At 42.2% G+C, this 267,261-nt stretch overlaps 3 protein-coding genes and 2 pseudogenes across 9 annotated transcripts; 4 read left to right on the top strand and 1 right to left on the bottom strand.

Moving 5' to 3' along the window:
• The first annotated feature begins 25,025 nt into the window (after positions 1-25,025).
• LOC140909987 (claudin-22-like) lies at positions 25,026-25,694 on the top strand. The gene has a single exon (XM_073340084.1). The coding sequence runs from the start codon at positions 25,026-25,028 to the stop codon at positions 25,692-25,694; it is 669 nt and encodes a 222-aa protein (XP_073196185.1).
• Positions 25,695-27,191: 1,497 nt separating this feature from the next.
• Positions 27,192-27,730, top strand: LOC140910978 (claudin-22-like; annotated as a pseudogene).
• A 4,137-nt stretch (positions 27,731-31,867) lies between these two features.
• WWC2 (WW and C2 domain containing 2) lies at positions 31,868-246,318 on the bottom strand. Of its 7 annotated transcripts, none has more exons than XM_073341736.2 (23): positions 245,570-246,318; positions 176,394-176,503; positions 146,533-146,736; positions 144,695-144,771; positions 140,651-140,730; positions 132,835-132,964; positions 130,913-131,059; positions 129,557-129,630; positions 123,862-124,104; positions 115,946-116,035; positions 114,485-115,107; positions 106,652-106,775; positions 99,360-99,440; positions 99,186-99,272; positions 96,207-96,399; positions 93,403-93,567; positions 92,462-92,574; positions 86,593-86,791; positions 84,847-85,011; positions 81,083-81,175; positions 79,162-79,404; positions 43,580-43,707; positions 31,868-31,955 (listed from the first exon to the last, which is right to left on the bottom strand). In XM_073341736.2, exons 1-23 carry the CDS (start codon positions 245,698-245,700, stop codon positions 31,889-31,891), a joined length of 3,567 nt encoding a protein of 1,188 aa, XP_073197837.1. In that variant the 5' UTR covers positions 245,701-246,318; the 3' UTR covers positions 31,868-31,888. The 7 variants fall into 7 exon arrangements, with proteins under 7 accessions (XP_073197837.1, XP_073197839.1, XP_073197840.1 ...); XM_073341738.2 differs by lacking the exon at positions 31,868-31,955 and adding an exon at positions 43,049-43,116; XM_073341739.2 differs by lacking the exons at positions 31,868-31,955; positions 43,580-43,707 and adding exons at positions 57,626-60,369; positions 68,770-68,897 and having other exon boundaries at positions 92,480-92,574.
• Positions 53,454-54,122, top strand: LOC140909986 (claudin-22-like). Its single transcript, XM_073340083.2, has one exon. It carries the CDS (start codon positions 53,454-53,456, stop codon positions 54,120-54,122), a length of 669 nt encoding a protein of 222 aa, XP_073196184.1.
• LOC140910779 (claudin-22-like) lies at positions 55,620-56,158 on the top strand (annotated as a pseudogene).
• Positions 246,319-267,261: the final 20,943 nt, after the last annotated feature.

The raw sequence follows: 267,261 nt of genomic DNA, 5'->3' as shown, positions 1-267,261 counted from the left end.
GTGACTTGGCCTTCCAGCCAACTCACTTTTAGTCCTGCCCTTTCCTGGGAAGCCCAAGTCAGCACGCCAATTGTCTGGCAGCATCATACCACGGGTTCAGTCCAGTTTCAGGCTTTTGGGGCCTGCTGTCCTTGGCTCCAGGGTCTTCACTCCCTTACCTTCATAGACCAAAAGGGGAATGCAGACTCGTCTATTCAGGTTCCAGCCCAGGGACCCTGTATAAAGAAGAGGAGGCCTGTTTTTTCGGACCACCTGCTGTTTCCCTGAGCTGCTTCCTACCATGGGCTGTAGCTAGGCCTTCCCTGGACTCTCTTCCCCAGCTGACTTTTCTGCAGGTCCCAAAACAAAGCGGAGCTGAACTTTTAATGAGAAACAAAGAAGTCCTGCACCAGGCCTACCTGTCCTAAAGAGGATCTGACTCTCATGTGTCTCCAGTTGGGTTCTAGCCCCAGCTGATCCTTCGTTCCAGGCAGCTGCAAGACAGTCTCCAATTAGACTCTGGCCCTAGCCAGGCCTTCACTGGGCTAGCTCAAGAAGTCTACTCCCTTTCTCAGTCAACAACCACTGAGCTAGACTTTTCTTCTTTTACCTCCTCCTTCCAGGCTTGACACCTTGAAAAGGTGTAATGGGGTGGAGCTGCCTGGGCTGACAGGCTCTCATTAATCCCTCCTAGTCAGCATGGGCACTGTATCCCCCATCGTTTGGATGCGGACTCATTACAATGACAAGATTCAGTAGAAAATTCTTTTGCTGGGAGACTAATCACCAAATGTCAAGATGTTTCTTATTTAAACAAGAAACATTGCTTAATGGACATTCTTAGCAGATAACGAACAACAGTTTCAAAATTATCTACGTTCCATATAAGACTGGGTGAAACATTTAATTGATATGTTGAGAAGTCAATGTGAAGTGAAAGTCTGCAAAGCAAACACAGACAAAGAGTTATAAGAACTGAGTGTTCACAATGCCTGATAAGTGCTTGTTTGGAAGTTCACAGTCACACAGATCAGAAGTACACACAATCAATTCCAGTTTTAGATGGGAAGAATAAAAAGAACAGCACTGTCATGGGGGGTTAAAGACTGATTCAGCTATTTCATCCTGCTGGGGTAGTGACATGCTAACATATAACTCAAATGGTTATTATTTGCTGAGTAGTGGACTGATTAAATATGTTTATAAAAACATCACAGAATATGGAAATACTCTACGTAAAGACCAGAAATCTTCAAAATGAAGATTTCTGCAAATAAATAAAATCTCTGATAGAGAAACTTCAGCCTGAGAAAGAACACGGAGCTCTGCAAGATTAGCCAAGGAAGTTACAGCACCCCAAACAGATAGGCTCCACAGAAGTTTTACAAAGACTACAGAGCTACATTGGCAGAGGAAGAGATCTTTTGAAAGGATGGTTTAGGCACATGTCATTGGTAGCTAACTACTGAAGTTCTGAACGCATGATCAGAATTTCCCAAGAAGTTTGCTTGTGAAAGTTTAAAGGTTGTGGGTTCTGAGAAGAAACTCAGACTTAGGACGGACAGATAGATAAAAATATAAAACCACAAATGTGAGGTCCTGCTTTCTAACTCTGAAAAGCTGATGAATGAAGCACAACTTGTATTGTGTTTGGGCCTCCTGGGTTTTTTTGTATGAAATGCGTATTGTTTTCTGCCTTGTGCACATCAGCTTTTTGACCAGGAATCAGTCAGTGCAACATACATTAAAACGGACTAAAAGAAGGTTAATGCTGTCAGCAAATCACTTTCCACAGCCAAAGGACTCGGTCAGGATGGGAAAAGAGAGGCAGAAGTATTGGTTGGCCTCTTTGCCAAAGGCTACAAGTGTGGGAGGTGCAAAGCCACTACACAAGCTCTGTGTTACCCGGGGACTCCCCCTATGCAATTATATCTTAGACCATCCCGGACAGTGTTTGTCTAACCCGTTCTTAAAAACCTCCAATGACAAGGATTCTGCAACCTCCCTTGGTAACCAGTTCAAGTACTTAACTATCCTCACAGTCAGAAAGTTTTTAATCTAACCTAAATATCTAACCTAAATCTCCCGTGCTGCAAATGGAGCTCATTATTTCTTCTCCTATCTTCAGGGGACATGGAGAACAATTGAGCACTGTCCTCTTTATAATGACCCTTAACATATTTGAAGACTGCTATCAGATCCCGCCTCAGTCTTCTTTTCTCAAGACTAAACACACTTGGGTTTATTAACCTTTTCTCATGTGTTACAGGTTTTATCATTTTTTTCCCACTGGACTCTCTCCAATTTGTCCACATCTTTCTTAAAGTTTGCTGCCTGTCACACCCTGAGGGGTAGATGGTGTGACTCAGTTGTCTGAGGAGGAATCTGGCCTACTGGTCAGAGCAGAATCAGAAGGCAGAACTGGAGGCAGGGGTCAGGAGCCAGAACAGACCCAAAGGGCAGACAGAGAAAGAGAGTTAGGAATCAGGAGTTGAGAGGCAGTCAGAAACTGGGGCTGGAGCAAAGGCTGGGCAGGTAGCAGGTCTGGCACAGCTGAGGGCATGGAAAGCACTGAGCAGCTGCTTTGCTGCAGTTGCTACAGAGTTTAAATGATGATCTGTTGGCTCTTCTGACAAATCAGGGAGCACAGTCACTTCGTGCTGGTTTATTGGGCCTCGCTGAGCTCATCGGGTTTTTCGGCAACTTAGCTCAGAAGCAGCTGAATTCATGACAGTGCCTCAAACTGGACACAATACTCCAGCTGAGGCCTGACCTGTGTCAAGTATCACAGACCAATTACCTCCTGTGCCTTACATACAACATTCCTATTGGTACATCCCAAAATGATATTAGACTTTTTTGCAACTGCATCACATGGTTGATTCATGTTCAGTTTGTGATCCACTATAATCCGCAGATCCTTTTCAGCAGTACTGCCACCTAGCCAGTTATTCACAGTTTTGTAGTTGTACACTTGATTTCTCCTTCCTAAGTGGAAGTACTTTGCATTTGTCTTTACTGAACTTCATCTAGTTGAATTCAGACCAGCTGTCCAATTTGTCAAGGTCATTTTGAATTATAATCCTGTCCTCCAAAGTGCTTGCAACCCCTCCCAGCTTGGCGTCATCTGCAAATTTTATAAGAATATTCTCTTCCCCATTATCCAAGTCATTAATGGAAATATTGAATAGTACCAGTCCCAGGACTGTCTTCTGCGGGACTGCCGTAGATATATCCTCCCAATTAGACAGTGAGCCACTTTTAAGTATTCTTTGAGTACAGTCTTTCAATCAGTTGTGCACTGCACTGTAGAGTAATTTCATTTAGATCACATTTCCCAAGTATTTTAAGGTTTGCCATCACCTGTTGTTAAGTCAGAAAGAACCAAGTGTACCATTCTCACTATGCAAATTAACTGGAATCGGTGGGATCAGAGCAGAATTTGGCCTAATAACTGCTTTATCCAAGTAAGAGTTTACAGAGACCATCTATGTTGGCTTTAGACATCACAGGCAGTCTGAGAGTTAGAGAGCGAGGGAGAACTATGTGATCTCTGTCTGTGTTTATCATGGAGTTAAAATGGAGCTCTGTGTCCTTTATAAAGGGAAAATAGATTTTGTCAAACAAATTTGATATTTGTCTTAGCAAGATTACTAGTCTATCAGATAGAGATAATTGTGTTGACATAATACACTTGCATTTTTGGAAGGCATTTGAACTTAGTCACATGACAATCTGCTTAAAAAATTAGAACAAAATCAAAGTGTCCAGTATTAAGTGGATTGAAAATTGGCTAACTGATAGATCTCAACGTGTAACTGTTAATGGGGAATCAACTAGTGTGGGGTATTTCTGGTGGGGTTCTATGAAGATTGGTTCCCAGCCAGGTGCTGATATATTTTTATCAGTGGCCTGGGAGGAGGGTAATTTCCTCCTCTGCAGGAATTACTAGATGAAATTCAAAGACTCCTGTAATTATTCAGAAGGTCAGAGTAGATGATCATAGTAGTCTTCTGGATTTAAAATCTGAGTCTATAGATAACAATAGTAATTTGTTACCGTGATGTCTAAAAGTCTGAGGCAGAGACCTTTGCCAGGTTTTTAAAAAGTACTTTCTTTGTTAATTTAGAAGAAATCAGTTCATAAAAGGCAGCTGAAAAAGTATAGTAAAATATATTAAATTTTGTATCTGTCATAGCACATGCTGTGGCTGCTTAATATATGGTTGTAAACCAGACAGTTTAGATTTAATAAAGTTAGAAGAAAGAATGAGTCTGTCTCCATCCTATTAATTTTCCAGGAAACTCAAAATAGACTTTCAAGAAAATAAAATGTTTTGGATGATTACAATAGAACTGATTTTATACTAAGTCATTTCCATACCATGTGATCTTCTAACATACATATCAGACAATTAGTCAGAGGCCTACCTCTCAGCACACTTACCTCTTTATAAATTGTAGGCACTGGTCTTTTCAAAGAAGGGCATTGGGAGGGGGAACTATCCTTGTTACTTACAGTCAGCTAGCATTTATTTTTTCTTGGTTTATTCATACCGTGTGTCTTGGTTATCTGAATGATTTAAGTCAAAGCCCATTTTGCAGGATGCATTTTAGATTAAATAATGTATAATCCAAATGAAAATGGCATTTGCAGACTATTAACCAGAACTGACTACATTCTGAAGGGTCAAATATCTGGCAAAGTTTATTGAGAGCATAATCTCTTCTTAATAGCATGAACCCACAGAACTCTAGGGCTGTTCCTTCCTAATTATTTGGAAATGCTAAACAATTAAAGAGAAGTTTTATTTTCTTTACTTTCCATTTTTTGAGCACTGAACACTAAATTTTGTCCTTGGTTAAGTGAATGCAGACGGGAATTGCACATAACATGACCAAGAAGTTTCCCCTTACAATGCTGACTGATTATTATCATACCTGTGATTATTATACTCTTTCCCAGAGTTTCTCAATCTGTGGGCCATTGATTGCTTAATTTGGTGTCATTTTAAGGTGCTGAGCACAAAAACCTAGACAGTGGTAACAGGCCAGCCTGAGTCATTCACATGCGGTTACATGACAGAACTATACAAGTGATGAATGACCGCACAGCTGTTGCATGCCGGCTACATGTTAAGGCTTACACTATCTGTTACAGGTGTGGTGAATCTGAATCAAAACCTGTTATTCAAAACCTGTTTACATTGCAACAGGAAACAGGATTTTGTTGCAACACCATCTAGGTAGAGCTCAAGCACCACAAAAGTAGTATGATCAGCTGAAGGGGGAACTGCATGGAGAATTGGCCAGCCCCCCCCCCCCCCTCATTTTTCCTGTGCTATGGAGTTGGGCTCCAGGAACATGGGTTCTTTTTTGCTTGCTACTGCTTTATATGGTCAGCTTTTCAGAAGGAAAAGAGAGGCCAATTGTTGGTCTGCAGCACCAAAAACATGCCGCTTCTTCAAGGAGCTGCATGCCATCCTAGCAGTGACCTCCTCCTCCACTGCCAAGAGCCCCGTGGATGCTTCAGGGGGAGTGGAGGCAGCGGAGTCAGCCCCAGGGATGAAGTGGTGGATGAGGAGGTCGAGCTGGAGGAGGATGTGGGACAGGCAACAGGCTTGTCCAGTAGCGTGGTGATTCAGGACCTCTTTTTGACTCTGGAGAGGGGGTCTAGTCAGTTCCAGTGGTCTGGCTCTGGCATGCCTGAAGCAGGAGAGGGGAGTGCCGGTAAGTATTCATTTTGCTTTGATACTGCCCAGTGACATGAGGTAGAGGTGTCCTTTATTTTGTAACATGGTGCATGTGGGAGAAGGGATAGAAATTATCAACAGTGGATATGTTGCATTTGCTTCTCATTCCCATGTGCAGCTACTCAGTGGGGGTCCCATGGAAAAGTTTGTTAATGCAAAGTGGGATCTCCCAGGAATCCTCCATAGAGAGCTCTAGGAAACTTTCCTGCAGATACTCTGCAATCCTGTGCCAAAGGTTCCTTGGCAGAACTGCTTTGTTTCTTCCCCTGTTTTAGGAAACTTTGCTGCACCAATTGGAAATTACTTCTGTAGGAACTAAAGCAGTACACGGGCGAGCAGCATACGGACCCAGTCTGAAGCCGCATGCATGTAGGAGATGCACCCTTGCATCCTGGGTTACTCTCAGCAGTGAGATATCAGCTTTGATCACACCTGCCTGTGGAAAATGGTGCCAGTATTCAGAGTAGTCCCTATGTGCTTGTAGTGATCCCCCTTCTTAAACACGCAGACCCTTTGTCCCATCTTGCAACTTTCCCCCCATGGCCGAACTCACCATGTTTAGTGCTCTGGCTAGGCTGCGTTCTTGCCAAGGGAAAATGAGAAAGAAGTGTATGTAACTTTTATGATTCAAGACTGAGTACCCTCACAATATTGACTCTCTATTTTTTATGTATTTATTTTTGCTTCTGCAGATGTGCCCGAGGCTCCTACACATCAGCAGAGTGCCTCCTTCAGGTAAGGAGATGAATGAGGAGGAGTAAGGACATGTTTTGAGAAGTGCTGCAAGAAGATCATGTTTTGAGAAGATCATGCAGGCTTAAAGGGGGAGCCCGTGTGTACTGTAACATACTGGCAACATCCAATGAAGTGAGAAAAATGGCTTGATCCAGCTTGAGTTAGTTGGGGTTGGTCCTGCTTTGAGCAGGGTGTTGGACTAGATGACCTCCTGAGGTCTCTTCCAACCCTAATCTTCTATGATTCTATGATACAAATAGTGCCTAGCGTAATAAAGTTTAAGATTAGACTATATGCTTACTTTTTTTTTTTTGGTGACTATCTCTGACTTTTTGTGCCTACCACTTATAATCACTTAAAATCTATCTTTCTGTACTTAATAGATGTGTTTTATATTTTACCTAAAACAGTGTGGTTTGGTTGAAGTGCTTGGGAAATCTCAGCTGAGTTCACAAAGTTTAGTGCATATCCTCTCCACAGTGAGGGAGGGGCAGACTGGGTAATGAACTTACAGTGATCAAGCTTCTGACCAGGGCAAGATGGTACAGTTCTAGCAAAGCTTTGTGAGAGACAGCCTAGGCTGGAGAGTTAAAAGGACACAGCAGTACCCCAGTTCCAGATTGTCCCCTAGGGATCCCATCACAAAGTCAGCTGTCCAGAGGATGAAGAATTCATTCAGTGAAGAATTCACTGCATCCAGCCTCACATGTTCAAGTCTAGGGGCCATTAAATAGCTGAAAGTTCACACATTGGTCTCAACTGCTACAAAAGAACATGAAGAAAGGCACGCATATTACTGAAAATGCAGATTTTTTTACTTTCTTTTTCATACACATTTAAACACATTAATTGGGAAAGCTTTAATCAGGAAATCCAGTTAATTGAGTCATCTCTGGGGTAACCAGTTTAAGCCCAAAGGCAATGCAATGCCCAATTAAGCTTTTTTATAAATATGTCTGCTTAATGGAAACACTTACCTTATTTAATGGGACTCATTAATGATTTTGACCTGGCATGTCTCAGCCTTCTCTTTGTTGTGTGTTTGTACAGCACCTAGCACAATGGGATCTTGTCCCAGGACTGGGGCTCTTAGGTGCTACAGCAATACAAATAATTATTGTCTTGGGAGTATTAGAGACTGACCTGGCAGTATTTGAATATGTGGGCAGTGCATGAAGCACTGGCTGTGGGAAGTTAGCCCCGAACCCCACCCCTTCTGCTTGAGGCCCTGCCCCTTCTGCACCCCCCCACCAGAGCCCAGAGCTCCTCCACCGTGGCCACTGGCCCCCCACTCCAGGTTAGCGCTCCCAGCCCCGGAATGCTAGGAGGGCGGATGGCATGGCCCCAGCCCCCACCCCTGGGTGCTGGGAGGCTGGGTGGTGCAGCCACAGCCCCAGAGTGCCAGGAGGGTGCAGCAACAGACCCTCCCAATCCCGGAGCACCAGGAGGGCAAGCAGCGTGGCCCCAGCCCGACCCAGGGCCACCACACAGGGGGAGCTGGAGAGTGGGATTTAGAAGGAGGCCTGGGGGAAGAGCGTGGGCAAGGCCACACCTGGCTGTTAGGGGAGGGACAGCCTCCCCCAGCCTATGATACCCACTGCACATGCTTGAATAGCTGACAAAGATGCAAGGAAAACCAAATATTTACTGGAAGCCTGTTTTTCTTTTTAACTTTGATCTTCAGCTTTTATTGAGGAAACATGTCTGGTGTCATTAGATGATCATGTCAGCAAGAGAATTCCATTTCTGCTAATAAAAACATACACTTATCTTTGGTTTTTATTCTTTCACTCTACCAGGGATGAGAAAATTGCAATGGGGTCAGTTACTTAGGGCCAAAAAAAATCTGTGCTGACTTACATCCCAGTACTTGTGACATCAGTAGTGCATCAGTTGTAACTCATTGAACAACACACCCCTTGAACTGTAAATGTTTGCTAAAGTTGCACTAGTTTGTTTTACTTATTATTTTAGTGTATTCATGGCACATTCTTACTGTTTGATTATTACAATGGATCTCTTTATTGAATTACTGAGCAAAACTTTTAAAGAAAACATCAAAGAATCCATTTCTGCTGTCAACTCTTCTACAGTCATGGGATGTATCAATCCTCAGGACCACTGTCCTCATCAGAATACTAACTCCACTAGATTTATTCCTAAATGTACTGTACAGAAAAATGTTGACCCAGCCTTTTAGGTTTGTTTTTTCTTTCAAGACTGTGAAATGAGTGTCTCATAAATATGCAAAACCCGTGGACTGTAAGAATTAACCTGACAAATGGGAGAGGCCAGGCTATCAAAATGAAGAAAGATTAGTTGTAAGAAATAAAATAAAATAAATAAAAAACAAGCTTCAATTCATGAAAAATAAAACCAGGAACAGGTACGGGATCACTTTTGCATAGTGACATATAAAAATGTATAGCTCAGCTATTAATGTGATTGATGAACTTGTAAAAATTATGTGTATAAAACTTGTTCCCTTCTTTGCCATCGGCTAGATAATTTGCTCCAGGAATTGGTGTAAATTTTCTAAAGTCTAAGTCTACACTAGAAAATGTTTGCTGGTATAATGATATAGGTACAACTCTACTGGCAGACCCTCCTAGTTTAGATGCAGATTATATCAGCAAAAAAGTGTTTTGTGCTAAAGAAGTTTATACCAATTCCCTGAACAAAATAAGCTATATGGGGAAAACACTTTTTTTGCCAGAATAACTGCATCTAGACTTGGGCTTTTACAGTATAAAAATGTTGTAAAACACCCCTAACTGTCATTGCTATATCACCAAAAGTTTTACATGTAGACCTAAGCCTTCAGAGGTCAGAAGCAGCTTTTTTTCCCAGCAGAATAGAAAAATTTGCTTGGCTTTTACATGGTATTATATAAAGGAGACTTGGCAAGGGAGCCCTCTTATTACTGTTATGGGCAATAGTTTAAATGCCTCACTTGCAGCTCTCTATTTGGTAGTGTTGAGGAGTCACAGAGAGAAACTAATCCCCTGTAAAATGCAGAGATCAAACTTTAAGATGTTTCAAGACACATTTAGATATTCTGAGAAGCCAAACTTTCTTCTGACTCCTGCTTTGCCCCACCTTTCTAGGGTATTGTTTATGTAAAATATTGAAACAGCTCATCTTTCCTTTGGGATCAGAAATTCTTTTCCCCCTCCTTTTTCCTTATAGATCTTACTGCTGTCCTTATAAAATAGCTCATTTATATTATCAGATGCCCATGGTCATGCAGTGTTTCAAGTATGCAATATTAATTATATAATACAAACTGTATCTAGAATTTCAAAAATCTTTTTGTGTTTCAATTTGCAACATTTCTGCAAGGCATTTTTTCAAAGAAATGTCCATGAGTTCATTTGCCCAGCAGACCATAAATAATCTTTTTTCTTCTGCCACTGAAATACTGGCTTTATCTTTTAACCTTCATATTTCTTGGCTGAGCTTTTGGAATCTTTCATGTCAGAAATTTAAAACCATTGTTTCCCTCTCACATGATACATTATGCATTTTTGCTGCTGGCTTTATTGGTTGTTCGTTATTTCAACTAGCCTCAGTCTTCTCAGATCTTGACAAATAATCCCAGTTACACTGATGTATTTGACAATCTCAGTCCTGCAGCTGAACCATTCAAATTTTCATTCCATCACTTGTCAACAAGACCCTGGTGTCCCATTGTTCATTGGTCTCTCATAGCTTCCCATTTTTGCTGTTTTGTGGTATAAAAAGATTCCATAGAGATAAGACAAAGAAGCTATAACTTTGTAGACTCTTTAGGCTTTTGGTCACACCAGCTCCTGAAATTTGGCTAACTAGTTAATGGCTCTCTGTGTGTCATACACAGACAAGACCATTTGCATGGTTCAATGGACTCAGACAGTGTGCCAGATGGTCAGTTTACTGCAGTGCTGTAGCAGGAAGGTGATGCACTATTAAAGGTGCATCACTTTGATGAGAAGCTAAAAACTGTGTCCCACTTCTATCAATTTCTAATGGCTGTCTGGTTCTGAATGGCATATTAGTCCCAGGAAACAATGCCAGCTTTGAGCTTCTTGAGCCTCCAGGTCAGCAGCACACAGAACTAAGTTTTCTAAAACACATTCAGATAGAGATTGATTTACATCTTGTTTTATGGAAGACAGTCTGAAGACAGGAAAGGTGGATGTACAGATAGCAGGGAAATGTCTGCTCTGAGTGGCAATCAGAGTTAGTTACTGAAGAATGATGCAAGGCAACATGAGCAAGCTAAGAAAATGTTTTCTGTGCCATTGGAGAAAATCCAAAGAATGCTCACTTTAGTCTGAACATAAGAACAGCCATACTGAGTCAGACCAGAGCAAAGGTCCATCTAGCCCAGTGTCTTGTTTTCTGACAGTGGCCAATGCCAGATGCCACAGAGGGAATGAATAGAACAGATAATCATCAAGTGATCCATCCTGTCACCCATTCCCAGCTGCTGGCAAACAGAGGCTAGGGACACCATCCCTGCCCATCCTGGCTAATAGCCATTGATGGACCTATCCTCCATGAATTTATCTAGTTCTTTTTTGAACCCTGTTATGGTCTTGGCCTTCACAACATCCTCTGGCAAAGAGTTCCACAGGTTGACTGTGTGTTGTGTGAAGAAATACTTCCTTTTGTTTGTTTTAAACCTGCTGACTATTAATTTCATTTGGTGACCCCTAGTTCTTGTGTTATGAGGAGTAAATAACACTTCCTTATTTACTTTCTTCACACTCGTCATGATTCTCTAGATCTCTATCATAGCTCCACCCGCCCTTCGTTGTCTCTTTTCCAAGCTGAAAAGGCCCAGCCTTATTAATCTCTCCTCATATGGAAGCTCTTCCATACCCCTAATAATTTTTGTTGCCCTTTTCTGAACCTTTTCCAATTCCAATATATCTTTTTTGAGATGGGGCAACCACATTAGTGCGCAATATTCAAAATGTAGGTATACCATGGATTTATATAGAGGCAATATGATATTTTCTGTCTTATTATCTGTCCCTTTCCTAAAGGTTCCTAACATTCTGTTCACTTTTTTGACTGCCGCTGGACATTGAATTTTTCAGAGAACTATCCACAATGATTCCAAGATCTCTTTTTTGTGTGGTAACAGCTAATTTAGACTCCATTATTTTATATGTATAGTTGAGATTATGTTTTCCAGTGTGCATTACTTTGCATTTATCCACACTGAATTTCATCTGCCATTTTGTGAGATCCTTTTGTAGCTCTTCGGAGTCTGCTTGGTTCTTAACTATCTTGACTAGTTTTGCATCATCTGCAAATTTTGCCACCTCACTGTTTACCCCTTTTTCCAGATCATTTATGAATATGTTGAGTAGTATTAGTCCCAGTACAGACTGCTGGGGGACACCACTATTTACCTTTCTCCATTCTGAAAACTGACCATTTATTCCTACCTTTTGTTTCCTATCTTTTAACCAGTTACCGATCCACATGAAGGCCTTCCTTCTTATCTCATGACAACTTACCTTAATTAAGAGCCTTTAAGAATCTGGAGTCCTGTTATAACATAGTAGGTAAACAGAATGACTTGTCCCCTTAGCCCAGGGTTTCACAGCTAAAGAAGGGACAGTTAAACAGTTGGATTAATGTTACTATTTATAAGTTACAAAACTGACAGTTTGATGTTATATATTATAAATAAATGTGTTAGTCTCTAAAGTGCCACAAGTACTCCTTTCCTTTAAACAATAGTAGAATACCATATCTTTAAATATTTTTGGATATTTTCTACATTTAAAAATGCATTAATTTCATTTACAACACAATACAAAGTGTACAGTGCTCACTTTATATTTATTTTTATTACGAATATTTGCACTGTAAAAAACAAAAGAAATAGTATTTTTCAATTTACCTAATACAAGTGCTATAGTGCAATCTCTTTATAATGAAAGTTGAACTTACAAATGTAGAATTATGTACAAAAAACCTGCATTCAAAAATAAAAATGTAAAACTTTAGAGCCTACAAGTCCAATCAGTCCTACTTCTTAATCAGCCAATCACTCAGACAAACAAGTTTGTTTACATTTGCAGAAGATAATGCTGCCTGCTTCTTCTTTATGTCACCTGAAAATGAGAACAAGTGTTTGCATGGCACTGTTGTAGCCGGCATCGCAAGATATTGACATGCCAGATGTGCTAAATATTCATATATCCTTTGATGCTTCAACCACCATTCCAGAACACATACATCCATGCTGATGACAGGTTTTGCTCAATAACAATCCAAAGCAGTGTGGATCGACTTATGTTCATTTTCATCATCTGAGTCAGATGCCACCAGCAGAAGGTTGATTTTCTTTTTTGGTTGTTTGGGTTCTGTAGTTTCCACATCAGAGTGTCGCTCTGTTAAGACTTCTGAAAGCATGCTCCACACCTCATCCCTCTCTCAGCTTTTGGAAAGCATTTCAGATTCTTAAATCTTGGGTTGAGTGCTGTAGCTATCTTTAGAAATTTCACATTGGTATCTTCTTTGCATTTTGTCAGATCTGCAGTGAAAGTGTTCTTAAAACAAACAACATGTTCTGAGTCATCAGCCGAGACTGCTAGAACATGAGATATATGGCAGAATGCAGATAAAACAGAGGAGAAGACATACAATTCTCCCCCAAGGAGTTGTCACAAATGTAATTTATGCATTATTTTTTTTAACAAGCATCATCAGCATGGAAGAATGTCCTCTGGAATGATGGCCAACGTATAAAGAGGCATATGAATCTTTAACGCATCAAGCACATAAATATCTTGCGATGCCAGCTACAACAGTGTCAGGTGAACGTCTGTTCTCACTTTCAGGTGATATTGTAAACAAGAAGTAGGCAGCATTATCTCCCGTAAATGTAAACAAACTTATTTCTCTTAGTGATTGGCTGAACAAGAAGTAGGACTGAGTGGACTTATAGGCTGTAAAGTTTTACATTATTTTGTTTTTGAGTGCAGTTATGTAACAAAAAACTACATTTGTAAGTTGCACTTTCATAATAAAGAGATTGCACTACAATACTTGTATGAGGTGAATTGAAAAATATTATTTCTTTTGTTTATCATTTTACAGTGAAAATATTTGTCATAAAAATAATATAAAGTGAGCACCGGATACTTCGTATTCTGTGTTGTAATTGAAATCGATATATTTGAAAATGTAGAAAAACTAAATATTTAATAAATTTAAATTGTTATTCTATTGCTTAACAGTGCGATTAATCATGATTAATCTTTTTAATTATAATTAATATTTTTGAGTTACTTGCATGAGGTAACGTCAATTAATTGACAGCCCTACTAAATTGTCATCATGGGGCTTCAAAGTTAGCCCCATTTAGAAGACGGTGGGCAGTTCTTTCAGAACTATTGTTTCAGGCTATCTACAAACTCAGGAAGACATCACTGTATGCGGTTACACTGAGTTCACTATGTCAATATTTTCTTCACAGCCATAAAGCCCGACAAGCCTAATTTTTGTGGGGCGGAAAAACATGGATCAGGGAGCACAGTCGTGGGGCAGCAGTAGATTCCATGCATGTGTAATCTGGAAAATAAGTCCCTGAATGGATTGAGAGAAAACATGATGATGATAAAGGCTTTAACAACATGAATTTGGATGGGCTGCATTATTCCCAACTGGTAAAGCTACAAGTTATGAAGATCATCCCAAGCTGGAGCCAATAAAACTTAAAAATAAAATTTTACTCTACCATCTGTGAACAGTACATACATTTTACAGAAAAATATTTTAGGAATGTTTGAGTTTATTAAAAGCATTACTGGTGCCAACATTTTATTCCTCCACCAATAAAGCCCGGGTCACTTAGCACTGAATAGTCCTAATGTACAGGCTTTGGAAGGGGGATCGGCACTCTGTCTATACCTAAGATAGACTGACAGATAGGTAGAACAAGTAGAAAATGGATAGACTTTAGAACCCACTAAAAGTTACTTAAAATAGTTTTTCTGTACATATTGTCACAAACAATATTACATTCTGATATGCTGGCACGTTCCAAGGCTAGAAACAAATGCTGTGTGTCCACTTGCAGGTTGCTCCTTTCTGTTAAATACACCAGCATCCATATGTTACAAGATCCTGGTTCTTAAATAAGTCACTGTCCCAGGAAGGAATATTGTCCCCATTTTGGGTCTCAGACTAGGTCATTTTAGGGAATCACTTCTCTGCAGGTTGTTTTGTTTTTAAGGTATCAGTTGGAAGGTTCTCAGCACAACTGGTCAAAACATTTCAAAAAATTTTAACAAGAAAAGGGACAATGTTTCATGAAACTTTTAATGAAATATCTCCCCATTTTTGAACCAACTCAAGTTCTCAGTCTGGTCACGAGAGCAGTCCCAAGGTAAATGGATTACTGGGCAGAGAGGGGCCTAGGTGATCAAATATGCATACTAAATGCAATTTAATCACATCCCAACCCCATAAGTGTGTGGGGATGTATGTATAGCATAAGAATATAAAAATGGCCCTACTGGGTCAGACCAAGGGTCCATCTAGCTCAGTATCCTGTCTTCTGACAGTGGGCAGTGCCAGGTGCCCCAGAGGGAATGAACAGAACAGATAATCATCCAGTGATCCATCCCCTGTATCTCATTCTAAGCTTCTGGCAAACAGAGGCTAGGGACACCATTCCTGCCCATCCTGGAGAATTGCCATTGATGGACCTATCCTCCATGAATTTATCTAGTTCTTTTTTGAACCCTGCTATGGTCTTGGCCTTCACAACATCCTCTGGCAAAAACTTCCACAGGTTGACTGTGCTTTGTGTGAAGTACTTCCTTTTATTTGTTTTAAACCTGCTGCCTAGTAATTTCATTACCATACTCTGTTAGACATAGTGTGCATGCTACTATGTTACTTAAACATCTGATTGACTTTCTGTATCTTTATGTATGAAATTGCCATATTTTTCACTTTCTTTACACTCATTTTACTCAATCTAGTTGCTAAAATTTGACTTTCACATTATTAGTTTGTTAGTCTCAGCCTGGAAAGTCCACTTCACTTTTTTATCTTAGGTTTTTATTTATTTTTGTACTCTGTACAAAATCCCCAGCTCTAAGCAGATCCTGGAATGCTCATTTTTCAGCAGCTCCTGCTGAGCAGTATGTGAAGTAGAAAGTAGACTCTTCTGCTAGACTGACCTGACCCAGAAATAAAGAAGATTTTGTCTGTCTGAAGTGAGCAAACATGGTGTGTAAGTCAAGAACATATCAAAACATCAACTGCACTCAGGCAGTACCTTGACAATTATTTTTCCTCAGACCAGAGGGATGCTGGCTCAAGTGCTTACATCTGCATTAAAAGTTTCTCTGTTTAAGGGCCTGATCTGACAATGTGCTGAGCGTTCACAGCTCTCACTAAAGCTAGTGACTGCAGAATGCGTTCTGTACTTTGCAAAAGTGATACATCCTTTCAAGAGATGTAGGGAACACAACACACCAAGTCTGATCTCAACCCCAGGGACTAGGCACAACTCCCCACACTGGAATACATGTTTGGGCAGGATACTAAAATAACTATCCTGAACCCCCAGAACACAACATCCTCCCTGTCAAAGTTCAAGAAAAATTCCTTGATAGGAAAATCCACAGCTCAGTATAGTAACTAGAACTCTAACTAGAGATGCAGGGCAGACTACCCAACCTTGTGCGGTAAAAAAGAAAAAAAAGGGATTATTCTGCCCCAACTCACTCCCCCCACTCTATCTACTTACAGATTCAAGTGGACAGAGGGGTTTGTGATGTCTCATGGAATGGCCGCAGACTGGAGTAGATGGTCCCAGCATAGCCAGGAAAGGTAGAAGTTCCACAGACCCTCCCAGTACTAAGAGACAGAGTCCCTTGAGAGGTGCCCTCCAGTACCTTCCCTAATAGGACCAGACCCTACCTCCCCCAACTCTGAACATGGGTGAACAACAGGAACAGAAGCATCTACTGATCCAGAGATGAGGAGTCCTTTGAACCTGACTCAGGTTCCTCGCCTCCTCCTTGTGCTTGCAGAAGATCTATATATGCCATCTCACGAGGGAATCTCCTAAGCAAAGTGATAGGAAAGTGGGCCAGTAGCTTTTAAGATCATGCCAGAAAACTACTTGGGCATTCCCACAAAATTGCAAATCCAAACATGTATTCCAGGAGACAAAACGCGAGTACCCTGTTGACAGTCATGATTGTGTTTCAAGTTTTCTTGATGTTGACACACTTGTTTCTCCAGGCAAGGTTTCAAGAAACTCCAGTATTGGCCACCTCATCAGCAGTTCCACAGGCGATACACCTGTTGTGCCATGAGGGATTGTTCTAAAATTACTTAAAAACCAAGATACCCTAGTCTGCAGTGACCCCTCAGTGACATTCCTGAGTCCATTCTTAGAGAGTGCTGTTAGTCCTTTACCAACCATTTGTGGATAGGTGGTAGGAAGCAGAAGTTATAATTTGAACAAAAAGTCCTGGAATTCCTCACTGGTAAAGGCACTAGCATTGTCTGAGACCACGGTCTCAGGCAGTCCATGTGTGCTAAATATGAACCGAAGCCCCTCAATAGATATAGATAAGGTAGTGACTCTGACTGGCATGACTTCCATACACTTGTGGTGGATGCACATTCTAAGGAACAGTTTCAGAGTAACAGCCGTGTTAGTCTGTATTCGCAAAAAGAAAAGGAGGACTTGTGGCACCTTAGAGACTAACCAATTTATTTGAGCATAAGCTTTCGTGAGCTACAGCTCACTTCATCGGATGCATACTGTGGAAAGTATAGAAGATCTTTTTATACACACAAAGCATGAAAAAATGGGCGTTTACCACTACAAAAGGTTTTCTCTCCCCCCCACCCCACTCTCCTGCTGGTAATAGCTTATCTAAAGTGACCACTCTCCTTACAATGTGTATGATAGTCAAGGTGGGCCATTTCCAGCACAAATCCAGGGTTTAACAAGAACATCTGGGGGGGGGGAGGGGTAGGAAAAAACAAGGGGAAATAGGTTACCTTGCATAATGACTTTGCCACTCCCAGTCTCTATTCAAGTCTAAGTTAATTGTATCCAATTTGCAAATGAATTCCAATTAAACAGTCTCTCGCTGGAGTCTGGTTTTGAAGTTTTTTTTGTTGTAATATTGCAACTTTCATGTCTGTAATCGCGTGACCAGAGAGATTGAAGTGTTCTCCGACTGGTTTATGAAGCCCCCAACTAAACCCCTCCAACGCATTATTAAGGATCTACAACCTATCCTGAAGGATGACCCAACACTCTCACAAATCTTGGGAGACAGGCCAGTCCTTGCCTACAGGCAGCCCCCCAACCTGAAGCAAATACTCACCAGCAACCACATACCACACAACAGAACCACTAACCCAGGAACCTATCCTTGCAACAAAGCCCGTTGCCAACTGTGCCCACATATCTATTCAGGGGACACCATCACAGGGCCTAATAACATCAGCCACACTATCAGAGGCTCGTTCACCTGCACATCCACCAATGTGATATATGCCATCATGTGCCAGCAATGCCCCTCTGCCATGTACATTGGTCAAACTGGACAGTCTCTACGTAAAAGAATAAATGGACACAAATCAGATGTCAAGAATTATAACATTCATAAACCAGTCAGAGAACACTTCAATCTCTCTGGTCACGCGATTACAGACATGAAAGTTGCGATATTACAACAAAAAAACTTCAAAATCAGACTCCAGCGAGAGACTGTTGAATTGGAATTCATTTGCAAATTGGATACAACTAACTTAGGCTTGAATAGAGACTGGGAGTGGCTAAGTCATTCTGCAAGGTAACCTATCTCCCCTTGTTTTTTCCGACCTTCCCCCCCTCCTCAGACGTTCTTGTTAAACCCTGGATTTGTGCTGGAAATGGCCCACCTTGATTATCATACACACTGTAAGGAGAGTGATCACTTTAGATAAGTTATTACCAGCAGGAGAGTGGGTGTGGGGAGAGAAAACCTTTTGTAGTGGTAAACACCCATTTTTTCATGCTTTGTGTGTATAAAAGGATCTTCTATACTTTCCACAGTATGCATCCGATGAAGTGAGCTGTAGCTCATGAAAGCTTGTGCTCAAATAAATTGGTTAGTCTCTAAGGTGCCACAAGTACTCCTTTTCTTCATTCTAAGGAACAATGACAGGGGCATTGCTGGCACATGATGGCATATATCACATTGGTGCATTTTTAATTTTTAAATTTTATTTGTAATTATGGTTTTTAATTGAAAGTTTTCTCAGTTTTAATATGTAAGGGGAAAACACCAAACATTGGACCATCTTACCAGGGGAGGTGGCGGACTCACCATCACTTGGAGCTTTTAAAATGAGATTAGATAACTGTCGAAACGAAATGCTTTCATCCAGTTTCTGGAGAACGTTCTATGGCCTGTGTGTATGGTGGGGGCAGGCTGGATGTTTGTTGCTTCTGGCTTTGGGGTCTATGAATCTGTTAATCTGTGACATGCACCTGTTCATTCCCTCCTTTCATGGGCCATGAGGAGAACAGAAAGCTCTGCATTGCCCTCAGCATGCTCAAAACACTTGCATCTCTGTCTTAAGAAAATTATTGTAATCAAATCTCATGCTTCAGGGCTTCAGCTGCTTGCCTGCAGGGGTCAGGAATAGTGTGTGTCTGCATATTACACCCATATTAAATCGATGTATATATATGAAGAGCACAGGAGACATATAGACAACATAACACCCATGTTAAACCAAAGTGTTATAATGAGTGATGGGTAATGCTAGAGAAGATTATGTTGTACCAATAAAATAAAAACCAGCAGGATCTTATTAAAGGGAAAAAGGCAAAATACCACATTTATTGTGAATACAGAAAGAATCATAGGAAGCAGTTAGTTATAGCTATAACATTCCATTCAATCTCATATTTATTCACACATTCATTCATACAAACACACCCACACACACATACACACCCACACACACACGTTCTGCAAGGTTGTTATCATAGTTACCAGCCTTAGAGTTGCTCATGCCAAGCCACTGGCCAGGTGGCCTGGACATGAGGAGGGAGCAGGGCCTTGTCAGATGCTCATCTGATGCTCCTGGAAGTTGGTTTGCAGAATCAGACCCCAAAATTCTCACTTTTTAGAGAGTCTATTTTTATAGGAATTTCTTCCTATGCCAGTCTATGGGAATTGCTTCATCATGCTGTTGCTGAATCAATCAGCAGATAGCACATTCCTGACGGCTCCAAGATGTTATCTTGTTCTTTGGTTCTCCCATTCTTGAGGCTGTTGGGTGGATTCCAGTCTGCCCTCCGGGTGGGGTCCTCTGGTTATTTCCACTTGACGCCTTCTTCAGCCGATGGACACTGGATTCTTAGGCTGGCACCTCCCTGATCATTCAGTTATTATCCACACCGAGCATCTATCCGCATACATCCTCTATCTCTATTTTAATCACAATTGTTAATACAACAAAAGGGCGGGGAGTCTCTGGGTGCTGTTTCTGTTGTTAGAGTATTGCTTTGAGTCTCTCTCTCTCTGTGAATTGCTTTGAGAACAGACTCTGTCTTAGAATGTACTAACACAATTAGCAGCTTGCAAGTTTCATACATAGAGGGAGAGAAACAGTACCAAAAACCAAGAGACCTCTTAATTAGTAATACCCTGGAATTTAAACTCTGGGGAATCAAACTCATTTGTGATTTTAATACAGAACTTCTTTAATATGATCCAACAATTACACTTCTGACAACTCAGACAAATTATTTTCTTGGAAAGAGGTACATCATTCAAGGAAATCACATCTCCATCAATAGTCAAGTAACAAGATTTCATACTTGCAGTAGATCAGAACTACTGTGTTCTAGATTAAAAAATCCTTATTGTTCAGATAATCTAGTTAACCCTAATTTTTAATTTTGGATTGGGATGGTGATAGTAAGGTGTTTTGTGAGGCTTGTGCAGTTAATCTTGGAATATTCTTTATTCTTCTATTAAAAAGGATGGCAAATCCATGTTTCATTTTGATCTTTGGACTAAGTCTGTAAAGTACAAACAGAAAAGTTTTACCTTGTACTTATCTCTTCCTATTCCCTTTCCTCCTAGATCTTCTTGTTCAATTCCCATTAGTCAAAAATCTGAAATAAGGTGTTTCATAGGAGTGAAAGGTCTTGCTTTCAGAGAATGAGTTTCATTTCTTCTAACTAGACTTGTATATTCTAATCTTAGAGTCTTAAGGGATCTCACAGTTTCCTTTACATACTCACAAGGGCTTTTTAAAACATATCTATCACATTATATCACACTGCTGTAAATGCCTGGTTGCTTCCTTTTCAATAGTTGGTAAAACAGATTCTCTCTCATCTATCCATGTAAGAGACATGGATAATTCTGCTGTGGTGGTTTCAGTAGGAAGCAAGTTGCACCTTTTCTTCCAAAAGTCTGAATAAGCCAACAGGTTCCTTCATTATCATAAGATACAAGAGATTTAATTAGGTAATTTAGATATAAATGATCTACTTCAGATTAGATTTAAGAACGTTCCAAGTGGCTGCTAATATTTCTCCTTTCTTAAAGAAATTGTGTATACACTTTAACACAGAACACGCAATATAATGGGCCAAATCCTCTGCTGTGTTAAGGTGTGCTGGATGCTGGAGATGGGGGCAAACCATTATACAGTTGGTTACAGCTCCCTGATTCTTTCCTTGTGCAGCTCCAGACCATTCCTTAGCGTATGCCAAAGGACCATCAGCTAACAACTACAGGAGTACATTGGTGCTTTGGCCATACCCTACCCTACTCCAGCCTCACACCATACACACACGCCACAGAAGACGGAGGTGGCACAGGAACCAATTACATTCATTTTATTCTGCCTGAGAATTCCTCCAGGGGAGGGGAATTTTCAGATGGCCAGAGGCAGCCACTATCCATCCCTCTTTGTGCTGCCGAGCAATGCAAAGGGGCCAGATTGGACAAGAGAATGTGGTCCAATGTTATTTGTCTGGCTTCTATTCAATTCCATGGCATTAAATGTAATTGTGTCTATCCTTTTCTCTTGTAACCTCCGTACACAACATGCTCACATTTATTCCATTGTCTGCTAACTTTAACAGCATCCAAAACAATCCTACTTCTCAACACAGGGGACTTTAAAAAACCGAAACAAATTCTTTAGAACTTATACCAAAATGAAGTCACTTACTTTTTGGCCCTTTTTATAAATGATCTCATCTAAATTTTGAATGGATGTTTTATGAAAAAGTAATGATCCTTGAACTGATTTATGTGTTTGATTAAGTAAACCACTGATATGTTTTTGTTTTGAAAGGGGAAGAAAACAATCTGTATAGCTTGCCCCTATACCCCCACCCCTCCGCATGGTCCCTAAATTCCCTTTTCCAATTCACTATCATGACAAGGTCTAATAGAATATGTATTTATAATTAGGGATTCTCTCCTCCCCTCCTCCCGCCCCCCATTTGTCAGGTCAGTGTTCAGATTGCATCAGTTACTATGGACCACTGGCAACTTTTGTGCACCCCCCCCCCCAGCTGCTAGTCCAGCTCTACCTAATGTCCAAACTAAGTTGATAATGTTTAAATAAAGAACATTTGGGAGGGGGTGAGAACATGGAGGGTATTTTGAAAAATAGTATTTCTCTAAGCACACGATTTCCTGCTCTGTGCATGAAGCGTTCACAGGAGGAAACAATTCAATGCAGTGTACTGCACTCTGCTGAAACCCCCAAACACTTACCGGAAAGCACAGAAAAAGTCAAGTGATTAATGAAAAAGTGAGGTGATGAAAACTTAAACCTTCAATATCTCCAGAAAACCAAGGACTGGTGGTTCTGTTCAGCACTGATTATAATGTACTTTCATCAAATTTCCCCTTGCAGCGCTTGCCTCAGGTTACTTCCTCACAAAGATTCCTTTATATGGCACAAAATAAGATATTCACATAGGTTAGAGATGCACTGACCACTATTCAAAGAATTAATAGCCTAGTCACTTCATGGAAATACCAGGCACACAGCTTACTCCTGCTATCAGAGTAGTAAAATTCACTACTTGGACTTAAGCTGAATATTTCTGTTGGATACAGATCTGTTTTAGTTTTCATGTTTTTCAACAACCAACGGCTTCCTAATGTTCTTTGGAAGAAAATATATGTATATTGGGTTTCGATACTAATGAGACCAGCTCTGGCCATCAAGATTTCCAGGAGAAATGATGTAATTCTAAAACCTCTGAAGAAAAATAAATCGCATTAGAGTAAGATTCAGAATCCAGATGGAAACGGTTTTATAAGTAATGAGGGAAAAGTTAATGTATTTGTTTGAACAGGATGCTATGTAGACAGACTAGAGTTTAAACCGCCGCCCCCCCCCACCCCACTTAAGACTTGTCACGCTGGAAAGAACTGGAGACATCAGTTTGCAGACTGATACTTGGAGCTATTTAAAATGAGTGATACGCTCTCAAAACATTCTTTCACGTTATTTTTAAAATCATAGGTTCCAGTTCTGTGTCAGATGTTGGGCACTGTCAGAGACGGGACACTGGACTCGAGAGACCATGGGTCTGACCCAGTATGGCAATTCCTACTGTCCCGCTGTTGCAGGGAAGAATTCAGTAAGAGTGTCATTGTGGACCAGTAACAAAATCAGAGTGGGAAAGTCCCCCTGGGCTTTGCATTGAACAGGCCTTCCTTACATTCAAAAAGTCTCTTTCCAAAAATCTCTCACATAACCTGAGTTCTCTGAGAAACCCCCAAGAACTCTGACGTGTTTATGTCAGGCCACCACTCGTTACAGAAGTGTGGTCTCAGCTTTTGTTTTACTTAAAAATGAGCTGGTATAATGAGACAGACAGCTCTCATCCCAAAGATCTGACCGTGTCAGCTGGGCTCCTGGGGTGGGAGTGGGGTGGGCAGTGATGGCACTCTTCCAAGCTCTGCCCACAGAATAAGCTCTCGCCACAGGAGACAGGACTCACAATAGATTGTGCTGTTGCAGAAAATATGATCACACATGCTCTGTGGGCTCCCTGAGCTCATTACTGGGGTCAAGGTACACCCATGGGCTCAGCTGGACTCCTTGAGCTTGGCTGCCTTCTCAGCAAGGCTTGGATGCACAGGCGGCTGGTGAAAATATTCTTTGTGGGGTTTGTGTAAAACTGTCAGGCCGTGCTCTCCAGTGCACGAGATCACTGCGTATGTCATGGCCTGGTGTGGAGAGGAGGAAGTTGGCGAGCGAGTCCACCGTGCACTCACCCCAGAGCAGAGGCTCCTGACCTGCTGGGCTGGGCCTGGGTTCCCACTCTGGCTGGTAGCTCTTGCCATCGGTGTGACACTGACTGATGCACTTTTCCTCAAGGGGGATCACTTCCTGACACAGCAGCAACGAGCACGTTCCTCCCTGTGTGTTGATATAGTACATTGCAGTGGTGTGTCCATGAGTAGCTGTACTGTGCCAGGAGGAACGCTATGCAGAACAGCCCTCAGTCAGGATGAGAAAAAATAGATTTCAGAGAAGCACATACCAGGGCAAAAGCATGATGCTATATCTGGGTTCCATGATTTCCCACTGACCCTGCTTATTTAGGGCCTCATATGGGAAGGTGATGAGCATTTCCTACCACCAGGAATAGGAAACAACCTCAGCACCCACTAACTGAAATTGGAGTTGAGCAAATACTCAGCACCTTGCAGGACTAGGCCCAGAGAGTACAGGGGACAACTTCAACTGATTTAAAATGGTCACAGCTGCATTTTCTTCAGTTTACAACAACTGAATTTCTGCTCTGAATTCATTATGATGGGTGGGAGTCTAGAATTGTAAAGGATTGCTTTCTTTATGGCACTTTGATTATTTACTCACTTCTCCTTTGCCCCTTAAATGGGTCAGACCTTAAAAGAAGCCCATTTTAAGAGAAACAAACATAGAAAAAATGAAACATACAAGGACCTTTTACAGAGAGTCTTCCCAGTGCTTGTGACATAGAACAAGAGAGTGGAGAATAAGCCACTGTGTATGTTGAGGAAGTCTAAGAATAAAGATTATAGGGAAACAGTCTACCTTTCTTTACAAGGCCTCGATTTACATCCCTGAAATGTCAAGTTTTGCTATTACAATGAAGTCCTGTTGAGGACAGAGCTGGCTTTTTATCACCACTTAAAATCTAATTAATCCGTATTGAAGCACAAAGATTTCTGTTGTATTTAGGGTGAGGGGTCATAGAGCCTTCTTTGTTCATCCGCAGACTTGTAATCATCAGGCACTGGAAGGTAACAGATCAAATCTTGATCAGAAAGCCTAACCCATGGTTTAGCAGAGTCCTTCGTCCTTTACATGAAACATTATATTCATGAAGAACAAAAAAGTGTTTCAGAGTTTTCAAAGGGTTAATATCTAAGCTTATATTCAGGGCACAAAGAACTAAGATCATCATAGCTCCAACCACCACAAAAGGTATCAGCCCTTAGAGAGACATTCCTCCTAAAGCTTTCTGGACTGTGCTCTTCTAATGGCTTTAGTCTACAGAACTGTGATGCAATTAAATGGCATTTTTTTCTCTCTGTTTGGATGGTTTCTATCCTGTCTCACTACCTATTTACCTGACTGGAAAAATCTCGCTTTAGAGTTAAATGAATTCGAGACCTGGACCATGGGACTCTGGCAAGTTTGTGTTTCCCAAGAGGAAGGGGGAATTCAATGTAAGGATTTTGATTCTTTCTTGGCTTTGCCTCCAGAGTTTAGGATTTCTAGGATTTTGATGTTTGTTTCAAATGGATTAGGACTTTTGGGCTTCTTGCTTTCAGGTTTTGGGTTGGACTGTTTGAAGATCGGTGAAAGACAACAGGAACTAAAGAAACGGCTATTACTGCTTGGAGGAATACTCTTCTGGATATCAGCAATTACAGTCATGGCCCCAGTTTCTTGGGTTGCTCACACTGTAGTCGAGGAAAATATGGATGAGAATATCCCAGAGATTATTCCCAAGTGGGACTTGGGGGAAGCACTGTTTGTTGGCTGGTTTGCTGGAATATGTCTTATACTAGGAGGGTCACTACTTAATTGCACTGTCTGTTCATCGGAAGTCCATCCATCCTCAGTCCATTACACAGTAACAGAAATGCAAGATCACTGTCAACACTTGGAAACTGAAAATAGTCCTGAAAATCTAGGAGTTTAAGTAGTACAGACAGTCTTCTCTTTCTTTTCAGAACTCTAGCACAAGGCAGAAGCTTGTTCCAATAATGATTCAAAGGACCCTTTGTTACTTAGCTGATTCATTAAAGTTGTGTGTCTAATTCTTTCTTCCTGTAATTGTTCTTTCAACGTAGTGTCGTCGCTCCGGGGGGCAAAACTGTTTTGTTTTGCAGCAGGACATTAAAGCTATCATGACTGTATGGAAGAACCACTACTTTGTTTTGCTATTAAAGCTGAACTGTAGACCCCCAAAATGTATAAGGTTGCTCTCTCGTATGTTGCTTAAGAGCCAAAAATGTTAAGTTTCCTTTTCATGCGAAGCCAATTAAGTGGAATTCAAAGGCTTTGACTCCCTATGGCACAACCATCCACCTATCTGATCCAGTAACATTTTCATGATCTAGAGTATTTCCCACCTCTACAAATACCCTCAAAATACTTGTGTTCCGGGTATAGACTTTTGCTACAGAGAGAAGGAGATCTCTGTGTAAGAACTGTGTTTCTTTATCCAGGAAAATTCCCAAAACTCTAAAAAGACTGGCAGAGATCTCGTTTTTTTTAAAGCACTCTTAGTTTCTGAAAAATGCTGCATGTAATTCACCAGCATCACAGGCCAGTGTCCCAAAACAGCTAGTCGTTTGTTATCCCAACCTACTATGGGGAAAACAAGACACAAAAGTTAACCTGGATGTTCTGGCACCTGCATATTTCAGATACAAAGAAAAAAATTAAAGAGCCAGGGGTGGCTGAAAAATACCTAGTTGAAAGAGTTAATCTGCTCATAAGCATTTGCTATTTTATAGAGTATAGGAACTGAGTTTTTAATCATGAATACTTGAACGGCATTCGGTGAAACTTTTATCATATATAGCAGTTCTTGTACATGTAATTAGTCTGATTTTAAACAAACATACTTCTTAAAACTTCGTAAAATAAATGCAGTATTTCTCACAGGCAGACCACCTTATTTGTTAAACTATATAAAGTTTGCATGGGCTTATCCAAATATACAGAATGTGAATTATTCAGGTTATGAATTATCATCCCAAACAATGAGCTAATTAAAAACATCCAGAACTATTAAAACTACTTAGTGAAAAGGGTTGGAGTATTGTTACCCCAATAGCGATAGAAAGGGCACTATTATTGAGTGTATGCTTTTCTGTTCAAAGACCAGCTATTTTCTGAAAAGCAAAACCAATGGAATATGAGCCCAGCTGCAGCCACATCTTTGAATTACTGATTTATCACGTTATTTCTCTATACTCAAAGCAAATCCACAAGAAACCAGATCAAAGGAAATCTGTCAAAAGTCCTTTTACGAAATAGCATATAAAAGGAGGGAATTATTTCACAGCTTACAAAGTTTATGTTTAGCGCAACAAGCACTAAACAGAAAATGTATCTGTAGTAGTTGGTAGAGATATTCCTGAAGCGTTTGGACTCTATTATTAAAATGGATTTAGCCCACATAAGTAGGATGCAATTAGCTGGAATTTTATTATTTTTGTTAGGATAGGTTTTTACTGGTGCTTATAATAATTTGTCAGACTGGAAAAAAATCTCAATTTGGATGTAAATGAACTGGAGACCTGGGACTTGGGACTCTGGCAAACCCGTACTGTTCAAGACGAATCAAGAGGAACACAGTGTAAGGACTTTGATTCTTTATTAGTTTTGCCTGCAGAGTTCAGGATTTTAGTGTCTACATCGAATGGGCTTGGGCTTTTGAGTCTCCTGATCTCTAGTTTTTGGACTGCCTGAAAATGGGAGCTTCGCAACATGAACTAAAAGAAATGACTGTTTACTGCATAAAGGAATACTTTTATGGATATCTGGAATCTGAACCTTACCCCCAGTTTCTTGCGTTACCCATGTTATGGCACAAACATTTTGGAATGAGGCTATTCTGGAGATTGTCCCAGATGGGAATTCGGGGGTGCACTATTTTCTGGCTGGTTTGGTAGATTCTTTGTGATACAAGGAATCATTACTTATATGCACAGCTTGTTCAGCTAAAGATCGCGAATAGTCAGTTAGGTATCTTGAATTTCTGCCACTGCATAACAATCAACTTTTGTAAATCGGAAATATAGATCTGAACATTTAAGAGACTTTAAGAAGGGCAGATACCCGTTTCCTTTCAAACTCGACGAGAAGAATCAAACTTTTCAGTTGAGGATTTGTAGGTTTATCTGACACAGACGAACCACCTCACCTACAAGGTGTTAGATTTTTAAAAAACTTTGTTATTCCCTTTAATCACCAAGTTAGAACACTGCACCCTTCCTGCAAGTCCGGTAAACCATTTTCATGTTCACTGTGGAGAGAAAAAACAATTGAGACTTAACAGTGATTAGACTAATTACTTTGGTTGTATCTGCCGATATGATAATACAGTTTATGACTGTACATATCTGGTAAATAAAATACAAAATCATAATATATGGATGTTTAGTTTAAAAAGTTACCACACATTTTCACGTGTTGATCAATGTATCTGTCATATAAAAATAACTTACTATGGATCTAAAGTATGAGTTCTGGATTTTCTATTATGGAATATAGGCTTGATTCTATTCAATTAAATGGAAAAAAAACCTCCCAGTGACTTAACTGAGCAAGAATTTTTTCTTTGACTTGCGTATTTCCAACACTTAAGAAGCCTAAATAGTTTGCATTGGTGGATTTGCTGTGACAAGAAGGTAATGGGCAAGAAAGTTCTCGGTGTCCATTAAAAATGTTTATGCAAGACCTAGTGGGGTAGATCCTCAGGTGGTGCAAGGAGTCATAGCTCCACTGACTTCAGCAGAGCTATGGCCATTTACACCGTCTGACGCTCTACCTCAGTCTCTCTGTTCTCTCATGTGCTAGGGTGACAGAGAGCAGAGGAGGGAGGTTAATGTGGGAAAGTGGAGTCCAGAGTTCCATGCCTATCTCATGTCACATGTAAATATATTTTTTGTACTATCAGTTTATACAGACCTCAATTTTCTCTATCACTAAAGCACCACACGCATTGGCACAAACTGTAGCTCATAAGAGCCTCAGGCCTAGAATACATTCCAGGACAATACAGAGCTGTGTTGCCTGCATGTGGAAGTTTGCACTTTGGATGGTTGTGGTCATAGCTATTATACACCACTTTAATGAGCAGTGAATCTACTTGGACATTAACACTGGAGTTTAAGTGAAAACCGATGAGAGCACTTCCATTAGCATGATATGCCACGATCCTAAGGACTAGCAGTGATTGACGTTAACACTGCAGTGACTTTCTGAAGACAACAAAAATAGTAAGTGAACATCTACTTTTGCAAAGAGCTCAGAAACAGCCCAGGAATCAAAGATTTCACTAAAATTAAACACTAGTCTACAAAACGGCTTTGTTAACGTTTTTTATTTTTTTTCAAATCACTGAAACACATTGAAAGTGCAGAGACAAAAGTTAATCTATGTGATGTATTTGCATACTTTTACAGACAAAATTAGAACAGAAACACATTCGGAGTATAACCTGATTAAATATTTAGTTCAGTCCTGAGCATTCGATGCTTAATACAGTATAAACATAGCAACAGTAAAAAAGATTTTAAAATTATTTGATTTGTATCCTAGAACAATTTCTGCTGAACTTCATTCATAATATTGTTTTGTACCTGTAATACTTAATTTTGATTACACAATTGCAATTACATACTGATAACTGAAACACGAGAACTAATTACTCCATTTGTTATTCCCTGTACAGGGTAAACTCTAATTCTTCAAGAGTGAGATTTATAAATCTGAACTTCATGGTTTGTTCATACCCACTTTTAGTTCAGTCTATTGAATGTTTCAGCAGTGTGAATAATTTGAATTAGTAAAAAACAAAACCCCCACAACTGTTAAAAGCTGCCTATAAATAAGTTTGTAACGCTACTAATGAGTTGGAAAGTGAGGAGAAAGAGCTGATATGTTTAAGTCTGTCTCATTTTAAAAATGAGCAAATTTTGCAAACTAAAGCCATCAGAACTTGACCGTCTTGGCCACACCCAATCAGAATTTATTTTTTTATACTCCTCTGAAGGTTATTCAACATATACACAAACAGCAGCTAGTCTGGCAAGAATTTAGAAAGCTGTAAATATTTCCCACAATAGTTTAACATCAAACATTTTAAATGGCCAGAACTGAACTATATTTAACAGAACATAAATAAGACTGTAAATAAATAAAAAAATAAATCATACGGTACAATTCTACACATCCTACCAACACTTTATATAATCAAACTGAGAAGCTGAAACAGTCAACCTTCGTTTCACCTCTACAGTAAATGTCAAACTTCTGTTTTTAAAGTTTGACCTCACAAGCATGAATCATATCTTCTTGTTTCTAGTAGTCGTGTGTGTGTGTGTGTGTGTGTGTGTGTGTGTGTGTGTGTGTGTGTGTTAAAAGAACAGCAATAAATGGATATCCATGAAGAATGATGCTCAGCCAGTTGGCCTGACTGGCACTTGTTCAGAACTGTGTGGCCTCCAGTTATACATTTATTATTTCAAATCCTTTAAATGTATTTGTGTATCACAAGAAAATCCTTGGTGTGTTTAACAAAAAAGATTCTAGGCACAGAATTTTCTTACCTTGACATTCGCAAACATATTGTAGCTATGTTCTCTTCATCTTTCAACAAGGCTAATTACTTTCTGGAAAAGTGAAGTGCTATGTATAGGTGGCTTGTCAATATAATCTGTAGGTTAAGGACAAAGATTCTATCCATAGAATAAAAAAAAACCTTTGAATTTAACATTTTTTTCAAAAACCTTCAGAGATTAGGTACTGCAGATACAAGTTGAGTTACATTGTTTTGGCTATAAGATCAACCACAAAGTTTTGTTTTACCCAACAGCATGTTGTAGATGCTTTATTCCAGATCTGATGCAGTCGCATGCTTCCCCAGGGACGATGACAAGCACATCCACATTGTGAAACAAAAAGGTCTGGTCAGATAAGTGAAAATTCTATTTTGATAGATATCTTGTGCACATTTACTCCTTAAGTTTGTTCAACTTGAACCATCATTATTCTGAAAAACAGCTTGTGTTTCATTTACTTAAAAAAAGGTAATGAGAACTGGAGTACATACCCAACTGAAATAGTTTATGGTTTCTAGGTCACAGATTTTTCCAGCATGGATTTCTACACCAACAATACTTCCGGTACTAGCGTCAGTGGATTCAATTTGAATTTGATGGGTAGTTTTTCCTCTTCTGACAACAGCACGGGTTTAATTTTTCATGAACCTGATCTTTTTGACATACTGCTTGTTGACAAAAGTAGACAACATTTAGGTCAAAAGGTTACATTTAAACGTAAGATTTGACAGCGCAGTGGTATGACTACTCATCTATAAACACTTTGATGTGAATTTGATTCAGCTTCAGTTTCAGAAAGCAGCTGCCCTTTTGGTAGTGTCACTGTTAAGAGGTTTTAGGGTTACTGGTCTGCCCTTTCCCCTCCCCACCTTGCAGATGCAAAGTACTGTACAGTGCAGCCCAAAGTACTGTACATTCACAAAATTATACTCCTGCACTCAGTACTCCACCTTTCTTTCTTCACAGAAATAAAAAGGACAGTCAGGAAATGGTTTTCAGAAACAAAATCCCAACGTAGGTGATGGAAATCTAAACTGCACCTGTTACGAGGCAGCCTTGCTGTTTTGGAAAGGAGCTTGCATTCATGGTTAATTTCAAACTATAAAAGTCACACTTGTACAAAAATATTGCATGGCATAACAGCCATCTTCACAGTCTGCTCACGTGAAAATAGTGAAAAGACAAACAATCTTCTGTTGAACGTAATATTTCTCAACACAGTGCGGTTCAACAGGATACACACTTTCCTTTGTTCCATCTTTACAAAATAAGAGCACACATGCGATACATACAAACTGTACAAAATTAGCATCCATGTACCAGAAGTGTTCCACTTTGGTTTTCTGCTAGTTGTGGTTTGTTTGTTTGTTTGTTTGGTGCCTTTTAACAGACAAGAACTCAGTTCGCTGTATTTTACAAATGAACATCTTTATAGTCGGATGTAAAATAGAAGATCTGTAAAAGCAAGAGGTTCTAACTACAAAACGTTCATCTAAAAAGATGAGCGAGTGGAAAAATACTTCAGTGAAAAATGTAATTATATATCATCTCCTGGTAGGGATGGTATGTTGATCTTCGCTCTTGTGAAGTAAGCTATCTTCTCCCTAGAATTAGAAAATAAGTTTAAGGAAACCTTTAAAGTGATCAGCAGCTAAAATACCACAAGAACTCCAACAGCTTCAGTATGTGATGAATAACGTAAGAGAACAGCTCTTTAAACTATCGGTTTTATGCAAAAATTTCAAGTACAAATAATTTATTCTATTGACTAAAATCCTTAGGGTCAGTGCTTTCAAGGTATCCAATGAATATGCTTGCAGAGAACGCTGTTGCCAGAGAAGTCTGAAATGAAGGGCCTATATTATGCACACTTATCAAAAGAGAGAGAAGCTCCAGTGGGAACAAAAAATGAAGCTTCTCAGTACAGCAGCGGCAGCAACAAAAACTCGTAATCATAACATTGCGATCATGGTAACCATATATCCTAATATGGCATTAAAAGGGGAACAGTCACTGCTAAAAGAGCGTTTGACATCTGATCCAGACTTTGAGAAAGAAAATTAGTGGAAGGGAAAAACAGGGCAGGAGTAACAAGCTGCATGAATTCCCTCAAAAAGAGGTAGGTAGAATTGTCACTATATGTTCCAGTTGCTTCCCCAGGCCTATCATCATCACCTCAGCCTTATCTGGATTACGCTTCAGTTAGCTAGCTAGCTAGCTCTCATGCATGTACCAGTCTCACCCAGATACTGAACCGGCTTTCAACAGCACTGCATGGCTTATAAGGGAAAGATACAGAGCTCAATGTCATCAGCATGCAGAAAGAACCTCCCCATTAGCCCTCTCAGTAGTCCAATGGACACGATGAATGAGATAGGGACAAAAGAGAGCCTTGAACTCCACAAGCCATTGCCCCTAGGAGATAAAGAGCCACACTACTCTTGGGGAGTACTTGGCAAAGGAAGGAACAGCGGCACCAAAGAGCAGTTGTGCCTACTCTTGCTACAGTCTACAGCAAATCTGTAACATTTCATAATGAACAGCATTGAAAACAGCAGATTTATCAGCTCAGGCACCAGGATCTTCACACTTCAGTAGGAGATCATCCACCGTTACTACCAATGCCAGCCCTGTACCCACGTTTGTACCAGATTGAAAAGTTTCAAGCAGATCTGGGGCATCTAGATACTCTTAATTGTCTCTATCACCTTAACCAAAAATGGGAGACTAGACAGCCGGTGGCATTTAACCATATTGCCAATGTTGCATATTGGTTTCCTGAGCAAAGGTTGCGCAACAGCTCCCTGAACAGATACCACCTACATGACCTGTCGGAAGGAGGGGGTTGACAAGCTCCACTAACAACAGACCGACTACTCTCCTGCTGACCCTTACCAGCCAAGAAGGAAGTGAATTCAAAGAGACAGCAAAACACCTCTAATCTCTCTCATTGAATTGGACTGAACTTGACTCCAGTTCCTGCCACTCATTCACAGTAGCAGGCAGCCAAGCCCAAATCTGCTCACTTTTATTCACAACATATCCCTCATAACTAGAGGAACTTTATCAACTACCCCAGGAAGGCAGCTCTGATCAACAAGCTCTCTGTCACCCAAACCTAATCTATTGATTGAGACGTTTTGGATGATATGGCAGAGGCAAAGAATCTTTACTTTGCCTCCCACATAACCATGGCATAAGAATTTAAAGACTCTTTATGACTCTATCTCTGAACATCAGCCCCAGATTTCCGTCTCTGGAGACTTTGCTGTCTTCATTCTCACTTCACCCATGATAGGTTATCTACAGACGAAGGAAATCCATGAGGGCAAAGCCAGATAAGATGGTGCATAGGACACAACGTATATGTAACCTTCTGCCTGTCAGAGTTGGCAGCAACAAGGGCCGGGTTCAGTATCTAGGGGTTCCATTCCAATAACATAATGCAAACCGGCTCGAGCCCCCACCCAGTGACCTGGGACAAATTTATACCACCCCTGCTGGGCGCCTCCAGGAGGCAGTACTTCCCCTCTCACAAGCGCATAGTCTGAATGCAGCAAAAAGCCTTTTAATAACAGAGAGAAACAATGTGGCATTATGTTGGGGAAACAACACCAACGGGATTCATAACACAACCCATGAGCAAAAATCCACCCCAAGCAAATTGGGGCGTGTCCTTTCCCTTTGGTTCTTGAGTCCAGCAACCCAAAATCACCCAAAGTCCCAAAAGTCCAACGACCCAAAAGTCTCTGTCCCTGATCAGAGTTCAAAAGTTTATCTGCAGAGTTTTACCTTCCAACCTGGGTGAAGATTGGGGGAGGAGGAGGTGAAGGAGCACCTTACGTGGTCCAAGCTGATGGCCCCACCTCTCCCTGGGGCTCCGCTCTGCCAGCTGCCCCATGAGCTGCTCTAGGCATCTGACAAACTGCTCTGCTCCACCAGCCGCTCTGGTCGCCATCCCGCAAACTGCTCTGCAGTATAGCTTCAGGCTCCCCCACTACTTAACACAACACTCAGTGATTTCAGCTCTTAGTAAGTTTAGCTCTTTTGTGACTTCAGCTTGTAGTAGGGGAGCCTCAGTGCTCGTGCACCATTGGCCCAAAGTGAATTCAGCTCAGCAGCCTGTAACTAGGCTCCTAATGGAATCAAAATTAGCTCTGATATTCCACAGTGGAGAGAGGAGGCAGTGCAATTAGCATGTAAGGCCCTCACGAGGGGGCCCATGCCACCAAGTATTAATACCTGTCCCCAGCCTCTCTCAAGTCACAGAGTTTTGGAACCCATATCCCTTGCCTAGCAAGTGCTCCTTAGTTGACGGCGAGTCCCTCCGTCATAACAAAAGGCCAAGTACAGGTCCACTGTCCTTGATACCCATAATCAGGGTAATAACAATTTATTATTCCTGCCCCAATAACAGAGACACTGGGGATCCCACGGCAGCCAAAGTGACCATTTTGGCAGCAATTGGCTCATGCTAGGCGGGGTGGGTGTGCCTATGCAAATGAGATTGGCCCCTGAAGTTCTTTTCCACAACTTGCCACACCTCACCACCAGATGTCAGGGTGGAGCTCATCCTGACTCTGCTTACATATAGATTATGGATGATAAAAGTTTACAATATTCTACCAACCCCTCAATAGTGATCTTTCACAGGAATATCTTCCCACAGAGCCTCCTAGAGGTGCTCTACTTTCATTAGTTTTTGAGTGGGGACCATTAAAACAGGTCCATCGCCTGACAGGATAGGCGTGCCCTAAACTCAAACTATAGGGGGCTATTTCCCCAGTACATGGAGCCTGGATTCCAACTGCCTAAGCTTGAGCTCCAGTTCAAAACACTCGGTCAAGAGTGCAACTATCTGAACTGAGCCAGTAGCTACCAGTTCACATAGTTACATGGCCATCAGGAACTTCGGAGATGATACCAAGGTTTTATCGTCCCGATGGATGTTGAAGTCATTGTGTAACTATCTGCCTCAATTCCTCCAACAACACTACGGTTAGGAGCTTCCATAGTTCATGCCAAGATCTGGGAGAGCAATGGGTTGATTAGCACTCTGACAAAGTTCCTCCTCTGCCTTGGTGGGTCCTGCGCTTATTGGTGGATTTGCTCACCTCAGAGGTTCACGGCAGCCCTCAGTTTGGACACTTTCAAGGCTCAAATCTGCCGTTCATTCAGTTAGCCTCATCACTGGCCAGCATGGGGAAAAGGAAGAACAACAATCCCTTCAGTCTCTGCTGATCCACCTAATGGATTGGGGAACAGGCCAGAGACCTTCCCCTCTGTTGGAACCCACAGTCCAGGTCAACTCCTCCGGTATCAAGTTGGGAGAATGGAGGGATGGGGGGAACCCGGGCCCGCCCTCTACTCCGGGTTCCAGCCCAGGGCCCTGTGGATTGCAGCTGTCTACAGTGGCTCCTGTAACAGCTGCGTGACAGCTATAACTCCCTGGGCTACTTCCCCATGGCCTCCTCCCAACACCTTCTTTATCCTCACCATAGGACCTTCCTTCTGATGTCTGATAATGCCTGTACTGCTCAGTCTTCCAGTAGTATGCCCTCTCACTCTCGGCTCCTTGCGCCTCTTGCTCCCAGCTCCTTGCACACACACAAACTGAAGTGAGCTCCTTTTTTAAAAAACCCAGGTGCCCTGATTAGCCTGCCTGTCTTAATTGATGCTGGCAGCTTCTTGATTGGCTGCAGGTGTTCTAATCAGCCTGTCTGCCTTAATTGTTTCCAGAAAGTTCCTGATTGTTCTGGAAACTTCCCTGTTACCTTACCCAGGGAAAAGGGACCTCCTTAACCTGGGGCTAATATATCTGCCTTCTAGCACTCTCTTGTAGCCATCTGCCCTGACCCTGTCACAGCACCCAAAAATTAGTCACAAATTAACTCCATTCCAAGACACACACACACACACACAGAAGATAAAGACAATATATTTTATCCAATTTTGCAGTGAGTGACTGCTGTATTCTGAGTTGGAGGCAAACAGCATGGCCATACTACCTCCCTGATCATTCTTCTTAGGTTGATTCTGTACTAAATAGCTGGCTGCTGCATCAGAATGGATCCATCAGTATTATCCTACCAGCTTTTGGTGATGCAAGCAAGATCAGGTACTTCATCCTTCAGTCACCACAGGTGACACTATTCACCACCAATCTTGCATTTAACAGCATGAGCCTAAGGCTAGAACCACAGCCTCTTAAGAGCTAATGAAAGGCAAAACCAACAGAAATGAAATTTATAAGATTTCATTTCTGCTTTACGCTGAACAAAACCCATAAACAATCTCTATCTGCCTTGTTTCTCCCTTGTGACTGTCAAAAGGGACTAGAGCGGGCCAAAGCCTCCCAGCCAGCCATCCAATTATGATGTCAGTTGTGAGGATTTCCTGATCAAACAGATACTGCCTTAACAGAGAGAAGAAGAGAAGAGCGGCTAGTCCTGTAGGAAAAGAGGAAGAGTTAATGGAGACTACACCAACTATGAGCCCCAGGAGGATACAGGATGGGTTAAAGAGGATTACAAGGGAGAATAGGAATGGAAAGATCTTGCAGCCAGAGGGAACAGGGGATAGACTGGAGAATAGCACCGTCACCAGGAAAAGGCAGGTCTATGTGATTGGGGACTCTTTACTGAGAAGAATAGATAGGTCTGTAACCAGAGCTGATCCAGAGAATAGGAGGGTGTGCTGTCTTCCAGGTGCTAAAATACGGGATGTAGACCTGAGGTTGAAAAGGATTCTAAAGGGAGCAGGAAAGAATCCCCTAATTATCCTTCATGTGAAACAAATGATACGGCTAGAGTCTCGCTGGAAAGTATTAAGGGACACTATGCTAGGCTGGGGAAGATGCTTAAGGAAATTGAGGCTCAGGAGATCTTTAGTGGGATTCTGCCTGTTCCTAGAGAAGGGCAACAAATGTGTGACAAGATTATGACTATCAACAGATGGCTTAGGCAGTGGTGCTATAAGGAGGGCTTTGGGATGTATGGCCACTGGGAGGCATTCATGGACAGAGGACAGTTCTCTCGGGATGGACTTCATCTGAGTAGGGAAGGAAATAGACTTCTAGGATGGAGGGTGGCACAACTGTTTAAGAGAGCTTTAAACTAGGAATTTGGGGGAGATGGTTGGGAGATGTCCAGGTAATCTCCATGCCGGATTTTAGCATTGGGAGGAAAGAAAACGAAGTAAGAGAGGATACAGCCATGGGTAGGAGGAAGGGCAGTGTAGATACCAGTCTAATAGGTTATACTGGCTGTAGAATGACCGGGCCTAATAGGGTACAGAATGTGAGTGAGGCCAAACAGCAAAAATTAAGATGTTTGTACACCAATGTGAGGAGCCTAGGTAACAAAATGGAGGAACTAGAGCTACTGGTGCAGGAAGTGAAAGCAGATATTATAGGGATAACAGAAACATGGTGGAATAGTAGTCATGACTGGACTACAGGTATCGAAGGGTATGTGCTGTTTAGGAAAGACCGAAATAAAGGTAAAGGTGGTGGAGTAGCATTGTATATCAATGATGAGGTAGAATGTAAAGAAATAAGAAGCGATGAAATGGATAAGACTGAGTCCATCTGGGCAAAAATTACATTGGGGAAGAAAACCATTAGAGCCTTCCCTGGGATAGTGCTTGGGGTGTGCTGTAGACCGCCAGGATCTAATTTGGATATGGATAGAGCCCTTTTTAATGTGTTCAATAAAGTAAATACTAAAGGAAACTGTGTGATCATGGGAGACTTTAACTTCCCAGATAGAGACTGGAGGACGATTGCTAGTAATAATAATAGGGCTCAGATTTTCCTAGATGCGATAGCTGATGGATTCCTTCAGCAAGTAGTTGCTGAACCGACTAGAGGGGATGCCATTTTAGATTTGGTTTTGGTGAGTAGTGAGGACCTCATAGAAGAAATGGTTGTAGGGGATAATCTTGGCTCAAGTGATCATGAGCTAATTCAGTTCAACGGAACGGAAGGATTAATGAAAATAAATCTGCAACTAGGGTTTTTGATTTCAAAAGGGCTGACTTTCAAAAATTAAGGAAATTAGTTAGGGAAGTGGATTGGACTGAAGAATTTATGGATCTAAAGGTAGAGGAGGCCTGGGATTATTTTAGATCAAAGCTGCAGAAGCTATCGGAAGCCTGCATCCCAAGAAAGGGGAAAAAATTCATAGGAGTTGTAGACCAAGCTGGATGAGCAAGCATCTCAGAGAGGTGATTAAGAAAAAGCAGAAAGCATACAGGGAGTGGAAGAAGGGAGGGATCAGCAAGGAAAGCTACCTTATTGAGGTCAGAACATGTAGGGATAAAGTGAGACAGGCTAAAAGTCAAGTAGAGTTGGAACTTGCAAAGGGAATTAAAACCAATAGTAAAAGGTTCATTAGCCATATAAATAAGAAGAAAACAAGGAAAGAAGAAGGGGGACCGCTAAACACTGAGGATGGAGTGGAGGTCAAGGATAATCTAGACATGGCCCAATATCTAAACAAATACTTTGCCTCAGTCTTTAATAAGACTAAAGAGGATCTTAGGGATAATGGTAGCATGACAAATGGGAATGAGGATATGGAGGTAGACATTACCATATTTGAGGTAGAAGCAAAACTCAAACAGCTTAATGGGACTAAATTGGGGGGCCCAGATAATCTTCATCCAATAATATTAAAGGAATTGGCACAAGAAATTGCAAGCCCATTAGCAAGAATTTTTAATGAATCTGTAAACTCAGGGGCTGTACCGTATGATTGGAGAATTGCTAACATAGTTCCTATTTTTAAGAAAGGGGAAAAAAAGTGATCCGTGTAATTATAGGCCTGTTAGTTTGACATCTGTAGTATGCAAGGTCTTGGAAAAAATTTTGAAGGAGAAGGTAGTTAAGGACATTGAAGTCAATGGTAAATGGGACAAAATACAACATGGTTTTACAAAAGGAAGATCGTGCCAAACCAACCTGATCTCAAAAAGAAAAGGAGTACTTGTGGCACCTTAGAGACTAACCAATTTATTTGAGCATGAGCTTTCGTGAGCTACAGCTCACTTGATCTCCTTCTTTGAGAAAGTAACAGATTTTTTAGATAAAGGAAACGCAGTGGATCTAATTTACCTAGATTTCAGTAAGGCATTTGATACCGTGCCACATGGGGAATTATTAGTTAAATTGGATAAGATGGGGATCAATAGGAAAATTGAAAGGTGGATAAGGAATTGGTTAAAGGGGAGACTACAACGGGTACTACTGAAAGGTGAACTGTCAGGCTGGAGGGAGGTTACCAGTGGAGTTCCTCAAGGATCGGTTTTGGGACCAATCTTATTTAATCTTTTTATTACTGACCTTGGCACAAAAAGTGGGAGTGTGCTAATCAAGTTTGCGGATGATACAAAGCTGGGAGGTATTGCCAATTTAGAGAAGGACAGGGATATCCTACAGGAGGATCTGGATGACCTTGTAAACTGGAGTAATAGTAATAGGATGAAATTTAATAGTGAGAAGTGTAAGGTCATGCATTTAGGGATTAATAACAAGAATTTTAGTTATAAGCTAGGGGCGCATGAATTAGAAGTAACGGACCAGGAGAAGGACCTTGGAGTATTGGTTGATCATAGAATGACTATGAGCCGCCAATGTGATATGGCCGTGAAAAAAGCTAATGCGGTCTTGGGATGCATCAGGAGAGGTATTTCCAGTAGGGATAAGAAGGTTTTAGTACCATTATACAAGGCACTGGTGAGACCTCACCTGGAATACTGTGTGCAGTTCTGGTCTCCCATGTTTAAGGAGGATGAATTCAAACTGGAGCAGGTACAGAGAAGGGCTACTAGGATGATCCGAGGAATGGAAAACCTGTCTTATGAAAGGAGACTCAAGGAGCTTGGCTTGTTTAGCCTAACTAAAAGAAGGTTGAGGGGAGATATGATTGCTCTCTATAAATATATCAGAGGGATAAATACCAGAGAGGGAGAGGAATTATTTAATCTCAGTACCAATGTGGACACAAGAACAAATGGATATAAACTGGCCACCAGGAAATTTAGACTAGAAATTAGATGAAGGTTTCTAACCATCAGAGGAGTGAAGTTTTGGAATAGCCTTCCAGGGGAAGCAGTGGGGGCAAAAGATCTATCTGGCTTTAAGATTAAACTCGATAAGTTTATGGAGGAGATGGTATGATGGGATAACATGGTTTTGGTAATTAAATATTCACGGTAAATAGGCCCAATGGCCTGTGATGGGATATCAGATGGGGTGGGATCTGAGTTACCCAGGAAAGAATTTTCTGTAGTATCTGGCTGATGAATCTTGCCCATATGCTCAGGGTTTAGCTGATCGCCATATTTGGGGTCGGGAAGGAATTTTCCTCCAGGGCAGATTGGAAGGTTTTTCACCTTCCTCTGTAGCATGGGCACGGGTCACTTGCTGGAGGATTCTCTGCTCCTTGAAGTCTTTAAACTACGATTTGAAGACTTCAATAGCACAAATATAGGTGTGAGGGTTTTTTTGCAGGAGTGGTGGGTGAAATTCTGTGGCCTGCATTGTGCAGGAGGTCAGACTAGATGATCATAATGGTCCCTTCTGACCTAAATATCTATGAATCTATGAAACACTAACTTAATTCACTATTATGTGTCCTAGATTGATTGGCATCTGGGAGATTTCTTAAAATTATGCCAAAGAATCTCTGTTAGCCCTGGTCTACACTCCAGGGTTAGGTCGATTTTATAATGAATGCATCTACACAAGAAACCCCGTTCCATCGACCTAAAGGGCTCTTAAAATTGACTTCTGTACTCCTCCCTGGCGAGGGAAGTAGCACTAAAATTGACCTTGCTGGGTCGAATTTGGGTAGTATGGATGCAAATCTACGTTATTGGCCTCCAGGAGCTATCCTAGAGTGCTCCAATGTGACAGTTTTGGACAGCACTTTCAACTCTGATGCACTAGCCAGGTACACAGGAAAAGCCCTGGGAACTTTTGAATTTCATTTCCCATTTGGTCAGCATGGAGAGCTCAGCAGCACAGGTGACCATGCAGTCTCCTCAGAATCGCAAACAAACTCCAGCATGCAGTGAAGGGGAGACACTGGATCTGATTGCCGTATGGGGAGAAGAATCTGTGCAGACAGAGCTCCGATCAAAAAGAAGAAATGCTAATATATATGCCAAATCGCACAGGGCCTGATGGACAGAGGCTACAACAGGGACACACAGCAGTGCCGCGTGAAAGTCAAGGAGCTCAGGCAAACCTACCAAATGACAAAGGAGGCAAATGGTTGCTCTGGGTCAGAGCCCCATACATGCCGCTTCTGTGAGCAGCTGCATGGCATTCTAGGAGGGGACCCTACCACTACCCCACCACTGTCTGTGGACACCTGCAAGGGGGGAGTCTCATGCAACATGGAGGAGGAGGAGGAGGAGAATGCATAGCAGGCAAGTGGTGAATCCATTCTCCCCAGAAGCCAGGACCTTTTCATCACCCTGGAGCCAATACCCTCCCAAGGCGAGATCCCCGACCCTGAAGGCAGAGAAGGCACCTCTGGTGAGTGCACATTTGTAACTACAGTACAGGGTTTAAAAGCAACAGTGTTTAATGTTTGATTTGCCCTGAAGACTTGGGATGCATTCGCGGTCAGTACAGCTGCTGGAAAAGTCTGTTCACGTGTCTGGGGATGGAACGGGAATCCTCCAGGGACATCTCCATGAAGCTCTAACCTAATCAGCAAACAGCGCCAGTAAGCTTTTTAATGTCTAAAGGCACACTCTACCACCATTCTGCACTTGCTCAGCCTATAGTTGAGCTGCTCCTTGCTACTGTCCAGGCTGCCTGTGTATAGCTTCATGAGCCATGGGAGCAAGGGGTAGGCTGGGTCCCCAAGGATAACTATTGGCATTTCAACATCCCCAAAAGTAATTTTATGGTCTGGAAATAAGTCCCTTCTTGCAGCTCTCAAACAGCCCAGAGTACCTAAAGATGCAAGCATCATGCACCTTTCCTGGCCATCCCACGCTGATGTCGGTGAAACGTCCCTTGTGATCCACCAGTGCTTGCAGCACCATTGAGAAGTATCCCTTGTGGTTTATGTACTGGTTGGCAAGGTGGTCCGGTGCCAAGATAGGGATATGCATTCCATCTAATGCCCCACCACAGTTAGGGAAACCCATTGCAAAGCCATCCACTATGACCTGCCCATTTCCCAGAGTGACTACCCTTGATAGCAGAATGTCAGTGATTGCATTGGCTACTTGAATCACAGCAGTCCCCACAGTAGATTTGCCCACTCCAAACGGATTCCCGACTGACTGGTAACAGTCAGGTGTTGCAAGCTTTCACAGGGCTATAGCCACTCACTTCTCAACTGTCAGGGCAGCTCTCATCTTGGTATTCTTGTGCTTCAGGGCAGGGGAAAGCAACTCACAGAGTTTCAGGAAAGTTACCTTACACATGTGAAAGTTTTGCAGCCACTGGGAATCATCCCCTACCTGCAAGACTATGCGGTCCCACCAGTATGTGCTTGTTTGCTGGGCCCAGAATCGGCATTCCACTGTATCAACCAGCCCCACTGCCGCCATGATGTCCCAATTGCCACATCCCATTCTTTCAGAAACGTCTGTGTCCACGTCCTCCTCACAATCGTCCTCGTGCTGCTGTCTCTTAGCCAGGTTCTGCACATACTGCAGTATAATGCATGAGGTGTTTACAATGCTCACAACAGCAGCGGTGAGCTGAGCGGGCTCCATGCTTGCCGTGCTAAATGGCGTCTGCACAGGTAACCCAGAAGAAAAGGTACAAAATGATTGTCTGCAGTTGCTTTCACGGAGGAAGGAGGGGAGACTGACAACATGTACTCAAAACCACCCACGACAATGTTTCTGCCCCTTCAGGCATTAGGAGCTTAACCCAGAATTCCAATGGGCAGCGGAGACTGAGGGAACTGTGGGATAGCTTCCCACAGTGCACCGCTCCGTGAGTCTATGCTAGCCACGGTAGTGAGGACGCACTCTGCCGATTTAATGCTCTTAGTGAGGACATACTGGATTAAGAGAAGATGTAGGTTTTGACTAATACTGCACTGGCATATTGGCTTACGCTCAGATAATTCATGTTCCAACACTACAGCAAATTGACCAATTCTAAATAAAAGGATGTTCTTAAAATGAGAGCTTAGACTGACCAACTCTACAGATTTAGAAGAGCCAGAAGACCAACCAGAACATGCTGTACCTGAACGACTGCACTTCCACTGGCACTTTCTGGCTCTGTTCCCGTAACCGACACACATCCTTGGAAGCTTTTCTCATCAATTTTTCAGCACTTACACCCTGTTTCTGTTCCTCCTTTGATTGTTCAGCCTGTAGAGGGGGAAAATTACAACATCCAGCAATTGACAATTTCAAAAGAGGCTGTAGGAGGAAGAATGTGGAGTTAAACCCACAGTCCAGTACCACTTGCTATCTGTCTCTCTAGGCTTGGCTGCCTGGTGTAACTTCTGTCCAGAGATTTCATTTGGGTTGCCCCACAGTGAGTTCCGTGCAGTTCCTCCAGTATTAACTTTCTTTCCTTGGGAGGTGTTAGGATTCATGATCTCCAGAGTAGAGCCCCCACTTTGGAAACTTAGTTCCCAATGCCTGTGAGACTAAGGATGAATGTCTGAAGATACCATCAACTTGGGCCATCCATGTTGTACAAAATGAGACTTGGGACAGAACAGGATCTCAGTTAGTCCACTGAGCAATCTGCTTAGCTGTTAGTGGAGCTTCTCCTTCTCTGCCTAAAGCTAGAAGTACTTCTTGAGATACAGGGTTGTCCTCTGGTGCTTAATCCCCCAGCAGCCAATTTGCGGCTGTCCACATCACCAATTGCTTGTCTAGGCTTAGCGATAAGCTGATACTAATAGGCTGTTAGCAATAATGCCCAACATTGCAGGCATGCAGAAGCCAAAGGGGTAATAGCTTTGGCCTCCCCCAGAAGTCCTAAAAGTGTCTTATGGTCACTTATTACAGTGAATAAGAGATACTGGTGGAACTTCTGACTGAAAAGACAATAGCCAAGCTTTCCTTATCTAATAGGGAACACTGTTGTTCTGCAGATGGTAAGGAGCGTGAGGCATAACAGACTGGCCTGCCAGTCCCTTCTTCCATTCAGTGCAAAATTACTGTGCCCACACTTTAGGGTGAAGTGTCAAGTAAGTACCAGGGCACACTTGGGGTCAAAATGCACCAGGAGTTTGACTGACTTCAGAAGCTCTTTGATTTCTTTGAAGGCAATCTCCTAATCCTTATTCCAGTGCCACTCTGCCCCTTTTCTGAGCAATGCATGAAGGGGGGAAAGCTATGTGAACAGATTTGCAATGAATCATCCATAGTAGTTTTAAAGGCCAAGGTATGCCTGGAGCTCATTCACATTTTCTGGAATCAGGGCTACTTTGATGGCTTTAAATCTTCTCTTTTAATGGTTGCAGTCCTTTCCCTAAAACATAATGCCCTAAATAACCCACCTTCTTGGCCATAAAAACATACTTTCAGCACTTGAGTTGCAACCTGACTTCCCTTAACCCTCGTAGGACTTCATCTAGGTTCTGGAGATGTTCTACTGACTGTCATGTTGCAAGAACATGGTCTAGATATACCACGATATGGAGCAATGCAGCCAATAAACCTTCCATGACCCTTTGGAAGATAGGACAAGCAATTCTGTAAATTCTGAATGGTAAGCAGGTGTACCAGTAGAGTCCCTTATGTTTATCGATAGCAACCACAGTTTTCGAATCTTCATTCAAGACTAACTGTTGGTAAGCAAGCATATCTAATTTGGTAGAACAAGACTCCACCTGCCAGCTTGTTGTAAAGATCTTCTATCTAATATGAGGAATGGGATAGTGCTGCAAGTGGATAGCCTGGTTTGCAGTTTGTTTGTAATTGCCGCAGATAGGTATGGAGCTGTCAGCTTTTACTACAGGTACTCCCGGAGCAGCCCATTCAGAGAATGTCACTGGCCAGATAATCCCCACAGTGTCTAAATGCCACAGTTTCTCTTCTACCCTGGCTTGTAGAGCATAAGGAATGGGGTGGCCTTGCAAAATCGAGAGCATGCAGTGGTATCTACCTGTATTTTCACCGGGAGATTCTAGAGCTCTCTCACCTCCTCTATAAATACTTGCTCATGTTTTTCCAAAAGGTCAATGATTGATTTTGTGCTTATGTGATATGAAGGTCCCAGAAGTCTTTTCCAGTCCAGGTTCAAGATGGAGATTCAGTTCCATCCAAAAAGGTTTGGCCCTGTCCCAGCTACTACAAAGAGAGGTAGACAAGCCCTCTGCGGTCCATACCTTACCTTGACTTCCACCCTTCCCTTTGAAGGACTTGAGTATTGCTTAGTTAGGGGATAAAAAAGTCAAGCTGGGGCATACATCAGAGGTAATTTTGTAGGTCACTCGCCTCCAAAACTGTAGCCCTGTGCCAAACTCCATTTTCACATTCTGCCCATTCAACTGAAGCTCGATTAGGATTGGTTTCTTACAGGAGTCAGTCTGATTCAAGATAGCCTATACCTCATCTTACTCCTCCTCCTCTGATTCAAAGTCCCCAGCTGATGCTTCTTTCACACGGCACGTCCTATTCCCCCCGTTTTGTTCCGGGTATCCCCATATTCTGTGCCTCTAGTTCTGCAGCACCTAGCCAAATGTCCCTTCTTGTTACACCACCACCACTGAGGCTTTATGCCTGCACACTGTATGACAATGATCCCCCACCCCACACATCGGTAGCATTCCCTATTCCCTCTAGCAATAGCAGGTCACCTTCACGGTGTGGCTTGACTCTCCCTTTCCTATCCCCCAACCTGTTGATCCACTTGGCCGGGATTTGTGAAAGAGCGTGGCTGCCTCTGGTGGCCATCTCTAGTGCCACAGCAATATTCATGGCCTTTTGGAGTTTTAGGGTGGGCTTTGCCAGAATCCTTCACTGCATACCTTCATTGTTGATGCCAGAAACAATGCAGTTGCACAACGTATCCTCCAAACCATTTCCAAATTCCAAACTTTGGGCTGCCAGCTGGCGTAGAGGAGCCATAAACTGCGAGACAGATTAATAAGGCACCCTGAGGCAGGAGTTAAATTTAAACCACAAGACACTAACAGATGGTTTTGGTTCATAATGATCTGTCACTGCGTCAGATGTCACCATTCCAGGACTTCTTGGCTCCAGGAAATCAATAATCAGTCCATAAGTCGCTCAACCCACAACACTGAGGAGGATTTGTTTTGCCCATTACACCATTAGCCAATAGGTAACAGCAGATGCATTCTACATAACATGTCCATGTTTCCTTCTGACTGGGTTCAAATTCCCCACCCTGCTGTGGTATGCCATTCCCTTGTGTGGCTGAAGAACCCAGAATCTGCACCTCCACGCTTCCTTGGAGTCTCACTCTGGCTTTTCAGGTCAGCAAGGCCCCTTCTCTCCTCTCAGGAAAACAGCCGTCCCAGCTTTTCAGGAGCACCACAGTCCAGGAACAGTGTTTTGCACCTGTCAGTCAGTATACCCTCGTTGCCAATGCTACAGCTGCTCAGAGGGTGTGCATGGAGCACAACACTCCAGGCCTGGTCTCAACAAATGCTTCTTTATTAACGCTTCTTTATTAATTATTAACATTAATTATTAGGAAAAACTTTTTCACTAAGAGGGTGGTGAAACACTGGAGTGCGTTACCTAGGGAGGTGGTAGAATCTCCTTCCTTAGAGGTTTTTAAGGTCAGGCTTGACAAAGCCCTGGCTGGGATGATTTAACTGGGAATTGGTCCTGCTTCGAGCAGGGGGTTGGACTAGATGACCTTCTGGGGTCCCTTCCAACCCTGATATTCTATGATTCTATGAACACACAAAATGGCCCGTAAGGACCAGGCTAAACTCCCCACCACAGAGTACATGTCTATGGCCTATTCTAAACGAACTATCCTGAATGCCCAGAATACAAGAAAAAGGCACTTAGCACTTGACAGTACTTGGCAATGGGCTAAAATGCCAGAGATGACATCAGGTAAGTATTCCTTGGGATGAAATAATATAGATCTTAAAACAATCAACCATTTTCATTACATTCTCTCTCTCCTGGTTTCTATGAATATAGCCATGACATTATCCCTATCCCGTGAAGCAGAATTAACCAGGACTCCTGCAATCTCAAACCACTCAGCAGTACCATCTTTTACATCATGCTTTAACGTTGATTCTGCTCCCTGCCTCTCATTTCCACCCCACACATGCAATGTCAGGGGTCAGCTGAGAGACGGAGGCGGAAGAGCAGTGCCTGTGTGCATGGTGCCCTCTCTGACACTAGCTTGGCACACAGAGTGAACTGTGGGCTCCCACAGCTGCTATACTCTCCCCCGCCCCCTCTGCCCCACCCCCAGCAGCCCAGACCCTGGAGCAGGAAGAACATGACTGCCATCCTTTTCCCCCTCAGGGAGCTGCTACAGCTGAGGACTCAAGGTTGGAGCCTCCATCTGACTCCAGCTCCCTCTGCCAGTGAAAGGCAAGCTGGCAGCTGCTGAGAGAAAGAGAGGAGCCACTGGCCTGCCATACCCTGAATTGGTTAGGCAGAGCTGCTTCCTATTTGGTTTTGTCTGCTTGTGACAGGGGATGGAGGAAAAGGGGTGGAGCAAGCTGGAGAGAAAAGAGGCAGGGGAGGTCATGATGGGGGGAACAAAGGGAGAGAAGAACATGAATGGGTTTTAGTGAATAACTGATGCATTTTTAATTTTTAAAATTTATTTGTAATTATGGTTTTTAATTGAAAGTTTTCTCAGTTTTAATATGTAAGGGGAAAACACCAAACATTGGACCATCTTACCAGGGGAGGTGGCGGACTCACCATCACTTGGAGCTTTTAAAATGAGATTAGATAACTGTCGAAACGAAATGCTTTCATCCAGTTTCTGGAGAACGTTCTATGGCCTGTGTGTATGGTGGGGGCAGGCTGGATGTTTGTTGCTTCTGGCTTTGGGGTCTATGAATCTGTGACATGCACCTGTTTATTCCCTCCTTTCATGGCCATGAGAACAGAAAGCTCTGCATTGCCCTCAGCATGCTCAAAACACTTGCATCTCTGCCTTAAGAAAATTATTGTAATCAAATCTCATGCTTCAGGGCTTCAGCTGCTTGCCTGCAGGGGTCAGGAATAGTGTGTGTCTGCATATTACACCCATATTAAATCGATGTATATATATGAAGAGCACAGGAGACATATAGACAACATAACACCCATGTTAAACCAAAGTGTTATAATGAGTGATGGGTAATGCTAGAGAAGATTACACTTCTGACAACTCAGACAAATTATTTTCTTGGAAAGAGGTACATCATTCAAGGAAATCACATCTCCATCAATAGTCAAGTAACAAGATTTCATACTTGCAGTAGATCAGAACTACTGTGTTCTAGATTAAAAATCCTTATTGTTCAGATAATCTAGTTAACCCTAATTTTTAATTTTGGATTGGGATGGTGATAGTAAGGTGTTTTGTGAGGCTTGTGCAGTTAATCTTGGAATATTCTTTATTCTTCTATTAAAAAGGATGGCAAATCCATGTTTCATTTTGATCTTTGGACTAAGTCTGTAAAGGAGAAACAGAAAAGTTTTACCTTGTACTTATCTCTTCCTATTCCCTTTCCTCCTAGATCTTCTTGTTCAATTCCCATTAGTCAAAAATCTGAAATAAGGTGTTTCATAGGAGTGAAAGGTCTTGCTTTCAGAGAATGAGTTTCATTTCTTCTAACTAGATTTGTATATTCTAATCTTAGAGTCTTAAGGGATCTCACAGTTTCTTTTACATACTCACAAGGGCTTTTTAAAACATATCACATTATATCACACTGCTGTAAATGCCTGGTTGCTTCCTTTTCAATAGTTGGTAAAACAGATTCTCTCTCATCTATCCATGTAAGAGACATGGATAATTCTGCTGTGGTGGTTTCAGTAGGAAGCAAGTTGCACCTTTTCTTCCAAAAGTCTGAATAAGCCAACAGGTTCCTTCATTATCATAAGATACAAGAGATTTAATTAGATATAAATGATCTACTTCAGATTAGATTTAAGAACGTTCCAAGTGGCTGCTAATATTTCTCTTTTCTTAAAGAAATTGTGTATACACTTTAACACAGAACACGCAATATAATGGGCCAAATCCTCTGCTGTGTTAAGGTGTGCTGGATGCTGGAGATGGGGGCAAACCATTATACAGTTGGTTACAGCTCCCTGATTCTTTCCTTGTGCAGCTCCAGACCATTCCTTAGCGTATGCCAAAGGACCATCAGCTAACAACTACAGGAGTACATTGGTGCTTTGGCCATACCCTACCCTACTCCAGCCTCACACCATACACACACGCCACAGAAGATGGAGGTGGCACAGGAACCAATTACATTCATTTTATTCTGCCTGAGAATTCCTCCAGGGGAGGGGAATTTTCAGATGGCCAGAGGCAGCCACTATCCATCCCTCTTTGTGCTGCCAAGCAATGCAAAGGGGCCAGATTGGACAAGAGAATGTGGTCCAATGTTATTTGTCTGGCTTCTATTCAATTCCATGGCATTAAATGTAATTGCGTCTATCCTTTTCTCTTGTAACCTCCGTACACAACATGCTCACATTTATTCCATTGTCTGCTAACTTTAACAGCATCCAAAACAATCCTACTTCTCAACACAGGGGACTTTAAAAAACCGAAACAAATTCTTTAGAACTTATACCAAAATGAAGTCACTTACTTTTTGGCCCTTTTTATAAATGATCTCATCTAAATTTTGAATGGATGTTTTATGAAAAAGTAATGATCCTTGAACTGATTTATGTGTTTGATTAAGTAAACCACTGATATGTTTTTGTTTTGAAAGGAGAAGAAAACAATCTGTATAGCTTGCCCCTATACCCCACCCCTCCGCATGGTCCCTAAATTCCCTTTTCCAATTCACTATCATGACAAGGTCTAATAGAATATGTATTTATAATTAGGGATTTTCTCCTCCCCTCCTCCTCCCCCCCCCAATTTGTCAGGTCAGTGTTCAGATTGCATCAGTTACTATGGACCACTGGCAACTTTTGTGCACCCGCCCCCCCGGCTGCTAGTCCAGCTCTACCTAATGTCCAAACTAAGTTGATAATGTTTAAATAAAGAACATTTGGGAGGGGGTGAGAACATGGAGGGTATTTTGAAAAATAGTATTTCTCTAAGCACACGATTTCCTGCTCTGTGCATGAAGCGTTCACAGGAGGAAACAATTCAATGCAGTGTACTGCACTCTGCTGAAACCCCCAAACACTTACCGGAAAGCACAGAAAAAGTCAAGTGATTAATGAAAAAGTGAGGTGATGAAAACTTAAACCTTCAATATCTCCAGAAAACCAAGGACTGGTGGTTCTGTTCAGCACTGATTATAATGTACTTTCATCAAATTTCCCCTTGCAGCGCTTGCCTCAGGTTACTTCCTCACAAAGATTCCTTTATATGGCACAAAATAAGATATTCACATAGGTTAGAGATGCACTGACCACTATTCAAAGAATAAATAGCCTAGTCACTTCATGGAAATACCAGGCACACAGCTTACTCCTGCTATCAGAGTAGTAAAATTCACTACTTGGACTTAAGCTGAATATTTCTGTTGGATACAGATCTGTTTTAGTTTTCATGTTTTTCAGCAACCAACGGCTTCCTAATGTTCTTTGGAAGAAAATATATGTATATTGGGTTTCGATACTAATGAGACCAGCTCTGGCCATCAAGATTTCCAGGAGAAATGATGTAATTCTAAAACCTCTGAAGAAAAATAAATCGCATTAGAGTAAGATTCAGAATCCAGATGGAAACGGTTTTATAAGTAATGAGGGAAAAGTTAATGTATTTGTTTGAACAGGATGCTATGTAGACAGACTAGAGTTTAAACCGCCCCCCCCCCACCCCACTTAAGACTTGTCACGCTGGAAAGAACTGGAGACATCAGTTTGCAGACTGATACTTGGAGCTATTTAAAATGAGTGATACGCTCTCAAAATATTCTCTCACGTTATTTTTAAAATCATAGGTTCCAGTTCTGTGTCAGGTGTTGGGCACTGTCAGAGACGGGACACTGGACTCGAGAGACCATGGGTCTGACCCAGTATGGCAATTCCTACTGTCCCGCTGTTGCAGGGAAGAATTCAGTAAGAGTGTCATGGTGGACCAGTAACAAAATCAGAGTGGGAAAGTCCCCCTGGGCTTTGCATTGAACAGGCCTTCCTTACATTCAAAAAGTCTCTTTCCAAAAATCTCTCACATAACCTGAGTTCTCTGAGAAACCCCCAAGAACTCTGACGTGTTTATGTCAGGCCACCACTCGTTACAGAAGTGTGGTCTCAGCTTTTGTTTTACTTAAAAATGAGCTGGTATAATGAGACAGACAGCTCTCATCCCAAAGATCTGACCGTGTCAGCTGGGCTCCTGGGGTGGGAGTGGGGTGGGCAGTGATGGCACTCTTCCAAGCTCTGCCCACAGAATAAGCTCTCGCCACAGGAGACAGGACTCACAATAGATTGTGCTGTTGCAGAAAATATGATCACACATGCTCTGTGGGCTCCCTGAACTCATCTCCCCCTTACTGGGGTCCAGGTACACCCATGGGCTCAGCTGGACTCCTTGAGCTTGGCTGCCTTCTCAGCAAGGCTTGGATGCACAGGCGGCTGGTGAAAATATTCTTTGTGGGGTTTGTGTAAAACTGTCAGGCCGTGCTCTCCAGTGCACGAGATCACTGCGTATGTCATGGCCTGGTGTGGAGAGGAGGAAGTTGGCGAGCGAGTCCACCGTGCACTCACCCCAGAGCAGAGGCTCCTGACCTGCTGGGCTGGGCCTGGGTTCCCACTCTGGCTGGTAGCTCTTGCCATCGGTGTGACACTGACTGATGCACTTTTCCTCAAGGGGGATCACTTCCTGACACAGCAGCAACGAGCACGTTCCTCCCTGTGTGTTGATATAGTACATTGCAGTGGTGTGTCCATGAGTAGCTGTACTGTGCCAGGAGGAACGCTATGCAGAACAGCCCTCAGTCAGGATGAGAAAAAATAGATTTCAGAGAAGCACATACCAGGGCAAAAGCATGATGCTATATCTGGGTTCCATGATTTCCCACTGACCCTGCTTATTTAGGGCCTCATATGGGAAGGTGATGAGCATTTCCTACCACCAGGAATAGGAAACAACCTCAGCACCCACTAACTGAAATTGGAGTTGAGCAAATACTCAGCACCTTGCAGGACTAGGCCCAGAGAGTACAGGGGACAACTTCAACTGATTTAAAATGGTCACAGCTGCATTTTCTTCAGTTTACAACAACTGAATTTCTGCTCTGAATTCATTATGATGGGTGGGAGTCTAGAATTGTAAAGGATTGCTTTCTTTATGGCACTTTGATTATTTACTCACTTCTCCTTTGCCCCTTAAATGGGTCAGACCTTAAAAGAAGCCCATTTTAAGAGAAACAAACATAGAAAAAATGAAACATACAAGGACCTTTTACAGAGAGTCTTCCCAGTGCTTGTGACATAGAACAAGAGAGTGGAGAATAAGCCACTGTGTATGTTGAGGAAGTCTAAGAATAAAGATTATAGGGAAACAGTCTACCTTTCTTTACAAGGCCTCGATTTACATCCCTGAAATGTCAAGTTTTGCTATTACAATGAAGTCCTGTTGAGGACAGAGCTGGCTTTTTATCACCACTTAAAATCTAATTAATCCGTATTGAAGCACAAAGATTTCTGTTGTATTTAGGGTGAGGGGTCATAGAGCCTTCTTTGTTCATCCGCAGACTTGTAATCATCAGGCACTGGAAGGTAACAGATCAAATCTTGATCAGAAAGCCTAACCCATGGTTTAGCAGAGTCCTTCGTCCTTTACATGAAACATTATATTCATGAAGAACAAAAAAGTGTTTCAGAGTTTTCAAAGGGTTAATATCTAAGCTTATATTCAGGGCACAAAGAACTAAGATCATCATAGCTCCAACCACCACAAAAGGTATCAGCCCTTAGAGAGACATTCCTCCTAAAGCTTTCTGGACTGTGCTCTTCTAATGGCTTTAGTCTACAGAACTGTGATGCAATTAAATGGCATTTTTTTCTCTCTGTTTGGATGGTTTCTATCCTGTCTCACTACCTATTTACCTGACTGGAAAAATCTCGCTTTAGAGTTAAATGAATTCGAGACCTGGACCATGGGACTCTGGCAAGTTTGTGTTTCCCAAGAGGAAGGGGGAATTCAATGTAAGGATTTTGATTCTTTCTTGGCTTTGCCTCCAGAGTTTAGGATTTCTAGGATTTTGATGTTTGTTTCAAATGGATTAGGACTTTTGGGCTTCTTGCTTTCAGGTTTTGGGTTGGACTGTTTGAAGATCGGTGAAAGACAACAGGAACTAAAGAAACGGCTATTACTGCTTGGAGGAATACTCTTCTGGATATCAGCAATTACAGTCATGGCCCCAGTTTCTTGGGTTGCTCACACTGTAGTCGAGGAAAATATGGATGAGAATATCCCAGAGATTATTCCCAAGTGGGACTTGGGGGAAGCACTGTTTGTTGGCTGGTTTGCTGGAATATGTCTTATACTAGGAGGGTCACTACTTAATTGCACTGTCTGTTCATCGGAAGTCCATCCATCCTCAGTCCATTACACAGTAACAGAAATGCAAGATCACTGTCAACACTTGGAAACTGAAAATAGTCCTGAAAATCTAGGAGTTTAAGTAGTACAGACAGTCTTCTCTTTCTTTTCAGAACTCTAGCACAAGGCAGAAGCTTGTTCCAATAATGATTCAAAGGACCCTTTGTTACTTAGCTGATTCATTAAAGTTGTGTGTCTAATTCTTTCTTCCTGTAATTGTTCTTTCAACGTAGTGTCGTCGCTCCGGGGGGCAAAACTGTTTTGTTTTGCAGCAGGACATTAAAGCTATCATGACTGTATGGAAGAACCACTACTTTGTTTTGCTATTAAAGCTGAACTGTAGACCCCCAAAATGTATAAGGTTGCTCTCTCGTATGTTGCTTAAGAGCCAAAAATGTTAAGTTTCCTTTTCATGCGAAGCCAATTAAGTGGAATTCAAAGGCTTTGACTCCCTATGGCACAACCATCCACCTATCTGATCCAGTAACATTTTCATGATCTAGAGTATTTCCCACCTCTACAAATACCCTCAAAATACTTGTGTTCCGGGTATAGACTTTTGCTACAGAGAGAAGGAGATCTCTGTGTAAGAACTGTGTTTCTTTATCCAGGAAAATTCCCAAAACTCTAAAAAGACTGGCAGAGATCTCGTTTTTTTTAAAGCACTCTTAGTTTCTGAAAAATGCTGCATGTAATTCACCAGCATCACAGGCCAGTGTCCCAAAACAGCTAGTCGTTTGTTATCCCAACCTACTATGGGGAAAACAAGACACAAAAGTTAACCTGGATGTTCTGGCACCTGCATATTTCAGATACAAAGAAAAAAATTAAAGAGCCAGGGGTGGCTGAAAAATACCTAGTTGAAAGAGTTAATCTGCTCATAAGCATTTGCTATTTTATAGAGTATAGGAACTGAGTTTTTAATCATGAATACTTGAACGGCATTCGGTGAAACTTTTATCATATATAGCAGTTCTTGTACATGTAATTAGTCTGATTTTAAACAAACATACTTCTTAAAACTTCGTAAAATAAATGCAGTATTTCTCACAGGCAGACCACCTTATTTGTTAAACTATATAAAGTTTGCATGGGCTTATCCAAATATACAGAATGTGAATTATTCAGGTTATGAATTATCATCCCAAACAATGAGCTAATTAAAAACATCCAGAACTATTAAAACTACTTAGTGAAAAGGGTTGGAGTATTGTTACCCCAATAGCGATAGAAAGGGCACTATTATTGAGTGTATGCTTTTCTGTTCAAAGACCAGCTATTTTCTGAAAAGCAAAACCAATGGAATATGAGCCCAGCTGCAGCCACATCTTTGAATTACTGATTTATCACGTTATTTCTCTATACTCAAAGCAAATCCACAAGAAACCAGATCAAAGGAAATCTGTCAAAAGTCCTTTTACGAAATAGCATATAAAAGGAGGGAATTATTTCACAGCTTACAAAGTTTATGTTTAGCGCAACAAGCACTAAACAGAAAATGTATCTGTAGTAGTTGGTAGAGATATTCCTGAAGCGTTTGGACTCTATTATTAAAATGGATTTAGCCCACATAAGTAGGATGCAATTAGCTGGAATTTTATTATTTTTGTTAGGATAGGTTTTTACTGGTGCTTATAATAATTTGTCAGACTGGAAAAAAATCTCAATTTGGATGTAAATGAACTGGAGACCTGGGACTTGGGACTCTGGCAAACCCGTACTGTTCAAGACGAATCAAGAGGAACACAGTGTAAGGACTTTGATTCTTTATTAGTTTTGCCTGCAGAGTTCAGGATTTTAGTGTCTACATCGAATGGGCTTGGGCTTTTGAGTCTCCTGATCTCTAGTTTTTGGACTGCCTGAAAATGGGAGCTTCGCAACATGAACTAAAAGAAATGACTGTTTACTGCATAAAGGAATACTTTTATGGATATCTGGAATCTGAACCTTACCCCCAGTTTCTTGCGTTACCCATGTTATGGCACAAACATTTTGGAATGAGGCTATTCTGGAGATTGTCCCAGATGGGAATTCGGGGGTGCACTATTTTCTGGCTGGTTTGGTAGATTCTTTGTGATACAAGGAATCATTACTTATATGCACAGCTTGTTCAGCTAAAGATCGCGAATAGTCAGTTAGGTATCTTGAATTTCTGCCACTGCATAACAATCAACTTTTGTAAATCGGAAATATAGATCTGAACATTTAAGAGACTTTAAGAAGGGCAGATACCCGTTTCCTTTCAAACTCGACGAGAAGAATCAAACTTTTCAGTTGAGGATTTGTAGGTTTATCTGACACAGACGAACCACCTCACCTACAAGGTGTTAGATTTTTAAAAAACTTTGTTATTCCCTTTAATCACCAAGTTAGAACACTGCACCCTTCCTGCAAGTCCGGTAAACCATTTTCATGTTCACTGTGGAGAGAAAAAACAATTGAGACTTAACAGTGATTAGACTAATTACTTTGGTTGTATCTGCCGATATGATAATACAGTTTATGACTGTACATATCTGGTAAATAAAATACAAAATCATAATATATGGATGTTTAGTTTAAAAAGTTACCACACATTTTCACGTGTTGATCAATGTATCTGTCATATAAAAATAACTTACTATGGATCTAAAGTATGAGTTCTGGATTTTCTATTATGGAATATAGGCTTGATTCTATTCAATTAAATGGAAAAAAAACCTCCCAGTGACTTAACTGAGCAAGAATTTTTTCTTTGACTTGCGTATTTCCAACACTTAAGAAGCCTAAATAGTTTGCATTGGTGGATTTGCTGTGACAAGAAGGTAATGGGCAAGAAAGTTCTCGGTGTCCATTAAAAATGTTTATGCAAGACCTAGTGGGGTAGATCCTCAGGTGGTGCAAGGAGTCATAGCTCCACTGACTTCAGCAGAGCTATGGCCATTTACACCGTCTGACGCTCTACCTCAGTCTCTCTGTTCTCTCATGTGCTAGGGTGACAGAGAGCAGAGGAGGGAGGTTAATGTGGGAAAGTGGAGTCCAGAGTTCCATGCCTATCTCATGTCACATGTAAATATATTTTTTGTACTATCAGTTTATACAGACCTCAATTTTCTCTATCACTAAAGCACCACACGCATTGGCACAAACTGTAGCTCATAAGAGCCTCAGGCCTAGAATACATTCCAGGACAATACAGAGCTGTGTTGCCTGCATGTGGAAGTTTGCACTTTGGATGGTTGTGGTCATAGCTATTATACACCACTTTAATGAGCAGTGAATCTACTTGGACATTAACACTGGAGTTTAAGTGAAAACCGATGAGAGCACTTCCATTAGCATGATATGCCACGATCCTAAGGACTAGCAGTGATTGACGTTAACACTGCAGTGACTTTCTGAAGACAACAAAAATAGTAAGTGAACATCTACTTTTGCAAAGAGCTCAGAAACAGCCCAGGAATCAAAGATTTCACTAAAATTAAACACTAGTCTACAAAACGGCTTTGTTAACGTTTTTTATTTTTTTTCAAATCACTGAAACACATTGAAAGTGCAGAGACAAAAGTTAATCTATGTGATGTATTTGCATACTTTTACAGACAAAATTAGAACAGAAACACATCCGGAGTATAACCTGATTAAATATTTAGTTCAGTCCTGAGCATTCGATGCTTAATACAGTATAAACATAGCAACAGTAAAAAAGATTTTAAAATTATTTGATTTGTATCCTAGAACAATTTCTGCTGAACTTCATTCATAATATTGTTTTGTACCTGTAATACTTAATTTTGATTACACAATTGCAATTACATACTGATAACTGAAACACGAGAACTAATTACTCCATTTGTTATTCCCTGTACAGGGTAAACTCTAATTCTTCAAGAGTGAGATTTATAAATCTGAACTTCATGGTTTGTTCATACCCACTTTTAGTTCAGTCTATTGAATGTTTCAGCAGTGTGAATAATTTGAATTAGTAAAAAACAAAACCCCCACAACTGTTAAAAGCTGCCTATAAATAAGTTTGTAACGCTACTAATGAGTTGGAAAGTGAGGAGAAAGAGCTGATATGTTTAAGTCTGTCTCATTTTAAAAATGAGCAAATTTTGCAAACTAAAGCCATCAGAACTTGACCGTCTTGGCCACACCCAATCAGAATTTATTTTTTTATACTCCTCTGAAGGTTATTCAACATATACACAAACAGCAGCTAGTCTGGCAAGAATTTAGAAAGCTGTAAATATTTCCCACAATAGTTTAACATCAAACATTTTAAATGGCCAGAACTGAACTATATTTAACAGAACATAAATAAGACTGTAAATAAATAAAAAAATAAATCATACGGTACAATTCTACACATCCTACCAACACTTTATATAATCAAACTGAGAAGCTGAAACAGTCAACCTTCGTTTCACCTCTACAGTAAATGTCAAACTTCTGTTTTTAAAGTTTGACCTCACAAGCATGAATCATATCTTCTTGTTTCTAGTAGTCGTGTGTGTGTGTGTGTGTGTGTGTGTGTGTGTGTTAAAAGAACAGCAATAAATGGATATCCATGAAGAATGATGCTCAGCCAGTTGGCCTGACTGGCACTTGTTCAGAACTGTGTGGCCTCCAGTTATACATTTATTATTTCAAATCCTTTAAATGTATTTGTGTATCACAAGAAAATCCTTGGTGTGTTTAACAAAAAAGATTCTAGGCACAGAATTTTCTTACCTTGACATTCGCAAACATATTGTAGCTATGTTCTCTTCATCTTTCAACAAGGCTAATTACTTTCTGGAAAAGTGAAGTGCTATGTATAGGTGGCTTGTCAATATAATCTGTAGGTTAAGGACAAAGATTCTATCCATAGAATAAAAAAAAACCTTTGAATTTAACATTTTTTTCAAAAACCTTCAGAGATTAGGTACTGCAGATACAAGTTGAGTTACATTGTTTTGGCTATAAGATCAACCACAAAGTTTTGTTTTACCCAACAGCATGTTGTAGATGCTTTATTCCAGATCTGATGCAGTCGCATGCTTCCCCAGGGACGATGACAAGCACATCCACATTGTGAAACAAAAAGGTCTGGTCAGATAAGTGAAAATTCTATTTTGATAGATATCTTGTGCACATTTACTCCTTAAGTTTGTTCAACTTGAACCATCATTATTCTGAAAAACAGCTTGTGTTTCATTTACTTAAAAAAAGGTAATGAGAACTGGAGTACATACCCAACTGAAATAGTTTATGGTTTCTAGGTCACAGATTTTTCCAGCATGGATTTCTACACCAACAATACTTCCGGTACTAGCGTCAGTGGATTCAATTTGAATTTGATGGGTAGTTTTTCCTCTTCTGACAACAGCACGGGTTTAATTTTTCATGAACCTGATCTTTTTGACATACTGCTTGTTGACAAAAGTAGACAACATTTAGGTCAAAAGGTTACATTTAAACGTAAGATTTGACAGCGCAGTGGTATGACTACTCATCTATAAACACTTTGATGTGAATTTGATTCAGCTTCAGTTTCAGAAAGCAGCTGCCCTTTTGGTAGTGTCACTGTTAAGAGGTTTTAGGGTTACTGGTCTGCCCTTTCCCCTCCCCACCTTGCAGATGCAAAGTACTGTACAGTGCAGCCCAAAGTACTGTACATTCACAAAATTATACTCCTGCACTCAGTACTCCACCTTTCTTTCTTCACAGAAATAAAAAGGACAGTCAGGAAATGGTTTTCAGAAACAAAATCCCAACGTAGGTGATGGAAATCTAAACTGCACCTGTTACGAGGCAGCCTTGCTGTTTTGGAAAGGAGCTTGCATTCATGGTTAATTTCAAACTATAAAAGTCACACTTGTACAAAAATATTGCATGGCATAACAGCCATCTTCACAGTCTGCTCACGTGAAAATAGTGAAAAGACAAACAATCTTCTGTTGAACGTAATATTTCTCAACACAGTGCGGTTCAACAGGATACACACTTTCCTTTGTTCCATCTTTACAAAATAAGAGCACACATGCGATACATACAAACTGTACAAAATTAGCATCCATGTACCAGAAGTGTTCCACTTTGGTTTTCTGCTAGTTGTGGTTTGTTTGTTTGTTTGTTTGGTGCCTTTTAACAGACAAGAACTCAGTTCGCTGTATTTTACAAATGAACATCTTTATAGTCGGATGTAAAATAGAAGATCTTTAAAAGCAGGAGGTTCTAACTACAAAACGTTCATCTAAAAAGATGAGCGAGTGGAAAAATACTTCAGTGAAAAATGTAATTATACATCATCTGCTGGTAGGGATGGTATGTTGATCTTCGCTCTTGTGAAGTAAGCGATCTTCTCCCTAGAATTAGAAAATAAGTTTAAGGAAACCTTTAAAGTGATCAGCAGCTAAAATACCACAAGAACTCCAACAGCTTCAGTATGTGATGAATAACGTAAGAGAACAGCTCTTTAAACTATTGGTTTTATGCAAAAATTTCAAGTACAAATAATTTATTCTATTGACTAAAATCCTTAGGGTCAGTGCTTTCAAGGTATCCAATGAATATGCTTGCAGAGAACGCTGTTGCCAGAGAAGTCTGAAATGAAGGGCCTATATTATGCACACTTATCAAAAGAGAGAGAAGCTCCAGTGGGAACAAAAAATGAAGCTTCTCAGTACAGCAGCGGCAGCAACAAAAACTCGTAATCATAACATTGCGATCATGGTAACCATATATCCTAATATGGCATTAAAAGGGGAACAGTCACTGCTAAAAGAGCGTTTGACATCTGATCCAGACTTTGAGAAAGAAAATTAGTGGAAGGGAAAAACAGGGCAGGAGTAACAAGCTGCATGAATTCCCTCAAAAAGAGGTAGGTAGAATTGTCACTATATGTTCCAGTTGCTTCCCCAGGCCTATCATCATCACCTCAGCCTTATCTGGATTACACTTCAGTTAGCTAGCTAGCTAGCTCTCATGCATGTACCAGTCTCACCCAGATACTGAACTGGCTTTCAACAGCACTGCATGGCTTATAAGGGAAAGATACAGAGCTCAATGTCATCAGCATGCAGAAAGTACCTCCCCATTAGCCCTCTCAGTAGCCCAATGGACACGATGAATGAGATAGGGACAAAAGAGAGCCTTGAACTCCACAAGCCATTGCCCCTAGGAGATAAAGAGCCACACTACTCTTGGGGAGTACTTGGCAAAGGAAGGAACAGTGGCACCAAAGAGCAGTTGTGCCTACTCTTGCTACAGTCTACAGCAAATCTGTAACATTTCATAATGAACAGCATTGAAAACAGCAGATTTATCAGCACAGGCACCAGGATCTTCACACTTCAGTAGGAGATCATCCACCGTTACTACCAATGCCAGCCCTGTACCCACGTTTGTACCAGATTGAAAAGTTTCAAGCAGATCTGGTGCATCTAGATACTCTTAATTGTCTCTATCACCTTAACCAAAAATGGGAGACTAGACAGCCGGTGGCATTTAACCATATTGCCAATGTTACATATTGGTTTCCAGCTCCCTGAACAGATACCACCTACATGACCTGTCGGAAGGAGGGGGTTGACAAGCTCCACTAACAACAGACCGACTACTCTCCTGCTGACCCTTACCAGCCAAGAAGGAAGTGAATTCAAAGAGACAGCAAAACACCTCTAATCTCTCTCATTGAATTGGACTGAACTTGACTCCAGTTCCTGCCACTCATTCACAGTAGCAGGCAGCCAAGCCCAAATCTGCTCACTTTTATTCACAACATATCCCTCATAACTAGAGGAACTTTATCAACTACCCCAGGAAGGCAGCTCTGATCAACAAGCTCTCTGTCACCCAAACCTAATCTATTGATTGAGACGTTTTGGATGATATGGCAGAGGCAAAGAATCTTTACTTTGCCTCCCACATAACCATGGCATAAGAATTTAAAGACTCTTTATGACTCTATCTCTGAACATCAGCCCCAGATTTCCGTCTCTGGAGACTTTGCTGTCTTCATTCTCACTTCACCCATGATAGGTTATCTACAGACGAAGGAAATCCATGAGGGCAAAGCCAGATAAGATGGTGCATAGGACACAACGTATATGTAACCTTCTGCCTGTCAGAGTTGGCAGCAACAAGGGCCGGGTTCAGTATCTAGGGGTTCCATTCCAATAACATAATGCAAACCGGCTCGAGCCCCCACCCAGTGACCTGGGACAAATTTATACCACCCCTGCTGGGCGCCTCCAGGAGGCAGTACTTCCCCTCTCACAAGCGCATAGTCTGAATGCAGCAAAAAGCCTTTTAATAACAGAGAGAAACAATGTGGCATTATGTTGGGGAAACACCACCAACGGGATTCATAACACAACCCATGAGCAAAAACCCACCCCAAGCAAATTGGGGCGTGTCCTTTCCCTTTGGTTCTTGAGTCCAGCAACCCAAAATCACCCAAAGTCCCAAAAGTCCAACGACCCAAAAGTCTCTGTCCCTGATCAGAGTTCAAAAGTTTATCTGCAGAGTTTTACCTTCCAACCTGGGTGAAGATTGGGGGAGGAGGAGGTGAAGGGGCACCTTACGTGGTCCAAGCTGATGGCCCCACCTCTCCCTGGGGCTCCGCTCTGCCAGCTGCCCCATGAGCTGCTCTAGGCATCTGACAAACTGCTCTGCTCCACCAGCCGCTCTGGTCGCCATCCCGCAAACTGCTCTGCAGTATAGCTTCAGGCTCCCCCACTACTTAACACAACACTCAGTGATTTCAGCTCTTAGTAAGTTTAGCTCTTTTGTGACTTCAGCTTGTAGTAGGGGAGCCTCAGTGCTCGTGCACCATTGGCCCAAAGTGAATTCAGCTCAGCAGCCTGTAACTAGGCTCCTAATGGAATCAAAATTAGCTCTAATATTCCACAGTGGAGAGAGGAGGCAGTGCAATTAGCATGTAAGGCCCTCACGAGGGGGCCCATGCCACCAAGTATTAATACCTGTCCCCAGCCTCTCTCAAGTCACAGAGTTTTGGAACCCATATCCCTTGCCTAGCAAGTGCTCCTTAGTTGACGGCGAGTCCCTCCGTCATAACAAAAGGCCAAGTACAGGTCCACTGTCCTTGATACCCATAATCAGGGTAATAACAATTTATTATTCCTGCCCCAATAACAGAGACACTGGGGATCCCACGGCAGCCAAAGTGACCATTTTGGCAGCAATTGGCTCATGCTAGGCGGGGTGGGTGTGCCTATGCAAATGAGATTGGCCCCTGAAGTTCTTTTCCACAACTTGCCACACCTCACCACCAGATGTCAGGGTGGAGCTCATCCTGACTCTGCTTACATATAGATTATGGATGATAAAAGTTTACAATATTCTACCAACCCCTCAATAGTGATCTTTCACAGGAATATCTTCCCACAGAGCCTCCTAGAGGTGCTCTACTTTCATTAGTTTTTGAGTGGGGACCATTAAAACAGGTCCATCGCCTGACAGGATAGGTGTGCCCTAAACTCAAACTATAGGGGGCTATTTCCCCAGTACATGGAGCCTGGATTCCAACTGCCTAAGCTTGAGCTCCAGTTCAAAACACTCGGTCAAGAGTGCAACTATCTGAACTGAGCCAGTAGCTACCAGTTCACATAGTTACATGGCCATCAGGAACTTCGGAGATGATACCAAGGTTTTATCGTCCCGATGGATGTTGAAGTCATTGTGTAACTATCTGCCTCAATTCCTCCAACAACACTACGGTTAGGAGCTTCCATAGCTCATGCCAAGATCTGGGAGAGCAATGGGTTGATTAGCACTCTGACAAAGTTCCTCCTCTGCCTTGGTGGGTCCTGCGCTTATTGGCGGATTTGCTCGCCTCAGAGGTTCACGGCAGCCCTCAGTTTGGCCACTTTCAAGGCTCAAATCTGCTGTTCATTCAGTTAGCCTCATCACTGGCCAGCATGGGGAAAAGGAAGATCAACAATCCCTTCAGTCTCTGCTGATCCACCTAGTGGATTGGGGAACAGGCCAGAGACCTTCCCCTCTGTTGGAACCCATAGTCCAGGTCAACTCCTCCGGTATCAAGTTGGGAGAATGGAGGGATGGGGGGAACCCGGGCCCGCCCTCTACTCCGGGTTCCAGCCCAGGGCCCTGTGGATTGCAGCTGTCTTCAGTGTCTCCTGTAACAGCTGTGTGACAGCTACAACTCCCTGAGCTACTTCCCCATGGCCTCCTCCCAACACCTTCTTTATTCTCACCCCAGGACCTTCCTCCTGATGTCTGATAATGCCTGTACTGCTCAGTCTTCCAGTAGTATGCCTTCTCACTCTCGGCTTCTTGTGCCTCTTGCTCCCAGCTCCTCGCACACACACCACAAACTGAAGTGAGCTCCTTTTTTAAAAAACCCAGGTGCCCTGATTAGCCTGCCTGTCTTAATTGATGCTGGCAGCTTCTTGATTGGCTGCAGGTGTTCTAATCAGCCTGTCTGCCTTAATTGTTTCCAGAAAGTTCCTGATTGTTCTGGAAACTTCCCTATTACCTTACCCAGGGAAAAGGGACCTCCTTAACCTGGGGCTAATATATCTGCCTTCTAGCACTCTCTTGTAGCCATCTGCCCTGACCCTGTCACAGCACCCAAAAATTAGTCACAAATTAACTCCATTCCAAGACACACACACACACACAGAAGATAAAGACAATATATTTTATCCAATTTTGCAGTGAGTGACTGCTGTATTCTGAGTTGGAGGCAAACAGCATGGCCATACTACCTCCCTGATCATTCTCCTTAGGATGATTCTGTACTAAATAGCTGGCTGCTGCATCAGAATGGATCCATCAGTATTATCCTACCAGCTTTTGGTGATGCAAGCAAGATCAGGTACTTCATCCTTCAGTCACCACAGGTGACACTATTCACCACCAATCTTGCATTTAACAGCATGAGCCTAAGGCTAGAACCACAGCCTCTTAAGAGTTAATGACAGGCAAAACCAACAGAAATGAAATTTATAAGATATCATTTCTGCTTTACGCTGAACAAAACCCATAAACAATCTCTACCTGCCTTGTTTCTCCCTTGTGGCTGTCAAAAGGGACTGGAGAGGGCCAAAGCCTCCCAGCCCGCCATCCAATTATGGTGCCAGTTGTGAGGATTTCCTGATCAAATAGATATTGCCTTAACACTAACTTAACTCACTATTATGTGTCCTAGATTGGCATCAGGGAGATTTACTAAAATTATGCCAAAGAATCTCTGTTAGCCCTGGTCTACACTCCAGGGTTAGGTCGATTTTATAATGAATGCGTCTACACTAGAAACCCCGTTCCATCCAGGGTTCTTAAAATCGACTTCTGTACTTCTCCCTGGCGAGGGGAGGAGCGCTAAAATTGACCTTGCTGGGTCAAATTTGGGGTAGTACGGATGCAAATCTATGTTACTGGCCTCCGGGAGCTATCCTAGAGTGCTCCAATGTGACCGCTTTGGACAGCACTTTCAACTCCGATGCACTAGCCAGGTACACAGGAAAAGCCCTGGCAACTTTTGAATTTCATTTCCCATTTGGTCAGCGTGGCGAGCTCAGCAGCACAGGTGACCATGCAGTCTCCTCAGAATCGCAAACAAACTCCAGCATGCAGCGAAGGGGAGACACTGGAACTGATTGCCGTATGGGTAGAGGAATCTGTGCAGGCAGAGCTCTGATCAAAAAGAAGAAATGCTAATATATATGCCAAATGGCACAGGGCATAATGGACAGAGGCTACAACAGGGACCCACAGCAGTGCCACGTGAAAGTCAAGGAGCTCAGGCAAGCCTACCAAAAGACAAAGGAGGCAAATGGTTGCTCTGGGTCAGAGCCCCATACATGCCACTTCTGTGATCAGCTGCATGGCATTCTAGGAGGGGACCATACCACTACCCCACCACTGTCCGTGGACACCTGCAAGTGGGGAGTCTCATGCGATATGGAGGAGGATTTTATGGAGGAGGAGGAGAATGAGCAGCAGGCAAGCGGTGAATCCGTTCTTCCCGGCAGCCAAGACCTTTTCATCATCCTGGAGCCAATACCCTCCCAAGGCAGGATCCCCGACCCTGAAGGTGGAGAAGGCACCTCTGGTGAGTGCACATTTGTAACTACAGTACAGGGTTTAAAAGCAACAGTGTTTAATGTTTGATTTGCCCTGAAGACTTGGGATGCATTTGCGGTCAGTATAGCTGCTGGAAAAGTCTGTTAATGTGTCTGGGGATGGAGCAGGAATCCTCCAGGGAGATCTCCATGAAGCTCTCCTAGAGGTACTCTGAAAGCCTTTGCAGAAGGTTTCTGCGGAGGGCTGCCTTATTTCAATCTTCACGGTAGGACACTTTATTACGCCAAGCCAGTAGCAAGTAGTCTGGAATCACTGCAGCACAAAGCATGGCAGCGAATGGTCCAGGGATTTGGTCACATTCAAGAAACATTTGGTTTTTATCTTTCTGTGTTAGCCTCAGGAGGGTGATATCATTCATGGTCACCTGGTTGAAATAGGGGAATTTTTGTAAGGGAACAGTAAAAGGACCCCGTTTATGCTGGGCTGTGTGTGCTCGGCTAAAAGGGATCATCCCACAGCCACACTGAGGGGGGAGGGGTGAAGGAATTATCCCAAATAGCCACGCGGAGGGGTAGAGGGAGGTGTGTGCTGCACATCCACACGAAAACCGCAGCCCCTCCTTTTAAATGGCAAACCCAACCGGCATTGCTTGCTATGGGGAAGGAGGGTGCCGCAGTTTGAAAACATTCCCACGTTATGAAGGCGTAAGAAGCCAAACCCGCTCACCCTTTGGCTTACCATGGCTGCCTGGAAACCAAATTCTGTTGACCAGCCAGCCATGTGTGATGTGTCACCACACCAGCAGGCGCTCAATATAAAAGGCAAAATGCGACCTTGTACCTAAAGCACATGTGCTGTCTGCTGTGAATTGCTTGATTCACTGGGAAAGAGTCTCCCTTTTGTTCTCAGAAATGTATCATCTTAAATTTTACTCTCCCTTTTTATCCCCCCACAGGTGCAAGTGTTTCTATGTTCCCCCTATCATCTCCGTCCCTGAGATTATCATAGATCAGAAGGCGAAAAAAATGCACTTGCAATGACATGTTTTCCGAGCTCATGCGGTCCTCCCGCACTGATAGAGCACAGCTGAATGCGTGGAGGCATTCAGTGGCAGAGTCCAGGAAAGCATTAAGTGAGTGCAATGAGAAGAGGCAGGATGCAATGCTCAGCCAAACGGGGGAGCAAACGGACATGCTCAGATGTCTGGTGGAGCTGCAGGAAAGCCAACAAGAGCACAAACTGCCGTGGCATCCACTGTAAAAGCTCCTGACCTCCTCCCCCCCAAGTTCCATATTCTCCTCACCCACACGCCCAAGAACGCAGACGGGTTGGGGAAGGCGGCTCCGGGCACCCAGCCACTCAACTCCACGGGATGGCCTAAGCAACAGAAGGCTGTCATTCAAACAGTTTTGATTTTTAGTGTGGCTACAATAAGCAATGTGCCCTTGTAGTCTCCTTCTCCCCTCCTCCCCCACCTCACCCAGGCTACCTTATCAGTTATCGCCCTTTTTAAAAAAATTAATACATAAAGAATGCATGGTTTCAAAACAATAGTGACTTTATTTCCTTTGCCAGCTGTGATCGAAGGTGGTTGGCTTACAGGGAATTAAAATCAAGAAAGGAGGCGGGTTTGCCTCAAGGAGAAACACACACAACATTTCCCAGAGTGACTACCCTTGATAGCAGAATGTCAGTGATTGCACTGGCTACTTGAATCACAGCAGTCTCAACAGTAGATTTGCCCATTCCAATTGATTCCCGACTGACCGATAGCAGTCAGGCGTTGCAAGCTTCCACAGGGCTATCGCCACTCGCTTCTCAACTGTCAGGGAAGCTCTCATCTTAGTATTCCTGCGCTTCAAGGCGGGGAAAAGCAACTCACAGAACTCCAGGAAAGTGGCCTCACACATGTGAAAGTTTCGCAGCCACTGGGAATCATCCCCTACCTCCAAGACTATGTGGTCCCACCAGTCTATGATTGTTTGCTGGGCCCAGAATTGTCGTTCCACTGTATCAACCAGCCCCACTGCCGCCATGATGTCCCAATTGCCACATCCCATGCTTTCAGTAACGTCTGTGTCCATGTCCTCCTCACAATCGTCCTCACACAATCGTGCTGCTGTCTCTTAGCCAGATTCTGCACATACTGCAGTATAATGCGCGAGGTGTTTACAATGCTCACAACAGCAGCGGTGAGCTGAGCGGGCTCCATGCTTGCTGTGCTAAATGGCGTCTGCACAGGTAACCCAGGAAAAAAGGTGCAAAATGATTGTCTGCAGTTGCTTTCATGGAGGAAGGAGGGGAGACTGATAACATGTACTCAAAACCACCCACGACAATGCTTTTGCCCCTTCAGGCATTAGGAGCTTAACCCAGAATTCCAATGGGCAGCGGAGACTGAGGGAACTGTGGGATAGCTTCCCACAGTGCACCGCTCCGTGAGTCTATGCTAGCCACGGTAGTGAGGACGCACTCTGCCGATTTAATGCTCTTAGTGAGGACATACTGGATTAAGAGAAGATGTAGGTTTTGACTAATACTGCACTGGCATATTGGCTTACGCTCAGATAATTCATGTTCCAACACTACAGCAAATTGACCAATTCTAAATAAAAGGATGTTCTTAAAATGAGAGCTTAGACTGACCAACTCTACAGATTTAGAAGAGCCAGAAGACCAACCAGAACATGCTGTACCTGAACGACTGCACTTCCACTGGCACTTTCTGGCTCTGTTCCCGTAACCGACACACATCCTTGGAAGCTTTTCTCATCAATTTTTCAGCACTTAAACCCTGTTTCTGTTCCTCCTTTGATTGTTCAGCCTGTAGAGGGGGAAAATTACAACATCCAGCAATTGACAATTTCAAAAGAGGCTGTAGGAGGAAGAATGTGGAGTTAAATCCATCAGGCAAAATCTCTTTATACAAGGGAGTTTATGGAACATAGCACAAAGTTACCGAGAACTCAAGTAGAAGTGGTGTACATCGCTTCAATAGGGAGCTGAGCGTTACTTTAGAAATGGAAAGAATGCACCAGCACATCTGCTAGCTAGATGCCTGAGGTGAGATAATTTATTTCCTGGGTTTATAACAGACCAGGGCTATGTCAGTTTGTTGTAGTTATGTTCCTGAAAAATGCGACTTTAAGCTAAATCATTTTAATTCTTATGGGGAAATTGGATTCGCTTAATGTAAATGGGGGGGTTAGGTTCCAGGGAAATTTTTTTCACCAGACAAAAAACTATATATATATATACACACACACACACACACACACACAGAGTTTTAAACAAACAGTTTAATACTGTGCACAGCAATGATGAGTGTGAAGTTTGGATGAGGTGGTGAAGTTAGAGGGTGGAAGAGGGTGGGATATTTCCCAGGGAACGCCTTACTGCTAAATGATGAACTAGCACTCGGCTGAGCCCTCAAGGGTTAACACATTGTTGTTAATGTAGCCTCACACTCTACAAGGCAGCATGAATGGAGGGAGGGGAAGACAGCATGGCAGAGAGAGACAGCGACACACACCCTGTGTGAGGGAGAGAGAGAGATGCGTATTGCCCCTTTAAGTACACTGACCCCATTCTAAGTACATTGCCTTTAAAAAAATCAGGAAGTTGAGACAGCAGCTGCGGCCAGCTCTCTCTGTCCTGAGCCCTGTCCTGTCCCCACCCTGCTTTATATGGAGAAGGGGTAAGGGGGGCAGGAGTAGGGGAGAGGGGGACACCCTGATATTAGCCCCCCCTTCCCTGCACAGCAAGCAGGAGGCTCCCAGGAGCAGCTCCAAGGCAGAGGGCAGGAGCAGCACATGGCAGTGGGGGGAGGGACAGCTGAACCGCTGGCAATTGGTAGCCTGCTGGGCAGCTGCTGCACAGGGAACTTAGGGGAGCAGGGAGCTGATGGGGGGCTGCCGGTCCACCCTGGTTCCAAGCTCCCACCAGCTAGCTCCAACGGGCTGCTCTTCCTGCAAGCCGTGGACAAAGCAGGCGGCTGCCAAACCTTATAAGGGAGCACTGCACAACTTTAAACCAGCATGTTCCCTAATTGATCAGCAACGTAACAATGAGACAATGTTAACTGGGACGACTAAGTGAGGAGTTACTGTACCAGTCATTGCCTGGCCAAGTGTTTAGTTACAAAAAGGAAAGAGAAGGTGCCTTCCTAATATTTAAAATACTTCTGCCCATTTATACTTCTCTACAATGCTGTTCTTACCAGCTTCTTAAAAAGAGACCAGCTTGGCATTAGAGCTTAGCCCCTCTTATGTTAACTATTTTAGATCGGTTACTTACAAATGACCATTTGCTTTAGGATTGCTAAGGAAAATAGTAGGGCTGTCGATTAATCACAGTTAACTCACGTGATTAACTCAAAAAAATTAATTGCGATTAATCGCAGTTTTAATTGTACTGTTAAACAATGGAATACCAATTGACATTTATTAAATATTTTGGATGTTTTTCTACAATTTCATATATACTGTATTCTGTGTTGTAATTGAAATCAAAGTGTACATTATTTTTAAATACAAATATTTGCACTGTAAAAATGATAAACAAAAGAAATAGTATTTTTCAATTCACTTCATACAAGTACTGTAGTGCAATCACTTTGTCATGAAAGTGCAACTTATAAATGTACATTTTTCTTGGATACATAACTGCACTCAAAAACAAAACACTGTAAAATGTTAGAGCCTACAAGTCAACTCAGTCCTACTTCTTGTTCAGCCAATTGCAAACAAGTTTGTTTACATTTACAGGAGATAATGCTGCCCTCCTCTTATTTACAGTTTCACCAGAAAGTGAGAACAGGCATTCGCATGGCACTTTAGCATATCTGGCATGTAAATACCTTGCAATGCCAGCTACAAAACATCTGTATGTTCCTTCATGCTTCGGTCACCATTCCAGAGGATATGCTTCCATGCTGATGACGCTCTTTAAAAAAATAACGTGTTAATTAAATTTGTGACAACTTCTTAGGGGAGAATTTTATGTTCCTGGCTCTGTTTTACCTGCATTCTGCCATATATTTCATGGTATAGCAGTCTCAGATGATGTCCAGCACGTTTGTTTTAAGAACACTTTCACTGCAGATTTGACAAAACACAAAGAAGGTACCAATGTGATATTTCTAAAAATAGCTATAGCACTTGACCCAAGGTTTAAGAATCTGAAGTGCCTTCCAAAATCTGAGAGGGATGAGGTGTGGAGCATGCTTTCAGAAGTCTTAAAAGAGCAACACACCAGAACCCGAAAGCTACAGACCCGAACCACCAAAAAAAGAAAATCTACCTTCTGCTGGTGGCATCTGACTCAGATGATGAAAATGAACATGCGTCGGTCCGCATTATTTTGGATTATTATCAAGCAGAACCTGTCATCAGCATGGACACATGCCCCCTGGAACGGTGGTTGAAGCATGAAGGGACATATGAATCTTTAACACATCTGGCACGTAAATATCTTGTGATGCCAGCTACGACAGTGCTATGAGAACGCCTGTTCTCACTTTCAGGTGACATTGTAAATGAGAAGCAGGCAGCATTATCTTCTGCAAACATAAACAAACTTGTTTGTCTGAGTGATTGGCTGAACAAGAAGTAAGACTGAGTGGACTTGCAGGCTCTAAAATTTTACATTGTTTTATTTTTGAATGCAGTTACTTTTGTACATAATTCTACATTTGTAATTTCAACTTTCATGACAAAGAGATTGCACTACAGTATTTGTATTAGGTGAACTGAAAAATATTATTTCTTTTGGTTTTTTTACAGTGCAAAACTTGTAATAAAAAATAAAGTGAGCACTGTACATTGTATTCTGTGTTGTAATTGAAATCAATATATTTGAAAATGGAGAAAAATCCAAAAATAGTTAAATAAATGGTATTCTATTATTTTTTTAATTGCACAATTAACTGTGATTAATTTTAATCACTTGACAGCCCTAGAAAATAGTATTTCTATGGCAGTCACCAAATTGCACTGTGGAGTTGGGGTGCCACACAGCATTTTGGAGCAAGTGAGAGCCCATCCCCCTCCTTAGGCTTCAGAGGCCAAGTTCCAGCCTCAGCCACAGCTTCAAAGTGCTAGTGTGAACCCTGCTAGCCCAAGTCTGTCAACACACACTGGGAGGCTCGCTCCTGCTTGCTCCAAAATTCTATGAAGGCATACCCTGAATGTATAGGCTACAAAAAGCAGCACACCTGCAACCTGTTGAAAATGAACATCTCTAATTTGCCTTCAACAACAAAGTCTATTGTACTAACATTTTTAATACCCTCCTATTTCTTTCACTTCATTTTTTTAAATAGAAGCAATTTTGCAATAATACAAGAGAAAATATCCACTTCAGAACATTAATGCTGAACCACACATTTTAAAGGTGAGAGAAGGAAAAAGAAAGCAGCAAAAATAGCTGTTTTTCTTGTACGTAAGCGACCATTATAGTAAAAAATTGTTCTACTATACTTGCATAGTGTCTCTGCACCAGTGATTATAGAAAAGTTACCACCCCGAATAAAGCTATGGTCAGTGTTTATTAGTATCACTGCAGAAACCACTCACCCATCCCCCTGGAAATCCCTCTCTTCCCTCAAAATATCGAGTCAGATTTTAAAATTGAGGTTAATACAGAAATATTTTCCCCATTAGTTCTTGGACACTAGCAGGCATGGTATATACACAGTAAGAATAGCAATCTGCAACTTACTGCTGGCAAGTAAAGTAACACTTGGAAAATTAATACATGTTTTGTCAGTGGCCATGTGTTAAAATCACAAGCATTCCCAGCTAATATTGATTATCAGAATATGTAAGCATCCACTATTTCAAGTTTTCTACTTTTATTTTCACTTCACAGATCTATGATATTTCTGGAAATTGTACCACATTTAAGAGTAAATAGCAGGAAAGGAACGTGCTGCCTCTGATAAATGCAGAAACAAAACACCTACAGTGAGAAAGACAGATTGTCAAGAGAAAATTTGCAGATCTGGAAAAAGCTCTCTCTGGGTCAGATCTGCATTTTCAGCACAGGGCAGAAAAGGTCACAGCCACATGGTAAATGGTTTTCTTCTACAGTTCAAGAAAGATAAAATAGCCCCAATTCTCTCCCTTCCTGGTAAGACAGGTGTGGGTCTCAGTGTTTCACCTGAATGCTTCTGCAAAATGTTACAAAATCGTTTTAATAAAGGACAGAGAGGCATTTACAAAAGTTCCGGTGACACGAGGTAACCTTTTAGTATGGATGTAGGGAGCAATATAGTACATCATGATCATGCCACAGCTTACAGTTTGTAATTATCTGGGGACAGCACTTGAAAGAGTGACTGGTAGGGCTTTTGTTATTCAAAGCCTTGAATTAACTCACTTCAGTACTTAACAGCACCCAAGGAGTTTGTGCTAGCACTACAGGCAGGGGCAACAGACTGGCCACTCTGCCAGACCTGAGATGGCCTGTTATACCCCTGCCCATCAATCCACTCATCAAAGTGCTTGCAGCTCCCATTTCAAAACCTGAACAAAATAATAGCAGAGAAGTGTGTTTTCAGAGCACTTTCAATAACTGAGTTGCAGACCCTGTTTCCCCTACCTGAGCAATTCCTACATCAGGTACTGGAGGCACCATGAGCCTGCACTCTCATATTTAATCGGGAAGGGGCTGAGTTGTACCTTCCCCCAATGGAAGCAGCAGGCGCTTCAACTGATCTTGGGAAATCCATGGAGGCAGATATCTCAGTAAACAGGCCCTGTGCCTCTGTACTGGCTCCCAAGCCCCTCCCTCACCTCCAGCCTCTTCCGAACCCACAACAGTATGGTTTCTGATCGGGATCCCCCACTAACACTTTGCTCTTGGAGACCCTTTGGTGACAAGAGGGTTACATGAAGGAATGTTGCCACTGACAGTAGAACCCACACACAGTCCTTATCCCAACCCTGCCCAGGACACACAACGCAGACTCCATGGGGTTAGTGAAAGATGCCACAGAAGCTGCGCTCTGCTTTTACTGCTTCTCCCCTATCTCCTGGGTTCTTTCACCTGCAGATGTGGAGGGGACAAGGATGCCCTGAAAAAAGCAACGCACATCATTTGGCTCTGGCTAACTCCAGTATTATTAAAGCTCAGTGCAGCATCACCAGGCTACCACATCGCACACTGTAGATGAAGAGGTGAGTGAGCCTCAGGACAACTGAGCACAGGAAAGCTCTCCCCGTCTAAGCGTATGAGTTCTCAAACATTTTACAGAACAGACCCACTTGATGATAGATGTTTTCTCTTCTCCCATTACCAACGGAATGGACCACCTCCCTTTCCCATTCATAAATGTGGAGATCATCCCTTCATCAGTGTAAGGAGTTGAGACAGTGATTAGGTGAATTTACCTCATGTAAAGTGGCAAGGGCTTAAGTGTACTTAATCAATCATATACACACATATACACACACGTGCGTGCCACACATTGGCTAGTGATATATAAACAAGTGCATAACCAATATAATCCATACAATGAGTTGGCTAGTTTGTAGGGTTACCAGTAAATAACCCTTTTTGGGAAGGAGTGCAAAACAAAGCCATTTGGCTAATTCAGATATAGCTTACTGTGTATTTTCTTATTCAACTCTTGAAATGTCCCTGATATTTGGGTACACAACAAGGATGAAGTTACAATGACCCAGCCAAATATAATCAGAAATAAAGAAAGTCCCCAAAGTCCCAGACAAATACACAAGTTATACAAGTAAACAAGGTTTCAGAGTAGCAGCCGTGTTAGTTTGTATCTGCAAAAAGAACAGGAGTACTTGTGGCACCTTAGAGACTAACAAATTTATCTGTCAATGCTCTTTGCCAAACTCTCACAGGGCTAGAGAAACCAAACTGAAGCCAGAGACCCTGGGTCTACCCAGAAAGACACTGAATTGACAGATACATTTGTTAGTCTCTAAGGTGCCACAAGTACTCCTGTTCTTTTTACAAGTAAACAAGTTATACAATTTAGGGCACAATGCAGAATGTTATATTTGTTCAGAAAACTTTATTATTATTATGCAATGAATCAGAGGAGAGGGGTATTGATAAAGGTACAGAATCATCTTGGGTATAAAAGACTGTACTGAGACATTAAGTCTTTGCCTAGTGTGTGTACAGCCTGTTCATTGGCCCGTCACCCTCAATTGATCCCTGGGGTGTGGCACTTTGTACCTATGCTGAAATAAACCTGTTCCTTGGATCTCAACACTGGAGTTAGCAGTGGTTTTGTCTGTTACAGCAAGCAGTGATTGTCTGCTTTGCTAGGTTCATAAGGTAACCTGTGGGCCTGTCTGGTGGTCCTAAAAACATCCTTACAATCATCAGGCAACATCCCTGTGGCAAGTACAGCATTTGCTTACACAGAAAAATAATATAAGGAAAGTATTTTTACATCAATAGCTGTCTTTAATACAAGTGTTAAGATCTTTTGGAAAAAAAGATAAAAATATCTAACTTTTGCTGTTCTTTCCACTTCTCCTTCCCACTTGCTTCAATTTTCTCAGCTGAAAACCAGGTGAACAGTATCACCCAACTCTCTGCACACCATTAAAAAGTGCTCTACAGAGCACAGTTTGGCAACCTCTGAGCAGATAAATACCTGGGGTGAGTAAATTTCATATTGATCCAATGCAACAATTCATTTCTGAACACCTGTTCTAATTTCCTACATTGAATTACAGTATGAAAGCGCACAGGATACCAGTTAAAGACTTCTTAAAAATGAGAGACACCCAAAACATAAATCTGAACTAACTCAGTCTGGGGATGTTTAAGATCTGAGGTTTTAATTCATGCCCAACATATATATCAGTTTTTATACTGCCTAAAAAGAAACATCTGGGATGACAGTTTTGTTGTAATATACAGTTGGTAAGGTATATTTCTTTATTTCTGCAATTGCACTTTAAAAATAAATTCTCCAAGCATAAAATATAAAAAGGGTGCTAAAACCAAAGACTTGTCTATGTGGCATTAACCTCATAATTACAGATTATTTCCATATGAAGAGGTTAATTTACCAAACGGAAACAGAATGGGCTTTTTTTTTTTCAAAATGAAATATGGAAATCTTTCCCAGAACTGTACAGTGGATCAGAACTTTAGAGGACTATACTCTAGATATGTAAATACTGAGCATGTGATGATAGTTGTTTTGGGGAACTCATTTGATTTATTATTAAAATATTAAGACGCCTAAAACTTGTTTTGAAATGCTGGATAATGTTTCTATTTTTTTTTTTTTTTTTAAATCTCTTCCGTCTCCTTAACCCTATTCAAACCAGAAGAAATACATCCTATTGCAGAGGAACTATACAAGGTTCTCTGCACTATGGATGCTCACACTAGCCCTGTTGGAGTGGGGGCTATATGCCCTGTATGCACAGGGGAGGTCTCCACATTGGCTCCAAATAGGTTGCTGTGGTGGGACTGTTGTAGCAGGCCACAAAGGGACCACTGAATTTTTGTTTACACTGGTGGGAAATCCCCCACGCCTTCAGGTTTTGTTTTCCACAGAAGATTATCTAAAATTCTCCTACACTTGCTGTAGCCGTATCGGTCCTAACTATGATGGGACTCACAGGCTTTGTAAAGAAATACGACCATGTTGAGTAGACTAGCCTGTTTCGCCAACACAGTGGTAAAGTGGCACCAGCAGCCAGTCTACAATAGCATTCTCAACATTGCTAGCACTGTTGGGGACTGCATCAGTACTAAAACAACCAACCACAACCACCCAACCCAACCGTGGGAGGGTATCCTACCAGCTCTGAGTGTAGACAGCTGTAGAAGGTGCCGAGAGACTGATTCATAGCCTGGAACAGGAGGCATTAGAGGGGACTGTACTGTAGCATTACAACCTGAATGCAACTTGGGGGTGGATGGCATTCTCCTTAATTCTCCAAAAAAGCCTAGGCTTTGCACTGGGGGGGATGAGAACTTCAGCCACTGGTCCCCTGACACTAGAGATGTAAATATTGAATATTTTGGTACTTCCTCGAGGGACTGGCTAAATTTAGATAGTAAATATAAAATAAGTATTAAGGGACTGTAGCGGGGTGGACACCTGCTCAGGCCCAGAGAGGTTTAAGATAGCCCTGGGAGAGGGCTGGGGCAGGGGAAGAGCTGGGCTGATTGGCAGAGCAGCCGCAGCTGGGGCCACGCCCCAAACAGACCCAGTGGGCCTTATAAAAGCCAGGGAAGCCAGGAGCAGAAGAGCACTCTCTCTCTAGCTTCTGAGAAGGAGGGACCTCGCTGTAGGGACCTAAGCAGAGTACCTAGATTGGAGCAGGGCTGGGGAAGGGCCTGAGGAGCTGGGGCGCTCCAGCCAGGAAAGCCCCAGGCTGCGGCCTAGCATTAGGTCCAACAGGTACTGGGGTTGCAGGGGACAGCCCAAGGTTAAACAGAGGCAGCAGGCCCAAACCCAACCTTGCTTGTGATGAGTGGCTCATACTGCAGTCTGCCCCAGGGTGCGGGGGCTAGCTGGTGACTGGCAGGAGCCTACAACTGAGGCAACGTAGGGATAGTGGGTGGGGGGTTCCCCTGGGAGCGGGAGACCCAGAACTGTGGGGTACTGCCAGGGGGCAGCACCCAGTGAAATGGGCACCGGGGTCCTGGGAGGGACATGGGAGCCAGCAGCAAGGTGAGAAACCGGCCTGAAGAGGGCACTCCAGAAGCTGGAACGCTAATTACCTAAAATGACCAGCAGGAGGCACCGCCGGTGAGTCTGTGCCCCATGACAGGAACCTTTACAGTACTAACTAATTCAGAAGCATGTACATGGTAATGGGGATAACTATGGACTGGAGTAATCCCTTAGTTTTTAATAAGGTAATCGCTTCATATTTGTCTAAAGTGTGGAGGTAGAAATAAGGTATAATACTTAATTGCTTAACAAAATTTATCTTTTTCTTAAATAATAAAACTTTTCAAGTACAAAGCAACCAGAGGGAGCTTAAACATACACAAAGAACCCAAGTGGATAAAAACAACAAACTTTGCACTGTCAGCACATTTTACCCAAGAATCTCCAAAAACTTTTCCCAACACAGAGCTCTCCACACTACTGTGTGCTAGTATTACAGAACCATTTTGGAAAACAAGGAACTGATGGACAGAGAGGATATGTGCCTTGCATACAGAGAGTCTGTGGTAGACCCAGTAATTGATCCAGGCAATGTGAGCCCCTACATTGCTCTAATCAGTAGACTATTTTACATACAGTTTCTTACTTATTTTAATCTTTTCTGAAATGCACCTACCTCTTGGTGGGTGAAACTCAGCTCTCCCTGGCCAAAGTCAGAAGAAGGGTGTTCTGAAGGACAAACTAAGATGGGGTGGGAGTGGGGGTCCTGTGAGGCTGTTGCACAGCCTCGCCGCAGATATTATTACAGCCTATAGTCTCAAATCATGGCCTCTGCCTCTCTGTGCCCTCTTCGTTGAGGTTTCTAGACAGCTACCACTGAATAGAACCGCCCCCCCTCCCTCCAACAAAACAAAAACATTGACTTCAATGGGAGTAGGACTGGGATTTAAGATTATTAAACCTTTAAATGGATTTCTATATTGTTTCAGAACACAAACTCCGCCTCCAAATGAAAAAGAGCGTTCTACCTCCAAATTAATTGGCTACTCAATCTGATGTGCAACTCTAGAACAACATTACTTTTGGTGTTTAGCGAATTCTAGGTTTAAATAAATAATTGAGTCTGGATTAATTCTTTAATAGATTTTTTCTTTAGATTTCCCATGATCTTTTACTCATGCTACATAATTCAACTTTGTAATTAGCTAAGCTTGATACTCCTATAAATATCTTCTAAAAACATCTAAACCAAATCTACCCAAGAACCTATAGTAAGGGATTTTTAATTTTCTTTGTTTAACACTGCTATGGACCCATTCCATCTATAGGCACATTACAGGACATTTTTTCATTTGTGCTTCCTTCACAACCAGACTATAACTATTAAGTTTTTAAGCACAGCCCTCCCTGGAAATAAATGAGTGCTTATCACACAATGATGGGGAGTTTTGTTCACTCTTTATACCTGCTTTTCAGCTTGTTTCAAGAGCTTTTGGAATCGCTCATCCTCCAACACACACTGGGGAAGGTCAGTCTCTGCTCTGGCTTTCATCTCCTCAAGCTTCTGTTTAAGATTGCGCAGTGCCTGAAGTTCATCGTTCAGCCGACTCTGTCGGGTCCGAGATGCCTGGAGGTCCAGCTCCAAGTCAAGAGAAGTGCGTACAGGGTGCTCTTGCGTAGCTCTTCGCATGATCGACTGGCATGCAGCCTGAATTGTTCAGGAATGATAATGTAATAAAAAGTAAGAGTACATTTAATATACAAAGGTGAGATGAGTTGCCAGTTGAGTATGGAATTTTCACATTTATTTTTTCTGAGCATAAGTTGCCATACCAGATCAGGTCAAAGTCCATAGGCCATCTACTCTGGAACTCTGCTTCTGGCAGCAGTCAGTGCCTGAAGCTTCACAAGATGCTGTAAAACTCCTGTAGTTCATACATTACAGATGCCATATGGCTATGCCTGCATAGACCCTTCATGTATATGAAGCCTTCACTTCCAGGAGTTTTTCTGTCCATCAGAATGCTACCTCCCTGAATGATGTTAGCTATGTTGCCAGAAGCCCTCTCCTGTGAAGACAACTGCATCTACAGTGGGGGTTTTGTTGGCATAACTATGTCGGTTGGGGTGTGTTTTTTTCACTCCCTTGACTGATGTAGCTATGCTGACATAATTTATGTGTAGATCAAAAGCCTTAGAGAAACTGCTTTCTGACCCTCACAGCAATACAATTATGAAGTATGAGATTTAATAGTCTTTAGCTTTCCTAGCTCTGCATGTGTCATTAATGGTCATAAAATTATCCAGGACTTCTAATTTTCCAGACGTAGCATTTGATTCAATGACCTCCTCTAGCAGGCCTTAATCCAGCAAGGCACTCAAATACATGTCTAACTTTAAGCGCAAGTAGTCCCATTGATTTCAGCATGACTATTAATTTTCTGAAGTACCTTGCTGATTTGGGACCTCAGTGAATGCCAGAGATTGACCATAGTCTGTAAACAAGTATTTCCCTTTCAGTGCTTCAAATTTACTTCCTTTAATTTAATTGAGTTTTCTCACAAGATGGTCCGAGTAAAGCCCCCCAGACTTTGCAATCTCTTCTCCCACATCAACTCTGCCATCCTAAGTACAGTCAGCCTTCCTTAGACCCTTTCAATGCTTGTTGCATCTCTGAAGCCTACTAATCAAAAATGGACACAGCCCCCTAGGTGAGAGTGTATATTTCATTTTATATATTGTCACAATATCCTTTTCTCCTTCAAATCCCTTCATTATTCACAAATGTTCTTGGAGAAAATTCATTTGAAAAAAACTTAAGTATGGCTGAACCCTTGAAAGTATGGGATTTTCTCAACCCTTCCACCAAAACTATGTTTAGGATGAATGTTCTTTATGTATACAGTATATAAACATGCATACTATTTTTTATTTAAATAGTGTGTTGCATTATTGAAGGATCCTGATGACTTTTATATACTGTACAGCATATCTCTGAAATAACTAACTCTAAATGTGAGAGTGGCAACTATCTAACACACATCCTAATAGTGAGGAAGGTGCAATTCTGCCCCAGGCTACCAGGGCAAACCTCTACTCTCACAAGAAATGCCATGGGATCATTACTATCCATCCATAGGGGAGAGAATTTTGTTGTTAAAGGTCTCATTCAAAGGACCTAGACACAATTAATGGAACTCTGTTTATCTGCTTTGGGAAGATGATGGGACAAGTCACACTTGTGTAAAGATTTGGATCTGGGATCCCAGGGAGTCTGGGTGTTTCAAAGAGATCACTCTATAGACTCAAGATGCCTAGAATCAAGCTGATGGTATAAAATGAAATAGCAAATATGTGGATCACTGTTCAGGTGAGACGGCACGTACCCTTTTAACTCTCAGGCTCCGTCGTTCTGTGGCATTTCTCACAAAGAGAGACTTTTTGGCCAGTGTTGAGCTGTCACTGTCACTTCGATTCAGCTGTCAAAATATGGATATAAACACTCTGATATAAAACAGCAGTATATTTTAATACAAGGCTTGTTCTGGTTTTAAGTTAGAAACATTTAGGAAAAACTCAAGGATGTTGATGTGCTGGTGGGTCATTCTTGCGGTTCAATAAAACCTCTCAGTCAGATAAAATAAATGTCCAGAGTTAGCATCTTAAAGAGCGCAGAGGCATTTACTTCATGAAAGCAATCTGAAGCCACATACTGAAACCTAGGCTATTTAAGGGGTGGTGAAGGATAACAGTAGGTAATTTGACGCTATTTTTGTTCTTCAATTTACATTGCCAATCCAGACAATATCAGTGGTTCTATAACATGAATATATGCATCCCCACACACATATCAAGACATTTCAGCAATTTTTACTTGCAAGCAAAACGATGATTCAGCCAGTAGGTCGGCAACCTAACTTCTTAGCTGAGACCCCATTTCCCAAACTTTTGAAAGTGAAGCCCCCCTTTGAGGGAAGGGAATCCCCTGTTACCTCATGTACTGTTAAAGGCCCACTCACCTTAATGTATCAATCTTATATGCCCCCCTGGGGGAGTTATGCCTAACTCTGGCTTAGTCAATCACATTCTCTTCCTCCTAGAGCATGCTACCGTCACAGCATAATGACGACCCACAGGTGATGGAAGATACTCATGGCTTGAAATTGACTGTTGCATTAGTCATCAATTATGGTTAAATTAAAATAGGATTTTAATATTTCAGTAAAAAATTACAATATTTTACTGAAAATGCATTGTGGATTGTTTAAGAAGTTTAATTAGCTTAGCACAGGGCATACTGCCAAAGCATTGGTTGTTTTACAGTCCTCTTACTTCCAAGGTTGTGAATACTATTCACCTGCCTGGGGTAGACCATTATCAACAGAGCTGCAAAGGGAAAAGCAAATTACTCTACACATTCACCTGGCCAACAAGCAGCAACCTCAATCTCAGTCTTATCTGGATTGAATGTATGTATGTGCAGATCCTCCTACAAGAACATTACTGCTTCTCAGAAATCAGTACCACAGACAAAACAACAACAGTGACTCTTAGGCTTTGTCTACACTGAGTACCTTACACGCGGCACAGCTGCGCCTCTACAGTTCTGCCACTGTAAGGTCCACCGTGTAGCTACTGTATGCCAGCAGGCGAGAGCTCTCCTGCTGGGGAAATAACACCACCCAACGAGCGGCAGTAGCTTTGTCAGCGGGAGACCGTCTCCCCACGACAAAGTGTTGTCCCCACTGGAGCTTTTCGTCAGTCAAACTTTTGTCAGTCAGGGGTGTGTGTTTTTTCACACGTCTGACAGACAAAAGTTTACCGACGAAAGTGCCCTGTAGACATAGCCTTAGTTATATTATAAAAGTACATGAGTTGACAGATTGTTCTCAAACTGAATATCTATTAAGTATATCAATGTATATAGTAGCTGAATTAAAAGAAAGCTGGTTTAAAGTCTTATACAGTTATCTGAAAGATTATTAGTACTCTTTTCTGAACAGCTGAAAAAATTAACATGGACTACAGGAATTTTGCTGCTGAAATTTCAATGACTGACAAAGTCAGAGCCCTACAGCATTCTAATGCAGCATTTATGTGAAAAAGAAGAACCTTGTGACATGGGTATATATCCCTAGAGAGAAATCAGTCTTCTCCTATACAAATTCAGCTGTTAACTCATCAATGCTAATGATCAGACATTAGCATCTACATTTTTGTTAAACACTTTTCAAAGGAACAAATGGGATTTGGGTCCCTACTTGTCCTTTGTGTCTTTGAGAATCTCCCCCTACAATCTCTGACTATATATACTTCATGAGAGTCACTTTCAAATCATCATGTGAGAAGAGGTGCTTCACTATAAGGGAGCAGACATCAGCAGGTAGCTAGCTGGAGTGAATGGTCTGTAACTTGAAGTCTTTAAACCACAATTTGAGGACTTCAGAAACTCTGAAAGAGGTCAATGGTCTATTACAGGAGTGGTGGGTCAAGTTCTGTGACCTGCAATATTCAGGAGGTCAGACTAGATGATCACAATGGTCCCTTCTGGCCTTGAAGTGCATATCCATCAAATGTTTTCTGCCCAGGACGTGCTGCACAGTGGGGGAGGAAGGATGGTCTTGTGGTTCAGGGAATGGAATGGGACCCAGAAGGTCTGGATTCTGTCACCAGCTCCAATAGTGGCTTCCTATATGACCTTCTGGCAAGTCATAATCTCTGCATCCTGGCCCTGCCACAGTCACAATCTGAGAATGGTACCTTGGTTTCATACTCTAGTTACATCTATACCAGCAAACTTCATAGCCATAATTTACCACCAGTTCAGCTCCACTGCTGGTAGGATGGGTGGAAGTTAAGGTGTTTATACTGCCATGCCCAAGTTTACACAACAGTAGCTAAAACCATCAGGGCCCTCTCTACATCACACCATCCACCATTATTTCCTCTGGAGGAGCTGCACAAGTAACAGCATTAGGGCTGCAAGGTTCACCAGTGTAAACGAGGTCTCAATGCATAGGGGTTAAACACCACACAGTGGGCCCTGGATTCAGCCAAACTTTGGAAAGCTTGTAGAATAGTATTCTATCAGTACCGAATATGCTTAGTGAGTGCAAGAGGAAGTGAAAGGTCATTTCAGAGGAGATTCACCTTGTGACAGGATAAATATGGCTTACTGCTAAGTGTTTTGATACCAATTATTTTCATTTTTTAATCAGATAAATCATCACAAAGTTGGGACCAACTTTGAAAATTTCATATTTAAAATGGAAACTTCTGACCAGTTGAGCAGTGGGATTGATAAGGAATTAAAATGCTGAGAAAAAAAATTACATACTTGCCACTGAAGCCATACTGGGATCAAAGCAAATATCCAATTTTTTTTTAAAAAAGCATTCAATTTGTTTTTAAATTAAAATTTGTGTAACTCAGCTTGTGGTCACTTCTTAGATCTTAAAACTAATGTTTTTATTGTTTAAATACCAAACACTTATACCTATTGCTGATAAACTAAGACAGTCTCCATATTATCACTGTTCAAAGGGGGACTAAAACTGTATTGTCAGAACCAAATTTGAGACTAACGCCCAAGGCAGAGCTCAGGGACACAGCTGCAGCAGGGTTTCAGAACTGCATCATGTAGATGCTACCATGATTTCAAATTGGATAGTTTGGTTAAGCTTCAAACAGCTTTTTCCAGGCTATGTTGCCCTCACACTGTACGTTATTAAAAAATGCTAATGCAGTGTTTGCTTATTGTGAGCTTTATTCTAACACATTTTCAACAGATCAAAGATGCCAGATTATTTCAGTGCATTGCTATGTGTGAATTACTATTCTGTTTATACAGTGAAACCCACCCCTTTGCAGAGGTCCAGCACAAGACACTTCATACATACAAGCCCTCTGCAAAGGGTTGCTTTTCATCCATAGTAAAAGTGTTTTGTGACAATATATGACTTCACTGTAAGCCTGTTCCACTGGGCATCAATATGTTCTTTTGAAAATCCAAGAAAAGCACAATTTAGACTCTTGCAGGTGAAAAGTGGGTTTTCCCAGTACACGACTCATTGCCAATAATGTGCCATTGCCAAGGAATTAAATGACTATTTAGTTAATAGCATCTTATTGAGAGTGCTTTTCCTCTTACCCTACAGATGTACTGGTTCCGCTCTCCTGGAGAGAAGGTTTGCGACCGCACGATCATGCTGTTCCTGACAAAGGGACGCTGTCTAGAGCTCAAGCTGGCTCTGTCCTTGGGCCGGACTGCCATATTCTCATTAACGGCTTCCTCAGTATTAGTCTCTTTATCAACCTGTCAAGAGGAATTTAAAATAAAAAATACATAGACACATACACTCCCCTGCCAGCGGTATACCTTGCAAGCACTGTTTATTACCCTCCCAAGACCATTTAAGTTGAAAGCCAACACAGAAAGCAAAGAATCTTACCCATAACTAAGTGCAGCAGTATTCAATAAAAAAAAAAAATCAGTTGCAAAGTGTAAGAAAAACCTTGCCAAGTGTTCCCTGTGCCCAATACGATTGCCACTTCCATCTGAAACTTCTACAGCAGGGGCCTCACTAATCTGTAAACCACAATCCGGAAAGTCTGTACTCAGAACAAACAGTTGGGTTTGCAGTTTACGGCTACACAGCGAGGCTCTGATGCTGTGCTGGGGGCAGGGCTGAGAAGTGATGCCACATGCCTAAAGGATTAACTGGGCATTTCGTATTGCCCCTCGACTCCCTCCCTGCAGCAAACACCTTGAAACAGGGCTCCATCACTGACTGCTGTTGTTCTTCCTTGCCCACCCCATGGCAACTGCTAATCTGCCAACCTCACTAATCTGAACTGGGGCTTCCCACTCAACTAATTCATACAATATTAATTGGGTCCTACTTTATTTACTGTGCCCACTGAAGTAAGCATTTAGGTATCTTTTCTCCTTTTTCTACAGCCAAGTTGATTGTTGGTTGAAGTTTTCACGTATCTAGTTGTCCATACAGATCAGAGAATATTTTAAGCAGCAGCACAGCAACTGTAGGAGGATTTGGCACTAGTAGATCACATTTCAATCAGTATTGCAATCAGACATTGCACTGCCACCTGCTGCTAGGCCTCTGACTCACTGCTGAATGCAGGTCTTCTTAACAAGGCCTAGATCGCAGCTTTCGGCCATGATTCAGAAAACTACTTAAGCATGTGTCTAACTTTAAGCAGGTGAGTTGTCCTGGGCATGTGCTTAAGCAGCTTGCTGAATCAGGACTATCATCTGTGCCTGCCAGCCTGGTCCCCAAAAGACCCTCAGTCCATTTGGCCACTCCCTGCACTAACTGAGAGCTAATTACAATCCCCAATGAGTCACTAGACCAGGCATTGAACTTTTCCAAGTTCAGATGGAAGATTTATGTTTAAATTCCCTGCGCTAATTTCAAAGATCTTAATTTTTTTTGAAACACAATCTTAAGAGAAATAAGAAAAAACTAAAGATGAAATCATGACATACATAAGCAAAAAATAACTTACACATTCATAACCTTCAAGCTACTAAACGGATTTTCTTTCAGCTTGAATTTTTTCCTTACTCAGAGACCAAGTACAGACTGGAGTTTTAAGGTGGTAGTTTTTTAGTTAAAAGCATGCAAAATTTTCAACTAGAATGAATGTTAGAAGTTCACGCTTGCCTAACTCAAAAATGACCAATCTGATTTTTCTCAAACTTACTGTACAAACAATTGCTATAATAAAATGTCATGATAATCTTTAAGCTTTCAGACCCGATATAATATTATGGCATACTCCTAGGGTAAGAAGCAAATAAATATTTCATAAGACTAAGTGGTGTCTTCAAACATGCCATATGCTTTAGGGAAGCACAATCTAAAATACTCACCAGAGTTGGCACTACAGCAGCTAACTGATTGCCAGGGGCATCAGCATGGTCACTTTCTTCCCCACCCTTCTTTTCGTCTGTCTCTGCTGTATCGGTGCATAATCTCAAGTTATCTGTATATCCTCCTTCCTCTGCCAATTCAACTCCATCCTCCTCTTCATCCACAATTTCATCAGATGCCTCTTCTAGCATTTCTAACCTGCAAGAACAAAAGTAACCCAAGTTACCCTTGAACTGACAAGACCCACAAAAGAAAAGTACTGGAATGCCTAAATCCTGCACCTTGTACAAGAGGTGTATTGTTATCAACATGTTATCTTGATAAGAACAGGATGATTATAGTCTCACCAAATGCTTCCAAATTACTCATGTGAATGCATTTTTAATTATATGCTCCAAGAAAAAACAGAAAGCTCTGTTATAATTCACCTTCGAGAACATTTTAACAAAGCACACTAAATTTGATAGCACCATGCTGCTCTGGTGAGAACGTACATGAGAAATTTAATGCTATGAAAAAGCCTTATTAAAGCTTCCTGCACGTGATCACACATTTCTGTATGATAACTACAGAAAAGGAGTACTGGGAAATACTGTTCCTTAACATACACAACAAGATACAGTAATTTAGCAACTGAACCCGTCCCACTCATGAAGAAAGTTCACAGCCCCTCCAGAACAAGAACAAACAGCACATATCCTGTCTATGACACGCAGCAGCCCTCTCACCCTAAATCCTATTAATCTCTCATTAAAGTTAATGGGTTGTATGGATTGCAATAAGATGGGACAAGTAGCATTTGTGATGTGGCATTTTGGGAAACTGTCAGTGAGTCAGGAAGAACTGAGTGGATTACACAGAAGGGCAGGGTGGGGTGGGGCATTAGAACATTCAGCCCTGGTCTACACTAGGACTTTAGGTTGAATTTAGCAGCGTTAAATCGATTTAAACCTGCACCCGTCCACACAATGAAGCCCTTTATTTCGACTTAAAGGGCTCTTAAAATCGATTTCCTTACTCCACCCCTGACAAGTGGATTAGCGCTTAAATCGACGTTGCCGGCTCGAATTTGGGGTACTGTGGACACAATTCGATGGTATTGGCCTCCGGGAGCTATCCCAGAGTGCTCCATTCTGACCGCTCTGGACAGCGCTCTCAACTCAGATGCACTGGCCAGGTAGACAGGAAAAGAACCGCGAACTTTTGAATCTCATTTCCTGTTTGGCCAGCGTGGCAAGCTGCAGGTGACCATGCAGAGCTCATCAGCACAGGTGACCATGATGGAGTCCCAGAATCGCAAAAGAGCTCCAGCATGGACCGAACGGGAGGTACGGGATCTGATCGCTGTATGGGGAGAGGAATCCGTGCTATCAGAACTCCGTTCCAGTTTTCGAAATGCCAAAACCTTTATGAAAATCTCCCAGGGCATGAAGCAGTGCCGCATGAAACTGAAGGAGCTGAGGCAAGCCTACCAGAAAACCAGAGAGGCGAACAGCCGCTCTGGGTCAGAGCCCCAAACATGCCGCTTCTATGATGAGCTGCATGCCATTTTAGGGGGTTCAGCCACCACTACCCCAGCCGTGTTGTTTGACTCCTTCAATGGAGATGGAGGCAATACGGAAGTAGGTTTTGGGGACGAAGAAGATGATGATGAGGAGGAGGTTGTAGATAGCTCACAGCAAGCAAGCGGAGAAACCGGTTTTCCCGACAGCCAGGAACTGTTTCTCACCCTAGACCTGGAGCCAGTACCCCCCGAACCCACCCAAGGCTGCCTCCTGGACCCAGCAGGCGGAGAAGGGACCTCTGGTGCGTGTACCTTTTAAAATGCTACACATGGTTTAAAAGCAAGCATGTGAAAGGATTACTTTGCCCTGGCATTTGCGGTTCTCCTAGATGTAGTCCTAAAGCCTTTGCAAAAGGTTTCTGGGGAGGGCAGCCTTATTTCATCCTTCATGGTAGGACACTTTACCACTCCAGGCCAGTAACACGTACTCGGGAATCACTGTAGAACAAAGCATTGCAGTGTATGTTTGCTGGCATTCAACCAAAATCCGTTCTTTATCTCTCTGTGTTATCCTCAGGAGAGTGAGATATAATTCATGGTCACCTGGTTGAAATAGAGTGCTTTTCTTCAGGGGACACTCAGAGGAGCCCATTCCTGCTGGGCTGTTTGCCTGTGGCTAAACAGAAATGTTCCCCGCTGTTAGCCACAGGGAGGGGGGAAGGTTGAGGGGGTAGTCACGCGGTGGGAGGAGGCAAAATGCGACCTTGTAACAAAAGCACATGTGCTATGTATGTAATGTTAACAGCAAGGTTTACCCTGAAAGAGTGTAGCGACTGTTTTATAAAATGTGTCTTTTTAAATACCGCTGTCCCTTTTTTTTTCTCCACCAGCTGCATGTGTTTCAATGATCACAGGATCTTCTCCTTCCCAGAGGCTAGTGACGCTTAGAAAGAAAAAAAAACGCACTCGCGATGAAATGTTCTCCGAGCTCATGCTGTCCTCCCACACTGACAGAGCACAGACGAATGCGTGGAGGCAAATAATGTCAGAGTGCAGGAAAGCACAAAATGACCGGGAGGAGAGGTGGAGAGCTGAAGAGAGTAAGTGGCGGGCTGAAGAGAGTAAGTGGCGGGCTGAAGACAGGGCTGAAGCTCAAATGTGGCGGCAGCGTGATGAGAGGAGGCAGGATTCAATGCTGAGGCTGCTGCAGGACCAAACCAGTATGCTCCAGTGTATGGTTGAGCTGCAGCAAAGGCAGCTGGAGCACAGACTGCCACTGCTGCCCCTCTGTAACCAACCGCCCTCCTCCCCAAGTTCCATAGCCTCCACACCCAGACGCCCAAGAACGCGGTGGGGGGGCCTCCGGCCAACCAGCCACTCCACCACAGAGGATTGCCCAAAAAAAAGAAGGCTGTCATTCAATAAATTTTAAAGTTGTAAACTTTTAAAGTGCTGTGCTTAAAGTGCTGTGTGGCATTTTCCTTCCCTCCTCCACCACCCCTCCTGGGCTACCTTGGTAGTCATCTCCCTATTTGTGTGACGAATGAATAACGAATGCATGACTGTGAAGCAGCAATGACTTTATTGCCTCTGCAAGCAATGATTAAAGGGAGGAGGGGAGGGTGGTTAGCTTACAGGGAAGTAGAGTGAACCAAGGGGCGGGGGGTTTCATCAAGGAGAAACAAACAGAACTTTCACACCGTAGCCTGGCCAGTCATGAAACTGGTTTTCAAAGCTTCTCTGATGCGTACCGCGCCCTCCTGTGCTCTTCTAACCGCCCTGGTGTCTGGCTGCGCATAACCAGCAGCTAGGCGATTTGCCTCAACCTCCCACCCCGCCATAAACGTCTCCCCCTTACTCTCTCATATATTGTGGAGCACACAGCAAGCAGTAATAACAGTGGGAATATTGGTTTCGCTGAGGTCTAAGCGAGTCAGTAAACTGCGCCAGCGCGCCTTTAAACGTCCAAATGCACATTCTACCACCATTCTGCACTTGCTCAGCCTGTAGTTGAACAGCTCCTGACTACTGTCCAGGCTGCCTGTGTACGGCTTCATGAGCCATGGCATTAAGGGGTAGGCTGGGTCCCCAAGGATACCTATAGGCATTTCAACATCCCCAACAGTTATTTTCTGGTCTGGGAATAAAGTCCCTTCCTGCAGCTTTTGAAACAGACCAGAGTTCCTGAAGATGCGAGCGTCATGTACCTTTCCCGGCCATCCCACGTTGATGTTGGTGAAATGTCCCTTGTGATCCACCAGTGCTTGCAGCACTATCGAAAAGTACCCCTTGCAGTTTATGTACTCGGCGGCTTGGTGCTCCGGTGCCAAGATAGGGATATGGGTTCCGTCTATAGCCCCACCACAGTTAGGGAATCCCATTGCAGCAAAGCCATCCACTATGACCTGCACATTTCCCAGGGTCACTACCCTTGATATCAGCAGATCTTTGATTGCGTGAGCTACTTGCATCACAGCAGCCCCCACAGTAGATTTGCCCACTCCAAATTGATTCCCAACTGACCGGTAGCTGTCTGGCGTTGCAAGCTTCCACAGGGCTATCGCCACTCGCTTCTCAACTGTGAGGGCTGCTCTCATCTTGGTATTCATGCGCTTCAGGGCAGGGGAAAGCAAGTCACAAAGTTCTATGAAAGTGCCCCTACGCATATGAAAGTTTCGCAGCCACTGGGAATCGTCCCAGACCTGCAACACTATGCGGTCCCACCAGTCTGTGCTTGTTTCCCGAGCCCAGAATCGGCGTTCCACAGCATGAACCTGCCCCATTAGCACCATGATGCATGCATTGTCAGGGCCCATGCTTTCAGAGAAATCTGTGTCCATGTCCTGATCACTCACGGGACCGCGCTGACGTCACCTCCTCGCCCGGTATCGCGTTGCCATGTTCTGGTGCTGCATATACTGCTAGATAATGCGTGTGGTGGTTAATGTGCTCCTAATTGCCAAAGTGAGCTGAGCGGCCTCCATGCTTGCCTTGGTATGGCGTCCGCACAGAAAAAAGGCGCGGAACGATTGTCTGCCGTTGCTCTGACGGAGGGAGGGGCGACTGACGACATGGCTTACAGGGTTGGCTTCAGGGAGCTAAAATCAACAAAGGGTGTGCCTGTACATCAAGGAGTATCTCAGGCAGGAGCGCACGGAGGGTTCCAATGAGAAATGGTGCACCTAAGTTATCGTTGTTATTGGAACAAGGAGGTTAGCCTGGCCTCTGATTGATACATGGCTAGATTTACCTCGCTGCACCTTCTCTGTGAGTGACTGCAGTGTGATCTAGACAGGGGAGGAGGCAAATGAGTACAAAACAAATCTGGTCTATTTCTTGTTCTGACCCACTCCATCTATCTTTTACATCTTTGGCTGGCAGCAGACGGTGCAGAAGGACTGCATGCCATCCACATCTCATGGCTGCTCGGCAGAAGATGGTACAGTACGACTGCTAGCCATCTTCATCTCTTGCCTGCCTGGCATAAGATGGTACAATACGACTGCTAGCAATCCTCATCTCTTGCCTGCCTGGCAGAAGATGGTACAGTATGACTGCTAGCAGTCCGTATTGCCTGCCCGCTCACCATAAGACGGTTCAATAGGACTGCAGGACTAAAGAGAATGACCTGGTCAAGTCACTCCAAATTTAGTCCCTGCGCCCATGTCTGCCCAGGCGCTCCCAGCCGACGTGGCCAGGAGCACCTCGGACACGACGAGGACGACTACCAGTCGTATTGCACCGTCTGCTGCCAGAAGGCAATGGGTTGCTGCTGCTGTGCAGCAAAGCCGTACCGCGTCTGCCAGCACCCAGGAGACATAGGGTGACGGTTACCTGAGCGGGCTCCATGCTTGCCGTGGTATGGCGTCTGCACAGGTAACTCAGGAAAAAAGGCGCGAAATGATTGTCTGCCCTTGCTTTCACGGGGGGAGGGAGGGAACGGGGGCCTGACGATATGTACCCAGAACCACCCGCGACAATGTTTTAGCCCCATCAGGCGTTGGGATCTCAACCCAGAATTCCAATGGGCAGCGGAGACTGCGGGAACTGTGGGATAGCTACCCACAGTGCAACACTGCGGAAGTCGACTCTAGCCTCGGTACTGTGGAAGCGCTTCGCCGAGTTAATGCACTTAGAGCATTTTCTGTGGGGACACACACACTCGAATATATAAAACCGATTTCTAAAAAAACGACTTCTATAAATTCGACCTAATTTCGTAGTGTAGACATAGCCTCAGTATATTTGGTAAACTTAAGTGAAGATAATGGATTGTCCCTGCAGAAGAACTAATTTTTTTCCCCTGGCAGGTAAAGCACTTTTCCTAAGCCTACAGTGAGGGTCAATGGAAAGAACAACTTTACCAGTCTTCATCAGCACACCTGTGCTCCTGCCCCTCTTCCTCCTCCTCCGCCAGCTCTTGCTCTACCGCTTCCAACTCAGCAGATGTCCTCTCCAACAGAGCCGAAACAGCATCCTGATGGCGTAAATAAATAGAATGAAACTAGGCACAGTATATTAGGCAAGAAATGACAATGCTTACAAGAGTTGTGTTTCCCTGGCATTCCCTTACACCAGGAAAATGTGATTAAGTGATAATAAAAAGGCAAAGTATGGAAGTTTATGCCAGGAATCAGAATTCCAGACATGCTACATACTAATTAGTTGTGTGAAAACATTCAAAGGGAGATACCATGAAGTATATTTCTTCTCTAATGAGGGGTGATTATAGTATCACCTAAATAGGAAGAAAAGATTATTTCTTAAAATCACATATGTCTCATGCTGTTCTTGTGATGGAAGCACAAAGCAGAAAAGTTTGTTTTAGCTGGAATGATTAAGGTACAATTTGCATAAAAAGTATTTTTAAATGCAATGAAAATATTTTAACATGTGAGTGCAAAGAACAAAAAACAAAGCTGTTTCCAAAATATACACATGAAAATAAGAAACCAAATTAACTAACAGGGAAGCTAGGGAGACTCTTATTTTAAAAACAATGTAAGGTAGGTCAGGGGAAGGAGAGATTGAAACATAGGACCCAATCCTACAACCCATAGTTAAGTGTTTGTAGAATGAGGGTCTATGCACATGCTTAATATTTACAAACCCATGTGGGACTAGTCAAGTTAAGCATGCACATGAGTGCTTGCAGGATCGGGACCCGAGCCCCTAGTAAAGTCAATGAATAAGAACTGCAGTTTGGTGCATGTAACATTAGTGCAACTGCCTCAGTGGGGTGAGGGAGTAGGGGTCAATGCCTTTTTTCTTGCTTTTACTGGCGTAGCCAATGCACACTGCTCACCAAGTCATACGAGCCTGACAATTGCTTGTAAGGCAGAAACACCGATTCCTCATTTTGTTCCTTGTTCTTTTTGCCTGGAATTTGCTTGCAGGGCAGCAGATTATACCACAGAGTATAGGTCTCATTAGAAAATGATAAATCTGCAAGGCTGAGCTGAGTTCCAGCCTACATGGAATGACAGATGGAAGGAAAAAGTTAAAATTGGTCATTTTTCCTTTATGAGAGCTGAGCTCTCATTCTACAGTATTTTTCACTGTACAAAGGGCACCACAAACTTGACGAGCATTTCTGGGCATTTTACAGCACAAAAAGCATTGTTTTTTTCCAGCGATGTAACAGAGTTTAAAGAGCAAATGGAAATCTGTACAAGCTACTCAATATTGCATATACCCCTTTTTTTTTTTTTAAAATTAAATACCAAGCTGAGCATTTACCTGTTACAAAAAAATGAGACCCCTGAAAACCCCCAAAATGCTTCTCTGGTATTCTCTAGCATTAAATAATGAACAACTGTTGGAGTCCACTGCAGAGTGCACAGCTTGGGTTCTGGAGAGACAAAGCCACAATACCAATTCTGGTTGATCTCAGTCCACTTCTCAGCAGACAGTTGGCCCATCACAAAAATCACCCACAACCACCAATACTAACTGGAACCTTCCTGGCAGTATCAGCGAAGAAGAACAAGAGTGAATAGTATGGGAGATTAAGCTACCTTTTCATTCAGGGAAGGGAGGCCTTCAGGTGAGGTTTGAGGCTTACTGGTTGGGAACTATGGGGAAATTTGCACTATTGCTGCCAGGGCTATACCCTGGAGATTTAAATTCTCTGTTTTGTAGCTAAAAAGAGGATTTCATTCTCCATGGCTGTCAGTCTGGGTGCCTGGTTGGCAAAGTTCACTGACAGCCTGACATGTGTCCCTTCTGCAGCGAGGGAGACCCTGGTGCACATCTACCTGGAAGGCACTAAATGGCAGCCCCTCTTCTGGCTCCTCCAAAACCTCCTGCTGAGGTTCCAGTGCATTTTCCCCCACATCTTTTCCTGTACAGGCGAGTTGCATCATACACGCATTTAACTTACGCGAATTCAACTATATGCGCCTGGCAAAAAAAAGAAAAATGAATAAAAAAGAAAAATAACAATTCTGCCCACCATTCCACTCAATGAGTGTATGCCCTGGAGCGAGCGTGAGATGGGAGACGTGAGATGGGAATCTGCTGTTCCCTCAGTCGGTCTCAGTTCCCACTTGCGGTAGTGGAGTACAGGAGTCGACGGGAGAGCGCTCAGGGGTCGATTTACTGCGCCTAGGCTAGACGCTATAAGTCAATCCCCGCTGGATTGATCGCTGCCTGCCAATCCGGTGTGTGAGCATCTTGCTGCGCTGAGTGGATTCTAGTGCAGGGGTTGGCAACCTTTGAGAAGTGGCGTGCCAAGTCTTCATTAATTTAAGGTTTGGCATGCCAATAATACATTTTACATTTAAAGGGGCCAGCGGCTGGAACCCCAGACTGGCAGCGGGCTGAGCGGCGCCGGCGACTGGGACCCCGGCTGGCAGCAGAGTGCCACCGAAAATCAGCTCGTGTGCCGCCTTTGGCACGCGTGCCGCAGGTTGCCGACCCCTGCTGTACAGGGTTGTGCAGTATACACAAAACCATGTACAGTATACTTTATGGGCTATTTAAGGGATTTTCAAGGGCAATTTTGACTATATGCGATTTTCGCCTTACACGCTGACTTTAGAAACTAACCCCCGCTTAAGATGCGACTCGCCTGTACGCAGTCCCCGACTATAACTCCACAAAGTTGCTGGCCACCTCATCAAGCTCCTGCCGCTGGCCAAGATAACCATCCATCGGTCCAGGAGGAGGAAGCTCGAGGGGAGGTTCTTTACAAATGTGGGGCCTACTTGTGGACCTTATTTGTCTCATATACCTGTGCAGAGTTCCTCTGGGCAGTGTTCACTGGCTCCTTGGACTCCTCCTCAGAGCTATAGGCATTGTTCATGGTTCGCAGTTTATATTTTAAAGAGTCCTTGATTATTAATCAATGTGCCTCATATGCATTACCACTGCCGCTGGGCAACAATATGTGATGACAGTGATAACAAATACAAAATATGGAAAGACTTTAAAATAAACCAATTATCTCTCCCCATGACAGTATCCTGGAAGGGAAATTTCCTTTTGTCTTTTTCACATGATGGTAAGCTTAATGGTAAATGGAAGCAAGTTATTAGTTATGTGATGATGACACAGTTAATGATGTCAGAAGCCAGAATAAATGGATAATGTCACAGTCTACAGTATCCTAGATTGTTAATGTCACATATTATTACAATGAAGTATACTAGTCTCAAAACATGTAGCTTAATGCAATCTACAGTGTTGTACAAAAGATTTGCATTCCAGGCAGTGTTTTGTTACAACACAAGTTCGCATCACTTTGTTTTACATATTGTATTTTACACTTTGGAGACCCAATTCTACTCTGACTTGCATCAGTGTTACAAGGATGTAACTCCAATGAAGTTTAGATGAAATTACTCATGATCTACATCTGTGTGCTACACATCAACTGTCACTGTGAAATATCATGGCAAGATAGAGCTTTTAAATCTGTCTCCATCCAACACTGTATTGTATACATGTGGAATTGCAGAGAAATTTAATCATCAGTGCTATTAAGACAACTCAGATGTGGTACTGAATTCTTCTGCGAGCGTTGCAGAATTCTAGAACCCATATTCATCAGTGGGGAATAAAACAAACAAATGCATGCCAAGCAAAGCTAATAAAAAAAATGCATACCAGGCATTCTTCCCGTCGAATTTTACTGACAGAACAGACATCTACACGTAACGTCTTCTGCTGCAAAGCGTCTTGGGAAATGGCTACTCTGAATATCTCATTGAATAAAATGGTTTCCATAGCAGGATGGACTTTAGTGCGGAATAGACAGCTGATATCAACTGAAGATGGAAGTACTGCTACCCTAAAATAACTGAAGGGAGCAAAATAAAATGATGTACATGTGTAGCAAATAGCACCTATTGTACAAGCACAATTACAATTTAAGATCATTCACTAAATCCAAAATGAATGGCTTAACATTTTACCCCTGTAATTGTCTCGTGCTCAGCTGCATGTGCACTATGCTTATCATGTGCCAGCTGCTGAGGGGAAAAGTGAATCACTGCAGCCAGCCTTCCACTGTGGAGGGAAACTGACCACAAGGTTTGAAGGAAAAGTGCATGCCAGGGAAATGGACAGGCAACAATTCAGTTGGGAGGAAGGAGAAAGAAGGGGCTGATAAGTTTAACTTCCCACCTGTCCCTTGCACAGCCATTTCCCCAAAAGTTATTTCTGTGCCTTGGGAAGGTAGTGACAGATGAGGTAGGCATTGCTGACTCTATCCAAATGAATCCTTTGCTTTAGTATTAAGTGAGAGACGCTGAAGATCATGTCACAGACAGTGGGATACATTATCCTAATGGAAACAAGAAATCCTAGGAAGTTGAAAGATCCTTTTGGAACAGAGAGAGTTGGAAAATTGAGAGAGAAAAGTTAAACACTTAGAAATGAATTCAGTCACATGGTGAAATGCATTGTACCTCATATTTCTGAGAAAAAGGAAAAATGGAAAACTAGTAAAAGAGAAAGAAAACAGCTAGGAAAGATGAGAAGCAGTACTTGAAGGAGATTAAGATTATGCTAGTATTTAATAATCACACCCCTACTCCCACGTGTATATGGTAGCCTAAATTCAAGAGTCTCTGTACTCCTATTGAACACCCTGGCCAATCGTGTGGTTTCCATATTTGAATCCTGCCTTTACATATGCATCAAGTGTTCCAAGGATCTTTCCTTAACCCTCTTTTATGCACCTTCTCACTTTAGCTAGCTTCATTTTCACCTCATTATCAACCACCTTGGACTTCTCTTCTATACTGAAGTCCTCTAACTACGACTCCCAAGTATCTGCTTTTATTGACTGTATCAGGTCACAGCTATGTCAGGTTTCAGAGTAGCAGTCGTGTTAGTCTGTATTCGCAAAAAGAAAAGGAGTACTTGTGGCACCTTAGAGACTAACCAATTTATTTGAGCATAAGCTTTCCACTGCTGAATACTCTGAAAGACACTGACAACTGAATGTCTTAAATTCCAAATTGTGAAAACAAGGTTTCATAAAACCTACCATCAACAGCACAACACAATTTTTTTTAATAAGGGATCAATGAAAACAGGTGTTTTTTCCACAAATGTTCATTCTCCTGCATGTTTCAAAGATGGCAGTACTAAGTGAACAAAAGTGAAACGGACTTCATTGATTGTCATTGTACAAGCTAAGAAAAATGTAAACAGCTTACAAATACAGACAAGTACACTGGATTTTAAAAATTCTTTCACTTCTAACAGCTATGGCTTTATATCAGAAGAAAGCAGCTCATGTTTTTGAAATTAACAGTATACCTTTGAGTCCTTTTTGTGGAGTAAACAATTCTTTGCCCCAGATCTCTGACTTCAACCCTCTACTTTCGTCCCAAGGCCAAAAATATTGGGAATCAACTTGTTTTTCTTACTATATTTTCAGACCATTGCTAATATTTGTACTCCACTTGATCTTTAACGCTTTAACTTTGATAGCCTTCTTCATGCTTATATTAGCCATATCTCATCTCAACTTTCCATTTTCACGGTCTTTCTAAATTCCTGCACTATAAATTTTAGGGGGGGTATAATAGTGAGAGACACACAAAACTATTAACTCCAGAAAACAAGATTGTGTCACACACATCCTTCATGTTCACTGGCTTCCTATTGGTCAATGAACCCAGTTCAAAATAGCCTTAAAAATACCATCTCTCCATGGACTGGCTCCATCCTACCTCTAATCATATTAAGCCTCGGTAACAGCCTGTTGAGATACTCAAATATTACTGTACCTATTTTACAGCCTGGAAAATTTAAGCAGTTGTTTGCCCAAAGCCACACAGCAAGTTAATTTACAGATCTAGGTGTAGAACTCAGACATCTTTAATCCCAGTTTCCTACTCTAACCACCGTAAGGTCCATCAATGGCTGTTAGCCAAGATGGTCAGGGATGCAATCCCATGTCCCTAAATCTCTGACTGCCAGAAGCTGGGACTGAATGACAGGGAATGGATCACATGATAACTGCCCTGTTTTCTTCATTCCCTCTGGAGCATCTGGCATCAGCCACTGTCAGAAGACAGGATACTAGGTTAGATGGACCACTAGTCTGACCCAGTATGGCCATTCTTATGTTCACTAAGAACACTCCCTCTTGTTTCTTTCATTACTTCCTACATCAGCCATTTTTCAATATTTTCATCAACCTGTTTTCCACTTTTATTGTTTTGATATGTCTGCTGTCTATACAGCACAACACAGAGTCTAATTTTTGAGAAGCCCTCAAACATCACTTGTTAGAGGTGATGTGTCTAGCATTTTTGCTGAGCCACTTAGAGTTTATGAAATTGCCCCTTAAACTTATGACAGGCCCTTGTTTAAAACTAATATACACTATTTTAAAATTATTTAAAATTTTATACACACGTAAGACCACATATATACACAACCTTCTGAGAGATTGTTGGAAAGATTATAGTAACAATGATTTTTTACCTACTATTTTTTAAAAACTATAACTTATAATTATACAGTATTTAAAGCTACAGTACCTTCCAAAAGGAATGAGTAAAGCATAATCACAGAAATCGTGCAATGTACACTTCAGCATTACTACTCAAGGATTATTTTACTTACACTCTGGAACCAAAGGGGACAGAGAAGGCATGAAGATTTCTGAGCTGCATTACAATTACCACAAAACTTGAACTGCTTCGGTCATATCTGTTAAGATAAGAAGACAATGTGAGGCAGTTTTGCCACAAGATTCCCTAAATATGAACAGATGTTTCCCATTTGCTTATTACTTACCTAAGTCCTATTTGCACTTGGGCAGCCTCTAGAATCGTTGTGTCATCTTCACTATATACAGCATCTTCGGTTTCATTTGGTCTAGATCAGGTAAGTAAATAATTGGATACAAGGGTGAGAAAATCATAGTTAACTTTCAATTATCATAGAAGAATACAAAAAAACCCCCATAAGCCTCCCAACAGACAGATTTAATTGAATCACTTATCTGTAGCACAACTGAAAATTTCAGTGTTTGTACTGCAACAGCATAGGTTTTAAAAACCAGCCACTGGAAATTGATTGGTTGTTTGAGGAAGGACATGGCATTAACAAGATTCATTGATTTTAAGGCCAGGAGTGACCATTGTGACTATCTAGTCTAACCTTCTGGATAACACAGGCCAAATACATCACTTACTGATGCAAAGAACAATGCACACAGTCAATATAGTGTCAAGACATCATGCCATGATTATTTTGTGATTGGGACTCCAATCTACGTTTATAGCTCTCTCTTCTCATAGCTGCCCAATCACTTCTTGATTGCAAGCAAAAGAGAGAAAACACCCACTCTTTCTCCCCACCTTTTGTTGCTGGAAACAAAGGAAGTCTCTCTCCTCTTTCCTTCCACCATCTCCTGGTGAATAGTAGATAGGAAGGGGATTTCTTCTCTCTTCCATCTACCCCACCATTCTTAGCTTTTTGGAGGGACAGGAAAGATCCCCATAGATCCTACCTATTCATATTCTGCTTGCTGCAATTGTCACAAGCAGCATGAGGTGTGCTCTTGTGACCAAGATGGACTGAGATCCAACAGACAGTCTTCATGACCGCCACATGCAGCAGCACAAATCACTGCACATGACTTTAATCTAGGGCTGTCAAGCAATAAAAAAAACTTAATCGCGATAAAAAAAATTAATCGCAATTAATTGCATGATTAATCATGCTGTAAAACGGACTACGTGGCTCTGGGAAGAAGGATAAAGGAGTTTGAGGCGCAAGTGGTGTTCTCGTCTATCCTCCCCGTGGAAGGAAAAGGCCTGGGTAGGGACCGTCGAATCGTGGAAGTCAACGAATGGCTACGCAGGTGGTGTCGGAGAGAAGGCTTTCGATTCTTTGACCATGGGATGGTGTTCCATGAAGGAGGAGTGCTGGGCAGAGACAGGCTCCACCTTACAAAGAGAGGGAAGAGCATCTTTGCAAGCAGGCTAGCTAACCTAGTGAGGAGGGCTTTAAACTAGGTTCATCGGGGGAAGGAGACCAAAGCCCTGAGGTAAGTGGGAAAGCGGGATGCCGGGAGGAAGCACAGGCAGGAATGTCTGTGAGGGGAGGGCTCCTGCCTCATACTGAGAATGAGGGGCAATCAGCAGGTTATCTCAAGTGCTTATATACGAATGCACAAAGCCTTGGAAACAAGCAGGGAGAACTGGAGGTCCTGGTGATGTCAAGGAATTATGACGTGATTGGAATAACAGAGACTTGGTGGGATAACTCACATGACTGGAGTACTGTCATGGATGGTTATAAACTGTTCAGGAAGGACAGGCAGGGCAGAAAAGGTGGGGGAGTAGGGAGCAGTATGACTGCTCAGAGCTCCGGTACGAAACTGCAGAAAAACCTGAGTGTCTCTGGATTAAGTTTAGAAGTGTGAGCAACAAGAGTGATATAGTGGTGGGAGCCTGCTATAGACCACCGGACCAGGGGGATGAGGTGGATGAGGCTTTCTTCCGGCAGCTCACAGAAGCTACTAGATCGCACACCCTGGTTCTCATGGGTGACTTTAATTTTCCTGATATCGGCTAGGAGAGCAATACAGCGGTGCATACACAATCCAGGAAGTTTTTAGAAAGCGTAGGGGACAATTTCCTTGTGCAAGTGCTAGAGGAGCCAACTAGGGGGGGAGCTTTTCTTGACCTGCTGCTCACAAACCGGGAAGAATTAGTGGGGGAAGCAAAAGTGGGTGGGAATCTGGGAGGCAGTGACCATGAGTTGGTTGAGTTCAGGATCCTGACACAGGGAAGAAAGGTAAGCAGCAGGATACGGACCCTGGACTTCAGGAAAGCAGACTTCGACTCCCTCAGGGAACAGATGGGTAGGATCCCCTGGGGGACTAACATGAAGGGGAAAGGAGTCCAGGAGAGCTGGCAGTATTTCAAGGAATCCCTGTTGAGGTTACAGGGACAAACCATCCCGATGTGTCGAAAGAATAGTAAATATGGCAGGCGATCAGCTTGGCTTAACGGTGAAATCCTAGTGGATCTTAAACATAAAAAAGAAGCTTACAAGAAGTGGAAGGTTGGACATATGACCAGGGAAGATTATAAAAATATTGCTCGGGCATGTAGGAATGAAATCAGGAGGGCCAAATCGCACCTGGAGCTGCAGCTAGCGAGAGATGTCAAGAGTAACAAGAAGGGTTTCTTCAGGTATGTTGGCAACAAGAAGAAAGCCAAGGAAAGTGTGGGCCCCTTAATGAATGAGGGAGGCAACCTAGTGACAGAGGATGTGGAAAAAGCTAATGTACTCAATGCTTTTTTTGCCTCTGTCTTCACGAACAAGGTCAGCTCCCAGACTACTGCGCTGGGCATCACAACATGGGGAATAGATGGCCAGCCCTCTGTGGAGAAAGAGATGGTTAGGGACTATTTAGAAAAGCTGGACGTGCACAAGTCCCTGGGGCCGGACGAGTTGCATCTGAGAGTGCTAAAGGAATTGGCGGCTGTGATTGCAAAGCCATTGGCCATTATCATTGAAAACTCGTGGCGAATGGGGGAAGTCCCGGATGACTTGTCGGATAGATTGTCGGGCTCAACGGGTAGTGATCAATGGCTCCATGTCTAGTTGGCAGCCGGTGTCAAGTGGAGTGCCCCAGGGGTCGGTCCTGGGGCCGGTTTTGTTCAATATCTTCATAAATGATCTGGAGGATGGTGTGGATTGCACTCTCAGCAAATTTGCGGATGATACTAAACTGGGAGGAGTGGTAGATACGCTGGAGGGCAGGGATAGGATACAGAGGGCCCTAGACAAATTGGAGGATTGGGCCAAAAGAAATCTGATGAGGTTCAATAAGGATAAGTGCAGGGTCCTGCACTTAGGACGGAAGAACCCAATGCACAGCTACAGACTAGGGACCGAACGGTTAGGCAGCAGTTCTGTGGAAAAGGACCTAGGGGTGACAGTGGACGAGAAGCTGGATATGAGCCAGCAGTGTGCCCTTGTTGCCAAAAGGCCAATGGCATTTTGGGATGTATAAGTAGGGGCATAGCGAGCAGATCGAAGGACATGATCGTCCCCCTCTATTCGACATTGGTGAGGCCTCATCTGGAGTACTGTGTCCAGTTTTGGGCCCCACACTACAAGAAGGATGTGGAAAAATTGGAGAGAGTCCAGCGAAGGGCAACAAAAATGATTAGGGGTCTGGAACACATGACTTATGAGGAGAGGCTGAGGGAACTGGGATTGTTTAGTCTGCAGAAGAGAAGAATGAGAGGGGATTTGATAGCTGCTTTCAACTACCTGAGAGGTAGTTCCAGAGAGGATGGTTCTAGACTATTCTCAGTGGTGGAAGAGGACAGGACAAGGAGTAATGGTCTCAAGTTGCAGTGGGGGAGGTTTAGGTTGGATATTAGGAAAAACTTTTTCACTAGGAGGGTGGTGAAACACTGGAATGCGTTGCCTAGGGAGGTGGTGGAATCTTCTTCCTTAGAAGTTTTTAAGGTCAGGCTTGACAAAGCCCTGGCTGGGATGATTTAATTGGGGATTGGTCCTACTTTTGAGCAGGGGGTTGGACTAGATGACCTCCTGAGGTCCCTTCCAACCCTGATATTCTATGATTCTATGATTCTCTGAAAACAAAAATAGAATACATTTATTCAAATATTTTTGGGTGTTTTCTACATTTTCAAATATATTGATTTCAGTTACAACACAGAATACAAAGTGTACAGTGCTCACTTTATATATTTTTTTCCAAATATTTGCACGGAAAAAAACAAAAGAAATAGTATATTTCAATTCACCTAATTCAAGTGCAATCTCTTTATCATGAAAGTTGAACTTACAAATGTAGAATTATGTAAAAAAAAACTGCATTCAAAAACAAAACAATGTAAAACTTTAGAACCTACAAGTCCACTCAGTCCTACTTCTTGTTCAGCCAAGCGCTCAGACAAACAAGCTTGTTTACATTTGCAGGAGATAATGCTGCCTGTTTCTTGTTTACAATGTCACCTGAAAATGAGTACAGGCGTTTGCATGGCACTGTTGTAGCCAGATTCGCAAGATATTTATGATATGCTAAAGATTCATAGGTCCCTTCCTGCTTCAACTACCATTCCAGAAGACATGCATCCATGCCGATGATGGGTTCTGCTCAATAACAATCCAAAGCCAGCGTGTGGAAGGATGCATGTTCATTTTCATCATCTGAATCAGATGCCACTAGCAGAAGGTTGATCCTCTTTTTTGATGGTTTGGGTTCTGTAGTTTCTGCATCAGAGTGTTGCTCTTTTAAGACTTCTGAAAGCATGCTGCACATCTCATCCCTGTCAGATATTGGAAGGCACTTCAGATTCTTAAACCTCGGGTCGAGTGCTGTAGCTATCTTTAGAAATCTGATATTAGAACCGTCTTTGTGTTTTGTCAAATCTGTAGTGAAAGTATTCTTAAATCAAACAACTTATGCTGGGTTGTCATCCAAGACTACCATAACACAAAATATATGGCAGAGTGCAGGTAAAACCATGGAGCAGGAGACATACAATTCTCCTCCAAGGAGTTCAAACACATTTTTTTTTTTTAACAAGCATCATCAGAATGGAAGCACGTCCTCTGGAATGGTGGTTGAAGCATGAAGGGACATATGAATCTTTAGCATATCTGGCACATAAATATCTTGTGACACTGGCTACAACAATGCCATGCAAACACCTGTTCTCACTTTTAGGAGACATTGTAAATAAGAAGCGGGGAGCATTATTGTTGGATCATATTAAAGAAGTTCTGTATTAAAATCACAAATGAGTTTGATTCCCCATAGTTTAAATTCCAGGGTATTACTAATTAAGAGGTCTCTTGGTTTTTGGTCTCTTGTTTTTACTGTTTCTCTCCCTCTCTGTGTGAAACTTGCAAGCTGCTAATTGCATTAGTGCATCCTAAGACAGAGTCTGTTCTCAAAGCCATACTTTGTAACAGAAACAGCACACACAGACTGCCTGCCCTTTTGTTGTATTTATCTCGCTTTGTTAACAATTGCGATTAAAATAGAGATAGAGGATGTATGTGGATGGATGCTTGGTGTGGATAATAAATGAATGATCAGGGAGGTGCCAGCCTAAGAATCCAGTGTTGATTGGCTGAAGGTGTCAATTGGAAACAACCAGAGGACTCCCAGAGGGCAGACTGGAATCCACCCAACAGCCTCAAGGATGGGAGAACCAAAGAACAAGATAACATCTGGCAGCACGGAGCCATCAGGAATGTGCCATCTGCTGACTGACTTAGCAACAGCATGATGAAGCAATTCCCATAGACTGGCATAGGAATAAATTCCTATAAAAATGGACTCTAAAAACTGAGAACTTTAGGGTCTGATTCTGCAAATCAACTTCCAGGAGCATCAGATGTGCATTTGACAAGGCCCTGCTCCCTCCTCGTGTCCAGGCCACCTGGCCAGTGGCTTGGCACGAGCAACTCTAAGGCCGGTAACTATGATAACAACCTTGCAGAACCTGTGTGAGTGTATGAATGAATGTGTGAAATAAATATAAATTGAATGGAATGTTATAGCTATAACTAACTGCTTACTATGATTCTTTCTGTATTCACAATAAATGTGGCATTTTGCCTTATCCCCTTTCATAAGCTCCTGCTGGTTTTTATTTTATTGGTGTAACATTATCTCCCATAAATGTAAACAAACTTGTTTCTCTTAGCGATTGGCTGAATAAGTAGTAGGATTGAGTGGACTTGTAGGCTTTAATGTTTTACATTGTTTTGTTGTGGAGTGCAGTTAAGTTAAAAAAAAATAAAAAAATTTACATTTGTAAGTTGCATTTTCACGACAAAGATTGCACCACAGTACTTGTATGAGGTGAATTGAAAAATACTATTTCTTTTGTTTGCCATTTTTACAGTGCAAATATTTGTAATCAAAAGTAATATATTTGAAAATGTAGAACATCCAAAAATATTTAATAAATGTAAATTGGTATTCTATTGTTTAACAGTGTGATTAAAACTGTGATTAATTGCAATTAATTTTTTTAATCACAATTAATTTTTTTGAGTTAATCACGTGAGTTAATCATGTGAGTTAACTGCGATTAATCGACAGCACTACTTTATGCACAAGCTAAGAATTACCTGTGTAAGTCTAATTCCACCCAAACCTTACATTAGAGAGGGACCAAGGAAGTAGTGATAAGATCTGATGAGGAATAGGCTTAGGTTAGGCCTTAGAGTTCAGGCTGAAGTACAGATCCACAGCTTTAGGACAGGACTGAGTGGATGCTCCTGAGATGTTCTGGTAAGCTTTTAGTTCAGAATGGTAGAAATCTCACAAGACCTTCTATGCTAGGTTTCATCTGAATGGTTTTGTTTTGTCTTTTTAATTTGAGAAATTTTGAACCTACTAAAAGTTTTACCAGAACTTAATGAAGGCCCACTCCCTCTACGATACCATAATGCAGTGGTTCTCAACCAGGGGTCAAAGAAAAAGGTTGAGAACCCCTGCCATAATGTACCTTCATTTGCCCATCAAGGAAGGTTATTGTGGCTGCTGCTGGAACATTTGAAAGAGGGATATTAGGTAAGCATCTCATTAACACACGCATCCTGAAGTCCTCAAACCTCTCTCCCCAGATCTCTTAATATCAGGTACACGCAAAAGTTGGTGAACACAGAAGATCCTAGAGACTCCCTTTAGTTTGTTTTTGTTTGTAATATTCTTAAAATTCTATTATCTGTGCTAAAGTTTGTTTATTGTTCTAAGAAACCTATAGTTTACATATTACATTTCTGCCTAGGACATACTTTTAGCAAGAGAAATGGGAATAGAAAACATTATATTAGAGCAACATGGCCAAATTAAGGTGCCTAAAACAATTTTAATCTAAACCTTAACTATAGTAGCACTGGTAGTCCACTATAATGTGCATGTTTCCTAGTTTATAAAAAAGTAAATATTTTGTTAATATACTTTTCTTTATAAATTAAGCTGCAAATGGGTGGGTGGGCAGGACAGATCATCTCCTGGGACCAAAGTGCACTAATTTCAGTCAAAAAGTCACACAGTTTCTTAAACCTACTGTTTTACAGAAGCTTCATATACACCACTGTCTCCAGCCACAGACTCATCAGACACTGCAGCAGATACACAAGTTGCTTTCTCCTCAAGCAGCTGACTTACCGCTCTTCTTGGTAAGTTGACACCTAAGCAAGGGAGGAAGAATAAACATTAGTTCTAGACAATTATCAGCAAGGTACCTGCACAGCTTAGAACACTGCCAAGTTGAAAGTGATGACCTGTAGCTCAATTTCATGGAGTAATTCTGTTCCACGCCACTGAACAGATAGAGGATGTATTACTATTGTCGCATATTCTAGTTAGGGGTTTACATATCTCAACTGATGAGCTTGAAAATGTATGACTATTATTCCCTTTCCTATCACAAGCTTCTCTCACCCTTATTCATCTTTATCTTGAGCTTTGAACCTACATTTCCAATTTTAAATTCTCACTGTAATAACATTTCAGCAGCACACAAAACCAGTCCTGACAACTACGCTTTATTAAAAATATAGAAGTGATATAGAAGCTTCAGGTTTTCCCTCCTAAGAATGCAAACTCCCGTTTGGTTTAGCAAAGGAATGCCTAACACTATCATCAAAAACTTTTTACGCTAGAGAACCTTTAGCACCAGCTACTACTTAATTTTAACCTCCAAGTAATATTCATATGCTAGTGTCCTGCAACGAACACACAGCATTCATTGAAAGCATCATTTTACCATGCAGTAAGTTGCAGGCCTATGGCGTTTGTTTGTTTTTTAATTTGCAAAGGAGTGAGGATATTGGTATGTGTTATGCACACCTCCTGAGTCATGACTTTACATCTTGTTAAGATGTTAAAATTTTAAGGCTTCTGATTAGAGGACTGATTGCTACATTTCTGCTTTTATTTGTAGCAGTACGGATGTTTTTTCCTTGATGATAAAGTGCTCCCCCCTCGATTCATGCGAGGGATGAAGGTGATGACACGATTTATTGATTACCCCCAGGAATAACTACAGAAGCCTGCAATTGACTTTGACAATGACAGAGACTGACTGTGGAAGAACTTCATGGTTGCTGCCGGCAGGGATCTGTACAGAACAGTAAATCTATATGTACTTCCCCTACACACAGAAGTGCCTACAAGAGTCAAGTACAGAAACACTTTATCTGCCGGGGAGTTTTGTACTGTAATAGGTGGCACTGGAAGCACCACCTGTAGTTAAATTTATCTGCTTCCCATTACCGAACCTTGTTTTTAGCTGCTTATAATACTTTGCCAAACTTTAACCATCCCGGCTGACATTTTCCATGCAAGAGGTCTGCCGGAGACTGAATTAGTTTTTGAAAGTTTCAGCTAAAACAGGACAGCCATTTCCAAGAGCGAGATTAGGGAAAACCAGGTTTTGCCCACATTCAAAGAACTCTTATAATCATTTCACTGAGGTGCTCTAACACTCTGACGCTTTGGTGCATGAACTTGAATTTGGTGTGGTGTAGGGTGAGTGCCCTGGTGTCAGGCATGTGCCTTTTGCTGCTTTGTGAAAATCCACATAAATTAGACCAAATTATAAGCCTATTAAAAAAAAACCCTGCAGTTTGCACATGACCCATAAAAGCTTTTTAAAATTTGGCAGCTAAATTGTCAAGTCAGGTCTATCCTTAAAATGCTGCAGCGCCGATGGGAGTTTTCCCGTTGACATAATTAATCCAACTCCATGAGAAACAGTAGCTACGTCGATGGGAGGCCTTCTCCTGTCGACACAATGCTGTTCAAACCCATGGTTAGGTCAGTAGAAGTGCATTGCTTGGGGGGGGCATGCACGCGCGTGTGTGTGTGTGTATTTTTCACACCCCTGAGCAACAGGGTTATACCAATGTAAGTTTTACTTTAGACCTGGCCTCATACTATTCCACCTGCACTGAGCAAGCTCTATGCCCTAGATGCCTAGCAGTTGATCAGACTATGCATGCACCATCCACACAGCTACTTAACATGCTCCATCCCAGGGCTAAGCAGAATGCTTCCTACAATTGCTCCTGCCAGCTGCAAGTGTCCCACAGAAAACAGCCTCATTCATTACACAACCCAATGCACTCCCTGAGCACCATTCATCCTGCGCACTGAATGAGGCAGGGGTCCTGTGGAAAAAATTGTACGTATCATGTAATGAAAGACTAGACTATCATAATGCAGGCTTACAAAGGGGTGGGGTTAAATTGTTTTTTGCATTTCCTAACTTTTGAGTTCTTGACTTTGCAACCTTAATGTACTTTTAATGTAGGCTTTTTAATTTTTTTGTGTTTTATATTTATACACACACGGCACTACATATATTAATAATAGGAAATCTCAGCATAAGGATTAACTCTATTTATAGCTTTTTAAAAAATATAAGTGCTTTTAGAATTAAAGATACAGTGGCACTGTCAAGAACGAGAGCTACAATTTAGGGCTTTTTTTGCTGACCTATACCTCTCTTCTCTGTATCATCCCTTCAAAACATTTAAAGCTATATTCCTTCAAATCAGCAAAACCAGGGACCTGGATTTCTCATTGGCCACCTTATGCCTCCCTTTCACATCTGTCTCTTTATTCGCCCTGCCCACTTGGACATTGTGAACAGCTAGAGTATCGAAAATAGCATAAAGTTAGTTGTTGAAACTAAGCTGTATTTTTTGAAAACTGGTTGTGACTCAACTGGCCACTGAAGAACTGAATTGAATCATTCCTCCAGCATCTTATATCAGATTCTGTGAGGCTTCTAAAGCAGACAAAACACTAAATTCCATTACACTGAAAAGACAAAAGAACAGCAAGAAGTAAAGGTAAAGTAAAGCTCTAATTTTGCACTTCACAGATTCAGAACACTTGTGCTTTAGAGCGTGTCTACACAGGAAAACTGTTGCAAAAAAAGCCAGGGTGCGAGTTTAAAGCGCCATAAAGCAAGTACTGTACTAGCTCCCTATGTGGGCACCCTTAGCTTAGTCCACTAATTCTGCAATAGCTATTTCTCTGGGTAGACAAGTCCTTAGTCAACTTCTGATATCTCTTTCTGTACATAACTGAAGGAGACAAAAGGAAGTCCCAAGTGCCTCATGCAATCCCTGATGGCTCCCCATGCTATGAACTGGAAAGTATTGAAACACTTAGCATGATAAAACCACTAAAAAAGACGCTGCAATATATTCATTTAATATTCAGATATTTTAATTCTAGCTTTCCTTTAAAATTTACCTTTTTGGGGCTGTTTTTTCCAGGTGCTCCTTGCTGGTAAATTCTAGCCACAAATGACTGAGTCTGTGGCCCCAATTTTCACAGTTGGGCATATAAATTGGGCACCCCCACATTATGCACCTAGACAATCAAATTAGTACTTAGATGCTCAAATACCTATGTCAGGCAATTAAATGACAATGTAGACCCTGAAATGCTTAATTAAGAATCAACTGGATCACCATGTTGGCTACATGTTCTTTTAGAAAAATACAAATTATTGAAAAATTTACATCATTATTTTGGTTCACAATAACTCTGCAGCTGGGAGATGAAGAATAGTATGAAAATAGCATTTATAGACCCAACATATGTAATGAAATGGGATTTATGTAACTAACTTCTGAAACTGTATTTGAGGATTCATGGAAAAGAGAAAGAGTTAACAGGTAATGCCAAACAATTAGGGTAATATCTTCTCCTGCAACACTGAATGGGTAGTGAGAGCCCTGAAATATGGCAATTCCGACACAACAACTTTTCACCTTTGATCACTAGAGCAAATCCACACACACAGACTACTATAATTGCTTGGACAGAAAGCAGGATGTGTGTCCTGGAAATTACATCCCCAGTACACAAAGGACATTGAGTGTGTGTTTATTTCTTCCTACCTGGACATCACTGGAAAGGCGGAGGATTTTTTTATTTAAAGGAAAGAGAAGCAGCCTAACATAAAATAAATAAATAAAATACACTTTCTGGCGAGACATTCTGTTGTGCCAGACAAGACGGTCCAACACAAGGATTTGATCTCTTGGAAGCATATGAATGCAACTGACCATAGCCTCCCTAGGTAGACTTTTGGCAATGTAAACCTTAGGTATGCTGAGGAATTTGTTTGTTTTTCTATAATTTATTTTTCTATATTTTTCATTAATAAAACTGGTTTTTAAGGAGAAAAATGCTGCCCATTCAAAGATTGCACGCTGTCTTCCAGCTCAGAGGAGACTCAGACTGCAGGTGCCCTCACACAATGGGGCCTGCAAGACACACAAGTCTCTAAATCTAAAGGTACTGCTCTTGTTCTGGTCTAAAAGGCAAGGACGGGAGGACCCTCTCCCAAGGAAAGTGTGTTGTGGACAACTAAAGCCAAGTAACACAAGACACACAGGGCCCGCCCACACTTTGACCTGGAGCTGTAATTTCCAATTAGAATAAATGCACATGCATTAGCTTTGATTGAGCTAGCATGCTAAAAATAGCAGGGTAGCTGTGGTGACCTAGGTGGCATAAGGGGCTACCTGTCCAACTAGAGTCTGGGGTGGGACTTCATTCAGGCCGGCTAATCTACCCCACTGCCCAGGTGCATCACCACAGCTATGACCCCAAGCTGGAAATTACACCTCCAGCTCCAAGTGTGGATGTACCCACAGATACTGAGGAATAATTGTTACAGGTGATTCAAAAAGATAACAGATGATCTTGTGATTAAGGCCTAGGACTCAAGAGAATCTAGGTTGTGTTCCTAGCTCTGCCACACAGTCGTCGTATGAACTAAGGCAAGTCACAATTTTTAGAAGTGCTGAGAACTCAGTTCTCTCACAGCCTTCAAATAGGGCAGCAGGGGCTCAGCACTTTGAGAATTAGGCTCTTTAATCTCTGTGCCTCAGTTCCTCAATGGAAAAATGGACATAGTATGAGAAAAGATAAATCCATTACTCCTCCAACCAGGAGTGCCATAAGAAAAGCCAGAAGTGAGGTGGCAAAGTTTGCAGATGATACTAAACTACTCAAGATAGTTAAGACCAAAGCAGACTGTGAAGAACTTCAAAAAGATCTCACAAAACTAAGTGATTGGGCAACAAAATGGCAAATGGAATGTAATGTGGATAAATGTAAAGTAATGCACATTGGAAAAAATAACCCCAACTATACACACACAACAATGATGGGGGCTAATTTAGCTACAACTAGTCAGGAGAAATATCTTGGAGTCATCGTGGATAGTTCTCTGAAGATGTCCACGCAGTGTGGTGCGGCAGTCAAAAAAGCAAACGGGATGTTAGGAATCATTAAAAAAGGGATAGAGAATAAGATGGAGAATATCTTATTGCCCTTATAGAAATCCATGGTACGCCCACATCTTGAATACTGCCTAGAAATGTGGTCCCCTCATCTCAAAAAAGATATACTGGCATTAGAAAAGGTACAGAAAGGGCCAACTAAAATGATTAGGGGTTTGGAACGGGTCCCATATGAGGAGAAATTAAAGAGGCTAGGACTTTTCAGACTGGAAAAGAGGAGACTAAGGGGGGATAGGATAGAGGTATATAAAATCATGAGTGGTGTGGAGAAAGTGAATAAGGAAAAGTTATTTACTTGTTCCCATAATATAAGAACTAGGGGCCACCAAATGAAATTAATGGGCAGCGGGTTTAAAACAAATCAAAGGAAGTTCTTCTTCACTCAGCGCACAGTCAACCTGTGCAACTCCTTGCTGGAGGAGGTTGTGAAGGCTAGGACTATAACAGGGATTAAAAGAGAACTGGATAAATTCATGGAGGCTAAGTCCATTAATGGCTATTAGCCAGAATGGGTACAGAATGGTGTTCCTAGGCTCTGTTTGCAAGAGGGTGGAGATGGATGGCAGGAGAGAGATCATTTGATCATTACCTGTTAGGTTCACTCCCTCTGGGGCACCTGGAATTGGCCACTGTCAGACAGAATACTAGGCTGGATGGACATTTGGTCTGACACAGTATGGCCATTTTTATGTTCTTATAATAAACGTGCAGGGATGGCATAACACAACATACATCTCAACAATTGCAACAAAGCCAGCACCTTAGATTTGGTAATGACTGGTCACATCTTGGCAACTGGGATTTTAATAATGTTACGACTGTCACTTAGGAGGCATTAGGTATCTCACTGACAGGGGAATTACAAATATATATTATTACAGAAGACTGTAATCAAATGAAAGTCTCTCTTACATTGCATGCAGCAAATCTATATGGATGCTTCTTCTTTGCATAGCTTGAATGAGGAAAATATCCTTCCAACATTCAACAATTGTTGGGGTTTTTTTGCATCTATATTGATGTAATCCTCCATTTGTTGGCATCCTTAGTGGCATCTCCTCTGCACATTTTTTGCTGATTCTAGAATGGAGACAGTAACGCCTTCCTTGGGCCTTACAAACTACAAGCATCAGAGAAAGACTCACTTTGCCACGACTGTCGGATAGATTCCTCCCACCTCCTTCCCCTTAGTGGGATTACTGCAAAGAAGAAGGAGGGATAGCTATGGCAGGGCATGAGAGATTTGGCCATTGCTCTATTGCTACTCAGGATTCCTGCCTTTTGACCTGCTAGTTATTGAGAACTGAGGTATTCATTCTGAAGTCACTTACAGTTCCACAGGATGCTCATGCAACCTTCTTGTGCCCTTTAGGTAGTGCCCAGATTCCCTGTTATTCCTCACAACTGCCCGAGAATGACTTTTTTAAAAAAATGTTGGAAACTAAATGGTAGAGGATCATGCATCACATAGACTTTCAACTTTGAAAAAGTCAGCCTTTGACAAGGATTATTGTTCCACCAGATTTGGCTATCACCACCACTGTGCCGTACAGAGTTCTACAGTCTGATGAGGTCAGAGTGACCATGCTAACCAGATTTCAGAATCTGTTTTTTGAAAAATTAGATGTGTATGAGCTCTTCTCGTAAGTCACAGAGTACGTAGTAACAAGAGCAATAAGAAAGAAACCAAGGCTGGACAGCAACTTATCATCTTGGCCAGAAGATGGCAGTGCAATACTGTACACAAAAGCAACTCCCCCTTTCCTCTTCCCCCAAATCAGGGTCTGAACATCTCTCTCCACCGTAAAACTTAAACAAGCAGAGTTCTTCATACAGAACTGAAAAGAAGCATATTAGTACAGGATTCCCTAAACAGCCAATACAGTGGTTACTGAATCCCAACTATTAATTAGCTCAGTAGTGCAACTGCATGTTAATTGCCTCTCTCTGTTTTCTGTTGTTTTCATCCTTCTTGGGCAAATTTTCAAAGAAAACACATCTTTCTGGGCCTAAGAACCAAAGAAGATTATATATCTTGGTGCTTGTAAAAAATCCTCATAGAGTGCATGAATACATCAAGTATCTGGATAGCTCAGCCTGGACATTTTTAGAGTACATATGCACAGCTCAGTTATTTAACTAACCAAAAAAGAATATTTGAATGTCTTCAGTTTAAATTAACTGAATGGGAGTTGTACCGCTGACTTCAATGGGAGAAGAGTTCGACCAATGCTGAGATACTATTTTGGAAAACCAACAACAAATTATATTCTAAGGTAATAAAGAAGATAGTTGACTACTTACTAAAGACCTCACTCATCCTGTAAAGTTCATTGGATTGATTTCAATCTAAGTTGCAGACACCACACTTTGTAGGACAGAACCCTAAATTTAAAAATGTACATGTTGTTCCTAATATCTACTGATTGCCCACAAGCGCAGGTGTAGCCTGCCCAAATTGGTTATTGATCATATTAGAGGCAGACCTATACTTAAAAGTCAGGACCCTAGTTAATAATTTTTATCCATTCCATAGAGGTTTCAGATTACAATTATTTCTTTACCTGCATTTCCTTCACGTAAAGGTGACAAAGGCTGCCGAACACTTTCATTGTGATCTTTATCATCTGTAAGAGCTTGTGAGGTTGCTCTGGCTTCAGAGTCCAATGACATTTGATTCTCACAGAGACTAATACCTGCAAAATCACCAGGCAATTCACAGTCTTCAAAGTCTGTGATGAGGTGGTGCAGGGGGGAATCTTGGGCAGACACTGAAAATGCACCTTCCAAAACCAAAGGAGACCCTGGAGGGGACAAGGAAGAAAGGGAGGATCTTGAAGATAGTGATGTCACAGATTTGGGCGGCTCAGTCAATTTTGGAGGGTGGCCTACTGCCAGAGATCCAGAAGAGTCACTGTATCCCAATCTCCCATGGGAATTGACCACCTCATTTTCATGAATAGTAGTGATAGGCCCAGAAGGAATGTAACCACTCTTTTCTTGCAATATGAAGTCAAGTTTATACTGATAGTCCAAGTCTGTTATTTGATCGCCTTGGTTATAATAGAGATCCGTGGAGTTGAGGGAGTTTAGTGACCCCCTGCTGGATGTGTTCAGAGACCCCCGACTGGATGCCAGGGATCCCAGGCTGCTCCCTGAAGAGACAGATAATGTACTGGCGGAGAGACTGCAAAGACAGGACAAACAACCATTTATGTTATTAATCTACTATAGACCTGACCACCAGCACACAATAGTAAAAGATGAGGTCTGAAGGGGTGCACTCCTGGACCACAAAGGGGATGCTATCCCTATAACAGTGACATGAGGTATTTAAATTATAATCCTGTCAGGGCAGTGAATGGGTCTTTAAATCCTCTGTACAGTAGGCAGCCCTCTGTCATGACTATAAAATTAACAACAATAATGTAATTTCATAAAGTCAGACTTTAAAATAATGAATTACAGGGGAAAATGTCACTGTGATTATCATTGCAACAAATATTTTATTTCTGGAAAAAATAAGTTAACTGAAAAAAAGAAAACCAGAACAAACGGTTTACATTAATGTTTATGAAGATGTCCATGCAATGAGGCTCAGTCGGTAATAAAAGCTGACGGTCGTGCAGTCAAACTTATAGATATAGTCATACTCAAAAAAAACCCCAAGGATTTTCATTAGGAACAAGGGTTTTTTGGAGACATCTCATGTACTAAAAGATGGTTGCCAACCATTTTTTAATCTAAGCAAGAAGATGCTTTGCTCTCTGCTTAATTATAAAACGTGCAAAAATCCATTCTTGTACACTTACTAAAGTTATATAGATACAGCAGATTTGCACAGAGAATGCTAGAAGCAACTGCACCTATGTGTCTTGCCACAATTATCAAACAAACTTGTTTCAGTCTCCAGCTAGCAGAATACCTAAGAATGAAGTTCAGACATATTCAGTTCTACTGCACCACAGCTGAAAACCGGTCTTTATTTTTTTCTTGTTAAAACATAATGTAAAATGCAGCCTTACCTTTTAAGCTGCGAATACAAATAAGTAGTTAACTTTGTAGTTTCTTCAAGTTTCTGAACCAACTCTTTTCTTCTCTCTTCCAATTTCAACCTGGAAAAAAAAACTATATTCAAGTATATAAAGACATTATAAAATATACAAGACACAAAGTAAATATGGAAGAATATTTTATAGCTAGGAAACAAAGCTAAGGCCTCCCACTCCTCCTTATAACCATTTCCTTCCCCTTGCTTGTCATTGCTAATCAGTTCTGACTCTACTTGGTCTCGCCCTAGCTTTCAACTACATTGTACAGGCTAAGATTCTAAGCAATTTAGAAAAGGGACTGTGAAATTTAAGGCACCACACAAACTTGAGTCATCATACAAGTAATAAATAAGATCTGTATACACACTATACAGAGAGAAATGTCATGCATGCAAAGAGAAAGAAAAAGAATGGGGATAGGAGTTTGGAAAACATCCATAACTTAAAAAGTGTAAAAGCTGTATCTATTGCATTTTAGCAAGCTGTATATTGGCTACTTATCTAATACAGTTCCACCAAAAAAACCAAACAAACCCCAGGAAACAGGAAAGCAAATATTAGTGTAAATTCTGAAAATTTAAGAACTCTGGGGAATACTGTGGAAAAAAAATAAAAATGGAAGCAAAATCACTAGTGTTTGTCTGCATGGAGACTTAGCAAGCAGCAGGCCAGGGAGTAAATCTAACAGCTCACCAGCTTTGTGCAGCAACCTGCTGCATGAACACTGCTACTGGGTACAGTAAGTTCCGTAGTGCACTTTGACTACTGCTGTTTGAAACAGGAGTCAAGAGAGAGTCCCTTTGTACATCAGATGCTTCATATATGGATATAGAAAAATATCTGATACCCCAAACAGGATCCAAGTTAACAAGTAGGTTTAGAATTCAGAGATGTTGGATAGTATCTAGGAGTCCAGGACACACAGTACTGCATCCCAAACATTCCAGTCTTTGCTTCATAGAGTCACAGAAGTTAGAGATGAGACCCCACCGCATCATCCAGCTCATCTTAATCCCAACGTAGGACTGTTCCCTCCTGTACATTTGTCCAGTCTAGCTCTAAAGATCCAAGTGGTGAAATGTGTTGGTTTCTTTTGGCTGACAATTCAACAGTCCGGCAGATCTGTCAGAAAAGCTCTTCTGACAGTTAGACTCCTGTTCAGAATTTTACCTTAGCATACCATTTATTGATCTCTTCAGACATAATGCTAAATACATTGTTATCTCTTGCTGGAGTTAACTAATTCTCTTCCCATAGTTGTGGATTATTATGTTCCCCATTAGCCGTTGCTCAGTCAAGTTACACACAATATTTCTCAAGCACTTGATCTGAATCACAAGTATTAGCCATTTTAAAAAAAGAAGTTTTAGGCTTATTTCAGAAACTTTCCCTTTAGACTCCTCACTCAGTACCAGCAGGAACAAACCAACGTTCATATGCAAATATAGCATACACATTCAAAGATACTATACCTGCATGAAAAACAGATTATTACACTCAGAGGGTCCCAGGACTAAGCCTCTTTAGTGGCACCAATACCTTAGGGAGGGGTTAAGGCCCCAATTCAGCAGAGTGTTTAAGCACATCCTTGCTCAGCAAAGCACTTAAGGAGAAGCCTAACCTTAAGCAGATGCTGGGTAGGGATGGTCCCATTTAGTGTCTTGATATTGCTGTTGATAGTCTCTCAAGGCTCCCAAGTTAAACCCTTTTACTTTTTCTGCTGCTTGTTATAATCTATGATTTCAGACTCTTTCCCCCATTTCAGCCATTTTGTAATTTTTCAGTTCTTTCTACAGTTATTGAACTACAGTTTCTCCTGTTTTTCTCCCCCAGGCAATGTTAATCTTCTATTAATATTTTTGTGACTTTTTAAAGGTATCTTTTCACCTTCCCTTGTGGAAGCAGCAACTAGGTAAGGAAGGAGGTGCAAAAATTTGTAACTTCTGAGTTACCAGAAACAATGAAGACTAGAGAATATGTGATAAGAAGCCTTTTGCTCTTATCAGTGTCCCTTACTCATATACCTATATTTCTGTTAGCAAGGCTGTACAATCAGTTGAAAATGAAATTTCCTCTAAATCAATCTACTGGTACTTCTAAGATTTCTCTATTATATTTAATGTAGTTCAGTCACTGGAAATAACATTTGATTATTCTGATTTAATGTTAATGTTAAGTGAAATTACATCTAATTTAGAATGCTATGTCAATTCTGTCGCTAAATCTCAAAGGTTTCAATGATAAGATGGCTGAGTCACAAATAGAAGTTGACAGCATAAAATCACTATCAGGAGTACAAGACTGCAATAGAATATAAACTAAAAAATCTGAGACTTTGGGAAATTTTTTGAAGTCATGCAATATTTATATTTTAGGTATTATTTACATCAAAGGGAAATCGACTAACTGATAATGCTTCATGTTTATTTAATTCATTTACTGGATTTAATCCTCCTAGTCACTATTTCTAAACTTTTTCATTTCCTATTAAGTAATCTTTAAATATTCCTTGCTACTGGTACCATATGCTCTGCCATTGTTTCAGCAATGATGGTAAACAAATCTCGAGTCAAGTCTGGAAATCTAAAGGGAATATTCTTTTCAGTGATAAATGAAGTCAACAGAAGTTTAACCCATGACCTCAGTGGAGCTAGGATTTCATCCCAAGTCTGATGCAAATAAAGTAAGCATAGTCAAAAGAAAGGTATTTCTTGTTTTAAGAACATGCTGTATTTTCTGCATGCTGTATTTCCTGCTAAATGTATAATAGTTTAAAGACAAGAAGGTTTTGGTTTCGGACTATGATTAGGCCAAGGATTTTCTGTAGCCCTAGTTACATAAAATGATGGCCAATTTGCAAAAGTAGTAAAGGGGAAAGCATTAGCATCCTACCTGAATGATTTGCACTATTTTAAAAATATTTATTTTGTGATTATTAATAGATCATGTATTGTTAAAGCTCATTGCCAAAGTGTTAGGAAATCGAGATACAAAAGGAGCACTTAAAGACGATAAAGTCATCGCAGAGAAACTAAATGAATTGTTTGCTTCAGTCTTCACATCTGAGGATGTTAGGGAGATTCCCAAACCTGAGCCAACTTTTGTAGGTGACGAATCTGAGGAATTGTCACAGATTGAAGGAGGTCTTGGAATTAATTGAGAAACTTAACAGTAACAAGTCACTGGGACCAGATGGCATTCACCTAAGAGTTCTAAAAGAACTCAAATGTGAAATTGCAGAACTATTAACTATGGTTTGTAACCTGTCCTTTAAATCAACTGCTGTACCCAATGACTGGAAGATAGCTAATGTAATACCAATATTTAAAAAAGGGCTCTAGAGGTGATCCTGGCAATTACAGACTAGTAAGTCTAACATTGGTACCAGGCAAATTAGTTGAAACAATAGTAAAGAATAAAATTGTCAGACACATAGAAGAACATAAATTGTTGCGCAAAAGTCAGCCTGGTTTCTGTAAAGGGAGATCATGTCTTATTATTCTATCAGAGTTCTTTGAGGGGGGTCAACAAACACGTGGACACGGAGGATCCAGTGGACACAGTGTACTTAGATTTCCAGAAAGACTTTGACAAGGTCCCTCAACAAAGGTCCCTCAATCTTACGTACATTAAGTTGTCATGGGATAAGAGGGAAGATCCTCTTATGGACTGAGAACGGATTAAAAGAAAGGGAACAAAGGGTAGGAATAAATGGTAAATTTTCAGAATGGAGAAGGTAACTAGTGGTGTTCCCCAAGAGTCAGTCCTAGCACCAATCCTATCCAATTTATTCATAAATTGTCTGGAGAAAGGGGTAAACAGTGAGGTGGCAAAGTTTGCAGACAATACTAAACTGCTCAAGATAGTTAAGACCAAAGCAGACTGTGAAGAAGTTCAGAAAGATCTCACAAAACTAAGTGATTGGGCAACAAAATGGCAAATGGAATGTAATGTGGATAAATGTAAAGTAATGCTCATTGGAAAAAATAACCCCAGCTATACACACACAATATGATGGGGGCTAATTTAGCTACAACTAGTCAGGAGAAAGATCTTGGGAGTCATCGTGGATAATTCTCTGAAGATGTCCACGCAGTGTGCTGCGGCAGTCAAAAAAGCAAACAGGATGTTAGGAATCATTAAAAAAGGGATAGAGAATAAGATGGGGAATATCTTATTGCCCTTATAGAAATCCATGGTACGCCCACATCTTGAATACTGCCTAGAAATGTGGTCCCCTCATCTCAAAAAAGATATACTGGCATTAGAAAAGGTTCAGAAAAGGGCAACTAAAATGATTAGGGGTTTGGAACTGGTCCCATATGAGGAGAGATTAAAGAGGCTAGGACTTTTCAGACTGGAAAAGAGGAGACTAAGGGGGGATAGGACAGAGGTATAAAAAATCATGAGTGGTGTGGAGAAAGTGAATAAGGAAAAGTTATTTACTTGTTCCCATAATATAAGAACTAGGGGCCACCAAATGAAATTAATGGGCAGCGGGTTTAAAACAAATCAAAGGAAGTTCTTCTTCACTCAGCGCACAGTCAACCTGTGCAACTCCTTGCCGGAGGAGGTTGTGAAGGCTAGGACTATAACAGGGATTAAAAGAGAACTGGATAAATTCATGGAGGCTAAGTCCATTAATGGCTATTAGCCAGAATGGGTAAGGAATTGTGTTCCTAGGCTCTGTTTGTCAGAGGGTGGAGATGGATGGCAGGAGAGAGATCACTTGATCATTACCTGTTAGGTTCACTCCCTCTGGGGCACATGGAACTGGCCACTGTCAGACAGAATACTAGGCTGGATGGACATTTGGTCTGACCCAATATGTCCATTCTTATGTTCTTAATTATATATGTGTTTTTGAGACAGTCTGATAGGTTGTACTTTAAAAAACAACAACTTATTTTCAGAAGTTAATTACACAATCTGTAATTTCTACAAATGTATAAATAAAATAAAGAGATTTAGAAGAGACTTAAAATAGCATTAAGAAAAATATTTTAGGCCTGATCTTCAGCTGCTAATAAATTGATATAGTTCTAGTGAAGTAAATGGTACTATACCAGTTTACATCAGATAAGGATCTGACCCTTTGTAAAAAAAACCAAAACAACAACAACAACAAACCCCACAAAGAACAAAAATATTTAGTGTGATTTAAAGGAATGCAACTGAATTATCAGGAGAACTTCTGAAAAACTTCAGAGAATTTTCTTAGTCCTTTTCCACAACAGAGCAGAAATGTGAAAAAAAATTATTAAAGAGCCATTTTTCTAGACTAAGGACAGTTCCTTCACGTGAGAAAGTTTTCTAATTGAGTGGGCAATACCTCAAAATGTAGCAGCTTCACTTCTTCTGCCCCCCACGCCACCTTCTTCTCCCAACGTGATCTGGACATGGTTGTCGATGCCAAACACAAGACCTTACCACCATTTTGGAAGCAGTAATGAAAGGACAAGGACACAGAAAAACAATTCACTAGATAACTCCCTCAAAGACCAGACAGCCTACAATCAATCAGGGGACCTTTCCTATGGCCAAAGAAATAAAGGAACTCACTACCATAAATGGAAATCAAGGAGAAACAGCAGGGGGCCCTTTTGATAGTTCCATAACTAGGAAAAATGGAATGCTATTTCCGTGCAAACCAGACAGAAACCTACCGTATTCACTGAAGATTATAAAAGAAGACTGCAATACAGCCACACTGCCATTTGTTGAAGAAAAGATGGGTTTTCTGAACTGGCTGCTCCCACAATCACTGCAGGGGTGATTCTTTTGTCCTCTGGGAAGTAACATTCGGAGGTTTGACCATTAATTAAAAGAGTTTAAAAATTCAGGAAAGGTTCACCTTTGAATCTTTTTACAAAATTTAGAGTACCTCTGAGTCAGCAAGAGATGCAACAAATCAAGCTTAGTGTGAAAAGAGCATATTTACTTTGGAGGTATGGGATGTAGTTAAGTTATAAAGGTTACAGGTTGAGATTCATTATAATGTTCAGTCAAGCATGAGCACCCTATCTTCAAGTACCACCTGCTGGTCAGAAGACAGAATACCAGAACTGCTGACGGCCTCGGAAGAGACACAGCATTCTGCCATTCTAGTTAGAGGACAGTTTGTGGAGGGACAGAGGGAAATGTTAGTCCAGAATGGGTCACCAGCCAGCCACACAGTAAACAGAGTCCTGGAAAATATCATCATCACATCTCTTCTTGATAGCAGAAAAAAAATGTAACTTACTTTTTTATTATACTCATGTAAATTAAGAATCTGTCTTATATGTGCACACACCTATAAGCACAAAATTATCTTTAGTGATAAACATGCAAATTCAGACACAGACTAATAAATCAACTGCTAAATCGTAGCATAAGAACCAGGATCCAGTTGTTACTAGTTAGCCTACTTATCAAACCCTTGGTTTACACTCTTTAATTTGTTATAAATGTGATTTTATGATTCTTCTTTTTTCTATTTATTACTTCATCAATGGATGTTAGAGGGCAACACATCTCTGGTAACTTAATCAGAGAGATTACTAACACAGCTGGTTAATTTCTTCCTTGGAAATTTAGTTCCATTCAAACACATCTCTACATCTATAAGGCTCTATGCACTTCTAATTCTCACATGATTCAGGAATTATTCTTGAGACTGTAAATATTACTAAACACACCCAGCATGCTGGCTCTCTTCTGAGGTAATCCCGCTCTGCTATACTTCCTTCCAAATTGCCTTATTTTTCCTGCCAGCCCCTTCGCACAAGTCTCCCTACATCCTATCCTCAAACCTAGTCCCCTTCGCAAAACTAGACTTCCTGAGTGCAGAACAGATAGTCTTTGCCTGCTCCCTCCATTGAAGGGTGAACTGTATAAAGACGACAAAGTTTTAACATTTTAAAACATCAAATCAAATCTTCCTATTCAAAAAGTCAAGAGGAAATTTTTTCAGTAGTTTCATAAGGCTGAGATCACCCCTAACCTGCTTCTGTGGATAACTGAAACAAACCACAATTTAAAGGATTGAAAAGGGTGTAAATCAAACCTTGCTTAATCTACCCTTTGCTAATATACAATTGACATAATTTGCACACAGAAATGGGAAGTGTCTTCTCTACTCAATGATTTAGGGCTCAAATCAATCTAGCTCCCATTGCCATTCACTTTAATGGGACTCTGAGCAGGATCAGACCTTTGACAGAGTGCAATAGTGAAAGTCTGAATATTGACTTCTTTATTTCTACCAGACATACTACAGTGTATTTACTAACGCGAAAAAAATCCCCAATAAAATTTACATCCACCATTGTTTAACGTAAGTCGTATTTTGTGACAAAGTTTCCATTAATTTTTTCAAGCTCTTTCTCTAGCTGGCAAAACTCAGTATGTTGCAGTGGGCATCTTATTTACTAGTGCAAATTAGTGAAGTTCTGCTGCAATTGCCTTCTTCTGAGCTTAAAGCAGTGACACATCTGCATTATTTGTGTAATGAAACCCAGCGAGAGATTTCAGATGTTGCAACAATCAAATAGCCAGAGTTCAAACAGCTTACAGCTATTATCTGAAACCAGTGAATGATATATTGCCCTCCTGATGGTATGTTGACATTCCTCAATTATCCAACATCTTTCATAGGCATTTTAATGCTGGTAACAAATGCAGAGCAACCGATACTGCACAACCGATACAGGGTGTGTGTTTTCTTTCATGATACAACAGGATCCTCTGTGTTACTCTTAGTGGAATAATAATAAATGTAATTATGATCTGCACAGAACAGTTACTGAAGGAAAATGGTCCATCAAGGCACAGCACAGACCTGCAACAAGTACAAAGGTTAAACTGCAGATAACAGTACTTAACATTAGCAAAAGATGAAAACGTACCTCTCAGCAAGTGCTTGATTAGGAGTGCTTTTCACAGATAGCAGCTCTTCTTCCAGCCTCTTTCTTTCGGCTTCCAGGTGCTCTAGCTCATCTTGAGTGCGTTTGCGCGGTGTGACAAATTGCAGTTCTTTTAAAAGCTCTTCCTTTTCATTGATCAGCATCAGTTTTTCCTTCTCAATATCCAGTGCTCCAGGCCAGGTCTCACTATCTAATTTAGATAGTTCAATCTTTAAGTTTGCCATGCTAAAACAAAAGAGATACATGTATTTGGGTCTGGCATACTGAACAGTTCCAAAGAATTGGGAGTGCAAAATGGAGACTTTATAACTACCAACAAAGGTGCGTGACATGTACATACCAGGATATAGATTTTGCACAAAAAGTTATGCTTACAATTAATGTTGCTTCACGAAAAAGGAGTTTTCACACTGCATCAGATCAGTAGCCTGTATTTGTACCAGATGCATCAGAAGGTACAACGAACCCCATTCCTTGCCAATATGGGGAAGTTTCTTTCAAACACCAGGCAGTTAATGACTGGCTTATGCCCCAAAATGTGCTCCCTTACACATTTATTTTTTTTTATTCATATATGGAGGCATACTAAAATGTGAAGATTTATGTATTTAAAATGTGAACCTCTTTCTCCTAAAGTCCAAACGCTGACTTAAAAATACAGTTTACGGCTAGAATGTTTTAAAAACATCAGTCTGCTGACACTGTAGAAGCACTGGGTAGACCATGGAACCAAGAGAGGTACCCAGCTACCCTAAAGTGCTAGAGGCTGGTTGAATTGCAGTAATGGAATATTTGTACAACTTTGTGACATAACGAGCGTGATATCTGGGCACAAACCCTAGTGGCAAATAGATGAATGAGTCTCAAAGGATGAAGGAAGTCTTATCACCCTTCTGAAAGGTAAGGTACCATTAACAGTTGCAAGCAAAAAGGAAAGGGAGATAACATTTTAAAGGCTGGGTGAATTGTCAGAGGTGCTAGACTGCAAGTCTTCTGCTTATTGACAGAACAGATATACTGTAGTATGTCTAAGGGCGGGTCGAAGCTTCCCAACATTATCCGGCTAACATGACTCAACCCTGACTAGGAAGGACTACTTCTAGTAGCTCCCTCTCCATAACCATTCAGTCCTCAACCTCTCTGCTGAAACTAACGGGCACAAATTTGTATTGTGGCTTTTCGTTACATAGATACAGAAGCCCACTGGGAGCTTCAAAGACCATCAAACTTACATCACATGGACCACATAATTACTGGATGGGAACTTTCAGTAACTACCAACATGAGCTGGATTTCAACAGACCACCTAGTTCAAAAGCTGTTTATCTCACCCATTAACATTTCCCAGAGCCATTCAGCACCTCTCCTCTTCTAGACTGGGAGAAGGTCAGAGCAAGGGAAGGTGAGAGAGAAGCACATTGCAGGATAGCTCAGGGTAAGAAGCAGTGAGTGTCTTGTCATTGTTAAATAAATGTGGGTCAGATCCTCAGCTGGTGTATCAGTGTAACTACACTGACTTCAATGCCAATTTACATCATCTGAGGATCTGGCCCATATAATATTTCACAAACAAGAGTAAATTTGTTATTCACAATCTCTCTGCAGTCTGGAAAGACCCAACATCAGCTGTTCTTTAGCTTCAACCAGAAAAGCCATAAACAACTGCCTCGATGTACTGGAAAATTAATAATCAAAATGCTAAATAAGCATGATATTATTAGCGTCACTGATCACAAAAAACAGGTCTCTCAATAACCTGTCCGCCCCATTACTTAATTCAGAAATCAGAAGGACAAACGTGGTTGAATCACAAACTGAGATCTTGGAGATTTCCTCCCCACTCCAACCTCTATACCAGCAGCTTAAAAAAACCCCACAAGTCAGAAGCATGATATTTTATAAAACAACAATGAAACCAAAGTTGAACACAGTACTTTAAGCTGCAGTACGAAGTCAGTAACCAAACAACTGGGGAGACTGAAAAAATAAACTGTTTAATTTATACGTAAACATATTTTGGAGCTGCTCAATATATCAATTATTTATATTTAACATTCTGTTAGGGAGGAGAGACTTGTAGGGAAACCAACTGATTGGTTTCACATTGAGAATGGGATGTAGAGACTTTCATCTCCAAGTCACTGGTTCAAATCTAGCTAACCTTGGTCGTGTCTGAAAATAGATGCTGCTGACAGCTGTTTAATGGCTTATGGGATGAGTTGGTGGTCTCAGAGCTTTCTCTGATGTAGCCAGCTATCCACTATCATAATTGGCACCTTGTTAACCGTCTCATCAGAGGGGAAAGGGATTAAATGGACATGAAAACTGAATTACCCTCTCACCCTCTGAGGCATTCCCCACTTAACCGGGTCAAGGCACATTAGTAAGAGCTTCACCACAGATAGCATTGCTCATGCAGTACCTGTCCTCTGTAAATAAAGATTCAAAGCCGGGCCCAATTTGTGAGCACCAAAATTCACTTGAAGCATTGTACAATAGTTTAAAAGTGTTTATCTGCTGTAGTTGAGGCCAGTAAAGCTGACTTTTTGTAGCAACATCTGAGTTTGTCCCACAGGATTTGCTGTTTTCCCTAAATGCCCAAGTGTATTTAAAGCCAAAGTTCCATCTGTTTAAGAGAGATTTTTCTGGCTAAACAATATGAATTAATTAATTTAATTTAAAAAAAAAGCAAGTAGCCTTTTGAAAAAGAAAATATTTTCTTATACTTTCCAAATTGGGAAACCCATTTGAAAAAGTGTTTTTTCCCTTGCTTGACTCTTCTAATACAAGACAAGTGAATCTCACACATTTGACACTTCAGAAAGAAGGGTCATACTTACTACTTTTATAATAATGATTATGGCTACAGTAATTGGCATGGGAGATGCTGTGATATGATTATGCATTGAGACTGAGGACAAACTGGTTACCTTCGTTCATTATTTCAAGATACAGGAATTTTATCAAAAGCATTCTCTAGTCACTGATAAAACCAGAATGTCCCTTCCCTTAAAAGGAAGCCTTTAAATGTGTTCTGTCTTTCAGGAAGTCTCATTTGCTTCCTGTTAGAACTGAAAAGGATGCACATTACTGGGTTATTTCCAGAATGTCTCCATTAAGCTACAGCCCAAATTCTAAACAGAGATCCGTTCAATTAAAATGACATTACTAAAATGTTCTAGTTATAAAGAAGAAATACTTGGAAGTTCAAAGTTAAGGTTTCATAAAAACCTTAAATCTGACCCAAATCCCATATGTAATGGAGGAGAGAGCTAGATCTGATGGTGCAGTATTATGTATTCGTATTAACATATACTTTATACGGTGGGTTTGGTAGACTGACGCAGTCAGTGTTTTTGGTCTACATGGATAGAGAGAAGATGTGAGATGCCGTGTTTCTTGACACCAACACATCGTTGAAATGGAGGACGGCATATGTTTAAATTAACGGTCCTTATGGAAAGGTGCTGTCTGTTAGTATCTACAGTACTGGATGGTAGTTGATGTTATTTACATTATGAACCAGAGCCAAAAAAATCATACAACTTTTGATACTGAGATAACCTCCATAGCCCTGTGTCTTTACATTTTTGCAGACAGTACTGATTTACTGGCAAAACCAAGTATTATGGTCTATATGGGAGATGTGGTTGAGGTACAGTTTCCCAATAAGATGACTAGCTGTTAGGTGCTTATATGGGGAACAATAAAGGTTGTTTGTGTAATCTCCTGCCTTTTACTTTTAAAAAAAGTTACGTTTTAATTTCTAGGACTTCAAATGTCTCCTCTTCCATCCCTGACTGCCAAAGTTATAATGTTCTCATTAAATTGATATCTACTGTGGCAAATTACCGGCACTACTATGATGGGTCTTGCGCTTTCTCTTCTTGGGTGGGGGTTCAGGGCACCGTTTCTTGCCTCTGAACTGGGGTATTAACTGTCCCACTAGTGTCCTAGAGGAGGGGAGTGGACAGGGAGGGACCTGGGCCCGCCCTCTACTCCGGGGCCCAGCCCAGGGGCCCTAGGGATAGCAGTAAACCACTAGAACTAGCGGTTCCCTCCCCTGGGCTACTTCCCTCTCCTGCCCTTCAGCTTCTGCGGCTTCCTGCCGTCTCTCTGCACAAACCAGGTGTCACTTTACCTAGGGTCTTGGTCTTCTTAGCCCACCACAGCACTTCTCCAAACTCTTCTTTGCTTCCCTCCAAACTGCTCTCTGCTCCAACACCAATCCACTCTGTTTCAACTCCTCCAAACTGCTCTTCGCTCCAATGCCAATCCACTCTACTTCAACTCCTCCTCTTGTCTGATTGAAGCAGGGGTTTTTTATCATGTGACTGGCTTCAGGTGCTTTAATTAATTTATAGCAAACTTTCTTCCCTCTACAGGGCATAAGGCTCCCTTCTAACACTCTCCTGCTGCCCTCTGGCCATGCTGTATCACACTACTTACAACTTTAATAGTATCTCAGATCTCATTTTTGTCTGGGAATTTCCTTAGTTCTTTAGAAATTGAAACTTCAATGTGAAAAGCCCCTCTAGGCTTCTGTGTCTCTATAATGAAAGGAAAAAAGTCCCTTCATTGGGTGAGGTTAATAAGATTGGTTTCTGATAAAAGCCTTACTTCAACACACCTATTTTATGAAGAAGTACCAGAAATAGTATCAACATAGCACAACTGGAACACTAGTTACAAGTGACCTATGCACATATTATGTCTAAATAAACATATTTAGACATAATATGCATCTGACGTGCATCTGACAAAGTGGGTATTCACCCACGAAAGCTTATACTCAAATACGTCTGTTAGTCTATAAGGTGCCACAGGACTCTTTGCCGCTTTTACAGATCCAGACTAACATGGCTACCCCTCTGATAAATAGGCATAGTAAATCTCTTCCCAGTGCTACATAATATTTTCTGGTGGTCAAGAAGAATCAAGTGCAACCGACAATTTAGGACAACTCTGCCCTGCAAAACCGGTTTACACAGGTGTTGTGGCAGCCTTTAATCAAAATTTCATTACTTTTCTGAGCAGTCACTGCAGCATTTTCTCTGAAGGACATCCCACATTCATCAGTTGTGGAGATATTGATTTCCTTTCTCCCGGGGCAAAGCATTCAAAAGGTTACAATTGGTTAATTTATCCAGGCTCCCAACGGAAATGAGATCATTAAGCCAATCAGAGACTATACTGGAACTCGCACGCTGAGAAGAAGCAACTCTGTAAAACCAAAAAGCCACTTGTGCCATAGTAAACTGAAGCCCTGATCCTGCAGTGGGATGTACATGGGCATAAGGGTTTGCCAGTACTTTCTGTGAGATTGGGAATTAACACTTAATTTACTCCACTTCCTTAATCCTGTGAACTGCAGTCAAATTATTGTATTTCTGTATTGTACGTCTGTATTTTTGTTTCTAAACATGAACTAATATTAAACTAGAACTTGTACTTTATAGTAAGAATAAACCAGTACTCAAGTCTCTGACAGAAGTAAGAAACAGGAGAACAGCCTTGAAATGAATGCATTGGCTGCAATTTGTCCAAAAATACCCTCCACTAGATGTCATGGCATGGCAAGCACAAGATTAGTTGTACTGCTACAGAATGCATTATATGCTGAAACATGTTCCAATTCACATTCTACTTAATTTAACAAAGCAACTAACCCTATTACCTTCTTTTTGCCTCTTCATATTGAAGACTTAGTCTGACTTTTTCAGCTAAATTTGATCTACTTTTCACTCCAATCTGTCGAGAAAAAAAATCAACTTTATTATTATACAAGACACATCCACAACACAAAGCAAATGCATGTACTACAGAAATTACTTACTTAAAATGGAAAACATGCCCAGTAGTAGCAACACAGTCTGCCAACTGTTTTTCAGTACAAGGTCTAATTAATACACTACTCAAATTCATAATGTTTCGTGATTTTTTTCTTCTGTTTATTTTTGTTTTCAACTGCTAAATTGACATTAGGGCCACATTCAGATGTGGTGTAAGCAGCTGTGACACCACTGAAATCCTACTTTGAACCACATTGGTTTCATCCAAAGTTCTGACTTCAATGGAATTCAAAGTAGAACTTCAATGGAATAGCATTTGCTAAAACCACACCTAAGTTACGCCCTGAGGCCATGTCTACACTTATCGGGAATCCACGCTGCTGCGATCGATGCAGTGGGGTCAATTTAGTGGGTCGAGTGAAGACCCGCTAAATTGACCACAGAGCATTCTCCGGTTGACTCTGGTACTCCACCAGAACAAGAAGAGTAAGGTACGTCGATGGGAGAGCGTCTCCCATCAACACAGCACAGAGTAGACACGGCAGTAAGTCGACCTAAGCTACACTGACTCTAGCTATGTTATTCATGTAGCTGGAGTAGCGTAATTTAGGTCGATTTACCAGAGTAGTATAGACAACGCCTATGTCTTGAAAATCTAATACAATCTTTTCTTTATACATTTAGCTCATGAACGCCCAGGAAAATGCCAATGTTTGATAAACATTTCTGAATGCAAACTCATGACAGGTGTCTAGGTTAGCTACATACAGAAGATTTTAATGACAATCACTGAAAGGCTAATTCACCAACTGCTTTTCAGCTGCACAAAAATTAAATTATTAGGTAATTTTGAAATCCTGTTTTTCAAAGAGATCAGCTTTAAACTTAACCTCTATGTTACTTGGCTTTCATAATATGTTTTAAGATAAAACGGCTCATATAAATAAATAAAAAATACTTCCCAGTTATAGAACTGTTCATCTATATTATGTAAGAATTGTTTGATAAAATCAGATTACTATACAAAGGCTTCATGGCAAATTATTTATTTAATTTGAAATAAAAATTCAGATTAAATTTTTAAGGGGAAAGTAAAAAAAAATTTACCCGGTACCGGGGTAGGTAATTTTCCCTTACACCTAGTTACACACACAGCAATAAGAGTAAAGATTCCAATCCCATCAACAGCAGCATTCTACCATCATTCTCCCTTTACCCTTGCCAAAATAAAAAGGACTTACATCGCCAGAAATGTCTGTCTGAGACCCTGCATCCAGAGTCTGTCTAGAGAGAGACAAATGAGAGTTTACAGAGCTGGACCTCAAATCTGGTTCAGATCTCCCAACGGTCTGGTCAACGTGAAATCGCTCTCTCAACTTTGCAAGGCTCTGAAATCAGAGAATGCTTTACTATTACATCTTCGCACTTCAGGAACATTTCACCACTGCTACATATCAATGTATAGTTTAAGCACTATAGTGTGAAGCTTATTTCCTCATTCAGCTCCAGATTAGACCTGGGGAGGTGTACAGTTGAGTGTCTCTCTTCCTTTTACATGTCCACTCAGGCTGCATTCAGATGAATGCCAGGACTGCATGAGCCTAGTACCACCCGCCACCGCAAAAGTTCCAAGAGAAGAATCAGAGCCTTGACCTCATGTCCTTTTTGCACCAGCCAGCACAGCTGGCCAGCTGCAGAGGGGAATGCATGGGAGACCCCTTAAGAAAGCTGTTTCTAAAAGGCACAATAGAGTCTTCAGGAGCAGAAGGACCACAATGTAATCTGAAAAGGATCCCATACATAAATTGTATCTGAGATATTTAATCAAAAATCCCAAAAGAATAAACATTCAGTTTTCATTTAGCACTAAGTTATCCAGCCATCCAAATAGCTCTACTGGTTTATTTATACCCAGAAACACATCTCCATTATAAAGCTGCTCAAGATGAAGTATGCTGTCTTTGGGGAAGACACTACATCTTCCCCTGTACTTGGAACACCTTGAGAAGATTTTGTGGACTACTTCAATATAAATAATAAATGGTCTTTTCTGTTTTTATAGATGGAGAAACTGAGTCTTGAAGAGGGTGATTTGCTCAAGGTCACACAGCAAGAGAGAGGCAGAAACAAGAATAGAACCACGGTCTCCTGATTCCAGTCCCAACCTATGAAACTAGTTTGCTTATATTGGCAAATTACTGTTCAGGCAGTGCCATGAATTAAACAAATTTGTCCATCGAACTTCATGGCACAATACACAGTAAAGTTCAGTGATCTGCTGGACAGGATGAAATAAAGGAAAGAGAGCTCTGTTATCTTTCAACCCTTTGTATTCCATATGCAGATGGAAAGTCAACCTTTCCATGTCCTAATATTTTATAAAGAATTGCTGATCCAAGTAAACAGTGTAACCATTTCAAAATAAAAAGGCAGAAAATGCTAATTTAATCTTGGACCTTGCATTCACAACAGGTTCATTTTTATAATATTAAATCAAATCAATATATGACACAAATGCAGAAGATAAAAAGATAATAAATCAAATGCTTAAGACAAGTAGACTTCTCAGACAAAGTAAAGGGTACATTATGACCCTTTGTGTAATGACAAGAAAGACGCTTTTGTTGTTATTGTTAAGTGAGTCAACTAACTGACTAATTAGCTACTTATGCCAAAACATGTTTTCCGGAATGGGTATAGTGGAAGTTAGACTCAGGGTGAAATCCTGGCTCCACCGAAATCAACAGCAAGACTTCCATTGACTTTAATGTGGCCAGGATTTCCCCCAGGTTTCTTAAGTACAGGAGGAAAAATATTTAACATGCATTCTCTCTCTCTCTCTCTGAGCTATGATTTGTATGGTTAATGCTTGGCTCTTTTAAAGCGATTACCACCACAGGAACTTCTGGTCAGAGCCAGGATATTTATGTTCTCGTCCTGACGCTGCCAGCAACTTGCTGTGTGACCGTGGGCAAATCATGTAATCTTTAAATGCCTCAGTTTCTTCATCTAAGTTGGTATATGTAGTGTTGCAAAATTATTTGAGTTCCTCTGATTAAAGACATTGTACAAGTGAAGAGTAGTTAACACCACTAAATCAGGTTAGGATTTAAAAAAAAATTGTTATCTTGAGGGGTTGATGTCAATCAATCAGTACAAATACCTGCATTAAATCTTGTTTTTCTCTTTCTCCTGAGCTTATGGCCTTTCTGATAGACTTCAGCTCGCTCAGAATGGCTTTGGCTTCACTCAGTTCATACCCACTCTGACCTCCAGACATTTTTTGATCAATTCTGTAAAAAGACAGATTGGGAATGCTTGACACAGAAAAGAAAACAATGATCCTTGCTGGTCCATTTTAGGAACAGTTCATTTCTAGAGAATGGGGGATGAGACAGACAGCTTCCTTATTTAAATAACTACTTACCTTAACAGAAAAAGGGAAAGGAAGTTTTCATTAAAATGTTTATCATGTAAGCCTTAGTTTATGCACTGAAAAAAAAAAATCAATCCATCCCACATCCAGTTCCAAGCTGGAGAGTTTCTATAGCTATGTACCCATTAGACAAATTTGGGAAAAAATGCCCAGTGGCACCACCAATTCAGCAATAGCACTGGAATCCTCAGTGCAGACAAGACTTCAGCAGCAAGGTTAATGACTCAACAGTAAAGAGATCAGAAGCTGTTGGAGTCTTCTATAAAAGTAGGACGCCTACAGATATTAACATGAATACAGCTGAACTGGTGGTAGCACTGATGACATTTTTTTTCTAAATTCTGTTAGTGTAGACACAGCCTTTGGGTGCAATTTAAATAAAATACTAACTTCTGAATATTTAATTGTGGGGAGGGAGGGGAAGGAATTATGAATTCTTGCTGCTGTCAATGATCACAGTATAGTCTGAATTTTTTGTTTTGTTACTTTACACACTCCCGCTCATCTCCCCCACATATCCAGATCCATGCTGTGGCACTTTGACAGGTAAGCAGAAAACAACAGCACCAAGCTTGGCTCAGCGTCCCTTGATCCATCCTATTCTTAGGCATTCTATGGTTAACAGCAGCAGTTCTGTTCACACAGACAATCTCCAGGCTCTCTTTTACCCACAGAATCTCTGGAGAATTGACATCATATGCCATAGAGTAGGTAATTTACAGAGTAAACAATTCTTGGAATATCAATGATTTTTAAAAGTTGGTGCGGTTTTTTTTGTTTATTTTCATTTTAGATGTTTACTCCGTAGAACATAAAGACAAAAAGTATTTCATCTGGTCTTGCCATGTTTACTTTAACAAGTGCCATTTATAAACACATTTCTCCTATCTAGTACTATTTTACTGAATATTTCATAGTATTGTGCAAACTATTACAGCTGTGCCTTGCAGAATTTAAACAGAAACAGGCATCTTCACAAAGATCAGCACCTAGTAGAGAATACATTTTTATGCAATTCATTTTCTGCTTCTTTCATCGTCCACCATCTTCACTTGAAGATGTTAATCTTGTGAGTGAGGAATGCATAAACACTTCCATGATCAGAAGTCATACTGAGCATCCAGTGCATGCACAGTTACTTACAAGAATACTTATATTAGAGAACTATATTTTTCCCTCTGACTTTGGACATTAAGATCCAGTTTTCAAAAGTAGGTGCTAGAATTGCAGCCATAATTTTTCATGTTCAAGATTTTGTGTAAGGAACTGCATTTGTACAAGTTTAAAATTACTTAGACAAGTTAGAGGTCTTCAAGCCACCAGGGCCTGATGAAATGCATCCTAGAATACTCAAGAAGCTGACTGGGGAGATATCTGAGCCATTAGCGATTATCTTTGAAAAGTCATGGAAGATGGGAGACATTCCAGAAGACTAGAAAAAGGCAAATATAGCGCCAACCTATAAAAAGGAAAATAAGTACAACCCAGGGAATTACAGACCCGTCAGCTTAATTTCTGTACCCAGAAAGATAAATCGAGCAAATAATAAAGCAATCAATTTGCAAACATCTAGAAGATAATAAGGTGATAAGTAACAGTCAGCATGGATTTGTCAAGAAAAAATCGTGTCAAAGCAACCTGACAGCTTTCTCTGACAGATTAACAAGCCTTGCTAATGGGGGGAAGCAGTAGACGTGGCACATCTTGACTTTAGTAAAGCTTTTGATACTGTCTCGTATGACCTTCTCATAAACAAACTAGGCAAAAGAAACCTAGAAGGAGCTACTATAAGGTGGGTGCATAACTGATTGGAAAACCGTTCACAGAGAGTAGTCATCAGTGGTTCACAGTCATGCTGGAAGGGCATAACGAGTGGGGCCCTGCAGGGATCAGTTCTTGGTCCGGTTCTGTTCAATATCTTCATCAATGATTTAGATAATGGCAAGGAGAGTACACTTATAAAGTTTGCGGACGATACCAATCTGGGACGGGTTGCAAGTGCTTTGGAGGATAGGAGTATAATTCAAAATAATCTGGATAAATGCAAAGAACTCCTCTTAGGAAGGAACAATCAGTTGCATACATACACAATGGGAAATGACTGCCTAAGAAGGAGTACTGTGCAAAGGGATCTGGGGGTCATAGTGGACCACAAGCTAAATATGAGTCAATAGTATAACACTGTTGCAAAAAAGGCAAACATCATTCTGGGATGTATTGGCAGGAGTGTTGTAAGCAACACATGAGAAGTAATTCTTCCGCTTTACTCCGTGCCCACTGGAGTATTGTGTCCTAGTATTGTGTATTAGGCCTCAGCTGGAGTATTGTGTCCAGTTCTGGGCACCACATTTCAGGAAAGATGTAGACAAATTGGAGAAAGTCCAGAGAAGAGCAAGAATAATGATTTAAAGGTCTAGTAAACATGACCTATAACGGAAGATTGAAAAAATTGGGTTTGTGTAGTCTGGAAAAGAGAAGACTGAGAGGAGACATGGTAACAGTTTTCAAGTACATAAAAGGTTGTTAGGATGAGGAGGGAAAAAAATTGTTCCTCTTTACCTCTGAGGACAGGACAAGAAGCAATAGGCTTATGTTGCAGCAAGGGAGGTTTCGGGTGGACATTAGGAAAAACTCTCCATCACTGGAGATTTTTAAGAGCAGGTTAAACAAATACCTGTCAGGGATGGTCTAGATAATACTTAGTCCTGCCATGAGCGCAGGGGACTGAACTAGATGACCTCTTGAGGTCCCGTCCAGTCCTATGATTCTAAGCAAATCGGCTATGTGTGTGCAGAAATGTAGTCTGCACACACAAATCTAAGTTTTTGTCCCCCATGTGAAAACGTTTGGTAATGAAAAAAAAAAACAAAACCAGTGCCAACGATTATAAATGCTGGAATAAGGTAGACCATATTTTCTGAAAGGATTGCCAAAGCCAAATATTCAGTTTTATCCGCAAGTGCTGCACAAATTGTTTAATTGACAGCTGTGTGCATAACACATTCTGCACAGAAACTTGGGTGTATCTTTTTGAAAATTTTGTTCCGTAGCTGTAAACAAAAGATGAATACCCACAGCAAACCAAACATGACATTTACCTTTTGACTCATTTTTATTTCACAGCAGAAAAATGCTCTTTTTGTCCAGAGCACTTACACCATAAAACAAAGGCAGTTATCACACATGGAAATTGCAATGGGTGCACATTACAGAAGTGGAAATATATGTTTGTTTTGGCCCAACCTAGTTATTAGCCCACATGATTCGAATACAGTGCCACAGCACTGAGACCATAACCCAACAGAGAGGTGATGGAAGAATAGGCTTTAGAAATAAAGATAAGAGGTTGTGAAACATTTCCACTCAGCACTCGTTTTATACAGACAAAATAAACTGGGTTCCAATTTACATCAGAAACTCTTATGAGCAGGGGGACATTTACTGCCAGTTGTCACTTGACTTTTCATGAATTACCTCATTTCTAAGGTCAAATAGCTATAGGACATGCCATAATGAGTGGTCAGGTAATAAACTGCATGCTGCTTAATAGAATGATGTGCCACATTCAAACTGCAACTTCTTTATTCTGTATATAATTAAGATGGACATGAAGAGTCTCGGACACATAAAATATTCTGTCTTCCTGTTTTAAATTAATGGATTAGTGCTGTTCAGAAGGGACTGCCTGAATTTCTACAACAAATGTCCATTGTTTTCCTGTGGTATGCTGCTGACAGTTTCTCAAACATGCTTTGGAGTCCTATCAGAATTACTTGCAAGCAAACTGCTTTAAAACAATACTTCATTGTTGCATTAATATAATAAAGCCAGCATGCTTGGCTAACCTTTAATCCAGAGACAGTGGCATGAGTTTTTATTACTTTAAGCTTCAGAATTTTTTTTATTTTTTTTTTAAAGTGCCCCTCCAGTGAAGTTTAATTTATAGTTAAATAAATCCGGGCAATTATCTTTTCCCTTTCCCTCCTCTCATCCTATTATAGATTTAAATAATTAATATCTCATTTTTATTCACAATTAAAGAGTTCAAGGAGCTGATATTATGAGCTGCTGAATGCCTTCCACTCCCACTTTGACTTTGGTCTCTATATGCCAACACGAAGGAAAATAATTTAGTTTCTCTTTAGAGCTACATCCCCATCCTTTGTTCTCATCGCACTATGACTGAAGCAGCAACAGTTGTGTTCACTTTTTTTTGCTAGCAGTTTCCTGAACCAGGAATTTCTTCCATCTCAGAGAATCAGGTTGTGTAAAAGTGTTCTATTAAACTACACAGGACGTAGTTTATAGTATGTTTTAGTTAAAACAAGTTAAGATACCTTTGGAGAATAAGCCACAACGATAGCCTGACACTGCACAGGGGAGCAGAGAGATCTAGGTTCAATTCTCAGCTCTTCCAGTTTGTGTGTGAACTTAAACAAGTCACACTCTCTGTGCCTCAGTTCACTATCAGTGAACGAGGGATAATAATTCTCTTCTCCAGTGCCTTTGTAAGTTCTTCAGGACAAAGACTATCTATTATTATGTGACTGTCCTGTATTCAGAGCAGAGGTGAAACTAAGCCGGTTCGGTCCAGTATGCCATGCCGCACCGGACCAACTTCCGCAGGCTGGCGATTTAAAGAGCCCAGGGCTCCGTGCAGCAGCTGGAGCCCTGGGCCCTTTAAACTGCCGACCAAACCCTGCTGCTGGAGCCCTGGGGTAGCGGCATCAGAGATTTAAAGGGCCCGGAGTTCCACTGCAGTAGCAGCGGCTGGAGCCCTGGGCCCTTTAAATTGCCCCGGAGCCCCCAGCCGCCTCTGCATCTGTTAGCTCCAGGGGTGATTTAAAGGCCCTGGGTCTCCCAGCCGCAGCCAGAGCCCCAGGGCCTTTAAATCTTGATTTAAAGGGCCTGGGTATTTAAAGGCCCTGCCTCTTCCGGTTGAGGCCACGCCCCCTGCTTAGGACTCCGGCGTCCTGGTAAGTCCTTTAAATTATTTTCACCCCTAACTCAGAGCCATAGGATCCCTGGTTTCAGTCGGGACCATTAAGTATTACCATAATACAAATAATGGTATTAATAAAATGCTATTCAGACTAGACAGGAAAAACGTGTTTGTTAGCAAGGTGACAGCTACAGTATGTACCGGGTCACAACATGCTGTCAGTTTCTTTAGTAATAGTTCTAAGCAATGCTTAGTCACTTAGGGCCTGACCTGCAGGAGTGAAGCACAGCCGCCAGTGCTCCGAGCCTCTGAAAACCAGGCTGTTACCGCTCGACTATGCAAGGTGCTGAGCATCCTCAACTCCCATGGAATTAAATCAACTCCTTGCAGTATGAGACCTTTAGAGCCCATCAGGCAGCTCAGAAGTTGCACTATTTTATTTACTGATGCAATCTATGGCTGAGGCCTTGCTAACCTACACGTTAACATGTTTTCCAATTACTGCTATACATTTCCATGACACATACAAAGTTGCATTGTTTTCCTGTGCATGGTACTAGCCTAACTATGCCACTTCCTGCTCCTAGGTAGTTTATAGAGCTGTTTTAGAGTATGGTTATTAACTCGCTTCTCCTCATTTTGTCTTATTGTCTGGTGATCCTCCAAAAACCTTAGCAGCTGTAATTATAGCTGCTGTCTCTGCTCTGCTCTGAGTTGATATGGAAACATTCCCAGACAAGGTGGCAGTATAGTGCTGTGAGTAACTGCGTAACAAGTAGTTACAATTTAACACACTTGAGGGAGTGCAGGAAGTTAATCTGCTAAGTAGCTGTGTTGAAGCCGGCATGGAAGGCTTCGTTCATAACAACAGACTTTCCTGCATGTACATACACCTTTAGCTAGCAGCTGGAAACTCCTGACCAACCAGTAGTGAGTTCCACCAGGGGTAAAACTGGCAGACATTTTGAACATCAGTCAGATCCAGCCCAAGTCTGCAGGGAGAAGATAGAGCTGCTAGGGGTAACCCAGGCTGAGTCTGTGGTCTCAGTGTCTGAGGCTGAGTCTGAGTCTCGATACAGTTTTTTGTAATTTTATAGAAGTCAGTGGAATTGAGGCTGGGAAAAAACCACAAAGTAGACTGGAGGTCCAATGTCTCAGTGAAGTGTGTTACATAATTGAACCAAAGACACCATGTGTACCTAACAGCTACAGTAACGGTCAGTTTTTCTCATCTGAAATTGTTTCAACATCCACAATACTGAGCAGGTACACAACTGGTTATGTGGTGCAACTGGATGTTTTATCAATATAATACCCAGGATGAGCCCACGTGAAAGCAGAAGTCCCAATCCTTGTATTTATTTTATAAAGGTGTAAACATATATATTTTAGGGTTTAGACCCCGTGTAACATTCTTGACTTTAAAGGAAAATAACACATCGCTAGTTAGTGAGGTTAGTCTAGCCAGGAGCACTTCCACTGACTAAAGTCAGGCATTGTGGGACACTGACAGCTGGAGCCCTGAAACCCTCTGGCTGACATCCTCAGCCGTAGGCATGGGGCTCACAGAGGTTTCCCCCGTCTCCAGCTGTTAGGCTCACCACTGGGATACCCCAACCTGACAGCCCGAGCTGTCAGCAGGGTACCGGGTTCATATCTGTGAGCCGGAGCAGGCTGCAATTTCACAGCAGGAAGCCTAGCAGCAGCGAAATTGCCATTTTTGTCTGTTTCCTGGCTACTATAATTTCATGTTTAGACTCCGGCAGGGGCCTCACAGCTGGAGATCCCCCAGCTTCCGACCCCTGCAATCCCTCACTGGGAGGCGGCAGCAGGAGGAGTGAGCCTACACTCCCTGACAGCTCAGGCTGCCAGTGCCCAATATAACAGCCGATATAAGTAACCCCATGTCTACAGAGACACAGTGTTGCCCTAACTACATCGACATAAGCACTATACCTCTCGTGGAGGTGGAGTTATGTCGGTGCAGTGGGCCGCTTACTTCAGTGGAAGCAGCACTATAGTGGAGACGCTGACATAATTAGGTCAACGTAAGCTGCCTTACAGCAACCAAACTCTGTAGTGTAGATCAAGCCTGAGAAGATTCATGGTGCAGGGCTCAAGAGTGATCAGTTTAAAAAGGCGAGATCTCCCTTAACTCCCAAAACTGCAACTCATTTTGATCTTTTCTCTGCTGTGCACTGTTCATACCTCCTTATAGTAGCAGACCTCTCTCTCCATTCCAGCTGAAGGGGCAGCCAGGATCTAACTGCACTTCTTATGGGACTTACGACAAAGCCTCCTTCCCACCCTCTTCCAACACTCTCTGGTGTAATGGGCAAGTTATATATGCGATGGAACTTGTTTTACTGATTTTTTTTTTTTTACTCCCAAAGCAGGTTTATGGTTTCTATCGATTCTCTGGAGCCTAATAAAAAAAGCTTTAGCCCTTTGGAAACAGTTTATTTTTGGTGGATTCTTTCCAGCCATTTTCTTATTCCTAGTCTTTTCACTGCAAATCTGTGCAATCATAATTGTATTCGGTTTAGCCTAACAAGTAGAATGAATTATTTAAGTTAATTTCAATTATTTTCTTATACTTACTGTTGCAATGTTTCAAAGCCCTGTTCTTTATAGAGCAGTTCTTGCTTCATATGAAAGAGCTCCCTCTTCAGCTTCTTAACCTTTTGTGTGAAATCAAAGCAAGAATTAGAAAATTCCTCTTTTTAAATAGTGTAACACATGGTTTCCAACAATTAATACAGACTCTACATTAGATAAGAAAAAAAGGTAAATTGCTGTGTGTGATGCTTTTTAGCAGTTATATAAAAAAAAGGCATTCTGTTATCCTCTTGATGTCTGTGTGCAATTTACCTCTGTGTTAAAGGGACAACATCAGATTAAAACACATTTCTTATTAGCATTGACACTAGGTTACTAAACCTGAGAGAATTTTAAAATGTAATTTACTTTTCTCCAGTTAAGCATGCATGGTAACTATTTTAGAGAGCCAGTCAGATTTTTTTAAGTTTTCTATTATAATATTTTCACTTGGTCATTCCAAGAAGCTCTCAGCTGGTTATATTTCAATAGAGTCAGAAGAGAAAGTGTTCCTAGTCTCCTCATGAACTGTTCCTTTTTATAAAACTAGTATGTTGGCTTGTCTGTTTAGGCTGTTTGTTTACTTTTTGCATTTCACTCAGCCTGGAAACAAGAACAGAATAGTCAATTTCACTTTTGTTTCTAAACAAATCAGTTTCTAGATTCTCAATCACAAGGCTGGTCTGTTTTGGCTACAAACGCATACACACCAACTATATTTATTTAGGAGGAACATTTGAGGAGAACACTTTTCCTACTCTAACCAAAAAAAAAAAAAAATCTCCTCAGTCCAATGGGGATTAAAGGAATATTCCTATTTTTTCACCCTAATGTTGCTATTTCAAATACAGACAGATTGGGATGTGCCATCCAAAAATGTCTGTCAGTGACAACAAAAAGCTCTGTTGGAACGGTTTTTAAATGTCATGTCAAAACTTTTCAAATAAACTAAACTTAACTGTGGAGGCCAGCTATGGGACAGTGTCCCTTTAAAGTAAGTAATAATTACTTAACACATTACAGATGTCATTGTGGCAGTAATACCCACATGAAATTGTGGAGTCTTGTGATAAATTGCACTTATGACACCTCTGACAGCCTTACTTCCACTCTGCACACTAGCCAATCTGCCTTGGGACTACTTTTAACTTTTTAAAAAATTGTTATTTGAAAATGAAAACCCTGCCAAATATTTCCTACCTTCCCCTGCCATGATGGACTTTAAGCTTCAATATTACATTTGCCAGAAGCCCAGGATATACAATATTCAGTCTTGCACCAGTGACCAGTTTAAGGTTCAATATACAAATCAGAAGGGCTAGAAATCAGTGCTGTCTCATTTGGAAAATGGAGCTTCTCCCCTTTCCAGTGAAACACACAGCACTTGCTCCCAGCCCTGGAAAGTCATGAGATAGAGGATATTTAAAATTACAACATTATTTTGTATTTATGTGTTATTTATGTAACTTTTAAAGCTTTCAAAAACTGTATTCAATAACATTTCTCTTCTTCATCTACTATGAACCATATAGTTGAATCATAAGCAATATAAAAAAAAAAACCCATTACATTTTTTGCCCCTCAAAACAGCCTTAATTTTCTTTTCTGTGAAGTGTAGCAAATAGAGTCTGATTCAAAACTCATGAAAATCAATTCTTTCCATTTATTGCAATGGGCTTTGTATCAGGGCAAATAGAATACAGGATGGTTTCATATTAAGGTTTTTTGGCACTCATTAAGTTAGAATGACCTTTATAAATCATGGCTTTAGCACTCATAAGTAGCACAAAAAGAAAAGGAGTACTTGTGGCACCTTAGAGACTAACCAATTTATTTGAGCATAAGCTTTCGGATGCATCCAATGAAGTGAGCTGTAGCTCACGAAAGCTTATGCTCAAATAAATTGGTTAGTCTCTAAGGTGCCACAAGTACTCCTTTTCTTTTTGCGAATACAGACTAATACGGCTGCTACTCTGAAGTAAGTAGCACAGACATCCTAAACTAATGCAGATATAGTCTTTCTATACCACCATTGTCTATTCTTTATATATGGTACCACAGGTAGAGTTGCTGCTTTACAAGGAAAATGAAAAAGACAAGGCCCTTACTCCAAGGAATTTACAATGTGAGATTAGACCGATGTAAGTCACAAGAAGGGTACTGGGAAAGTGGTGGTAGACAAAAGTAGTGGGGTTCGCTTCTTTGCCAGGAGAAAATGGTAAAAACTTGGTTGTGTCAAAATTTCTAGTTACTTTTAATATAATTTTGATGATTAACTATGGGTTTTGTTACAATTACATTTTGAGACCTATCAGTCAGCCAGCTTTTACTCCATTTAATGTGTGCCATGTAAATTTTATATCAAAGGTTTTTTTTTTTACTCAAAAATGTCATGCAGTACAAGTCAAACACCTCACAGAAGTCCAAGTACATTACATCAACACTATTACCTTTATCAACCAAACCTGTGTTCACATCAAAAAAGATCTCACATTAGTTTGACAGATCTGTTTTCCCATGGTGACTGACATATAATTATGTTACCCTCCTCTAATTCTCTATTAATCCAGTCCCGTATCAGCTGCTCCATTATCTTGCTTGGAATCATCAGACCGACAGACCTATAATTACCCAGGTCATCCTGTTTACCCTTTTTAAATATTGGTACAAACATTAGCTTTCTGCCAGTTTTCTGGAAATAAATATGGTTAAATGCCTTAGCCATTCCTAAAGGGAGCCATCCACATGTAGAGGCAATCATTTGCCCTCCCCATCATATTTATTTTAGAAGCTCTTGTTCTTCTCCCAACCCTGGCCTTGTTGTCCTGTCAGACTCTCCTACAGGCTTAAATCCCTCTTCCCAGAGGGCTCCCACCTCTTCAAGGGTTCCTGAAACTTGCTGCTGAAATATGTTCTGTAATCTGCTGGCCAGCCACTCCCTAAAAATTAAGTAACTGGCAATAATGAACCTGGTAGAAGAGTGGGAAGGGTGCGCATGATCTGGGAAGCAAATTTACTGCAGTATGGTGTGTGTGTTAAATGTTAATGTGAAAAAATAAGTTAAACGTGATGTCATAATTTTTCCAAATATTGGCTGTTGATAACACTAAATTGTGATTTTGACTACATATAAAGAGGAGACATAACTTTGGGGCTGCTGTAAATGCTGGGAATTGTCCAGCAGGGGACACTGAAAGCTCTATAACTGGCACCCCTTGTGTAAATTCTATGCATACAGAACTATGTATCCTTAGCACCGATTCAAGCACCAAGTTTTGACAAGAGAAAAAATTCAGTACCAAATGGACAACGCAAATTGTCCAAAATGCAGTGTTTGCCACAGTTCACATAACGGAACTCCCTCCTCCTACTTAGATTTTAAATTTATTCTATACCATTTCCCCCTTATTTAAGGTTAATTCATGAGAGTGTAAAATATAAATCAAACTATTTATTTTTCATATTATTAAAAAGATAACCAAATCCAATGCCTATAATATGCAGAAATCTTTTAGTAGTTGTGTACAGAAGCACACTTATGTTCACTACTTTGTATCTGCAGATTAAAACAAGTCCCAAATTATCCTGGTCATTACAACTTTAAAACCAATTCTGCTGTGAGAGCCCCAAAGTTGATTTTAGAAATAAAAGGATCTCATTTTAAATTAAGCACTGGGTGTTGCTCCACATACTAGGCACTTTTAAAGGATTTTTCCCTCTCCTTTCCCAGCTTTCGCCTTTAAAAAGGAATCAATCAATTACTGAATTATTTTCTAGGTGAAATAAATTATGAGGCATATTTAAACCAATGAATATATTTCTCAAAGTTAAGTGTGTTCCCTTTAAAAATTAATTGGATTGATTTTTAGGATGATTTGGCTAACAGTTTAATTAAATGCTTGAGTAGCATTTAGCCAGAATGCTGGGTGGTTTCAATGTCTGGGTGCAAAAGACCTCAATCTGAATCTCTGCTAGCCCAAGCTCAGCACACTGCAGTCACGAACCTTATGAGCAGAATTCCAGTAGAACTAAATTAAGTATTCTTACCCTTAATCTTGTAGTGGAGATTTCCGCCTTCAGAATGTCAGGGTCATATTTTGTGCTGGATGAGGAGCCTGAGAATACTTATTTAAAAAAAAAAAAAAATTTAACTACTTTCAACCATTAAATCTTGAAGAGTTCATTTAGCGCCAAAACTGTGAGGTTAACGTAATAGTGCAGATAAAATAGATATTCATTTTTTAAGGTGTACCTCTTATTACAGTACAGTCAGCATCTCTGTGTGACAATAATTAATGAATTCTCAACACATTTTCGTCTACTTTTGCTAACATCATTTGGGTGAGTTCAAAAATTTAAGGGAGGAGAAACTCTTCCTCTAGGATGGAACCCAAGGCAAGTCCTCATTTCCCCCTGCTTTCAACACCTGGCCACCAATCTTCTAGCTGGGCAGCACACTTTGTTGGGGAGGGAATCTTCAGAGCTCAAGGAGCTCTCACAACAAATAGGTTTTCTGGAAGATGGGTTTATTCAGCTGGCTGAGACTAGGGTTGCCCACTTTCTATTTGCAGAAAACTGAATACCCTTGCCCCACCCTTCCCCAAGGCCCCACCCCCCACTCACTCCATTCCCACTCCCTCTGTTCTTCGCTCTCCCCCACCCTCACTCACTCATTTTCCCCGGGCTGGGGCACAGGGTTGGGATGATGGGGGTGGGGGTGCAGGCTCTGGGGTGCAGGAGGGGGCTCCTGGCTGGGGCTGAGGGGGTTGGAGTGTGGGAGGAGGCTCCAGGATGGGGCCAGGGTGTGGGAGGGGGTATGGGCTTTGGGCTGGGCGTTTTGGCCCCCCTCAGTGGGGGCCAGAAATGAGGGGTTAAGGGTGCAGGAAGGGGCTCTGGGCTGGGGGTGTGGGATGAGGGATTTAGGGTGCAGGGGGGGCTCAGGGCTGGGGCAGGGGGTTGGGGCACCAGAGGGGGTTCAGGTTCTGGGTGGCATTTACCTCAGGCAGCTCCCAAAAAGCTGCAGGTATCTCCCTCTTGCTCCTAGGCAGGGGCATGGCCAGGCAGCTCTGCATGCTGCCCCTGCATACAGGCGTCGCCACTGCAGTTCCCATTGGCCGTGGTTCCTCCCTGGCTGCCCCTACACTTAGGAGCCAGAGGGAGATGCCGGCAGCTTCATGGGAGCCGCACAGAGCCTGCTGTGGGTGGCCAACCAGACTTCTAACATTCCGGTCGAAAACTGGATGCCTGGCAACCCTACAGCCCGAGACCCCCTACTCTTCTCTTCAGGAGTTGAGTTTGCTGCTTTTTAAACACTACCCACCCTAGAGTAAGATATTTGGTCAACCAACCCAAACACAGATCTCTCAAAAACACTATACTGGCCACCAGGTTCCCTCCTTTGTTCTGAGGATTTAAACCAAAATGATCTCACTTATTTTTATTGAGCCCCATGCCTTATATCGGCACATTTTTTGCAAAAATTAAAATAAACTGTTACCAACAGCAAGCAGTGAAATCTACTGCTCCATCTATCATTGCCACCTGTTTACATACTGAGTACCTGGTGGCTGCATGCCAAAAAGGAACAAGTGATCCTGTATCCTTAGAACACCAACCCACCTAATCTAGATTCCAGCAAACCATGTGAAGGAACAGATTCCAGAGCCAAATGCCTGGCCCAAATTTCTGCAGGAGTTCAACTGCATTGGACAGACCAGAGCTTTCTGCAGCAGAACACAGTTGCCTTGAGGAGCAAAAAGTGGAAAGGCTGTCAGAAAAACAGCCAGGGGCCCAAAACACTGAGGACTAATCTTGAATTGCAGAACAAGAGCCATTACAGAACACGATCAAAGGAGTTACAGCGTACACATTTCTAATGTACTTACAGCTTGTACGAGAGCTTGATTTTTCTTTGTAGGCATCATTCAGACGTACATACTCATCCAGGGCAAGTGCCAATCTCTGTTCTTTCACCTGGTACAACTCCTTCTGGGTACTGAGCGCATCCTGCGCTACCATGAGATAGTCTTTTAGCATTCGCTCTTGTTCTTGCCTCCATTGTTTTCGGGGATCTTCTATCTGTGTGGTTTCTTAAAAATATATAGTTTTAAAAGCTTCAGCTTAGTTAAATGAATTAAATTTGCCAAGTGAATAGACTTCAGTGTGCTAGTCACTTTTGGTGTGTCTACAATTTTGGTTTTATTTGTAATTCAGAGTTCTAGTTTAAGTCTAGACGGTAGGGCTAGTCCCTCCACAAAAAGATAAGTCAGGAGGAAGAAGCTGGGAAGCCAGTATAAATAGCCTGGATACTCCACAGTTTCTTCAGTTGGTTTAGCTGTCTCAAAGAAATTAAAAGGGATCCAATGTTGCAGCTTTGGTACTACATGCTTTTTTTTTTTTTTTCTCTTTTTTTAAAGAGTTCATTTTATTACCTTGTTAACTTAAAATGACAACTAAGCTTTGACTAGTATGCATGTGGAGTAGTTTATTTTTATAAAAGCATTTCTTCATTATTTTAGGGTGTATTAAATATTGTTTAACAGATCAACTTCAAAATGAGCAACTAATGCACAGTAGGTAATATAGTAGTATACATTCTAAAAGTTTCTAAACAGTTGGCATTGTCTTCTGAACTGATAAAATACCTTGACGTTTTAGGAAAAGCCTTCCACCTGAATTACAGCTAAGGTTCTGTTATAAATAACTGGGTCCATATAAAGCCCTTAAAGGAGCACAGACCACTTGAAATCTAGTTTATTTCAAAAAAGTTAATTAAAAGCACTTTCAGGCACCAGCATTACACCTGTTCTGGGGTCCCTCTACCATTTTTTTTGTGGTTTTACAATCACATTTTCCTAATGTTTTAAAAGGGTTTTCTCCCCACCTCTGCTGAGTAAAATGTTAAATTATTTTTCTTAATGTGTATTTGTGTTTTTTCTGCCATTAGCAATCTAATGGAGGAATGTTTATCCACACAAACAACATGGGAAAAAGTGAACCTGACTACAAAAAATGCTGTTAAATGCACAAGGTAAACACTCTTTAAAGTCATACTTACATGGGCTTTGAGAGGCAAGATTGTAGAAAGGTTATTATATTGCAAGAAAGAAGTGTGATTCACATGATATAAGATTGCCTTAATGCAGATATGTAAGGGGGCAGAATTACAGCAGCATTTTCAACCTTAACTTTAGCACTTCCTGGCTGCTTAATGCCATGTTAGCTTGCACCAAGTTATAATAATAAAGGAGAGGAAAGCTGATGTTCTCTTCCCCATGGCAAAGCTATCCAATCTGAAACCTAAACACTGCAATTCCATTATACATACAAGAAAATCATTAAAACTCTTGGCTCACTTCAAAATTAAAGTTTTATCAGCTAAAGATTTATCAGTTAAAGGTACAATAACTCCATATCAAATGACAAAGGTACAATAACTCCATATCAAATGACAAAAGGGAATATTCAATAATAAATGTTGATCACTTCAAAAACATTAATCCCACAGAATACAAACTGCTCTATTATAAGCAAGTGTCCTGTTTCACTCCACTTCCTGATATTACCATGCCCCTCACTAAAGACATTTTCCTACTTTGCCACCTTCAGGTCCCCTCAGGCTGCAAACCCAAAGGCAGGTTGACCTACAGGTCCAAAAATCCCAGACTTCCACCCTGTGCAGCCCTTGAAGAACTCCATGGTCACTGCTACCTACCAACACCCTCCAACATACCATGTGACATCACAGGGCACATAATTACCCCATCACTCTATGCTAGGAACAGCAAGGAGAACCACAGTTTCACATATATTAACCTGTGAGAACCATTGCTGGTGTACGTGTAGCCATAACAAACTACGTGTGTGCACTGAAATGGACAGAAACGTTTACTGACTTTCCAGTTTTAAAGTTCCATGCTGTTAATTTATATTGCATTGAGTGGGAAAAGCAGGGCAGAAAAACAATAGGCAAAAAACCACAGGCAATGTTCTATTTTTGGAGAATAAAATCATCTTTATTACTTCTCAATACATACTGCAGAATGCATAGCGGTACTTAAAGCAAACAGTACTTTTAAATGTACATACGGCACACCCCACATAGTTAATGGCTTCAGGACAACACCTGCATTTATAAGCGTACAGCAAACACTACTCAATTCTGAGCAACACCCAAAGCTCCCGGCCTACAGAACACTATTGTGGCTGACCGTTAAAGTGTTCTTTCAAAGCCTCCTGCAACCACTTACTCTGACTTTAAATGCCGCTCCACCTCTGTCCTCCAACCTGGAGGCAGCTTTTCCCCCTTTGCCTCACAGATATTATTCAAAACACAACAAGCAGCAATAATCACTGGGATATCACTGAGAATAATCACTGAGATCCCAACTAGTGAGTGAACACCATCACCAGTGTCCATTCAATCTATCAAAAGCACATTCATTTTGCACCTGTTGACCCAGTAGTTGGATCTTTCCTTGGTGCTATCAAGGTGGCCAGTTTACAGCTTCACAAGCCAGGGGACCAAGGGGTAGGCGGGGTCCCGCAGAATCACAATTGGCGTTTCCAGTCAGGAAAGAATGTCTGTACCCACACCTTTCTGAACATTCCTGCCTTCTTAAAGATGTGAGCTTCATGCATCTTCCCTGACCAGCCCTCATCGATACTGGTGAAGCATCCCCAGTGATCCACCAGCACTTGCATAATCAAAGAATAGCCCTTTCTGTTGATATACTCTATGGCGAGGTGGGCTGGTGCCAAAACAGAGACCGTGATGCAAATCCATCCAGAGTATCTGGTATATTGTCGAGAGTCTCAGCCCTCCATAGGCAGAGATAATTAATAGCCCTACACACTTGCCTGGCAATGGCTCCCACTGTGGATTTTCCAACTCCAAAATGACTTCCCGCAGACCAGAAGCAATATGGCTTTGCAAGATTTTAGAGTGCAATCACAACACGCTTCTCCGCTGTCATTCTAGTATCATGCATTGAAGGGCTGGGGCGAGCTTGGCACACAGATCCAGGAACGAGACCTTTCACATTTGAAAGTTCTGCAGACACTGCTCATCATCTCAAAAATGACATTATGATGCAATCCCACCAGCCATTTCAACCCCACAACACACTGTGAAAATTTCCCCAAAGGTATCACTGGACAGTGGCGCATGGCACATAGGGATACCTAATCATGGTGTACCGTACCTTGCATCAGTAGAAGCACTCCTGATGAGTAGGTGCAGTGCTGACGCAAGCATCGTGCACAGATGCCTGAGTGATACACGGACTTCAGCAGCTGTACACCAAAGTAATTTGTACTGACTGAAGTTTTTAGTGTAAAGGACCTTAAGCTTCTTCTGTTCCAAGGCAAGATCCCTGGTGATAATAATTACCAATAATACTTGACAGTCTTTCAAATTTCAAAGTCTTTTTTGGTGCTAACATTAGGCATACCTGGGAGGCAGAAAAATAAGACAGTTCATTAAATAAATTCACAAAAACAACAAGATGCCCAATTAATGAGAGGTTTGAGAATATAATGTTGGTGACTTTTCTCCAAATACAGATACATGACAGTGTAGTGCACTTCTACTGGAAAAGTATATATCACACAAGCATAGGGAGAGAGAGGACCCATCATATAAAACTTAAGTGCAGTACATAAAAGATTAAAGCAGGGCAGCTTCATTCACAGTTGGCTTTCCAACAAGCTCAACACGGAAACTGTCTCTAAACTAACTTTAGCTACACACACACAAAATCCATGTTTACAGTCACCTGCTCTTTTCCACAGAGACAGCCGACACACACAAAGAAGCCAATCAACACGTTTTTACCCTCAAATGGGCAACACATGTCCCAACCAGTACATTTATTATTGCTATTGTGCTTTAAAACACCTCCACAGCTATTTACACAAAATACCGAGTGCTGCGTTTTCAGAGGTGTTCCTTCAGAATACGGACCCTGAACTTCAGAAAAGCAGATTTTGACTCCCTCAGGAACTGATGGGCAGGATCCCCTGGGAGAATAACATGAGGGGGAAAGGAGTCCAGGAGAGCTGGCTGTATTTTAAAGAATCCTTATTGAGGTTACAGGGACAAACCATCCCGATGTGTAGAAAGAATAGTAAATATGGCAGGCGATCAGCTTGGCTTAACAGTAAAATCCTTGCTGATCTTAAACTCAAAAAAGAAGCTTACAAGAAGTGGAAGATTGGACAAATGACCAGGGAAGAGTATAAAAATGTTACTCGGGCATGCAGGAATGAAATCAGGAAGGCCAAATCATACCTGGAGTTGCAGCTAGCCAGAGATGTCAAGAGTAACAAAAAGGGTTTCTTCCAGTATGTTAGCAACAAGAAGAAAGTCAAGGAAAGTGTGGGCCCCTTACTGAAGGAGAGAGGCAACCTAGTGACAGAGGATGTGGGAAAAGCTAATGTACTCAATGCTTTTTTTGCCTCTGTCTTCACAAACAAGGTCAGCTCCCAGACTACTGCACTGGGCACCACAGCATGAGGAGGAGGTGATCAGCCCTCTGTGGAGAAAGAAGTGGTTCGGGACTATTTTGAAAACCTGGACGAGCACAAGTCCATGTGGCCGGATGCGCTGCATCCGAGAGTGCTAAAGGAGTTGGTGGATGTGACTGCAGCCATTGGCCATTATCTTTGAAAACTCATGGCAATCTGGGGAGGTCCCGGACGACTGGAAAAAGGCTAATGTAGTGCCTATCTTTAAAAAAGGGAAGGAGGAAGATCTGGGGAACTACAGGCCAGTCAGCCTCACCTCAGTCCTTGGAAAAATCATGGAGCAAGTCCTCAAGGAATCAATTCTGAAGCACTTAGAGAAGAGGAAAGTGATCAGGAACAGTCAGCATGGATTCACCAAGAGAAAGTCATGCCTGACTAATCTAATTGCCTTCTATGACGAGATAACTGGCTCTGTGGATGAGGGGAAAGCAGTGGACATGTTATTCCTTGACTTTAGCAAAGCTTTTAACACGGTCTCCCACAGTATTCTTGCCAGCAAGTTAAAGAAGTATGGGCTAGATAAATGGACTATAAGGTGGATAGAAATCTGGCTAGATTGTCGGGCTCAACGGGTAGTGATCAATGGCTCCATGTCTAGTTGGCAACCAGTATCAAGTGGAGTGCCCTAGGGGTCGGTCCTGGGGCTGGTTTTGTTCAATATCTTCATCAATGATCTGGAGGATGGTGTGGATTGCACCCTCAGCAATTTCGCAGATGACACTAAACTGGGAAGAGAGGTAGATACGCTGAAGGGTAGAGATACAGAGAGTCCTAGACAAATTAGAGGATTGGGCCAAAAGAAATCTGATGTGGTTCAACAAGGACCAGTGCAGAGTCCTGCACTTAGGATGGAAGAATCCCATGCACTGCTACAGACTAGGGACCGAATGGCTAGGCAGCAGTTCTGCAGAAAACGACCTAGGGGTTACAGTGGACGAGAAGCTGGATAGGAGTCAACAGTATGCCCTTGTTGCCAAGAAGGCCAATGGCATTTTGGGATGTATAAGTAGGGGCATTGCCAGCAGATCGAGGGACGTGATAGTTCCCCTCTATTCGACATTGGTGAGGCCTCATCTGGAGTACTGTGTCCAGTTTTGGGCCCCACACTACAAGAAGGATGTGGAAAAATTGGAAAACGTCCAGCAGAAGGCAACAAAAATGATCAGGGGACTGGAACACATGACTTATGAAGAGAGGCTGAGGGAACTGGGATTGTTTAGTCTGCTGAAAAGAAAAATGAGGGGGGATTTGATAGTTGCTTTCAACTACCTGAAAGGGGGTTCCAAAGAGGATGGATCTAGACTGTTCTCAGTGGTAGCAGATGACAGAATGAGGACTAGTGGTCTCAAGTTGCAGTGGGGGAGGTTTAGGTTGGATATTAGGAAAAACTTTTTCACTAGGAGGGTGGTGAAACACTGGAATGCGTTACCTAGGGAGGTGGTGGAATCTCCTTTCTTAGAAGTTTTTAAGGTGAGGCTTGACAAAGGCCTGGCTGGGATGATTTAGTTGGGGATTGGTCCTCCTTTGAGCAGCAGGTTGGACTAGATGACCTCCTGAGGTCCCTTCCAACCCTGATATTCTATGATTCTTGTGAAGGAAGATGCAGAACAGGATTTGAATGGGTCAGCGATCAAATAAGATAAATGCAGTAGTGTTGGATTTTGAAAGGATACAATGATGTAGTTGTATTTTAAGAGTGACTAGTAACAATGGAGAATAATTTTACAAGATTGGAAGGTCTTGTCTTCAAGCATATTGTAGGTACTTGCTCTGTAGGTTTAAGTAAGGATTGCTCAATATGTGGCCTCAAGGCCAGTTGTAGCCTACAGAGTCCTAAAAAAATGTAGCCTACCCCGTCCTTGTGACTGCAGGGCAAGGACAAAGCTGATCAGTGGCAGATTTTTATTGCTGACAAACTTAATAAAGCAATTTCTTTTTGCCTCTCAAAACTGCATATACAAATTAATATTATGGTTATGTGAGCTTATTTTAGAATATGTGCATTCATAAGCACCCCTCTGCCTCCTGGAAAGTTGTTAATATGGTCCCTTCTGTGACTTCAGGATTAAGGGACTAGATACTTATTTACACAGGGAAATTGGCCAGCACTGCTATTCTAGAGTGGAAACTCTATTTCACTATAAATGTGATTTTATTCAGAAATAGTTACTCCACTCAAAGCTATCCCAGAATAGCCTTCATGTGTAGATAAGGATTTAAAATCCCCTCAACAGATGTTTTTCGAAATAAAGGCTAGTTTTCACTATATGGCTTTTTAGAAAGGAGTGAAAAACAACTCATTTGATAAAGAAATATATTTATGTGAAGTTACATTGCTAAATGTATGTTTACGTGAAAATTCAGAGCCACATTACTGATCTAACAGTTTACCAGTTTCTACATGGGAGTCATAGACAGAACAAAGTTTATTGCCCTTTCCTGATAATGTAATGCTAAAGTTCTAGAAGCAGTGATCATTTGGGTGACTTACTCTGCTTTTTCATACTTTCTAATGTTCACGGGACATTCAAAATTAAGGGTTCATTTTTTTCAAAGCGAATTTCACACTAAGATGACCCACAATGCCCTTCTAAGGTTTTTGTTTGAATGAGAATTGGTTTTGTCATACCTGACTTCCGGTTCTTAAAGTTTTACATGGGAATTTTATCAAGACAGTTAAAGGTATGCCACTAATGGGTTGGATTGCTCAGAAGTGGTAATGGCATATGGAACCTTTTCTCTCCAAGTCACTAGTTGAAATTCAGCCCAGCACAACAAAAAAATGCATTTCCATCCAATAGCTGTTCAATAGCTTATGTGAAATGAGTTTGGGGGTTTCAGTCCAGCTTCCAGTGAATAAGAGTCTATATCATAAGACACTCCACCACAAACAGCAATCTTGTTGGCTGTGTCAGAGACAAGCACTTAATGAGTATGGATAGTGAACTATACTCTTACCATTACAGGCTATTCCTCCAGCTCAGCATGAAGACGTATTGGCAGAGAATGGAAGGGAATCCAGCACATCTGGGGAAGGATCTGTTCTACTGAAGAGAACTTTAATCCCCACAACTTAAAAAAATACCTTGTCATTACCTTTTCATATCAACACTTTCTGTATCACCAGAGACCCATCTTTCAAGGTCCAGAATCAGCATGCAGTACGGGCAACAGGCAATAAGGAGCAGACTGGAGAAAGGGGAGCCACCTACCCTCAAGGGTGAGAGGGTATCACATTCACCACACATAAGAGGAGGGAATGTAGGATGCTAGTGTTGCAGAATCCCTTCTAGGGGGAAAAGAGGCATCCATCTATCGACTTGACTGATGTCCTGAGAGGTGTGCTGCCTGCCTGGAGCCCACATCAGTGACATTATGGGAAGATTGAGGAGGCTCATCCATCCCTCTGGCAGGTGACCAAAGCCCACCAGCAGGTATAAAAAAGAAGACTTAAGAGCTAGAAGTTGGAGACGTGTGTGCACGCATGTAAGTAAAGTTACAACAGTGTCATTGGACCAACAAGAGGACAATGAGTGGAGGAATTTACTCAACATCTTAGCAGTGCATACACTAATGTAAGGAGTATGCAGAACAAACAGTAAGAACTGGAAGTCCTAATACACAAACCAAATTAAGACATAGTGGGCATTACAGAGACTTGGTGGAACAATTCACATGCCTGGATTACTGGTGTAGAGGGGTACTGCTTATTCAGGAAGGAGACAGATAGGGGAAAAAAGGAAGCAAGTGTTGCACTATACATCAATATATACTATTGTTCTGAGGTCCAAAAAGAGGTGAGAGGCAGATCAGCTGAAAGTCATTGGGTAAAGATAAAAGGTGGTGATGATGGGGGAGAAGGGGAGGGGAAGATAGATAGGCGCAGCATCATGGTAGGGGGTCTGCTAAAAACCACCAAATCAGGAGGTGGTGGAGGAGGATCAGGTATTTCTAGAACAAAACAGAAATATCTAAAAACACAAGACGAGGTAATAATGGGAGACTTGAACTAGCCGGACACCTGTTGGAAAAACAATATGGAAAACCCAAAAAAATCTCCAATAAGTTCATAGAATGTATTGGGGATAATTTCTTGTTCCAAAAGGTGGAGGAAGTAACTAGGGAAAAGCGATTTTAGACTTGATTCTGACTAACAGGAAGGAATTGCTAACAAATCTGAAGATGGAAGGCAGTTTGGGTGAAAGTGATCATAAAATGACAAATTTGATGGTTCTAAGGAAAGGAAGGAGTGAGAACAGCAGAATAAGGACAATGGACATCAAATAAGTAGACTTTAGCAAACTCAGAACTGGCAGGTAAGGTCCTACAGGAAGAAAATCTAACAGAAAAAGGAGTTCAGGAGAGGGAGCCATTTCTCAGACAATATTAAAATGCTCAACTACCAACTATCCCAATGCAAAGGAAAGCTAGGAAGAATAGTAAGAGACCAATACAGCTCAATCAGGAGCTATTTAATGACCCCCCAAAATAAAAAAGGAATCACCAGTGGAGCCACGGGTAAATTGTGGTAACGTGGACATGTTGCTAAGGATGAATAGAAAAGAAAAAAGGTCACTCACCTTGTACAGGAACTGTGGTTCTTAGACTTGCACGACCCTGTAGGTGCTCCACTCCAGGTGTGCATGTGCCCCTCAAGTCCTTGATCAGACATTTTCCATTAGCAGCGTCCATTTGGCCCACTCATATGCTCTATACAGCCTCATGCCGTGCTCTGAAGGTATACAGCGCTGTGCTGGAGAACCACCCTCAGTTCCTTTTCTATCTGTATGTGCAACAAAAACAGTCCAAAGCAGAGGAGAAAGAGGGCAGGTAGAGGAGCACTCATAGGGATCTCTCTCCAAGTACCACAGTTACTGCACCAGGTGAGCAACCTTTTCTTCTTCTTCTTCTTCTTCAAGTCGCGTCCCTGGGGTGCTCCACTTCAGGTGACTCCCGAGAAATATCCTCCCAGAAAAGAGGCAGTTTCAGAATCAAGTCCAAGTCCAAGACAGTACAGCAGAACCAAGTACTGCACTAAAACGGATGGCATGGACCAAAAAATGTTTAGAAAAGGTACTTACTGAAGCCCATGTAGCAGCTCCTCATATCTCACACTCTGGAATTGGGGGGAAGTGGGGGTCTATCATCAATGCTCCAATTTCTCCAACCCTGCGGACTGAGGTGATAGCTACTAGAAAGGTCATCTACATAGGTAAGTGAAATAAGGAGCAGGTCACCATAGTTTCAAATGGAGGTCCCATAAAGACATTTAAGTAGTAGGCTGCCATCAAGAGTCAAATAGGATCCTTAACCTGGTGGTAAAAATTATTCAGACCCTTAATAAATCTCAAGGACATAGGGGGAGCAAAGAAAAAACCTCTCTAGTGGGAAATGAAATGCTGATATTGCAACTAGATGAACCTTAATAGAGCTAATTGATAAACCAGATTTTTTTTAAAAAAATCCATCAGATAATCCAAGATGTCTCTAAACGGAGAAGATTCATGCACAAGGCGGTGATGGTGATAAAAGTGATTAAACCTTTTCTATTTCTGAAAGTAAATAATTGAAGTTGGCTCCCTTCTACTGTTTAGTAATACCTGTATTCCTGTAAAGCAGGTGGAGTCTAATCCCATGAACCATCTATGAGCCATGCTCGGAAACAAAGGACCCCTAAATTGGGGTGAAGGACATTACCTGTGTCCTGGGAGAGGAGATAGGGGGCGGTCAGAAACTTGAGCACTTGTTGGACACACCGGTGAAGCAGGTAAAGATATAAGCTTACCTCGGCCAGGTAAGTATTAAGAGGATATCAGGCGGTTGAGGTCAGGGTTCTTATTCATCACTCTTATAATGAGTGGTGTTGGAAGAAATTAGTAGGGCAGGCCCTTTGTCCAAGGAAAGAGAAAGGCATCTCCCAAAAAGAGAGGCTCCTCTTGAGCAGAATAGGCAGCACTTCCAGAGGTGGACCTATTTGCCACATCCAGCAGCAGGAAGTTCACACCTCTGGAATATCCCACAAAGTATTTGAACATTCAAATCCTATTAGTAGCCCTGGGAGAAGTGCCTGATGAGCATATCAGCTGTAACATTCTGGACTCCTGGAAGGTAAATGGCTGAGATCTGACTCTGGTGGGCTAGATACCAGTTCCTCAACTTTATCTTTGGTGCACAAGGAGGGGATTTTGCTATTACTGGATGACAAAGAAGCCTGAGGTACTGAATGCCTATTTTGCTTCAGTCTTCATTAAATAGACTACAGCTGATTAGATGCCTAACACAATTGATATTAACAACAAGGGGGAAGGAATGCAAGCCATAATAGGAAAAGTAGTAGTTAAAGCAAGTCTGTAGTGCCTCAAGAAATTAATTCTAGGTTATTTAAAGGAACTAGCTGAAGCAATCTCAGAACAGTTAGCAATCATCTTCGAGAACTCATGGAGAGCAGGTGAGGTCCCAGATGACTGAAGAAGGGCAAATATAGTACCTATCCTTAAAAAGGGAAACAAAGATGACCCATGGAATTATAGACAAGTCAGCTCAAATCTGATACCTGAAAAGATACCGGAGCAAACAAATAATCAATTTGTAAGCAGCTAGAGGATAATACTGTGATAATAGCCAGAATAGATTTGTCAAGAACAAATCATGCCAAACCAACCTAATTTCTTTTTGACATGGTTATTGGCCAACCTAGTGAATGGGGAGGAAAGCAGTAGATGTTACATATCTTGATTTTAGTAAGGCTTTTTACATTCTCATATGCAAACTAGGGAAACACGGTCTAGATTAAATTATTATATGGTGGGTGCATAACTGGTTTCAAGACCATAAATTCAAGAGTAGTTATCAACAATTCTTGGTCAAACTGGGAGGATATATCTAGTGGGGTCATACAGGGATCTGTTCTGGATCTGGTAGTATTCAATATTTCATTCATAACTGAGATAATGGAGTGGAGAGCACGCTTATAAAATTGCAACCACTCCCATATTGGTGTCATCTGCAAACACTCAAGATTCAAAACAAAATTCAAAACAACCTTGACAAACAATCTTGACCTCAGTCCCTGAAAAGTCATGGAGCAGGTCCTCAAGGAAACCATTTTGAAGCACTTGGAGGAAAGGAAGGTGATCAGGAACAGTCAACATGGATTCACCAAGGGAAAGTCATGCCTGACCAACCTGATTGCTCTCTATGATGAGATAACTGGCTCTGTGAATATGGGGAAAGCCGTGGACATGATATATCTTGACTTTAGCAAAGCGTTTCATATGGCCTGCAAGTTAAAAAAAAGTATGGGCTGGATGAATGGGCTATAAGGTGGATAGAAATCTGGCTAGATTGTCAGGCTCAACAGGTAGCGATCAACGGCTCAATGTCTAGTTGGCAGCCGGTATCAAGCGGAGTGCCCCAGGGGTCGGTCCTGGGCCAGTTTTGTTCAACATCTTTATTAATGATCTGGATGGGGATGGATTGCAGTCTCAAATGACACTAAGTTGGGGGGAGGGGGAGAGGGAAAGAGGTAGATACGCTGGAGGGTAGGGACCTAGACAAATTGGAGGATTGGTCCAAAAGAAATCTGATGAGGTTCAACAAGGACAAGTGCTGGGGACTGCTACAGGCTGGGGACCAACTGGCTAAGCAGCAGTTCTGCAAAAAGGACCTGGGGATTACAGTGGATGAGAAGCTGGATGAGAGTCAGCAGTGTGCCCTTGTTGCCAAGAAGACTCACGGCATATTGGACTGCATTAGTAGGAGCATTGCCAGCAGATTGAGGGAAGTGATTATTCCCCTCTATTCGGCACTGGTGAAGCCACATCTGGAGTAGTGAGTCCAGTTTTGGGCCCACCACTACAGAAAGTATGTAGACAAAGTGGAGAAAGTCCAGCGGAGGGCAACAAAAATGATCATGGGGCTGGGGCACATGACTTACGAGGAGAAGCTAAGGGAACGGGGCTTGTTTAGTCTGCAGAAGGGCCGGGGGAGGAGATTTGAAGACAAGTGCAAAAGTACATCAGTTAGGAAGGAAAAATCAGATGCACAGCTATAGAACGGGGAATAACTGTCTAGATGGTTAATATTGTTGAAAAGATTCAGGGATTATAATGATCACATATGGAATAAGAGTCAACAATGTCAAATCGTTGTGAAAAAGGCTCATGTTCTGGGGAATACTAACAGGACTGTCCCATGTAAGACATTGGAGGAAATGGTGCTGCTCTACTCGGCACTAGTGAGGCCTCAGTTAGAGTATTGTTTCAAGTTTTGAGCACCAGACTTTAAGAAAGATGTAGACCAATGGTCCCACCCTTATCCGGTCTGCGCTTCCCGGGAAGCAGAGCCACAGCCAGGAGCTTCGGCCAGGAGCCAGAGCTGGAGCTGGAGCTGCGGCAGGGAGAAAGGGGTCAAGGTCAGGGCTGGTGCTGCAGCCGAGGGCATGGCCAAAGTGAAGCTGAGGGCAGAGCAGGGCTAGGTAGTGCTTCCTTTCCTCACCACCCCCCGGGGGCTGGCCCAGACCCCACCACGCCCCCTCGAATGTTCCTCCGCACCCCCCTACAGGGGCACGCCCCACAGTGTGGGGACCAGACGTAGACAAACTGGAGACTTCAGAGGACAGCAACAAACATGACAAAAGGTTTAGAAAACCTGACCTATGAAGAAAGGTTAAAAACTGGGTATAATTAGTCTTAAGAGAAGACTAAGACAATCTCTAAATATGTTAAGACCTATTATAAGGAGGACAGTTATCAACTATTTTACAGGTCCACTGAAGGTAGGACAAGACACAATGGGCTTATTCTGCAGCAAGGGAGATTTAGGTTAGATAGTAGGAAAAACTTATTTTAAGAGTAGTTAAGGATGTGCCTGCACTTAAAACGCTACTGCAGAGCACCTGCACCACTGCAGCTGCACAGCTGTAGCACGTCAGTGCAGACAGTACCCATGCCAACAGGAGGGCTTCTCTGTCAGCATAGGTAATCCACCTCTCCAAGAGGCAGTAGCTAGGTCAAAGGGAGAATTGTTCTGTCCATCCAGCATTGTATACACTGGGGGTTAGATCGATGTAGCTATGTCTCAAAGGTGTGGTTTTTCCACACCCCTGAGAGACATAGCTATACTGATGTAAATCCAGTGTAGACCAGGGCTAAGTCTGGAATAGGCTTCCTAGGGAGGCTGTAGAATCCCCGTCACTGGAGGTTTTTATTTATTTAAAAACAAGAACAACTGGGGAATCTTACTTCCTCCAATTTTCAAGATCTGTGAGATACTTCCAGGAAATTCTATAAAATGAAAAACCAACACTTATGGCTTCTACTGGGAGAATTACACAAACAGCAAGATGCCACATTTTGCCCAAGAAAATTCCTGAGCACTAGAATTATTATACCTCTTATGGACAGTTTTGTTTCTTACTATAACTTTTAGTGCTAATGCCAAAGTGGGGACACCAGGATTCATGGCCAACCGCAGTCAAGGTTCAAAACACTTAACTTGGGATAAGAATTTGGGCCAAATAATAATTCAGTGCCAACACACTAGGATTTTTTTAAATTATATTAAACTGCCCTTGAAGAAAGTTGTAACCAGAAGGAAAACAGAAAACCTTCAGTACAACACATTACATGTGCATGGGAAACAAAATGCCTCATAGGACATGAGGTATTTCAATTTTTCATGAGTTCATTTCAGCCGTTTATGTTCTTGTTTGCTACAAAGTAACTCTGCCAAGTCTTGGTTTAAAAAAAAAAGTCTTTAACAAAAGGAAATTACCTTATCTTCAGTAGATCATACTTCTATAAAATAAATAATACTAAAACCTTACAACCTACCAGAACCAGAACGGGGGAGGGATAGCTCAGTGGTTTGAGCATTGGCCTGCTAAACCCAGGGTTGTGAGTTCAATCCTTGAGGGGGCCATTTAGGGATGGGGCAAAAATTGAGGATTGGTCCTGCTTTGAGCAGGGGGTTGGACAAGATGACCTCCTGAGGTCCCTCCTAACCCTGATATTCTATGATTCTATGAACCAGGAGAGAGTTGGACATTTTTATTCCAGGGACAGCAATGCTATGGAAGCAATAAATGTTCAGCATCTCCCCTGGTAGACTCAAGTAGCACTGTTGACTTGCTCCAGCGTGAATCACTTGCAGCTCTCCTTGGCCAACGATATAGCAATCAGGCATGGAGGAGGGATGGGAGGGAAGGCGTGTAGCTGGGAGATGAGAGATTTTTAGGGCTCCCAGAAAAAAATACCAAAGAGATGCTAGATTGTTGTTTCAGGGGAACATGAATACCAAGAGAAAAGTACAGACTCATGGGATTATACAGGTCACCTAGGAGAAAAAATGTCACCTGAAGATTAAGTCACTCTAGTATATTACTTTATAACTGTAACAGGGTGGCCTGTCCTCTTTCAGGACAGTGAGGGGCTGCGGCAACACCGGCTGTTAAGAAGAGGGAGAAGGGACTGACCAGAGGCCAAGAGGATTGGGAGTTGAGCCCAGGAAGAGAGGGACCCAAGACTTGTGTGCAACAGGACAGAACCTCAGAGGAAGGGCTGAGCTCAGCATGGGCCTAGGGCAAAAGATTGGTATTGGTGTTTTCCTTTAGACTTTGATTACCCCGGAAGGTGTAGATTTTTGTAACTTAGTCCTCTGACTAAGCTACCTCGTCAACCAAGCTATGCTGAAGACACAGAGAACCATCAGAGACCAACGGAAACGGAGGCAAAGTGACGGCAGGATCATGCCAAAGAGGGGCGTGCTCTGGAACAACCACCAATAGATGTTTTCTCTCTGCAGTTGCTCTTGCTCAAATACTGAATCAGTGACAGGGGGAAGCTTTATTTCATCTGACATCATAGATCTCTTAACTCATCCCATAGTTATACAGTCACTGCCTCAATTTCACTTTTTGGTGAAAGTGATTTAACCCTCCCAGCCAAACTGAGTGCCAGCTCTTCCAGGGTAACAGAAGCTGAAAACAACAAGCCTCCAGTCTGGCCACAAAAGTTCAACAAAAACTGCCCACTCACAGCACACCTTCTCCCCAGGGGCTTCTCCTTCAGCTGATTCATCCCAGGGGCTGGTATACAAGGATAAAAAATTAACTAAAAAAAGATCCAAACTAAATCCAGGAAGATTTTCAGCCACTAGCTCCAACCTGATTGCAGTCGGAACAGAAGGATTTTAGAACAACAGGCTTGGGGAAACTGTTGCGCCAGCATCTGGAAACAGACTTTAAGGCCAGAAGGGACTCAGACTTTAAGGCCAGAAGGGACTATCATGATCATCTAGTCTGACCTCCTGCACTTTGCATGCCACAGAACCTCACCCACCCACATCAAACTCCTCTCCCACCCACCACATCCAAAAAAAAAAGAGTGGAGAAGGACAATCAGGATTTGAAACAACAACATTTCAGGGTTTAACTTTTTATTAACATCTTAGCTTTTGCTATTTCTAGGCTATTAATGCAGACAGCACCGCTTTTATATCTAGATCAGAGGAGGAAAAATAAACAGTTATCTATCTATCAGCAGTGGCGCCCCCTTGAGTGCTGTGCTCATGCATACGTATATCAAGTACTGCCGGCCCTATGCCCTCTCAGGTCCTACTTGCTGACAACTCCAACAGAGGGGAAGGAGGTCAGCTAATAGAATGGACATGAGCAACATATCTCAAAGAACTGCGGTTGTGAAAAGGTAGGTAACCGTTTTTCCTTCTTTGAATGCTTGCTCATGTCGATTCCACTCTAGGTGACTCACAAGTAGTTTTGATGGAGGTGGGCTCGGAGTTCATGGTCTTGCGGTGTGCAGCACTGCTCTGCTGAAGCCAGCATCGTTGCTGGCCTGCCAGGTAAGTGCATAATGGGACGTAAACATGTGGACAGATGACCAGGTACCAGCTCTACAGATTTCTTGGCTCAGCACCTGAGCCAGGAAGGCTGCTGATGAGACTTGCACTCTAGTTGAGTGCACCATGACTACTGCTGGTGAAGGCACTTTTGCCAGCTCATAGCAGTAGCGGATGCAGGCTGTGATCCGGGACGAAATCCTTTGAGCAGACACTGGGTGATCTTCATCCTGTCAACCACCGCAACAAACATCTATGTTGACTTACGAAATGGCTTTGTCCTGCCAACACAGAAGGCCAGTACCCTCCTGACGTCCAGGGCGTGCAGCCTGCATTCATCTTCCAATGTATGAGGCTTCTGGAAGAAGATGGGTAAGTGTATGTTCTGGCCAGTATGAAACTGGGAAACTACCTTGGGAGGAACACTGGATGAGGCTGCAGCTGGACTGTATCCTTGTAGGATACCGTACAGGGCAGTTCTGAAGTAAGCACCCTGATCTCAAGACACCCTGTGGGCAGACGTTATCACAACCAGGAACAAGATCTTCCAGGAGAGAAGGAGAAGAGAGCAGCAAGCCAGATGTTCAAAGGGAGACCCCATGAGCCTCGACAGCACAAAGTTCAAGTCCCAGGGCGGGAGAGGGTCCTGGACGTGAGGGTAGAGATGCTCCAGACCTTTCAAAAACCAAGCCGTCATGTTGTGAATGAAGATCGACCTACCTTGGAACAGAGGGTGGAAAGCCAAAATAGCAGCCAGATGGACCCTGATCGATGACCGGGACAAGCCCTGGAGCTTGAGGTGCAGAAAATAATCCAGGATCATCTGCAGCAAGGCCTGGTCAGCCCGAATATGTCATTCTGAAGCCCAGCACATGAACCTTTTCCACTTGGTTAAGTAAGTCGCTCTGGTAGAGGGCTTTCTGCTACCCAACAAGACCTGTTGAACCCAGACCAAGCATTCCTGCTCGACCACATTCAGCCATGCAGTCAAATGCAATGCTGCTGGGTTTGGGTGCAGCAGACTGCCGTGGTTCTGGGACAGCAGGTCAGGCAAGAGAGGTAGCCGCAGCAGGCTACCGAAAGGTCCAGTAGAGTGTCCTTTAACCCATGCAGCTTTGCATCAGTCTGTTCTGAAAAAATACTATTCCCATCGAATGGGAGGTCCTGGATCGAGGTCTGCATCCCTTGGGAGAGGCTGGCAGTCTGAAGCCAGGAGCTGCACCTCATAACCACCATCAACACGACCACCCTAGCTGCCGAGTCAGCCACATCCCACGCCATTTGGAGGGAGCACCTAGTTGCCATGGTGCTGCACCAGGGGTACTGAATTCTTGGGCTAAACGCTGTGGGAAGGACTCCTTGAACTTACAGAGGGAATCCCATAAGTTAAAATTGTATCTGCCTAGGAAGGCCTGATGGTTCGCCACCCGGAATTGCAGGCTGGCTGCTGAATAAATTTTCCTCCCAAACAAGTCCAGTCTTTTGCCCTCTTTGTTTCTGGGAGTTGAGCTGGAGTGCCCCCTGCTTGTCTTTTTCATTGGCCGCAGAGACAACCAGTGAGCCTGAGGGAGGGCGGGTATAAAGATACTCAAACCGTTTGGCAGGGACAAAGTACTTCTTTTCGGCCCTTTTGGAGGTGGGAGGGATGGACGATAGGGTTTACCAGAGGGCCCTGGCAATTTTGAGGACTCCATCGTGCACTGGTAGTGCAACATAGACAGGGGTAGAGGCTGAGAGGACGCTGAACAAGATGTCCACCTGCTCGGCCATCTCCTCCACCTCAAGGCCCAAGTTCTCAACCACTCATCAAAGCAAGGCCTGGTGTTCTTTAAAATTGTCCAGCGGGCTGGCCCTGGAGGGTCCGGTAACTGCCTCGCCCGGGGATGAAGATGAAGACTGTACCGCCAGGGGAGGCCTGGGGCATCTTCCCCTGTGAGGGGGGGAGGTTTAAGGGTGTGTGCAGTCTCCTCTGCCTCGACCTCCGAGCATGCCTCATGCTTCAAGTCTGGTGCCGTCAGTGCCGCCAACTGTTGCTCCAAGGTGGTGGCAGATGAGCCGTGTGAAGGGGGCATCACCATGACCAGCACTCCCCATGCGCTCCAATAAGGCCACTGCACTGGCCACTGCTCATGCTGCCAAAGCGTTGCTGTCGATGTTGACGTGGCCTTGGGGGCCCAATCGCGCCAGTGGAGTCTGGGTGAGGGACTGAACTGCCCTCCTGTGCCGGAGGAATCCCCTTCTGGTGACCATGGTGGGGTTGTCGATGCCTGAGTCTGCTGCTGACCGTCGCCACTGGATACATGAGCAAGAGGATCGGTGCCGGTATTGAGGGGACCAGTGCCGGAGACGTGATGGGGAGCATTCCCACAAGGAGCAGGTGGCTGAGATCTGCGCCAAGAGGATGACTGGTGGCAGGGCAAACGGTGCCGGTAGTACGGAGACCGGCACCTCCCTCTAGGTCAAAGGGGACCCTCCTGCCTGGCCGGCTAGCCCCTGGCCTCTCCCTTGCTGTTCCTTCTACCCCGCAGCCTCAGCTCACTGCGCCCCCGGCGCAATGCTCTGGGCAGCGAGGCTGCGAGCTCTTGCCAGGCAGCGCAGCTGCAGAGCCGCGGCCTGAGCCAGTGCTCTGTGCTGCGCGCTGGCATGTCTAGCTCAGCTGGGTGGCACGGGGGTTGGACAGAGGGCAGGGGAGTTCAGGGTGGTGGGTCAGGGGGCGGGGGTGTGGATAGGAATCAGGGCAGTCAGAGGGCGGGAAATAGGGGGGTTGAATGGGGGCAGGGGTCCCAGGGGGCAGTCAGGAAGGAGAGGGGGGGTTGGATGGGGCGGCGGGTGGCAGTCGGGGAGGGGGTCCAGGGGAGTTGGATGGGGCAGGAGCCCCGGGGGGGCCGTCAGGAGGCGAGAAGCGGGGGGGTCGGATGGGGGTGGGGGCCGGGCCACGCCTGGCTGTTTGGGGAGGCACGGCCTCCCCTAACCGGCCCTCCATACAATTTCGGAAACCCGATGTGGCCCTCAGGCCAAAAAGTTTGCCCGCTCCTGCTCTCGGCAATCCGCATCGAGATGGTGGAGACCGCGATTGCAGTGCCGGTGACTGAGGGCAAGCCGCAGAGGATCTGGGCTGAGTCTCTGGCGATCTGCGGCACAGAGATGGAGAGCGCGGTCGTGGCTCGGGGAATCGGCGGTGCTCTCCTGCCCCCTGAAGGGTCTTAGCAGCTGGCTTGCCCCTGTGGGGAACCTTTGCCATTTCCTGCGGCATGTGCTGTGTTGGCGGCGGAGGCCTCTGCTTTCTCGGCTCCAGGGGAGCTTGGGAATGAGTCTGTGCCATCAGGGGTTTGGGTCCCATACTGCTCCCGGGAGTTGGTGGTGGACTTTTTAAAGGGCTAAGAGCCCCAACCAGGAAGGCACGTACACGTGGCTATGGAGTGGCCGAGCGGTCTGAACTGGGTCTCTTGCCCGATGACACATGGCTCTTCTTGCCTGCTGCCAGGGAGTCGTGCTTCATTGGTTTCTTTTTGGGCACCAGCGACAGGGATCGATGCCAGATGGAGCCCAATGCCGGAGGCGTACTGCGCACAGAGATTGAGGTACTCGGCAAGTCTTGGCGGAACTGCTTGGAAGCCAGATGAAGGGCAGACTTCATGCGCAGAGCCCGGAAATGACTATCCCGCTCCCTCTGAGTCCTGGGCTGAAAGTTTTTACAAATACGGCACTTGTTCTTCGCGTGCGATTTCCCCAAGCACTTGAGGCAGGTGCTATGGGGGTCACTTACAGGTATAGACCTGTTACAGTCCACTCAGGGCTTAAACCCGGGAGATCAGGGCATGCCCCGCCTGGGGCGAAGTCCACACTGGGACTCTAACTTCTAAGTACACTTAACAACTACTTAACATTAACCACTACAAACAAACTATTTACAAGGCCCTGGGGCTCTAAGTCAGTAGAGACGAAACCGCTAGCCCTTGCTATGCAAGGAAAGGAACTCTGACTAACCACCACGGGTGGTAAGAAGGAACTGAGAGAGCGTAGGGCCGGCCGCACCTGATGTACCGACACATGAGCACAGCACTCAAGGGGACACCACAGCCAGCCCTATGAAGGCTGTTAAGACAAAAATTTCCAATGACCGCACATGTGGGCACACGGACATCTAGAAAAGAATCTACATGAGCAAGCACTCAAAGAAGAACTGGTGTCAACTATCGCAAGATAAAACAATTTGGCCTTAATGGTGTCTAGTAGTTGTAATACTCATTTATAAATGTTACCGTAATTACTATTTATTTTGATGTATGAATTTTAAAAAGGGTGTACCCATTCTGTAATTAACATTTCTGGTAGATTTGTTTATCAGACAAAAATACATAGTATCTTTTTTAAAAATAGTATGCAAGTATTTCTCAAATCATCTAAACTGACAAAATAAACATTACATGTAACTGAATGGAAGCCTTAATGAATAGTTAAAAAAAAAAATACACCTGCATTAGTTTCAGGTAGATCAGCAAAAGTAAAAACATGCAACAAGACAATACTGGATGCTATAGTTTACATTCCAAAAGCTTTCTGTAAGGAACATTTACATTGTGAAATACTGCACAATTCAAACTTGAGCCACAAAAGAAGATTCCCAACTACATATCTGAGAAAGGATTCAAAAGAAATAGTGTCACATTTCCATTTGATACATTTGCTCAATGGGTATCTGAAGAATAAGATAAACAGAGTATGTTACAAAGACAGTGGGTTTGACAAAACCCTGTGGCCCTTCAAAATCACAGTTATAACACATAACATGGTTTCAAAGTTATCTAAAATACAGAAGATGAAGTAGTGGAGTATATATCCCTCAATGATAAAAATGTCACACACACAGAGAAATTCACATTCCACCAGTTTTATGGATGGGGAAGTTTATGAGTTAGAAGGACAGCATGGAGCACTAGATTGCAGAGAAAGGGGGAAATGCTCTGAACACTTTGTCCTCTTCATTCTGTTAGGCACCTGCAGATAAAACAAGCCTCCTCTCCTCCAGCCACTTCCTTCAACTTCCCATAAACTTAAAATAATTCACTCACACCCCCCTTTCCTCAAGAAGTTTATACTCAAAGATTTCTACTAGGAATGATGGAACAAACCTGTAATCACGTCACTGAGCTTGTGGCGCGCCAGTCTCTCTCCATATCTGGTAACAGAGCTCTAGGGAACGCGAGTTCAGAGGCAAGCACTACAGACATTTCAAGCACTAGGCTTTACAGGATTCAGCCCTTGGTGGGGTCTCAAAACAAGAACACACACTTCAAGCAACAGAGGATTCTTTCACTAGGACTGCCAGAAATAAAAGATGTGAAAACCTGAAGACGCATTATAGGATATGTGTATTTTTTCACTTCCCAAGATTCCTGCCTCTGTCCCCCAATACCCTTCCCCTGAAGTGGATGCATTAGCACCAGGCTGGTGGAGAGAGAAAAGTGATCCTATCAGCAAGGCTCCATACAGTGGGCAAATCAGTCACAGGCATAAGCTGGTGCTAAGGCCTGCAAAAATGTGACAGGAGTGGAGATCCTGTTGCCATGACATTGCAGACTGAGTTACTGCTGTCGAGCAGTTTAGCCAAACCACCAGGGACTGAAACTACATGAAGGAGGCAGCAGGGGGATGGAATGAGCACCTCCACTGAGTTTTACATTCAGAGTGCAAGGGATCCGGAGTAGGGGCACCATCCTTGTCTGTCTTCTTCCTCTCTATGTCCCTTCTGCCTTACTCTTTTTATTCTCTTATTCCCTATCGATGAATTGAGACTGAAAGCAACCCATGAGGTGCACGTTACATGCTTCCAGAGTAGGAGACAAAAAAGTGACTTAGATAAAAATACTTTTTGGCATGTAGAGGTGTAACAAATCTGTGTAGGGAATTCTGAGAGAAGAGGAAGACATACAGTGGATTGGAACTTATATTACACAATACTCTAAGCATGTATAATGGACTGCTTTCCATTCAACTTGTAAGCGATAAACTAACAATTCTGCCTGGTATCCACCTCTCTTGTGTTGTGAAGCTGTCCCAGGCTTGTGGTATTGCATATTACAGTGATTATTTATACATCAAATATTTGCTCTTCTCCAAGCTCAGAGTGGAAGGGATTTTTTAAATTGCTTTAAAATATTTATTACTTTTCCAGATTAAAAAAAAAAGGCCTTTTATTTTCTTCTTAAAAGAGGGTTTCCTTTCTTTAATTCAGTAATACCCACTATTACAATCAACTACACACAAACACTGAGATGGTAAGCACATATTTCAAAGCCAAAAGGTAGAAGAAAATATAGTAGATAATCTTTAGCTTTGCATATGGCATAGACAGTCTAGCTACAATCACTTAATCACACACATGAATGGACAGGACAAGGTTATTTGTCAAAATCTAAAGATTTTGGAGACTTTGATTTTGACAACTTTTTTCCAGAAACCAGGGATAGTTCCTGAGGGCTACTAGGGAGTCTAGGCTTCCAGGGGTCTATGGCAGTTCTCCAGGTGGACTGCCCCTCAGGGCATGGGCTCCATCCCCTATTGTGGAAAATTCTGAACTTTTGTTTTATTTCCAAATTGAAAAGAAACAAAAAATTTTCAAAGTATCAAAATCCCCCATGAAATGGAATGCCTCTCTCTACCCAGTTCTAGTTTTTAGAGAATTAGGGAAGAGTTGGAAACTATAAATGGGAAAGGAAGAAAATAAAAGGTGGATGAAACACTCTACATCTATTTGAAAGTAAAAGACACTTTGGGGGGAAAACAGCTATCAAATTCTGAACACAGCAAATAACCTACACTATGCAAGCAAAGATGCACTGAGAAAACATGATGTCCTAATTTAAACCATGAAAAGCATGGAGACAGTTTAAAAGATTAAAGTTTCTATCTATAAACAGATTGGGGAAAGTGGGAGCAACATTAAGGACTGGATTACCACTGGGGCTAGATAATAGAGATTTGATCCTCAGAGCAACACAGAATATATTCCTCAGCTTCTCCTACTTCCCATTCCCCAATTCCTGCTCTCCCAAAATTTAACATACAAAGCTATTCCAACCTCCCTACCTTCCCCATAGTCCTGTCCCATCAAATAGTGCCCAGTCCGACACTGCTTGTTTTACAGTACCAGCCTGACTTCCTCTTGCAAACTCTTTCCCCCCTGCTGGCTCCTGACCCAGGGGTACAGTCAAATTCCCAGCAGGGGAAGTGGATTATTTAGGGAGCGCAGGATATGGAGTAAAGGGAGGTTCCAGGTAGCATGAAGGCAAGGCAGAAGTTGCTCGACTCCAGAGTCTCTGCACAGCATATAATTCACAGTGGCCCCAGAAAACCCAAGGCAATTTAGCCAGTTCCCTGGTGTTGATCATATTCCTGGGATTTAACTGGTTTCCTAATCTAACACGTTTGAGGGGTTTTGAGCATTCAAAACAGACTCAATGATTTTTTAGATTATTTGGGGTGAAATCCATTTTATTCTACTCCTGGGGGAATTCTGCACCACTGTGTGTGCACAGAATTCATGTGTCCCGCAGAATTTTATTTTTTTCTGCAGAAAATACATTCTGCCCCAGAAGTGCTGCAGTTCTGCCTTTCTCCCACAAGAGACCACTGTGGTGCCAGAACAACCAACAGCATTAATGCAGCAGGCTGTTCTGGTGCCACAGTGGCCTCTGGTTGGCAAAAGATGGACCTGCAGAACTTCTGGGGCAGAATGTATTTTCTGTGGGGAAAAAAATTCTGCGTGTGCGCAATGGCACAGAATTCCCCCAAGAGTAGAAGCTCATCACAGCACCTGCCCGTGGAGCCAGGTTAGGACAGAGTGGGCATATGGGGCTGCTGGGAAGGTCACAGACTGGGGCTCAGAATGGCTAGTTGGGGGCACAGACTGGGATGTGGGCTCAGAAGCTAGTGGGGTGACAGCATTGAGCCAGAGGCTGAATGGGAGTCGGGTGCATGGCCACATGGGAACAGGCAAGGGGGGCTGCAGGGACACATGGGGATGGAGGAGGAGGTTGCAGGGACCCATTGGGATGCGGGGTGGGAAGATGTGCCTGACTGAATGGGAGAGGCTTGGGATCAGCCAGGGTCTGCATGGGGGAGGCTCCCCAACAATCCTACCTCTCCCCCGCAAAAAAAACCTGTTCCATATTTTTCTACCCACACTCAGCAACCCTTCAGGTTCACTCCAGGCTCCTTCCCTCTCCCTTAGCTCCTCCATTACTCCTGACACTCACAAACCTTTGCATTGCTTCTGACGGGTACAGGAAATACAGTTCTGTGTTGTAAATTAAATGAATTACTCAAAGTTCTGTATTAACATGCCCAGTAAGGAATCTATTTGTCCAAAAAAACCAAACCAAACCAAACCAAAACAAAAAACAGAATCTCTTTTTTTGGTCTGTATTGTTACAGACGTACTTGCTAACAGATATTTTGAAATAAAATTACCAAAATAATTTAAACTGGAATGTTACATTGTGTTATTTTAACAAATAAAATATGCAGAATTTTGTAAATTTTAAAACATTGTGTGCAGAATTCTTTTTTTTTTAACACAGACTTTTTAATTTTTTGGTGCAGAATTCCCCCAGGAATAATTGACTTCTACTCAGTTCAGGGAATATGCTTTATACAGTCGCTTCAGGAAGAAAGAAGGAAATGAGGACCCTTCTGTTAGGATAACTGAAAAATCACTTTTAATACCAAAATTTGAGTAGGTAGATGTAGAAAACAAGAGGCAAAAAGACCCCACACATATCCATCACTGTTTATGGCAATGTCAGTGTTTAATTTTGGGTGTTAAAAGGGCACACAAATTGGAAATCTTATTTCTACCTGACTTTATTATACTTATTACAATTGTACATAACATCTGAGGCCTGGTCTGAAAATAACTGAAAAGTTATATTGGCATAGCCACATCAGTCAGGGGTGTGCAAACAAAACACACACACACACACAAACACACACGAAAGAAAAACACGGTATGACATATTCCCAACCCGATCTCACCCATTTCAATAATAATTTCGATTAAAAAAAAAAAACACACACTCCACATACACTTTGGCGAAAACTGTTACCATTTAAAAGCAGGAGCAGTGGTGGGCAACCGGCAGCCCACGGGCGGCCCGCAGGTTGCCCACCACTGCTATCGAATATTTCCTGCTTCCCAATACTTCCTAGCTAGTAGATTTATAGTGCAGGGCAGACAACAATCTCAGCCAGAGTGGCCAACCTGTGACTCTTCAGAAGTTAATATGAGGCTCCTTGTATATAGGCACTGACTCTGGGGCTAGAGCTACAGGCGTCAACTTTCCAATCTGCCACAGGCCCTGCCCCCACTCCACCCCTTCCCGCCCCCTCCCCTGAGCCTGCAGTGCCTCGCTCCTCTCCCCCCACCCCCCAAGCTTCCTGCACGCCATGAAACAGCTGATCGCGAGGTGCAGGGAGGGAGCGGGAGGCGCTGATTGGCCGGGCTGCCGGGAGGCACTGGGAGCGGGGGAGGGGAGGGAGCTGGTAGGGGGCTGCCGATATATTACTGTGGCTCTTTGGCAATGCAGATTGGTAAAATCTGGCTCCTTCTCAGGCCGGCCACTCCTGGTCTAAGCCATCGATTTTTGTAGCATTTAAACTGTTCTTCTGAAAATCCCATGACATTTTTTTAATAAATGTTCAACACTGACCTAGCACTGTTTCCACTGAAATCAGTGGGAATAGAACAGTGGACAACTCCCTCCTGCCTGCAGAATGCAGGAAGCAAGAGGGGACAGGATAGGCGAGATTGCGCCTTCTATCAGCTGCTGGGGGATTCACATTTAACAGACACCTCCTACTCAGTGGCCAATACTTAAAGTGGAACTTCAAAACAAAATCCACAGCCAGCAGCTTGGTAGGAATCCCAGTGACTTTCCCCACCCCCCGTGGAATTTTACCAAGGCATTGCCCCATGGTATTGTCATTGGTGGGTCCTTATCCCCCAGTTTATTACACTTATTAGCCAGAGACAAATTGTACTCCCAACTAGCCAGTGTCTGATTCCCCCCCCCACCCCGGAATTCATAAAATGTATTTCTTTTATCATATGACACTCGGAGAATGATGAAAACAAAATCCATGACTACTACGTAAGAAAGAATAGACAATAACCTTCCTTGTAGTTCTAGTTTATCCACCATTCTAAGACAGACTCAAGAATTCTACTCTGGGCAGTCAATGATGCAGTCAATGCGGTCAATGATGTAGCAAACAGGAGCAAACATTGTTTTTTAGAAAGATGCTGGTACTTTTTGCAATTAACCACCCCATACTGATGTTTATTTCAAAAGCATCAGAGTAACACATTCATTCCAGTCAGGTGAATTAAAGCTATAATCTCAACGTTTGGCATGTTAGACAAATGACCTGCCTCTGACCCTTATCACAGGCTGCTTGCCTCCCAGCGACTCAGACAAAGAGTGCTCTCTTCAGAACACCACCTCATACATGCCACATAGCTAACATCTACTGCCCTCCAAAATAAAATAGAAGTTGATAAATTTCACCGAAATTGCAACAAGGCAACATAGATTAATACAACAGAGCTGTACATGTCAGATCTCTCACTCCCAAACAATGGGTAAAAAAAAAAAAAGTTTAACTAAACAAAAACCCAACAAACCTATCTGCATTCCATTACCATCCATCAAACACACTTACAAAAAAGGGAAGTTAGCTAAAAATACTTCTATTCTGTTGCAGTCACAGGAAAGTATAAGCATGTACACAGCTGAAGCACACACAATTCTTCTATAACCTGTTATAATTGGCAAGTGGGAATATTCTTGTCTAGGAAGTCTTACAGTGACAATTTTAAAGCAAAACCTTGCACATCTAAGTTCCCATGGAAGTGCAAAGTAACACTTATAGACAACATGTACAGAACATATCCATGTATAGAAAGAGATTATAAAAAGAAAACAACTTTTTTTAAAAAAAAGGTCAAGATTTTTAAATAGTGTCTAGTAATTCTGAATGCCTCAATTGTTAGTTGGTGTCCAACCTGAAACACCTTAAAGGGGCATGTTTTTCAGAGTGGTGGTATTCAAGCTTTTTGAAAATTAGGCACCCAGAAACCTAAAGCACTCAAAATCTCATGAGTCATTTTTGAAAATCCAAGTTTATAATCATGTGTCAGCACTGACATGCACCACAAGTCTGTACACTGGGCTGTATAACGGGATTTGTAGTAGTAATATTTTGCATTCCCTCAAAGAATATTTAATTCAGATTCAGTGGCACTGTTTTTTTTAAAATCATTAACAATTCCTGTCAAGGTTCCTTCCCCACTCTGAACTCTAGGGTACAGATGTGGGGACCTGTGTGAAAGACCCCCTAAGCTTATTTTTACCAGCTTAGGTTAAAACTTCGCAAGGTACAAACTGTTTTACCTTTTGTCTCTGGACCTTATGCTGCCACCACCAAAGTGTCTAACAAAAATAACAGGGGAAGTGCCCACTTGGAAACGTCTCCCCCCAAAAATATCCCCCCAAGCACTACACCCCCTTTCCTGGGGAAGGCTTGATAAAAATCCTCAACAATTTGCATAGGTGAACACAGACGCAAACCCTTGGATCTTAACAATGAAAAAGCAATCAGGATCTTAAAAGAGAATTTTAATTAAAGAAAAAGTAAAAGAAAAACCTCTGTAAAATCAGGATGGTAAATACCTTACAGGGTAATCAGATTCAAAACATAGAGAATCCCTCTAGGCAACACCTTAATTTACAAAAAGACACAAACACAGGAATATACATCCCATTCAGCACAACTTATTTTATCAGCCATTTAAACAAAACAGAATCTTATGCATATCTAACTAGATTGCTTACTAACTCTTTACAAGAGTTCTGACCTGCATGCCTGATCTGGCCCCGGCGAAAGCATCACACAGACAGAGAGGACCCTTTGTTCTCCCCCCCGCCCTCCAGCTTTTAAAGTATCTTGTCTCCTCATTGGCCATTTTTGTCAGGTGCTAGCGAGGTTATCTTAGCTTCTTAACCCTTTACAGGTGAAAGGGTTTTTCCCCTGCCCAGGAGGGATTTAAAAGGTGTTTACCCTTCCCTTTATATTTATGACAATTCCATATTCTGATTTTTTTAATTACATGAACAACCAAAGCAAAAAGTCTGATAGAGAGAGAAATGAATGAGAAAAAGACAAATTTGCTCTGACAGTGTTGCTCTAGTTTTAGAAGCATATTTTTTTCCTTCCTTGCTTCTAGAGCAGATTTGGTAAAATACTTCCCTACTTTTATAGAAACATATTAATTTAGAAATATTCAAACCATAATAAAAGACAAGTGAGAAATTTCTGCTCTCTTTTACTCGGTTACACACGAGACTTTTAAAACAGCACAATATGCACATTTTAGATGCTAAGGAGCCTTTTTGTGAAAATGCTAAAGGCATCATTCAGTATTTAACAGATAGGCATGGAAAAGCACAGAAGACAAAAATGCTTATGGGAAAATATTTACCTACACAAATCTAATATACATTAGAGTCCTAAATTTTCTAAGAGTTGTTTGGGATCTAGACACAAAACCCAATGCAACTCTGAAAACGTAAGGGGCAGGGAGAACTGTCCTATTATACCAACATAGGTCCCTACTGTAAGGCTATTGCAGCCAGTGGAGTCACACGAAGGATGAATTTGTTCCACTGGCTTTATTTTTCTGAATTACTGTAGATGAAATAATTTGCAGCGCAGAATCTATTCTAAAAGAATGCTGTTCTTAAAACTACAGTACGTTTGCCAGTCCTCATTTGGAAATTATACCAAGTAAGCACTCCTACCCAACACCAGCTAATCTTCACTGGTTCTATCTGCCATTAGATTGAAGCTGATATTTCATTCTTCTTCTAAGATTGCCTCTGTTACTGTGAATTACTGAATGTTCAAAAGACTCAAAATGTCCTAACATTATGCCTCCGATTGGCAATTATTTGAGTCCTATAGCAAATGCTTATTTAAGAACACTAAGCCTTCTCTACTTACTGTACACTTCTGAGCAGTATACTTCTTCCACAGCAGTTCTTAGAAGACTGAGCCTTTTGGTTAGTTCTGAGCCAGTTTCACTCTCAGAAAAAATATATACTCACAGGAAAGTGAGTGAGGGACCTGTTTTTGGGGTGAGGGAGGGACCTGTTTTTTTAAGCAAGGCACTGAACAGGCTTTCTACGAATTACAGGTCTCAAAAAAAAAATCCTTCCCCACTCTTACTCCTCCTTTAGGAGAAGAAAGTCTAATGCAGCTAAGCCTTCTTATATAATCCATAAAACAAACCAAAACCACTTACTGTTTATGTGATCGATATAGTAGACACCAATCTGAGGATCATATGCAGCTTCCCATCCCCATGGTAGTTCATCCCCCACACAATCCGCGAATGACAAAGGCTTTGTTAACCTAAAAACAAATTAAAGTAATGCAATTAAAGCAATGGGGTTTTTCTTGAAAAATTCTGGACCTGTCCTCTTGTTCATAATTAGAAGCGAGGGATTGCTATAGAGGGCTAGCAGGAGGAAAGGAGAAGAAAAGTTGCCAAATGACATGGAAAAATAACCTCAAGCTCTTGAATGACTTTCCAAGGATATCCTGACTATATTAACTCAAAAGTTAGATAAATTATTCCCCAAATTTGCCTAGCCTAGACATTCGATTGAGAAATCTACTGTAATGCTATCCTCAAACTCTCCAGTAATTAAACAATAGCAGCAGACAACAGCTTGAAAAATCTACTCTCCTACTTGACTCTTGTAAGTGGGAGGACCTACAGTTTCAACCTTGATTTCCAAAGTATCAGTCCTCTGCTTTAATCATAAAATCATCCTTCCTCCGCAGTGTCAACACAGAAAATTCAGAGAACAGAAAATAACTTCCCATGGTGTACCATACAGGTAATCCTATTCTGATGGACATTTATCCTTGGAAGCATGAGTGGCAGCTGAAGTAAGACTACTAAATCTTAGAAGAAATGTCTAAATTGTAAGAGTGAGTGCATGCAGCTCACAAAATTAAAATTTCTCAGAAGCTCACAATTCATGCTGCAGTGATGGGGGGCCATAAGTACACCAAGATAAGACTTCTTACTGAAGAATACTGAAGTCAGTATATTGTGTATGTATCAGCAGTCAAAGCAAGATGACTATACCAGCCTATCAAAAAAAAAAAAAAAGGGGGTGGGGGAAGCAGGGTGACGAGACAGCAAATGTGAAAAATCGGGATGGGGGTTGGGGGTAATAAGAGCCTATATAAGAAAAAGACCTAAAAATCAGGACTGTCCCTATAAAATCAGAGCATCTGGTCACCCTAGGAAGGGGGCATGTATTCACCAATGAGATTTTACTGAAACAATTCACACCCTTTCCCCGTCTCAGAGAGGAAATGGGACTTATCTAGTGCCAAAGGGGCCTGATCCAGTAGCCACTGACTTCAGTGCAAGTCTGATCAAGCCCAAATAGAGTCTACACTAGTGTTGTTTTTAAAATCCTTTATTAGTGGCAGGTGCAGCTGCACTGGTGCTAGCAGCTGCTTAAATGCTAGCGTAGGCAAGGCACAAACAGTTTTACCATCATAAATCCTAGGGTTTCATGTCACAGCGGTAGGAACAAACGTGTCCTGAATGCATTAGCCCTTTCATTGGTTAGAGCATCAGTGAAGCTGCATCCACTGCTAACAGGTAAAAATTGTTAGCGTAGACATGACTGGAATGTGAAAAATGTTCTTCTCAAGATGCAGCAGCCTTGAACCTTGTACCTAGACCCACAACAGAAGGCCTGAGGAACTCTATAGGATGACATTACATCATCAAAGCCCTGGTAGGATTACATTTTGAGAGTCTACATCTTCACGTCTCACTCTTCCTCACTCATCTCTGACTTCCTTTCCTTTCTGTGCATTGCTTACGTCTTTGCTTCCCTCATTCCTTTCTCCTTTTCAAGCTTCATTCCACATTAAAAAATTAAAGTGTTCAATGGTTATCCCTAATCAATGTCTGTAGGCATGTTAATTTTTTATTTGATGACTAAACAATGACAATCACTTCTAGCCAAACTGCAACTCTGAACATGTCCCTGTGGAGATTCCCATATGGTGTGTGTTAGAGAGAGACCCCTCAGTGTGAATTCTCTTTGGATGGATTTTATCTGTTTTGTGTATGTATATATATGTATATACATGGTTTTGGGAGAAGGCAGTAACACTTTTTTTTTAGAATGGTTAACAAAAGGTTTTATAGGAACCACTATTACTAACAAGGCACAATGAAACAGACTATAACCATAATTGGTTACATCTGTGTCACATCAGAAAGAGACAGTGTCTTCCATAGCTAAGGTTGAATAAAGCCTTCCAGTATTATACTTTTATTTCATTTGGAACAAAATGAGTACTGGTTTTCCAGCTGAAAGACCAGAAGCTTTACAGAATACGGATATATTTTAAGAAAAGGAAAGATTTGGGGATTTACTGTCTAAGTATCAATAAGATTGGAGGTTGCATCATAAAGTGACCTTGATGAGAGAAGATAATGGGATACTATAGTAGAATTCCCACAACTGTGTTGACCATGCTCATTTCAGCTTTAGTTCAACTCACTTTATTATAAAGCACTTAGTGAAGAGTCCACTGTAACTTTTACTATCATCATACTATAAATTTGGTTTGACACACACCTTTATCACAAAAAAGCACACATTGTCCCATTCTCCCCTCTACTCCCCCCATCCCACCCTTTTATTATTATTATTTCTTACAATTTGAGTCAAAGGAAGTTTGTTTTGGTTTTTGAGGCAAAGGATGGAATTATAAGGCTGCGACAAATTTAGAATGTTTTACTTTTGGTAAAGCTTTTTGTTGTTCTTTTGTAACTCAAACCCAGTTTCATTTTAGGAAGCCAAACTTTTCATGCAGTTCGATTCTCCTAGCAACTAGAGCACAGGTTTGGTGTAGAAACAATTGGTCCACAAACAAAACCACTATAAGAATTATAGGAACTGAATCTTAAAAACACCTGCAGTCCTGGTTCAACTCTCCCATAAGAACGGCCATACTGGGTCAGACCAATGGTCCATCTATCCCAGTATCCTGTGCTCTGACAGTGGCCAATGCCAAGGGCTTCAGAGGGAATGAACTGTTAGAACAGGCAATCAGGTGATCCATTCCCTTTCACCCACTCCCAGCTTCTGGTGAATGGAGGCTAGGGACACTCAGAGCATGGAGTTGCAACTCTGCCCATCCTGGCTGATAGCCATTGATGTACCTATCCTCCATGAACTTATATAGTTCTTTTTTGACCCCTGTCATAGTTTTGGCCTTCACAACATCCCCTGGCAAAGAGTTTCACAGGCTGACTGTGCATTGTTTGAAGAAGCACTTCCTTTTGTTTGTTTTAAACCCTGCTGCCTATTAATTTCATTGGGTGACCCCCAGTTCATGTGTTATGTGAAGGAGTAAACAGCACTTCCTTATTTACTTTCTCCACACCAGTCAAGACTTTATAGACCTCTATCATATCCCCCCAGAGGTAACCTCTTTTCCAAGCTCAAAAGTCCCAGTCTTTTTAATCTCTCCTCATATGGAAGCTGTTCCATACCTCTAATCATTGTAGTTGCCTTTCTTTGTACCTTTTCCAATTACAATAGATCTTTTTTGAGATGGAGCAACCAGATCTGCACATGGTATTCAAGATGTGGGCATACCATGGATTTATATATAGGCAATATGATATTTTCTGTCCTGTTATCTATCCCTTTCTTAATGGTTCCTAACATTCTGTTACTGTGCTCTGGCAGTCAAAAAAAGCTGAGTGGATGTTTTCTGAGAACTATCCACAATGACTCCAAGATCTCTCTCAAGTGGTAACAGCTAATTTAGACCCCATCATTTTGTATGTATAGTTGGTGCAGTTATCAACACAATTTCATCTGCCATTTTGTTGCCCAGTCACCCAGTTTTGTGAGATTCCTTTGTAACTCTTCGCAGTCTGCTTCGGACTTAACTATCTTGAGTAGTTTTGCATCATCTGCAAATTTTGCCACCTCCTTGCTTACCCCTTTTCCTGGATCATTTATGAATATGTTGAACAGTACTGGTCCCACTACAGGCCCTGGCGGACATCACTATTTACCTCTCTCCATTCTGAAAACTGACCATTTATTCCTATCCTTTATTTCCTATCTTTTAACCAGTTACTGATAGACAAGAGGACCTTCTCTTTTATCCCATGACTGCTTACTTTGCTTAAGAGCCTTTGGTGAAGGACCCAGAAAAGGCTTTCTGAAAGTCTAAGTACACTATATCCACTGGATCACCCTTGTCCATGTTTGTTGACCCCCTCACCACTAATAGATTGGGGAAGCATGATTTCCTTTGACAAAAAACATTTTGACTCTTCCTCAACGAATCATGTTCCTCTATGTGTCTGATAATTCTGTTCTTTACTATAGTTTCAACCAATTTGCTTGGTACTGAAGTTAGGCTTACCGGCCTCTAATTCCCAGGATCGCCTTTGGAGCCTATTTTAAAAATTGGTGTCATATTATGTATCCTTGAGTTATCTGGTACAGAAGCTGATTGAAATGATAGATTACATACCACAGTTAATAGTTCTGCAATTTCATATTTGAGTTCCTTCATTACACTTGAGTGAATACCATCTGATCCTGGCAATTTATTACTGTTTAATTTACCAATTTGTTCCAAAACCTCCTCTAACAACACCTTCCACTTGCCAAAGAGCTGTTTACTTGATTTGGTCTTCACCAAGCACTGCTCATTCTCTGATCTCTCTGTTCCCTCTCCAACCCTCACTTGCTCTCGTTCAACATCACACATTAAAACCTCCCTCATGCCCTAGCATTCAGCCTTCCTATGGACTTCATCCTTCAGCACTGATGACGTCTCATCGCTCTCAGCTACCTCTCTTCCATCAACATGGTCGCTGATTCTCTCCATTCTCACTCTCCTCCACCCTTGACTCTTTGCCTCTCTCTCCAATCGCCAGGTCCACCCTACCAACCTTCAGCTCTAGCTCATCTGCAACATCCACTTCCTGTGCTCCTATTCTCGCACTGCAGAGTGTCTCCTCCATTACAAATTTGTTCTCCTCTTTCAGTACTGCCATCTTCCTAGCTAAACAACTCTACTTCTCCAACTTAATGGAATCTCACACCCACCTTCCTGCCACTCACTCCTCAGATGTCCTCCTACCTCCATTTTTCTCGCTGAAAACTATCTTGCCTATTTATTTCAAGAGAAAATTGAAAAAATATGATGCCCCCCTCCCTTTAGCTTGTATTACCGTTCCCTCCGACAACTCTTTCCTCCTCCCTTGTCACAGGTGCAGAAGTTTCTTGTCTGTCCTTATCCTCTAACCCCTCCACTTACCCCCAGCAACCCCATCCCATCCCGATCTCTCTTGCACTCTCCCACCCCCTCCCTTACTCTCCTCCTCAACCCTTCACTCTTCAGATGCTTTCCCCATCAGTACAAACATACTTAAGTCTCTTCCATCTTAAAAAATGTACCCTTGACCTTACATGCCTCTCCAACTATTACCCCATCTCCCTTTATCCCTAAGATCATTAAATGCATTGTTTACAATCACTGTTTGCAGTTGTTCTCCTCTTAACCCACCCTAGATTCCTTCCAATCTGGCTTCCACCCCTTGCACTCAACAGAAACCATACTTGCTAGAGTCTGAATCAGTACTCCATCCTTAATCTCCTTGACCTATCAAGATGCCTTTGACAGTAGATCATGCTCTTCTTGAAATCTAGTCCTCCCTTGGATTCCATGAGAAGTCTTCTTCTGGTTCTCCTCCGTCCTCTACTACATCCTTCACAGGATTCTGCTCAGCCCCCCTTCAGCTTTCTGTGGGGGTTCCACAAGGTTCCGTCCTTAGTCCCCTTCCCTTCTCCCTCTACACCTTTTCTCTATGTAATGCCTTCTGCAAACACAAATTCAGCTACCATCTCTGCATTTTTACTCCTAGTACAACCACCCAAAAGTTTACCATAAATGAACCGATATCCCCTGCTGCACATTAAGTGTCAAGCTTTAAATGTATTGCACAAATTAAATTTCATGTCCATTTCATTTAAATAAGTGAGGGTTCACTGTATATCTTTAGCTTTCCATAAAGTATTGCACGGTCCATTGTGTCCTACGATGCAAATTTTGCTACTACCTTTGTAGATAGATATCCGAGTGTTCTGAGAAATGCACATCTCTCTTTACTCCATGCTCTAGCAATTAGCAAGGCAAAGCATGCATATATTATCACTTAAACTTCACAGAATGAGCATTTATTAGAACATAACTGCAACAATCCAGTGACAGAATAAGGTCACAGGACCACCTAACTGCAATCTGACTCACTTGACTATGCACTTTCTCACAGTGGTGCATAATGAGGACAGAGGAAAGGTTTCTATGACATACAAAAGACTTTACAATGACACAATACAATGCTAATATATTTTTGTTTAACCTCCTGGTGTTTCCCAATCTCAAACAACTTTAATTATGACAAATACCATGGACAGAAATGTACGATCAGCTTCAACCATTTCATCTTGTTTTGCACAAGGGAGATATAAAATGTTAAATCCTTTCTTTGTTCCTAATTATTACTGTAGTTAGGAGTTCAGAGACCAGCATGCCTAATGGTCTAAGTAGGTCAGAACTGCATGCCTACCAGTCAAGCACGGTATTTTTGTAATGGTTTGCCTCCTATTGATTTGACAGAGCAGGTTAAATATAAAGCATGAAATTAACAGATATGATCCTTCATGCTAGGTTGCATAAATTTCTGCTCTCTGCTTACAGTACTCATGTCCTTTGAACTCAAGTTTATAATATAAAAATTAAAAGGAAAGGAAATGCTGGTCATTCATTGAAATGATTAGCAAAAGTGTATATATGAATTGTAAACACAAGCATGGTATTTCTTGTTCTTTGGCACCAGATTATATTGTTACTTCATATTATACGAGCCTATAAAGTGCTAGACAGAAGATGCCAAATACTCAAAAGAAAAGACACTGTATTCGTGAACTCGCTGCCTGAAACAGGAAGTAGGCCAACCCAAAGTAAGCTTTCAGTTATTGTACCAGGAAAAAGGGTGGTATTAAAAGAAGGGGAGGAAGAAGTTCTATAGGATTCATTAGTACTCTATCTTGAGGTGGATCTTCATGTGCTTTAAATCACTTACTTAGTTCTCAAAAGTTACAGTTGTAGTAAATTTGGCAGCACTATGACCAGTACTTCTAACTCTCTGCCAGACTCCCTTCCAAAAGAGAGTCAGTGAGTTCATTTGGTCCATATTTGTCAGAGTATGTTTGCTTCTGACATCATCCAATAAAAGGCGCAACACACAGGAGGGCTGGGAGAGAGAGAACTTAATTTCCATGACACAGATCACGGTTAGAAAAAGAGGATACTCCTGTCACACTGACTTGCAGTTATGGATATCCGCGTAAGCCAATCATCTAAGCTACTCTACAAAAATCTCACCTGTTCAGACCATCTGAACCTGTTTGCGACAACCTTGCCTATTAGAATGGCTGTCAATTCTCTTTTTTTTTTTTAATTACGAAAGAGAGATGGCACAATATTTATCACCTGCCTAGCCCTAGAGAATGACAGAATTTGCATTCCCACACCAAACTATTCATTCACGTTCTCCTTCACCCACCCAGTTCTGTAAATCAGCTGGTCCTTGGTATTATTTCCTTGTCCAAAAAAGCCTTTGTTATCCTTGCCTTTCCTGACTGCAACTGGCCAGCAACTACAACGTCTAAACATTGTGAACCCTTTGCACACCTGGCAGTGCTTTAAAAAGGAATCTCTGAAAGTCATGGCACTGATACCCACCTCACTGTATGCAAAAGGTGGACTGCGTAGGTACCCACTGCATACAACTGAGAAAAGATAGGGATACCCTTTTGGAAGGGCCACTTGGTGGGCAGGAACTCCACAGTCAGAGAAGAACAAGCCAAGAATGGCTTGGTGGTGAACCCTGTCCTATTCCAGTAGTGGCTCTAGATGTAGCAGGCTAGGTACCTATGTGTTTATCTTGGTCCTAAGACCAGCATTATTAGATTTGCAAGGTCATTTTGCATTGCACACTGAACCACTGCCGTAATGTGGTACTCTATTCACACAGGAATTTTTTTTTTTTTGTTTGGCTGTGGTTTTTTCTTCTTTTCTTTTTAAATAAGGTGTGCCAGTTGTTTTAGCTATGCCAATGTAAAGTTACTGGGAGTAGTTCAAACTAAATGTCACTCAAATTTTTAAAAATGTGAAAATCCTCAGTTATATCAAGTAATGTTGCTGGTGCCCAGAATCACTGGTAATCTTAAATATATTATTAATTAGATCTGCTCATGTGCATGCACATGCAATATAAATAATCTGATCCAGCTTTGAGGCTGAGGTGCCACAATTTGGGAACATACTCTGATGACGATAGTCTTGATGTTCATGCATGGGAGATGACACAATATTTGTGGTGCTAAGTATTCTGAGATCTGAACTGGATCCTCATTTTAGAAGTCTACTGTTGATAAGATATAAATAGTTAAAGGAAGGATGCACATTTAAAAGGAAGCAGGTTTAATAGTTCTATCAATAAACACCTCTTGGCTACATTTTATATAGTTTTGTTTTCTTTACAAAGTTTGGAGCATATCCTATTGGTAGAAGATCAAACTAAACTGTTAGAAACTTTTAACAAACACACTGAAACCTCAGGCTAACTGGACCCTGCTGAGTCCAGGTTGGGAAGTTTTCTAAAATTCTGACATGGTCCTGGATTATTCCTGCTCTTTTAATAGCTTTGTATGATAAGCTAAGGCCTTTTAAATACCAAAAGGTGCTTATGCAAGTCAATGGGTTTGAAGAAAATAAATTTCAGGTTTTTTGGTGAAGTGCAATGCAGAAATATACAGACTATTGCCCACATTAAGGGACAAAAGAATAGTGCCCTCATTATCATAACGGCAGTAGAACCCAGTGTTGCTGAACAAGGCAAGGACACAAAGGGTTCTTAAGACTTAATGAAACCAAGTCTCAGTGATTTTCAGTGATATCTCCCTGCATCAGCATTAAAAATAGCTTAAGTGCTAGCATAAAAAGGACAAACCAATGTTCCCTCTAATTTTTTACATCCATGTGCGGAATGAATTTTGTTATGTGCATCAATATGGAGGTGACGTTTGGTGGGCATGGGGCAGAGAGGTTTGGAGTATGGGAGCGGGCTCAGGGCTGGTGCAGTGTGTTGGGAGGAGGTGGCTGTGAGGGCAGGCTCTGGGGTGGGGCTGGCAATGAGGGGTTTGGAGTGCAGGTGTTGGATCATATTAAAGAAGTTCTGTATTAAAATCACAAATGAGTTTGATTCCCCAGAGTTTAAATTCCAGGGTATTACTAATTAAGAGGTCTCTTGGTTTTTGGTATTGTTTCTCTCCCTCTATGTGTGAAACTTGCAAGCTGCTAACTGTGTTAGTACATTCTAAGACAGAGTCTGTTCTCAAAGCAATTCACAAGAGAGAGAGACTCAAAGCAATACTCTAACAACAGAAACAGCACCCAGAGACTCCCCACCCTTTTGTTGTATTAACCATTGTGATTAAAATAGAGATAGAGGATGTATGTGGATGGATGCTTGGTGTGGATAATAACTGAATGATCAGGGAGGTGCCAGCCTAAGAATCCAGTGTCCATCGGCTGAAGAAGGCGTCAAGTGGAAATAACCAGAGGACCCCACCCGGAGGGCAGACTGGAATCCACCCAACAGCCTCAAGAATGGGAGAACCAAAGAACAAGATAACATCTTGGAGCCGTCAGGAATGTGCTATCTGCTGATTGATTCAGCAACAGCATGATGAAGCAATTCCCATAGACTGGCATAGGAAGAAATTCCTATAAAAATAGACTCTAAAAAGTGAGAACTTTGGGGTCTGATTCTGCAAACCAACTTCCAGGAGCATCAGATGAGCATCTGACAAGGCCCTGCTCCCTCCTCATGTCCAGGCCACCTGGCCAGTGACTTGGCATGAGCAACTCTAAGGCTGGTAACTATGATAACAACCTTGCAGAACCTGTGTGTGTGTGTGTGTGTGTGTGTGTGTGTGTTTGTATGAATGAATGAATGTGAGAATAAATTTGAGATTGAATGGAATGTTATAACTATAACTAACTGCTTACTATGATCCTTTCTGTATTCACAATAAATGTGGTATTTTGCCTTTTTCCCTTTAATAAGATCCTGCTGGTTTTTATTTTATTGGTACAACATTTTGGTGGAGAATTGCGAAAGGGGGAATATTGGTAAAAAACCTCAGTTATTGTAAATATTGGTGTGCACACCGCCAGCTCTAGTGAGCTAGGCATTTCTATTAGGTTAACCAGACCTGCTGGCCTCCGAGAAGGTAGCAGGGGACCTGCTGGCCTCCGAGAAGGTAGCAGGAAAAACAGATTAAACCAGACCTGCTGGCCTCCGAGAAGGTAGCAGGGGACCTGCTGGCCTCCGAGAAGGTAGCAGGAAAAACAGATTAAACCAGACCTGCTGGCCTCCGAGAAGGTAGCAGGGGACCTGCTGGCCTCCGAGAAGGTAGCAGGAAAAACAGATTAAACCAGACCTGCTGGCCTCCGAGAAGGTAGCAGGAGACCTGCTGGCCTCCGAGAAGGTAGTAGGGAAAACAGATTAAACCAGACCTGCTGGCCTCCGAGAAGGTAGCAGGGGACCTGCTGGCCTCCGAGAAGGTAGCAGGAAAAACAGATTAAACCAGACCTGCTGGCCTCCGAGAAGGTAGCAGGGGACCTGCTGGCCTCCGAGAAGGTAGCAGGGAAGAACAGGTTAACCGGACCTGCTGGCCTCCGAGAAGGTAGCAGGGAGAAACAGGTTAACCAGACCTGCTGGCCTCCGAGAAGGTAGCAGGGAGAAACAGGTTAACCAGACCTGCTGGCCTCCGAGAAGGTAGCAGGGGACCTGCTGGCCTCCGGGAAGGTAGCAGGGGAAAAACGCATAGATTAAGCTATGATTTCAGAATCTAGGCTGTGTCACTTGCTAAGTAATACCAGCAGTGACAAAGAGATTGAAATATCCATGTTAAGATGTTTAAAAGAAAACAGGGTAAGCCAGTACTAGAGGGAGGAATGGAGTCAGAAGGAACTCCAACCTCACCTTTTGTTAAAGAAATTACACCTTTTAAACAAATCCTTCAAAAATTTGGGCACAGTCCTTGGACTAAACAAGCCCTAGCTGATGTCTGCACTATTTCGGACCTAGAGGATAGATTGGCTCAGTATATCCTCATATACAAACCTTCTAGTGCTGCCAAAAGAGATGCAGCAGCAATTTGGTTGTTGTGGGAGGCATGTAAGGATTCTTCCCTCCGCTTGTCTTCATGTAAAGAGGAAAAGGCACAAATGGAAAAGGGAGCAGACAATTGGAAGGTGCTGGCTACAAATATCCAAAGCCAGCTGAAAATAGTGAAAGAGGCACTCCAGGAATACAAAAAGAGTGAAAAAGTTAACTCTGCAGAGGCTGGAGGGAGGCAGGTAAAGGGGGAGAAGGTCCTATGTACGGCACCCCCAGGCATAATTACAAAGAGAAAAGAGAGTAAAAAAAAAAAAAAAAAAAAAAGTTAACTCTGCAGAGGCTGGAGGGAATTAAGCAGTTAAACTTTGTATTTCACCCAAACAACTTTTAACCAAAAATGTTAAAAAGGAAAAGTGTTAGAGCACTCTTGGTTTCTTTGCAGCCATTCTGAAAGAAAAATGGGCCCTTTTCCAAAGGAATGTCCGTAAATTAGCCAGGCAAAAATAAACTATCTGATTAAAATCATTTGACTGGACAATTTAGTCAAATTTGCTAAAAGAACATAAGAGGGTTCTATTGGAACTTAACTGCCTCAAATGTATAAAGGGAATGTAAGATGTAAAAAACAGAGCAGTGTGGAAGGGATGTTAAGGAAAAGAAAATGTGTATGTATCTGTCTGAGTGTGTGTAAATATGTAAAGTTCTAAGGACCAGTTAGTTTTGTTTTTGTTTTAAATAATGCCACTAAAAATCCATTTGACTCTTTAATTCAAAGTTGCAAAACTGACAGACCTTTTTGCTAGACACAGGTAATTAGTGTTGTTTGGCTTTGGGATTTGGCATTTAACCCTTAAAAGGTAACTCAATGCTTTACAAAATTTAAAATGTTTTTAAGTTGTGGCTGCAGCAGGGCAGTCAAAATCAGGAGAATATAAAAAAAAAAAATTTTGGATTCTTTTTGTTTGTTTTTTGTTTGTTTGTTTTTGTAACAAAATAGCAGATGAGAGTTGTAGTAAAAAAAAAAAATTAAAAAAGACAGTGCCTCTCTGAAGCAACAGCAGGGGTGAGGTGCACAAAACAAAAAGAAGCAATGTTAGAAACACTGAGTCTTAAAATGGCTCTGAGTAATCAGACTGTCACTTCGATAAAGGTACATGAAAACTCTGTAAGCAAAAAAAGAAATAGTGACACCTTATGTAAAAATGGATCTGGATAATGTTATAGAAGTTAAACTATGGAAGAAATGTGCATTTGCCCCAGAACATGTGCAGGGTATATTGTAGAAGGGGCAAAAGAAATGCAAACATACCATGCTACTTAATTAAAATGCTATTAGGGCTCCAAAGGGAGCCACAATAGGTTGGGTTTTCTTTTTCAGATTGCTGTGTGTTTTGGAAGCAGAAGTTAAAAGTAATCAAAACTCTGGTGAAAGTTGATTGTGTCCCTTTTAAGATAGAGTCTCTGAGCTGCTGATGGCTTTAAATCCAAAAGCAGGAAGTTTCTGTGAAAATGCAAATGACCTAAATGATAAAGGAAGGAAAGAACTAGCAGCACAAAGGAGCTGCAGATAAAGGACATACCTGGTCAGCAAACAAATTGTCTAAATAAAAGGCATGGGATAATAATGATAATAAGTATCCCTGTAACAAAAAATCCTTTAAGGTCGTATGGTAATGATGCTTCTCAGTTATTACCTGTAAATAAAACTTAAAGCTTAACACAGCAGGAAAAACATTATAAACTTGGTCTGCTGTATCAGAAGGAAAACTCAGGGATTTAATGACTAAACAGTGGGATAATTTCCCCATAACCCTTAAAAGATAAAAGCCTTTGAAACCTGGCCTGCCTATAGAACAAAAACAGGAAAATATGGGGGCAATTTCTCTGTTTTGCCTGCAATCAGCAAGGGTATTTGTAAAAGAAATATTTTAAGCAATAATCTGCCACCCCAAAAGGGGTAGAAACATGTCCTTTTTGTCTTTCAGAAAATCAGGAAAAGCTGATGCCAGCTGAAAAGCAACCCAATACCATGAATCTACTGTCACAATAGAAATTGTGTTCTGTGTTCTGTGTTCTATGTTTTGTCTTGTGTTTTGTGTTGTTGCTAGCACTGTTGTGTGTTTAAAAAAAAAAATACTGAAGACCTGCAGGAACTTAAAAATAAATTAAGCTTTCTGTCCCAGCTACAGGACAGCCTGATACAAAAACAAGTACATGCCAATGTAGACTTGGTCCAAATTGGTCTGGGTAACCTAAACGGCCAATGGAATCTTTAGTAATGGCTTAATACTACCACATGGCTTATCCATAAGAAAAAAAAAAATATTAGAAATAGGAAACTACACAGCCATAGCTATGGGATGCACTGAAATGCAGATACTTGCACTAGCTACTTTGGAACACAAAATGTTCTGGGTCATATTGGGAAATATTAAGGGTTTGATGCATTTGTTAAAAAAGAAAGAGATCATTGTTGACACTTATCAATATGAATGGATGCAATATGTTTCCACTATTGTAAAGCAGACTTATTAATGGGAGAAATTGTTGTCAAAATTGCACACCAACAGTCCCTGGAGGCAAAGGTATTGAAGGTTAACCCACTCCCCATATTACACATGGGATCCTTTTGGCTACCCTGGACCTTGAGCCAGTGGGCTGGGGAGGGAGGGAAGCTATTGGACACTAGAGGTTGTACCGAATGGACTCCTCAAAAGTGGGTGTGCCTCACCTTGCCTGTTGCCCCAGAACCTTATAGTAAAGATACATCACTAGGATCATGTATGTGGCATGAATTGGAATCACAAACTCACAGTACTTTCTCTTGAATAGGTTACATAGAAAGTGACACTGACGATTATAAATCTTAGTGTCAAAAGGGGGATTATGTTGGATCATATTAAAGAAGTTCTGTATTAAAATCACAAATGAGTTTGATTCCCCAGAGTTTAAATTCCAGGGTATTACTAATTAAGAGGTCTCTTGGTTTTTGGTATTGTTTCTCTCCCTCTATGTGTGAAACTTGCAAGCTGCTAACTGTGTTAGTACATTCTAAGACAGAGTCTGTTCTCAAAGCAATTCACAAGAGAGAGAGACTCAAAGCAATACTCTAACAACAGAAACAGCACCCAGAGACTCCCCACCCTTTTGTTGTATTAACCATTGTGATTAAAATAGAGATAGAGGATGTATGTGGATGGATGCTTGGTGTGGATAATAACTGAATGATCAGGGAGGTGCCAGCCTAAGAATCCAGTGTCCATCGGCTGAAGAAGGCGTCAAGTGGAAATAACCAGAGGACCCCCCGGAGGGCAGACTGGAATCCACCCAACAGCCTCAAGAATGGGAGAACCAAAGAACAAGATAACATCTTGGAGCCGTCAGGAATGTGCTATCTGCTGATTGATTCAGCAACAGCATGATGAAGCAATTCCCATAGACTGGCATAGGAAGAAATTCCTATAAAAATAGACTCTAAAAAGTGAGAACTTTGGGGTCTGATTCTGCAAACCAACTTCCAGGAGCATCAGATGAGCATCTGACAAGGCCCTGCTCCCTCCTCATGTCCAGGCCACCTGGCCAGTGACTTGGCATGAGCAACTCTAAGGCTGGTAACTATGATAACAACCTTGCAGAACCTGTGTGTGTGTGTGTGTGTGTGTGTGTGTGTATGTTTGTATGAATGAATGAATGTGAGAATAAATTTGAGATTGAATGGAATGTTATAACTATAACTAACTGCTTACTATGATCCTTTCTGTATTCACAATAAATGTGGTATTTTGCCTTTTTCCCTTTAATAAGATCCTGCTGGTTTTTATTTTATTGGTACAACACAGGGGCTCTGGCTGAGGTTGCGGGCTCTGGGGTAGGACTGGGGATGAGGGGTACAGGAGGGGGCTAAGGGCTGGGGTGCAGGGGGGTGAGGGCTCCGGCTGGAAGTGCAGGCTCTGTGGCGGGGCTGGGGATAAGAGGTTTGGGGTGCAGGCTGCCCTGGGGCTGGGGCTGGGAGAGAGGTGCCTCTCGCCGGCCACGGCAGCTCCAGGGTTAGGGCTGGGCGAGAGGCACCTCTCCCCGCCTGCGTGGCCGCGCAACTTAGAGGGAAGTTCAGACTATGTTGAATCCCATTTTAGAAAATGTGATTGAAGCTGGAAAAAATATTTCTTCCTCTTAAAAGTTTTAAGCACAGCTCTGAGCCACCTAGTATTGTTGTCACCATCAACTAAAAAAAGTGTCAGGGAGAAGAAGCAACCAAAGAGGTGACTAGTTTCACTCTATTTAATGGATATTTTTTTCTAAACTAGGTTTGAAAACAAGCAACAAGGTTTAGGGAAGGAGCATTTGCAGTCTTGAGACTGGATACGTGATGGGATTTTGAAATGGGAGAAGAGAGAGGGATTATTTATCTGCTCTGTTAGTTTCTTACTCTACATAAGTGCCTCTTCTCGGGAATTTAAGCCCCAACTTGGTACTATGCTGAACGGGGCGGTTTGCTGAATTGGGGTCTTTAGTTCTCATCTAGAGAACTCTGTTCAGCCACTGGTACCTCAGTATTGCCATGTGAAATGGCAGTATCACTGTATTATTGCTTAATGCTGACCTACATAGAACTGCACGCATTGTACCAGACTACACACATTCCTGAACAGTCATAACTGGCAACAGAACTGACTGTGTCTCATTGGAGAGTGGTTTATTTGAACATTCAGTTTCTGTCTACAGTAGAAAATGATGTCCCATTCCTCCAAATGTTTTTCAATAACTGGTCCGCTTGAGTCAGTTTTGAACAGGATTTAACTGCTAGCATCAATTGGACAAAGTTGTTTTCAGCCTTATTACAGAAAATGTTCTTTCCAAAACTTGCTTAATTCAAAATTTACTATTCATCTCATCATTCAAGTAGGTACTTCATTCAGGCCATGTGTTTTATGGTGTAAAGAATTTTGTCCATTAAAAAACAATAAGCATGTTCCAGTTTCACATAAGATATCTCTGCAGAACATTATGGCCTCCATTCATTTTAATGGTAGCACACACTAAGCAAGTAAAAAGAAAAGGAGTACTTGTGGCACCTTAGAGACTAAGGAATTTATTTGAGCATAAGCTTTCATCAGCTACAGCTCACTTCATCGAATGCATCCGATGAAGTGAGCTGTAGCTCACGAAACCTGATGCTCAAATAAATTTGTTAGTCTCTAAGGTGCCACAAGTCCTCCTTTTCTTTTTGTGGATACAGACTAACACGGCTGCTACTCTGAAACCTTTGGTAAGGAAGAGATCCACACCTACAGGTCAATGGGACTAGGTTGAACTGCATGCTGACAAGTTCCTGCTTATGTTGTAAGCAGAAAACTAATTTAGTTTAATCATCGTCCCTGGAGAAAAGGCCCTGCTGAATGCAGCAATATTTTCTGCAACATCATTCCATCAGCTCACAATGTTGGAAATATCAAGTAACTAAATGCAGAAAGAAAAAGAGTTACAAAGTAGCATTTTCAGTTTCTCACACAGGTATGCTATACTATAAAAAACTGGGGTACTGTAGTGCATGCCACTCTATGGCACCATGTTCAATGCAGAATATTTTGAAAGCGTATTATGGGGCTTTTTGGTGCTATGACAGTTTTCTCCTGCATTTTTCTTTCACACAGCAGTAGGCCCTGCACTAGCGTGTAAAACCTTAATATTAGACACATGGAATGTTAGGAATGTCTGATACTCATTCCCTGTGCAAGGATCATTCCATGGCAATAAACCAAATGATATGACCTTTGAGCTTTCCAGAGGAAACGAAGAAGCAGCAGAATTATAAAAAGGCCATTATGTTGGGTGCTATTATAGGTTATTTTAAAATATAGTTGTGCATGTTGATAAACACAGAAACTATCATCTTTAAGTACATTAAAGTTTTAAGAAAACATATTCCTAACTTTAATTAGTCCATGTGTTATTGTTGAAGTACTTCCATATTTTTTTTTAAATCCTCTCTTCCTCCCTCCCTCCCCCGCAACTCTCCTCTCTCTGTTCAATCACTACCTGTAAACTAAACATGGAAATGTTTGTCTTACCAATTTTCCTTCCTTCCTTCTTGTTTTAGGCACTGTTTATTACAGGGTTGCTCTTGTGTGCTGGGCAGCTATTTCACTGAGAAATAAAGAATACTGAAGTATTGGTTTTAAGGCCTTTAACACAAAGGCAGAGACAACTGGATTTTGCAAGCAGCATTATTTGAACAGCTCAAGAATGTTAGGCATTTCAAAGGCAAATAAGAGAAAGTCTGTTCCAAAGAGCTTACAACCTTATTTCAGACATGATGCAACAAATAATGAGGGACAAAGTGACATTACAGTGGAAATACTGCATGAGAGGCTTTAGAAAGGGAAATAATCATAAATGACAAGCTTATTATAGGGATCAAGTCTTTTATCCCAATATTTTGAAAAGTTCGACAGCTTAGAGGGAAAATACTGTACCTTATATGTTTTCAGAAAGTAAATAATAAAAGTGACTTTCCTGACATCTAGAGAACAGACCAGGCTGATGATATCCACTGCATTTGCTCTGGGAAATAAGCTGGACCTGCACAACAACTGCGACTGCACATGTAAATGCAGTAATTATGTGTGAAAACTTCTAAAATCTGGCTTTAATATTATTGATTTAAATGTATTGTACTAGTGTATTTTAAAATATAGCATCTTTCCCCTGGTTGTATTGTTGACTAAAAAGCAATTTTCTTCCAGCTCAGTTCACATGTAGCAGAGGAAGAAGTTTCATTGCTCTGAATGATTGCTGGGAAAGAGGAAAAATAAGAGGAACCTGGGTTTTCCAAAGATAGCACCTGAAGTTCCTATAGAATCGCTATACGGGAAATCAGATCACTTTTACCCAGGAGCCTAAATTTTAGGCAGCCGGGTTTGGAGACACTGGCCATTATCTTTGAACATTTGCTTTTTTTCTTTAATGTACTGTTCACATTCTGAACCTCTTCTATATCTCCATAGAGCATGTACTGATGTTTAAAATTGGTTTAGACACTGATCCAAGGAATATTTAGCCACCAAACATACGGTGAAGGGGAGGAAACGGTGGCTCTGGCAGCAGCAGCAGTTTGGGCAGCCCTTTGTTGTATAAATATGACGGTGGTTTTCAATTCAGGTTCCTATTCAGATGTTCTGTTTGGGTTAAAAGTACACTCAGACATACTTTTTCTCCAGTTTCAAAGTTGTAGACAGAGAAAATTTTATTTTTTTTCCTTCCAAGTTTAATTTTGGAACTGGAGAAAAGATATGTCTGAGTGTACTTTTAACCCAAACAGAACATCTGAATAGGAACCTGATTTGAAAACCACCACCATCACACATGAGAGTTAGAACCTTTCACTCTTCCTTTTTCTTCCCTTTTTGTGACTTTATATACCATTTCTACAATTCATCCTGCTCACCTCAACATCCACAGAAAATTATTCAAAATTTCATGTGCAGAATTCCCCTCCCCTGAAGCTTCCACTATAGTAAATAATATTTGTAAGTGGCATTTTCAAAAGCACTCATTGTTCATCTAACCCTGCTCCCACTGAAGTCAATGGGAATTTTAACACTGATTTCAATGGAAAATGACCTAGGTCAATGCCAAGCACCTTTGAAGAGTCCCACCCATATTAGCATCTCAAAGAGCTTTACAAACATTTAATTCCAGGAATACTCCTGTGAACTACTGTAATGAAGTATAATCATTTTAAAACAGGTAAGAAAGAACTTACGTGAACTGTCCAAGGTCACATTCAGCCTTAACAGAGGGCCCCACTGAAGCCAAAGGAAGTCTTTGGATCAGACTCACAGTACTTCAGTGGCAGCAGTAGGATTGGCTCTTGAGGGGCCTAGACTGCCAATCACTTGTTTCCCAACATTTCTTAATACATGTTTCTATACTACGTGGCATATAGCCCAGTTCTCCTCCTGTGCAGCAGATGGATGGACTAGATCAGAGGTTCCCAAGAAGTGGTTCAGCAAGTCCTTGCTGGTGGTCATCAGAGACCTGGCAGGTCACATGGTGCTGGTTCTCCCCATTTCCAGCCGCTAAACTGCATTAAAGACAACTAAAACTACATTATGAATTGCTTAAATGGAAAATATAGTTGGCACATGGATTTTGTGTGATTGCAAAGACTAAGTCCATGAGACAGCGAGTTGGAGACAATCTTTGTATTAAGATATAACCACAAAAAGTTGGACAACCCTTAGACTAGATAACACAAGGGGTTCCTTCAAACTACTTCACCTGCAATTGCATGTAAGAGCAGCAATCTCTAGAGAAACTACACTTTTGCAGAGTCCATCAGACCACCCACTAAAGTGAAATGTCCTGGAAATATCAGGCTGACTTGAGGACTAGTGAAAAACACAGAAAACAGACATAAAAAACTTTTATAGTTTAACAAATAACTTCTTATCAAAGATAGTCACTCCACATAAAAGTCTAACATTAAGCTAAAAATCACTAATACTGAAATCTCAAAGTACTTTAAAACCACACATCTGAAAACTTGTTGTGGTTGTTGTAATATAAGAGTGTGCCAATTTGGATTTGTTAACCCCACCTCCACACACACAGAATCAGATTCCTTGAATATTTAAAATTCCATCTTTCAGTGCATTAGGTAAAATGAAAATGCTTTTCTATGTGCAGTTCAAGACCGATCCGTAACATTCATACACCCTATTAAAAACAGTATTGTTTCCGCTGATTTCAGTATTGAGTCCCTCTAGCACCTCCAATGTTTTTACATTCTTTACTTGCAATATTAATTGAATTTAAGTCTTAGATGGGATTTACTCCCATTGGTAATAAAGTTTGAGGTATGCAACAATTATCTAACAGTAAATATCCAAGTGTTCACTGAGAGTTCAAACACACACACCCTCTCCTTCAAAAGCTTTAACTAATACAGCAAAGCAAGCATTGGTACTCTTAGTGACTAAAAGGAACACTGCACATATTCTTTAATTTGTTTAGGCAAGGACACTATATTGAATTACATTTCTCTTGCTCATTCCACCACTCAACCCTGCTGTCCAAGCTGATTTAACAATTTGTTGGTCAAATGTGTTTTTCTGCTGTTATCAGGATGGAATTCAGAAGGGGGTGGTTATAAAGATTATAAACCCTTTTTTATTCTCAACATACCAATCACTGATCAAGAGTTCCTCTTTAATGAGCAACACTTGGCATGACAATTACTCAAAGTAGGAGTACTTTCCCCAAATTATTCCTAGTTCCCAGCTGCTTAACTCTCTCTTGTAAACTTTCACTTCAGGAGCAGAAACAAGTCATTGAACCCGTGAAAAAGTTTATATATCCATCAAGTCAATGTATTTAGAACATAAACATTCAAAATTAAACAGTTATTTTATTGGAGAGAATATATATTACACACACTGAGAATAATTGCTCCCCAACTTTTTCAGCCAACGATACCAGCTTGTCAGACTGAAACATCCTTTGTACTAGCCAGTGTCTGCTCTCTCCACCCAAGCAATTCCATACTCTTTTACTCAGAGCACGGACTACCCCAACCCCCAATCAGGGCCAGATTAACTTTTTGTGGGCACGGAGCCAAACATATTTGTGGGCCCCCATTAGGGAAATAGGGCATGTGATGGGGGGCGGTCCACAAAGCAAGGGGCCGGTTAGGGGCAATGAGGCGCAGCGCAGTGGGAGTGGCCCCACTCAGCCCAGAACAAGGGCACTGTTTACAAACCAACAACTGCTAGACACATACTGGCCCACCCAGCCCTGTGCTGCCAGCATGCCCCTTCCACACTGCCCCCCTGCCCAGTGCCCTGCCCTTATGCCCAGCACCCCCTCACCCAGAGACTTCCCCCATGGATCCCTATGCCCAATGCCCCTGGACCTGCTATGTCAGAGCCGCCTGCCCAGAGACCCCTCCCGCTGACCTCCCACCACACCCCCTGCCCAGCTCCCTCACCCACAGATCCCCTACTGTCCAGCACTCCCTTCATAGTCCCACCATCACAGCTGTACAGCGCCCCATATTCCTGAGGGAATTCTGCATCAAATGCTGTGCATAATATTTTAAAAGTCTGCAATTTTATTTACTTTACAATGAATACATGTGGAAGCTCCACCATGGCAGTGGGGAGCACAGGCCACTGCGGTGGGAGAATACCCTGTAGCCTCCCCTGCCCCCGGGACTTGGCAGTGAGGCTGAACCTGGCCCTGACATAGCACAAGGGCCACGCCTGCCACAGAAACATCCTGGGGCCCTTGCTCCTTTTGCGCCAGGCACACCAGATGGGGGCAGGGAGGCTCCGCCTGGCAGCAGGATCCAAGTTCAGAGGGACTTAGTGTGGGGGGATCCAGATGGGGGTAAGAGGGTTCTGTGTAGGGTAGTCTGGGTGAGGGTAGCTCAGTGGGGGATCTGGATACACAGCGAGGTTCCAGGTGCAGGGGCAATGGGAGTCTGCAGCGGTGCCAAGTGAAAGTGGTTGGAGCTCGCGGGGGGAGGGTCTCTGGGCAGGGGAAGTGGAGTTCATTTACGTGGGAGTCCAGGTGTAGGTGGTTGGGGCTCAGTGGGGAGGGCATCTGGGGGGGGCTCATCAGGGTGGTACAGCTGCAGAGGAGGTGGGGCTTGTCAGGGTGAGGGTTTGATGGGCCTGCTTAACAGGGGAGCCCCAGCTGCTGCCAAGGGGATCCGCATGCTGGGCCCCCACTTCCCCTATCCCAGGGGTCTCAAACTCAGTGACCACGAGGGCCACATGAGGACTAGTGCATTGGCCTGAGGGCCACATCACTAACACCACCCCCCTCGCTTCCCCTGGCCCTGCCCCTGCCCCCACTCCACCCCTTCCATGAGGCCCCACCCCTGCGCCGCCTCCTCCCACCCCTTCCCCAAAGTCCCCACCCCAACTCCGCCCCCAGGAGGTGCAGGAGGGGTGCGGCAGGGGGCTCAGGGCAGGGGGTTGGGGTGCAGGAGGGGTGAGGGGTGCGTTCCCGGCCAATGGGAGATGCGGGAGACGGTGCCTGGAAGCCATGGCAACGCACTGAGCCCTCTGCCCTCCCCCCCTGCTGCAAGGACATTGTTCCAGCCACTTCAGGGAGCGGCGCAGGGCTGGCAGAGCCACGGGGGGCAATCCCGCAGGCTGGATGCAGCCCATGGGCTATAGTTTGCCCACCCCTGGCCTGCATGTAGGCCAGGGGCGGGCTGCTTGGCAGGCCACAGGAAATAGCCCCACAGGCCACGTGTTTGAGACCCCTGCCCTATCCCCTTCTCTTCCCCATCCCATCATAAGTGCTGACTTTTGGTTTTGCCAGGGTGTGGTTAAGGAACAGGCCTGGGGGCCAGGTGTTCTGGGTTTGGTTCTCTGCTCTGCCACAGACTCCCTGCTTAGCCTTGGGAAAGTCACTTCACCTCCGGATCCCACCCTAGATCCCCAGCCCTAGATCCCACCTGCCAAATGGGGCTAATGCTGACCCTGCCTCCTAGAGTAAATCCATCCATGGCTGTGTCACGATGAGGGAAATGAACATACCAAGGTTGGTAGATTTGGGCTGAATTTCTCCACAGCCTGAGAATGAGAGCCAGCTCCACGCAGGGGGAAAACAGGAGATAGAGGGGCTCAGGCCAGCTCTGCACTAGGGCAGCTGGGGGCTTCAGCGCCGCAGCTCCTGCCAGGGTCAGGGCTTCTCCTCCTCCCCTCCAGCACAGGTCCTGCCGAGGTCAGGGCTTCTCCTCCTCCTCCCTGCAGCGCAGCTCCTGCCGGGGTCAGGGCTTCTCCTCCCCCTAAACCGCCACGTACCCACCAGCCCTAGGCTAGCTGGGCTCACCTGGGTCACCTGATGGCTGCTGTGGCCGGAGTGGAGCCTGAAACCCTACAGGTGGATGCCATGGCCACCAGCTCAAGAGGTGCGGGGCGGTTCTGGTGAGCAGGGGTGGGGCTGGGGCAGAACAGGGGAGGGGGCAGAGTGGGGGTAAGGGCAGCTCCGAGCCAGGGGATCGGGCTGGCTGGGGCCCCTCCTGACTCTGGGCCCGGTGCCATGGTGCCACTGGCACCATGGTAAACCTGGTACTGCCCCCAGTCACAAAACTGGTGTTTGGAGCAACTCAATTCTGTTCCAGGTTAGTGTGCGCATAAATAAATGGGAAGCTGAGAATAGTGCTATGCAAACCTATCATAGAGGCTCATCACTGTGGCAAGTCTAGACCACAAGACATGAGCATATTATCTTTCTAAATCTATCATGACATTGGTAACACTATATGGATGCCACTGTCTCAAGTCCAACTGCATGGCAGTCACCATTCATACCTTCATTCCTTTTGCACCTTCACTATTACGACTTCCTTCTTTAAGGCTTTGCTAACCCCTAGCTCTCTAGATTCTTGTATATACACAATTCTGGTGCCCACACTCTCACATATAAAAAAATGCATGATCACATCTTTTTGCTTATAGTTTACCAGTAGCTGGTACCACTGGCTTAGAAGGCAAACATAGCCCAGTGTAAAGAAAAATGGCTTTATGAAACATAGTACACCAATACCGTTATCAACAGTCTAATAAAATCAGTAGCAGCACTTCAAATCTTCAAAGAATTGTACAAAATGTTAACCTTCATAATACCCCTCTGAGGTAGGTAATCAATCACCGCCACCATCATTTTACAGATGGAAAAAACAGAAAGAGGTTAAGGCCCACATTTTCAAGCTTAGTTGCCTAAAGTTAGGCACATAGAAACATATGTAGGCATCTAAAAGTAAAGAGATTTTCAGAGTGGGTAAATTATTTCAGTGGGAGCAGGGGGCACTCAGAACCTCTGAAAGTCAGGCCACTTACTCAGGGCTTGTCTACATTGGCAAGTTTTGTCAACGAAACTAACGTTGACAAGGAAAAATTGAGAAAAGCAAAGTCACCAAAGCATGTCAACATTTGCTCCCTCTGTCGACAGATCATGTCCACTTTCAGGGCACCTTTGTCAATGAGAGCAATGGACTGGGGGTATGTATCCCATAGTGCCTGGCTAGGTGTTGCGGGAATGTGGAAACAGAGCGTGGCGCATCCTGGGATGTGCAAAGTGTACCATCGTGCACCACTTTGTGTTCCAGCCCTCCAATGCTTTCTGGCTTCCTTTCGCGCCGTTTTTCCAGCTGTCAGTCTTTTGTAGTGTGTGCCAGCATCTGCAGTAAGAGAGGATGGATCCCACACTTATCTCCTATGTGCGGTTAGCTGTCGTGAGGACATTGCGCATGGCAACAGTTACTCGCAGAGGATGAATCGCAGGCACCCGAGCGTGATATGGATGGCAGCAAGTTGTCAGCACTTTCTGCATTCACAGAGAAGCTGCATACAGTAGACCGTCACTTTTGGACGAGGGAAACATTGGTTTGGTGGGATCGCATTGTCATGCAGGTGTGGGATGACGACCAGTGGGTATGGAACTTTAGGCTGCATGAAACAACCTTCATGGAACTACGTGCTTAGCTGCCCCCTGACCTGCGGTGCAAGGATGGCAGATTGAGAGCTGCCCTTTCGGTAGAGAAGCGCGTTGTAATCACTGTGTGGAAGCTGGCGAATTCAGACTGCTACCGGTCAGCCGCAAATCAATTTGGAGTAGGAAAGTCCACTGTTGGGACTATATTACTCCAAGCATGTACAGCAATAAATCGTATCCTGCTGCATAGGACCGTGACTCTGGGAAATGTGCATGAAATAGTAGATAGCTTTGCAGAGATGGGTTTCCCTAACTGTGGCGGAGCGATTGATGGCACACATTCCAATTTTAGTGCCAGACCACCTTGCCTCTGAATACATAAATAGGAAGGGATACTTCTCCATGGTGTTGCAGACACTTGTGGATCACCGGGGGCGTTTCACGGACATCAGTGCAGGCTGGTCTGGAAAGGTGCATGACGCACACATCTTCAGAAACAGAGGCCTGTACAGAAAGCTGCAGGCGGGGACTTTCTTTCCAGACCACAAGTTCACAGTGGGGGATGTGGAAATGCGCATAATAATCCTGGGAGATCCGGCTTACCCCTTACAGCCCCTGCTCATGAAACCTTACACAGGGCACCTGGACAGCAACAAGGAGTGTTTTAACAACAGGCTGAGCAGGTACCGCATGGTAGTCAAATGTGCCCTTGGCCGTTTGAAAGCTCACTGGAGATGTTTAAATGGCAGGCTAGACCTAACAGAGGATAATATTCCCGTGGTCATAGCCATGTGCTGCACCTTGCATAATCTGTGTGAATCTAAGGGTGAAAAATTTGCTCAGGTGTGGAGCACTGAGGCAGAGCGATTGGCTGCACAGTTTGAACAGCCAGATGCTAGGGCTGTCAGAGGAGCCCACAGGGCTGCTATTAACATCAGAGAGGCTTTGAGGAACCACTTTGACAATGAGGGCAGTAACACGTCTGCTTTGGAGCTGCTTCCCTGGTGCATCTGTGTACAATTTTGGGGTCCAAGATCCATGCAACACAATGATTTAGAAGCCTGTTCCCAAGAGTGAATTGATTGCTGTACGCTTCTGTAGAACACAGAATAAAAACGCTGTACCATTAAATACCTTAGCCTTTATTTATTGTTAAAAAAGGGTAAAACCTCACAACTGTGTGTAGCTCCAGCGATCATTGTGCAAGCTGTGAGAGGGGGTGGAGTGATGGGGAGGCTCAGGAGGGCCGTGAAAAGGAATGTGTGGGCATAGAGGGGGGTGGGGTTGGCAAAGAATTGTGCACGTGCATGTGGTGCAGTGGAGGCCGACCACGGATCTGCTCAGTCTGCAGCTGCGTGTCAAAGGCTTGAGCAGCTCCGTCTGATCCTCCATCACTTTTATCATCTGCTCCGTCGCTTGCCTAGCAAAAGCAGCACTCTCTTTTCTGTCCTCCCTTTCGGCTTCCCAGCACTCTTTCCGTGCCCTGGTCTCTCTCTCATCACGCTGCAGCACCTCCCGGAACAGGTCTTCTTTGCTGCGCCTAGGGTTCTTCCTTATCTGCTGAAGCCAGTCCGTGGGGGTGTGTGGTGTGTTCCCCAAGGTCTGTGCTAAACACAAGGGGGATTGTTACATTCCAGCAAATGATTGAAACATTTTAGTAAAAAGGGCCTTTTTCTAGTAAAAATCACTTTCTCTCAGACTCTAGGCAGGCACACAGCTCTGCAAGCACCCCAGTCATGGTGAGAGTCGGGAGCTGGGGGAAGGCGGTTGTGCATATGGACAAAAAGGTCACGGCTTGCAGGGCAGCTTTGCAGGGAAGTCATTCTAAAATTATCCCACACTTTTTCCACAGGTGGCCAACCTGCTGACTGACATCTTGCTGCTGAGGATGACCAGAGAAACCACGGCACAGCTGCTGAATGCTTGCGGCTTTCAACCCAGTCTATATGCAGCTCAGAGCATGGCTACACTGGAAACTTCAAAGCACTGTCGCAGGAGCGCTCCCGTGGCAGCGCTTTGAAGTGCGAGTGTGGTCGCACGCAAGCGTTGGGAGACAGCTCTCCCAGTGCTCCTAGTAATCCACCTCCATGAGGGAATTAGCTCCGAGCGCTGGAATAGGAGCCTGTCTACACTAGCGCTTTAAAGCGCTCAGACTTGCTGTGCTCATGGGGGTGATTTTTCACACCCCTGAGCCAGCAAGTTAGAGCGCTATAAAATGTAAGTGTAGACAATCCCTCAGCTATGTGTCACTTGGTCCCAGCACCAGTGATTGATAAATGGCATGGTGCAGTTTCCTACAACTAAGGAACTAACAAGGCTGTAATCCCTTGGAATTCGCGGCAGAGGATTAACAAGTACCTCTTGGAAACTTTCCAGAGCCTTTTTCTGGAGAATTCCCTGCAGGTCTCGATGTCCATTAACACCCTGCTTGGCCATGCAGATTAGCTACACAGGGCAATGTCCAGCTCACAGAAAACACTGACTGCCTCCCACTTTTCAATTCCCTACACAAGCCACAGCAAATTACCAGGCATCTCATCTGCTTCCTGTTCCCCGCTGAGCACTTCTGGAGTGGAGAAAAGTTCCTGGCTGCCAGCCCCACTGGGCGACCCCGCTGGGAGTTCCACATCCTCTTCTGGCTCGACCTCTTCATCCAGAATTTCAGCCTGCGGGTTACCCCCTCTTTCTGCTGTCTCCAAAGTATCCACGGGGCAATCGGCGATGGAGGCGGGGTCACCACTGAGGATAGCATTCAGCTCTTTATAGAAGCGGCAGGTCTTAGGTTCAGTACCAGAGCGATGGTTCACCTCCCGCACCTTATGGTATGCCTGCCTCAGCTCCTTTATCTTCGCTCTGCACTGCTGCATGTCCCGATCATAGCCCTTTTCGCACAAGCCTTGAGAAATTTGCCCATATGTGTCCCAATTCCTACGGGTCACTCGCAGCTGCAACTGAACAGACCCCTCTCCCCATACACTGATCAGAATAAGAGAATATCAGGGTTGGAAGGGACCTCAGGAGGTCATCTAGTCCAACCCCCTGCTCAAAGCAGAACCAATCCCCAATTTTTGCCCCAGATCCCTAAATGGCCCCCTCAAGGATTGAACTCACAACCCTGGGTTTAGCAGGCCAAAGCTCAAACCACTGAGCTATCCCTCTCCCGCCCCCAACAATTCAGCGGTGGTCGAAGCGGGAGAGCGTTCGGTGCGATAGCCAGCCATGCTGACCTGGGAAGCCACCTGGGAAGCTCCACGGGGAAGCCAGCAAACAGGAAATGAGATTTAAAATTCCTGGGGTTTGCAAAGGGGGGGGGGGGGAGGAGCAGGTTGGCTGCAGGGCAGCGGAGTTCGAACTGTTGACCAGAGCAGCAGCATGGGAATTGTGGGATACTTTCTGGAGGCCAATAAAATTGAAAAAAACCCTGTGGTGTCTACACTGCATGTTTGTCGACAATAAAGGGAGGGAAAAAGACAAAAGTTTCTCGCAGGGGTGGAAGTTTTTTGTCACCAAAACTAGGTGGTTTTGGGGTTTCTTTTTGAAAAAGTCACATTGCAGCGCGTACGCTATCGCTGTTTTGTCACCAAAAGCCAGTTTTGGCGACAAAACTTGCCAGTGTAAACAAGCCCTTAGATGCCTAACATTAGTCACCTAAATTTGAAAAGTTGGGCAAGTGACCAAAGACCACTCATTTATATTGCAGAAGTACTCAAAACCGTTTCTGACGCTTTACGAACAGAGGAAGACAGTTCCTGCCTCCCAAAATATAGGTTTTAAAAAAGCTCACACAATAAGTCTGTGGCCAAGAAGCAAGAACAGAATTCAGGAATAATCCTGGCTGCCAGGTCCAATCTTCCACACGTTAAAATTAATAAGCAGAGCTACAGTTTGATATGCCTTGTCACATCTGAAATTAAAACTTCAGTATGTAGCAATCAAAAAAGAAAAAATCAGCTGCTGTTTTATACAGAAAAACATGCTGTCTGTTTTACATTAGCTCCAAAAAACGTGATATGGCACCAAACTGTGCAAGCCAGGCTCAAATCTCTCAAATAAAATGAGTTTAGCAGATTGTGTTTTTGCTCAGAAGCGGCTCAAGGCTGAATCTACACTCCAGAGCTTATATCAGCATAGTTACTCCAGCATAGTCACTTAGTATAGACGCACCAGACATCGACAGGAGTTCCAGTATAGGAACACCACCTCAAACAGTTCTGTTCGCGTAGCTGTATCAACTCTGGGGGTTTTGTTGCCATAGCCATGTCTCTAAGGAAGTGGTTTTTTCACACCCCTGACCAACATAACCACACTGGTATACATTTTAAGTGTAGACTAGGCTTTAATGTTCGAATAGTATGATCCTGTTGCAGTCAGGATCATTATTCATCTTTACAGCACCAAAAGCAGTACATGGCTGTTCACAATTGGTCAGTGTCTCGCACAGAATGTGCTGCTAAAAGGTACAAATTGGAAAAGTACAATACAGGACATTTCTATGCAAACAAGTGCCATACAAGTAATCACAGGGGGAGATTATATCTGGAAAGGATTGAAGTACATTAGCATTGCTGTGCAAGAAGCTGTTTGAAAATGGCTCTGACCATTATGCTTATCTGTAACCAGGACCATTAATCTCTCCCATTCGTGAACATAATACTTCACCAAAACACATAACTCAAGTGAGTTTTCTAAAAAACTAGGTTTTATTTTTCCTAATAGAGTTGAAGACTAAAATATAGAGCATTTGCTAGCTTGCAAGTGCTTACCCCCAAGAAAATAAAGCTTATGTAAATGACTAATTAATATAAAGTAGCATTGTAATGATCAGTTGCCTACAAGACCTGTTAGTGAAAGTGATCAAGTCCTTCAGTGCAGTAACCCATGTAGTTCTTTTTCATTGGGGGGGGGAGGGGGCACAAGGGGTTAGGATTCTTTTAGGGGTTTTTTTGCATATTCACTATTATATGCAAACGTATTAATTCAAACATTTTCAGATACAGTATTTGTCCTGTCAGCCAGCCACCATTTGTCCAAGCTCAAAAAAAAAAAAAAAGAAAGAAAAGATGTTAGAATTGGAAAAAGTACAGAGAAGGGCAACAACAATGATTAGGGGCATGGAACATTAGGGGTATGGCAATTAAAAGGACTGGGACTGTTCAGTTTAGAAAAGAGATGACTAAGTAGGGACATGATGGAAGTCTATAAAATCATGAATGGTGCAGAGAAAGTAAATGTTATTTACCCCTTCATATAACGCAAGAAGCAGGCATCACCCAGTGACATTAAAAGGCAGCAGATTTAAAACAAACACAAGGAAGTTAGCCGGTGGAACTCGTTGCCAGCGGATGTTGTGAAGGCAAAAAGCATAACGGGGTTCAAAAAAGAATTAGATAAGTTCATGGAGGATAGGTCCATTAACAGCTATTAGCCAATAATGTCAGGGATGCAACCCCATGCTCTGGGTGTCCCTAAACCTCTAATTTCCAGAAACTGGTACCGACCACTGTCGCAGGACAGGATACTGGGCTAGACGGACCATTGGTCAGATCCAGAATGGCCACTGTTATGTTCTTATCCTTCCTAATCTTACAGCTGCGCTGGCAATATTTGATTTATAAACTGTTACAGAGCAGATAACACTAGAATCCTGTTCATTTTTGTAAATAAAATTCAATGGAAAAAAGAAAAGCCTTCTAAACATGCTCTAGTCGAAACTATGATACACAGGAATCACACTTCTGCTATGGAGATTAAAAAAATAGCTCCTTGAGCCCTCACCTGCTTCCACTGAAGTCAAGAACAGATCCTTTCATGACATCTAAAGTTGTGGCTGCTAGTTGTGATTTATTGGATCTCCTCATATATAATTATTTTGCATAGCCTGGCCAGAACTGAAGCAGTGCCAATTTCATTTCATCTAGGACTACTACCATGTTGAAAATGAACCACCCTCCATGCATATCTTCTTACATAATTTGATTCCATATACAAACAAATTGCAAACATTAAGCCTTTACATCACAAACAATCATAGATAAAGTGCAATGGGACACTTTAACTTCCAACAAGTTAGTCAAAAGAAGAGGGCCAAAAGAATCTTGTTTTGATTTCTTATTCAAAAGAATAATCCACCATACTAATAAAGAAGTTAATTCATATAGCATCTTTCACTTGTATCAAGATGCTGTGCATAATCTCTAAGGCAATAAGACATATTAAGACAATAACAGAAAGAAACGTCAGATAGTTCAGCATCCGTGATAGTACTGCTGAAAAGGATCTGGGTGTTATAATGGATCACAAATGGAATGAGTGAGTTAACAATATGAGTTAACAATATGACGCACCTGCAACCAATCTAATATTCTGGGGTATATTAACTGGAGTGTTCATATGTAGGATATGGGAGGTAATTATTCCATACTACTTGGCATTGGTGATGCCTCAGTACTGGAGTAAAAAGAAAAGGAGTACTTGTGGCACCTTAGAGACTAACCAATTTATTTGAGCATAAGCTTTCATGAGCTACAGCTCACTTCATCGGAAAAACTGGGTGTTTACCAGTAAACACCCATTTTTTCATGGTTTGTGTGTATAAAAAGATCTTCTGTACTTTCCACAGTATGCATCCAATGAAGTGAGCTGTAGCTCACGAAAGCTTATGCTCAAATAAATTGGTTAGTCTTTAAGGTGCCACAAGTACTCCTTTTCTTTTTGCGAATACAGACTAACACGGCTGTTACTCTGAGTACTGGAGTACTATCCAGTTCTGGGTGTAACACTTCAAGAAAGATGTGGATAAATTGGAGAGAGTCCCGAAGAGACCAAATTATAAAAGGCTTAGAAAATCTGACCTATGAGGAAAAGTTAAAACACTGGGCACGTTTAGTCTTGAGAAAAGACAACTAAGGAGGGGAATGGCTATTCTTCAATTATGTTAAGGGCTGTTATAAAGGAGACAGTGACCAATTGTTCTCCATGGCCACCGGAGGTACGACAAGTAGTAATGGGCTTAAATTAGCAGCAAGGCACATTTAGGTTAGACATACTTAGAACATTTGTGCTAATAACTATAGTTAATAATATTTAGGCTGATTAACCCCAACCTCTCCAAACTATAGAAATTAATTCACAGTGATGAACAGGCTTCCCAGAAGTTTGTGGAATCCCCATTATTAAGGGTATTTAAAAACAGACTGGAAAAACATCTGTCACGGTGTGAAGGGGCTGGACCTGACGACTTTGAGGTCTCTTCCAGCCCTATGTTTCTCTGACTCAGTAATTCTAGAAATATGACAGTTTCACCATTGGATACGATCACAAGTTCAGCTATGGAACATGATTCACTAATTTTCTGTTCTTGACTGGAGAAAGATAACAAATTTGCCATGCATACATAGATAACTGTTTGTGTGCCCTCACTTTTTTCTTTTAAGAGCCTACAAAAATGCAAGGGAATACAGAGTTAAATTTGCCACTCCTTCCTTTACTGATGCTGTTATGCCTTGGTAATAGAAAAGTAATCATACCAGCTGCAATTCTGGTCATAACAAAATAAAGTATACTTCAACTCTGGAGTGTTTTCCAAAAGCTGCACTGATCCTCACAGTAATGACTAAGACAAGACATTAACTAAAACATGTAAAATTAAGTATATTAAAAACAATGAGATAGCTAAACAGGATGCTGCCATCTTGACTGTGTGATGATGCAAAGTAGCACCCAAAAAAAAATTTTATTTAGAAAATGTTGGAAATCAAAATTTCAGTGTGCATGTAAAGTAGGTTCTCTAATTAGGACTCCATGACTTCCTATGACCCCTGTGACTTCTGCAGCGGCCAGTGAGGCTGACACCAGAGCTGACTTGCTCCGGGGCTAGCTGTTCAGTCGGCCTTGCAGACAGCCACACCAGCCACTGCTGGAGCAGCTCTGGAGCCAGCTACTCAGGTTTCCCCACAGCCAGCTACTGCTAGAATGGCCCCGGCCCTGGGGCCAGCCACATCAGCCGCTGCTCTGGTGGCCATGGGCAGCTGGCCCCAGGGACCACCTGAGGAGTGGGCCAATGCGGCTGGCCCTGGGGACCACCTGAGCAGTGTTCCTGGGGCTGGTGGGAACAACCACAGTTTGACAGCTCCCAGCAGTGGTCCTGAGGCAACTGGAGTGGCAGCAGCCCACCCCCCTCCCCCCCCGGGGTTGCTCCCTCTGCAGCTCATGACTTTTTGAATTTTAAAATTCCACACACACACCGCGGTTGCCCCCCCCCTGCAACTCATGCTGCGGGCCCCTCTGGGCTCCCCCGCCACGGTTCAATTTATGGTATAAGTCATGGACAGGTCATGGGCTGTGATTTTTTGTTTCTTGCCCGTGACCTGTCTGACTTACACTAAAAATATCTGTGATTAAATCGTAGCCTTAGCTACAATATATTTACAAATGAGTTAGTTTAATATTCCTTACCTGAAGTTGATGTTTAGGCTAATTATCCCCACAACATCTCCAAACTATAGAAGTTAATTCACATGGATGAAACCGATTTTCAATGCTTTCCTGTGGCAAAGAATGTGACTTTATTCCTACATTACATACCTCCTGGTAAACTGCATCCAACTAGAGAGCCTGATGGCAACGTGGCAGGGTAGCTCCTATAAAATACCACAATGTTGCAACCTTCAGAGTAAGGCATATATAGGGCACCTCAAAACCCTAGCTCCCACTGCCTTGTGGGTATTCCTTGGTTGGAATAAAGCTAAGGGACATCACCCTGACAGAAATGTGTCCTCGCTATCAGCAGCAGCTCTAATCTGTTGCTGCCTGACAGAAGCTACAACCTTTGAGGTACTGAACATCTGGACTCGGTCTGGTCTTAGAACCCTGTCTCAATGATCTAAAAGGGCGGACAGTAGATCTAGGGCAGCCTCCACTCTTCCATGCTCTTGATTAGGTGTACGCGTCAAAGGTCTTGGTGTGATGGTTGCACAATTCCATAAGAGACATAAGGAACCTGAGGCAGCTACCAAGACATCTAAGCAATCCTTTTCAGGAGTGGCCTGCTTGCCTCTTTAAGTAGGCCCTAGAAAAGGTGGGCCAAAAGCGCCATGCTCCAATCCAACCCATCCTGGCTGAAATGAAATAAAGTGACTTTTATGTTGGAATGTTCGGACTTCGACTCCTGGATTCGATTCAGACTCTAATTTATGGAAAACGGCATTACTAAAACTATGAATTGGTTAAACTTGGAATTGACATTGCTGCATTATAAGAAACTCAGCTCTTAGATACAGTTTCTATCCAAGAGAATGATTATGCTATATTCTGGCATGGGAAGCCAGCAGGAGAAAGGAGAGAAAAGGAAGTAGGCTTTGCTATTAGAAACCGCTTACTATCTTCTTGTGAAAGCCCCACTGCTGTATTTATTAGACTCATGACGCTCAGGGTGCACACCCAGAACGGATTCATAGCGTTTAGTGTATATGTGCCTACCCGTCAAGCTAGCGATGAAGACAAGAATGTTTTCTACCATCAACTTGAAGAAGAGATTGAGAAAACTCTTAGAACTTAGATGATTATAATGGTGACTTGGCAACTTCAATACAAGAGTTGGATGTAGTTTTGAGAACTGGCCTGGTATTCTGGGAAAACATCGCAAAGTTTAGAGGGAAAACCAAGGTGAAAGAGCTGGTTCTGAGAGATTTCCTGTTTGCAGATAATGCAGCCTTGGTTGCCTATAGGGAATCTTCCCTGCAAAAATCTCTTGGGTAGATTTTCTGCTTTATGCAAGAGCTTTGGACTGACAATTAGTTTCAAGAAGGCGGTGATCAGGTACCTAGGGGTGGAAGAACCTGTGCCTGATGTCACTCGGGAGGGTAAATCTCTTGGCGTCATCAACATGTTTTGCTACTTGTGTTCTACGATCAGCAGGAATCTTGATCTTCAGACTGAAATGACTAATAGAATTAGAAAAGCAGCTAAGAATTTCAGGCTATTACAGAAACGTGCATGAAATAACAGCAAACTATCAACTAAGGTGAAGATACAAATCTACAAGATTTGTGTGCGGTCATTCCTGCTTTATGGTTCAGAAACCTGGACTACATATGCTAGGCACATCAGGAGACTGAACAGTTTCCACATGAGAGGCTTACATAAGATCCTGAAAATAAAGTGGGAAGACAAAAATACCAAACACAGAGGTGCTGGGGCGCACAGGACTGACACTCTTCAAAATCAATAACGAGAAGAGGAGGTTGCGATGGTTCAGTGATGTCAGGAGAATGGGAGAAGAACATATCGACAAGAATATTTTGTATAGCGAGATTCAGGATAGCTCTAGAAAGTGGGGTGGCCCTTTTAGTGGTACCACAATGTGTGCAAACATCATATGAAGTCATTGCTGTTGAATGTAGAAAGCTGGGAGAAGCATACAGAATGCCATTCAATTTGGAGGGATTATCTGGAACTTTGGGTGCAGCTCAACGTGAAGTGGTTTTGATCCATAAGATGGAAGCAAAGCGAGAAAGAAAAAAACAGCATGCTGTAACCTTGGACTCTAACTCAGACAACACATGGAACTGTGAAATTTGTAACAAGCTATGTCGCTCTCAAATTAGGCTTATCAACCATAAGCTGATTCATCAGGCACCTGATTAGGCCTCTTATGTGTATACCATGATCCAGTTTGGATTGACAGTTGCCGATGATGATGACGACATCAGAAAACTGAGCCTGTTAGGAAGTATCCTTAAGATTGTATCCCCTACTATGGACAACATTTATTCATTTAAAGGAGATACTGAAACAGTGACACATTAGAGCAGTGGTCCCCTAAACTGTGGGGCACACCCCTATAAGGGCACAGAGGAACATCCGGGGAAGGGGGGGCAGGGGCCCCCAGGCCAGCCCCCACAAGGGTTTCTAATTTAATACAAGCTATTCTTTTTAAACTGACATCTCTGAATTTATGTTGTTAACCCCATTTAGAGCTAATAAATAGCCAATATTAATGTTTAATATTAAATTTTACTATTATTTTTAATATTACTATGAAAAACTAATTTGGTACAAAATTAGAATTTAGCTTTATCTGCATCAAAAATACATTAAGGCTACATCTAACTTTCATCATTAAAATTTTTGTCACTCAGGGGTGTGAAAAAACCACACCACTGAACAACAAAAGTTTTAACAACGAAAAGCACCGGCGTGGATAGTGCTTTTGATGAAGCTACCACTCTTTGTTGGGGGTGGTTTTATTTTAAGCAGGAGAGAGCTTTCCTGATGATCACAAAGAGCGGCTACACTGCGAACCTTATAAAAGCAGAGCTGTAGCAGCACAGCTGCTCCGTTGTAAGGTGCACAGTGTAGATATAGCCTAAGTCTTTTTCGTTTCCTTGATCTTTCAACAGTTTGAGTCAAAAACTCCCTTGTCCTCCACTGTCTTTCATTGCTCTTTCAATATCTTTTCACGGTCCTCCTCCTACCTCTCTAATTGCATCTTCAGAGTCTCACTTGGTGTATACTCCTGTACTCCAGATACCTTCATAGAACGTTCCCAAAAGCTCCTGCCTTGAACCCCTGCTCTTCTCTCTCCAAAGACTGTTCCTAGGTGCTCTTATCCAGAAGCATGGCAGTACACACCACCTTTACACAGACACCTGACAAATCTGTTTCTCTTCTTGTTTCTTCATCATCCAATCTTGCATCTTATTCTATCTTTCAGGTATCTCCTTGTGGATGTCCAGGCTAAACTCATGGTGGCCAAAAAAATGTGCTTTTGATCTCACCCCGATTCTAGATTTTTTTTTTTATTATTATCATAATTTTTTTTTAAAACAACCAGAGGCAGGTGGACAACAACCTTTAATTGTTACAAAGCGAAGGTTATATGACGGGAAGAATTTTGAGAACATGCATTTTCTGCTGCAATATAAAGAATGGCAACAGCTTCTCAGTCAGTTACTGTAGCAGATCATTCTAATGGCCATTTGAATTCCTGAGAGTCAAAATTTATGCCAAAGAGCACGATCCTGAGAGGACTGAACACCTCTAGAATGAGAGTTGAGGGCACGTAAAACTTCGGTCCTCACCCTGCACCACTAAAGTCAATGGAAGCTTTGCCATTAACTTCAGCTAACTGATGACGATTGCTGAGCTAATTGAAGTCAAGTTGAAGAAACATTAAGTCTACCTGTGAGAGGCTTCAGGATTTCAGCGGCTTTAAGTTGGACTAGGCTGTTCCTTCAAGCCAGAACTTCTCTCCTTTAAAAGTTCACAGTCTTAGACCTTAGTAAAGTAATTGCTGATAGCACTGAAAGCTACAATGCTGCCTTAATTTAAACAGAGGCACTTTTACAAAAACATGGTGCCTAAGCATAAAGCATTGATTGAACAGTAATCTCACACACTGTACATATTTTCTGTACTGGATGAGACACGATGCCATTAAAGCAAGGTTTCAGAAGACTGAAAAGCTGCAATTTCACATACTTCTAGAATTTCTTATAAACTACATGTTTTAAAGGATTATTTGGTAAGATCACTGAGTATTTGTCTAAGAGTACAGTTCCCATTCAGTTTGAGCAATGCAAGACCAAAATATGAGCTTGTATACACTTGAAATATGTGATAACACTTGCCTTGGCAAAAGATGATTGTCTCCATTTGCCATTTATTATTCTTTTAAGCTAACTAGTGAAGATTTACTTATGAGATGCCCCAGATACAGACCTCTATCATAAAATAACCTGTATAATGTTTCTGTACAAATCTCAATGAAAGCATATTACTAGCTACATAAATATTCTGTACATAGTGCAGTAATACAAAATTAACACACTTTAGCTAGTATTACCTTCTCCAGTTTTCTATGCTATATGCCTCCTTCCTTTGGGAAACAGTTTACTTCATGCTGTGTTCAAGCCTTTAAAAGATCAGGCTTTACATACAGAGAGGCTTGGCTTCAGATTTTCCCCTTGCTGGGGTTAGTCATCCAGGGTCAGATTTTCAAAGGTATTTATTTGTTTAAAGATACAGATAAGCATCTATCTCCCATTTAAATTAATTGGAGTTAGGGGCCTAATCTGTTAAGGTGCTTTAAAAAAAAATCCTACTAGGCACCTGTATCTTTACATACCTAAATACACTTGAAAATCTGGTTCCTGGAGCCTTATTCTACTCCTGGATATAAGGCACAATAGCTTAAGTGGGAGTTAAACATACGTATATGGACACAGAATTTGGCCTAATGAGGGAACAGACTGCCTGCAAACTGGTAGTGGTGGATGAACTTACTTTTGAGTGTCTGGGAATGAGCTCAAATGTGGCTATCATTCTATTTTAGAACCTTTGCAAGAGGAGAGGTGCAGGAAAGAAGAGACACTACAATTATCTACACTCCGACATAATTCTGTTTTCCTTGTTTTAGACTCTGGGAATTCTCTTGCATGTTGAAGAGAAGCAAGAATTTTCTGGCTTAGCAGATATAACTAGCGAGAGGGGAGAAAAATAAATCTTAAAAGGAGTTTTGAAATGTTGTCTTTGAACTGAAGAAGGACTGATTTAAAATCAGTTAGAAAGCGAAATCTGCTTTTCTGTCAGTTTTTTTTTTTTAAGTTTAAAAGGGAAAAAATAGTTTTGAATGATCTTTGCAATGAAAAAACAATTATTTCACCACAGGATTCCAAAAGCAATACACATTTGCAAGTTGAAATCACTTAAAATTTCCAGTTCTCAGTGAACTGTGTTTATTTGTGCCAAGCTGCCCAGCACTTTCATAATTAAACAGAATAAAAGCAGAGCTTTGAAACAAACAGAAAAAGTAGTAGTTTAAGTTGTTTCTTAAACGTGACTCGAGTTTGTTGACTTTCAGCCCGTGACTCATGGTCCATGAAGATCTACTTCTGCTTTATTTTTGTCAAAACCTCTGTTCTCAAATACATTTTTAAATAAAAAATAGTTGTGCCTTACCTCTACCTTTCCGGAGAAATTCAAAAGAGGGTCTTAAGCTCCACCCCTTACTGATATCACTGCTATACGCCAAGGACACACAAAGAGCACTGCCCTGTCATATTCTCTTTCTTTATACACTGCTACATTGTCTGGGTTAAAGTTGTTTCATCGTCATAAACTGATATCATGAGCCAGGCTTCTGATTTGGTATACAGGCTCCTTTAACAAACAGATATACCACCTTGAAGAACAAGAGAACTCATCCAATGGCTCCAAAGCAGCCACAAATTCATTGTCATGCGACGTCTTGACAATTTACTGTACTACTTATTTCTTGACTTCACATCGCTGCAACTCAGCATCATCACATATTATGCAACACAACCATGAAGTGTGAGAGACATTGTCCGGACATGTTTTGTGCCTCCAGCATTCCAACCACATAGGCAAAAAAAAAAAAAAAAAAAATCTCCTCTTGTAGGAAGCATGGAGTCCACAGGCACCAGGGGAAATTACCACATCTACCTTTGATAGTGATATCTGGTTGGATTTGGATAAGTGCACAATGAGGAAGTTTATGGCCTTATATAACTGACACTGAGGGGGCTCAAAAGCAACGAACAATGGGCTGAGAGGCCCTTTATGGCCTACTTGTTCTCCTGTGCTGGGCTGCTCTCCCCTCTCCACAACCAGCTGCTGGGAGAAGTGGAAGGAAGCAGTGGTGCTTGGTGACACTCACTGGCAGCTGAGGACATTAATCTGGTTGGTGGAGCATGGTGACCTGCAGTGGCAGCTAGGGACATTAGCCTGGTGCTTTCTTTCTTTTAACCAGACATTCTGAGCACAGCTTCAAAACACTCACTGAAAAATCCGTCTCGCACCTCCTTGGAGGCCCAGTGGAAGCAGAGGGGATAAGTCTTCCTGCATTCTCTGGCCCCAATAATGTTTGAGCTATCTCAAATGTCCCCCAGGTGTGCCCCAAGACATAGTAGAGGTGTGGAGATGGCCGAGCTCCACAGTCTGGAGAAGTGGCTGCAGACTCCAGGGGGACAGGTGAGATTTGCCTTATGGAGAAGGAATGGTGGCTCCATGTGGTAGCAGAGCAATCCTGCCTGCCTCTTTTTCCGCCTATGGAAGGAGGTCAAAGAAAAGCCAAGCCTGGAATGACCTGCTGGGGGGGGCGGCGGGGGCACAACCTACATTCTGCCTATAGAAGAGGTCAAACTCCCCATTAAGATACTTGAAGGGGATTGAAGCAGGAGATCTTGTTCCTACCCTCACCCCTCATATCTTCTTCAGTCTTGCTTGCTCCTCAAGCAGCTGCAGAGAGGTACCAGTCACCATAGCACCACTGAAGGAGAGAGCAGAATTGAAGAGGAAAAATAAAGTCCCAAAACACAAAAGTAGCCGCAGGACAAAGCTGGAATTCAGGTGGCCAAATCCCTAAACTCAACTGTTAGTCTGAAATTTTCGTCAGAAGAGCTCTACAGCTGGGAGGTCTTGTTGAACTTGGCTGCCGGTATGGAGGCAGAATAAAACTGGCAGGAACTGCCTTCCCTTTGAATTCTCCAGCTGCCAGTAACTGACAAGTCAGATACTGGCCTCAAGCTACAAGCAGGCTAAAGACCCATCGGAATGTGGACATTAACACAATGAAAAATTGTGTGTTCTCCCACACCTAGTCACCCTTAACCACCTCTGTGTTTATTCCACAATATTCATACACATAGAATTCCCTGAGGGGGACCACAAAGCCACTACCCTCTTTAATTCCTTCCTGCAGACCCACTTTTTCCATGACCCTACCGTTGTCTACTTATTTAATCTGTCTTGTGAATTCATTTATTCAAAAGGAAGGATCCAATGTGGGGAGGGGAGAACACGGAGGACACCGAAACTGAAATTAGCGGTTGCTGTGGTTAAAGTTATGAGGCATTTATTGTGATAAGCTAAGCAATGATCTGTAACTAGTCAGAGAAGCACATCACGAGAGCTGTCTGGAAAACTACAATGCCATTTCTCAGCAACTTTTGAGGTTTTGACATATTTTTATTCCACATTGCTACAAAAGTAAGACCTTTCAGGAGTTTTTGAGAAAACGGAGTTGTTGAAATGTCAGTTATCAGATCGAAACGTAAGCTTTTCTGCCTCTATCTAAATGTCCTGGTGTTTAGGGCCCAGGTCTAGGATGTGGGAGACCCAGGCTCAAGTCCTAGCTCTGCCTTATTCAAAGCAGAGTTTTTCTTCATCCCCAGGTCTGCCCAGTGATCAGGCAGAGCAGGATTTGGACACGGGTCTCCCACATTTCAGGACAGGGTCCTAACCACCAGGCTCCAGACTGTGGGTCAGTTTCTCTCTCTCTCTCTCTCTCTCTCTCTCAAAAAAAAAAAAAAAAAATCTTCTTGACAAAACTTTATTGAAACAGCTACATTTGAGCAAAACATTTTGGATGTGATGAAATAGCCTATTTTGTCTAATTTCATTGTGTTGAGAGTTTTCTGACCAGCTTTACCTATTACCCCAATCAGTTTGCTTATACCACTTTAATTTACCATTGTCTTTTTAGATTGTTCATACTTAGGGCCGAGGACTATGTCCACCGCTGCATCTGAAAAGCAGAAACAGTAGAACCTCAGAGTCATGAACTCCTCAGAAATGGAAGTTGTCACTCTGAAATGATCGTAACTCTGAACAAAACGTTATGGTTATTCTTTCAGAGTTTACAGATGAACTTTGACTTAACGCAGCTTTGAAACTTTACTACGTAGAAGAAAAAGCTTGCTTTGAACCATCTTAATTTAAACAAGCATAGAAACAGTTTCCTTACCTTGACAAATTTTTTTTTTAAGCTTCCCCTTAATTTTTTTAGTAGTTTACATTTAACACAGTATTGTATTTGCCTTTTGGGAGGGTGTGTATCTACTGCTGTCTGACCACACACTTCTAGTTCCCAATGAGGTGTGTGGTTGACAGGTCAGTTCGCAACTCTGGTGTTTGTAAATCTGAGGTTCTACTATAGCACATTTTGGGGCACTAGTGCAACATGAATATACAAACATATTAATACAGTACTATATACAGTATGTAAGTATAACTCCTACGGATCATGGTGGAAGTGCTCCCCAGAAGGCATGTGTTCCCTTATAAATAAAACAGCCCAAATGAAAGCAGTAACCAGTTTAACAGAATATACAATGAACAACAACATTCCACAAGGAGGAATAGCAGAAGATACATCTATTATAAGCATACAGTTACGTTTAAAACAGAAGCATCTCTAAATGCAATATATCATAACTTGAAATACTTCACATTTTCTAGCTGCAAAATTGAAAATATTCCTATTATTCATCACTGCAAGAGCTTCTTAAAATCTAATTGTGCCATATGACAAGTAGGGTTCAAAGAGACTACTATAAATTGACAGCCTCAGGTAATTTAAATGCATGACAACTTCAAGACAGAACACATCCATCCAATCAAGTATGCAACCTGCAGTCCACAAATGTCAGTAAGAAATGAAAACCAAATACAAAAACTTTATTTTAAGTGGAATTCACCAAACTCAGTTAGGAGACCAAATTTCATGTCACAGAACTATTTCTCCAATATTTATTAGTGTCATCCAGACAGAGCGTATGTAGAAAAGTAGAGTAATATTAAAAAAAATAATAAAAAACCTGAATCAATCTTTCATATTGAACTTGTCACAGGAATAATGAGGAAAAGCATTTTAAAACTTGAGACTTCATAAAAGACAAGAACCTCTGCAGATCTCTCCTCTCTGAATAGTAATTTTAAAGATGATATTTAAAAAATATCATCAGGCCCCTATATACAAATCTGGAACCCCAGGGTAGAGCACTTTGGAGTACTCTGTGCCTTGTGACTAGAAGCTAGATTGCTAAGCAATGAAAAGCCAAGACCTTTGCACAAATGTAAGTTTAGAATCTAAACGGGAGACGGTGAAAACAGCTATTCCACAAGAAATTCCACTTTGCTCATTACCAAACATATCAGTCTTTCATAAATTGGCTCACCATTTATGACATAATTTTTGAAGCTGGGGGATGGAATTAAGTTAGGTGCTCTTTACACTTACTTGTTTAAAACAACTGGATTGTTGGACAGGAACTGCTATGATTTATTGAGTACAGCAAGATGCCATTCAGAAGAGTTATACTCAGTCTTCTACTCCTGAGCACTTTCAGGGGAGAACTGCTGGACATCAGGTTTTAAAATGCAGTCCCTTCCAAGAGTTCTGAGTTTGGAAAAGACAGATAAAATGTTTTTCATGTTATGACTACACTAATTTAGTAAGAAAAAACCAGGAACATTAACCTTATTGCTCCACCATAAATTAATTTAGCACCTAAATGCAGGGCTCGAAAGAGCCACTCCTATGTGGCAACAGAAATCTTTGCCAGGTAAATGCTATCAACATAAGCAAAATCTAAAGCTTTAATAAAAATATCCCTTATGGATGGGAGACACTTTCAAATGTACACTAAGGGTAAACTGATGCACTGTTGTCTTCCTACATCTTCAGAGAGAAAGGGCCAGTTTCTGTACTGCTGCTCAGAGATTTCCCCAGACTGCCATACGGTAACACTGAACAGGGTCTTGTCAGGTTTCACAAACTTCTGAATAGAAGAAGTGGGCACCAGTGAAACTAATAAGAATCAGATGAATTTCAAAATGCTGTTCAGGAAAACTCCAAGCAATAGGAAGTATATTGGAGGAAGACAATGACCCCTGCCCAAAAAAAAATTGACTGGGTGAAGGGTAGAGTGATAGACACCCACATAAGATCAGATCATATAGCAAAGAGGACCTCTAACCCTTAGGTCTCCAAGAAACATCCTAAAAGGTCCAGACAACAGCCTTCAGTGCCCTTGGTGATAAAATGAAGAGTTGTCTGATTGCTTCACCCTTTAGTCTTCAGATTCCTTAGGACAGCATCCTGCCTTGGTCCACCTTGAAAGTGCTGAAACTAGTTATACCTTGTGGAATGACACTAAGAGTATGTCTACACCGCAATTAAAAACCCATGATTGGCCCGTGCCAGCTGACTTGGGCTAAAGGACTTGGGCTAAAGGGCTGTGTAACTGTGGTGTAGGCATTCAGGCTCAGGCTGCAGTCTAGGCTCTAGGACCCTGCAAGGTGAGAGGGTCCCAGGGTGGCATCTCCAGCCCGAACATCTACACCGCAGTTAAAGAGCGCCTTAGACTGAGCCCTGCAAACCTGAGTTACAGGCCAGTGGTGGGTTAACTGCAGTGTAGACATAAAATTTGCTATAAGGAGAGGGCAAGAGAAAGGGATCATAATCGTCATCATCCAGAAGGTCAGCAGGCGTTCGGACAATCTCCAGCTATAGCTGGATTTCACACACGGAAATTTACAACATTTGCTTACATTACAGCAGTGGTTCCCAAACCTGTTCCGCTGCTTGTGCAGGGAAAGCCCCTGGCAGGCCGGGCTGGTTTGTTTACCTGCCGTGTCCGCAGGTTTGGCCGATCGCGGCTCCCAGTGGCCACGGTTCGCTGCTCCAGGCTAATGGGAGCTGCTGGAAGCGGCACGGGCCGAGGGACGTACTTCCAGCAGCTCCCATTGGCCTGGAGCAGCGAACCGCGGCCACCGGAAGCCGCGATCAGCCAAACCTGCGGTCACAGCAGCTAAACAAACCGGCCCAGCCCGCCAGGGGCTTTCCCTGCACAAGCGGCGGAACAAGTTTGGGAACCACTGCTTTAGAGGAATCACTCGGATGTAGGAAAAGGAAGATTTGGGCAGTTTTTAGCAGTTGGCAAAGGTGACTTGAAGCACGAGAACCTACAAGGTGAATAGGTTTTAGAGTGGTAGCTGTGTTAATCTGTATCAGCAAAAATAATGAGCAGTCCTTGTGGTACCTTAGACACTAACAAATTTATTTGGGTATAAGCTTTCATGGGTTAGAACCCACTTCATCAGATGCATGGAGTGAAAATACAGGAGAAGGTATAATTACGTGAAAGGATGGGGGTTCCTTTACCAAGTGTGAGGTCAGTCTAACAAGATAAATCAATTAACAGCAGGATACCAAGGGAGACTAGAGTAATTTATAAGGTATACACTGAAGATGGTCACCACTTCTCCCCTCCACTCCTGGGAATGAAAAGCGGAAAGGTTTGTCATACCTTCGAATGCATCCGTATCAAGATTAGAAGATGCAAAGATCCGATTCATCACCTTTGCAAGCTTTTAAAGGTAGGTTTCCGCTTTGAAGGCTAGGCACATAAACAAGTCCTAAAATGAAGCCGCAGTTATCGGCTGCCCCCCAAAATCCCAAACAAAATCTAAGATTGGATATTTCAAAATCAGAAATGCTTTCACCTTTAACTGCTGCAGAACTCAAAATTAGCTTATCTGAACTTTTTTTTTTCCCCCAAGTCATCTTTGGGTTGAGATCAAGCATGAGAAATTTTAGCTCAAAAGCAATCTGCACAGGACTAGTGAAGGAATGCCAGATGGAAAATAGATGGGCACAGAGGAAAACAAACAGGAGGGGCAGATGGGATGGAATGTGCTTCTTTACTATGGAATCAATTTTCCATATTCTGGGAAACATATTGAGTACAGCAATTCTCAGAGTTCTCTGTATTAAATATTTTCTAAATTACTAAAATGTTTTTGAGTAAACTTCCTTGTTACTTTTTACTGATCGGTATTTGCTGAATGGTATCTCTGGATTGTTATTTATCAAATTACACCATGAGATTTTTCTTCCCTGAAAGAAATTTCTCTCAATACAACACTGAGCACTGAAATATAGTGTTGTAGTAACCATTTTCTCTAGAACCAATCACAAATGATATGGAAATTCATAAAATTATGGCTTTGCTTCTCTTCAGATTTCTTTTTTACAAGACCTGTTGGCTATGGCTATTTAAGTTCTCCCCCAACTCCTCTCTCTTCCTGCCTCATGTTTACTTCCAATATTATGTTTTAAAATGGAATGGTCCTTACATTATAGTTAACTTTAAGATTCTGTGACAGGATGTCATAAATGTAAAGGGAAGGGTAAACCCCTTTAAAATCCCTCCTGGCCAGAGGAAAAATCCTCTCACCTGTAAAAGGTTAAGAAGCTAAAGGTAACCTCGCTGGCACCTGACCAAAATGACCAATGAGGAGACAAGATACTTTCAAAAGCTGGGAGGAGGGAGAGAAACAAAGGGTCTGTGTCTGTTGGTATGCTGTTTTTGCCAGGGATAGAACAGGAATGGAGTCTTAGAACTTTTAGTAAGTAATCTAGCTAAGTATACGTTAGATTAGGATTTCTTTAAATGGCTGAGAAAAGAATTGTGCTGAATAGAATGACTATTTCTGTCTGTGTGACTTTTTTGTAACTTAAGGATTTGCCTAGAGGGATTCTCTATGTTTTGAATCTAATTACCCTGTAAGGTACCTACCATCCTGATTTTACAGGGGTGATTCCTTTACTCTTACTTACTTCTATTTCTATTAAAAGTCTTCTTGTAAGAAAACTGAATGCTTTTTCATTATTCTCAGATCCAAGGGTTTGGGTCTGTGGTCACCTATGCAAATTGGTGAGGATTTTTACCAAACCTTTCCCAGGAAGTGGGGTGCAAGGGTTGGGAGGATTTTGGGGGGAAAGACGTGTCCAAACTACGTTACCCAGTTAGAGTTTGGTAGTGGCAGTGGTTATTCCAAGGACAAAAGATAAAATTAATTTGTACCTTGGGGAAGTTTTAACCTAAGCTGGTAAAAGTAAGCTTAGGAGTTTTTCATGCAGGTCCCCACATCTGTACCCTAGAGTTCAGGGTGGGAGAGGAACTTTGACACAGGTATTTTTAGTAAAAGTCAGGGACAGTTTGCAGGCAATAAACAAAAATTCACAGAAACCCTCAAGCTGTCCCTCACTTCTACTAAAAATAAACTTGGGGGAGGAGGGAGGACGACAAACAGAACGCTGCTGGGGCTTGCAGCTGCTCCAGCCCCATTGGGGCTGATCCAACCCCAGCCACTGCACCAGGGCTGGCCACCACTCCAGTCCTGCCCCAGAAGTAATCACAGAGGTCCCAGAAAGTCACAAAATACATGACCCGTATGATGGAATCATATCCTTAGTTATAGTAAAGGACAGTTAGAAAATTATTATTTTGACTAACCCCTTTAAATATTTAAATTAAAAATTTCTTTAAATCTTGTAAGCTGAGCATGATCAGGCTGGTCAATAACCAAATGAGAGACCTCAAGGAGAAGGTGTTTCAGAGAATGGTGAAGGCAATGTGAGAGGTAGCATTCCTTCTTACGAGCCATTACTGAACCTCATCATGGTGTTAGTGGTCCCTGTATTACTGAAGATGCTGTTTACTGCATGAGATGTAAAGCCTTTCTTTCTTTCTCCTGGTGGTCAAGGAAGGTACTATTACTTTTTCTTTTATAAGATTAGGGAAATTAGCCAATGTGTCCAAGAAAAGGCAAATTAAGTAATAAACAAAGTTCTTAAATGTTTCAGTTAGATAAAGTGGTATTTTTCACATCTTGTCAAACTATTACTACGTGGGGCTGTGCACCGCCCAGAGATAATGGACGTTTCAGTACCAAACTGAGCAAAGACGGTAAGTATTTGTTTAAGACTGAGCACCTTTCATTCCAATATATTAGTGGTTCATGTTGATACCATGTTAGTCATCCTAACAATACATTACTATGAATGTTTATTATACCAGCTGAGACCACTTGTCTGTCTATTTCCAGCAGTAACCAACATCGGATTGCTTTGAAGGGAGGTAAAAAAATCTAAAAAATGCATCTAGGCAATTGTACAGGCTTATATTTGTGGGGAAGGTGAATTTCTTCAGTCATCCAGAGGGCAATCTCCTTATACCATAAAATATAAGGTTAGATTGTCTTAGCATAGATACAATAAGGAAAAACATTAATGGTCAAAGTCATCAAGGCTTTTTTTGTTGTTGTTGTTGTTAAATCCACCTTAAAAAGTATTTGCCTTGATAACCTCCTGCAATGATGAATTCCACACACTGACTATAAACATTATTTCCTTTAATGAAGGCTAATTTTACTACCTTTTCCATTTCAGCAAGCATCTCCTTGTCCTTGTGATTATTTACCTTGTCGTGTAAATAATCAGTTTTCACACTGCCCTTCATAAATTTGAAAACTTCAGTCAGGTTCTCCTTGCCAATTACTGTCAAGGCTAATTGAAACTTAATTTTTGAAACCTCTCTTGGTACACAAGCATCACCATGCCTCTAGCCATTGCAGTATCAGCTAAAAACATGGATATATCAGTCAAACACAGTTGTTGATCATGCTCAACTGTGGTCACTACAGCTTTGGGATTTGTGAGTGGTTTTTTCCCCTAAAAATCTTAAATATAAAATCCCTAGTTTAGCCACAGGTAAAATCCAAATTAGAAGCAATGGTCACACAAAAGCCTGCAACAAAGCCCACTGCCAACTGTGTCCCCATATCTATTCAGGGGACACTATCATAGGACCTAATCACATCAGCCACACTATCAGAGGCTCGTTCACCTGTGCATCTACCAATGTGATATATGCTATCATGTGCCAGCAATGCCCCTCTGCCATGTACGTTGGCCAAACTGGACAGTCTCTACGTAAAAAAATAAATGGACACAAATCAGACGTCAAGAATTATAACATTCAAAAACCAGTCGGAGAACACTTCAATCTCTTTGGTCATTCGATTACAGACCTAAAAGTGGCAATTCTTCACCAAAAAAACTTCAAAAACAGACTCCAACAAGAGACTGCTGAATCGGTATTAATTTGCAAACTGGATACAATTAACTTAGGCTTGACTAAAGACTGGGAATGGATGTGTCATTACACAAAGTAAAACTATTTCCCCTTGTTTATTTCCTCTCCTACTGTTCTTGTAAAGTGCTAGAAATGGCCCACCTTGATTATCCCTACAAAAGGTGTCCGTCCCCCGCGTCCTGTCTCCTCCCCCCCACCCCCCCCCCAGCTCTCCTGCTGGTAATAGTTCACCTTTCCTGATCACTCTTGTTACAGTCTGTTTGGTAACACCCATTGTTTCATGTTCTCTGAGTATATAAAATCTCCCCACTATATTTTCCACTGTATGCATCCGATGAAGTGAGCTGTAGCTCACGAAAGCTTATGCTCTAATAAATTTGTTAGTCTCTAAGGTGCCACAAGTACTCCTTTTCTTTTTACAAAAGCCTGCAAAAAGCAGAAGAATGCCCCTTAAGTTAAACTGGATGGCCAGCTTGTGGCTTTCAGTAGCATTACCCACTACCACAGCAGCTATTAGTTCACATTTTAAATAGATCACTCCTGCTTTGTGCTTTACAGTGACTGCTTTATTTCAGGGTGAAATTCAACATACTGCTTATTATCTTTTAGAGCCCTCTATGATGTAGGCCCCAACTTTCAACTTCTCCCCTACCCAGTCTTGCAATACCCCACCACAACTATGCTTGGAATGCTTCAGTCCCAAGGGTTAAGCTAATGGGAGCCAGAAACTGTATTCAGCATTTTGCAAGTGTTCATTTTTCTTTTTCAACTAAGAGATTGCACAAGAACCAAACCAACACAAAATTTAGATTTTATATACAGAACCAAGAACTCAATCAAATTTTAATTATATATAAAATCATATACTCTTGTTGCAATGTTTGCCAGATACATATTATTACTACCCTTCAAAAGCAGGGTTCATAATACCGTTATTACAAAACTTGGATTATATTAGCGTTAGTGGGGATAGCCAAAGTGTAAAATGGATTTAATTCTTTAGAACGTAAAAAATCCCATAATGGAACTTGAAGCTGAAAAATATCTGATAATCAGACAACACTAGGATATACATAATTGGAAGACCATGATCATCATGAAGCTTAAAAGGCTCAGCACTCTGTATCTTCTTTGGTTGTAAGAAGAGAATCCTTTAGTAAAGAGAATTTTATCTTGGTATTTAACACAGTTAAAAAGTTAAGATCTTCATTATTATATGGAAATGGATTACAAACTGTTGAACTAAAATTGATCAGCTATCCTGTAATTCTAACACCAATTTTATCATGCAAACCCTCACTATCCCCTTGTACAAAATGCACTTGCCGAGTTACAGGCTAACATACAACACAGCATCCCAGATTCATCCCACTGCAACTCCCAAGGTCCATCTAGATTCAGAAGGGATTAACTTGCCCCAGTGTTTTTAACTAATGCCACGAAGGGAGCAAATTCTGGTTATATACTGTGACAAAGCTCTGTCCTTGCCTCCGTGGGTCCCGTGTTTCCTGGCGGATTGCGCTAGCCTCAGAGGCTCACTGTGACCCTCCACGTAACCCTTCTCTCTCTAGAGACAAGGGTCACAATCTACTGAGCCATTTTCATCATAAGCCAGAGAGGGAGGTGAGGAGAAGTTTTCCTTCCTTGCACAGTCTCTGTTGTCTCCCAGTCTCAGTGATTAATCGGGGGCAAAGGTGGGGGGGGAGCCTGGGCCCACCTTCTACTTCGGGCTCCAGCCCAGGGACCCTAATAGTATCAGCTATGTAGCTGACCTTTTAGAAACATAACATGTACAATTCCCTGGGCTACTTCCCCCACAGCAGCCCTCACTTCCTCAAGCTCCACTTCACCCTTACCTCAGGGTACCTCCTTCCTTTTGCCTGATATAGTATGTACTACTCAGCCTCTCCAACAGCACAACTTCCTCCCACAGCTCCTGACATGCACACCCACCTGACTAACTGGGATGCTTTTAACTAGCTTCAGCCAGCCCCTGATTGGCTTCAGGTGTCCCAATCAACCTAGCCTTCTCCCTGCCTTCTGGAAAGTTCTTAATTGGCCCCAGGTGTCTTAATTGACCTGGAGCAGTTCCATTTCACTTATCCTGGTACCAGGGATTTGTTTAGCCTGGAGCTAATCTATCTATCTCCCACTACTTTTCCATAGCCATCTGGCCTTGCCCCATCACAATACCAAAAAGATCCCCTACTAACCCAAAACACAGAACTGCTGATGGGGGGTGGAGAGGAGGGAAGAGTCATTGATTAAAGAAAAATAGTGAAGGCAATGGAAATTTAATTGGTATGCATATACACATACAGTAATTTCCAACAAATCTAACCGGAAGAAATAATTCATTTCATTCATCTACTTCAGTTGCCATTCTTAGCTGCTCTTCCTGACTGATTCTACTGATTTCTTGCAAAGACAGTTCAAAATGCAGCAGAATATATATTTTTCTCCTTCTCTGCTAGGCACTATATCTCATATCACTATTTACTATATTGGATTTAAATGATTACTTATTTTGAGAGGTTTAAATCATTTCTACATATAAAGTTCTCCATTCTGTGCTTCCACTATGTTCATCTGATTTTATTTGCATTTTCATCCCTCTCAGGACTCATCCAACTCTAGACATCACAATCCCCTTTCAGACCCAGCAAAACTGTTCCAAATATAAAGCAATCTTTCATTTAATTCCATCTGGTTGAATGGAGTACCAATTCCAGTGTGGTCATGTATTAATTTAATTTTCTTTACAAGCTAGTCTTATGGTATTTTCTCCCCATTCATTAATTGTGTATTTTATTGTTCCCTTGTTTCTTTGAGTGCCTTCATACTTGAAGGACATGTTATTATAAATAATCAAATTACTAACTGTACAGTGCCTAGCACAAGGGGGTCCTGATCCATGGCTGGGATCCATATATGTTATCGCAATACAAACCACCACCACATAGTTTACCAAACCTAATAAGCAAAGTACACAGGAATAGCATCTTTTATTTGTATTGTAAAGAACTTCCCTTTTGAGTCCCAACTATAGCATCATCACAATCGGAATGAATATAATAATTTTCAATCTCTACATAGCAAGGATGGCATAGTTAATTTTACTTGCCTCTCAAAGAGAATGCTGCTCTACGAGGATTCGATGAAACCTAGGTTTGCAAGAACTTTCACTGTCTCCTGTACATAGAACAGGAGACTCACTGAGAAACAGCACTAACTTGCCACATTCATATTTGCGGTTACCAGAGCATCAGCTAAATGTCTTTTCCCCAGAAACAGGTTACCAATAGAGGTATCCAAGTAAGTTATCTTCATCATAGACTGGAACACAAGTTTCTTTGGTATTCTTTCACCGCCAATATTTCTTTTCTGGAATTAATCAGCAAGCCTATCCGTGACATTTGGTCTACGGCTTCTATGAGCGTCAACGCTGAAAGGATGGATCACCTAGAAATGTGGTCTCACCAGGAAATCCCCATCATAGGTTTAATAAATATTTAATACTGTAGTAACATTACAGGAGCACCAAGAAGCACCAACCAAGGTTGGGGCCCTCGTATGCATGGTGCTGTACAAACACATAGTAAGAGACAGTCCCTGCCCCAAAACACTTAAAATCTATGACTATGAGCCTGACAAAGGGTGAGAGATTGTGTGTGTGCATGCATGTGTGCAGGGGGGGATATAATCCTTATATTACAGATGAGTAAATTATTTGTACAAAGGTCACAAAAGAAGTTGATGGTAAAATTAGGAACTGAACCCAAAACTGAGTCCCAATCCAACACCTGCCCACAAGACTATCCTTCCCCTCATCATTCTGCAGATTGCTCCCTGCTGAAAACAATACCGGATAAATTCTTTTCCCTCTGTCATGGCGTTGATATGTCACTTGCATGCCACAGAGCCCTGGCAGCTGGAACCACCACTGACAGACAAGCTGCCTATCATGCTTCTTTCACAGATTAACTCTTGAACAGACTGAAGAATGTGGATTACAGTTTACCAGGCTCTCCTGTGCCAGAACAAAGCTATCTCCAACCACCTACTAGAAGTAAGCGATGTTCTCTCTCACGTGCACACACGTGCGAGCTCCCCCTATGGCTGGACACTCTCCAGGCTGTTGTGTTTGGGACTCAGCTCAATGGACCCTGTGTGCTCTTTAAGCCTCGAATCTGATCAGGCTCCAGGCACTGTCCCTGGCTAGGATCTCTAGACACATTCCAAGGGTGTAGATCCTGTCTAGCACCTACTTCTGAGAGCTGGGACCCAGAAGTCCAATTGCTCAGCCCCTGATACTAGTGCTGGCCCCTTAGACTTTCCTTTCTGCAGCTTACAATATACCTCCTCCCACCACTCTGAATTTATTGTTTAAACTCTTCAGGGGCACAAGACAATGAAAGCGAACAGATACTTTGCACAGGACTGTAAAACCATTACCCTTTACTTATCATGAAAGATACACAGATAGATCTAGACAAAATAAACACGGGTGTAGGCATTTTCCCTGCCACTCTGGAGAGTTTTTTGGGCTTGGGAATAGTTCTCTGCAGCTCACAGCACCTCCCTCAGCCAACTAACCTTCTCTTACTTTAGCTGGTTCCCTGGTTTAACCAAACACCCTGCTATGAAAACATGCCTCTCTCCTGCCCAAAGCTTCCTGACTCTTGCTCTGTGAATTTCTCCCCCTACCAACACCTGGACTCTGCTACTGAGGATTTTCCACTCTCCCTCAGTGCACATTAATTGAACGGACAAGCTTCTCCCATCTTTAGTCAATCCATTGACCCAGGGTGTTTCCATCTGAACAGTTGACTATTTAAAGTTTAATGATCAACTATTGTCCCTAGTCTGGCAGACACAAGCAAATGGTGGCTGCCATGTCCACATAAAAACATTCCATGATATAGCAACTTCATAATGTCAACCAGAATTCATACACTGTATACAGACAGACTCCTTAACTCATCAGTGATCATAACCCATGTGTTTCTCCACCAGATTTTTTTGACCCAAAATAGGTAGAGTTCCATTTTGAGAGTCAGCTGGTTGACAAAAAAACCACCTCATTTCCCATTTGCAACTTAGCTTGGGCACAGTGGCAAAATATCTTACATATTTGTACCTACCTGCCCCACCCATCACACCCCTGTAAAGCAGGGTTATCATCCCCACTTTACGGATGGGAACTAAAACACAAATATTCAATGACTTGCCTACAGTCATATAGGAAGCCTGTGGCAAAGCAGATGTTCCCCAAGTCGTAACCACTGGGACAACCTTCCTTTCCCTATACTGAAGATTTTAAAATGGCTAGCCAGCTTCTAATTAAACAAGAGCTTGTTTTGTAGAGAAGTTGGTTTTAATAGAGCATCATCATAAGCTGCATGTCTGATTAAAAGAAGTCAAACATTGCATTTTGCAGTTGCATTTTGCATTTCACTATGTTCACAGCATGAACTTTGAGAGCCAAACTGATACTCTTTTTGGCACGCTCTCATTTAAAGAGTTTTCCCAGAAAGGCATCCAATATGCCTTTAGCGTGTCACCAGCATAAGTACTACTTTTAATTTTGTTTAAATGCTGCTCTGTTACGTGACCTTTCTACTTCTTGGTCACCAAGTGCTATGTATGACTTCCCTATCAGCTCTGAAGACTAAGATTCTTCGAGCAACGGCCATGTCTTCTATGTGTTGTGAAATACCAAACACATTGCCAGTGCTCAAAATGATCCAGTGAGAGCAGTCCAGCAACAGGTGGAGACACTGGGCCCACATAACTGCTTGCAGATTTTAAAACGGGAAAGCTATAGTGAACATGCTGCTCCCTCACAGCTATCAGAGCTCACCAGTGGTGCTGGAACACTTTTTATAGTGAGGGTGCTGAGAGCCAGCAAAAACTATCCCCAAACTTTTCGTGCTGCCTCCCTCCCCACCACCACCACCAAAGCTGAGGCAGAGCTGGCAGTTGGGACCCCACATGTACCCCTGGGCGTGGAGCCAGCAGGCGCAGCTCGGAGCAGGACTGGGAGCTGGGACCCCACATGCACAGTCAGCACCCCGCATAAAATCTAAGGGGTGCTTCAGCACCCCCCTGCATCCCTACTTCCCGCGCCTGTGTAGGTCACCATTATTTGAAGTTGTTTAATTCATACAGAAGAGAAGCGTCTTTTGGGATTCCTCTCCCAAAGCCCATTTCTTCACATTAGAAGTTAGCTAGTGATCAGCTGCCATCATTTTACACAGGGCACACTGTATATGAAGTCCCTCTGGCAATTCCCTCTTCCATGGCCTCTTTTAGGCTGCATTTTCTTCTGTATACCTCTGTACAATTTCCAGGGATTGTGGCCAGACTGAAATGCTACCTACATGGTACACTCTGTTAACCTGTTCAATAGTGATCTGAAACCTTTCCAATGCTCAATTTCAACATGTTATGGCAGATATTATACTCCCCCAAAATTTCCACCTTACAAAGTTTAGTTGGCTGAAGCAAGGTAACTGACTCATTGAAAGAGATTTCCAAACAAAATTTCTCTTTTGCTCTCATCCTGCCTAAAAGCAGTTTTAAATGGACACTTCCCAAATGGATCACTCACTGTTTATTTTTTTAATCAGTCAATTTAATTAACCTGCAACCAAAATAAAGTTAAAGAGAAAATGTTTTTTCAGCCTCAAGCTCTGAAAGTCCTAACAGGATTTCACTTGGTCCATAAATTGCTAAATGAACAATTCCAAATATCACAATTAAGTCTCTTATGCCTACTGTATTTTTTTCCATTCAGGGTCTTAGCTTGTGTTTTCAGAAAGCCTTCCAATGAGAAAAACAGATGGTTAACATCTATCATATGCTGTTTACCTTATTCCCCTCCCTATGGTAAAATTGTGTTTTCTTAATTTATTAAGATGGTAGACTGTGTTACTTGGGAAGTCAAGGTTGAAGAAGAGCTTTGCATTTGTATACAAGAGTGGTGAGATTTGAGGTTGACACTTGATCACACAAGAGCTAACTGACTTTTTGCAGACTGACCCAAGTCTGCCAATAGAGCCATATTCCTGAAAGATATGCCACATAGACGTACTTTCACCTTTATTATAATATCTTCAAGAGAAGTCAGCAAAAAACAAACAACTTTTTAACATTAATAACTCCTGAATAGACTAAAGATGATTCTCTCTAATTAAAACATTTTCTGTTCAATAGCTGCCCTTATTGCACAATGGATATTGTTTCTGGATATTTGACATTTCATCTATCATCGAAACACCCAGCACAGATACTAATTGACCATTATTTCAACAGTACATTCTATGCAAGTACCTTTCTAACACTGTTTGCATTTGGTGTTATTTAAAACCAGAGCTTAGCTTTACACTACCTTAGTCTGTCAGTACACAAGTGGCATATCATCATAAATTAAATTTCATGATATTGACTCTATTCAACTTCATTTCAGGTCTGTGGCACACTAAGGATGCCCAGGTGCATAAAAACCTTCAGACAATCACCAAGCAGACTTTCTGAATATATTCTATCACTTCTTGAAAGAAAGACAGAAAGAGACAGACAGACAGAAAAAAAAAATCCACTCCAGCTCAGCAATCCCCTCCCCACTTCGGTTTTAACACACATCTATGGATATGACAAAAATACCATGCCACACTACTAAAATGAACTGCTGTTATCTATGATACTGCAAACTCATTCAGACAGAAAGCCTATTCCCAGGTGGACTGAATTGTTTAAGGCAGTGCTTCTCAAGCTATCTGATGTGGGGGACCGGCAATTTTTTTTTCCAATGTGCATGCAGACCGACAGCCGATGGCTCGCGGATCAGCACCGGTCCGCGGACCAGCACTTTGAGTAGCACTGGTTTAAGGCATTAGTAATAGGATCTGGAACAGTCTCTCTAGATCACAGGTTCAAATCCACCTTTCCAACCAAAAGTCATTATCCAAAACTGTTTGGAGACCACCATAAAACAAGCAGATAGTTTACCCACTTCCTAACTGACAAGCATCCAAGCCTCAAAACACACCATTACAATTACATTATGGTTGGCAGTCTCAGCAGATAACCTAAGGCCTGATCTACAGCTAAAACTTAGGTCAACCTAGCTATGTGACTCAGGGGTGTAAAAACTGCATCTCTCAAGGGTATGACTTTAAGACAACCTAAGCCCCAGTACAGACACCACTAGGTCAACCTAGCTACCTACTGCCTCAGAGGGGGTGGATTTACTACAGAAATAGAAAAAACCCTTCCATTGCTGTAGCAAGTATTTACACTACAGTGGCATAGATGCAGCTGTACTGCTGTAGTACCCGTAGCGTAGGCAGAGGTGGATTAAGATTTATTGGGGCCCTGGGCACAAAGAACAACTTCTGCCGTGTGATTCAAGAGATGTACGAGGGATGCAGCACCACCATTCGCTCGGTCGAAGGGGAGACCGCTGAGATCCCGATCCGGAGCGGAGTTAAGCAGGGCTGTCCCCTCAGCCCCATCATCTTTAACCTCACCATGGAGCCGTTGCTGCGAGCGATTTCCAAGGGTGCAGACGGCTTCAACCTCCACAGTGAGAGGGTGAGCATCCTGGCTTACACGGATGACCTAGTCCTGACCACAGACAACCCAGAGAACCTCCAGCGTATGCTAGATGCCACCAGTCGAGTTGCCGACTGGATGGGGCTCCGCTTCAATGCAAAGAAGTGCGCATCCCTCCACATAGATGGCAGCAAAAGGGACTCCGTGCAGGAGACAGAATTCCAGATCCAGGGCGAGCCCGTCATCCCCCGGCAGAGGGGCAGGCCTACCGACACCTCGGCACACCGACGGTTTCCGTGTCTGACAGACACCCAAAAGATCCTACAGGATGCCGCCAAGATCGACACCTCACTGCTAGCACCGTGGCAAAAGATAAACGCCCTGAACACCTTCCTGATCCCCCGCATCTCATTCGTCCTGAGGGGATCCGCTGTGGCAAAGGTACCCCTCAACAAGGCAGACAAGATCATCCGTCAGCTGGTGAAGAAGTGGTTATTCCTTCCCCAGAGAGCCAGCAACGAGCTGGTCTATATCACCCACAGGCATGATGGTGCCAATGTCCCCCGCATGGGTGACCTGTGTGACATCATGGTGACCACCCACGTCTTCCGCCTGCTGACGTGTCCCGACGCCATGGTAAGGAGCATCGCAGCAAAAGCCCTCCATGACGCAACACAAAAGCGGATCGGTAGAGCCCCCTTCAGCCAAGACACCGCCAGCTTCCTGAGCAGTTCCCTGGATGGCGAATTTGGCCGAGATGGGGGCGACATCGCTTCACTGTGGTCCCGCGCCCGCAATGCCACGCACCACCTGGGGAAGCGCATTGGCTGCCGCTGGGAGTGGTGCGAGGAGCGCCAGGAGCTGGGAGTCCTGGTGCCACAGATCAGGTCTGAGGGCAACACCATCGTCACCCCGAGCACCAGGGGCCTACTGGAGAGGACCCTGAAGGCAGCCACCCACTCACTGTACATAGAAGCCCTGAAGCGTAAGCTGGACCAGGGAAAAGCCTTCGAACTGACCAGCAAGTGGGACGCCAGCAACCACTTCCTCGCCGGGGGCGGCTTCACCCGCTTCGCCGACTGGCGGTTCATCCACCGCGCCCGGCTCAACTGCGTCCCGCTCAACGGAGCCGTCCGCCACGGGAACAGAGATAAGCATTGCAGGAAGTGCGGCTACTCCAATGAGACCCTGCCCCACGTCCTGTGCAGCTGCAAGCCCCACTCCAGAGCCTGGCAGCTGCGCCACAACGCCATCCAGAACTGCCTGGTGAAAGCCATCTCACCGTGCCTGGGGGAGGTCGCCGTGAACTGCGCCATCCCCGGTACTGACAGCCCGCTGCAACCCAACGTGGTTGTCACCAACGAAACCCAGAAAAAGATCATCCTCATCGACATCACGGTCCCCTTCGAGAACAGGACCCCGGGCTTCCGAGAAGCCCGAGCTCGGAAACTGGAAAAATACGCCCCTCTGGCCGACACCCTGAGAGCAAAGGGCTACGAGGTGCAGCTGGAAGCCCTGATCGTCGGAGCCCTGGGCGCTTGGGACCCCTGCAACGAGCGTGTGCTGCACACCTGCGGGATTGGTAGACGCTATGCATGGCTGATGCGGCGCCTCATGGTCTCGGACACCATCCGATGGTCCAGGGACATCTACATCGAGCACATTACCGGCCACCGACAGTACCAGGAGGAGTGAGCCGGTACGACATTGTGCACACACTATGGGAAAGAGACTGAGAGGCCTTCCCCATCGGACCGTATGAACTGGAACCATAAACCCATTGAACATTAAACCCCACCAAATGAGGGTAGACCCATCCCCACCATCGTATCCACTCACTATACTCCGCATACTGAACATAGCCGTTGTGTGGATAACTTACCCCATATCTCAATGTCTGTACTCTGACCGGTTAAACTTTTCCCCCAGTCGGGGAGATTGCAGATTATTATGTGATCCTTACTCCACCAGCTCCTAAATCGAATTTTACACCCCTTGATAATCTGTACCTTATCCCCTAACAACCAGAAACTTCTATGCTTGAACTCTGTACCGTTTCTTATTTCAACATTATCTTAATAAAATTATTAAATCTGAGCTGCTATGTATCATCTCTCACTTACCACAATAGTAAATCACATCTGACTAGAACGACTCAATGCTTGGCTGCATCGCATAATTTCTCTAATCATTTGAATACTATGTGAGGAATGTTCTGTAAACATGTCATATGATTATTTCCACAACATTCCACCATTCACTAGGACAACTGTAAATGTATAAACAGTTCATTTTATACTTTGCAATGCTCGCAATACAGAGGTTAAAAAGGTCTTCACTTCATTGCCATTAGATTGTTACCTAATTCACATAGCCTTGTGTGCAGTCATTTGCTTCAGTTACAGTGGTGTAAAATGTATTCAGGAAGCACTTTCCATCCCAATGGATCTAAGCTCACTTCACAAGCCATATAAACATCACTGTTGGAGGCAGTCACATTGGGGCAAGAGGAAGTCATTTGATACACTTAACAACAACATAAGGAGAGGGAGGATTGGGGGGCACTTCTGTTCAAGGACACCAGGGTAAGCCCTTGTACTTACAGAGTACCTTAATAGTTAAATTTATTAACCTTAATTTGGAATGTTGCTGATTTTGTACTCTATGTATTTTATGACTTTCAAACCAACCTTTGTACAAATTTAAGCACTATACCCAGATGTACTGACACTCTTTCTTAACCTGTGTAGGAGACAATTTTAACATTGGCTTTAATAAAAAAGTTTAAATCTAATGTTCATGCAGAACAACCAGGAAGGACCTCAGTTTTTGGATTCTCATCTGAGTTCCGCATTCATACTCAGTAAATTTAACTCATTCATTTACTTTACAAAGCTGAAATCTTGAGTCAAACCTCTGAAGATCTGAACATGTCTAATCTTTCACCATCAAGCCACTCTCTCTTGTTAGAGAAAATAATTTTTTTATACAAAAGTGTCTAATCTGCATAAACAATTAAAAATACAATACAAGTTAGGCCTGATCCTGCAAACATTAAAGCATGTGCATAATTTACTCACATAAGTAGTCTCATTGACTTCTATGGAAGAACTTGTGTGAGTTAAGTTACATACATGATCAAGTTTCAGAGTAGCAGCCGTGTTAGTCTGTATTCGCAAAAAGAAAAGGAGTACTTGTGACACCTTAGAGACCAACAAATTTATTTGAGCATAAGTTTTCGTGCATCCGATGAAGTGAGCTGTAGCTCACAAAAGCTTATGCTCAAATAAATTTGTTAGTCTCTAATGTGCCACAAGTACTCCTTTTCTTTTTGCATATACATGATCAAGTGGTCTGTATGAATGGTCGCAGGAAAATAAGGCCCAGATCCTACAAACTGTACCCAAAGGTGCTTTACAGGATTAACGGAAATACAATAGAGGAGGTACAACCAGAATGGAGTTTGAAGAGGATTGATTTTTGGAGTTGTCAGACGTGTTGGATGAGAAACAAAACTGGTCTTGAAAAACATTGACTGCACTATGTCCACAGGCAAGTCTAGGCACCCTGGGGTTGTTTGGTTTTTGTCATCTCAGAACCTAAAACTGTATTGAGAATCACACAGGCATAAGCAAAAGCCCATGCTCTCGACACAGGCTCAAAGCCTAAACATTTCTTTTTAAAATGTCTAAATATAAAAAAAAAAACCACAGTAATGTAGTAATTATGCATCCACATCCACTCATTATATCCTGAAAAACTACTTCTATAATCCAAAGATTCCTCAATATTCATGAGTCAGTGCATTTTTGTCATATCTTTAAAAAAAAAAGTGTTTTAAATCAAGCTACTGGATCTTGTACTAAGTAAGAATGTGTATAAACAAAGAAGTGCCTAGCATAGAGCACATAATACAATCTGTGGTAGCAAGTGAAATGTTTTAAAAATTAGATCAAAACGCAATTGATAACACACATTTAACAAAAAGGAATGACACATGACTTATGGATTTCTCCTTTAACAACTTTGGGTAACAGCAAACTGTGAACTAAACGGCATGTTTGTTTTCAATAAGGACGTTTCATACTTCATGCACCTCAAATAAAAATGCAGTACACTCCCTCTGCGAGGCTGTGTTCTGTTGTTATCAATGGTTATAAAACTAGTTTATTAGTTATAAAACCCTTTATTCAAAATCTGTAAGTTCATTAGAGGTACCACTCCCTCCATCACAGAAAGTTACATTTCATCCAGTCCCAACTATTTCACACTCCTTGCTTAGTAAAACATTTTTCACAAATGAACTTCTTCCTACTGAACCTGTGTAATATGAAAACCAAACTCAATATCCCTTGAGTTGAGCCCTACATAATTTGGGCCATGATCATGCAGTCTAATTGGCACAGGCAGAACCCTGCTAGCCTTGTGGAGGCATACTGCATGTGCATAGAGGCCCACCTGTACAAACCACATTGCCAGGGCCTTACTCTCTTGCTATGATATCAATATTTGTTTGAAAACCCTGTTTATGAAAATCAGACTCACATCTCTTATTGATGTCAACTTTAAACAGACATTATACACAGCTATTAATAATTGTAATTTATATTTCTGAATTGGGCTCTTGATTAACCACACTGTTAAACAATAGAATACTAATTGAAATGTATTAAATATTTTGGATGATTTTCTACATTTCATATATATCATATTCTGTGTTGTAATTGAAATCAAAGTGCATATTATGTTTGCTTACAAATATTTGCACTGCAAAAATGAAACAGAAGAAATAGTATTTTTCAATTCACCTCATACAAGTACTGTAGTACAACCCCAGTCATCAAAGTGCAACTTACAAATGTAGATTTTTTTTTTGTTACATAACTGTACTCAAAAACAAAACAATGTAAAGCTTCAGAGCCTACAAGTTCACTCAGTCTTACTTCTTGTTCAGCCAACCGCTAAGACAAACAAGTTAGTTTACATTAAGGGAGATAATGCTGCCCTCTTCTTATTTACAATATCATCAGAAAGTGAGAACAGGCATTTGCATGGCACTTCTGTGGCTGGCATTGCAAGATATTTACGTGCCAGATATGCTAAACATTCATATGCCCCTTCATGCTTCAGCCACCATTCCAGAAGATATGCTTCCATGCTGAGGATTGTTAAAAAAATAATGTGATAATTAAATTTCTGACTGAACTTCTTGGGGGAGAATTGTACATCCCCTCTCTGTTTTATCCGCATTCTGCCATATATTTCATGTTATAGCAGTCTCAGATGATGACCCAGCACACGTTGTTCATTTTAAGAACACTTTCAGTGCAGATTTCACAAAATGCAAAAAAGGTACCAATGTGAGATTTCTAAAGATAGCTACAGCTCTGGACCTAAGGTTTAAGAATCTGAAGTGCCTTCCAAAATCTGAGAGGGATGAAGTTTGGAGCATGCTTTCAGAAGTCTTAAAAGAGCAATACTTTGATGTGGAAACTACAGAACCCAAACCACCAAAAAAAGAAAAATCAACCTTCTGCTGGTGGCATCTGACTCAGATAATGTAAATGAACAGGCGTCAGTCCACACTGCTTTGGATTGTTATCGAGCGATTGGCTGAACAAGAAGTAGGACTGAGTGGACTTGCAAGCTCTGAAGCTTTATGTTGTTTTATTTTTGAATGCATTTTTTTTGTACACAATTCTACATTTGTAAGTGCAACTTTAATGAATAAAAGTACTGTAATGCAATGTCTTTATTAGGTGAATTGAAAAATGTATTTGTTTTTTTTACAGTGCAAATACTTGTAATCAAAAATAAATATAAAGTGAGCACTGTACACTTGGTATTCTGTGTTGTAATTGAAATCAATATATTTGAAAATATAGAAAAAACATTCAAAAATACTAAAATGAATGGTATTCTATTTCTTTTTTTAAATCGTGCAATTACTTTTTGACATAACTTGCTCAAAGTCACATAGGAAGTCAGTGGTAGGGCCAGGGATAGAACCCTGACAATCCTCTGCCCTAGCCACTAGAATATATTTACCTTGCATACATAAGTGGACTTACTCCAGCATCTTTTGATTAGTCAACTTTAGCTGTTTTGATCAGAGAAAAGTTGAGTTCTATCATCCCTAAAGATATAAGGGTAACACTCCTAGGCAAGAGTCACCATAGCATTTCAATTATAGTTAAAAAAAAGTCAATATTTTATTTTAGAAGTGTCTATACCACACATATGGAACAAGTCTGAATTTTGTTAAAAAACACAAACACTGCTGTTCTGCCATACTTGCTGATGCTATCATAGTACCATACACCACATAATATTAGAATTCTGCCTTGCATTCCATTTCATAATCCTGCAGAAGGCAGGATACGCAGCTGAAGGTCTGGTGCCAGGAGTTCAGGGACCTTTAGCATTTTATTGTGGATTCAATTCCTGCACCAGGCATGTTTATTTTAAAGAAAAACCCTGCAATCAGACAGAGAAAGGAATTCCCAAACTACCACTGAAACCAGAGTGAGGAACCAGGGAGTTTCACAAGGAGCACACTACACTGGTCATGAACAGGAGAGGCTATGCAGGAACAGATGGAACCTAGTTATTTGGGGTGAGAGTAAAGGAAGATGGAGTGCTAGCATGTAAACCAAAGCAAGTCAGGAACTACACTAACAGGCATAGATGCCAAATGATCTGTCTTAGTGGAATTGTTTATAGAAAAGTTGTACAACTTGGTGTGTCAGATGATCTGCTGCATACTCCTCCTCTTCACTACCAGAACAGAAAAGGTAATTTGTACCTTACTATACAGAGGATTTATTTAATAGAGTTACTCTAGTGACTCCATGGTTAAGGTCATGTTGAGATCTGTACTTAACACAGTATTAAAATCCCTATATTTCATAGTTTAATGACTCAATTAGTCTCCAAATGTTACACCACAACTCTTCAAAAGATAACTGAACTTTCCATCTTTTTTTTAGTCAAAGTTAAAACTTACACTTTTTAAAAAAATTTCAGGCCTTGCAGCTAAAAAAAAAAATTACTACCACAACCCCCAAGTTTCACATGCAAATACATTTTCATAGCACCTCAGATACTGAACTCTTCACATGTGAACAGAAAGTCATTTTATTTATCTGTGACAACATTGTTTAGTTCTGTGAAGAGCAGATCCACTAGTTACTTCTGTCCTCTGATGCTGCCCGCTATCCAACTAGCTCTCTTGCCTGGGGTCCATACTTGGATCTTCCCCAAAAGCCCTTGCCTGCACTGTACCCCAGCTTCCTCTATGCCCCTGCCTCCCCTTCCATCTCTAATCATGCCTCCTTCCCAGCCTTCCTGCAACATATGTCTGAGCAGCAAGCTCCACTCCTCAAGCAGCTGCAGCTTCAAGTCTCCCCATCTCCTGTCCCTTCTATGCCCCCTGCTATTCATAGGATAGCAACCAGGAATCTCCAGAGGGATGGAGAAGAGACAAAAAGATTGGGGCAGGGATCGTCTTTTTGTTCTATGTTTGTAGCGCACCTGACACAATGGGGTCCTGGTCTACAATAAGGGCCTCTAGGTAATACAAGAAATAATAAAGCTCCTTGTCCCTTCCATAAGGGGAGGGAATAGAGCTTTTAATGTCCACAGTGTCTCCTAGCCAGAACGGCACCATTGGAGGATGTGGGGATCCCCAGTAAAAATCCCAGTACCCTCTCCATCCTAGAAGCTGGAAGTAGCAAGGCGAACTGGACTTCTTCTCCACTTCAGAGGTTCACAAGATAACTATATTTCACACCTACCTCTAACTAGCAGGTTTAGTCCTCTAGCTACTAGCTGTCTGGTAAATTTTTCAAACCCTTGTTTTGGTTATTCAGACAGGGTATTTCTAGGGCAGTCTCTAAAGGCAAACACCACAACACGATAAATCTATCACTGCTTTGATAAAGTAATCTGTAAATTCTCTAGAGATACATTTTACCAGCTCTACAAGAGGCAAAGAAAAGAAGGAAGGGGGAGTTCAGTCCCATGCTAATTCATTCCCTGAAACTCTGCTGAGGTTGTTGATAAGTGTGTCTATCAGGGCCAACTGTGACAGCAGATTTTATGATATGGAAATGACTAGAAGGATATCTATTATAGGTGACTGGCAGTCATTACAAGGGTATACAAAATTTATCTGACACTTAGCTGCCCAGAAGCCAACACAAAACACAAGGAGACCCACTGCCCTGGCGAGAAATCCAGCACCATCCAATTTCCGGAAACTGGAGGGAGCTGAGATTCCTATCTAGCTTCTGTTTCTAAACCCTGATTGCAGCACCACCATTCATGCTAGCCTCCAATGAGGTGTCTAATAAATGTGAAGCCCTTCCAACATCTGTTGGCTGCTGCAGAAGAGAAGCATATTTTCACCGTTTCCTTCTCTTCTACTCTAGGCTATTCTACTCTGCCCTTGCCTCAGTCTCTTAACTAATACAAAGGGACAAGGAGGGAAATGTGCGTTCTTCTATCCCTCTCCCACCTCTTACTTTGGTCTTCCTCTCCAGTCAACAGCTGGTCTCTGCAGCTTTTCATATCTTTCCAAGCTGAGGCAGAGTGAAACTGACATGGTTTGTGTTTATTTCACTGTTGCCTAATTGGTTCTAAATAGCAGCAGTGGAACTGACAAAACTTGTCAGTTTTCAGTCTGCTGTAGCTTAGCAAAACAGCAAAAGTATAGGTAAGGGAGTCAAGTCTGTAGATTTAAACACTAAAAATATCTCCAGCCTCTTTGCATTCCTGTTTGAATTCAACTCAGTTTCTCTTCTCTGTACAGTCCATACCTTAGAGGCCCTGCTTTTTAAGCCACCAGTCTCCTTTAGCCCAGTCAACACAGCTCCTGAAGCGTTTGGAGGGGGTCGCTGCCAAGCAATGCAAAGCACTCCAAACCCCTTAGCAGCTGAGTGTATTACAGTACCTCTACAGCACTTCCAGCATGCATGGACTTAGAGAGTACAAAAAACAGGGGCCAAATCATTCTCACCGACAAATATGAGCACCATTAAAATCAACAGGATTACTCACGCAGGCAAGGTGAGCAAAACTGAGCCCCAGTCCATGAATCGACTCCAGGTCTTCTTCTTTGTAGTGTAGAGTACAATCACTATATCAGCAGGCCTGATCCATATACTCAGCAACATGGCTTTAAATTGGAAACTTTTGGGGGGGCAGGGATCTTGTCCTAGGAGTGTCTAATGTGCTTAGCACAAATTTGGTACTATAAGTTTCATATATTCCTATGCAAGCAAGTTTCACCAAAGCTTTGAAGGATCATCAACATTTTCAATTGCCAGGTCAGTTTCCACACAAAAAGAAGCTTCATACATCTAGTCTTTTCTCTGTTAATAAAGAGTTTCCCAAACTGTGATCCAGGGAGCATTAGCTGATGGTCCAGAGAGCCGCCTAGTCACAAGATGCTGGATCCCCCACTATTCTCATCTGCTGAATCAAGTTCAAAGAAGCTAAAAATCTATTAAATTTTTTCCAAATATTGCTTTTACCTTTAAGCAATTGCTGTGGTTTCCATGGGGCTGTTATAGAATTGCAAATGGGAAGGAAGCTGCCCACAAGACAGTATCTTATTAAGATTTAGTCAAAGTTATGAAATAATTTGAGAATCCCTGTATTAGTGTATTCCAAAAGTACATTATGCAACTGTTATGATTTACATCAGGGAACTGAATAAAATAAAAGTTGAAAATAACTAGCTGAATAGATACAAGTATGTTGTCAAGTCAGTCTCAGACTCTCCAGTACACCATCACCACAGTACCTCAACACTTCATCTTGACAGTTTTAGATACATTCCAAGATCATTCAGAACCCAGACATTGCTGTATTGACAAAAACCTGAAGGCTCACTTTCTAGTTCTTCTGACAGCTATCTATTCTGTCCTGTATGGGATATCAACGTGCATTTTTCTAATATACTTATATTTTCAACATAATGTAGCCCACAGTTAACTAATCACAGGCATTTCAAAAAAGTTATTTCTACTATTCCAAATCTAGTCAGCAATCTAAATATTGATTGTATGTGTAGATACTAAAATTTTATCATACATGGACAATCAGCCTCTTTTCCGTGCAGGTAATTCAGTTTCAGCTGAGCCATAGCCACTATTTTATGGATTATCTCAAGTGCCTCGTGCAACATACCTCTTTCTGTTTGTTTTGTAACAGTAAGAAACAAGATTGACAAGAGTTAATGGAGTTACTCCAAACACTGTCTCCTACACTGTTTAACAAGGACTTCACTCCATTAGTCCTCATTAAAGAAAATACATCTAGCCCAGAGCTTGATTGTGTTTTAAATCCTCTCTCGCCTCAAAAAAAAAAAAAAATCAAGCAATTAATTTATACTAATACCTGCATGATGAGAGAAATACAAAGTGTAATTCTCCTAGTTCATATTTAAAAAAAAACAAAAACCTCTGTAGTAATTGGAGTAAAGACTCAAATGTACTAGGAGACCAATCACACACATACAGAATAAATATGACTGAACATTTTAAGGACAATAGAATCCACAATAAGTGTCAAATGTTTCTTTTGTTTGAAAGTGTTAATTTGTTCAGAAGGCAAGATAGATAAGCGCAATCATAATTTTACTTTCTATTTACTTTACGCTATTTTCTTGTCATCTGTTTTGTAAACACAAATCTAGAACAAAACTGAACTGAAAACACTAATTTCAAGGAACATTGAAAAACTCTCCATTTTAACTATCAGAAGTCAAAAATATTTACCAAAACATCTGCAGAAGCTAAATATTTAAACAGCTCCAACAAATATCACTGTCCTGTGACCACCACCATGTTACTGACATTTACAATATATTTAAGATGTTTCAAAGTGCAAAGAAGTCAAACAACAGGGCTACCAGTGTTAGAACACTTAATTCCAATATCATGTATATCAGGAAAGTAGGTCTGACTGTGTATGATGCTTGTCAAAACTTTCACTATGCATCTAACAAGCAGCAAGGCTCTGACACTAGCTAGCTTCATCACAACTGCCTTTTCTAACTTCTGCAGGGAAATATAAACCGAGACCTTCATGGATAATTCATCATGGTTTGTGCCATAAATTTATAATGTCACTTATAAGTTTTTGATCATTGGATTACAATAGGCTTAACAAGAATACTATAGCTTGCACTATGCACAAAGTAAAGAATAATCTTTATTTCTGAACTTTTTAGGCCACAAATTAAAACAGATCTCAGGTTTAAAAAGTGTTTTATAAAGTAAAAGCCTCTTCAAAACTGAAAGATTTACATAAAGTAGTTGGTGCCTTAGAAGGGTCTGAGTTGGTTTTACTTCCCCCACCCCCAAGTTTTGTCTTTTGTGGCTCTTGTTTAAATACATAGGACTGAAAAATGCAGGGAACATCCCAGTCTCTAGGTGGGGGACTGAAAGGATTTAGCCTGGCTGAGGCCTACTTAATAGATGAGGCCTGTAGAGCTCTTGCAGCCTTAGCTTCTTCACAAGAAGAAATAAAAACTATATTTTGGGCTATGAATATCAGGCAAGTTCATGGAGCTTGGGGCAAAGAGACAGGCAGTTTCCTGATATAAGGTTTCACAGTAAAGGAGAGTTAAATGCCACAGCCCTGCACTTTCACAAACTGAGGGATTCAGACCCAAGTACACCATACTCAGGAGTCAGCGGGACGCCTAGCATTTGCTTCTCTGGGTTGTCTCTGGAAAGACTGTTATAAAAGTTGGTACAGGACAGGCAAGTAAATCCTAACTACTTTCTATCTTTAAATCTCCTTCTTTCCTGGGATCTATGGGTCCCCAATATCAGACTACATTAAGGAAAGATTTCATAAGACTACAACTATATAAACACACACAGGCTGCATAGATTAACCATAAAGAGCATGAAAGCTAGTTTTTAATAAGATTAAGGGTGGGGGGGTCACAAAAAAAAATCACAAAATAGAGACACAATAAATACTGAACTGCCAACAGGATCAGGCTGATTCCCTTGATAAACAGGCACACGCCCTCCACCCCACCCCCTTTCCAGCGTTTGTTTGTGGGGGGGTTGCCTCAGTTTCCAAGGCGCTCTCCCTTCCCCACTCCTCTTCAGTCCGCTTCCCATCTGAGCGAGAGCAAGACTCCCCCCAGTCCCAGCACATCCCCACCCTCATCCCCTGCCACGGGGCTGCCCCCCTCTTTGTCTCTCCCATTATATAACGGGAAGGGACCCTCCCGCCTCCCCCCAGGAAGGGCTCCGGCTGCCGCTTCTCAGCCGGGTTCACACTGCGGCTGCCGGGTCTCCCCCACGCCTGCCCTTGCCCCCATCCCATCCCCTGCGGTCCTCCCCTCCCTCCGTCCGCGCCCACCTGTCCCGGGGGTCGATCCAGCTGGTCTGCTTGGTGTTGTGGTCAATGTAGAAGACTTTACCGTCGTAATCCCTCGCCTCCTCCCAGCCATCGGGTAAGGGGAGCTGCCCATTCCCCTCTTTCCTAGGCATGGTCGGGCGCCGGGGGTAGCTGCTCCATAGGGCCAGGAAGAAAGAAGGGAAGCGGGAAAAGCCCCCAGTAGAGCCGGGGGACGGCGGCGGGGGGGTCCGGAGCCGGGCCTGGGGCGGGGGGGAGTAGAGAGTCTCGTGCAATCGCTCAGGAAACCCTCCTCCGGTTCAATCCACCATGTCTAGGCTGCCGCCGCCTGCTGCAGCAGCACCACCAGGGCAAGGTCCCGGGCTGAGCCCCGCCGCTGTCTGGGTTCGGAACGGGGGAGCCCGGCTCAGCCCCGGGCAGCAGTCGCCGCCGCTCATTAGCATGAGATTAACATCCATCTCATCTGCATGCACATTCCTCGCCGCCGCCGCCGCCGCATTCCTCAGCCTTAACCCTGCCGCTGCCGCCGCCCACAGCAAGCGCGCGGGAGGGGGGGGGGGGCGACCCGGGCCTGACAGACCCCGCCGAGAGGGGGAAGGGGCGATCGGCGCGGTGGGGCCCGCAGCAGCAGGCGAGAAGAAGGAGAGGGCTGCAGAAAGGGGGAAGGAGAGCGGGAGGCAGGAGCTGGAAGGGCTTCCCCGCCCCGGCGCTGCTTCCCAACTGAGCAGCACACGGGGAAGCGTGGAAGGGTCACCGCGCCCCCCCCCCTCCGGAGAGCCGGCACGTAGCCCTGACCCCCAGCCCTCCTTTGGGCGCCCCTAAGCTAAGTGGGCCCGGGCTGAGCTGCGTCGCGGGTGGAAGCGGCCAGCGGAGAATCCTCCCTCCCCCCGGGGCTGGTGGAAGGACTGTGCCCTTCCCGCGCTCTCGGCGCTGGCCCCGGGCACGGAGGGGGCGTGCCTAGCATGCACCGTACGGGGCTGCCGCTCGTCTTTGCGCCTCAGGGCCCGCCGCAGACAACGGCCTCCGTCCTTAGTGACCCGCAACCCGCTGTTGCCAACCTCAAATGGTCAGAAAGTCGTGCCCCAGGCCCCCCGAAACCCTGAGATATGACTCTTAAAACAGATCGGTTTTATTTTATTTTTAAATATTGGGTTCCCTTTATTTGGCTGCAGGTTGCTGAACCTTGAGGTTGCACTCAGCTTTTGTTTTCGAGCTTTCCTCCACAGCCATAACGGCCAGGAACTTTCATTTAAACACACCAGTCAGCTGAGTTCAGATTTCAGAGTAACAGCCCTGTTAGTCTGTATTCGTTAAAAGAAAAGGAGGACTTGTGGCACCTTAGAGACTAACCAATTTATTTGAGCATAAGCTTTCGTGAGCTACAGCTCACTTCATCAGATGCATATCGTGGAAACCAGTAAGCTGAGATGCTCTCCGAGTGAATCGTCTCCAGTAGCTGGGGATGTAAATAAATTCTCAGATATCACAAAACTGGGCAACATTGCAACCCCGATCTCTCTTAATCATCAAGCCTATACTCTGAATAAGGCCAGGGGCTGTGTGGAAGAAACCGCATGTGACGATGCAGAGACAACCTGAATCCAGGAGTTTCCTGACTTTTGAGCGTTTAGCTTTGCAACCTAAAAATTTTAAGGTGGTTGGTGCGGGATTGTATGAAGTTATAAACACAGTATCAGACATTCACTGCTAAAATCAGTATCACCAATTTCTTCTATTTTATAATAAATGTGTGGCAAAGTTGCTGCCCCAGTACGCCCCCTCCTGGCTGCCTGGGGCACTGCTGCAACGATTGTCTCAGTTTCCCCCACTTTTTGTCCTGCTCTGGCACTTGGAACATCTTATCCAGAGGCTCTCAATCTTTCCAGGCTACTGCACCCCTTTCAGGTGTCTGATTTGTCTCACGTACCCCCAAGTTTCACCTCCCTTAAAAACCACTTGCTTACAAAATCAGACATCAAAATACAAAAGTGTCACGGCACACTATTACTGAAATATTACTTACATTCTAATTTTTAGCATAGGATTATAAAATAAATCAATTGGAATATAAATATTGTACTTACATTTCAGTGTATAGTATATAGAAATTCAATGTTGATAAATTCAAAGTAATGCACATTGGAAAACAATCCCAACTATACATATAAAATGATGGGGTCTAAATTAGCTGTTACCACTCAAGAAAGAGACCTTGGAGTCAGTCATTGTGGGTAGTTCTCTGAAAACATTCACTCAATGTGCAGTGGCAATCAAAAAAGTGAACAGCATGTTGGGAATCTTTAAGAAAGGGATAGATAATAAACCAGAAAATATCATATTGCCTCTATATAAATCCATGGTACGCCCTAGCCTACAAAAGATATATTAGAATTGGAAAAGGTTCAATAAAAAGTATTAGGGGTATGGAACGGCTTGCATATGAGGAGAGATTAATAAGACTGGGACTTTTTATTTGGAAAAGAGATAACTAAGGGGGGATATGATAGAGGTCTATAAAATCATGACTGGTGTGGAGAAAGTAAATAGGGAAGTGTTATTTGCTCCTTCTCATAACACAGGAACTAGGGGTTACCAAATGAAATGAATAGGCAGCAGGTTTTAAACAAACAAAAGGAAGTATTTTTTCACAAAATGCAGTCAACCTGTGGAACTCCTTGCCAGAGGATGTTGTGAAGGCCAAGAGTACAACAAGGTTAAGAAAAGAACTATAGTTCATGGAGGATAGGTCCATCAATGGCTATTAGCCAGAATGGGCAGGTATGATGTCCCTAGCCTCTGTTTGCCAGAAGCTGGGAATGGGTGACAGAGGATGGATCACTGGATGATTACCTCTTCTGTTCATTCCCTCTAGGGCAGGGGTGGGTAAACTATGGCCCATGGGCTGGATCCAGCCCATCAAGGCTTTGGAGCCAGCCTGTGGGATTGCCCCCCGTGGTGCCGCAGGCCCCGTGCCACTCTCAGAAGCGGCCGGCACCACATCCCTCAAGCCCCGGGGGCGGAGGCAGAGGGCTCCGTGCGTTGCCCTTGCCTCCAGGCACCGCCCCCCGCAATTCCCATTGGCCGGGAACGGGGAACCTGGAAGTGCGGCAAGGGCCACGCACGGAGACCTGTGCCTACCCCTCCCGCAGGGAGGGACATGGTGCCGGCCGCTTCCCGGAGCAGCATGACGTGGGGCCATGGCAGGCATGCAGGGAGCCTGCCCTGGCCCAGGTGTGCGCCGCTGCCACCCTGGAGCCACTTTAGGTAAGCAGCGCCAGGCCAGAGCCCAAACCCCTCCTGCACCCCACCCCCTGCCGCACCCTTCCTGCACCCCAACTCCCTTCCCTGAGCCTCCTGCCTCACCCTGCACCTCTCCTGCACCCCAACTCCCTGCCCTGAGCCCCCTGTTTCACTCTGCACCCTTCCTGCCCCCCTGCCCTGAGCCCCCTCCTGCACTCTGCACCCCAACCCCCTTCCCTGAGCCCCCTCATGCACCCCACACCCCTCCTCTGCCCCAATCCCTTGCCCTGAGCCCGTTCCTGCACCCCGCACCCTCTCCCACACCCCGCACTCCCTCCCGCACCCCAATCCCCTGCCCCAGCCCTGCATACAATTTCCCCACCCAGATGTGGCCTTCGGCCCAAAAAGTTTGCGCACCCCTGCTCTAGGGCACCTGAAATTGGCCACTGTCGGAAGACAGGATACTAGGCTAGATGGACCTTTGGTCTGATCCAGTATGAGTTGATGTACGCCCTGGAAGACCTCTGCGTACCTAAGGGTATGAGTACCCTGGTTGAAAACCACTTTCCTGTCACATTGTGCATTATGAGGTTAGAGGGGTTTTTTACCTTCATGCTCCATAATTGTACATTCAAACTGTCAAGTTAGTTGAGAGTCTGTCTCTCATTCCTCCCCCCCCCCCCCCGCCCCTGAAAGAAAGGGCTATAATTTGGCCAGCACTAGGCAGGATGTCAGAAAGAGAGGAACAAAGCCCTATTTACAGTTAGGCGTAGTCCATTTTTTCACTGTTAGTCTTCTTTTCATATCCCAGCAAACTGCTTTCTTTGCTCCCAAGAATATGCCTAAAAGAAGCTACATTAGTCTCTTGAAGTTGTGTGTCCACATCCACCATAATAAGGTAACAGTGAAATAAGAGATTAATATAAGGCCCCGACTCTGCAATTGATGTCAAGCAGGGAGACTTCTGCACCTGCACAGAACCTGCCTTCAGTGGGGCTCCTGCATAGATTCAGTAATCTGCCCACTCACTGTCTGCTGCAGGACTAGAGCCTATCCAAGCAACAGACATATTTTGTTTTTCATTTAAACTATTACATTGAAGTGAGCTGGTCTGTTTATAAAATTGAGTCCTGTTTTCTAGTGATATTGCTGAATATTTCTACTGTCTATTGTAATTTGGGCCTCTCAATCACCTCTAGTTTTATTATATTGTAGTGTTATATGGTCTCCACAGTGACCAAATGCATGTGACATGTATGGGAAAGGACAAACTGGTTTTCATTTTCACTTTTAAAAATGTTCTTTCCTTTAATAAAAGATCTAGGGCTATGTCCATTGAAAAAAATCTAGAGAGAAGATTCTTGTCTTCTGAAAGTAGCTGCCCACTATTTATTTTTGGCATCAGTGTGGAACTTAGTATAGAAGAAGATATGGTCTTTAACTATGCTAAAAAGCAGGCCTGTTCTGCAATTATTATAGTTTCTTGCTCCGGTAGGCCATGGGCACGCCAGGACATTTCATAAGGCCCACTGCCTACTTCAATACAATATACTAATGGCCAATTCATTAGCATTTTGTCATTGTGTTTACACACTTGTGTAAATTAAAATGATGTAAACGGACAATACTGTACATAGAAACAACCCATCTAAATACATACAAAACAAGCTGAACTTAAAATATAAAATCAATAGAGGTGACTTTAAATCTTATTAATGTGTATAGAATCTGTTTGGCCTACAGGAGGTTGTGCTTAGGTTTATGTGGCCCTCCTGTGTAATAAGGTTGGGCAGCACTGTTCTAGTCTAAAGAGTCCCAGCAAAGGCAGGCATGTGATACAGAAAATCTACAGTACTGAGCCAAAACAAACCTCATTTACTTCACCACTTCCTCCATAGTTAATTTTGACCCCCTCAAACAATATATTAAGTGCAGTGCTACGGTACCCAACAGCTAACATTTTTGGGTCAAAGCCTTTGCTTTATTCATACAAGATCCATGCTTGGAAGCTTATATATACACTTTTGGTTAAACCGACTGTAGAAATATTCAAACTTCCCTTCTTTGCTCAAGCAAATGAAAGTGAGGATTCTCTACTATGGGGGAATATGTATATCAAGACAAATCCATAACAGCCTGATCTTTTGTATGCTTACATACACAAACACTCATGAATAGCAAGAGGCCTTGTTTTTCTTTCTTCCCATTGTTTGACTACTACACCTTAATCATAAATAAAAATATTAGAGCCCAATCCAGCAAAGCACTTCAGGTGAGAACTTAGGGGCCAGAGCAGTTTAAAGGGACATTAGTGTACATGAGAAATTGGGCCCGTTTATCAATAAGAATTGGAGGTTTTTAAAGGAATATTAGAACAGTAGGCAACAGGGTCCCGACTACTCAATCAAGTTTTGCTTTTGCTTTTGCTCTTTGTTAACTAGATTGATAGAAATCCAGCTCTCTCCAGTCTATTGGCCTGTGTCAGACTAGATGATTACTAAGGTCCCTTCTGACCTTAAAACCAAAAACTACAAAGCAATTTTGCAACTATACCTACATTTCAACTGATAATGTCAGTACAGAAGATTGTTCAGCTTAATTGTGCAACACAGCATAGTTCAAAAAAATTAGAATGTCTACACTGTAATTAAACAGCACGCGTGACCCATGCCAGCTCACAGGGCTCAGGCTGAGGGGCTGTTTAATTGTGTTGTAGACATTCAGGCTGACTGAAGCCAGAATGTCTACACCTCAATTAAACAGCCTCTTAGCCTAAGCCAACTGGTATGGACCAACCAGGGGTGTTTAATTGCAGTGTAGACATAGCCTTAGAGACACATAAGTGTGCATGTGAAGAGATTGTCAAAAAAAACAGAAGAGCAAACTCTTAATATCCTGTGACCATGTAATGCTACACTGAGCTGGTGTAAGTCAAAGTAGCTCTGTTGATTTCAGTGGACCTGTGCTAATTTATACCGGCAGAGGATCTGACACTGTCTTTGTACCATGCCTAGCACAATGGGGCTATGACTTGGTTGAGAAGACTGGGCATTACTGCAATGTAAATGATAATGTTAATACCAACATGAGTTGAGCTACTGTTTCCCTCTACTTGGTATTGTACCTCAGGGAGCTGGAAAAGACTTTGTTTTACACCAACTTGAAAAAACATTGCTATATGAAAGTTTTGTACCTACCATCTTTACAGGTAAAATATGTATCTGACCCCACCCCTGGCATAAGGGACAGCTCCACTATACCTAATCGGCCACTGGTGTAAGGTCCCTGAGGAAACTTACACTAGCGGTGTAAGTTCGGGCTGCACAGGAGTAACCAACTTGTGATAGAGCCAAGTAGCTCTGGATCAGGGAGTCACAGCTGTCTCCTTGCAAACCCCTCCGACTCCACTGTGTTTGGCTAGGGTGTGAATGGAGTAGAGAATTGAGCCTAAAATATCCTGACAGAACTTTGATTTTAAAACTTCACACAATAAATGAGTTTGAAATGACATATTTGTTGTCTGAGATTTTGGATGCTTGAAGTTCTTGATGACAAATCTGTCTAGTCAACAAGGATATTATACAACAGCTTCCCTGAATTACAGTCACTGCAGAATGCTGAAAAATGTAAATACAACATTGTGAAAAGAAGGGGCGGGGGGGAGTTAGTCACAAGATTCACAACAATGAATTCAAATTAAAAGGGACCATATTTTCAACAAAAAAAAAAAAATCAAGAATTGGGACGCTTGCATAGCAACTTTTCTAGGGTTGCAAAATTCCTTGGGTTGCGAAAAACCTTTTCTAGGGTTGCAAGGAGTGCATTTAAAAAAAAATACAGGGTACTAGTGTTGCTACTGCCAACTTCTGACTTAGTGATTCATGTGTATTTCTTGGAATGGAGAATTTGTTTAAAACTAATGTAGTATTCTGGTTGGATTTATCATGAAATACTGAAGTGTTGACATTTACTTGGAACAAGAGAACAGCTTTGATCATGTCTACTTTTCTCTTCACTCCAAATCCTGTTCTTCCTATTGAAGTTCCACTGGACCAACTACTTGTGGTAAACATAGAGCAGGTTCTACTATTACAGAATTTACAGAATGCCTTTAAAAAAAATACTTTATTATAAAAAGCTCAGGTGTTCTGGCTGATTAAATTAAAAATTGCAACATTTCAGGTGTCCTACAAATAGATATGGAATATCCTGGGGGGGTAGAGTCCCAGTAAAACTGAGCTGTCGTTCAAGTGTAGATGTGTGAATTTTCAAGCTTACACAATAAGCTTGTCTTCCGATACAAGTTTTTTGTCATGGTGAAAGGCATTTTTTTTTGTCTTTGCCATAAACGTAGTTTTGATCATATACATCTGGAAAACAGAGGCATATGTACTATTCTCTTACACTTATCACTGACAAAAATTTAGACCAATAGCTACTTCAACTAAAAAAGTTAGAGGCAGGGAAAGAGGAAGGGGAAGGAAGGGATAAGAAATCTTACAATAAAACACTGCCTGCAACTTTTAACTATGGAGTTGTAAACAGCATCTTAATAATAAAACCTTTCTCTAAAGACCTCAGAAACACTTGTTGCAAATTGATTAATCATTCAAGGCAGCCAACATCCATGATTCACACTGCTAAATGTTTCTGTGGATAAAGATAATGAGATACAGAGTTGTAGTTTGTTCTGCAAACCAGGGGCTTGATCATAGTCACGTTAGGCTCCAAGGTGGCAGCCTGCAGAAGCTCCTCTAGCATGCAGCCTTGATGCTACTGCTCCCTTGGAAATGACCACATCATGCAGTCTTTTTGGCATTAAATGGCCAATCATTGGTATTACATGTCCACCAAGTCTGCCTTTTCTAGGGACACAGTTGTGGACACCATGTAGATGTATTGCTGTTTAATGGCTCAGGGGAATTACTTCACCATATTCAGTTCATACCCAGTGGAGGTACCAAATAGTACAAGCTCCTTATCTCCTCTATCTACCTCCTGGCCCAACACAAGATGGAAGAAGGCCAGCAATAGAGAACACAATGAGGGTTTCCATTCACTTATCCTTTTAAGCAGGGAAGAGTGAGGGGATGTCTCTTATTACAGTTCCCTTGGTTTGTCAAAAGTGACAGTTTGTCACTCCCAACAGATATTTGAGCAGGTCTAATTCCATCCAGTATTGCATCATTACAAGGCCCCTAACCACTTAGGCAAAACTCTCTCAGCTTAGCTGGAAGCGAGAACTAGTGTACGTATCTATAAATTTGACATTTCATCTAACAGAGGGCAGTGGATCAAACACACAGAAAAATGAGGGATGTACAGATATAGGCCTTGTGTCTGAAAAGCACTCTGAAAAGCAACTCCAAAAAAATGGCATGGTAGGGTTCCATGTTTACGGCCTCTGATTTCCCAGAACAAGTGTGTTCATTTTACAGATAAGGTGTTTTCTAACTGCAAACAGAACCTGGGATCTGGGTCAAAAAGGGTTCTCTCCTTCTTGTGCATCACCACCTGTAATAAAAGTTCTGGGAGCCAAATTAAAGCTCTGCAATCCCATTGTCTTAAATTTATTCCCTCAGTGACACTTGTGAAAACTCTACTGCCTTCAATGTGGGGGTCTACAGGCATAGTGGATTGCACCTGAGTAAACAATTCCGTTGATGAGATGCAGAAAGGAACAGAATCTAGCTCATGTCCTCTTGGCTGAGTTGGCTTTGCAGGGCTAATGGCAGTAAAGTAAAAATGTAATTTTTTTCCCACGGAAGTCAGTATAGATAACTGCATACATCCAGGGAGCAGATCTGTTGAGGATTCCTTTGCTATCTAGCCATTTTTCAAAATACCACCAGCCTTGAAAGTCTCTACCCAATGAGCAGCTCTGTTACACGTCAGGCTTATGGATGCTCAAATATCCTTGACTAATACCTTATAAATCTGTAACCTCTCACCAGGTGCCATTAGCAGTAGTAAGGTTCTGATTTCAATCCTGCCAGGGGGATCCCTTTTAAGATTAATTAAGTGATTTAGATTGGGGAAAGGGGACAATCAAGCCAAACTTGATCCACTCCCAGGCCTTAGGAACTTAAATTTTAACCCCCTCTATCACCTTTGTGAGTGTTGCTTCCCCACTCACAAATATTTCCAAGCAGTCCTTGGGAATATGAAACCACCAAAACCACTTTTTTGAGAGGAAAAACCATAATCTCCACATATATACATAAAATACAATTAGAAAAATTTAGTGTATGAGGGTTATGGATGACCCAGTAGTCAGTGGCATGGCTTGTTGAGGTCCAGAACTTATTCAGAAAGCAATCCCTTCCTTTCTCCTGCCCCAGCTTCTCTCACAAATCCAATTAGACTCAGGGAACAACAAGGAGACAGCTGTCCTCAGACTGTCTGTCCCACTCTAGTGAAACCCACAATCCAAACTTCCCTGTCTAGTCCCACAGTCAGTACCATACAGGATTCAGAATTTCTCAATAGGAAACACAGAGTAGAATACTTAGATAAACGGCTCAAGTTCCCTTGTTGAATTTGGGCTCCCACTACTTCTCAAGTCAGGGTGACCCACTTATACTTCTCATAATTTCTCCCTATTTGCATTAATATCATCACATGCACCATATTCTATCATATCAATTCCAAAAAACAGAACACAAACTCAAGACATAAAACACTGTACAGGAATGCACTGAAGAATAAATTTATGCAGATTGGCAGGCTCAATGCTAGCTTTTCTCCCCACCCTCCCCCCCACTCCCTCCCCCCCTTCTCATATGGAGGGAGCAGAGAACTTCAAGTCTTTTAGCTCTCAGGTTTACAAACGCATGTAGTAATAATTAATAATAGACCTCTGGTTTCTAGAGGGCAAGGCAAATCTTGAGCAAGTCTGATTTCAGTAAGTTTTATTGACATTCACTAAATCATGCACTGAGTCTTGATCAGTTTTGCATAGTTACAAGTTTTACAAGGAAATGTCACTCCGTCTCATTCAATGACGGGGAAGAGAGAGATTGATATAATAAGGATAGAGGAGTAGAGGCTGCAATTGCAGGTGAGTAAGTCTGATGGGTGGGGGTTAGTGATCCAGAGAAGAAGATTAGTGGGTGAATGTGACTGTTGGAGAGGTGAGGCGGTCTAGATTGTACATGAGTAGTTGGGATATGTGATGGAGAAATGGGTGATGCCAACAGGGGTGTATTTAGAAAAATCAGGACCATAATCAGTCAAGTCACCATAAAAAACAATGCAGCAGCCTCAACCTTATGCAGCATTAATTAATGCAGTCCAATAACAAATATCTTCCTTCCTCAAAGTTATACCTTAACCAACATCTCCCACCGAAAAGACCCCTTAAAAAAACCCCTCAAGGCTTTCATGTTTCCTGAAAGCCAACAGCTTGTGATTTTAGATTGAGCACCCGAATTCCAAAGTCCAGGGGCTGACTTCACTGAGAAACCATGCTAACAGCTTTTTCTTTTATATTGAATTAGCTTAATTGTAGCAGCAGACAATAAAGATGAAAAAGAGTAACAATTGTTCTTTGGAAGCAATCTATCCCAGAGGTCCAACTGCTTGGGGTAAGAGAATCTTTGTGGAGAGTTGTGGTGAAAGCGTTCAGGAAAACGTTTTGTTGTGGAGCCATTTTGTAAGTGTGGTTAATGCACTGGATTGTTAAGGGATTTAAACAGTTAGGATTCCTGAATTGTGCAGGAACCATTAATAGCATTCCCATTCTGTGTTTCTCACTCCCAGCACCAAAGCCAGCGGTGTTATAAGCCTTAGTGGATAGCAGTATTTGTTCAGATTCAGTTTGACTCCTGTGCAGTGCAATACATAAAAGGAAAACAGATAAGCCACCTGCGCAGTGATCAGTGCACTCTGGAGTGATAGTGGAAGAACTATTTGCACCATTGAGGTTATGTCAGGACTGGCACAGTGAAGGATCACAGTGGTTAGCCTACAAAAAGTGGTTGTAACACCTGTTCCGGTTCTGGAAGCACTTGTGTGTGGACATTTAGTTACAAGCATATAAGGAGAACCAGAGTGGTTAACATGCCAACTTTCTCTAGTTTAGATAGGGCCATCATGAGTGTTTTATGAAAACAATAAAAATCTTCTTTGAAATAGGGAAGAGGAAGGACATGGCTTCTAAATATAATGAGAAAATAAAATAACCTCACCTCAAAATACCAAAATGGGGGTGGGATGGGGGGGGAGTCCAACTACATTCACATTAAAAAAAAAAAAGAACTTTAAATTACAAAAGAGTAATGGAAGCCTATTTTAACAGGCTAAAGAATTCTATTCTGAAACACAAAACAGGTACAAAGACACATTTAGATTTAATAGAAGAAAACATTTCTTTGCCAACAGACAATCTCATCTTTCTCCCAGAAAAGGAAGGTACAGTTGCCTTGCAACAACTCAGACTACTTTACAGTTTCTATCCTGGCAAGCCATAAAGCACTTCCCTTCCTATTATACTGCCACCCCGTGGCGAAAACTGCACTGAAAATAAAATCACCAACATCCACAAGTCTATGCCAAACTGGAAATGACGCATTTGTAACAGACATTCAATATCACTGGACTAGCAGAGAACTGGAAAGTGTTGTTGAATTGCACTGATAATTTCTTGGTAATTATGACCAGTATAGTTGACAAAAGATGGCACTTACAATGCCTCACACTTTTCAAAGCACTGTGCAAACTTTAATCCTCAAAGCAAGACAATAATGGAGTAAAGATTAGAATATAGGGGCCTCTCAGTCCCTGGGCTGAATCTTCTAGACCACATTGCCTCAGTTCTGTTATTTTACTGTGCTGGCTCAGAGGTACACAGAATACATGATAAATTCTTATCACCAGGAAGAGATTGCATTGCATGAAAAGTTGATTTTATGGAGTATTTGAGACTCAGGTAAATGCAGAGTAGGAGTATTATAATTTCCATATGGCCAAGCATCTCCTATAAGATGCCTTAAATCCACAGACACAAAACCCTTGCATGCACTCTTTCATGCCTGTGAGGGTTTCTTGGTAAAGATGGATAAATAAAGACACAAATTATAGTTCCATATTTGTGAGTTCATTAGATGAAAGGCACTGAGGGAAAAAACATTAATTGTATTGGATGACCTGCTAATTATGGTTCATACACACTGGAGTTTTCTTAGAAACATGCAAGCTACAGCAGAAACGATTCAGAACCAGGCAAAGACTACAAAAGTCAAAGTAGTCAGATAAATGTTTTCAGAATGAAATCTTTGAAGCAGATTGTGAAAACTCAGAAGTGTTACTAAGTGAAACAGACTCCTCTCACATTTGTAAATGTGTAGCTACTGGACCAATATATGGCACCAATCACAAAGCCATCCTCATCCAAAGTACATGCCACTCCTCTGAGACTGCCACATATTTCCATTGTATGCAGAGAATGAAAACCCTACAGAAAACTGGCTTCCGTGCATTCTGATTAACGTAGGTGTAACAAAAGATTGTCAGCAGATGAATGTTTCAAGTCAGTGCCTCTCCACTTTTTGGTCTAGCTGGACACACAGTACAAGAGGTAAAGATTGCATTTACTGGGGGATTCTGTCAGGGAACATCATGAACAACATTTACAAAAGATTGATTCTTTCCTGTAGATATTCATATCTATTCCTGTTAATCCAAAATGCCCCCCTTCCCCCAGCAACGGGAAGAGTTGAAAGACACTAAGAAAACACGGATCTGAGGACCATTTTATAGTTCACTTAGATGCCATCTGCCAAGATGCTGGATATACTTCAGATACTAAACACTGTGAATGAACAGTGAATGAATACCCTTATCCAGAATTCCATCTTACTACTTCAAGCACTGAGAAAAAATAAAAGTTCACAGGTTCACTAGCATGAGGGTGTATTGGTGCCATCAGGATGAATTGGTGCTTCTGTGGAACCTCACAGAATAATCCCCTTTTAACCTGAGGAAACAAACTGATATGCTGCTGAAGAATTTAGAGGAACAGGTCATTGCTGAGCACATAAGTGGTTCTCCTGCACAGACAGGTCTCATCTAAGTCATTCCAGCCAGAGCAGCAATTTGCATGGACATGAAACTCACATACACCAAAACTCCTTTATTGATCTCCCCAGAGGTTAGTTATATTATTCCTCTGTTAGGTAATGCCACTGTATTTTCCAAGCTAATCTCAACAAAGGATTTCAGCTGCTGCTATTGTCTGCATCTTGATATTTTCCAACGGGGTACTCCAGCTTTTCATTGTACGAGCCACTTTATAAGAGAAGCATTGTAGCAGGCCAGCTGCCTCCTGAGCACTCCCTCACAGCCCGATATCACTGCACGGCATCACCCTGCCTCAGTTTCCCTCTCAGTTCAGTAACAATGAGTTCACTTTAACAGCTCACAAAGAGAAGTCAAACACCATATTCTGCATTAGTGTGTCTCTTTTTAATGGAGCCCTCTGGAAATGGACATAAACAACAGTTTACAGGCTCTTATCTCAGAGCCCAGGCAAAACTTAAGTCCCCAAACACAAAGTCTTTGGGTTCCAGCAACCACTCTTTCTTCTGTAAGGCTTCAGGCTTGCTCAGGGTCTCTCACAGGCCTCCCTGGCAGGAAAGCTTTATAATCTCTTTTGTTTGTTCCAAGTCTCTCTCAGGCCTTCCTGCCTAGAGAGCTCTCTCCTCCCTTCTCTCCCTTTGGAGCTCCCTGATGCTCTTTTATAGGGGAATCACAGATCCCTCTTAGGTGTGCCTGCTTAGTAACTAGGGTTAGTTGGCCCCAAGCCTCTAGCCCTTAAAGGGGCAAGACATCCTTACAAGCAGCTTGTGGACCACCTTTCCTCTCAACACCATTTATTCTGTGAATACCTGGAAGGGCTGGTACTATGAACTCTGGGTGATCCATGGACCATAGTTTGAGAACCACTGTATTGCAACATTGGTCTGAAACACTGTAAAATTGTGTGTTAGTTGAAGTGTGTAAAGCGAATAAATATTATAAATACTTTAAAATCTTTCCCAGGAAAATATGTATTGATATTTTGGGTTAATTACATTAACATATTATAATTACATTGTCTTGATTTATATAGGTATACCTACCATATATTGTTATTACCTTTTCTCTTCCCCCCTCCCAAATATTTAAACACAACCTTAACATGGTGTGTGTGTGTGTGTGTGTATATATAGATACAAAATCCTTTTATATATATATAAAATCCTTCACATTCACTTTTTTTGGTGATGGGGGGAGGGGAACAATGTTTTCCTGGGATGGGGGAAAGTCTCAGGAGACTAGAAGGAAAGGAAAGCTAAAGGAGATGAGGAATTCAAGACACTTCTAGAGGAATCATTCAGTTCATTCTCAAAGTCTTCAGTTATACAGATGAAATCTTGGTAGATGGAGAATCTCAGCTGAAAGATGCTGTAGGTCTTCAAATAGTTTTCATGCAGACATGTGTTGCGGACAATTTTAACCTGAAAACTTGGAAGTATAACCTCAGTAAAGCCACCATTTGGTTTTCTCTGCCAAAAAAGTGTAGTGCAACATAAGGTCACAGTGATCAAGACAACATCCACAAAGCCTAATGAAGTTCACTCCCTTTTTAGCATAACTAAGTAGTATGCACACTATGTCAAAGATTCTATACAGTAATTGCAACTTTATGGGAATATACAAAGCAAACAAAAAGCCATTTAAAGGCATTTACCAGAAAGCTTTTGATAAAATCCAACCAAGAAATTGATCATATCTGACATGACAAAGATTTATTTGGATCCAGATCTGCTTACAGAACTAATGACTGATAATAGTCTGTCACACTGTCTGGTATGGGGCACAGCTAAGAGCACTAATCTCGGATCAGACTGTCAGAATATAGAGCATATACCCTATATTGCATCAAACCAGTAAAAAATGTGTGCTTCCAAAATACTGTACAAGTTATAATGGAGCCACAGACAGTTCCCCTAGGCCCTCATGCACCACCCAGACAAACTAGACTTTGTGATAAATGATTATTAAAACCAGAAATCACATATATTAGGTTCTTCCAGTTCCAAAGAACCAAACACCCACGCCATGTCAATATATATTTCAGATCTTACCCAAAAGCCATGCTAGTAGCCAGTCCTTTAGTCAACTAAAGGTTTACTAATATAAAAAAGGAAGAGCATTATTAAGAGGTTAAAATGAATCATATACATTACAGCTGATTTCAGAGTTTGTAGGTCAGGATAATAACAGTGATGTTAAATCTGCCAGTTTGTAATAAGTCTCTCTGGTTCATCCCAAACATTGGAGTCCTCAGTCCATTGTTCAAAGCTCTCCTTTTGTCAGAAATCATAATCCAGAGATGTGGAGCAGGAAAGAGGAAAAGAAGTAATGTCACAAGACTCCATTTTTATATCCCCAGCCCACTGGCACAAACATGGAATCTTGGATCACATGTCCTTACATGCCATCATTGAGCTATGGGACATCCATTGTCTCTGTGCCTTCCGAGACATCCTCAGGAGGGGCTAGGGTGACCAGACGTCCCGATAAAATCGGGACTGTCCCGATATTTAGTTGTTTGTCCCACGTCCCGACTGATGTACGGTCGGGATGCCATTTGTCCCGATATTTTGTTTCGGCAGCACTCTGGCTTTTTTTTTTTTTTTGCTTGGGGCGGCAAAAAACCTAGAGCTGGCCCTGGTGGGGGGGGGGGGGTGAGCCTGTGGCTGCCCCCCATATGTCCTGATATTTTGTTCTTGTCATCTGGTTACCCTAGGAGGGGCTCACTGAAGAGTTATTCTCCTTAATAGACCATCAACACATGGCTGACTAGCCTCAATGCAAATCTGTCTTGTGGGTGTTATCCAGGAACACAACACATTTGAGTTGCAAACACATAGCAAATATTCTTAGCTTCAGATACAATGATGATCCACAGATTTAAACAGGATAATAATACTTAACAGCTGATAACTTTTCCAATGATACCTTACAAGGCATACTTTGCCAAATATTTACCACAACTGTGCAACTGTTGTGATGCAATAGTGGTGATACTTTAATGTACACATGCTCATCTTTCTTTCTATACACAGTGTCAGACAGTACATAGGGTTAGGTGCTAAAAAACGCAAGAGTCAGACTCCAAAGAAGGGCTGTGTCCTACACAAACTGAAGTTTGACGCCAATGGAACATAAATTCTTCACTTGCTGTGAAGGAGAGTTTAGCCGTGGTATGGGCATCTGAGCTCTTTTGTTTATACACGAAGCACTGCTGGCAATTGCGACTAACCACCATCTTTGGTAACCCAAGAGCTAGAATTCCTGCGCCTATGGAACAATATGCATTCAAGACTACGACTGCAAGACAACATACAAACATGGAAGAGAAGATAATTTTTCTAATTGTTTATCACGTCAGTCACTTCATCTGTGCATGGAGGAATATATCAGCTTTTTGGTCTCACATGCCATATACAAAGCACTGACTATCGATGACATTTGATGTGCCTCTAGGGAAGGCAAAGACCCCATAGTATTAATTACTTTCAGCAACTGACTAAAGTGGAAGGTGTTAAATTGAAATCAATCTCATTGACCCAAACATTAGACAGTCTAAGAATCAGTATCCCTTCCCCACTAAGTTACAGGGAGGGAGAGCTGTTGCTCAGGTTACAGTTTTATATGACATCACCATTTACATGCTCCAAAGATTTTGCTAGCAAAGAGATTAAAGCAATGACCTGATAACAAATAATTAGATATATTATTAAATAACTTTGAGATCATTTTCCTAGATCATGAATGGAATAAAACAGGGTTGTTTTTTTTTATTTTGCTTCACAATTCACTTAAACAGAAAACACAAAAACTGTGGGAGAAGAAAAGAAGAAGCTGTAGGCACGCATGTTGACTGGAGTCATTGTTTATGAGATTTGCAACTGAGCGCAGCCTATGGTTTTTGAAAGATCAAACAATAAAAAGATCAGGTGGCCACAAAACTTTTAAGACTTTTTCTAGTATATCTTTTAAATACTGTCAATATTTGCTTCATTTTTAATTTGAAGTAAGCAAGGGAAAGTTATACAAATAATAGAAAGCTGAGAATTTTCAGAACAGGACCTACTGTATCAAATGGCAAAAGCTAGTATATGTCCAATCACCTTCCAAGTTACAAAAGAAAAAGCAGAGTACTCTGCCATTTAATACATGGGAGGTCTACTGCAAGTCACCGTTGCTAATCTTCCTTCTCAAAACTATTAAACAATGGTCCTACAAAGGAGGTGGAGGAGCACTATCAGGTATATTAATTGTCATAATCTATTAATTCTAGAACTTCCAGGGGAAACAAGCTGAATGTAGAACTATTGTAAAAGGCATTTTGTAAAAAAGAAGTTAATTTAAAATAGCAAATGTGTCTCAGAGGAATAAAACCCTTAGCAATTCCATCTTAAAGAAGCATTCTGGCAAATTAAACCCACACTGGTACAACTTTCACTAAACTATATCTTTTCCAAGTCAAAATAAAAATCAAGGGCCTCAAATCAAAGTGGAAAACTAGATCTCTAATCTATTGTTTTTAACTCCATTCACAGAACAGTTATATTCAACATACCAGATCATCCATGACAGAAAATTTACCATGTCTTGTAGCATTGTATTTTAAAAAATGAATGCCAAATAATAAACATACATACAAAAGCAGACAATACCAAAAGATGACAAAAATTAGTCCATATGGACAATCATTATACTCATTAATGAGTCAGATGTCTCTCCTGGTTCACTTGACAGGTTTTTTTGAGTGACTGGGTGGGGGTGCATCAGGGACAGGTCTAGCTTCTTCTGGTGATTTAAAATCATACGTATGACCTCCACATTCCAAATGCAGTCTAGCTGGTTATAAGGCAATTGTTGTCAGTCTCAAAGTATGATAAATCTTCTTAGCCTCTGCAAAGCTTTTTCTTTTCTTTAGCAGCAAAGGAATGTAATCCAGATAGATGCCCACAAAAGATGCTTGATATCTGAGATTAAGGGCAGCTGGGCTCTGAGACAATCTACTTTTATTACTAGTCCCAGGACAATTTTGATCATTTGTGCAGATAGGTTAAAAATAAGATTTTCTTGAAAGAAGCTAGGTGGGAAGTTAGAGTTGCTGAAAGAGGCTAGGTTAACCGATCATTACCTATATCTCACAAAAAAAATTACAGCTTCTTTTCTAACTACTCTCATGAAACCTAACTAGCTATAGACTGGTGGCTCTTATTTTATTCCACTATATATCTATTTTATATATAAGAAAACAAAGCATGCAGATGTTGCATGCTATCCAGCTACTGAGTTATATTCTCCATTGCTTTGCACCTGGAGAAATTAAGTACAAATATGCAAAAGGTGGTATAAAATGTAACCAAATCAGAATTTTCCACTCATTTACACTATTGGGAGGGTTTTACACTTACCTTGCTCAAGTGTAAATGGCGACACGTGATGCAAGGCAGAAGGAAATGAAGCCCAGCATGGTTTCAGGATCTGCACCACAAGATCTTATTCCCAGCATTTTAGAAGAAATATTTTCTACTTTGCCTTCTGTGACGTTTAGAGAGTTTTTACCTCATTAAATCTTTAGTTGAGTCCAAACTTTTGGTGGTTTCAGACTTTACATTTTGCTGCTTCGCTCCTCATCCAAAAACCAATGGCATTGCTTCTTGGGGAAGTGTAGTAAGTTACAACCCTCTGGCACCCTCTGCTCCACCATAGGACCATTGTGATCATCTTGTCTGAGCTCCCATATAACAGGAGTTAATTCCAGTTTGAACTAGAGCATACCTTTTAGAAAAGCATCTAGCAGGGTTCAATCACCTTTCAGGCACCTCCTTGTGGCTGCACCCAGGGTTTTGCTCCTTTCAAGTCTGATACTCCACCTTCCACTGATTGCTCACACCTCGTTCCCCTTCATTCTCCAGGGCTCGCAGAGCTCCCGCTTCATGACTCAGCCCTCCAGCCAGGTGGCTGTATAGTCCTCCCTTTCCAGGGTATCAAAGTCCCCTACATCAGCTGTCCATATGCCATTCCAGACAATCTTCCTGTGTCACTTCCCCAGCAGCTGGTAGGGGAATCCAGGCCCATCCACTAATCCAGGTTCCAGCACCAGAACCCTATGTCCAGAAGCTACGGTCTTCTTGCTTCCAGACCCTGTAGCTATTCCCCTGGACTCCTTCCTTCTTCTCTTGATGAGATTACTGGTACTGGTTCTGTGGATGAAGGGAAAGCAGTGGATGTATTGTTCCTTGACTTTAGCAAAGCTTTTGACACGGTCTCCCACAGTATTCTTGTCAGCAAGTTAAGGAAGTATGGGCTGGATGAATGCACTATAAGGTGAGTAGAAAGCTGGCTAGATTGTCGGGCTCAACGGGTAGTGATCAATGGCTCCATGTCTAGTTGGCAGCCGGTATCAAGTGGAGTGCCCCAAGGGTCGGTCCTGGGGCCGGTTTTGTTCAATATCTTCATAAATGATCTGGAGGATGGTGTGGATTGCACTCTCAGCAAATTTGCGGATGATACTAAACTGGGAGGAGTGGTAGATACGCTGGAGGGGAGGGATAGGATACAGAAAGACCTAGACAAATTGGAGGATTGGGCCAAAAGAAATCTGATGAGGTTCAATAAGGATAAGTGCAGGGTCCTGCACTTAGGACAGAAGAACCCAATGCATAGCTACAGACTAGGGACCGAATGGCTAGGCAGCAGTTCTGCGGAAAAGGACCTAGGGGTGACAGTGGACGAGAAGCTGGATATGAGTCAGCAGTGTGCCCTTGTTGCCAAGAAGCCCAATGGCATTTTGGGATGTATAAGTAGGGGCATAGCGAGCAGATCGAGGGACGTGATCGTTCCCCTCTATTCGACATTGGTGAGGCCTCATCTGGAGTACTGTGTCCAGTTTTGGGCCCCACACTACAAGAAGGATGTGGATAAATTGGAGAGAGTCCAGCGAAGGGCAACAAAAATGATTAGGGGTCTAGAACACATGACTTATGAGGAGAGGCTGAGGGAGCTGGGATTGTTTAGCCTGCAGAAGAGAAGAATGAGGGGGTATTTGATAGCTGCTTTCAACTACCTGAAAGGGGGTTCCAAAGAGGATGGCTCTAGACTGTTCTCAATGGTAGCAGATGACAGAACGAGGAGTAATGGTCTCAAGTTGCAATGGGGGAGGTTTAGATTGGATATTAGGAAAAACTTTTTCACTAAGAGGGTGGTGAAACACTGGAATGCGTTACCTAGGGAGGTGGTAGAATCTCCTTCCTTAGAGGTTTTTAAGGTCAGGCTTGACAAAGCCCTGGCTGGGATGATTTAACTGGGAATTGGTCCTGCTTCAAGCAGGGGGTTGGACTAGATGACCTTCTGGGGTCCCTTCCAACCCTGATATTCTATGATTCTTCTCTACCTTCTGGTCCATCCCCTCTGAGCTTACCAGCACAAATGTGCTCTCCCAGGAAATAATGGTAGACTACTTCCCCTCTTTGACTTCTTGCCAGACTCCAGAGCCCCAAACAAACCTCCCGTCTCTCAGAGAGCGACCACAGATTATTTCCCCTGAAGCCCCCTTCTGTTGTCCACTTTCTCGGAGCCGACGGGTCACTGTAGGACATGGAAAACCAGCTATAACCAGCTCCAGGCTGGTTTTGGGTGCCCTGCAGGGCCCTTTGCCAGGTAGCGGAAAGCCCCCTTAGGACAGCAGCTAATTATATATTCATGAGCTGCTTCCGTGTATGGCTTATTATGGCTCGCTGGTCACCCCTTTGTCGGACTCCGTCCCAGGCAGAGCTCCGGTGCGCTGGGTTCCCTGCCTCCGTGACAGCAACGCTTGGAGTCCCCGTTGCGGGTGTGTCACTTACCTTCAATAAAGCCAATAACTCGCTGCTTTGCTGCGTGTAGGCCTCGTTCTTTCGGAGCCCTCCGGCTTAGCACAGAACACCCGCCCAGTCTGCTCCTTCCCTGCTGAACTTCATCTTTCATTGAGTTTTGAGTCCTGGCTCTCCTTCCGGTTCAGCATAAGATTAATTGACCTAACTTGGCCCTGGTCTACACTAGGACTTTAGGTCGAATTTAGCAACGTTAAATCGATTTAAACCTGCACCCGTCCACACAGTGAAGCCCTTTATTTCGACTTAAAGGGCTCTTAAAATCGATTTCCTTACTCCACCCCTGACAAGTGGATTAGCGCTTAAATCGACATTCCCGGCTCGAATTTGGGGTACTGTGGACACAATTCGATGGTATTGGCCTCCGGGAGCTATCCCAGAGTGCTCCATTCTGACCGCTCTGGACAGCACTCTCAACTCAGATGCACTGGCCAGGTAGACAGGAAAAGAACCGCAAACTTTTGAATCTCATTTCCTGTTTGGCCAGCATGGCAAGCTGCAGGTGACCATGCAGAG

This window comes from Lepidochelys kempii, chromosome 4 (assembly GCF_965140285.1).
Source record: "Lepidochelys kempii isolate rLepKem1 chromosome 4, rLepKem1.hap1, whole genome shotgun sequence".
NCBI lineage: Eukaryota > Metazoa > Chordata > Testudines > Cheloniidae > Lepidochelys > Lepidochelys kempii.
This window is presented reverse-complemented; position numbering and strand designations above follow the sequence as displayed.

What these genes read in the sequence shown, in the direction of transcription:
- LOC140909987 (XM_073340084.1), top strand. Translation starts at nt 25,026, where the DNA reads ATGGCTTTAGTCTACAGAACTGTGATGCAATTAAATGGCATTTTTTTC.
- LOC140909986 (XM_073340083.2), top strand. Translation starts at nt 53,454, where the DNA reads ATGGCTTTAGTCTACAGAACTGTGATGCAATTAAATGGCATTTTTTTC.
- WWC2 (XM_073341736.2), bottom strand. Translation starts at nt 245,700, where the DNA reads ATGCCTAGGAAAGAGGGGAATGGGCAGCTCCCCTTACCCGATGGCTGG. An exon ending in TGGATCGACCCCCGGGACAG is followed by an intron (nt 176,504 to 245,569) that starts GTGGGCGCGGAC and finishes ATTTGTTTTTAG; the next exon opens with GTTAACAAAGCCTTTGTCAT. An exon ending in TTGTATTCGCAGCTTAAAAG is followed by an intron (nt 115,108 to 115,945) that starts GTAAGGCTGCAT and finishes CTGTCTTTGCAG; the next exon opens with TCTCTCCGCCAGTACATTAT.